The sequence below is a fragment of the Giraffa tippelskirchi genome, chromosome 6 (genome assembly GCF_054371585.1).
Source record: "Giraffa tippelskirchi isolate mGirTip1 chromosome 6, T2T-mGirTip1v1.2.pri, whole genome shotgun sequence".
NCBI lineage: Eukaryota > Metazoa > Chordata > Mammalia > Artiodactyla > Giraffidae > Giraffa > Giraffa tippelskirchi.
In genome coordinates, this window is record NC_137280.1 from 112,725,599 (window position 1) to 112,985,788 (window position 260,190).

General features: G+C 37.7%; 1 protein-coding gene, 2 long non-coding RNA genes, 1 other non-coding gene and 1 pseudogene across 7 annotated transcripts; 2 read left to right on the forward strand and 3 right to left on the reverse strand.

The window, feature by feature from the left end:
* The first annotated feature begins 28,229 nt into the window (after nucleotides 1-28,229).
* Nucleotides 28,230-28,533, forward strand: LOC145509804 (translation machinery-associated protein 7 pseudogene; annotated as a pseudogene).
* A 949-nt stretch (nucleotides 28,534-29,482) lies between these two features.
* Nucleotides 29,483-34,259, reverse strand: LOC145509805 (uncharacterized). Its single transcript, XR_014056479.1, has 5 exons — nucleotides 33,300-34,259; nucleotides 31,879-32,094; nucleotides 30,703-30,768; nucleotides 30,446-30,601; nucleotides 29,483-30,341 (listed from the first exon to the last, which is right to left on the reverse strand). It is a non-coding gene; the product is annotated as an uncharacterized LOC145509805 (long non-coding RNA).
* A 4,487-nt stretch (nucleotides 34,260-38,746) lies between these two features.
* COMMD10 (COMM domain containing 10) lies at nucleotides 38,747-218,899 on the reverse strand. 4 transcript variants are annotated; one of them, XM_081499127.1, is made up of 8 exons: nucleotides 218,629-218,899; nucleotides 217,443-217,517; nucleotides 217,157-217,247; nucleotides 210,148-210,258; nucleotides 208,510-208,665; nucleotides 188,747-188,857; nucleotides 42,304-42,363; nucleotides 38,747-41,577 (listed from the first exon to the last, which is right to left on the reverse strand). In XM_081499127.1, exons 3-8 carry the CDS (start codon nucleotides 217,244-217,246, stop codon nucleotides 41,539-41,541), a joined length of 567 nt encoding a protein of 188 aa, XP_081355253.1. In that variant the 5' UTR covers nucleotide 217,247; nucleotides 217,443-217,517; nucleotides 218,629-218,899; the 3' UTR covers nucleotides 38,747-41,538. The 4 variants fall into 4 exon arrangements, with proteins under 4 accessions (XP_081355253.1, XP_081355252.1, XP_081355254.1 ...); XM_081499126.1 differs by lacking the exon at nucleotides 217,443-217,517 and having other exon boundaries at nucleotides 218,830-218,899; XM_081499128.1 differs by lacking the exon at nucleotides 218,629-218,899 and having other exon boundaries at nucleotides 217,443-217,575.
* Nucleotides 112,286-112,358, forward strand: TRNAE-UUC (transfer RNA glutamic acid (anticodon UUC)). Its single transcript has one exon. It is a non-coding gene; the product is annotated as a tRNA-Glu (tRNA).
* On the reverse strand, nucleotides 179,752-185,889 carry LOC145509806 (uncharacterized). Its single transcript, XR_014056480.1, has 2 exons — nucleotides 184,089-185,889; nucleotides 179,752-181,008 (listed from the first exon to the last, which is right to left on the reverse strand). It is a non-coding gene; the product is annotated as an uncharacterized LOC145509806 (long non-coding RNA).
* Nucleotides 218,900-260,190: the final 41,291 nt, after the last annotated feature.

Genomic DNA, 260,190 nt, shown 5'->3' on the forward strand with positions numbered 1-260,190 from the left:
GGTGCTTAAGTCATGAGGTGGGAACCCTCAGGAATGGCATTATACTTTATACAAGAGGGTCCAGAGAGATCCCTAGCCCCTACCCTCTTGTTGTGAGGATACAACAAGAAGTCCACAGCTTGGAAGAAGCCACTCATTCAGTCACACTGGCACTCCAATCTGCTACCCTCCAGAACTGGGAGAAATACATTCCTACTGTTTATAAGCTACCCATCTGTGGTATTTTCTTACACCTGCCCAAACAGACTAAGACATTCAGATTATGTGCCCATCTCCATGACTGCTGGGTATTATGATTGAAAGTAACATAGATGGAGCATGGGATAAGGTCCCCAAAGGGAAGTGTTATTCCAAGATGAAAGGAAGGGTGATTACAGGAAAAAAAAAAGTGATGTCTGCTATACCTTCCTTGATGACAGTCTGGTATCTCTCTCTAAATATACTTCCCAGGACTGTTGTGGGTCCAAGTGTACCTCAGACAACTTTCATGCACCCACCCTGCCCACATTGACAGATGACACTCTCACCATACTGTCTCAACTCATAAGAAGAATATCTTACATAGGCAGAACATTCTTTGACGTAAGTTGTGGTAATAGGTTTTGTTTTGTTTTTTGGTTTTTTGGGGTTTTTTTTGATCTGTCTCCTAAAGCAAAGAAAATAAAAGCAAAAATAAACAAATGGGACCTAATTAAATGTAAAAGCTTTTGCACAGGAAAGGAAACCATCAACAAAATGAAGAGACAACCTACTGAGCGGGAGAAAATATTTGCAAATGATATGACCAATAAGGGGTTAATATCCAAAATATACAAACACCTCATACAATTCAACAGCAACAAAACAAAACAGCCTGATTTAAAAATGGGCAGAAGACCCAAATAGACATTTCTCCAAAAAGGGAGTGCAGATGGTTAACAAGCACATGAAAAGATGGTCAACATCAATAATCATCAGGGAAATATAAGTCAAAACCACAATGAGATATCATCTCACACCTGTCAGAATGGTATATCATCAAAAAGAACACAAACAAGTATGAGGATGTGGAGTAAAGAGAACCCTTGTGGGTCAGTTGGTAAAGAATCTGCCTACAATGCGGGAGACCTGGGTTCGATCCTTGGGTTGGGAAGATCCCCTGGAGAAGGGAAAGGATATCCACTTCAGTATTCTGGCCTAGAGAATTCCATGGACTATATAGTCCATGGGGTCGCAAAGAGTTGGACACAACTGAGTGACTTTCACTTTTCACTTTCACTTTGTATACTGTTGGTGGGAATGTAGATTGGTGCACCCACTATGGAAAACAGCATGGAGTTTTCTCAAAACACTAACATTATAACTCCCGTATGACCCAGCAATTCCACTCCTAGGTATGTGTTCAAATAAAACAAAACCATTAATTTAAAAAAATACATGCACCCCAATGTTCACTGCAGCATTATTTACAACAGCCAAGATATGGAAGCAACCTAAATGTCTATCAAGAGATGAATGGTCCCAACAAGAACCTATTGTATAGCACAGGGAACTCTGCTCAATATTCTGTAATAACCTATTGGGAAAAGAATATGAAAAAGAACAGATACATGTATATGTATAACTGAATCATTTTGCCATACACCTGAAACTAACAATACATTGTGAATCAAATATACTCCAACATAAAATGAAAAATTTTTAAGTAAAACATTTTTTAAGAGAGCTGAATGTATAAAGAAGATGTGTATACACAATGGAACACTAATCAACCATGGAAAGGAATGAAATTTTGCCACTTGCAACAACATGGATGGACTTGGAGGGCTAAGTGAAATTAATTAGACAAAAAGACAAATACTGTATGATATCACTCATTATGTGAAGTCTTAAAATACAACAAACTAGTGACTATAACAAAAAAGGAGCAGACTCACAGATAGAGAGAACAAATTAGTGGCCACCAGTGGTAAAAGCGAAAGGGGGGAGGGGTAACAGAGGGATAGGGGATTAGGAGATACAAGCTATTCTGTATAAAATAAGCTACAAAGCTCCTTCAAGAGAGGATTTTTGTTTGCTCTTGCTCATCACCAGTCTGGAACCACCTGAATCCAAGTTCAGGGCTTTATGGGTTTTTTGGATTATCCAGATGATGTTAAATCAGGCTGCAAACCTTAGAAGAAAAGAAACAGAGAGAAAGAGAAGGGAGGTGGAGGCAGGGGAAGGAAGGAAGGAAGAAAGGGAGAGAGGGATGGAAGGAGAGAGGAAAGAAAAAAGAGAAAAGAAGAGAAGGAAGGAAACAAAGAAACTGAATAAAGAGAGAATTACTTTTAGTGCACCCTTACTCTGAGGATAAAGCCAATCAAGACACCAGCCTAACAGGTCTACATAAGAATGAGCATCACCAATGCAACGGACATGAACTTGGGTAAACTCCAGGAGATGGTGGGGACAGGGAGGCCTGGCATGCTGCAGTCCATGAGGTCACAGAGTAGGACATGACTGGGTGACTGAACAACAAGAATGAGAGTTAGACCCCCTATCTTGAGCTTCAAAACCTTGGTTCTTACCTCCCTTCCCCTTGTCACATGCAGTCATCAAAAGTACAGCTCAGTTAGCAGTTGTTTCCTAACATATCAGCAAACATTCTCCGAATCAAAGTTGCTTTGAGTGAGTCACTTTATTTATTCCAAGATTTTGGCTTGGTTCAGTTCAGTTCAGTTCAGTCGCTAAGTTGTGTCCAACTCTTTGCAACCCCATGAACTGCAGCACGCCAGGCCTCCCTGTCCATCACCAACTCCTGGAGTCCACCCAAACCCACGTCCATCAAGTTGATGATGCCATCCAACCATCTCATCCTCTGTGGTCCCCTTCTCCTCCTGCCCTCAATCTTTCCCAGCATTAGGGTCTTTTCCAATGAGTCAGCTCTTCGCATGAGGTGGCCAAAGTATTGGAGTTTCAGCTTCAACATCAGTCCTTCCAATGAACACCCAGGACTGATCTCCTTTAGGATGGACTGGTTGGATCTCCTTGCAGTCCAAGGGACTCTCAAGAGTCTTCTCTAACACCACAGTTCAAAAGCATCAATTCTTTAGCGTTCAGCTTTCTGTATAGTCGAGCTCTCACATCCATACACGACCACTGGAAAAACCATAGCCTTGACTAGACGGACCTTTGTTGGCAAAATAATGTCTCTGCTTTTTAATATGCTATCTACGTTGGTCATAACTTTCCTTCCAAGGAGTAAGTGTCTTTTAATTTCATGGCTGCAATCACCATCTGCAGTGATTTTGGAGCCTAGAAAAATAAAGTCAGCCACTGTTTCCACTGTTTCCCCATCTATTTCCCATGAAGCGATGGGACAAGATGCCATGATCTTAGTTTTCTGAATGTTGAGCGTTGAGCCAACTTTTTGGCTTGGTAATTCCTCCTTATTTAGCTAGCTCCTTAGGGCTTTAAAATTGTGATTTTCATATTTTATCTGGAGTTTTTGTTTTCCCAGTAGAAAAGCTGATTTAAATTTCCTAGCTTGCCATTTCAGGAGTTATTACCTTATCTGTTAATAAAAAATACCAGATCAGAAAATAAGGAAAAGAAAATAATCTGAAATACGACTATCAGAGATATCCAGCACTAAAACTGTAGTAAGCATCTTTTTAGAATTCTATGCATATAAACATATTCTACATAAAGATAAACATTCTACATAAATATAAATCCTGTATTAGTAACTACTCTGTAATTTTTGTTCAACATGATAATTTTCTATGTTAATATAGACAGATATTATCTATAATGTTTGCATAATATCTAACATTTATTGTGTACTTAGTATGTACATGGGCTTTCAATAAAATCATTCATTCAATCTTTGTCATACTTTCTGAAATACCTTTTACAGATTATGAAGCTTATTTTGGAGATTTTAGAAACTTTTTATATACTAGGAAACTCAGGGACAGAGATATGAAATGATATAATCAAAATCATACTAGTAGCGAAAGTGGTAGTCGCTCAGTTGTGTCCGACTCTTTGTGACCTCATGGACTGTAGCCTGACAGACTCCTCTGTCCATGGAATTCTCTAGGCAAGAATACTGAGTGGGTAATCATTCCCTTCTCCAGGGGATCTTCCTGACTCAGGGATCAAAACTGGGTGTCCTGCATTGCAGACAGATTCTTTACTGTCTGAGCTACCAAGGAAGCCCAAGTAGCACAGCAGATTTAAACTCAGATAGCCTGATGCCAGAGCCTATGCTAGCTTATAAGAGCTGCCCGGTGCATACATGGTATTCCATTGTATCAGTTCAGTTCAGTTCAGTCCAGTCACTCAGTTGTGTCTGACTCTTTGCGACCCCATGGACTTCAGCATGCTAGGCCTCCCTGTCCATCACCAACTCCTGGAGTTTGCTCAAACTCATCTCCATCGAGTTGGTGATGCCATCCAACCATCTCTTCCTCTGTTGTCCCCTTCTCCTCCTGTCTTCAATCTTTCTCAGCATCAGGGTCTTTTCCAGTGAGTCAGTTCTTTGCATCAGGTGGCCAAAGTATTGGAGCTTCAGCTTCAGCATCAGTCCTTCCAATGAATATTCAGGGTTGATTTCCTTTAGGACTAAATGGTTGGATCTCCTTGCAGTCCAAGGGACTCTCAAGAGTCTTCCCCAACACCACAGTTCACAAGCATCAATTCTTCGGCACTTAGCTTTCTTTACGATCCAACTCTATCATCCATAACTTCCACTGTATGGATGCATTTAATTTATTAAACCAAGCTCCTACTAATGGATAATTAAATATTCACGGGGTGGTTTTTTTTTTTTTTACTATTACATAAAAATAGCTTTTAAAAAATCCTTGCCATACATCTTTTTTTAATTTAAATTTATTTTTAGTTGGAGGATAGTTGCTTCAAAATATTGTGTTGGTTTCTGTCATATATCAACATCAATCAGCCATAGGTTTATATGTTCCCTCCCTCTTTAAACCTCCCTCCCACCTCTCACTCCATCCCACACGTCTAGGTTGTCACGGAGCACTGGGTTGAACTCCCTGTGTGATACAGCAAATCCCCACTGGTTATCTATTTTACATGTGGCAATGTATATGTTTCAGTGCTACTCTCTCAATTTGTTACACCCTCTTCTTCCCCCACTGTGTCCACAAGTCTGTTCTCTATGTCAGCGTCTCCACTGCTGCCCTGTAGATAGGTTCATCAGTACCATCTTTCTAGATTCCATATATATGCATTAATATACAATATTTTTCTCTTTCTGACTTACTTCATTCTGTATAATAGGCTCTAGGTTCATCCGCCTCATCAGAACTGAGTCAAATGCATTCCTTGCCATACATCTTTATGTACTTGTTTATGTCCTCAGAGAAAATTCCTACAAAGAGAATTACCATTTCAAGGATATATACATTTAAAATTTTAAATTTTGGTACATACTGCCAACTGCATTCCATAAAGGTTTACCAATTCACAGTCCCTCCACCAGTTTATAAAAATGGCCTTATGCATTGGCATCCTTTTTAGCACTGAGTTTTGTCAATATTTTCCTTCTTTGATGCTCAGAGCATTATTATTTGCATTTCTTTTCAAATAGCACTATTGAACTCTTACTGGCTAGTGAGCTATCTGGATTCCCTTTTGCTGATTTCTTCTATTCAGCCTTGGCTTTGTCCTGCTTTTTCTCTTCATCAGTTTGTCCCATAGAAAATTAGCCTTTTGGTTAGGTTTCCTTTCAGAACGGAAAGCAATATTTCAGGATGCAGGGTTATTCAGAGTCTCTCCTAAACTGTATTTTCTGATTAGGATGCTCCTACCTGAGTGACTAAGATGCTAATTTCAGAGCTCTTTATGCTCTGGAATCTGCTCACTTCACTTCTTTTCTCTTCTTTCTGGTCAAAGAGCCTGAGTGATTGGCAGTATCTGAGCAGTTTTTTCCCAAGCCCATACACTCTTCCATTTACGGTGTGCAAGGCTTTAGAGATTGCAGATTTAAAGCTGTTACACTATTAAAGGTGACTAGTGTAGTCCATCTGTTGGGTTGCACCCTGCTGGCCTGCAAGGCCTGTGCCTGCCAAGCCTCAAGGCCCAAGAAAGAGCCTGGAGTCAGCAACAGAGACATCAATGGTTTAACAGATGAGGGGAGCTTACATGTCTGAAACAACGCCCTGGAACAACACCCCACACCCCACCGTGTGCAGCAAATGGTAGGCAGGATATGGCAGTAGTCTTGCTACCAGGGGCAGAGGAAAGTTACCAACTATAGGGGGATGTCAGGTTGGCTCATCTGTTACCAGGGAAACCAGCAGAGGAGTATGCACTTCACCACCCCTTTAACAAACCATCAGATAGAGTGGAGATGGTTGTGATCAAAGATTAGAACAGTCACTAGCTAGGGCAAGCGTGTAGACATTTCCTGATTAGGCTCAATGATTTAGAGGGAAGGTCAGCCATGTGAGTAGGTGTAGGTGAAGCAGGGACTGGTCAGCAGGGGATGTACAGAGAGCAAGAGAACAGCCATCTTGGGCGACCTGATCACACACCATCTAAGGGATATGTTACAATCAAAGAACTTCAGCTTAGCAACCAAGACAGAATTTTCAAGGTAGCCCACTCGACTTCCTGCCCTCCTCACACATTTATCATTTCTTGAGCACTACAAAGACAGTATACATTTCAAAACATAAATTCTTAAAATTCCATTTTCTCTCTTCTAATTTCATATCCCCCCTACCTTGTATTTTTCTTCCAAAATTCCTCCCAAAATCTTGCCTCTTCTTTCCCCTAAATCTGCATCTCTAAAGCCTAAAGAATGCCTCTAAAAATGACAGAGGCTGCACTGAAGAGCAAGGAAAAGGAGAGAACTGAGCAGAGGAAACTGAAAAACCAGATTCCCCTTTTAGAGGAAATGGAAATGCTGGGAAATGGGAAAAAAATTATATACAAATAATTTTTGTTCTACCAGTAACACAAGTGCAGTGTTTAAATGTGTATCCAAGCACTTTCTGGTCCTTTCTTTCTGATATGCTGATGGGCAGGAATGACAGCTGTGGGGGTGCGTTCTCAGAACAATGCCATGATCAGGTGAGATTTCCTGCCTTGGGGAAGAGCTCTCACTCTAGTGGTCGCTGTTTCAGGGAACCAATGCTGAGGAAACAAACAGACAAAAATATCAGCGATCTAGGAAAGGGGTCTCCCAAATTCCTGAGCTCACTGTGCTCTCAACCATGCTCTCTGGAACACTAGATCATATTTAGAGAGGGGAAGGGAGGAGGAAGAGAAAGAAACCATAAACAGCTAAATCATTTTCCTTATTGCAGTATCACTCACAAACTTTAATATTAATTACATGTCTCTAGGAGGATGAGACCATGAAATATAGCTTAATGTTTCTTCAATTTATTTGATCACAGAACTCTTCTCTATCTAGAACCCCTACTTTTTTACAACATAATTTGGGAAGAGGGGATATATTTGTATTTTTGTTTTCATTTTTACAGATGTTCTGTAGCCACACATTTTATTTAGTAACAATATAGAGAGTGTACAATAGGACACAAGGTATTTCTATACATTTAAGATATTGTAAAACATTAAATATGTTCAAATTTGAATTTAATGTTTAAACTTAGAAAAATTAACTTTTTCTAAATACCCCTTTAGGTTGATGGAAAAATAATACATGCTCATCATAGAAGATTTGTAGAGCACAGATAATTACCAAGAAGATACTGAAAATCATATCAAGGTGAGACTCCACAGTATTGTTATCATCCAGAGCTAATTCTCGTAGCATACTGCCGATCTTTTCTCTGTATGCGTATGTGTATGAGTATGTGTATATGGATATAAGCATGTGAAAGGATACACATAGCTTTTCAGAAAAATTAGGGTCACCTTGTGTGAAACTGCTTTTCTATTTATAATGTTTTGGCTATGCTATTAAAAATTTTCAAAACTTTATTTTAAATGGTTATTCTTTCAGTTGTATGACTGACCAAATTTATTTAACTATTTCCATATCACTGAACATCTAGGTTATTCCTAATTTTTCACTATTATAAATAACACCATGATGAGCACCTTATATATAAATCTTTCTTTTCATCTCTGCTTATTTTCTCAAGATAGATACCAAAAATTGTAACTGCTCTATTACAGAGGAAGAACCACTTAATGATTTTGATTAATATTATCAAGCTGCTTTTGATAGGGAGTATTCCAACTCAGTATCATCAACAGTATATAAAACAGCCTGTCTCACAGGATATCAGTAAGTGTTTTGATAGCACTGAAATTTAAATTTTAGTTATTTATTTAATAAGAAATACTGTGAATATTACAAAATTTAAAATTTTACAAAGTTAAAATTTTTTTTAAACACAGTGAAATTTCCCTCCCACCCCTATCCTCCAGGCCATCCTCCTCCCCAGAGGCAATTGATACTTCTTGTGAACAGGACTTTGGAAGCAAATATATGTAAATACATTCGCTTCTCTCTCAAAGTCTTGCTTATTTCAATTAACAATATTGCAGGGATCTCACTTCATGTTAGGACATAAAAGATGCTCTCATCTATTTTAACAGTTGCTTTATCTTTCATTGTATAAAATGTACTACACTTTTAAAAAAACAATTGACAGACGTATGTGTTAATACAAAAAAAAAAAAAAACTGTATGATTTCACATGTGTTCCAAAATAACCAGGCCAGGACTTCCCTGGTGGTGAAGTGGATGGGAATTCGTCTGCCAATGCAGGGAGCACATGTTCAATACCTGGTCCAGGAAGAGTCCACATGCCTCAGAGCAACTACGCCCATGCACCACAAGGACTAAGTCTGCATTCTAGAGCCCAAGAGCCACAACTACTGAAGCCCACACACCCAAGAGCCTCACATCAAATCTACTTACGCCCTTGGGCCCAGAGCTCATGCTGTGCATCAAAGGAAGCTACCGCAGTAAGAAGCCCCTGCACCGCAAAGAAAAGAAGCCCCCACTCACCACAACCAGAGAGCCTGCACACAGCAATGAAGACCTGGTACAACCAAAAAATAAATTAAATAAACAATTTTTAAAAACTAGGCCATGTACCTAGAAGTAGCATTCTTGCTTTAAAAACTGTGCAGTCAATAACTTTGCTGCATTTAAATAAAATGCTTTCTGGAGACTGTGCTATTTATATTTGAAACAACTGTAGTAAGGGCTTCCCTGGGGGTCCAGTGGCTAAGACTCCTCAATCCCAATGCAGGAGGCCCAGGTTTGATCCTTGGCCAGGGAACTAGATCCCACATAGGGCAACTAAGAGTTTGCATGCCACAACTAAGACACGGCACAGCCAAATTAAAAGAAAAAAAACATTAGTATGAGAGACCCTGTTTGCCTCCACTCTTACCTGGTAGTGTGTTGGTAAATGATTAACAACAGACTTTCATGGAAGGAAAAAACTCGATTTGTAGCATATGCCAATTTCCATGATATAAACAGTACTTTCGTCATGGCTGATTTTAAGCTGTCAACATGAATTCACTATAGGAGGAGTTGGGAAGAGACATCCATTATAAGCTCTTACATTGTCCTCACCCACACAGCATGTTAGCAAACATTTCAATCTTCATCATCTGATATGGTGAAGATTAATATTGTGTATAATATTGAGTATATTTTTATGTATTTAAGAACATTTCCTTTTCTAGGAGCGATTTGTCTTTTATTTTTCTATTGGGTTTGGGTCCTTTTCTTATTTGTAGAAGCACTTTATAATGGCTATCAGTTTCTTGTATGGTAGGAGTAGCAAATATTTTCCTTGGTCTATGTACAGTTGGATTTACTTATGATGTTTCTGCCATAAAGAAATTTTTACTTTCCTATAGTTATTAATCATTCTTTTCTTTAAACTCCATGAGTTGCATCAACATACTTAAGTTTTCTCTATCCTAAGATTAAAAATATAATAAACTCTTATGATTTCTTCTCATAATTTTATAATTTTATTTTTCACACATAAACCTGAAATCTTTTCTTTCCTCTGTTTCATTTTGGATAGCACATCATCTACATATCCATTAGGTCAAGTTGGCTTATAGTATTGTTCAGATCTATATATTTACTGAATTTATTTGTCTACTAGTTCTATTAACTGAAATCTCCAGCTATATTTGTGGTTTTTTCTTTTTGGTTCTATCAACTTTTGCTTCATCTTTTTTTAAAGGTGAGTGATTAGGTACATATACATGTAAGACTGTTATTTCTTGTATTGAATCCTTGATCTTAATGTAATAGCCTTCTTCATTCCTGGAATGGTACTTGTCCTGAAGCCCACTTTATCTTATGTTAACATAGCCACTCTTTCTTGTCATTCATGTTTATATGGGATATCTTTTCTCTTTTTACTTTTAACCTATCTCTGTCTTTATATTGAAAGTGTGTTTCTTCTAAACTGTCACCAAGTTGGTTCTTATTTATTTTATAATCTGTTTTATTTAATTTCAGTGCTTAGACCGCTTATATTTAATGTAATTATCAATATAGCTGGGTTTATATCTACAATATACCTGTTTGATTTCTATCTGTCACTTTTGTTCTTTTGTTTCTTTGTCTTTTTTTCCCCTGCCTTCTTTTGGATTAATTGAATAATTTTAGTATTTGCTCTAAGGTTTACCATATATATCTTCAATTTACTAGTCCACCTTCACATAATATTGTACAAATCTGTATATGATGAAAGATTTTTACAACATAGTCCTTCCATCTCCCTCTTCCTATCCTTTGTTCTCATACATTTCACTACTGCATATATTATAAGCCTCAAAGCCTACCGTTGCTATTTTTGTTTTACATAATTATATTTACAAGACAGGAAAAATTAGAAAATATATTTCTTTTAAATTTACTCACATTATTTACCATTTCCAGTGTTCTTCATGAGTCTGTGTGTGTGATTTCAAATTTCCATCAGAAACCATTTCACTTCAGTCTGAAAAGCTTTCTTTAACAGTGCTTCTACCAGAGCAGATCTGGTAGCAATGAATTTTCTTAGTTTTCGTTTGTCTGAAATTCTATATTTTACATTTATCTTTTAATGATGTTTTCATTAGGTTTAGAATTCTAGGTTGACAGCTCTCTCTCTCACTTTAAAGAATGTGTTTGAATTTGAATTTGAACGTGTTTTTGAGAAGTCTGCTGTCATATTTTATTTCTCCGTGTGTAATATGTATTTTTACTCAGGATGCTTTTCACCTTCTTTCATTTCTTCTCTAATGGAATTCCTTCTCTAATTATTTATTCCTTCTGTAATTCCTTAATTTATCTCTAATGTCCTTCTTTTCTTCATGTTAAATTCAAGCTTCTGACCTATACCATGCTCCTTCTCTTCAAAGAACTTATTTTAACATTTCTTGCAAGGCAGGTCCACTGGCAGCAAACTCCGTCAATTTTTGTTTGTCTGAGAAATGCTTTATTTCTTCTTTTTGAAGATACTTTCACAGGACACAGAATTCTGGGTTGGTGTTTTATTTCTCTCTACACTTTAAATATTTCACTCCTTTTTCTTCCTGCTCACATGGTTTCTGAGGAAAAGTTGGCTACAGTTCCTATCTTTGCACCTTTATAAGTAAGATGTGTCCCCCCCACCACTTTCTTTCAAGATTTTTTCCTTAGCTTCTAAATTCTGCAGTTTGAAAATGATTTTCCTAGGTATAGTCTTTTCATTTATTTTTTTGAATGTGTGGATTTAGGGGGAGGTTGGTTTTGTTTTGCATTTATCCCGCTTGGTGCTCTGTGAACTTTGGTTCTGAGGCTTGGTGTCTGACGTTAATTTGGGAAAAATTCTCAATCATTATTACTTCAAATATTGCTTCTGCTCCTTTCTTTTTTCTTTTGTAGCCATCCCACAGTTTCTGGATACTGTTCTGCTTTTTCAGTCATTTTTACCTTTGCCTTATGGTTTCACAATTTTCTATTCATACATCCTTAAGTTCAGAGATTTTTTATTTAGCCATGACAGTCTATTAATGAGCCCATGAAAGGCACTGTTCATTCATTCCATTACAGTGTTTTTAAATTTGATCATTTATTTTTTACTCTTACTGAGAATTTCTAGATCTCTGCTTCTAGATCTCAGATTATCCACCTGTTCTTGCATGTGGTCTCCTTTTTCCATGAGAGTCCTTAGGATATTAATCATAAGTTATTTTAAATTTCCAGTCCACTAATTCCAACATCCCTTCCATGTCTGAATCTGGTTCTAATGTTGCTTTGTCTCTTCAAACAGTGTTTTTTGCCTTTTAAATGCCTTGCAATGTTTTGTTGAAAGCCAGACCTGCTGTACTGGGCAAAAAACTTCTAGTAAATAGGCCTTTAATTATAATGGGGTAAAATATGAGGAAAGAGGAAGCATTCTCTAGTTCTGTGAGTAGGACTCAGTCTTCTAGTGAGCCTGTGACTGTGCACTTCACAAGGGCTTCTCAGTTGTTTTTCCCTCCTAAGTGGAACAGGATGGCTAAGAGGGGCCTGGAGTTGGGAATTTTCTTAGCCCTAGGTTGGTTTCGAGGTTATTAAGTCCCAATGAGTTAGGCTCTCTGGTATTGGAGAAGGCTCTTGAGAGTCCCTTGGACTGCAAGGAGATCAAACCAGTCAATCCTAAAGGAAATCAATCCTGAATAGTCATTGCCAAGACTGATGCTGACATTGAAGTTCCAATGCTTTGGCCACCTGATGCGAAGAACTGACTCATTAGAAAAGACCCTGATGCTGGGAAAGATTAAAGGCAGAAGGTGAAGGGGATGACAGAGGACAAGATGTCTGGATGCCATCACTGACTCAATGGACATGAGTTTGAGCAGGCTCCAGCAGATGGTGAAGGACAGGGAGGCCTGGCGTGCTGCACTCCATAGGGTAGCAAAGAGTCAGACATGGCTGAGCAGCTGAACAACAGCAAAGTTAGTCTCTGGTGAAATATTTTGTCTTAAGGGCAGACTTCATTAAGAAGAGAATGTTCTGGCATATCTCAAAATGGTTACTTTTCTACTTCCCCTTCCAGAAGCACGAGGGATCTTTCTCCAATGTTCACCATGAGAACCTGCAGGGCTCCTGGAGGTAAAACTCAACTAGTGTCTGTTTCCTCTGCTTGAGGTTCATTGAGCTTCTTGGATCTGTGGGTTCAACATTTTTGTCAAATTTGAAAAAAATTTGGCCATTTCTTCAAAAAAATTTTTTTTTTCCTGGCAGGTAATTAAGTTACCCTCACATTGATTTGACCCTTTTGAAGTACTTTTTAAAAGTTCTTTTAAAGCGGGCTTAGAAGAGCCCTTGTTTAGAGCTCTTTTAACCCCCTTCTAAGACTTGGCCCTTTTGAGGTCTCTGCTAAATGTCAATTCAACAAGGTCTCTTTACTCTTGCTGGACATTAGTCAACACTCTTCAGTCCTGTGTGAGCTCTGGGAACTGCTTACTCTACAGTTTCCTTGTAATTCTTTTACCTTGGAGGTTGTTCTTGTCTAACTCTGTGGGATGTTTTCCATTTCTATCCTCTTACATTCATGCTTCCTTTTAATTCTTTGAACCAAACATGCACAGACTGCTAATCAACCAAAGACCCAAGAAACCCCTATGTGCACTTCTATAGCAGTTAATCCTTCAGGGACAGAAACAGAAGCAGCTCTATCGATGTTTAATGGGGATAGAAAGAGATACAGAAATGTTATACCATGTTCTTGCCCTCAACTTCACATTTCTGTAAGATACAAGGAACCAAAGGCTATTTTTAATAATATTTATGTCTTGAAGATTTAGACCATATTCCTAAAAACACACTATTCAAGGCCATATCTAAGTTGCTTTATATCCAACCTCAGTTCTCTGGCCCTTACTCTATATAAAGCAAGGATTACATGGTGAAGGGGGTTAGTACTTGAGCACAACAAGTGGACCAGCTTTTTAAAGTTATATAAAGTCTATTGTAGACTCTATGCCTTTGTGAGGAGGGCTTAGCTGGGTCAATTCCCATCACTGAATGACAGTGAAAATACTTAGGGATAACAAAATAACACTGTCCATCTCCTCTCCTTGCCTCCTATCACTCAGAACAGAAATATTCACAAGAAATATATTATTAGAAAGACCTTTGACCATATCTCCAAATGTCTCAGGTTATCCAGACCTTCTTAGATCAAGACCAACAGCTACTCTCCTCTGATCTGTGAACAGCTCTGGTCAGGGTATAGCAGGATTTTGGAAAGAGAATCTGCTGCCAGAGAGACCTCAGCAACAATTCTTAGGGCTATTTTGTCTAATAAATGGCACAGAGCCAAATCCTGATCTCCTTTCTGTTGAAGATAGAGAAACTGAGAAAATAGTATTTTATGAAATGAGATAGTGGAAAGGAAATAGATTACACATAATCACTTTAAATGTTGGTATCAGCAGAGTCAAGGAAAAATTTCCTGGCTAAATCCCATGGTGAAAATCTCCTAATTTTGAGGGGATTAAATCAACTGAATAATTTTGGATAGGCAGATACTGGAAGTATCCATTTTTATAGATAGACTACTCCAGGGAAATAAACTTAATTTTTAAGTTTCTGGCAATGAATGCAAGTAGAATTTGGTATTTTTTAAGCTACACAATTGGGACTGTCTCTTTGATACAATTTACATCTCTAAAACCTCTGCATGCCAGTTGTGTTAACATTTTATTCAGAGACAAATTCATAATTTAACTATTACTAGCCGGAAGCCATTAGATAGTAATCTCCCATTTACCTTATCAAAGAAGGACTGCATGATTGTATCTGGTTGATATAATGATTGCCATAAAAGATTTCCTTTCCCATTTTCAACACAGAGGCAAAACTCTGAGAATGATACTGATGTTTAGCAGTGGCTAGTGGCCTGTGGGGTCAGTTTCAAGCTATGAGAAGCACAAAACCTTCTCATTTCTCTTGCTTACAGCTTTTTGCCTGGTTGGCTGGAAAGAAAGTTGGCAGACAACACCGGCAGGAAGAGAAACAAAGGCTATCTCACTAAGCATATTACTAAAACTCTTCCCTTAGCAACCGCTAGCAAGGTCCTCAAAAATGCAGAACAAGCTGTGATGAGGAGCTGGGAGCTCTTTCAGGGGTGGAGACTTGGGTTTCATTTTTACTCCTGTATCCTCGGCGCCTAGTGTTCTGCTGGGCAGAGCAGAAGCTCAGCACGTGTGATGCTTGATCAATGGCAGAACCCCAGGGGCCCTCTCTCTGAGAAGACATGTGCCCTCCCTCTTTCCTTGCTGAAGTGGTGGCCAAGAAAATGGACCCAGATGGGGCTCACACTTCCTCTTCTCAAAGACACGTTTTCCCTCATACACTCGTCCTTTACCTTCATGGTCAAAAAGTGAAGTCTAACTGGTTTTTACCCGTCCTCATGTCTTGTGGGATATTTCCAGAAGAGGGAACAGCCTGTGATGAGGTAAGAAGACATGAGATTGTATAGAATGCTTGTGAAACTATTGTGTCTCTTTCTCTTTTCTTTCCTGTTTCGCCTGTCAAGAGTGAGTGCAGACGTTAAAGTGAATCATAGTCCTCTGTTCATGGCACATTATTGTACCTGGTCTACTCGGGTTTCTCTCTGGTTTCATTTACACATTTATGACTTTTTCCCATAGACTTGCTTTTAGTTTGTGACATACTAAGGCTCCTACTGTAACAGATAACCCCTGTAACAAAAGGTCACATAATTTTTTTTTTTTAAGAAAATCACTTGTATAAAGATATCTGAGAGGATTATAGGGGCTAAGATTCTAGAGAAATAAGGAAGAGAAATGAATTGACCTTCTATAGCTTATTTTTCTCTGGAGGAATTTTTTGATTTTGGTCAAAGGTCAAGCACCTGATTCAGGCTTTACCTGAGCAGAATGAGAGAAACAAGAAGAATTTTTTGGCAGTCTCACAGGGCTAAGAATCTGAGTGGCCTCAACATACCTCCAGTTTTTTCCAAAGACATTTGCCAAATTCTGAAGTTACACTGACTGTGAACCAAAAAGGCTAAGCAGGGCTTTAGAGTGGTCTCACAGTGATGAAGAAACAAAGAATAGAGCCCAGAAGCATGATTCGACAGATGAATGGATAAAGAAGATATGGTACATATGTATAAATACAACAGAATACTACTCAGCTGTTAAAAGAACAAAATAATGCCATTTGCAGCAACATGACTGCAACCAGAGATTGTCATACTGAGTGAAGTCAGAAAGAGAAAGACAAATACTAAATGATATCACTTGGGACTTCCCTGGCAGTCCAGCAGTTAAGACTTCACCTTCCAATGGCAGGGAGTTAAACCCCACATGCCTCGGGGCCAAAAAACTAAAACATAAAAAACAGAAGCAATCTTGTAACAGATTCAATAAAGACTTTAAAAATGGTCCACATCAAAAAATATCTGAAAAAATAAATAAATAAATGATATTACTTGTCAATTCAGTTCAGTTCAGTCGTTCAGTCGTGTCCAGCTCTTTGCGACATGCCAGGCTTCCCTGTCCATCACTTATACGTGGAATCAAAACATGACACAAATAAACCTATCTATGAAACAGAAACAAAATCACAGACATAGAGAACAGACTGGTGGTTGCCAAGGGAGCAACAGGTGGTGGGAGAGGGTTGGAATGCGAGGCTGGGATTAGCAGATGAAGCTTTTATATATAGAATGGATAAACAAGGTTCTATTGTATAGCAGAAAGAACCATATTCAATATTCTGTAATAAACCATAATGGAAAAGAATATTAAAAAAGAATATATATATATAAATGAATCACTTTGCTGTGCAGCAGAAATTAACACAACATTGTAAATCAACTATACTTCAATTTAAAAAGAAACAAACAAACAAAAATAACAAGCCCATCAATCATTATGCCCCCTCATTGATGGGCCAGGATATAAGATTCAGCAATTTATCTGGCAGGTACCTGACTGCTAACCAGATTCCCATGCATTTAAGTGAGGTGGAAACTCCCTGTATTTTCACGGATATAGCTCTTTCCCACTGGCAGGTGCATCTTTTCAATTTTTCAAGCTGTAAGCAGCCTAGTTGAGGGTTCATACCTTCTCTACAATTTATTCCAATGGACAAGTATTCTCTAGGCATAGCATGATGTGAAAAAAAGTTTGGGAGGCACTGAGGTAAGTAATGTATGACAGTAGTAACACTTAGTAGAAAGTTAACATTTCCTTAGAGGCTATACTGAATTTTTCTCTAGCATGCTCTGATCAAGGGAAATTCTATATTTCTAAAAAACAAACAAACAAACAAAAAACCTGAAGCTGGGAAAAACTGAAGGTAGGAGGACAAGGGGACGACAGAGAACAAGATGGTTGGATGGCATCACCGACTCAATGGACATGAGTTTGAGAAAGTTCCAGGAGATGGTGAAGTGAGATGGTGAAGGGAAGCCTGGAGTGCTGTGGTCCACGGGGTCATAAAGAGTCGGACATGACTGAGCAACTGAACAACGAAAAAACACTTTCTAATTAAACAGTTATAATTATGTAGAAAATACTTTAATAATAGCTAACCTAATTCCTAAGGCGAGTCTGCTGCTGCTGCTAAATCGCATCAGTCGTGTCCGACTCTGTGCGACCCCATAGATGGCAGCCCTCCCCCATCCCTGGGATTCTCCAGGCAAGAACACTGGAGTGGGTTGCCATTTCCTTCTCCAATGCATGAAAGTGAAAAGTGAAAGTGAAGTCGCTCAGTCGTGTCCGACTCTTCACGACCCCATGGACTGCAGCCTACCAGGCTCCTCCGTCCATGGGATTTTCCAGGCAAGAGTACTGGAGTGGGGTGCCATTGCCTTCTCCATAAGGCGAGTCTACCTTGTGCCTATTCGGCCACCACAGCCATAAAGATTTGGTGGGGACAGTCACTGATCCTAAAGCACAGGAACTGTTAACAGGTTCTAGAAAGTTCGTCCCTATAACTGAGAAAGCTTTTAATGATGAAGAATGTCACTTAAGGAGAAAGGAAATCTTAACTGTACTTCTTAAATCCTCTAGTCACACAGCCTTGTGTTTTGGACCCAGAGTGTCCTGCCATTTGACTAAAAGGCCAGAGGGTGGAGACAGTCCTTTTACCTCTGAAGCCCCAGAACAGTGTCTAGAACCATGATGCTTGCAGAATCCTTTACCAAATCATAAACAGCTATTTGGCTTTTTTTTGTCCTGGGACTCACTTCCTGGATCGTTAAGGAGGTGGCTGTTTTCAGTTTCATATTTTCAGTTATCTAACCAGCACTGACACATGAAAGGTGTTAGCTTTTTTTTTTCCTCTTTGAACCTTTTCTAATGTAAAGAGTTAACAGGGGGAAAAATCATAGTGAGATTTACAGTGCTAAAGCACAACAGCCAAATTAACAAGCAATTGCCATATTCCTGTTCAAAATTGGACCTCCTGGGCTTTGCGGGGAGGAGAGTTACACAGGCCCTTCCCATCCTACCCTGTGATTCCCATAATGCAGGGAGAGCCTGGAGACCTCATGAAGGTCAGAGAAAGGAGACACAAAGTGCTACCTTCAGTCTCATTTCTTCCTCCTGGTTCCCCTCACTGTTAGGAGCTGTGAAGATACTATCTGGAGCACTTTGTTCCACAGTGATGCCTTTTCAAGCTTCAGATACTGAGAAGTGGTCACAGAGCACTGGTTTCTTTATATGCTTGTACTTCCCTGATGGCTCAAACAGTAAAGAATCTGCTTGAAACGTAGGAGACACTGAAGACTTGGGTTCCATCCCTGGGTCGGGAAGATTCCCCTGGAGGAGGAAATGGCAACCCACTCTAGTATTCTTGCCTAGAGATTGCATGGACAGAGGAGCCTCACAGGCTACAGGCCATGGGTCATAAAGAGTCGGACACAACTGAAGTGACTGTGCAAACCTTCTCAACTGTATGAACTGGTTGGCCCTGGGTACCTTTTCTGTGGGGAACAGGCCTTAGAATCCTTCTGGCTGTTTTCAAATGAGAGCTAATAGATAATCTTTAAAAACATTACTCTGTACCTAACTCAGCCTTCACTGACAGATTCTCGGAGGCAGTGAAATAAATCTTTACCCTCTGTGAGAAGTCAGCGAGGCACACATTTCCTGAACTAAGAGCTCAGGTGGATTGTGTACTTTACTGTTTCTTGTCTAAAACAGAAATTTTCAGAATGTTTCTCATTCTAAAATCCCTCTGCATTGATATTAGGCTTACTTATTTCAATGTAAATTATTAAAATTTCAGTATTGTCAGCTTCAGGATATAGAGAGGAAAAGTCCTCGAACCAGGTAGCCTAGTAAAACACCTTCTTCAGGCACAAGTTTTATTAAGGGGATTCTGCAATCAAGATACATAATATTACAGTGCGTTATTTTTTAAAATTAATGCAAAAATTTTATGATAAAATATCAAAATTTTAAATAAAGATCAGTAATAGTGCCATTCTGAGCTATACTGAAACCTGAAGCAAATGAAAAACTCAGCATATTTTGTTCCTCATGAACACATGAGGTCTCTTCACAATGTACAAAGACATAAAGTAATGACTGAAACCAGACTCAATATGACACAAATGTTGTAACTATAAGACAGAAAGTTTAAAGCATTTATGCTAGAGATGCAGATTTGATCCCTGGGTTTGGAAGATCCCCTGGAGTAGGAAATGGCAACAAACTCCAGGACTCTTACCTGAGAATTCCACGGACAGAGGAGCCTGGTGGGCTGCAGTCAATGAGGTAGCAGAGTCAGACCCAACTGGGCGCACACACAGGATTAACACTGTTAGATGCCATAATGAAAAAGGTAGCTCTGATACAAGATCAGATAGACAATGTCAGCAGAGAAATGGAAACTATAAGAAAACATACATGGCAATAGAAGAATAAAAAACAGAGTAACAGAGATGCAGAATGCCTCCAACAAACCCATCAGTAGATCTAAAAAAAATCAGTGAATTTGAAGTTAAGTCAACAGGATTTATCCAAAGTGAAACACAAAGACACAAGAGAATGGGAAGGAAAACAAAAACAAAACTAGATATCAAAGAGCTGTGAGACACTACTAAATGGTGCAAAATTAGAATTCCTCAAGAAGACAAGAAGAGGTCAAAAATACTTGAAGAAATAATGTTAGGATTTTTCAAAATTAATGACAGACATCACACCCAGATCCAAGCAATTCAGAGAACATCAAGTAGGATTAAAATAAAAACAGAAACCCAAAAACCTAGGCATATCAGTCAAACTTCTGAAAACCAAAGACCAAAGAGAAAATCTTAAGAGCATCCAGAGGAAAAAAGACACATTGCCAGTAAGGGAACTAAGATAAGAGTAAGAGCCAATGTTTTGTGAGTAACAGGCAAGCAAGAACAATGGAATAAGATCTTAAATGGACTCACCGAGAAAGCCGTCACCTCACTCTATGAGTTAAGCACTATATACTAATCCTATACAATACATAGTGACAAACCTGGGTTTGTCCCAGAAAGGTACATTTGGCTAAACATTCAAAAATCAACCAGTGTAAATCAATGTAATCCATAATATCAGTAGAATAAGAGAGAAAGAAAACATACTTTCCTCCTAATAAATGCAGAAAAAGTATATGTCAAAATTGAACATTCATTCATGAATGGTATATGCCAAAAACTTAAAGTTAACATCATAGTTACTGGTTGAAAGATAAGAAACAAGGCAATGTTGTTTGTTCTCATCATTTCTAGTTAATACTGTCCTGGAGCTCATAGCTAACACAACAAGAAAAAAAACTGTAGAGATCGGAAAGGAAGAAGTAAAACTGTCATTCTCCCCAGACTACATGATCACATGTGCAGAAAATACAAATGAATTCTCAAAAAGTTACTAGAACTAATAAGTGAGTTTATCAAGGTTATAGAATGTGAGACTGAAATAAAAATATCGGTTGTATTCGTACATATTCAGTTCAGTCGCTCAGTTGTGTCTGACTCTTTGCAACCCCATGAATCGCAGCACGCCAGGCCTCCCTGTCCATCACTAACTTCCGGAATTTACCCAAACCCATGTCTATCGAGTCAGTGATGCCATCCAACCATCTCACCCTCTGTCGTCCCCTCCTCCTCCTGCCCCCAATCCTTCCCAGCATTAGGGTCTTTTCCAGTGAGTCAACTCTTCGCATCAGGTGGTGCAAGTATTGGAGTTTCAGCTTCAACATCAGTCCTTCCAATGAACACCCAGGACTGATCTCCTTTAGGATGGACTGGTTGGATCTCCTTGCAGTCCAAGGGACTCTCAAGAGTCTTCTCCAACACCACAGTTCAAAAGCATCAATTCTGCGGCGCTCAGCTTTCTTCACCGTCCAACTCTCACATCCATACATGACCACTGGAAAAACCATAGCCTTGACTGGACGGACCTTTCTTGGCAAAGTAATGTCTCTGCTTTTAAATATGCTATCTAGGTTGGTCATAACCTTCCTTCCAAGGAGTAAGCGTCTTTTAATTTCATGGCTGCAATCACCATCAGCAGATTTTGGAGCCCCCAAAAATAAAATTCTTACATATTAGCAGTGAACAATTAGAAACTGAAATACAAAAACACCATTTAATATAGGAATAAAAAACAAAATCCTAAGGGATAATTTTAATAAAACAAGTATGAAATATGTACCTTGAAAATGGCAAAACGTTGTTGAGAGAAATTTAAGAACTGAATTTACTATTGTTAAAATGTGACTTTCTTCCAAATTGACCTATAGATTAAATGCAATCTCTAAATCCACTGCTTTTTGTTTTCCTTCGAGCAATTAAAAAGTTCATTCCAAAATTTAGAGACAAATATAGGGAACCTAGAATACTCTAAGCAATCTTGAAAAATTATTATGAAGTTTATTTCATGACTACAGTTATCAAGCAGTGTGGATTTGGAGTAAGGATAAACATGTACATGGGACCAAACAGAGAGTCTAGAATAGACCATCATAATTAATGGTCCATGTGGAAAAAAATATTCTTTTAAACAAATGATGCTGGCAAAACTGGATATCTATTTATAGAAGAAATGAGCTTTGGCCCTTACATCACTTATCAATGTTATCTGAAGATGAATTATAGATTTAAACATAAACACTAAAATTATGAAACTTTTAAAAGAAAATATAGGAGAAAATGTTTGTGAATCTGAAGAAGGTAAAGACTTCTTAGGACACAGAAAGCACAAACCATAATAGAAAAACACTGATAAGGGTAGACTTTTTCAAAATTAAGCTCTCTGCTTTTGAAGGCAAGCCATGGACAGGGAGAAAATATCTGCAATAAATACATCTGACAAAAGAATTGTTTCCAGAAAATACAAAGAGCTCTTATTCAGGAGACAACCTAATAAAAAAAAAAAATGAGCAAAATATTTGAAAGGACAATTCTTAAAAGAAGATACATGAATGACCAACAAGCACATGAAAACTTGCTGAGTATCTTTGGTCATTATGGCAAATTAAAGCCACTATATACCTAGGAAAGCTAAAATTAGAAAGACTGAAAACACCAAGTGTTGATGAGGATATGACTTAATGACAGTCCTCATGGAGGTATGGTGGGAATGTAACATGGTACAACTATTTTGGAAAACAACTTGGCAATTTCTTATAAACACACACTTTCCATACTGTTTGTTAGTTCATAGGCATTTCCACGAGAAAAATGAAAACATGTGTGCTCCCAAAGACAGACATAAATATTCACAGCAGCTTTACTCATAATAACCCCAAACTGGAATTAATCCAAATCCCATCATAAGATTAACATTTTATGGCATATCCATACAATGGAATACTCTTCAGCAATAAGAAGGAACAAACTTTGGACACATACATAGATAAATCTAAAAAATATGCTAAAAATAAATAAAATCAATAAAATAAAAGTAAAAAGTAAAAAATATGCTGAATAAAATAAGCCCGACACAAAAGAACATATACTGTATGCTTTCCATTTACATGAAATACTAGGACAGGCAAAACTAATCTGCAATGACAGAAAAGAAATCAGTGGTTGTCTGGGACTGCAGAGATTGACTGCAAAGGGGTCTTTTGGGGATGATAGATATATCTGTATCTATCTGTCTCTTGACTGGAATAGTGGTTACATTGTGTACATATTTGTCAAAATCTATTGAACTGTACAATTAAAATGAGTGGATTTTATTGTACGTAAATCGTTTGAAGGCAGGAGGAGAAGGGAATGACAGAGGATGAGATGGTTGGATGGTATCACCAACTTGATGGACATGAGTTTGAGCAAGCTCCGGGAGTTGGTGATGAACAGGGAAGCCTGGCCTGTTGTGGTCCCTGGGGTCACAAAGAGTCAGACATGACTGAGCAACTGAACTGAATTTAAATCAAATTTCAAAAAATTTGACTAAAACTAAAAAATAAATCCTAGTTACTTTTATATTTAGACAGTAGGATCTTAACATCTAAGATGTGTTGCATGAAACAAGCTAGGCCATTCTAAAGCCCAAGCTCTAGCCAGCTGCTGGATCATAGCCTTTCTTTCAAACACATTAACACCCCAGGTCTAGAAGTCAACTATTCGGAATGTCTCTGTTTACAGAATCCTATCCTAACTGTTAGGAGAGGGTGATGAGGACTTGGCTAACAAAGAAGTCCCCTGAAAAGCTATTGTATTCCTAGAGCTTAGCACAGTGATTGAATAAACAAGACAAAAGTAAAAGAATAAAGGCACACCTCATTTTATTGTGCTTTGCTTTACTGCGCTTCACAGAAACTGTTTTTCTTTTTCCTTTTTTTTTTTTTAAAAAAATGGAAGGTTTGTGGAACTCTGCCTTGAGCAAGTCTGTTGGCACCATTTTCCCAATAGCATTATTTTAAAATTAAGTTACTTACATTTTTTAAAAACATAAGGCAATTGCACACAATATAATACAGAATAGTGTGAACATAACTATTATATGCACTGGGAAACCAAAAAATATGTGTGCTTTGCTTTATTGTGATATTCACTTTTTTGTGCTGATCTTCGAGTTAACCTGCAGTTTCTCTGAGGGATGCTTGTATTCCCAGACTCCTTAGATTTCTAGAGCAGTACTCATGCAAGGACTGAGAGAGTTAGGGGTGGAGAGAGGGAAGAAAAACAGTGACCCTGAAGACAGATCACCAGGCCAGGAAGTGCCTCATACTGGCTCTTAGAGCAAGCACAGGTTATGAAGTGCAAAATACAAGCATTTGCAAATCTGGGCAGTATCCTTCCTCACTGATCTCACTGGGCCAAGTAAAATGAGCCATCCTCACTGTAGCAGATTGTGTGTGTGTGTACACGAGCGTGCGTGAAGTCGTGTCTAACTCTTTGTGACTCCATGGACTGTATCCTTCCAGGCTCCTCTGTCTGTGGAATTTTCCAGGCAAGAATACTGGAGCATAGCAGATTCCCTAGGGAGGGAAATTTTATTTCCTGGGCACCTGTAACTCCCAATAAAATGCAGCTCCAGCCAGAGACAACCTACAAAGTACAACTTGCATTTCACTGTTACTCCTTGCAGAAAATCTGGCCTCTCTCAGGACACTCACAGGTGGGACTGTTTTCTCTGGACCCATGTTGTCTCTTGCTTCCGACCACAGAGGTGTATGCACATCTGAAATCAACTAACCAGCACGGGCTCCTTTTCAACGACAGCCAACAAAGACGGTCTATACATGGCTTAACTCACACAGCTCTTGCTATGTCCACATTCCCCCTTGGTTCATATGTGACCCATCTGCTGATGAAATATTAATGACACACATTGTGTCACATATGCCCATACACTCATTGTATTAATAGGATTCAAGCTAGAAGTCATGCTTGGAGGAAAGCTCTAGAGGAGTATGTAGAACAGGATCTGATGGCGCTCCCCCCACCCCTTAGTAAATACCTTGGCTCCCTGGACGAACATGTGATTAGAAATAGCTAAATGTCCTGCTAAGTAAACCAACATGACAAAGGAAAATTGTAAGGACAATTAGGCAGCAGATGTTGGAAAGGAGTGATAGAGAGGCTTTCTGTGGGGGTGTAAGACCACCTCAGAGAAATCAGTGATGTTTTGAGGAGGGTAGGACATGGAACATTTGGGTTTCCCCCAAATGCTCAGGAGGCTGTGAGTTAACAGGTGGACAATTACCTGGAAAAGAGTCAAACTCTAAATTGAATGTATTTGGTAGTCTGCTAGTTGTGTTCCAACAGGTAAAAGCATTAGCGAGGCAGCTTCTTGGATCCTCCAAATCCAAGAAGTTGGAAGTTAGTTAGACTCTCTTGAACTAACCAGGTAAGGGACAATCATTTGGGGGGTATTTCCCCCCATTCCCTGAGATGGTGGTGAATATCACCACTCCTTCTCATCTCACTTAAAGAAGCAATGTGATGGAATGGCTAAGGACCATGAGACCTGCTTTCTGCTCTGGGCTCTACTGAGCAGGGGCCCCATAACCTTAGGTATGTCACTTACCTTCTCAGAGCCTCACAAGTGGTTAGGCCATTTGGTATTTCCTTAGTTTCTCTAGGTCTTTCCATGTTGTTTTTGTTCATCTTCCAGAATGTTCTTTAGCTTGCCCTCCAGTAGCAGCCATTTACTTGGCCTCCCAGTTGAGGGTCAATGCTGCTTTTTGACCTGCCCTTGGAGCCAATGCCGCTGTTCCCGAGTGACATTTGATCAAGTTCATTGAACAAACGAGTGAATAGTCACATACATAAACAAATTCCTGACTCCTTCCTGCATGTTAGCTCTCTCGGTGGACTGCTATTACTTCCATCAAACAGGGATGTTAAAATTAACTTAAAATGTGCTAGTTAATCGGTCCTTATGCAGGATCTTCTACATGTCAGGCATCAAAATAGGCACGTGCTTATAGTGATCAAAGACAGGTGACAAGATGACAAGATCTGGCCCAAAAGAACCTTAAACTATTTCTTGGACTTTGTCTGTGACTCCACAACAACAGTTGGTGAGTATATCAATCAGGAGAGAGAAACCACACAGTGATTTACATCAGGAAAGTTTAACATAAAGAATTATCAAGCTATAATAAAACAGTAACTCTAAGATATAACAGAAGGCTTCCCTGGTGACTCAGCCAGTAAAGAACCCACCTGCCAATGCAGGAGACCAGGGTTTGATCCCTGGGTAGGGAAGATCCCATGGAGAAGGAAATGGCAACCCACTCCAGTATTTTGGCCTAGGAAATCCCATGGACAGAGGAGCCTGGCAGGCTACAGTCCATGGTGTTGCCAAGAGTCAGACATGACTTCACGACTAAACCACCACCAAGACATCAGAGAACTTTATAGGGTACCATAGGTTTGAGGATTTAGAAAAGGCAGAGGAACCGGAGATCAAATTGCCAACATCTGTTGGATCATAGAAAAAGCTAGGGAATTCCAGAAAAAATATCTACTTCTGCTTCATTGACTACACTAAAGTCTTTGATTGTGTGGATCACAACAAACTGGAAAATTCTTCCAGAGATGGGAATACCAGACCACCTTACCTGCCTCTTGAGAAATCTGTATTCAGGTCAACAGGCAACAGCTAGAACTGGATATGGAACAACAGACTGTTTCCAAGTTGGGAAAGGAGTAGATCAAGGCTGTATATTGTCACCCTGCTTATTTAACTTATATGCAGAGTACATCATGCGAAATGCAAGGCTGGATGAAGCACAATCTGGGATCAAGATTGCAGGGAGAAATATCAATAACCTCAGATATGCAGATGACACCACCCTTATGGCAGAAAGTAAAGAGGAATGAAAGAGCCTCTTGATGAAAGTGGAAAAGCTGGCTTAAAACTCAGCATTCAAAAAACGAAGATCATGGCATTCGGTCCCATCACTTCATGGCAAATAGATGGGGAAACAATGGAAACAGTGACAGACTTTATTTTCTCGGGCTTCAAAATCACTGCAGATGATGACTGCAGCCATGAAATTAAAAGATGCTTGCTCCTTGGAAGAAAAGCTATGGTCAACCTAGACAGCATATTAAAAAGCAGAGACATTACTTTACCGACAAAGGTCTGTCTAGTCAAAGCTATGCTTTTTCCAGTAGTCATGTATGGATATGAGAGTTGAACCATAAAGAAAGCTGAACGCCAAAGAATTGATGCTTCTGAACTGTGGTGTTGGAAAAGACTCTTGAGAGTCCCTTGGACTGCAAAGAGATCAAACCAGTCAATCCTAAAGGAAATCAGTCCTGAACATTCATTGGAAGGACTGATGTTGAAACTGAAGCCCCAATACTTTGGCCACCTGATGCGAAGAACTGACTCATTGGAAAAGACCCTGATGCTGGGAAAGATTGAATGCAGGAGGAGAAGGGGACAGAGGATGAGATGGTTGGATGGTATCACCAACTCAATGGACACGAGTTTGAGCAAGCTCTGGGGGTTGGTGATGGACAGGGAAGCCAGGCATGCTGCAGTCCATGGGGTCGCAAAGAGTTGGATATATGACTGAGTGACTGAACTGAATTGAACTAACAGGCTTGAGGGAGAGTTCAAGGGAGGATGAACTTGGAAGGGGAGGCTTCCATCCACCTCAAGGCTAGGGTTCATAGCTGGTTGGAGATGGCAGCTGATGTCCATTGGATGGAAGAGAAATTTGTTGTAGGCCAGAGCTGGTCTGCAGTCACTGGGACAGCAGGAAGCTGCCCTCTGGGAAGAAAGCTACAGCTAGTGACCACATGTGTACAGCTGTAGAATGAACACCATTGTTTGCAGGAGGCTTGGGACACACAATGTCAGGAGGGCAAACTTAAGGGGCAGGGGGCCTTGGGTGAGTCATTGCCAGGGGACAGGTGAGCGGGCATGTAGAGGAGCTGGAGGTGATGCTGTGGGCCAGAAGCTTAGGGATGCAGTATTTTGTTGGGAGAGCCACAGGAGAGTGTTCACCAGGCTAGGCCAGGGCTGCAGGTGGCTGAAGGACTGTGTGCTCTGCAGCCCTGACTGGGGCAGAGCACAGACCTCCAAAGACCCTCACACCCACACTGGTGACCAGCAGGTCAGCTGGTGGAACCTGCAGAAGCCTTTTCTTCCCACCCAGTCCCTCTAGTGCCCTTCACTGAGAAAGCTGAACACAGTGCTCACAAGAAAGGAGAAGAACTTAGAGGGATTCCAACCATTATTGCAGAGCAGGTACTGAAGGGGACATTTGGTGGTGAGAGGCAAAAACTGGTATCAAAAGAACCCCAGGCATCCGGTGGCAGGGTCTGGGGAAGGGGCGGCAAGCGCCATGTCGGGCTGCGAAGGTGACAAGAAGAAGCCCCTGAAGCAGCCCAAGAAGCAAGCCAAGGAGGTGGACGAGATAAGGCATTCAAGAAGAAGCAGAAGGAGGAGCAGAAGAAACTCGAGGAGCTAAAAGCAAAGGCCGCGGGGAAAGGCCCCCTGGCCACCGGTGGAATTAAGAAATCTGGCAAAAAGTAAGCTGTTCCTTGTGCCTGAGGCAATGATGACCCTTAGTTGCATTCCTGTTTAAACACCTTGATTCCCTGCCATAGTATCTGTTGCCACCTATAGCTAGAAGGAAGTGTTGTCTCGAAACCTATTGTACATTTAATAATAAACTTTTGTTAAAAAAAAACAAAACAAAAACAAAAACAAAAAAACCCAAAAGAACCCCAAACCAGGTGTCAGAATTCTGAGCACAACTTGTGTAATCTTGGACTAGTGACTTAAGTGTCTCAGTTTCAGTTTATTCATCTATAAAATGGAAATACTACTTGCCCAACTGACTAAATAAGAATACTGTGAGGATCAAATAAGATGAGGGGTATGAAGGACTTTGTCAACTGTAAAGCGCTGCACATTTCCAATGGGCATGGCTGTTAACTGTATTCAGTATTTCATGTGTTGTCCCAAGTGGCGATATTCCCCTGGTATTAAGGCCAAAGAGATGAGACCCTGTCTTGTTTCTTTTGAACTGGCACAAAGTAAGAAGTTACCAGAACTACACCCTTTGACTTACTGACTGACAATCACATTAAGTGAGGAGCTGAAGCTGAAGGTAAAGCTGTGTCTGACCAAGCAAGGATCAACTTCAGCTCCTCAGAGTGGCCCCCACTGATATTTCCCCATCTTTCTTCCTATTGCCAGAAAGCTGCTAGAGCAGTTCAGTAGGGAGAGCCTCTTTGCCCCCTCCCTGATCAGCCTCTTCCTGAGGTCCTGGGGCAATGCCTTTATGGTAGTATCAGCTCAAGGAGCTTCCAGAAAGACCTCACTTCCTGGCCTATTAAATAGATGGTGGATAACTAAATACATAAATGAATGAATAAATAGGCAGAGTTGCCCAGCTAAGGTCTTGTCAGAATCCTATTTGAATATGATAACCATAGGGCCACCAAAAGCCATTTTTCATTAAATATAACATCTTTAAATGCACATATGCACACATGCACACAAGCTACTGCACCTTCCTTTCTCCATTACTTCCTTAAAAACATAAATAAATGAAGAAATTAGGCATATATGCATAGCAACTGCTAATTTACTCATTTATTTATTGTACTTTTGCAGCAGAAACCTCACAGCAGCACAGAGCAGAGCTCTGTCTGGACACCATGGGCACTGGTGTCTGAAGTCTGAAGAGTCTCTCTCTGCATAAAGGGTCCACTCTTGGTGGTCTGTGGCCCCCACCCTCGATCCTAAGACTGCTGCAGATTCATGTCAGGAGGAAGCTGGGAACAAGCTGGGAACAGCTGGAGGGGACGAAAATTGAGGACATGCTGACTGGTCTGGGAGACAACTTCCTGCCATCTGCCTCTACTCCCCTACAATGGCAGTCCTGAAGAGGCAGAAAAAGCAAGCAAGTTTAATTACTCTGAACATATCCTGGGACATTTGAGAGTCCCCTACAAAGGAACTGAAATGTTTCCTGCTTTAACGCTAAACGTCACTAATTAGAAATTTTTGTTGTTGTTGTTCTGCCTGTAGGACATTTTGTGGGTGACGTTCAGCCAGTCAGCACTTTCATAGATGTGGGCATGTCAATGGTTAATTGTTTGAGGCAGAAACAACTTGGTGTTGCAAAATCGGTTTGTTCTGCTTTTGACACACACTGGTATGGGTTAAATACTTCAGGGTGAAACTAATATACGGAATAAGTCTTTAATTCAGTCATTCCCCCACCTGAAGCAAATCCCGTCGGTTTCATATGATGTGAATCAACCCCACTAAGAGATAACTAAACACATTAAGAAAAGGTAGCTCTGAAGTGGCTTGGACATCTGTTACTGGAGCACACAGGGTAACTTGATCAGTCAATTAATAGCGTATTGTATCCTCTTCTCAGTTTCCTACTTAGCTGTGTTGCTTTGTCATCGCTTAGTCTGGAAAGAGAGGAGCCCAGTTTTCGACTGTTCTTTTTCCCTCCACAAATTCAGCAAATGGTCAAAAGACAAAAACACATCAGGCTATCAGGTACATTCCATACCTCTTTAGCTTCCTAGGGAGTTGCAGGGAGAGGCTGAGGTTCAAGTCTTTAGAAACACAGAGGAAGTCGTTGAGTGTTGAGGTCAATTTCCATCCTCCAGTGAACTGGTTTTACTGTTCTATTGTGGCCTTTGAAACTGACTTAGCAATGTCTCCCCTGTTTTCAGAGACACGGGTATTTTATTAGGAACATCAAGCTGGTCTTCTTCAGAGGGAGTCAGCTATTGACTTTAAAGTCTTCCCTCACTCAACGCCTACCTGAGAGTTAAGGTATGGACGATACCTTTCATACTTTGGTCCACAGCTCTCTACATATGTTTACCACTGAAAAATAAGACATACGCTAAGAAGAGTTATAAGGGACAGAGGAGAAATTGTCATTGCATTTAATGGCGCGCACACACACACAGAAAGACTGATGGCAAATGAGAAACAAAGAGACACTTCAGTATTACCTTTCAGAGCTTGTTCAGACTGGGTTAGAGTACATGGTTCACTTTTAAGAACCCTCCCCACCTCCCCTTAACACCTCAGGTTCAGCTTAAATTCTGGACAATCACTAGTCCCTGCCCACCATACAGCACAAAACTACAGCAATGATGCTTTGTTGAGGCAGAGAAGGAAAAGCTAGGCCTTCTTTCTCCAGGTGCTGCCAGCAAGTCCAACTCACAGAGTGAAAGCAGGAAGTGCAAGAGAGGACTACCACTGCACAAACATGGGCTTTTTAAAGCACCCTGCCCATCCGTAAACATCAACCAGGATTTTACAGTTGACCAAACAGAATGGCAAATCCTTCACTCTTAAAAGCTGTGGGGGAGCTAGAAAGGGAGACAATAGCAAAGCAGGTAGAGAAACATTTCTTTCCCTAGAAAACATTCACCCTTTACCCACAAACATGTTCTATTTGAAAACCTATACAGAGAAGCTTATGAAATAGCGGTGGCTTCTTTAGCAAAGCCTAAAATACATGTAATTCAGTCTTAGAAAGGTGATGAAATAAGGAATAATCATTTAATTATAGGAGGATTTTTTACTTCTCAAAAAATATGATTCTATGGAAAGAAAACTTAACTTTTTGAGGTTCCACCTTTTCAAGTAGATACTTTTGTAACCCTAGATCCCCCAGCATAGACTACAAAGCTAAATATAAGAAATAATAAAAATAGTTTTGAGACTACAATGATTACAAATTTAACTGAATGTAAAGCCTAAAGAAAAGGGATCCAAAAGTAAAATGCATTTATGGAAATGGCATTAACTCAAGGAAAATAATCCAGGAAACTGAGACAGGAGGAGAGGTTCCCAGAAGCCAGTAGAGAAGAACCATAGAACTATAAAATCAGAACATGTGAGCAATTTCTCACTGCGTGCCTGGAGGAATAACCCTACAGACGGTGGTCACACCCTGCTGACCCACCAGCTCAGGGCACCTACCAATGCATCTGAGTCAGTCCAGAAGAACTTTATAAGACCGCTGACCCAAACATGTGCTCACTCAGTCTTGTCCAACTCTTGCGACCCCATGGACTTTAGCCCGCCAGGCTCTTCTGTCCATGGGATTCTCCAGGCAAGAATACTGCAGTAGGTTGCCATGCCCTCCTCCAGGGGATCTTCCTGACCCAGGGATCGAACCTACATCTCCTGTGCCTCCTGCATTGCAAACATACAAGGGAGGTTAATAGCACATCTGACAGAGGGGGCCACTCCCAGAGGCCCTCAAGCCTGCTGAGTAGGGACTGCCTGTGTTGGGTGATTTTCAAGTCCAGAAAGTGGGTGCACCCAACCAGCTGGTGATGTATCATTATTCTAGTTCTTTCAGGTCACACAAGTACAGGACATACTCTGCAGTAAGGAACATCGACCCTCTGACACAGAGAGTCCTTTCTACCATGAGGTAGAAAAATCATATATTATAAATCATGACTCTATCAAGAAGAAACCGATCCTTCACACTGGAGTTCTACATCTAAACCCCCAGTCTTGGAAACAAAGGGAAAATTTTAACTGAAGTGTTACTGAACAGCTTTCTACATGGTTCTCTGCAACTTGCTTGCCTTCTGCATTATCTATGTGAACTTTTTCAGACTTCTGTTCTAAGTGATCACAAATACACAAGCTGGACAATCTGTGTTGTGTAAGGGGAGATGTCTTTCTATAACTTTGTCACTGAACTGCCTACATCAGTGGGGAAAGCTTCTTTGTAAACAGGGTGTTCATATGTATCTTTTTTTTTTTTTTTCATATGTATCTTTAATCAAGACAACTTTTTCAATAGGAAACTGAAATCTGGGTAATGAGCTCACAAAATCTATACATAATTAACAAACATCTCAATGTCAGAATGTTGCCAATGTCTTTCTGGAGCATGCCATTTGACCCTGTCACATAAATCACCTCTGAATTTCATAGGAACATAATTGTTCTTTTAGACTTTGTAGCAACAGTAGCAGAAGCATGTCTAAGTCAACTTCATGACCACCATAAACCTCCTCCCAGCAGCAGGAGAACCTGCTCCAGCATTCTGGACAGGAGAAATCTGGGCCTCTAGCAGGTTATCAGGCTTTTATTCTCTTCATATATATTTCCTGTGTGGTAAAGGAAAGGATCAGTGATTTTAGGCAACCCTCCCCAGAAGAGAAGTGACTACTCCCTAAGCAGATTATCAATATATTTGGCTAAGGCCATTTGAAACCTACTTGTGTAAATCTGAGGTTTATGATAGTTTTGTTTGCTTTTAAGAATTCAGATGGTACAGTGCAAATAAGAGAGGCAGAGGGACAAAAACTATTAGTGCACCCCATTAGCTCGTTTAGCCAATATGTCTTCAATACCCTCATGTTCACAGGACTACTTACATCAGCACATAATAGAGAGCCTGGAGTGCAAAGCAGAGCACATGGTCTGGGATGCATGAGTCACTACTTTATCTGATCATTTGGAAAATTACTGTGCTCTGCTGCCAGAGCATAATAACATTCCTGAATGAGGAGAAACGCTGAACCTTCCAAAGCTGAAGTGCTACAGCAGCCTGTTTCTGGGGACAGCTTCTTGCTTTTGTTCGTAGGTTGCCTGGTTGAACCTGTAGGAAGAATCTGAACTGTGGACTAGAAAGAGCACAAAGAAAATCTGGTTATTCTAGAAGCAAAGAGACACAGGAAACAACCTTGAGATATCACTGAGCTCCACACTTTCCAGCAAAGCTACATTAATTAAAGATGAGAAAAACTGTATTATTGGCTTTTCCTTAAACAACCAGGAAGGATGTACTGTATTCTTCAAAACTTCAGAAATAAATTCAACTGTTAAATTTACTGTTAAATGCTTTCCGCTTCTTTCCTTTACCTAGATTCCTTTGAAGAAATATTTTTTAAAACCCAAGTCATTTATAGAATGAGATTCTCATACTCATTAAAAGACACTAAAAATGACTGAACTCTAGTTTTACTAAGGGAACATTATTATCTATTCATTATTTTTCCAGCTTTGGAGATTAAAACAATTTCTCTAATCCTGTAACATCCTCTTCCTTACAGATACACAGCCTGGACCTGCTTCAACTTTCTTGTCTTTGCAACACTTCTTTTGAAATGAAAACTAATAACTTTCTATTTCAAATAAAACAAAGAAAGCAAGCAATGAAAACTCTCAGCATTCGGATTTGGATCATAGGTCTTGAGTCAGCTGAGTGAGTGAGTGAAGCTGCTCAGTCGTGTCTGACTCTTTGCGACCCCATGGACTGTAGCCTACCACGCTCCTCTGTCCATGGAATTCTCCAGGCAAGAGTACTGGAGTGGGTTGCCGTTTCCTTCTCCAGAGGATCTTCCCAACCCAGGGATCGAACCTGGGTCCTCCCGTATTGTAGGCAGATGCTTTACTGTCTGAGCCACCAGGGAGTCAGCTAGTACAACCTTATTACACTTCAGATAAAAGCAAAAGACCTTTGATAAGATTCTAGAGTATGTTTGACAGGGGTAGTGGGGAAGGAAGCAATGATAAAATCCTTGAAATTCTCCAAAATTATAAATTCCATTAAGCTTTACTCTAAAGTGCCTCAAATTAATGTGCTCCTAATATTAGCATTAAATGAGGCTGGTGTATTGAGTAGGACCATTTGCATAATGATGACAAAAATCAAAGTTTTAGGGAAGCAAAATTGACTCATTTGAAACTTAAATTCTAATTCCTGATCAGTTTCTGACTAATGAGCCTGAACAAGTCAGAACTGTCCTGGCCCTCTTCTTCAACAGTGGAAGACAGATTATGTAAAATGTTGGGGGAAATTTATAACATATACCTATGGCTTCTAAAACTTTCCAAGTAACCACACTAGGGAGGGGTTCATATACCATCCTGTAGTCCTAAGAGCTTAGCCTCAAGTTGCAGGCTGCGAGCAAGAAGTTTTTTTTGAAATTTCCCATTTTCTCTTTAACTTTTATACGTACTTCCAACTAGACTGATGTTGTTTAGTTACTAAGCTGTGTCCAACTCTTTTGTGACCCCATGGATTATAGTCCGCCAGGCTTCTCTGTCCATGGTATTTCCCAGGCAAGAATACTGGAGTGGGTTGCCATTTCCTTCCCCAGGGGATCTTCCTGACCCAGGGATTGAACCAATGGTCTCCTATGTTTCCTGCATTGGCAGGCAGATTCTTTACCACTGTGTCACCTGGGAAGAGCATTTCCAATTATATGCTGTAAAATATTCATCTCTCTTTAAAAATATACGTGCTCTAAATTACTGGCTAATTTAAATCATGGCACCCCCATTTAAGCTACCAGCTAAGATGCAGTATTAAAAAGACACCAAATACAGCTGTTAAACAAAACGCTTATCTCTCATGTAAGGGTCTGGAGGCAAAAGCTTGTCAAGGGCATATCAGCAGTACTGCCCCATAAGCACATTTGGGGACCAGCCTCCTTCCATCTTGTTGCTCTCTATCCCTTAAGGTATCATCCTTACCTTCTCAGTTAAAACCGTGTGTGTGATAGTCACTCAGTCATGTCCAGCTCTTTGTGATCCTATGGACTGCAACCCGCCAGGCTCTTTGGTCCATGGGATTCTCCAGGCAAGAATACTAGAGTGTGTTGCCATTCCCTTCTCCCATCAAATCTATGTTTTAGTCAGAAAGGGCAAAGAAAAGTGAAGATGAAAAGTCTCACTTTTCATTGGTGAGACCTAGTCATATGGCTGCAGTAGATACGGAGCGTGAAAAAACACAGTGTCTAATTGGATGGCCATGTGGCTGGCAAAAATTAAAATAAAAGTGATGCTACAGAAATATATACCATATCTGTCTTACAAATTTATATACCTACCAACTGCAATATTCCTCTAGGGATGCCTTAAAGATGTGTGGTATATAAGAAATGGGTCTGTAACTGTTTTCATGTAAAGAGCCAGGTAATAAATATTATGGGCTTCCCAGGTGGTTCAGTGGTAAAGAATCCCCCTGCCAAGCAAGAGACGTGGGTTCAATCCCTGGGTTGGAAATATCCTTTGGAGAAGGAAATGGCAACCTACTCCAGTATTCTTGCCTTGGAAATTCCATGGGCAGAAGAGCCTGGTAGGCGTAGTTCATAAGGTCGCAGAAAGAGTCGGACACAACTTAGCAACCAAACAACAAGTAAATATTATAGGCTTCCTGGGTACATGCTCTCTGCTGCAACTACTTAACTCTACTATTGTACTGCAAAAGCAGCCATGGACTGTATGACTACATGTAAACGAAAGAACATGACTAGTTTTAGTCATCTATTACAACATTACAAATTACTACAACATTAGAAGTTTAAATCTACATGCTATTATCTCACAATTACCATGGATCAGGTCCAGAGTCGGGGTCCTTCATGTAGGCTCTCAAAAGGCTGCAATCACGGTCAACTGGAGTATGCTCTCACTTGGAGGCTTGACTGGGAAAGAATCTACTTCCAACCCACTCCGGTTGCTAGCGGATTTATTTCCTTGTGCCTGCAAGACTGAGGGCTTAGGGCCTCAGCTTCCTGGTGGCTGCTGGCTGCTCTCAGCACCTAGAGATCACCTGTAGTTCCTTGCCGTGTGGTTCTGTCCAGAGCCCCTCTTACAATATGGCAGCCAGTTTCTTCAAAGTAAAGAAGGGGAAAGTCTCTAAATGAATTTGGTATCACGACAGAATTTTATGTAATGTAACAGTCACAGGAGTGACATCCCATTACCTTTGTCATATTTTATTGGCTAGAAGTAAGTTAACAGGTGCTGCCCACACTCAAGGGGACAGGATTAGATCTAGGTATAAATATTGAAAGAAAGGGATGACTGAGGGTTTGTCCACTAGAGCTGTGTTCTAATAAAACTTTATAAAAACAAGGGGTGGGCTGGATTAGGCCCACAGGGCATAGTTTACAGACACCTGGTATAATAAATACAGTGTAGAAGCCATTGTTTAAGGTATGAAGAGGTAAGAATTCATTGAATAGAGTTAGAGAGGAAGAATCCTTAGAGCTAGGAGAGCTATATAGAAAGATGGTACTATCCCATAACACACCTATTACCTTGTTAATAAAAAAAAATTAATAATGGGATAGATGAGCATTATGCTCAAATCTAGTTATCATAAGACAGAGTTGTTATTAGAACACTAATTAACTACAAAGGGAAGGAGCTTCACAGTAAGCTTTCTCCAAGTTTACTTTAATTCACACTTTACATGGAATAATTTCAACAGAAAGCCTAGTCATTTTCTTAGTGATTATGAAAAAGACAGCTAGCACTTATATGATTATTGTAAGTCAGGAATTATGCTAAATGTTTAATTTGAAATATCTCATTTAATCTTCATAATAATTCCATGTAATTTAGATTATTATTATTCCCATCACAAAGATTAGGAAACTGAGCTTAAGCAAATTAAGTAACACAAAAGGCAATAAAACTAGTATACAACTCTTAGTCTGTCCTGAGGTTCTAAACACTTAAATTTTACTTGAAATTTAATGGGAAGTCGTTAAAGGTTTAATGCAGGGAGGTAGTGTAAATTAACATGGTTAATGTTTGTAGTGATATGGATGGAGACAGAGTGTCATACAAAGTGAAATGAGTCAGAAAGAGAAAAATATATATCATATATTAATGCATATATATGGAATCTAGAAAAATGGCATAGATGAACCTATTCACGGAGCAGGACTAGAGACACAGACATAGAGAATAGACATGTGGACACAAGGGGGAAGGGGAGAGTGAACTGAACTGAGAGAGTTGCACTGACATATATACTGTATAATACACAATGTATGTGTACAATAGATAGCTAGTGGGAAGCTGCTATATAGCACAGGGAGCTCAGCTTGGTGCTCTGTGATGACCTAGAGGCATGGGATGGGGTCAGAGGAGGGGTAGGAGGGAGGTTCAAGAGGGAGGGGATATATGTATATGTATAACTGGTTCACTTTGTTGTACAGTAGAAACTAACACAACATTGGAAAGCAATTATACTCCAGTAATAATAAGAAGCATATTAGCTCCGTGTGGAGGCTGGACTGAAGTGGGGCTAGAGGAAGCAGGGTAGTCAGGGCAAAGATGATGGTAGCCTGCAGAAGACAGTACCCTGGGGATACATGTGTAAGACATTAGGCGGCAGCAGTGATAGGCTGCCTCTCTACTGAAAACCACTCCACTATTCACTTGTCATGACACTCCAACCACACTGATTTTTGGTTCCTGGAATGTGCTGGGATTTCCAGTCACTGGGATTTTGCATTGGCCATTCTATCTAGAATGCTTTTCACTCTATTCTGCTACGGCCTCATTCTAACTCATCCTACAGGACTCAACCCAAAACTCACTTCCTTTGGGAAACCTTCCTTGAATTATTTTCTTTTAAGAGAATTCAATTATTTTTCATCCCATACTTGTTCACAATTTATTACATTTTGCTTGTTTTTATACTGACTGTCTAACACATTACACTTCAAGAAGCCAGGAAGCGTATTAGTTTGCTCATCATTGTTAGCATACTACCTAGAGTACACACCGTTCCAGGCACCATAGGCAGTCATATAATGTTTGTTGAGGAAGGATATAAATAAATAAATGTCTGACTTCACTTAGCTACTATGCAACTGTTTTTCGCATTTTCTGATTTTAGAAGAAATTTTCCTCTTCTATCTCTCTGGAATTATCAACATAATATATTCCAAGTAATTAGTGATGCTCCAATATCCAACCCACTCTCACTCCACACTCTTCCCAAAACCCACCCCCAGATTAAAAATAATGTTGAAAATGAAACATACAGTAGGAAGAAGGGGCTGATGAAGTTGGCTTGAGGCAGGTGAATTTCATTTATTGTTGGTATGAGTATAAACTGATACGAACCTTTGGGGAAGTAATTTATCAGTATGCAAAAATGGCCTTAAAATAAATATAAATTAAAAAAACAAACATAAAGAGGGATGTGTGTGTTTACATTTACGAGACATCTGAAATGATAAAAACCAAATGTTTCCAATGAGTTAGGTGGATACTCCTGGGGAGAGACCTTTTTTTTACACATTTTTTAAAAAATAGGCAATTTTATATTTACAATAATTCCATTAAAAGTAAAAATAAAAAGTAAATCTTCATACTTTTGGCATAATAATCCCACTTCTAGGAATCTGTATTAATAATAAAATAATGAAAAAACGTGGCCTAGGGTTTATTTATAATGATCTTCACCAGTGAGTTCTTTAGTATTTTTTAAAATTGAAAATCATCTAAATGGCCAACACTGATAGATTGGATAATTAAATAATAATTATCCATTCAAATGAAGGACTACTTAATGATAGAAGGGAAAGATATGTGAATAGGAAAAAAGATAACAACCTTCAATAAAATCTACTAAAATGTCATTAATGGTCATTTCTGAAAAATGAGAGTATATAACTTTAGGTTACTCTTTTATGATTTTTTGGTGTTTGCCAATTTAAAGAATCAGATTTGCTAATCAAAGAATTGCAAATATTATTTGCAATACTTCTTTCTAACAAGTAATTATATTTTTATTCAATCCTCATGACAAGCATTCACATAAAACATGTTTATCTGCTAAGAAAGAAGGTTTCAGTTTCCACTTATCACTCCACTCACCTTATTTCTGTGAAAAAATAACACACAATAATCTTCAGGAATGATGCCTTCTTTTTTACTTGTGTATCATAACAATGGTAGTGGCTTAAGAAGTAAAATTATCTGCAATTAAATATGCTTCAAGAATAATTATGTTCTTAGCAGGAATTAAACCTCCAATTACCCATTCTTCCTTCAATGCCTTTGGTCAGACTTTCCTGAACTAAACTAATGGAGAGAAAACTATTTACCACTATTTTAAGCTACAATAGGAAATTTCATTATGAAGTGTCACATTTCACTTAAGATACCTACACTGGGAATTAAGTCAGCATCATACCAATGAAAACATCTACCTATTCGTATGGTCACTGTCAGGAAGGTCTAACAAATTCAGCTTGAAATGACGGATGTCTATTTGTACATAAGAAGTCTGAAAGAATATTTACCAAAATGTTTATAGCAGTCAGGTACATTCCTCTGGGGACCAGCAGAACAGTGCATAAAAATATAAGACAGGTCCTGCAAGCTATGCTGCTGCTGCTGCTGCTGCTAAGTCGCTTCACTCGTGTCCGACTCTGTGCAACCCCATAGACGGCAGCCCACCAGGCTCCTCCATCCATGGGATTTTCCAGGCAAGAGTACTGGAGTGGGGGCCATTGCCTTCTCCGCCTGCAAGCTATATACGGAAACAAATCCTAATACATTATAAAAGTGTCTTCTAGATATGCTATTGATGGAAGTTTGAGTTTAACAACTTTTCAAATCAATCAACTATGGATACCCACTATAATATTTACATTCTGAAATAATCCAAACACCTAATCCTTCTAAGCAACAACATACAAACACACATATAAATAAATAAGGGCATAAATTCCATATACTGAACATTTATTTGGGAGACATTTAACATCTGTATTACTCAGGTACCTCATATAAGGACTGTGATTTAAATCCAATGGTTCTGTTTAACTATAGGATATTTCTGAAATCAAATTCTTTCATGTGAAGTCATATTTGAACCTCTCTGTTGTTCTTGCTTTCTCTCATTTTCTCCTTCTCTCCCGTTTTCCTTCTTTCCTTCCTCCCTTGCTATCTGCCTGTCTCCCTAGAAAAAATACAGTACAGACTTTTCATTCATAAAAACTTCAAGTGATTATTTTCTGCAGGCAACTATACTCATATGTATATATATCCATAGCATAAAATACTGTGCACTTTAGTTCAACTAATTCTATGGCATAAAAATCCCATTGATTGAAATTAATTAACATATTTACAGAAAGAGAATATAAGTGTTTTAAAAATTTAAGGATATTCATTTAGCACTCACTACAATTATTTTTATTCATGATCTGAATTTGTCTCCCATGCTATGAAATGAATTATTATTAACTTGCAGCACACAAAAACGTAAACTGCTATTAAATCACTAAACTCAGAGAAAAAAATTAAAGCACATAGAGATGCTCGCTAGAGTTGACTTATAAACTAGTACTAGCTTTCTTTAAAATTTCAAAATATACTCATTATATTAAAGGAAAAAAATGCCATAATGCATTTAATTGAATGTGGCTACTGTCTTATGTTTATTAATGTAATTAATGACATTCTGTGTTCTAAGGTACACATTATATTGTATCCATGGATCCTCCTTAATAAACAAAAGTATCATCAAGTATGTAAAAAATAAACAGGTCAGGCAATAAAGCAAAAATAAGCAGTAAAAATCACACGAGAGCCACTTTTGTTTCCTTTAAAATAACAGTGTTCTGAAACAACTGCTTGCTTTGGGCACACAGAACTAGAGAATGTATATTAGAACATCGGTACTCAGAACAATGATCTTCTTCGGCTGTTATTTGTCTAAGAAGCAAGAAGCCATATAATTTACAAGGAGAAAGCGACTGAATCCTTCAGAAAACACAACCTGGCAGTTAATCTTCAAAGCAAAATTAGGAGGTGGCAGAAGTGTGATAGAGAAACCAGTCTTCAAGAACATCATGTAAGGGAATCCAGCTGTGCTTGTATGGTCTCTAGCTGTTTACAGAGACAAAAAAAAGAGAGAGAGTTGGTGAAGGGAGAGAAATTCATATGAAGTATTGTTTAGAAACATGTAAATGAAGGAAAAGAATGCAACTGGTAGCTCTGCATTTTAAATCCACTCACAGAGCAATAAATACACCACTTAGAAAATTTTTCTTTTTATGTGAAGCTATTAGAATTCCAGCTTGCTAAGTTTTCGAATTTGTAAACAAGGATGTCTAAATACTATTGTTTAAAATGCACCTAGCTGTTTTATTTTAAATGATCACTACATAAGATTTGTAAGGGGGGAGGGTGGTAGAGGGAACAGTGCATTTTCCTGGGTTACAAAAATCAGCATTTAAAAAGAAACATGAAATATCCTCAAAGATAAATCTTTACAGGCCTAGTATGTTCCTTTTCCCTTGGGCCCAGAAATTAAAATATTTAACATTATCTAAGGGCCAGTGTGGCTAGATACTACACAGTTTATTACTTAATGCTTTACATTAAAACAATAATCCTATTGCTTTAATTAAAACCATATCCATTTTCTTCCTGATTTGGTCTGTCAGATCCTCTTCATCTCAGCAATGTTTCCTACTATGAAACATAAGGTATTCACAAGGGAAGTTTAAGGAACTCAGCTCCATAATAGGGCATTTAAAAATAAGAATTCATGAAATGGAGGAAACATTGTGAAAAACCCCCATATAGGAAATTATTGAAAAAAATACATACCTTGTTATAGAAATCAAACAATTCCTTGTGACTGAATTCCACAAGAACTTTCTGCAGGCTCTGTAAAGAAAAGAAAGGAAGGGAGAAAGAAAGAAAAAAATTTAGTTTTGTACAGTTTACACTGCATTTCTTTTCTCTCCAGCTAGCCTCAGAATATCCCATATTATTCTCTGAGTGGTTTAAATAAGGAGAAAAAAAAAAACTTACCTGGTCTACTCAACCCCACTGTTCCAAGGACTCAAAAAATACATTTAATAACACTCCACTGTAACAAAAGGTTTCAACTCTACAGGGGTGTCTGTTCTTTAAGTTGATTCCACAAAGGTTAACAAAATACAGGCCAACAAGGGAACTCTTTCATTATCTATTTTTTTCAAGACAGAGATAATACATGAGATTATATTTCATCTTTCTCAGCAGTCCATTTGAAATCTGGTAAATACCATTACACAAAGACACTGGCGGCAGCATATCTGATTGAACTCATCCAGCCATTAATGCCGCACACCAGCACAGCTGCTGCCTCCAAGCACTAACTAACAGTTACGATCTTAACCTGCTGAGATGGTTACCTTTTCAAATGCACAGACTCAGCAAAAGTTAACAATTAACACAACAGCTTCAAAGCTGGGACTTAAACATGCTCATTCCTTTCCCCTCACATGCAATAGAGAACTCTTTAAGGATGCTACAGATACTGAGTGATATCATGTATGTACACAGGACGGGGGAGTAGAGTGCAACATCTAACCTAACCCACCTCAATCTGCTTGGGGTTGATTCTGTAAACTGAGGAAACAAACACGTTTCTGAAAAGTGTTCCAACATGTTTATTTTACTCAAGGTACCTTTGGGAAGTGAAAATTAACGAGGAGAGAACATCAAGAATGTGTTACCTGCTCTGACCACACTGTCGTAACAGGCACCATGAACTGAAGAAATGGAAAACTGTTGCCAACAGACAATGATTCATGTGCTTAACTGCCTACAGTTATTGCCAATATTATATTAATTCTAAGTTTCTAGGCTCACTGTTTTTTGGTTTTACTTGTTTTAATGATTTCCATTTCTATTTAGAAAGCCAACATTTTTCAAACCATGTCTTCTCTAGATAACTTCAGGAGAGTCAATGGGGCTCTGCTCAGAAATGGCACTTCCCTTTAGATGTAGCGCAAGCACACAGGCTCAAATTCCTTTCTTTGGTTTCTCTTACACACTCACATAAGTACTTAAGTTTTAAAATGAATGAAGAAGCATACCAGCTTTAAAGCCGTATCCTTTACAAATGATTTTTTTAAAACTATAATTTTTCAATCATATTAGAAAAATCAGTTGATTAATTGGCACATAACATGAAACCTCCAAAGGCTGAATCAGTATTATCCAGCCATGACATATTTCCTCCGGCAGTTAAAGAGAGATGATAAGCCTAGGTTTACCCTAGGGAAAAGCAAAGCAAGTTCATTTCTTTACCCCCACAGCCAGAAGTTAGGAGAGACTGAAGACTGAATCAGCATGTCAACAACTGATTTGCTGTAACTTAGAGGTAGCAGACAAGCTAGGCTCTTGTTTCCTCTATTTTGCTTTGCCATCTTTCAAGGTAGTATTTTCTAGTTATGCTACACTTAGGAAAGCAAAGGAAGGTAACTTAAAAAAAATACGTCTTAAAATAACAATAGCTAAAACAATTGTGTGTGTGTGTGTGTGTGTGCGCATGAGTGTGTGTATATAGAGAGGGATGTTAATTTTTATACACACACATCCATCTAAGACTCTAGGTACCCTTGGGAGACTGGATCCAGGACTTGCTGTGAATACCAAATTTTGTGGATGAAGTCCCATAACTGCCCCTCCAGATCTGTGGCTCCCAATCTTACATTCAAACAACTGCAGATGATGTAGTGCCACAGCATTTATTGAAAAAAATCCACATGTAAGTGGATTACATGTGGATTTTTTTCATCTGCACAGTTCAAACCTGTGTTCTTCAAAGGTCAACTAAATTGAGCATCTTGCCTTACTGAAATAGCCCCAAGAAGGAAAAGAACTGATACCTTGATTTAAAACTCCCTATATTTGGCATAATATCTGGTAGCTTATAACCGCGATCATTTCCCATTCGACACATAATGACTTAGAGAAGACCATGAGAATATGAAAAAGTGAGGGAATGATTTTGTTTCATGTCTATGTGTAGGGAGCATTATCCTAGATTTTGAGAATCAATGTTTACCAAAGGGGTAGCCAGGGGCAGTGGTTAAAAGTTTTAGGGAAATAAGGAAGGAGATTAAGTGTGTAGGATAAAAAGGAAAGGAGAGTGGAGCTGGCCAGGGTCCAATTTCCAAATATGTCATGTTCTATCTAACATGGAACCCCACAGAGTCCAAGAATATTAAATGCAAATCTGACCTTTCAGGACATTATAGAAGTACTTCACTGAGAAAAAAGTATAGATCACGTTTCATTTCACAGTTTGGTAGCTTTATTTATGACTTCAAGTTTAGAATGAACGATAGCTTCTCTTTTTACTCTTCATTCAGGTCCCACAAATATTATGAGTTCAGTTCAGTTCAGTCACTCAGTTGTGTCCGACTCTTTGCAACCCCATGAACCACAGCACGCCAGGCCTCCCTGTCCATCGCCACCTCCTGGAGTCTACCCAAACCCATGTCCACTGAGTCAGTGATGCCATCCAACCATCTCATCCTCTGTCATCCCCGTCTCCTCCTGCCCTCAATCTTTCCCAGCATCAGGGTCTTTTCAAATGAGTCAGCTCTTCACATAAGGTGGCCAAAGTATTGGAGTTTCAGCTTCAACATCAGTCCTTCCAATGAACACCCAGGACTGATCTCCTTTAGGATGGACTGGTTGGATCTCCTTGCAGTCCAAGGGACTCTCAAGAGTCTTCTCCAACACCACAGTTCAAAAGCATCAATTCTGCGGTGCTCAGCTTTCTTTATTGGAGAAGGAAATGGCAGCCCACTCCAGTATTCTTGCCTGGAGAATCCTGTGGATGGAGGAGCCTGGTGGGCTGCTGTCCATGGGGTCACCAGAGTCGGACACGACTGAGACAACTTAGCATGCATGCATGCAGCTTTCTTTATAGTCCAACTCTCACATCCATACATGACTACTGGAAAAACCATAGCCTTGACTAGATGGACCTTTGTTGGCAAAGTAATGTCTTTGCTTTTTAATATGCTGTCAAGGTTGGTCATAACTTTCCTTCCAAGGAGTAAGCATCTTTTAATTTCATGGCTGCAATCACCATCAGCAGTGATTTTGGAGCCCAGAAAAATAAAGTCAGCCACTGCTTCCACTGTTTCCCCATCTATTTGCCATGAAGTGATGGGACCAGATGCCATGATCTTAGTTTTCTGAATGTTGAGCTCTAAGCCATCTTTTGCACTCTCCTCTTTCACTTTCATCAAGAGGCTCTTTAGTTCTTCTTCACTTTCTGCCTTAAGGGTACTTAATAACTGGTATCATCTGTGAATCTGAGGTTATTGATAGTTCTCCCGGCAATCTTGATTCCAGCTTGAGCTTCCTCCAGCCCAGCGTTTCTCATAATGTACACCTGATCAAAATCTTTCCTGGGATTATACCATTTTTAAGAAGAAAATATACACTTGAGCTTTCCTTGAGAATATAACCAGAAAGTCACAAATTTGCTTATCAAATGAGAATCAACTCTTTAACTTTCAAATCATTATGTTGATGATACACCCAAAACCGATAGTATGTTATGTAAATTATATCTCAATTTTTTAAAAAAAGTCACATGGGTGGTAGCATTTGGCTGGAGAGAAGGAGCAAATCATCAAGAGACCCTTACAGACCAGATTTGATTTAGCCAGTGTGAATGATCCGAAAGCCTGGCCAGTGATGGAACGCAAGGACTGGGGATGAGGGACAAATAATTAGGAACAGCCTTTTTCTTGGGAGGTTTCCTGGCAGTTTCCCTAGCTGAAAGGCTACTCATGGGCAGTCTGGACAGACAACCTTGATCTGATTAAAAAAAAAAAAAAGCGACAAGAAGACTTGAATAGGCACTTGCCAGAAGAGGATATCCAAACAGAGAAAAACATGAAAATATATGTTGAAAGGGATAAAAGCATGAATAACTATCTTGCAAACTTGTCTGGAATTATTTACTAAAGCTGAATATTTATATATGTCCTATGACTCAGAAATTCCATCCTAAATATTAATATTGAACTCAATAGAAATATACACATTTGGGCACCTTGAGATAGATGCAAGAATGGTGATAGCATTATGATTCAAAAGAACCAAAACTGGAAGTAATAAAAACTTGTTTCAACAGAAGAATATATAAGTAAATTGTAGTACAGGAATACAATGGAATGTTATTCAGACAGGACAACAACCAAAGCCAAATACAGTATCATGCATGACTCTAACAAAATAATGTTGAACATTAGGAGTGGGCACAGAAGAACATGTATGACTAATTTCATGCACAAGAATATTTTTAAAAAACAACAGAAACACTTTTAGAGACACTTAGGTGGTAAAACTGTAATGAATCAACAAAAATATTATTGAAGTATCACAACACTGATCACCTCTGGGTGACTCGACAGAGGAGGCAGTAACTGGGAGAAAGCATAGGAGAGGCTTCTCATTTCTTCTGATTATTATTGTTATAAATTAGGCAATAATTATTTCTTGATCTTGGTGTTGGATATAAGGGTGTCTCCTTTTTTTGACAAATTACTGTGCTATTTTTCTGCATGTGTGCTATATTTTACCAATTAAAAAAAAAGATGGCACTGTTATGTGTTAAATTCATGCATTTTTATTCAATAAGTTTTTATTAAAGGCGTAAAAAGCCTGTTCTAAGTACTACATAAATAGCAAGGAGCAATAGAAATCAAAATCCCTCACATTCTAGTTGAAGAAAGCAGACAATAAACAAGAAATATAATAAAAACAATAACAACAACAACATAAAACTATCACCATAATTCACAACATACATATAGAAATGTTCGTTGATGATAAGTGCTAGGAAGAAAAAGCAAGGAGAAGTAATGTGTGTTTGGGGGTAGGTAGGTGGAGATTCAAGGTTAGGTGGTCAAAAAGGAGATTCAAGGTTAGGTGGTCAAAAAGGGTCAAAAAGAATCAGCTAGGAGGTTATATTGCATTCAAGGGATGGTAACATTGAAGATTTAAGAGAAGATTCTATCCCATGGAATAGGAGAAAATATTCATGAATCATTGTCTAATACGAATACGATACCCAGAATATATAAAGAAATCCTATAATTCAACAATAAAAAGATAAACCCCTGTGGGTGGGTCCTAATCCAATATGACTCCTGTCCTTATAAGAAGAGATGAGGATACAGACACAGAAAGGAATGACTCTATGAAGACAATGGAGGAAGATGGCCGTCTATAAGCCAAAGAGTGAGGCCTTAGAAGAAATTAATATTGAGGACACTTTGATCTCAAAATTCTAGCCTCCAGAACTGTGGGGAAATAAACTTCTGTTATTATAAGCCACCCAGTCTATGGTACTGTTAGGGCAGCCCTAGCAAACTAATACAGGCCCCATCATCGCTTCTGGGATGGAAAGAAGAGAAGATCTTTAGTCTAAGAGCAATGGAAAGTCATTGGAGAATTTTAAGATTGATGTAACTGTATTTACATATTAGCAACTCACTTCAGCTTTTATTTGTAAATGGATTAGAGCTGGGCAAACTAGATGTGGAGAATCAGCTAGGAGGTTATATCACATTTGTCTAGGCAAATATAGTAACGACAGTAGTGACAGAGAAAAGTGAAAAAAAATTTAAAATGGGTTAGAGGTATAAGACATAGCATTCAGTGACAGATCTGGGTTGGGGAAAGAGGTGAAGGAATAGCAGGAGTCAGAATGACTCTCAGGTTTCCAGCAAGAGAAACTGATGGATGCAACTGAGATAGGAAACTCTACAGAGGAGGAGATTTGAAGGAAAGGAGACTCAAAAGTGCAGTTTCAGACACAGTTAGTTCGATATGTCTGTGATATTTCCCCAAAAATATGTGAAACAAGCCTGGGAAGACAGAAAAGAAATTAGCTAAGAGATATACACTTGGGAGTTTCTGATATATTGCTATTTAAAACTGAATGAGACTGCCCAAGAGAAGAAAGCAGTATGGACAGGGAGGGCAGCCTGGGATTGACCCCTTCAGAACACCGATATTTAGGGTAGGTAGGTGTTCCATAAATGATGATTATCACCAGGTTCATAAATGTTTTTCACATGGCATGTGAAACTGGAGGTATTTATTACATGTATCCAAATAATTTAGAAAGTTGGCACACAGGCAATAAAACTGGGTGGCCTGCCTTCAATGTTCCAGTAAGACTCATTAAAGTCACTAATATTGTTAACTAAATATATACAGACTACAAGATTTACTCTCTTTCTTCTGCTTTACACATATAAGAATGTAACCAAGAGCCCATTTAGGAAATGCATGACTTATGTTGTCTAAGCTGGTCTCATGCATTAACACCAAACAGACTTTCTGCACCCTATCTGAAAACACTGCAAAGTGAAAATGAAGGTGCAAAGACTGACACTCTGCCCATTTCTGAAAAGAGAAGGAAAATGTATTTGTTCACCTATTTCCTTTATTTTTAATCTGTAATCTTGTCTATGAGTACCTAGATAATGTTGCATATACCCATTAGCAAAATTCCCATGGAAATAAAATCTAGTAAGGTCTTCAGAGAGGTCTAACTTAATGGAAGCTGACAGTAAAAATATCATTTGCTTTCCCATTAGTTAGAAATTAGGAACATATACATATTTTTCAAGACAGAAATGCATTAGTCTCATCACAAATTATCTAACAGAATAACCTCTAAATAATATAGACACAAACTAGATAAGAATTAAACCAAATTTACATTGCTTAGCTTTTAAAATTAAGTAGGATATCAGAATTAGAAACCATACAATTATATTTATATCTAGAAAATCAGGAGTAGAGGATTCCAGTAAAAGAAACATCACTAATCTCTTGTCTTCAGTTCAGTTCAGTCGCTCAGTCGTGTCTGACTCTTTGTGACCCCACGAATCGCAGCACACCAGGCCTCCCTGTCCATCACCAACTTCCGGAATTCACCCAAACCCACGTCCATCGACTCGGTGATGCCATCCAACCATCTCATCCTCTGTCATCCCCTTCTCCTCCTGCCCCCAATCCTTCCCAGCATTAGGGTCTTTTCCAATGAGTCAACCCTTCGCATGAGGTGGTCAAAGTATTGGAGTTTCAGCTTCAACATCAGTCCTTCCAATGAACACCCAGGACTGATCTCCTTTAGGATGGACTGGTTGGAACCCTTGCAGTCCAAGGGACTCTCAAGAGTCTTCTCCAACACCACAGTTCAAAAGCATCAATTCTTCGGCGCTTGGCTTTCTTCACCGTCCAACTCTCACATCCATACATGACCACTGGAAAAACCATAACCTTGACTAGATGGACCTTTGTTGGCAAAGTAATGTCTCTGCTTTTAAATATGCTATCTAGGTTGGCCATAACCTTCCTTCCAAGGAGTAAGCGTCTTTTAATTTCATGGCTGCAATGACCATCAGCAGTGATTTTGGAGCCCAAAAAAATAAAGTCTGACACTGTTTCCACTGTTTCCCCATCTATTTGCCATGAAGTGATGGGACCAGATGCCATGATCTTAGTTTTCTGAACGTTGAGCTTTAAGCCAACTTTTTCACTCTCCTCTTTCACTTTCATCAAGAGGCTCTTTAGTTCTTCTTCACTTGTCTTAGTTAAATCTAAAAATAATTTTCTAGGTACTTATAGAAATTTTCTCCTTTTCAGTTACAGAAATGAAGGACAGATATAAAATTTAAATAATATTTCAAATTCCACTGAGTTTATAAAACAAAAATCATTGGATACCACTTTTTAAATAAATATACCTATAAATTATATTCTCTATAACTATATACAGTTACAGATAAATGTAAAAATATTCCAGTGTCTCTTATTATTTGCTGACTATCTTACACTATTACTGAATAGTCAGTGCAATTCTACTCATATATATGAGCATTAACCATTTCTACCACCCATAATATTCAGTAATTCAATAAACATTTAAACAGTCAGTTCAGTTCAGTCACTCAGTCGTGTCCGACTCTTTGCGACCCCATGAATTGCAGCACGCCAGGCCTCTCTGTCCATCGCCAACTCCCGGAGTCTACCCAAACCCATGTCCATCGAGTTGGTGATGCCATCCAACCATCTCATCCTCTGTCGTCCCCTTCTCCTCCTGCCCTCAATCCTACCCAGCATTAGGGTCTTTTCCAATGAGTCAACCCTTTGCATGAGGTGGCCAAAGTATTGGAGTTTCAGCTTCAACATCAGACCTTCCAATGAATACCCAGGATTGATCTCTTTTAGGATGGATTGATTGGATCTCCTTGCAGTCCAAGGGACTCTCAAGAGTCTTCTCCAACACCACAGTTCAAAAGCATCAATTCTTCGGCGCTCAGCTTTCTTCACCGTCCAACTCTCACATCCATACATGACCACTGGAAAAACCATAGCCTTGACTAGGCGGACTTTTGTTGGCAAAGTAATGTCTCTGCTTTTAAATATGCTATCTAGGTTGGCCATATCCTTCCTTCCAAGGAGTAAGCGTCTTTTAATTTCATGGCTGCAGTCACCATCAGCAGTGATTCTGGAGCCCCAAAAAATAAACTCTGACACTGTTTCCCCATCTATTTCCCATGAAGTGATGGGACCAGATGCCATGATCTTAGTTTCCTGAACGTTGAGCTTTAAGCCAACTTTTTCACTCTCCTCTTTCACTTTCATTAAGAGGCTCTTTAGTTCTTCTTCACTTTCTGCCATAAGGGTGGTGTCATCCTCATAAACAGTACTAATACAGAAATGGATAAGCCATAGGAAAGAGTACACTCTTGACCAAAGAAAGATCCTTTTCTAGGTAGGCAAGTTGTCCTTTACAGCTAAGCTTCCAACTATAAGCATGTACATAGAATAGTGAGAAAGAAGGGATTCTCTATCCATTATCAGATCAATGGAATTAATCCTGGCAACAAAAGGGGTAATAGATGTTATAATCAGCTTGATTCAGAGGATGCCAGCTTGAAAAGGTGCAAGTAAAACATTCTAGGTAAAGGGGAAGAGCAAATTTCCATATTTCTGCAAGGTGGTTGAATTACACAACTGACCAAGGTTCTTATCAATTCTATGACTTAAGGATGCTGACAGACAACCTCTATAAACAAAGTAAACCAGGGAACTGAGGTAGAGGACAAATGTCAGTAAGAAAGAAAAGCTTTAGCAGTAACCTAACCCAACCATCTTATTTAATAGATGAGAAAACTGGTCTCACAAAGTTGAAGTAACTCATGCACTGCAACTAGTCATTGTTCTTTCCACTACATTATTATGGTAACAAGATAAAATAGCACTTTCACCTGCATATCAAGCTAATTTACAGAAAAAGATTTCTCCCCATGAATGTGCACAATTATTTCCCTTCTCTAATTCATTATACACAGAAATACATAAACGCTTTACTGAGGGTAGTAAATAAATAGTTCAATAAACATGGCTGATAAGGTGCCAAGTAAGAGATGTAAAATGTGAGGTTAAGATCTTAAATTTCTCAAAAATTTCCAGAAAAAAAATAAGCAACTCTTTGTCTCTGTAACATCATTTTTTTAAAAAATCTATTGTGAAAATTTCACAAAGTTAACATAATTGCCATGTTTAAAATTCTAATTCCAAACATACAAACAAACAATGTTAGTCAGAAACATACAAACAATGTTAGCCCAATGAATATAATATATCATACAGAGAAACACAGCAAGAAAAATTACTACTTTCACCTGCATATGGAGCTGATTTCTGTTGCTCCATCAAGCCCTCTGATTCCAAAGTCTCTCCATTAAAATACTGCCCAGCCTAGCAGGATCCAAAATCTCACAGGCATTGGCCCCACTGTTTGAGAAGGGCAGTGGGCAAACTGAAAACCCTGAGCTTGTATCAAAGTTTGACAGAAGTTATAAAAGGACAACTGCAACAAACACGTGGAATCCAAGCCACGAACAGCATTTCCCTAGGGTCAAATCAACCAAATTATAACTTATCTTCTTCCAATCTTTGCAACATCAAGTTTGACAAAATGTTTATCTGTTTAGGAATAATGGCAGTATATAAACAGTGAAAGCAAATTTCAAGATCATGAGCATGGCATTCAAGACTTCCACGACCTGATCCATGACTCCACCTTGGGCCTCATCCCCTAACATCCTCCTCATGCACTGCATGCACCAGCAGTAGCTGTAGCATTCTGCACGCTTCAGGTCTTTGTTCATGTTGTTCCCTGTCTTCTCCCAGTAATGCTCCCAAATGCTCTTGGGTATGCGTGGACATACATACCTGGACATATACCAGCAATTTCATTCGGCTAGATTCTTTAATACTCAGTTCAGTCGACATTGCAGCACCCTATGCATATTTCTATCTTTCCCTTTCCCTATTTTATTTTAAAGGGTATCCCAGGTGGCTCAGTAGTAAAGAATCTACCTGCCAAGGCAGGAGACGTGGGTTTGATCTCTAGGTTGTAAAGATCCCCTGGAGAAGGGAGTGGCAACTCATTCCAGTAATCTTGCCTGGGAAGTCCCATGGACAGAGGAGCCTGGAGGGCTACAGTCCGTGGGGTCACAAAAGAGTTGGATACAACTTAGCAACTAAAACAATTTTTTTAACTCTTTTATTTTGTTTTGAAGTACAGTCAATTAACAATGTTGTGACAGTTTCAGGTAGACAGCAAAAGGACTCAGCCCTACATATATACGTATCTGTTATTGTTGTTTAGTCGCTAAGTCATGTCCAACTCTTTTGCAACTCGGTGGGCTGTAACACGCCAGGCTCCTCTGTCCATGGGATTTCCTAAGTGAGAAAATTAGAGTGGGTTGCCATTTCCTTCTCCAGGGGATCTGCCCAACCCAGGGATTGAACCCATGTCTCATGCTTGGCAGGCATCTTCTTTACCACGGAGCCAGCTGGGAAGCCCACACATGTATCTATTCTCCCACAAACTCCCCTCCCATTGTATGGAATTACTTACATTTATATTGGGTTGACCAAAAAGTTTGTTCAGATTTTTCTGTTATCTTACAGGAAAACCTTTAAGAACTTTTTGGCCAATCAAATACCGTTGATGGTACGCTCTTCGAGAGAGGCTTGCCTTTATTTGCATCTAACAGCTTAGTACAGTACTTGATCATAGTACTTAATAACTTAATAGATGTTTATTAAGCTTAATTTTAAGAAGGGGAGGTTGCTAAATTTAAATACGTTCCCTTTCACCCACTGGGAGTGGGAAATAATATCTATGGAGAGTATCAGAATAAATGGATTTTGTCTAACTGACGACAATGTTTTCAAAGTATTCTACAGTGTTTGTCCCCTACGCTGACAGTAGTTTTACAGGTCTTATAACTCTTCCATACTCAGTAAATATGTGGACGGAGTAGTACAATAATTAAATTCTAAGTACTGATTCTCTGCTGCTGCTGCTAAGTCGCTTCAGTCGTGTCCGACTCTGTGAGACCCCAGAGACGGCTGCCCACCAGGCTCCCCCGTCCCTGGGATTCTCCAGGCAAGAGTACTGGAGTGGGTTGCCATTTCCTTCTCCAAGACATGAAAGTGAAAAGTGAAAGTAAAGTCACTCAGTCGTGTCTGACTTCTAGCGACCCCGTGGACTGCAGCCTACCAGGCTCCTCCATCCACGGGATTTTCCAGGCAAGAGGACTGGAGTGGGTTGCCGTTGCCTTCTCCGGCTGATTCTCTAGTTAGCTTGAAAAATGGCCTCTCATACTTGAAGGCCTCTTCCACAAACAAGTGAAAGCTGAAGATATGAGGTATCAGCTAAAAACACAGTAGTTGTGGCTCTTAACATAACAATAAACCATTTTTGACCAGAAACTTTTATTCAATATAAAAATCATGTAAAATATATATGAAATATTGTCACTAAATGTTTAATCAGGGATATATACTGTAGCTTTTAGAACATTTACTCTGTTATCTGTATATGCTCTCTTCATTCTGGCTAAAAGATTACTTTATTCTTGTGTAGACAAAACAGTATGCTTGGCAATCATATCATCACCATATTTTCTCTCCTCTTAAAAATTAACAATGTGCTATGCCTGAGCAGATCACAAACTTGGAACCAATCAAAATGTGGCTCCTATAGTATTCATTAACTATAATTTATCATGTGTATGCTGATATGTCACGATTTTCAGCTTTGGTATTGAAATATTTAGCTATGGTTGCTGAATATAATTGGCAAGATAAGAAGTTTTGAATATGATTACATGAAGCTTCTTAAATATAGTAAGAAATTATGTTAAGAAGAGCACTGATAGCAAAAAATGGAGCTTTTTTCCTGTAATAAATATTATAGGTGATGTTATCTTTTTCTGAAAATTCTACTTTATTCTAAGTACTTATCTGATTACTAAAGCATTATCACTATAGATTTAGGAGTAGTTACATTACTTAATTTCTCAAAACATATGTTAGCATCCTAGCTGAGGGATTCCAGGTAAACTACAGATACCAAATGGAAATCATATTATGTTTTCAATGTGTAGTTTTAAAGACTATGAGCTCAGTATCCAAGTCTGGGTTTCTCCTTTGTTCATAAAGTCACTTTACCATACCGAAAGTAAATTCACAGAAATTTGGATGGTGTGTGTGTACTTTCAGCAGCTACTGCACACTTTGCATCCTAAATTAAGCAACCTAATGTAATTCACAGTGCTAAAAAAAAAAAAGCAATTAAAAACATATGTTGGTTTAATTTTTTTTCCATCTCATACTGTCAGGTCAGTTGTCAGGGTTTTAAAAAAGAACCAATATGTGCACCTAAATAAGCATTAATTTCACAATTTACTTACAATTTACAGTTCTTACCAGCTAATTGGAAGCTATGTGTCTGTTCAACATTTGTGTAAGTTCAACATTTGTTTCATGTTATGAAGGGCATTGGATTCATCATGTAAGGGGCATCTGAAAATCTATTGTTAACCTGCAGCATAATAATAAGAAACCCCCTATTTCACCCTCAACACACGTGGGCCCAAAACCCTAAAGACAGGCAGGCACAGTAACTAATTTGATTATGAGGTTAATTTAAGGCAATAACCATCTAGAAGAAATTGTTAACTTGTAATCATGTTGTTCCATTACAAATTTTTAACTTGTAATGCTGACAGATTAAGACTGAGCTGATTTTTTCCCATCCACATTAGTTCCCTGCTAACCTAATTACCTGATTATAATTTGCAAATTCCTCTTGGAATCATCAAATGAACTAATAATGCATATTCTAAAAAAGAAATGGTTCCAACAAGCTGGTATTTTTCTATAATCCTGAGTATATCTGGAGTTCATAAATAAGATTTTCATTTAACATTTAAAATGTAGTGTTTGGGGGTTATTACTATGAATTCAAAATAAATAGCACTGGGAGATTGTTTAGTCTATACTATGGTACTTGAGTAAAGGGTGGAATGTAAGCTTAATTTTTAATTTAGGAAAAATAATAACATTGGAGAATTTAACTTATAGTCTTTTAACAGCCTTATGGAGATGATCATACATCATTTTGTTTGTGTTCAGTCACCCAGTCATGTCCAACTCTTTGCAACCCCATGGACTGCAGCACTCCAGGTCTCCCTGTCCCTGACCGTCTCCTGGAGTTGCCCATGTCCATTGCATCGGTGATGCCATCCAGCCATCTCATCCTCTGACGCCCTCTTCTCCTTCTGCCCTCAATCTTTCCCAGCATCAGGGACTTTTCCAATAAGTTGGCTGTTTGCTTCACGTGACCAAAATACTGAAGCTTCAGCTTCAGCATCAGTCCTTTCAATGAGTATTCATGGTTGATTTCCTTTAAGATTGACTACTTTGATCTCCTTCTGTCCAAGAGACTCTCATACACCAATCAATGCACCCATTTAAAGTGTGTAATTCATTGGTTTTTAGTATATTCATAGAACTATGCAATTATCACAATTAATTTTAGAGCCTTTTCATCACCCCAAAAGGAAGCCATGGGCCCTTTAGCGATCATCTACCAACCCTCCCTCCTAACCCCTTGTCCCAACAGCAATCTACTCTCTGTGCCTACAGATTGCCTATTCTGGAAACAATATAAATATAAACAGATCCCTAATGCACGCTAATATTTAAGGAATAGGCTAGTAGAAAAAAATAAAAGTAGAGCTTTGCAAAAACAAAACCTGACAAATGTCTTGAGAGGTAGGATTAAAAACTCAAAAAGTGCTATCATGGACCCTAAAGAAAGATAACAAAAGAGTTTTAAGAAGGAGCAATTCAAGTGTCAAAGGCTCCCCAAACCCAACTGAGAAAAGGACTAGGAAGTTTTTATTTTAGACTCAGTGATAAGGAAGATGCTACTGACATTGGCCAAAGTATTTTTGGTGTTTTGGTAAGAAGAAGCCAACACCAGTGGATTAAAGAGGTGCATAGAAAATGAAGAATTCAAATGAATGTAGACCAGGGGTTGGTAAACTATAGTCCACAAGCTAAATGTGGCTTGCTGTCAGTGTTTATAAATAAAGATTTATTGGAACACAGCCACACTCATTTGTTTATGTGTGGTTTATGTACGGTCTGTGGTTGCTTTTGTGTTTAAAAAATATTTACTATTTGGCCCTTTGCAGAAAAGATGATTGCCAATCCCTACTGTACACAAATGCCTCAAATTATTAGCTCTACTTAACAAAAGTGACCTAATAAGCACTCATATTCCAAATTAGGTTCACTACTATTAGTTTAAAAGGACCTGTTGTTTATATGTTAGTACAAGAAAGTAAAATCAGCTGTATTGAATAAAGCATAATTATTCATTTCAAGGATGAAATTTCAGGCCCTCTTCACTACCATTTGATGCACTGCTGTTTTTATAGGAAAAGCTAGAGACAGCTACAGAGGCTGTTAGATCATCTCTTTGGAATAAACAGAATATATCACTTAGCAGCTCCTATTTATATAAATTTTCAAACAACAGTAAGATCTTATATCATGCAAACTTCTTTAAGAGAAGAAAAATGTGATTTTAAAATTGGTAGTTTTAAAAAAGTAAATTGTGCCTCCAGGTTTATCCTTTTTCTAAATTTGATTAGTAAAAAATGTTTTGAATGATTATTTCCAAGCATTTTAATGAATTATATATTCATATAAAGTCTACAAAAATGTGCTTGCATGTCAATTTTAAAACTCTATAGTTTATCTACAAAGAGAAATAAAAAGCCAAAGGTTTGACTCAAACATTAAAACTGGACTGTTCGGCTCTTGCCTGTTAAATGTGATGTTTGCCTGAAATGATTCATAACATAATAAAGCTATACAATCTGGTTAAACATTTTGTATCTGTTGATGATTAGAGAAGCTATATGCCTCTGAAGCCTAGTCATTAATGTTAATGAGCTTGGTGACCTAGGCCAAGTCAATAAAACAAACCTTTAAATAACCTATTAAAAAGTTCTCAATAATAATTGTGAACCTGAAACCGCTTTATATAATTTCTAGCATTTTACAGTTTTAGGAAATAAGCAGGGGTTTCAAAAGACATTTCCTAACCTGGATGAGAAAAAAATGACAGAATGCTAAGAGTATCCATCAAATATCACTTTCTTTTTTATGACAGGTCACATAGAGCTGCTTCAAAAATCACAGATTAATGGAACAGGGAATTAAGACATAGATTATTCCATAGGTAACTGGAATACAACTTAATTTAAGAACAGGTTAAATTTTGTGTAGCTCCAAAGTGATAAGGGCTTTAAGATTATGGGGCTTAAGAAACATCACTATGAACAAAGCTAGTGGAGGTGATAAAATCCAAGTTGAGCTATTTCAAATCCTAAAAGATGATGCTGTGAAAGTGCTGCACTCAATATGCCAGCAAATTTGGAAAACTCAGCAGTGGCCACAGGACTGGAAAAGGTCAGTTTTCATTCCAATCCCAAAGAAAGGCAATGCCAAAGAATGTTCAAACTACTGCACAATCGCACTCATCTTACACACTAGCAAAGTAATGCTCAAAATTCTCCAAGCCAGGCTTCAGCAATACATGAACCGTGTACTTCCACATGTTCAAGCTGGATTTAGAAAAGGTAGAGGAACCAGAGACCAAATTGCTAACATCTGGTTAGATCATCAAAAAAGCAAGAGAGTTCCAGAAAAACATCTACTTCTGCTTTATTGACTACACAAAAGCCTTTGACTGTGTGGATCACAACAAACTGTGGAAAATTCTGAAAGAGATGGGAATACCAGACCACCTTATGTGCCTCCTGAGAAATCTCTATGCAGGTCAAGAAGCAACAGAACTGGACATGGAACAACAAACTGGTTCCAAATTGGGAAAGGAGTACATCAAGGCTGGATACCGTCACCCTGCTTATTTAACTTATATACAGAGTACATCATGAGAAATGCCAGGCTGGATGAAGCACAAGCTGGAATCAAGATTGCCGGGAGAAATATCAATAACCTCAGACAGGCAGATAACACCATCCTTATGGCAGAAAGCGAAGAAGAACTAAAGAGCCTCTTGATGAAAGTGAAGGAGGAGAGTGAAAAAGTTGGTTTAAAACTCAACATTCAAAAAAAAAAGATCATGGCATCCAGTCGTATCACTTCATGGCAAATAGACAGGGAAACAATGAAAACAGAGAAAGACTTTATTTTGGGTGGCTGCAAATGGTGACTGCAGCCATGAAATTAAAAGATGCTTGCTCCTTGGAAGAAAAGCTATGACCAACCTAGACTGCATATTAAAATGTAGAGACATCACTTTGCCAACAAAGGTCCATCTAGTCAAAGCTATGGTTTTTCCAGTGGTCATGTATGGATGTGAGAGTTGTACGGTGAAGAAAGCTGAGCGCCACAGAATTGATGCTTTTGAACTGTGGTGTTGGAAAAGACTCTTGAGAGTCCCTTGGACTGCAAAGAGATCAAACCAGTCAATCCTAAAGAAAATCAGTCCTGAACATTCATTGGAAGGACTGATGTTGAAACTGAAGCCCCAGTACTTTGGCCACCTGATGTGAAGAGCTGACTCGTTGGAAAAGATCCTGATGCTGGGAAAGATTCAGGGCAGGAGGAGAAGAGGACGACTGAGGATGAGAATGATGGATGGCATCACTGACTCGATGGATGCGAGTTTGAGCAAGCTCCGGGAGCTGGTGATGGACAGGGAGGCCTGGTGTGCTGCAGTTCATGGGGTCGCAAAGAGGCAAATATGACTGAGCGACTAAACTGAACTAAACTGAAAGTGATAACAAGTGATTTTCACTTTCAAGTCAGCTCTAACAAATATAAAATCAATAAGGCTGGTGGGATTTACCCAAAGAGCTGTGAACAAAGACAGAGTTGTGTCATGTAGTTGGAAAAAGTTAATGATTTTGTAAAAATACAGATTATTTGTGTGGAGCAATGTTATTTAAAGTGGGGTGAAACAATGGTTTAAGAGTTTCTCCTTTAGACATTTATGAAGACACTGGCTTAAATAAAAGTTTGCAGAAACTTGTAGAAGTAGCCAAGGACAATGCTGCAAATCAGAACTCTTCCAAACAGACAAAGGCTCCTTCGAGATGGGCCAGACTAATTGGAAAGCATATTAATGGTAACAGAGCTAACTGAAGCCCTTCATAAAAGATGATCTTCCACGTGGGAGGCTTAGGAGTAAGAACCACATTACTGATCATGCTCTCAGTTTGGTCTTGGTTTGAAATGGAGAGCACTGACATTTATGTAGGTAGGTTCTGAGATTTGAGATAGGTTCTGAAGTATATGAAGTACATTAGGCAGGATTAGTAATACATCTACACTTGCATTTGGGAATGCTTACCAAAATTATTCTATTAAAGAAAGCAGCAACCCTTCCCCTTTCCTTCCCATTCCACAAGCCACTACTTGGTCTAAGCACCAATTTCTCAAAAATTAGAATGCTGTATTTGCATTGCTTCTTGGCCTTTCGGTTAAGATCAAGTGTAGAATGTTAAATTTGCATAAATTTTTTTCTTCAATCTCATCATTCTCTAGATCATGCTAAGTACAAATGCCATATTCAGTTTTTTAAAGTGCCAGTTTTTTCAAGTTGCTCTTCTAATAAAAATGGTATCTCCCTCATTACCAACACTTAAAAGTTCTACCTTTTTTGACTAGAAGTCAAAGTTCTCCATAAACTTCTCCCAGTATACCTTTTCCTAACTATGAAATATTTAAAATACTAAAAATTTACAGGGACTAACAGAGCTGATATTCATGTAACTGAATACCCAGATATAATTTAGGTTCCCACTTTGCCCATAAAAAGAGTAAATAAAGAATACAATTAAGTTTGCCACCAAGAATCTCATTTCTTTACCTTTAGAAGAAGGATAAAAACTGGCAGAAACAAAAATACAAAGAAGGAACAAAAGACTTAAAAATGTAAAAATATAATTCTTAACTACATCAAGATTAGAATAATGATTTTTTAAATGCCCTCCAGTTATTAACCTTAGATTAGAAAGTTGAAAAAAAAGGGAAAAAATGGAAATTAATATCTTTTACCTTCACTTCAAATTTGTAGTAGAGGTAAAATCAGAGCTAGTATTTGGAGATGGGACTTGGATATACAGAAATGGAATAAAGAAGAGTATTCACTATTTCTCCCATCCCTGTTCCTTATTCCTCTAGGTAAAGAACTAAGACTGGCAAGACATAGATCATTATGGGTGGAAGATCATTATCTTCTTTAATAACCTATATGTATACAAGTGAAGATAGCTTACAATCTAAGGAACCAAAATAATTGTTAAAAAGCATTTCTCAGTACATAGCACATTCATGGAAAGTTGAGAGGGAGGTGCTTATTAGGAAGAGGCTAAAATAGCCAAAAAGAATCAACATACTGTATTTAGAGGTGCTTTTATAAAAAGATAAGAGACAAATCTAAAATTAAAAAGACATCATTTTATTACATAAAAATCATAAAAAGTAACACGAAAATGTCTGAAAAAAGATACTGGACAAAAATTTGGTTCAGAATAATTCATTTTTTTCTAACTTAATCTAAGTAATATGTTTTGATTTACTGCCTGAAATCCAAAGGTCAACATAACCTATAAGTAAAATGTGAAAATCATTAAGGAGAAATCACAGTCTTTATAATGACCTCAGTATAACTTGGTTCACAAAATGGGTTAGGAAATCACAAGTTTGGTGAGTGGCCCAAATTTCTCCAACTGTATCAGCCTTCCAACTGGCAAGCACGTAGGAAATCTTTCTTCTAGAAATACTATGTTCAGAGAACACTATTACACTGCTTTGAAGTACAGGATATTCACGAGTCACCATTCACATGACTAAAAATGAAATTTTGTTGTGAGTACAACTCGCTTTAATGATGTACTTTAAATATTGTCAGGTTATAGAAAGAGATTTAAAGAGCACAATAGGAGTAGTTCTTTAGAAGGTAGATTTATTTCTGTTGCATCAACTCAGACCTGTTTCTTCAGCTTGAGAGTATCTTCTAAGATTAGATGTAAAACAACACTAAAATCTATAAAATATTTTATAACATCATTATAAAAAAAGAGATGTTAAACCTTGTCAAGATTCCATTTTGGATAATCCCTTTCCATTCAAATAGTATCCTACAATTAAAAAAGAAAATGTAACAATTCCATTTTTAAATAATCTAATTTGAAGGTGGTTTAGGCGGTAAAGAATCCACCTGCAATGCGGGAGACGCTGGGTTCGATCCCTGGGTCAGGAAGATCCCCTGGAGAAAGAAATGGCTACCCACCCCAGTATTCTTGCTTGGATAATCCCAATGGACAGAGGAGCCTGGCGGGCTACAGCCCATGGGGTCGCAAAAGTAGGACACAACTGAACAACTAACAGTTCGACTTTTGACTGATATTTTGAATCTATAATACCAGAAAATTGAGTTTTCAAGTTTAAATGAAAATCTATGCGCATTTTATTTAAGGGTCTTGTAAGCACAAAGATTTTTCTTTTCCATATATTCAAATTAACATTGGCCATCTTAAGTTTTCATTTAGTGACAGAGTGAGGGCACTCTGTGAGATTGGAGCATCCTCGGATTTTGGGAGCCGCAGGGAATCCTGCAATCAATCCCCCACTGATACCAAGAGACAACTGCACTATAATGAAGGTCGATTTCAACAGTACTATTAGAACTGCATGAAAAATCCTGACTTTCCAAGAGAGCGATTAAAAGCCAGTAGGTAGAGAATCACATTTTAGACGGGAGTATGTGGAGGATAGGTCCCCTTTCCCACATAACACTGAAAGTGAAATTTCATTCAGTCATGCCCAACTCTCTGAGACTCCATGGACTGCAGCCTGACAGGCTCCTCTGTCTATGGAATTCTCCAGACAAGAATACTGGAGTGGGTAGCCGTTCCCTTCTCCAGGGGATCTTCCCAACCCAGGGATCGAACCCAGGTTTTCCACTTTGCAGGCAGATTCTTTACCATCTAAGCCACCAGGGAAGCCCAAGAATGCTGGAGTGGGTAGCCTATCCCTTCTCCAGGGAATCTTCCTGACCCAGGAATCGAACTGGGGTCTCCTGCATTGCAGGCAGATTCTTTACCAGCTGAGCTACACATGACACTGTTGCTGCTGCTGCTGCTGCTAAGTTGCATCAGTCGTGTCTGACTCTGTGCGACCCCATAGACGGCAGCCCACCAGGCTCCTCCGTCCATGGGATTTTCCAGGCAAGAACACTGGAGTGGGTTGCCAGTGCCTTCTCTGACACATGACACTGCTTCACACTAAAACCACATCTTCCAGTTATTCTTGGATGTAATGTCTTCTGTATACAGACTACCAAATAGTGCAAAAGTGTGTTACTGTTTTCTGAAGTAGATAAAATGTCTTGAATAGAATGAGTCTATTTAGATCTATTTTCAATGGCGACCTAATGCAGAGATTAAAAGATAATGTTAGTATCAGAAATATTTTCACTACGTGTTTTCATGAATATACGAAAACAAAATGAAATGCCAAATACTCTGAACATAGTATCTTAGATTTTCAAGACATGAACTCATGTATGGTAAGCTCTATCTGTCATTTATATAGCACAGACTTGCTTTAAAGAAGTAAATATTCTTTACAATGGCAAGACAAATCATTCAACCAAGCCTTAGAGTAACAGGACTGACTATGTTTTGCATTTAGATGACACATCTTTCAAGTTGCTGAAGACATTTTGCAAAATCTAACAGAAATGTTCTCTTCTCCACCAAGCTAACTAGGCAAAAAACATGCTAAGAAAAGCAAGTGAGAAATTAGCAATATGATGCAAGGCCCAGATCCAAAAGTCATAAAGATCATAATGCTGTCTCCTGTTTGCCAACAGGTGGGTCTCAAGATTGCAAGCTGCTATTTTCAAATTAAACTTTGATTTGCTTTTTACCTGGCACTGCAGCTAGTGCCCTTTTCTCTTCTGATAAGACAGGAGACTGAGAATAGTAGAAAATCAAATCTTTGCATGCTAAGTGCTATGGTGGAGGTAACAGTGATGTGTGGTGCTGTGGAATGAATTGTAACATGACAGAGCTAGATTTTAATGAAGGAATATTCTGACTAGTGAACTTTCAATAAGCAGTAATTTTTTAAACTACTAAAGGGAATGAACTAGAATATTAAACAATATTATGGCTTCAAACATACATTCAAAATTTGACCTCAATTACTGTTGAATAAACCTGCAAAATAAAACCCTTCTTTTCCCCCAGCACCACGTCCTGCATTTTAATCACTAGGATTCATCCAAGGAAAATGTATACCTGAGAAAACAGAGCCAGAAAGCTCTTAAACGGCAGCAAGTGGTTGGGACCTGAAACAGTTAATTTGATTTAGGGACCATGCTATTATTAGTTAAAGGCTCTGAAGGTGGTATTTTACACACCAGGGTACAGGCTCAAACTCTGGACAAAGTCCAGCTCTCTCTACTCTTAATCATCTCAAGGACTGTTTTTAAGTAAGTCAAATACATCCGGTGTTTAAAATATGCTTTCAAAAGTCCTCAAAGAGCAAAATAAGAACTACTCTCTTTCTAAAATGTGTGTGTATATAAATAAAAGCCTGCCTATATATTACTAAACTTCTATAAAAACAAAGAAATTTTTAGTCATGACAGCCAACTATGAAACCTTATTTCAAGTTTTTTTCCTTGTTACATTAACTGTTCCTATTACAGTGACTAAAGAAATAATTTTCAAAGCACTGTTTATTAATTTTATACTCATTTTTAAGAAAGGAAACAATGGTTCCTGATAATACATGGTACATTTTAAATGCAAGGTTGTAAATATTTGACAGAAATATTGACAAATATTGTACAAATGGGCCTAACTTGTACCTCAAATTATTTTGGAAATAACCACTGAAGTCATAAAAAATTATTTTCATTCAGTTGGTACAAAACGTAAAGAATAGAATTCATAGGCATTTTATCTTCAGCTCAGTTAGGGTAAAAGACATGGGAATGCAAAGCCAAGTATTTGACAACCAACATTTAGACAATCACCCATTTTATAATGAGTTGAGTTACATACTCTCAAATAATTAACACTGAGAAATTTGGCCCTAAATTCAGTCTCCACAACTCTAAGAAGATCAAATCTTAACTGCTAATGATGAAATCTAAGCATAAAAATGTCTTGTTATAGTATCGGAAAATAGGAAACTGAAGAATTATGGATATGATTAAAAAAAAAACCTATATAGGTCACTTCTGCATCCTTTTAGGTCTAACTTTGAACCCTTTAATGATTGCTCTCTAAAAATTTAATTTCAAAGACAAGAAAAAGAAATTTTTCCATAACTCCAAGCGGGTTGAAAACTCCATTAATTGATATTTGGACAGTTTGAGGAATACAGAAATACTTAACATAATAGGTAAGAGTGGGAGAAATGAAATCATCAACACCTAGACTCAAACAGAAAAAGATGAGAGGAAACGCTGATTATGAAAGCAATATAACATTTAGAGGTTGAAAGTACCAGCTCTTGAGTCAGACTGCCTGTGTTCCAATGCTGGCTCCATCACTTGTTAGTTGAATGGCTTCACCCAAAGTAATTAATCTCTCAGTTCCTCACTTTCCTTTTCTGTGGCTGGGAATAATAATAGTAACTAATCTCAGGACTGGAGCAATGATTATATGACATGAAAAATGCTTGGCATAGTGAATGACACAAACTAAGTGCTCAACAAATATTACCTAAACTTATTATAAAACTAAGGAAAAAAAGAACATTTCTGAAGTCAAAACACTAAGAATGACTGGCCAGAAATACCAGAGGTTGATGAGACATCAAGAAGATGCAGAACAGGAGCACTGAGTTTGCTGTAAACTATAAATAGGAACAATTTAAGTTAATAAGTGAAGATAAAAGTCAGGCACTAAAAAATCCATGCTGGTTGATAGGAATGAAGAAGCCAGAGATATGTATATAAAATATGTCCATATTTGTTAAAGTTAAAAATAAAAATAAAAATGAGAAAATAAAATGAAATGAGAAAAGGATACAAACAAAGAAAAGAAGAGGCCAGAGTCAAGTATTTTGGTCAATAATCAGAAAGATGCCAAATAAATGCAACAAAATGAAAAAACTTCTAGTCATGATAATGTATTTTTGGAAATACTCAGCTATAGGCTATACTGATCAATTTGATAAAAGAGTTTTACTAAGATATAATAAGAAAACACTGAACATCACTCTAATCTTACTAAAATGATAAATGTTAAATAAAAGCATCACCATCCCCCTACCCAGGAGAAGGCAATGGCACCCCACTCCAGTACTCTTGCCTGGAAAATCCCGTGGATGGAGGAGCCTGGTAGGCTACAGTCCATGGGGTCGCTAAGAGTCAGACACGACTGAGCAACTTCACTTTCACTTTTCACTTTCATGCACTGGAGAAGGAAATGGCAACCCACTCCAATGTTCTTGCCTGGAGAATCCCAGGGACGGGGGAGCCTGGTGGGCTGCTGTCTATGGGGTCGCACAGAGTCAGACACGACTAAAGCGACTTAGCAGTAGTATCCCCCTACCCCAACAAGAATATCCTCCCAAAACTTGTAGAAGAACCACTGATATTTGGTATTACCCTAGAAAGATCAGTAAAACCTTAAAAGGAAATAGCAATTGTCAAGTCAAGATTTTCAAATTCAGTACCTCCATAGGCAAACCTCTTATTTCTGATTGTATCCAGCTTTTCTGTTCAATAAACAGTTTTGAACACTGTAATCAACTTCTTTTTAATCAAAACCAGTCATATTGACAAATTAGGTAGTACTGAGAAATGTAATTCATTATGGCAGTTTTCTTTTCAAGTATGTTTTTAATCAGTTTTGATGCAGGTGCACTTTTACAAGAAAAGCAACAAATTTCTACAAGTTACCGAGGTCTCTAAAGTAGGAACTGGTTTTGCTAAAAAAAAAATGTAAAAGACAAAAATGAAATCATGAAATTCATATGCAAAAGCAATCTTATTGATTTGTTAATAATTTCTAACTTTTAAAAGAGAACGCTACTCCATGTCTTCCTATTTTTGAAGAATTTAATGAAAAAACATATAGTACATATACAATAAATAAAACACAACTACATATCTAAACTATGTTTATTCTCTTCTAACCACTTATTAGCAAACTTTGTTTCGAAAACAATTATGACAAATATGACATTCAAGCCCTAATTTAAAATTACATTCATTTGCTAAAAATGTAATTAGTTAAAATGAGGTTATAAAAATCAATCTTTCCATTTTAACAGGTAGTTAATTTACTTGTACAGATGGTTATTACTTCATATAACTACTGATATAATACCTGATTTTTGTTTTTTACTGAATCTTGTCTAGAACAAAACAGTAAAGTTCTTTTATAATCCCCATTAAAGTTCCTAAGGTTTACTTCTTTTAATATTGCTAAGTTAAAATTTATCAATAAAAATGCTGACAAGCCATGCGACTTTTGAAAATAACATGCCTACTTAATAATATGGGTCAATACTGAATATATCAAAATGATCCATTTGTTACCATAATAAAAATACCACTTATGCAAGTTCCTCTTAAATAGGATGATTAACAATAAACATTGCCCAAGAAATTACTCCAAAGTCAGTAAGCTTTGATTTGTTTTCTGGGGGGAAAAAATGAACTCATGAAGAAGGTTAATGATAAATAAATGGCTTTTATAAACTCATTAAGTACTATAAACATTCAGCACATTTTCCTTCTTTTAAAATGTTGATTCAGTTCAGTTCAGTTCAGTTCAGTCGCTCAGTCGTGTCCAACTCTTTGCGACCCCATGAATTGCAGCATGCCAGGCCTCTCTGTCCATCACCAACTCCCGGAGTCTACCCAAACCCATGTCCATTGAGTCGGTTATGCCATCCAACCATCTCATCCTCTGTCGTCCCCTTCTCCTCCTGTCCCCAGTCCTACCCAGCATTAGGGTCTTTTCCAATGAGTCAACCCTTCGCATGAGGTGGTCAAAGTATTGGAGTTTCAGCTTCAACATCAGACCTTCCAATGAACACCCAGGATTGATCTCTTTTAGGATGGGTTGATTGGATCTCCTTGCAGTCCAAGGGACTCTCAAGAGTCTTCTCCAACACCACAGTTCAAAAGCATCAATTCTGTGGCGCTCAGTTTTCTTCACCGTCCAACTCTCACATCCATACATGACCACTGGAAAAACCATAGCCTTGACTAGACGGACTTTTGTTGGCAAAGTAATGTCTCTGCTTCTAAATATGCCATCTAGGTTGGCCATAACCTTCCTTCCAATGAGTAAGCGTCTTTTAATTTCATGGCTGCAGTCACCATCAGCAGTGATTTTGGAGCCCAAAAAAATAAAGTCTGACACTGTTTCCATGGACTAGTCTCCATTAAATAGTTTTATATTTTCAGTCTGTCTTCATTTTGAAATCTGTACTTTTAACAGAAAATAAGAATACATTTACCTCTTCCCGTTTCCTTCAAATTGCACACACACAAAAAATATTTTTTAAAGGAAGAAACATTGATAATGCAGTAAAATAAGAAAGAATACCACTGTAGGCCAGAAAATCTGAGGAAATTCTATAAACTAAAAATCAGAGGAGATTTGATTAAAAGAAAAAAAAATCAAATCAGCAAAACTGAATCTAAAACAAGCAAAAAAGATTGTAGAGGCCCAGAGAAACATAAAACTTATGGCCGACAAAAGCCTGTGTGTCTTTTCTCAAATGTGATTTCTATCTATGCAGAGTCCCAGAGTAGATGGTAGGATGAGAGAAACAAAGAGAATAAAGGCAAGCAATTTATGGGAAAACACTCCCAAACCCAGAGGACAAAATCCTGCAACAGGAACACTCTGCTCAGCAGTGCTTCCTCCTTTCATCCTGCAGTCACTGGATGAAGGCTTCTGTAATAAGAATCTTATTAGCCCCTAGAGGGATGGAGTCTCATCTGGCTGAAGAGTATAAATACACTCCAGGCATGAAAACTCCTCCATCTATGCTTTCAACCATACATACAAATAACCAAGAATCACTAACCATTTGAAGAAAAATTAGCAACAAAGCCATTGAATTTAAAATGAGGAAATATCATTCAGGCGGAATAGAAGAAACAGAAGAAAACTTTAAATATAGTTGGCATTCTCAGTGAAACGAAAAGACAGTACATCAACAACAAAATAACAGGCTATTTTGAAAAAGAGTTCTACATAATTAAAAATGGGCCTGATAGAGCAATGATAAAACAAAGCCTAAAAAAACAGACTGATAGTTTAAAGGGTTCAGCTAAAGGAAAAATTATTGCATTAGACAAGGACAAGAGATCCTCCATAACCAATGTAAAATGAAGAAAACATATAAAGAAAGAGAAATGGAAGGTAGATTTAGAAGCTCCAGTAGATTTAAAAACTTCAGTAAAATTACCTAGCAGAATGACAAAACAGAAAGAACTGGATGAAAAAGTTCTCAGAGAAATAAAGGAAGAAAAGTTCCTTCTTACCTAAAGATAGATTCAGAGGAAGAGGCATCTGAAGAACACTAATAATTAAAATTAATAACTATACTTAATCACATCCTAAGTGTAATATCAGGATGCTATGGATATAAATTTCAAAATCTTCAGTGAGGGGAATAGGCAGAAGTAAGGAGAAAATGGTTATTTACAAAAGTATAAAAATCATATTGCTATCAGAATTATTTCTAGCAAAATCAGGTACCAGAAGTCAATAAAAAGTGAAAGTGAAAAGTGAAGTCGCTCAGTCATGTCCCACTCTTTGCAACCCCATGGACTATAGCCTACCACATTCCTCCGTCCATGGCATTTTCCAGGCAAGAGTACTAGAGTGGGTTGCTATTTCCTTCTCCAGAGGATCTTCCTGACCCGGAGATTGAACCTGGGTCTTCCGCATTGTAGGCAGACGTTTTACCGTCTGAGCCACAGGGAAGTCAGAAGTCAATAAAGGAGTCTTCAATTCTCAGGCAAAATTATTTATATGTAGAATTCTGTCAAGCCCTATTAGAAATCAAGTGAGAGATTAAATACACATTTTTAGTCATGCAAAGACTCAGACCGCCCTGGTGGCTCAGCCAGTGAAGAGTCTGCCTACAATCCAGGAGATCTTTCGATCCCTGGGTTGGGAGGATCCCCTGGAGAAGGAAATGGCAACCAACTCCAGTATTCTTGCCTGGAAAAATCCCATGGACAGAGGAGCCTGTCCTCATAGGGATAGAGTTCATAGGGTCACAAAGAGTTGGACATGATTGAGCGACTTCAATTTCTTTCTTTCTTTCTTTCAAAGACTCAGACTAGCTCAAAACCTTCAGGTACAATCTAAATGAATTATTGGAATCCCTTGGTGGTTCAGTGGTTGAGAGTCCGCCTGCCAGTGCAGGCTCGATCCCTGCTCTGAGAAGATTCCACATGCTGTGGGGCAACTAAGCTATACACCACAACTGCTGAGCCTATGAGCTGCAACTACTGAAGCCCACGCACCCTAGAGCCGGCGCTCCACAAGAGAAGTCATCACAATGAGACGTCCATATACCACAATGAAGAGAAGCCCCTGCTTTCTACAATTAGAGAAAGCCAGAGCACTGCAAATATTTATTCACTCAGCACAGCCACAAATAAATATTTTTTAATTTAAAAAAAGAATTATTAAATAATCGATTCTAGAAAATGAAACAAAAAATGAGGAACATGTAAAAATACAAGAAACTGTAATGTCCAAAAGCAGTAAAACTAAATTACTAAATTTTGTAAAACTAAATTTAAATCATTATCGATACATAATGTTAAAAAGAAATAATAACCTGAAATTAAAGTACAAAAGTATTTTAGAATGACTGTCAGGAAGGAATACAAGCATATATATTAAAACTCCAGACGTTTTTTAGAAAAGAATAAGAACACAGAGTAAGAGAAAAGCGTTTGGATGTTCTCAAAATATTCCTTTTATTCATTTACACAAAGAGATGCCTGACAATAGAAAAAAGGATCTAATTTCTATGCCTTTAGATTTAATATTGGAGAAGGAAATGGCAACCCACTCCAGTGTTCTTGCCTAGAGACTCCCAGGGACGGGGGAGCCGGGTGGGCTGCCATCTATGGGGTCGCAGAGTCGGACACGACTGAAGCGACTTAGCAGCAGATTTAATATGAATTTGCTTTTCTTCACATATACCCACACTTGTACATCAATAAGCCCTTACTGGTGAGTAAACATCACCATTGTACTGTTCCAAGAGGTTCTAAACCCTCTTTAAAACTAATTAGACAAAAATGGTTATATATGGCTTTGAATATCCTATATGGAATGGAACCAAATAATGAAATCAGGTATATGAATTTCTAACTCTGAAAGTTTCAGTACTAATTCTTGGAAAATTACTTTCCCCAAAGTTCATATGACCACAGAAGCTTTATATTAGAGTTACATTATGTTAAAACAGTCCATATATGAGAATATTCAAACTATCTCTTAAAATGTTCCAATTAGAATTGACCTGAATCTACAACAATAGTTTTCATTTTGTTCAGTAAATAAATTTGATGTCTTATTTTTCTTCCTAAGAAATTTACCTAATTTTGAAAAGAACTGGTATTTACAAAAAAGAACCTGAAGACCTAAACTGGGACCATGATTTCAGGCAGAGGGCCCACTGCTAAGAATGCTCATCAAAGTTCATTTCAAAGATCTAAACAAGCCTTCAATTTACAATGTACTCATCAAGGGCAGGCCAAATGTCAAAAGCTGTTTTGTCTTCCTTGTTTTGTTAAAATGTGCCCTCTTGTGCATTTTCCTTTAGTAAATTTCAGATGAAAATAAATAAATATTTCTACAGTACAAGGCATCTGGAAATGGGTTAATATAGAAATTTAAAATATTAAATAGAAGAAAAAAGGTCTTTCTACTCAGTAGATAATAACAAGCCATATTTTTAAGTATCTACTAAGGGTCTTTACAAGATCTAAAGAACTTGTTTGTATCTTGTTTCTAAAGTCAAAATAAGACAGAGGGGGGAAATGCCTATCCTCCAACTTCTTGAAATATAAAACTAAGGACCATTAATTAAGATTTTTCAGATCTCAACTGTCATGAGAATGCGTGGGAATGATAATTTCTATAGCACCCAAAGTACAGAATGCTACTGCTACTGCTAAGTCGCTTCAGTCGTGTCCGACTCTGTGCGACCCTATAGACGGCAGCCCACCAGGCTCCGCCGTCCCTAGGATTCTCCAGGCAAGAATACTGGAGTGGGTTGCCATTTCCTTCTCCAGTGCATGAAAGGGAAAAGTGAAAGTGAAGTCGCTCAGTCGTGTCCGACCCTTAGCGAACCCATGGACTGCAGCCTACCAGGCTCCTCTGTCCATAGGATTTTCCAGGCAAGAGTACTGGAGTGGGTTGCCATTTCCTTCTCCTAAGTACAGAATACAAAAGTCTATTACAGTTTAAAACCAATATCCAAAATATACTTCAGCATGATCATGTCCATGTTTACTGACCTTTAGGAACAACTATAATATTTTTTTCATACACTTAATAATTCCAAAATGAATAGAAGTTGGAAACTACCATTTGAAGTTTCCACTAGTCTCCAAGGTCAGTCTCATTCAGTGATACAAGATCATTTTGGACTTTTACAACAGTATAATTAACTTTCATTAAATTTTAGATTCTTTCTTCTGATCATATATCCATCCAGAAGCTAGGAACAACATTTAAATCAAGTAAAATATTATAGACTTAACCACCCTTGGGATATTTTTCAAATGCTTTTGGAAATTTTTATGGAAGGTAATTTCAGTCATGCATAGTTGGACTAATTTATTTAGTTGAAAATGAATACGAAAATAAGTCCATATGCATATCCATGAAAATTTAAGGAAATGAGAAAAATTAAGATTGAGTCTAACTGCAATTTTCTGAACACTACAACTCAATTCACATTACTAAATGTTTTAAAGACAAGAAATATGTTCTTCACTTCCACTTAAGGAGATCAACATTTCTCACTGCTTTAATAAAGTATTCCATATGTCTTATAGGTAAAAAAATGATATAACCCAAGAGGCCAAATAAATCTGAATAATATGTGCACATTATTAAATATCAATGTTAGCTTATGCTATCATTAAATTTAAGCTAAGATTATGAAATATAAAGACTAATTGTTCCTAAATCATATCCCACTAATATATTAGCAAAATTAAAACATCTTGGGAGGAAAAAGCAGGTTTTGGTAGCTTTCTAAGACTGAGTTACCAAAAGTGACTTACTCTCAAAAATAAAATCTGCTTCCATTTGTGAAAAATCTGTCACACTGCGGACAAATATTCAACGAACAATCAAAAGGATGATAAGAACACAGAAATTTAAGCACTTGTAATAATATGAGGGCTTCAGAGACAATAGACAAACATAATAATGAAAACAGATTTCATCTGTCTTCTTGTCTCCTTGGCAGCATTAACTTGAGTTCTGTATATATCGGCGTGTTTGGACATAGGCAAGCTTCACTCCAGAGCTACAGTGAGCTTGCAGGAAGCCAGCTGTGAGGTTGCAGTCCCTCAAAGGCTAGAATAATGCAGACTTACTTGTAGAGTGCCAAGATGCACAACAGAAACCTTACTCCTTCCCATATGGTTCATTGCCTTCCTTCTGAGCTGAAGCTCTGGTTTCTGGCCTGGGGATGAGAAGTGCAGCAGGGGAGCCAACTGTTCTGGTTTCATGGACAGACCTTTGATTAATCCTCCTGTTTCAGCTCTACATCTTCTTCCTGCCCTACTTCATACTTGGCAGATTCTCAGTTCAGAGGCTCTTTCAGGCTCAGACAGGCTGGTCAGTTTCCTCTCACCTCCTCTGCCGCCTCCTCACAGCTTGTTTCATCAGTCATCTCACTCCCATCTTTCCTTCTCCCAGTCATTTGTTGAAAACTTAACAAGTACTAGCGATTCTCTGATTTTCTTTGCTTCATCAATCTATTCTTTCTGTGCTTCTACGCTTCTATTTTAGTGACGTCTCAGGAGGGACAGGAAAATCAACATGTGTGCTCAGGCCTCCATTTTACCCTATGAAGGACTACTTTTTAAACTTTTCAAAGAGACTACTTCCATCTGGTGAATATAATTATACACAAAAACCTTACCTGCTCACTTATATAATAGAATAGCTAACTTTTCTGAGATCTACACAAAATTTAAAACTTCACAGCATTTGAATGCAATATAAATTGTCTACAAATGGGAAATCAGTCATTTTTATACCTGAAGGGTAAAAATTTACTATTATGACACTCAGTGCTTAATTAAGAAAGCCTAATCCATGTAGTGAATTTCAAAAAGACAGTTTCTGTTTCAAGTTCAAAGGATTCCTTACAAACTAAAAGATAAAATGTATTTTTTTCAATTATCTCAACAACTGAATAATTATCAATAAGCTGCAAGATAATGAAAACTAGATGTCTGGAAGTAAAAATTATGCTCCCCCCACCAAAAGAAGGCATGAGTAAAAAGGATCAACTACAATTGCTTAGGGAAGTTTGGGGGAATATATATTATCATTATTCATAAAATCAAATTTGAAAAAATACAATAATACAATCCTTAAAAACTGTGGAAACATATTAACTTTAAGACAAACATACCACTGAATAACAAATATGACTGTTAAGTGACTTATGTGAAGCACAATTAATTGAATCAATATGTGGATTTAAACTTTACTGCCATTGTCTCATTGCTGGTTCATAAAATCAGATGTGGAACTGGTCTCAAGCCCAGAAACCGCAAAGAAACAAAAATATAATAAGAAGCACAAGTCATCTAAAGGCAGCTTAAAATCTGCACTGTATTAAACACTTGAAGATTTTAATTAAGTATAGAAAGAGAAAAACTGTTTTCTAAAATCACAAAATAATATAGTTTACTGGATGTAAATCCACAGACTGTCTCAGCCACCCTGGAATATCTTTTAATCTTTTAGAATTCAAATTTCACATAGTGGAGAAGGAGGGCCATGGTGGGGTTGCAGAGAGGGGATAAACTGACCTCAACTATCTTTTCTCATTTCAAAATTCTCTAGTCAACTTCACATTCTCAATTCTTTATTTACTGATATTTTAACATTTTATTACCATTACAATAAAAGTTACTTTTTATTTATATCATGGTAACTTCAAAATCCTACATCAGACAAATATGTTTAGATTTAAAACCCAACATTAAGACAAATGAACACTCGAGTATGAGACTCGGCAGTTCACCACAGCCAGGTCATCTGATCTACCCGGATGTCTGATAGATGAATCCTACGGCACAGTAATCACTGCAATAATGTTTGGGAACCTACCTGTTGTCATAAAATGAAAAGTAAAGAATTTTTCAATAAAAACTAAGGACCTGTAATCATTCATATACTTGACATAGCCCCAACCACACGAGGATGAAGTTCGTGACATTGTACAGGAGACAGGGATCAAGACCATCCCCATGGAAAAGAAATGCAAGAAAGCAAAATGGCTGTCTGAGGAGGCCTTACAAATAGCTGTGAAAAGGAGAGAAGAGAAAAGCAAAGGAGAAAAGGGAAGATATTCCCATTTGAATGCAGAGTTCCAAAGGATAGCAAGGAGAGATAAGAAAGCCTTCCTCAGTGATCAATGCAAAGAAATAGAGGAAAACAACAGAATGGGAATGACTAGAGATCTCTTCAAGAAAATTAGAGATACCAAGGGAACATTTCATGCAAAGATAGGCTTGATAAAGGACAGAAATGGTATGAACCTAACAGAAGCAGAAGACATTAAGAAGAGGTGGCAAGAATACACAGAAGAACTGTACAAAAAAGATCTTCACGACCCAGATAATCACGATGGTGTGATCACTCACCTAGAGACAGACATCCTGGAATGTGAAGTCAAGTGGGCCTTAGGAAGCATCACTACAAACAAAGCTAGTGGAGGTGATGGAATTCCAGTTGAGCTATTTCAAATCCTGAAAGATGATGCTGTGAAAGTGCTGCACTCAATATGCCAGCAAATTTGGACAACTCAGCAGTGGCCACAGGACTGGAAAAGGTCAGTTTTCATTCTAATCTCAAAGAAAGGCAATGCCAAAGAATGCTCAAACTACCGCACAATTGCACTCATCTCACACGCTAGTAAAGTAATGCTCAAAATTCTCCAAGCCAGGCTTCAGCAATACGTGAACCGTGTACTTCCAGATGTTCAAGCTGGATTTAGAAAAGGTAGAGGAACCAGAGATCAAATTGCTAACATCTGGTTAGATCATCAAAAAAGCAAAAGAGTTCCAGAAAAACATCTATTTCTGCTTTATTGACTATGCCAAAGCCTTTGACTGTGTGGATCACAATAAACTGTGGAAAATTCTGAAAGAGATGGGAATACCAGACCACCTGACCTGCCTCTTGAGAAACCCGTATGCAGGTCAGGAAGCAACAGTTAGAACTGGACATGGAACAACAGACTGGTTCCAAATAGGAAAAGGAGTACGTCAAGACTGTATATTGTCACCCTGCTTATTTAACTTATATGCAGAGTACATCATGAGAAACGCTGGGCTGGAAGAAGCACAAGCTGGAATCAAGATTGCCGAGAGAAATATCAGCAACCTCAGACATGCAGATGACACCATCCTTATGGCAGAAAGTGAAGAACTAAAAAGCCTCTTGATGAAAGTGAAAGAGTAGAGTGAAAAAGCTGGTTTAAAGCTCAACATTCAGAAAACTAAGATCATGGCATCTGGTCACATCACTTCATGGGAGATAGGTGGGGAAACAGTGGAAACAGTGTCAGACTTAATTTTTTTGGCTCCAAAATCACTGCAGATGGTAACTGCAGCCATGAAATTAAAAGACGCTTACTCCTTGGAAGGAAAGTTATGATCAACCTAGATAGCATATTAAAAAGCAGAGACGTTATTTTGCCAACAAAGGTCCGTCTAGTCAAGGCGATGGTTTTTCCAGTAGTCATGTATGGATGTGAGGTTTGGACGGTGAAGAAAGCTGAGCGCCGAAGAATTGATGCTTTTGAACTGTGGTGTTGGAGAAAACTCTTGAGGGTCCCTTGGACTGCAAGGAGATCCAACCAGTCCATCCTAAAGGAAATCAGTCCTGGGTGTTCATTGGAAGGACTGATGTTGAAGCTGAAACTCCAATGCTTTGGTCACCTCATGCGAAGAGTTGACTCATTGGAAAAGACCCTGATGCTGGGAAGGATTGGGGGCAGGAGGAGAAGGGGACGACAGAGGATGAGATGGCTGGATGGCATCACCAACTCGATGCACATGAGTTTGGGTAAACTCCGGGAGTTGGTGATGGACAGGGAGGCCTGGAGTGCTGCGATTCATGGGGTCGCAAAGAGTCAGACACGACTGAGTGACTGAACTGAACTGAACTGAGCCACACGAGTCCTGAATATACTAACGTAAACAGAATAACACGGTAAGAATTTTGACTTTAAAGGAAGAAAATAATGAACTAACTAGTCTAATATTCCTTCACTAAAAACAATAAAAATTGGTAAAATAGTATTACTGAAATTTACCGCAACATAAAATTGCAATAATGGATATTGTACTATGTTTTAGTTTTTGTTTTAGTGTTGTTTTAAGAGATTGGTGGGAAAGTAAAAAAAAAAAAAAAAATAAGATGACCTGCATAGCCATGCTACAACAATTCTCAACTTTGACTCTAACAGAACCAACGGGGACCTGTATTACAATTTTCTGTCCTCAGAACCACTCCCAAAGATGCTGTGAATCTTGAGGCCATGGCAGATGTATTAAGACAAAACAAAATTACATCAACAAAAAGAAAGCTGCAGAAAGCTATTCTGATGCCTATCTAGGATCAGGCACACCTGGTCCAACTTATTTTCTCTTAACCCTTCCCAAGTCTTTGTTGTAAAAATCTCCATTCTTTGTCTGTCATCCAGTTTCCCTTCCTAACGTTCATGCTACATTTTTTCTAACTATTCCTCACAGGGTTGCCTTGCAGTTCATCTATATCAGAACTGAAACTTTCAGGGTTGCCCCAAAGCTACATGGAAGTCAATTTATGTACTCTAAATTTTTATTTATGGAGAATTCAAGGTCACAGAGGTATAACTGTTGAATGAATGTTCTGATGTGAGCACAGAACATAGGGGTAAATACTCAGGTTTTGATCCTTTATTCATTGAAGAAAAGCAATACATGACTAAAAGCATGAAATTCTGTTGAAAAGTAGCACAGGTGAATTCAAAGACAGATCCAGTTTTATACCTGGCAAATTTCCATACACCAAAATATATTGGTTTGGAAAAATGTGAAGAAAAAAACCAATTTTTTTTATCAAAAGCAATCTATCAGTGATAAGAAAGTCTTCATCAGTTATTACAGGGGATCTCTTACAGTGGCCTTTCATGAGCAACCTTCTTCGGAGTTAAAAAGATTACATGGTCTAGAAATGGTTAGATGCATTGTAGTTCAGTTCGAAATACATGTTTCCAATCTTTTACATTTTTGAAGATACTTACAATGCTTTTCCAGCAGATTTCATTTTACTTCAGTAATTACTAATTTCTTACCTATTTTGCAATTAGTAAGCTCACTATCATAATAACTACTACTGATCTTATGACACTAACATACACAATTTACCAACTTTCAGACTATGTATGCATATTAACAAAATGTACTATACTCTAGAAGTTGCCTTTAGTACAATAAACTTTAACCATATCAAACTTTTGCCTTTGTTTTCCACTCTTTACATCCAAACTTAAAACTTTTTACTCCGGCTCAAATGCATTAAAATCGCACCTCCTCAGAATTCAATTTTTCTGATAACTGTGTAACCACTTTTAAAAACTAATGGCTAATATGGCAATAACCATCACAATGATGTAAAGCAATTATTCTCCAATTAAAATAAATTTTAAAAAAAACTAATGGCTACATAGTGAAGATTATTAGGAAACCAGATGCTTAAATAATTCCAGGAAACCTATCTCATTCTTGACTGTTTTGAAACCTAATTAATAATAAGGTATTCTTCAAATTGTTTTTCTTGGGAACTTACGTTCACATACAGGTTAAAGAAAAAGTTCATAAGACTTTACTTTTGATACAGAGGAATATTCTAATACTAAAAGGATAATAATTTAAGAACCAGAAATAGCCCCTTATTTTCTTCTTTTTTTGCTGGGGGCGGGGGGAGGGTAAAGATTTCAAATTAACTTGTCAAGATATGTATAGATTAGAAGATCGAATAAACAGGCAAATCTGAGTGTTTAGAGCTGTGTTTCTTTTCTTTTAAAATATGTCAGTTCTTGCAGAAAAAATTATGTGATCTTATTCTAAAACACCATTTAAACAGTCTAATATGGGGACTGCCAATCCCACATATAAGAAGCTTTCTGAGACAGAGAGAGTTGGAAGATATTTACTTGGCTTAGTGACTAAAGCCATCTTAAACCACAAACTTACATACTGAAAAATAGAACAATTTTTAAAAAATTTTTAAGTTATTAAATAAAAAAGAAAGAAATCTGTGTAATTTGTATTCTTTAACTTTTTGTGATTAGTTTCTATCTGAGCAAATCTTATGAAAATAAGAAAACCTTTAGACAAATATTTAATGTAAGGAGATGTTTGTTAAATTTGAGAACTCAAAGCAAGGAAATAAAATAATTAAATCTACATTTTGGAAAAAAAATCAAGTATTTGCTGAGTCTGTCACATGCCTAACTAATTTGAAACTGTGGTATTTCCTAAATTATGGTGTGTGAAAATTGAGGAAATAAATTTTCTCTATAAGGCAGACAGCCTTACAGAAAACATGTTTTCTCAAATTTATACCAATTGAAAATTCCCAAATAAAGTTTTCTGATTGGACTATCAACAGGTTAAGTTTCCTACTCAACAGTTTAAATAATTTACTTGATAATACTATTTGATTCTAAAAAGGCTGACATAAAATGTACTGTGTATAAATCAGAAAATGCATAATACTGGCTGTATCATAATACTGGAGTGTGGAAAAAAGGACACAACTCCTTACATACTTACCTAATTATTTTCTATTTTCTTTTTTTTGTTCTTGTTTTATGTAAAAGTGAGTATATTGTACACATATGATCCATAAATAAATTACATGTATATAGAAGGGGGCATACACCTAAATTTTTACTGATAAGAGTATATAACCAGGGAAGACTGGAGTAATACAATAAAATTTTCCAACAGTAACACTGGAAAATATTCATGACGGAAGACTGTAATTGCTTCTTAAATAGGGCACAGAAAGTAGGAGCCATGAAGGAAAAGATTGAGAAATACATCAAAGAAATAAGATCATATTAAAATTAAAAATTTCTTTTCCTCAAAAAATGCCTTAAGACAGAAAGCAAGCCACAGAGCAGGACACAATAATCTACAATCAACAATGGGTTAGTGTCTAGGATATCTACAAATAAATATGAAAAGCAGGCAACTTGATAGATAATAGACTTGAAAAAGCACTCTATGTAAGTGGGTTTCTAAACAGTCAATATACATATCAACAAGTGCTTAACTCACTAATAATCAGGAAAAGCAAATTGAAAGCTCATTGCAATGTCTCTCTACAAACTCACCAAAATGGCTGAAATTAAAACACAGTGATAATATCAAATTTTGCAGAAGAAATGTATCAACCACAGCTCTCATACACATCTGGTAATAAGCAAATTGGTATAGCAACTTTGGGAAACTTGATTACCTACTAAAATTGAACCCATGATCTAACAATTCACATATAAGTATATGTTCAACAGAAATGCATGTGTATGTGCATCAATCATTGTACAAATTCAAATTTCCATCAATATGAAAAATGGTCACACACACCATGGTATGGTCACACAAACGAATACTATGCAGCCAGGAACAAAAGTGGTGCTATACAAAACATGGAGGAATTACACACATGCAACATTGTGGGGAAAAAATACCCAGAGACAAAACAGTACATTCTGACTGATTCAATTTATACAGAACTAATGCACGATATTAGAATAGATGGGAGAGTGATGAACTTTGGGAAGCAGCAAAGGGGCATTGGTTAGGAATCAGTAAGAGGGCTTCCAGGGATGTAGATAACACTTTCCTTCTTCACTGGTTGGTGGTTACACAGGAGTGTTCATTTTGTGATAACTCACTGAGCTGTATGTACGTATGTTATACTTCTTTAAAACATACGGAGACCAAAAGCTAACTTTAGCAGCTTTACTCTGAAGATGAATTTATTACTTTCTTAAACATGGGCAAGTTTTTCTTCTAACTTTTCACAGAATCCTACTAACAGGAAAGGTAAGAATTGTTTTAGTATAATAGCTAAAATGTCCTCATGCTTTAAAAATCATCATTAGCAAGTATAGTATTTATTTTACTGTCTATATAACTTAAAAAGATTCCAAAGAAATCAATTGGGAAATAACAGTTGAACATGAATACTGGAGTAATTACTTGAATGTAATCCAGAAACTAAAAAATAAAGGAGATAATGAAATGTTTTTAACAGAAAAGTTCAATTGGAGATATGTAGAATTGTTTGAGATATATAGAAAAATAATTTCTTCTGAACTGAAGGACATTCCCTCCAAGGCAGGGAGGTTATCTTAATCAGTGGTATACAACTGTGTCAAGCTAAAAAGCCCCTTCACACTGAACTGAATTGTATATGGGAGCTGGAGAACCACAGATTTCACTGCCACATTGCAAAAGGCAGCAACCCTATTTCTGACATGACACAGCCTGTCAGGACTGTACATTATATTTCAGAAGTCCAGGTTATGTTTGCATATTTGTTTTGCTACCAACAGCAAGTAAGTTTAACCTGCCCTTTGTGATTTATCTGTTGTCATACTGGTTTTAACCAAACTGAGTCAAACCAAAGCAATTGTGATTAGAAATGAAGGGCTCTGAGGTGTCACAAGTGGGGGCCCAGAAGTGGGTATATACTGAACACATACAAGTTGAATATCTCTGTCCTAAAAAAGTTTTCTATATTAAAGTATCAAAATCATGATTTAAAAATGATATTTGTCCTTCTCCTTCTAGTCAGAAAAAAATTCAATCCCTGGTGTTGAGACTTCTCCCTTAAAACAGCCTTAGCATAAATATTCAGAAATAACAATGCTCAGTAAGCTGAAAGAAAAGACAAAACCAACTTTGATGATGTTGAACATTTCCTTAGATATCAAATTACAGAGTACTGTGTGTGCCATATACTGTTAAAATTGCTTTACATATATTAATTCATTTCATCCTCAAGCAACCTATGAGATACAGAATGAGACAGAGAAATTACTTGTGCAAGGTAACAAAAATGACATTTGAACCCAGGCAATCTGATTGTAATTTCTGCTCATAATAGAAGAGACTGGTCAACTCCAGCTAAAATGTATATCCATACAAAATACTGAACACAGGAGTATTTATAATATTCATTGATTCAACAAATACTTAACTGAGCGCTTAACACAGGCCAGGCATTACTTTGCTGCTGCTGCTAAGTCGCGTCAGTTGTGTCCGACTCTGTGCAACCCCATAGACGGCAGCCCACCAGGCTCCGCCATCCCTGGGATTCTCCAGGCAAGAACACTGGAGTGGGTTGCCATTTCCTTCTCCAATGCATGAAACTGAAAAGTGAAAGTGAAGTCACTCAGTCATGTCTGACTCTTCGGGACCCCACGGACTGCAGCCCACCAGGCTCCTCTGACCATGGGATTCTCCAGGCAAAAGTACTGGACAACAGTGTGGGTTGCCATTGCCTTCTCCAAGGCATTACTCTAGGTGTTTCAAATTCAACAGTTTATAAAACTAAAGTTCCCTGCTCCTGTGGAAGTTTTCATTTTGGTGGAAGCTGACAATAAGTAAAATACATAATCTGTCTAATAAAACATATGGCTTGTCTGAAGCTATGGGGCATGAGATATACTGGAAATATGCTGCACTGTTATTCTTAGGGTGTAAAGAGAAGGTTTCACTGATGAGGTGACATCTGAGTAAAGATCTGCAAGAAGTGAAAGGATAAACCATGAGAATATCTGAGAGTGGAACGCTCCAGACAGAAATATCAACAAGTACAATATTCCTGAGGAGAATGTGTGCATGGTATCTTCAAGAAACAACAAGGAGACAGTATGTCTGGAATACAGTAAAGTAAGAGGGAGACGATGAGGTAAGACAGGGAGAGGAAGAGGCTTTATTTACATAAAGGCACTGTTAGATTTTGGCTACTGTTTTCAGATAGGGAGCCATTTAAGGGATTTGCACAGACAACCAAGACTGAACTTTGGGCTTTAAGGGTTCTAGAAGAATCTGTGGTAACGGGAGAAATATTTTGCATTAACATAAGAGGTGAAAAGTAATGAACAAAAAGAGAAGGGTCATAATCAGTGAGGTTAACATTTCTAAAGGGTCAGGGTCTTTACTGGCAGAGAGAAAGGAAGAGAGAAGAGGCTAAAATTTCCACCGGCATTGTGGTTGGGAAGAATCCAATCTGAATAACACCTGCTATGGAAGCCAAAGTAACAGTGGAGGCAGACATGACATAGGAAAAGTGAAAGTCACTCAGTCGTGTCCGATTCTTTGAGACCCCATGGACTGTAGCCTGCCAGGCTCCTCTGTCCATGGAATTCTCCAAGCCAGAATACTGGAGTGGGTAGCTGTTCCCTTCTCCAGGGGAGCTTCCCAAGGGATCGAAACCAAGTCTTCTGCATTGCAGGTGGATTCTTTACCATCTGAGAATAACATCTGTTATGGAAGCCAAAAAGACAGTGGAGGCAGACATGACAAAGGAAGATAGGGAAATTCCCAGCAGCATTAGAGTAACGTAATGGGTTCCCCATGGAGAAATACTCATAGGGAAAGACAGAGAGTGTCACTGAACAGCAATGCCAATCAACAAGGCAGCTTTGCTAGCTAACACTTGCAAGCCAGGCATTTAAAAGACTTGCCTGCTTTAAAAACAGGCAAAAAGTCCTAGATAGCATGGAAAAGAATACGATTTCAATTTTGTAATAATCATTAAAAGAAGGTCACATAAAGAGAAAAAAATACTCCCAGTTCACATATAAATTCGCATGGGAGTAATAATCTAATGCATATTGTTTTGAAGATGGGTAAAATTATTACTTTAATACCATAAAACGGATGAGTAAGGAATGATATAAGCTGCTTATGCAAATATATTTGAAATGAAGTAAAATTCGGTGTTCAAATGGAGAAGCTATTGAAGTGTCCAGTAATGATACATTTAAATAAGGCAATTTGGCTGGAAGTGCATTCATCTGTAAATAATTTACACACAGATCGAGTTATTAACTAGCTAAAAAAAAAAAAAAGTATGAGTTCTGAAAGCATACCCAAAAGGACAATTTCGGCTCTAAGGATAAAGAGTGTAGATTTTAAAAGGGTCTTAGAGTTCTTTTCAAGAAGAAATTCTTTGAAGTATAAATGGCTGGCAGGGCACAGAAGAAGATGACATGGAGCCTCGGGAGTGCTGGGGAAGAGGGGCCACAACACTACTAACTCAGTCACTCAGCAAAGAGTCTGGGTCTCAGCCATCTCTGCAGGTCTGAGACTTTTCATTTTGCTGGAAAACCCTCCCCTGGTCTAACCAACTGTCTACATCCCAACTGTGAACTTCCACCTTAAGGTACTATTTTTGTAAGACGAATGACATGGAGGTCAATCATTTCTATTTCAGATCTGTGATTTTTATACATATTTTGCAGTTTTCTCCATTTGTGAATTGTGCCCAAATCTACTCATCTACTTAAAAAAAAAAATGAACACAGGTACAATGAAGAAGAGAGAGTATGAGTTAATAATAAGAAGCTCATCAGTTAAAAACATTAAATGGAGAACAGGCTGATACTGAATACTTTTAATTCCTTTGAGGAACCTTTTGTTTCTTCAGGATTCAGCATTATAAAAGCTATAATTCCCTTTGACTGCTAATCATAGGATTGCTGCTGCTTTGTTAGATTTTGAGTTTCAATTTGAATCAGTTGCCTTCCTGGATAACTGCTTACCTGTCACTTATATTTCTGGGGTATTTCATTGTATATTCTGGGGTTAGAGTCACTGCTTCTTGACTCACCTCTTATCAACTATTATGTTTTATTGGAGATGCACTTTTAGAGTTCTTGCAAGTCTGCCTCATCTGTTTGCTTTCACATTTCATGGACAGTTTAGCTCAGTATAAACTTCTAGTTTCAAAATCATTCTCCTACAGAACCCTAACAACATTTTCTCCACTATGGTCTAATATTCAGGGTTGCCACTGAGAAGTGTAATCACTGTCTAATTCAGGTTTTTTTTGTTGGTAACTTATTTTCCTCTTCAGGATCTCAGGACTTTCTTCTTTAGTGTCAGTAGACTAAAATGCCAAAATTATGCATTTACAAGGAAGTATTTTATATTCATTCATTCTGTTTGATACTTGCTCAGCCCTTCTATTTAAAGACTAATACCCTTCTTTAGGTCTCATGATTTTGTAATTATTATTTCCTTAACTTCCTCTCTGGATTTGACATACATTATTTGTGCCCATTCATTATCTCTGAACACGCTTCTGTGTTTTGTTCTATTTCACACATTATGTTCTTTAAAAATAAGAACATGTTACAGTTTGTTAGAAAGTGAGAGATGCTACTGAAATGAAAAAGTGGAGCAGAGTAAGTAAGTTCAGGTGCTGGAGGCAGTGGGAGAGTAAAGGTTGTGATTTTTGAACAGGATGATCAAGGTAGTCCTGCCTAAGAAGCTGACATGCAAGCACTGAGAAAAGGCTGCATGGCTGTCTGACGGAAGAACATTCCAGGGAGAGATACAACCAGTACTAAGACTCTAAAGCAGAAAGTTCCTGGAATGTTGGAGGAATGGTAAGATGACTAGCGCAACTGAAGTAAACTGACTGAGGGAGACAGGGTAGTAGAAAACAAGATCAGAGAGAAAACCTCAAGGGGACCACGTCATTTAGGATTTTGTAGACTACTGCAGAGACTTCCCAGTATGAGTAAAACGGGTTTCCCTTGTGGCTCAGCTCGTAAAGAATCCACCTGCAATGTGGGAGACCTGGGTTCGATCCCTGGGTTGGGAAGATCCCCTGGAGAAGGGGCCTGGAGAATTCCATAGACTGTGTAGACCCTGGGGTTGCAAAGAGTCTGACACGGCTGAGCAATTCTCACTTTCACTGCTTGGTAGAACAGTAATGGTTAAATTTGAGCATTTCCCCTTTGATTGGTAGTATTATTAAAAACAGATTTAATGTTCCAGTTATAAAAATTATGATTTATTTTTACTTTATTTTCACCGTAATTTCAGAAATTTTGGCAAAAAACAATACCCCATCATGCTTTTATTCTAAACTATAGATGTTACAAGAAAAAAAATGCATACAATATTTGAAACTTAACTACTCTGAGAAAATATTCCCTGCTTTTTATTACATGGTCAAATTATTACTTAGTAAAGTTCATTTGGTTATATTTATTTAAGAAAAAAAGACACTTTGCATTTCTTGTAAATCAGCAGTGATGCTAAATCCTACATCTCTTGATTTGTACCAATACCATCATCTCCTACTGAAAAGAGAGGGTAACAGGAGAAACCTTGGGAAAGATTAAATGACAGCAAAGCTAAGGGGTCAGAATATAATATCTTAGTTGTTTCAAGGCAATTTTCTTGGTTGTAATCAAAGTAAATTTAATAAAACTAAAAACAATCTGCCCCTAGAATGTTACAATCTCCTGTTTTGAATAAATTCATATTATCTGGAAATCAATATGGCTCATATTGCACACAAACAAGGTCTGAAAATAGTAACACCCCAGAGCTCCAACAGGATGCCATATCCCTGAACTTTTTAGATCAAAATGAAAGGCTATTTCCTGGAAGAAATGATGCATCTGAGCAAGACATTTCTTAAAATATTATTTCCAGAATTACTTGCAACCACTATAATAAAGCATTAAGTCGGCAGTCTGATTGTTAACAGCACTGGTGACATAGAAAAACTGCTCATATTTACTGGACCACATGACAATTGAGAACAGAGCACTTTTATGATTAATAGGTTAAAAGGCAGGAGTTTTCAATGAACTAACTGGAGCAACTTTCAATTCTTCGATGATTGTCCTGACCAGTTTTAACTAGATTAAAGTAATTTGAAAATGTTTTTCTAAAAGTTACATCTGTTAATAGTTAAAACCAGCTTAAATTCCCATTAAGTTTTATTCAACAAATCTCAAGATTCTGCTCTGAGAACCTCATAAGTACCCACTATTCTATAACAGGATTAGCAGTGCATTTCCACATTATGTTGGTTTGGAAAAATTTTTTAATGTGTAGGCTCCCTAGGAGTTCATTTTCAACCAAACAATATCAACCCACTTAAGCCATAAAGACCCATTTCCACTGGCAACAATATGAAAACCAAAATGTATTACATGGGGCAAACTCCCAGGGAATAAGCCAGCAAAGCACAGAAACAGGATTGTGAGGGAGACTCAGGTTTGATAAAATACCACTGAATAATACTTAATCCAGAAATAATTTCTGTCATTTACAAATACAGATCGTTTAACGTCTTCAGTTGTTTAGGCTAACCATTTGGATGATCCTAAACCTCCTTGAAGCCTTTGCATTTAGCTTTCCAAGTATTTGGTTCTGGTTTTGCTTCAAGCTTAAAGTAATTCTAGCATCCTATAGCAACACATTGCAACAACAAGTTGATTTTTAACAATGTCCTCTATATAGAGATCAATGTTTTTAACTGTTGTCTCTTTAAGAGAAGGAAATAGTAAAGTTTGTCTTTAAATGTCAATCACGAACATATTCTCAGTCTGTATGAATCATGGCTTTCAACCAAAAATGTGATACTAACATAACTCTTCATGCAAGGATCACAGTAGATTTTATATACTTGTAGTTAACAATTCTCACAAGATTTGTTGGAATTAATAACACATATTTTTGTAAAACAAACCTCTACTTCTCCCATCCAAACTTATTTCCCTTCAACTTTGTTTCATAAAAATGAGCACAAGGAAGGGCAGACAAACAACAGGAGATCACTATATGAGACAGGGCATGTACTTTCTTACATTGTACAAAGGGAAGACAGAATGGCAAATGAGTGAAGTACAACAATATGAGAAAGGAACTGAACAGAGGTGAATGCAGAAAAATACGGGAAGAAATGGAAGAGGTAAAACGGAGAAAGAAAGATAGATAAGTGGAAAAAGAACACAGGAAGAGAAAGGAGAGGTTAGGAGGGCAAAAAGAAAACAAAATGGAAAGCCTTCAAAAAATATTTGAAGGTTCATTTAAGGTGGACCTTAATAAGCTGATAAAATTCTGATTAAGTTGAAGGAACTTACTGGGAGCCACATTGGATGAAACTGCTTGAATTTTCAAATACTAATTAAAATGTTTGTTTTTAAAAGGTTTCCTTCAATCCTCTCATTTATGTTTATAAAATAATGTTATAGACAGGAATTAAGGACACAGCCAGAAGTGGCTATGATATCCAAGAACTTTTGGGAAAAAAAGAGAAAAAAACTTGTCATATTTTAAAATTATAATAAATACTAACCATACTATGTATGAACTGAGAAAAGTGAAGTTGTAGCTACTATATACTACAATACACAATATCCTAGATATGATTTCAGAGCTTTTAAGACTACTACACTAAGGCTTCCCTGGTAGCTCAGTTGATAAGGAATCCACCTGCAATGTAGGAGACCCAGGTTCTATTCATGGGACAGGAAGATTCGCTGGAGAAGGGAATAGCAATCCACTCCAATATTCTTGCCTGGGAAATTCCATGCACAGAGGAACCTGGCAGGCTATAGTCCACAGAGTCAAAAGAGTTGGACACGACTTAGTGACTAAACCACCATACTACAGTTAGAAGAAAGCCCAAAACCACGTGATCAGGGAAAGCATACTTAACAAAAACACAAATTTAAAATTTCACTCTTTTAAATTGAACTGGAGAATTTCTTATATTCACTGCCAAGAAAACACACCTACAGAAGTGAAAACTTAGATACCTTCATTGCTGAAATACTGACTTTGAAGAAAATTCAGTTCAAAACATAAAATATAAGAATTCCCATTTGCCAGAGAGGGTATGATTCTCCAAATAATCTGATGTTTAAGAACTTAAGAAATACAGTTGGGCCAAAAATAAAGTAGCTGACACTAAAAAACTCTTATTATGAAAAACTGCAACAGAAAAATTCCAGATGAACTAGCATTAACTATTTCAATTATAGTTATTTCATGTAAATTATATTTAGCCAAAATTATAGCACTCTATCTACCATGAATAGGCTGTGGAACCAGCTTGATCTTATTTTATGAGGCTCTAAGAGTTGGCTTGGAAAAGACCCTGATGCTGGGAAAGATTGACGGCAGGAGGAGAAGGGGATGACAGAGGATGAGATGGTTGGATGGCATCACCAACTGGATGGACATGAGTTTGAGCAAGCTCCAAGAGTTGGTGATGGACAGGGAGGCCTGGCATGCTGAAGTCCATGGGGTCGCAAAGAGTTGGACACAACTGAGCAACTGAACTGAACTGAAGAGCTAGCAAAACCATTTTTAAGAGTATGGAGTGATGGGGAGTACTATTCCAAGCCAGCCTCAGAAATAACCTTAAAAAAGAGGAATTAAGGACTTAAAAAAAATTTTTTTAATGCAATTTAAAACTGTAGCTGAAATCATTAAGTGGTAAACTGGGAGGAAGGCAATGTCAGTTAACATTTGAAAAGCTGTTTCTAATGAGGATGATATACCATACACATATTATACCTACATTTCACATTGATATTTAAACTGATTCAAGTAACTTCAAGAACTGTTGGTGGTGTGGAGAAATGAACAACACAGTTTTTCATATTAGTTTTCTTGGAGAAAATATATGGTAGAGATGGGGCTATAAAAGGGGTAGACTTGTATTTTTAACTTGTATACATCACTGGATCTTAAAGATCCATATCCACTGGACATTTAATGATAGGATGTACCCATGTTTACTGTAAGAACTAAATGCAATAACAGATTTTTTACTAGTATTCTAATAAATAACAAATTCATATATTTTATTGATCCTATAAGTGTTTAAGAGTCTACGATGTATTGAGAAATATGTGAAGTTCTAGTGATATGGTAAAAAAAAAAAAGTCAATCTAATGAATCAGACAAATGAATTTATTAAAATATATTAAAATACAATGACATATGATAGATATGCAACAGGTCTGGAGGGACAAAGGAGAACTACCTAAGGAGAGGCACAGAAGAGAGAAAGCTTCCCAGTCAAAGCCAAATCTAAAAAGTATCTTAAGAACATACTAAAGGAAAAAGTAAAATTGTCTGTTTCCAAATGACTAAACTCTAGAGATTGCACAAAAAAACCTGAAGAGAATAAAGAAATTCAATAAGACTTCAAGATAAAAAAAAAAGTCAACATGCAAAAATCAATCACATCGCCATACACTAAAAAGGAACTATCCAAAAAAGAAACCAACAACAACAACAACAAAACATTTATAATACCATCAAAAAGAATAAGATAGTTAGGAATAAATTTAACCAAGGAGGTAAAAGATTTGTATACTGAAAAGCACAAAGCATGATGAAACAAATTAAAGAAGATACAAATATATGGAAAGACTTGGAACATTTAATATTGTTAAAATGTCTGTGCTACCCAAGGCAAGTCACAGATTCAGTGGCATTTCAAAATACCAATGACAGTCTTTACAGAAATAGAACAATCAATCCTATATTTGTATGGAAACACAAAAAACCCTGGATGCCCAAAACTATCTTGAGAAAGAAGAACATGGCTGAAGGCATCACATTTCCTGATTTCAAAATATATGACAAAGTTACAGGAATTGAAATACCAAGGTACTAACATAAAGACACATACACAGACCGATGGAAGAGAACAGTGAGTCCGGAAATAAACCCATGTATATATGGTCAACCAATCTTCAACAAGGGTACTAAGGAGAAAAGGAGAGTCTCTTCAGTAAACTGTGTTAGGAAAACTGGATATCCAAATGCAAAAGAATAAAACTGAATCCTTATCTTACACTGTACGCAAAAATCAACCTGAAAAGAAGTAATGCTTTAATCATGAGACCCAAAAATGTAAAGCTACTAAAAGAAAATTCAGGAAAACACACTTCTTGGCAATAATTTCTTGACAGGACACCCAAAAGACTGGTAACAAAAGCAAAAACGGACAAGTGGGGCTACATCACACTAAAAAGCTTCTGTACGGTAAAGGGAGGAATTAAAAAGTGAAAACAGCAGCTTACAGAATAGGAAAAAATATTTGCAGACCATATATCTGATTGAGGAGTTAATATTCAAAATATAAAAGGAACTCTTCTAACTTACTAGCAAAAACAATCAAACAGAAAACAAAACCCCAAAAGCATAAATTACTAATTAAGAAAAAGGCAAAGGATCTGAATAGACATTTTTCTAAGGAATACTTCCAAACGACATGGATGGACCTAGAGATTGCCATACTGAGTGAACTAAGTCAGATAGGCAAGTATCACACGTTACTTATATGTGGAATCTTAAAAAAAAAAAAAGGTACAAATAAACCCTATTTACAAAACAGAAACAGAGTCAAAGATGTGGAAAATATCTGTGGGGGGGGATAAACTGGGAGACTGAGATTGACATATGCACACTACTATATATAAAATAGATAATTAATAAGAACCTACTATATAATAACACAAAGAACTGCACTCAACACTCTGTAATAACCTAACCTATGTGGGAATAGAATCTAAAAAAGAGTAAATCTATTTATACGTATAACTGACTCACTTTGCTGTAGTGCAGAAACTAATACAACCTTGTAAATCAATTATATTCCAATAAAAAATTTTAAAAAGAATACTACAAATGGCCAATAGGTATATAAAAAGATGTTAAACATCACTAGTCATCAAGGAAATGCAAATCAAAACCATAATGAGACAGTTAACAACACTGTATTACACACTTAAAATTTGTTCAGAGAGTAGATCTCATGTTAACTGTCCTTACCATGATTATCAACAACAACAAAAATCTTCTAGACGATTACCACTGAGAAAGCAATAAAAAAATAACATAAACAGAATGTAATGAGGCTGCTTTGCTACATGGTCTCATTACACAAAGTTAAGCAGATGATTGTGCTTGTTGAAGCCTACTTTCTAAAAACCACGATCCAGAATACCTAGATATTGGAAAAATGAACTGTATTTAGAATATATAGAAGACTTACTGCAAAAATAGAGTGAATGAATTTTTCAGATATTAGAAGCAAAGAGAGAAGGCTATTTTACTTTATGTCACCACACAGAATTTCAGATCATACAGGTATTTCTTTTCACTTGCTGGACAAATAACTGTGCTTGTATTTGTTGCACAAACAAACCCACATGTGATTATATATTGTCATATTTTGTTCTCCATCTGTTTCATATATGAATGACTTGTCTCCCAAATTACATGATAAACTTCTTTATGGCAAATTATACTGTCTCCTCCTTTTGTATCTATTAGCAGCTAACACTGTGTTGGGCTATAGAACTGCTCAATAAATGCTTGCTGAATTGAATGGTACCCTTAATCACTGCCATTTCTTTTCTCTGAAGTACAGTTGAATAGATTTAATGCTGTGGTGCTGTCAGCTTTTATACTTCATCCTGCTTCTGTGACTACCTTGCTAGGAAAAGGCAAATTCAATCTTCACATTTATTCAATCAATGCTGCTCCTGCCAGGATTATCAACAACAATGACAATCAATGCTAAATCAAGTGGTGAGTTTTATTACATATGAATATCCGTCACCTAGAGATTGAACCCAAAATATCTGCATTAGATAGTCATTATTAGTCTGTACCTGATTCAAAAGAAATGATCAATCTTAAATATAAGTTCACTACCTGTATCTCATTCTGTAAGTGGGAATAAAAAAAATAGTAAAAAGGGAAATAATAAAAATATTTTTAAAGTTAATAAATTACAAATGTCCTCTACATACTGGCATTTTTATGACTAAATGTGAAGACAAATTAGTTTCTTATAAAGTGAAATTCTTCTACTCTAAACTGTAACATCTATAAGTACACATTTATTTTATACTATTTTACAGGAAGATAAAACAATGAACCTTAATCCTATCAGAAGTTGGAGGTCAAAATCAAAAGTGTGATTCTCAAGTTAATCTTCAAAATATAAGATACGTCTTAATGCTTATTTACTGCAGCGAAGAATTTTTTCTTTACAAATGCAAAAAGATTAAACTGAATTAAGTAGTTAAAGCTTGCTTATAATCAAGGCTAAATTATAATATATAACATGTAACTAACAAAGAGATAATCACAGTGATCCTAAAATGTCCTATTTTAATAAGCATGAATCAGAAAAGCAAACGGATCAGAATCCAGACATAACTGTAACTCACAATCCTACAATTTATGACAAATCACAATTTATGCAACCATGAAAAGATTCATTTAAAATCATAGTGGGACTATATTATTTCCTCAGGTTTAATTGAAACTTTGAAGGAAAAAAAGAAGTATTGGCCTATTAAAGGTTCTTTTACAAATCTATTTTACTGTACCTTTTATATCTATAATTCTTTCTCTTGAAATAATGGAAAAAATTACTATATATGAACATGAAAAATGAGATATTTCCTTTTTATATCTATAATTCTTTCTCTTGAAATAATGGAAAAAATTACTATATATGAACATGAAAAATGAGATATTTCCTTTCTTCAATTACTTTGCCTAAATAATTTAAAAGTAACATCTAGTTAGTGTTATACAAAATCAACAACAATGAATAAAAATTATTTTAAAACTCTGGCCTAGAATATGAATAATGTTAATATAATATCAAGTGGTGGTTCTGTGGCTTACATTATATCTCATTCCTCTTAACACAGTTTTTAAAGGTGAATTGGAAATGTATTTTTCTATCAAGCAACTACAATGATTTGGCTGAAAAGCTCATATCTATACTAACCTCCCATGGCAAAATTGAGATTTTCTTTCTAATTTAAGGAAACCAGGGATGCGGCCAAATCGAATAGTTAAGAAAAGAGTCACAGTGACAGTAACTATATTCATATTTATCGCTACAATGAAAAAAACACCCTTCTAATCCTAATTCCCATAAAAGATTTTAAGTTCCATTGAAATGTAAGCACATGTGTATTATTCCGATGACATTTGACTCCCTCTCTCGCTATGTTGACATTTATAACATGACCTGGTTGAGCTAAAATTACCATAGTAAAAAAGTAGCTGCATTGTGATAAGTGGTTTTACCTAGACATGCTGTCTGGTTCCCACTGGTATACACACACTGACATCCTTGGATGAGAAAGACTAATTCCTTCTACTTGTCTTTTTCATGACAAAAGGCACTGATAATGACTTTTAAAGTTTCTTGCTTACTAACTGAAAAGCTATGAATGTTCAGCATCACCAATCAAATCAGAAAGCTAAGCCCTGCAGTATCACAAGATTAAAAAATATAAATACTGAAGCCAATACCTTGGGAAATGAAGATAAAAGAAATGAAATCACGTAAGTGGGTGGTCTTAGTATTTCGGGTCACATTCTCTACTCCCCGCAAGTAATAGTGGACCTGCAGTTGCGAAGCTTATGACACAAAACATAAATATGGAATTTCTTTTCATTCCAATCCCAAAGAAAGGCAGTGCCAAAGAATGTTCAAACTACCACACAGTTGCACTCATCTCACGTGCTAGCAAAGTAATGCTCAAAATTCTCCAAGCCAGGCTTCAACAGTACACGAACCCAAAACTTCCACTGTTCAAGCTGCATTTAGAAAAGGCAGAGGAACCAGAGATCAAATTACCAACATCTGATGAATCACTGAAAAAGCAAGAAAGTTCCAGAAAAACATCCACTTCTTCTTTATTGACTACATCAAAGCCTTTGACTGTGTGGATCACAACAAACTGCAGAAAATTCTTCAAAGATGGGAATACCAGACTACCTGACCTGCCTCCTGAGAAATCTGTATGCAGGTCAAGAAGCAAGTTAGAACCGTACATGGAACAACAGACTGGTTCCAGATTGGGAAAAAAATACATCAAGGCTGTATGTTGTCACCCTGCTTATTTAACTCATATGCAGAGTACATCATGTGAAATGCAGGGCTGGATGAAGCACAAGCTGGAATCAAGATTGCCGGGAGAAATCAATAACCTCAACTATGCAGATGACACCATCCTTATGGCAGAAAGCGAAGAAAAACTGAAGCGCTTCTTGGTGAAAGTGAAAGAGAAGAGTGAAAAAGCTGGCTTAAAATTCAACATTCAAAAAACTAAGATCGTGGCATCCAGTCCCATCACTTCACGACAAATAGATGGGGAAACAATGGAAACAGTGACAGACTATTTTCTTCGGCTCCAAAATCACTGCAGATGGTGACTGCAGCCATGAAATTAAAAGACGCTTGCTCCCTGGGAGAAAAGCTACAACCAACCTAGACAGCATATTCAAAAGCAGAGATATTACATTGCCAACAAAGGTCCGTGCAGTCAAAACTATGGTTTTTCCAGTAGTCATGTATGGATGTGCGAGTTGGACCATAAAGAAAGCTGAGCACCACACCCATCTTCACTGCAGCTTTATTCACAATAGCCAAGATACAGAAACAACCTAAACATCCTCAAACAGATGAATGAATAAAGAAAATGTGGTATTTGGAATACTGAAATATTAATCCATTAAAAAAAAAAAGGAAATCCTGCCATTTGCAACAACATAGATGAACCTAGAGGGGATTATGCTAAGTGAAATAAACCAGACAGACAAATACAAATACTACATGTGGAATCTAAAATGGAAAACTTATAGAAGCAGAGCAGAATGGTGGTTTCCAGGGACTGGGGGAAATGGAAACGGGGAGATATAAGTCAAAGGATACAAATTCTCAAATTAAAGAATAAGTTCTAAGGATCTAATGTGCAGCATGGTAACCATAGTCAACAACACTGTATTGCACACTTGAAAGCTGTTGAGAGTAGTCTTAAGTGTTCTCACCATTAGGGGGGAAAAAAAACAGTGAACTATGCGAGGTGATAGATATGTTCATCATCTTGATGTCATTTCACAACGTATATGCCCAGCAAAATCAATACATTGCACACTTTAAATATATACAATTATATTCACAAGAAAGCTGTGGGGAAAAAAATCATTAAAATCAAAAGGAAAAACACTAAAATATTTATTAGAAAACACAGCTTTAAAATATTCCACTTGCAAACTAATCCCGTATGCCAAAACTATCGAGCCTGTGCTCTAGAGCCCACGAGCCACAAGGACTGAAACCTACGTACACCTAGAGTCCTTGCTCAACAAGAGAAGCCACCACGATGAGAAGCCCACACACCACAACTAGAGGGGAGCCCCCATTCGCGGCAAACTAGAAAAACCTTGCATGCAGCAATGAAGACCCACTGCAGCCAAAAATAAACACAATTAAAAAAATAAAATAAAATATTCCACTTGCAAGGACCTACTGTGCAGCACAGGGAAGTATATTCAACATCTTGTTATAACCTATAATGGAACATAATCAGAAAAATAATACATATGTATGTATGTATGTATAACTGAATCACTTTGCTTACACAGGAAACATATAGTTCCTGCCAATCAACTATAGTTCAATAAATAAAATATTCTACTTGTTATTAATAAAAAAAAAAAAAAAAAGAAACCTGAGCACCAAAGAATTGATGCTTTTGAACTGTGGTGTTGGATAAGACTCTTGAAAGTCCCTTGGACTGCAAGGAGACCAAACCAGTCAATCTTAAAGGAAATCAGTCCCGAACATTCATTCGGAGGACTGATGCTGAAGCTGAACCTCCAATACTTTAGCCACTGGATGAGAAGAACTCACTCACTGGAAAAGACCCTGATGCTGGGAAAGATTAAAAGCAGGAGAAGAAGGGGATGACAGAGGATGAGATGGTTGGATGGCATCACCAACTCGATGGACATGAGTCTGAGCAAGCTCCAGGAGTTGGTGATGGACAGGGAAGCCTGGCGTGCTGCAGTCCATGGGGTCGCAAAGAGTCGGACACAACTGAACAACTGAACTGACTGACTATTCTACATTAAATTATCAGGGACTATGAACTGAACAACATTTCTGTGCTGACAGTACCAAATTAAAGACATAAAATAAAGGAGTCTTTCAAAGATACTGTGAAAGACAGAAAAAGGCAAACAGAAGAATATCTATAATGAACTGCTGGAAAATAAAGAGGATGAGTAATCACAATTTGCCAGAAAGTTATTAAAACTACTAGTAGGAATAATAATGTCTTCTCAAAGGAATCGAAGACATGTTGATTGAAAATGCAAAGCTCCATTAAAGAGAAAATTAGGTAAGAGGCTCAGTGCCCTGAAATAAAGAGAAAACATCTTCTGTCTGTGGGCTGAATTCAATAAGTACTCAAGTAGATACTTTTTAAGTATCATTCTAACTTATGCCAAGGATAAGTAAAACTGTAATACAGATACAAATGGATCCTGTTTACCACTGCTGTCAACTAGAAAGGCAAAAAAGAGTGAGATGGAGGCAGATAGAGTATGTGTTAGAGCAGTAAATTTACCTGTACCTTGGCCTAGGGCACAGAAATAATGAGAATCCGTGTGAAATGGATGTGAAATTAGAGAAAAATCTGAAAATAGTGTTTAATGTTTAACTGTCAGAATCAGCAATTTGCCTATATGTAAAGCCCCTAATACCATATTAGGGGTTATAATAAATCCTACAACTACTATTCTCATGAATAGACACAGAATTTAAGTGCTAAAGTTACTTTGGAATTCAAAGGTACCTTGATGTCTATAGCAGGATATTAGAGCTGGCGACATATATTAAGCTGTGTGTACTGACCTGACTTGCACAGGGGCCAGAAACCTAAGGGAAACAGACTTGAGAGCAGGGTGGTAGGGGAGGGTAGAGAAAAGATTAGGCTGAACCTATGGGAATGCCTATGTCTACAGACAATCTTTATGACTATGGATCTATAGCAAAAGTTGTTTTCAGAAAGGACTGTGAGACATGGAGTCCAAGCATAGTTATGATAAACTATGGTAAATGTAATGCCATTTTACATGCTCTAGAATTTATATCTGTGAGAGTATCAAGAGACAGCATCTCTAATAAGAAAGCAGCTATAGAGAGCATAAATTACAGAGGTGGTGGTGAGGGTGTGCCCTCACGCAACTGCAAGAGAAGACAAGAGTAAAGGAACATGTGGAGCCTGTGTGCACCCCTGAGAGAGCCCTGGGGACGATCAGAGTAAACTAGGGGATATTTTACAGGAAGGTGGATGCCTTGCATCACTCACGCAGGACATGAGCCAATATACCTGAGTTATTACCATTAACATGACTGTGCATGGATCTCCAGAATGGTGAGGCATGGAGACACTGAGGTTGGGCATAATGTTATGTCTTGGGCCTCTGAGAATGTTCTAATCTGACAGATGTGGCAAAGTAAAAAGGATGATTTATAAAACAGTAGAAGTCAGGGAAGGGGTACATACCCTAGAAGAAACGTATTATTCCAGAATGCTTAGAAAAGTGAAAGTGAAGTTGCTCGGTCGTGTCCAACTCTTTGCGACCCCATGGACTGTAGCCTACCAGGTTTCTCTGTCCATGGGATTTTCCAGGCAAGAATACTGGAGTGGGTTGCCATTTCCTTCTCCAGGAGATCTTCCCAACCCAGGGATTGAACCTGGGTCTCCCACATTGTAGGCAGATGCTTTACCATCTGAGCCACTAGGGAAGTCTTCTGCTTAGAAGACTGCTTAGAAAAGCAGTCTTAGAAAAGCTTTTCTAAGCAGTCTTCTTCCCTATGACCACTTGATAGCATCCTTTAATGGTAGTGGAGGTGGGGTGGGGTGGGGGCTGGTGAGGAGGGGAATGGTTATCTTAATGATGATGACAGCCATAACAAATGATATTTGCCTAGTGCCAGCAGCTGTGAAAAATATTAATACTTTATTATTCATTAATTCAATGAATTCTCACAATAATGTTATGGTGCTATTGGTGGTGCTATATGTTGGTGGTGCTATTATTAAACTTGCTTAATTAATAATGGAGCTGAGCTTAGAATTTACCTTACATAAAAGGTAAGTAGTGGTGGCAGCAGCTTAGGGGCATTCTGGCAGGACCTCTGGCAACCCAGTCCAGTATTCTTGCCTAAAGAGCCCCATGGACAGAGGAGCATGGTGGGCTACAGTTCATGAGGTTGCAAAGACTCGGACACAACTGTGACTGAACAACAACAGCCTCAGAAGCACTCTGTCCAGCAGCTTCTCTGAGAATGCACAGAGGGGAAACCTGAGCATATCATCAGCCAAAGCTACAAGCAGCAATAGGGCTATGAAATTAAACCGTGAACTGCAAGTACCCTGCATAGAGCTGTGTAGTACTTAAAGTGTTTCTGCTATATGCTGCAATTTTCCAACTTTTCTACTATACCAAGAGTTAGTACTTTACAGAAAAAGGGCAGATGAATTTGCTCAAATTCAAGTGACTCAGAGTGAGGGTAAGAAACGAAGATCACTTACATCTTATCGGGCTTACCTCTTGCTTCTCCTCAAACCTTAGGAACTCAACATTCCACATCTTGAATGAATGAATAAGAGGGTGGATCCCACAACTTCAAGATCCTTCCCACAACCAAATCACACTAATATACCCAACTGTCTGTATCCACTTCAAACCCAACCACTCCTCAGCTTCTAAAAAAGTGAAAGTTAGAAAATTATTTATCATTTGAATTATAAAAACTCTCTTAGTAGTCCATATGAAACAGACTACATGACAGCCTCAAGATAAATAATAAATGATAAGCATACATGACACAAAATGCTACAAATGAGAAGACCAAATACAAAATGGTCAAGCTAATTTATGCATTCAGTTCAGTTCAGTTCAGTCGCTCAGTTGTGTCTGACTCTTTGCGACCCCATGAATCGCAGCACGCCAGGCCTCTCTGTCCATCACCAACTCCCGGAGTCTACCCAAACCCATGTCCATCGAGTCAGTGATGCCATCCAACCATCTCATTCTCTGTCGTCCCCTTCTCCTCCTGCCCTCAATCCTACCCAGCATTAGGGTCTTTTCCAATGAGTCAACTCGTGGCATGAGGTGGCCAAAGTATTGGAGTTTCAGCTTCAACATCAGGCCTTCCAATGAATACCCAGGATTGATCTCCTTTAGGATGGATTGATTGGATCTCCTTGCAGTCCAAGGGACTCTCAAGAGTCTTCTCCAATACCTCAGTTCAAAAGCATCAATTCTGCGGTGCTCAGCTTTCTTCACCGTCCAACTCTCACATCCATACATGACCACTGGAAAAACCATAGCCTTGACTAGACGGACTTTTGTTGGCAAAGTAATGTCTCTGCTTTTAAATATGCTGTCTAGGTTGGCCATAACCTTCCTTCCAAGGAGTAAGCGTCTTTTAATTTCATGGCTACAATCACCATCAGCAGTGATTCTGGAGCCCCCAAAAATAGTCTGACACTGTTTCCACTGTTTCTCAAGCAGTTGGTAAAAGCTGAACACTTATCATAAACCTGACAGCGTGTTTAGGGTCTTTTAATCTCATGAAATTTAAATTTTAGAAAGACAAAAATATAAGAAAATAGGCAAAGTAAGTGCAAGCTGGTAAAAAAAAAAAAAAAAAAAGAGGAAAAGTAACAATGAAGTGGGACAGGCATGGTGCTCAGGGTATGCCTCTCTAAGAAAATAACAACTAAGTTGAGAAAGTGAGAGAAGTAAACTATGTGCAAAGCTAGAAAAAGAGTTCCAGGCAGATGAAAAAGGATGTGAAGTAAATACAGAAGAAAAATATTAGCATTTGAGGAACTACAAGGACATCAATGTGATTGTAGTCAATGAACGAGATCAGGCTAGGGAGCTAGAGAATTGGGCTCAATCATAAGCCACAGAAACGAATCCGGTTATTATACTAAGGACAATACAGAGTTACTGAAAAGTGCTTTATGCAGGGAGTAATGTGATTCAAATAACATTTTAAGAAAGTCAACTTTAAACTGTGCATAAACTGTGTATAAATAGATTAGAAGGGCTTCAGTAGGAGTCAGGAAAGTTAAACAATGATGATACTTTGAAATAGGTGTCAGGAGATACAAAAAGATGAGAGTAGATTCAAGACAAAATTTGAAGAAAGAAGCAATAAAGCTAAGAAATGAATGGAGATACAGAAAAAAGGACTTAAGGAATAAATCCTATGTTTTTGCCTTGAGTAATTTTAAGGTAATATTATACCAAAAGTTCTTCAAGACAAATATCCAAGTCCTAGCACACTCAAAGAGTCATTTAGGAAAAGAAATAAGATTTAGAACAAGTATTTTAAATAACCCACTAATTAAATAAAGAAGGATGAAAAGGAAGAAGGAGGAGGCAAGGAAGGGGACAAAAGGAGGAAGGAAAGGAGGGAGGAAGGGAAAGAAAGAAGGAGGGAGGGAGAGTGGAATTCCTCCATCATTTGGGGCATTTCAATGTCCCCACCGTACCTCACAATCATGTCTAAGCTGATTCCTGTTACTTACTTGCTCATCTCCGTATTTATTTTCCATTTACAGATAATTTGCATAAAGTAAGCATGCTCTAAAATGAAAATTAATGTTGGAATTAATTTCTTCTACAGTTGTTAGAAAAACCACCAATTTACTGATGTTTCATTCTAAGTAAAAGTTTAAAATATGAACTTTCAGGATTTCCCTGGTGGTACAGTGGTTAAGAATCCACCTGCCAATGCAGGGGATAGGAGTTCGATCCCTGGACTGGGAAGATTCCAGAAACTGGGGGGAGAAGGGGTAAACTAAGCTTGTGCCCGCCTGCCACAACTGCTGAGCCCACTCACCTAGAGCCCATGCTCCACAACAAGAGAAGCCACCACAATAAGAAGCCCATGCACCACAACTAGAAAGTAGCTTCTGCTTGCCGCAACTAAAGAAAGCCAGTACGCAGCAAGAGACTCAGCAAAGCCAAAAACAAATAAGTAAAATGAATACATTAAAAACAATATGAATTTCCAGCTTATAAATACTCTGAAACCTGAGAGAGAAAAAAAAAAAGGAGCTATATGTGCTAATCAAATCTAAGTAAGAAAATTTTTTAATTGTGGGTGAGATGGTTTCTTGAAATGGACATGAAAGTTTCTTAAAAGTGACAGTGTTATAAGTTTCTTGAGGAAAGAGTAGAATTAGATGCAGTAGAATAGTTAATGAAGCAAGGCTTAGGAGACTTGGGCTCAAGAATTAGTTCTAATACTGTGTATTAATATTTAACCAAACAAAGTATTATTTAACTTGCTTGTACTTTAGTTTTTCACCAATAAAGTAAGGAGGCTGTAGTAGTAATTATTTGTTTCTCTTACAGCATGAAATCCAACAATTTTATGAAACTACATTAATAGAGGTAACATGTTAGACAAGCTAGAGAGACAAAAGGCCCACTTTCATCAGAAAAGCACATTCCCACATGTGAATGGGGGGATTAATATACATCAAATACTAAGGATAGTAACACACTGTTTACTGATTTAAACTGGGAGTAATTCAGTAAATTGATTGCATATTAGTAGGTACAAGGCTAACCCTTAGAGAAAATATAAAAATGGTTTAGTTTATAATAGAAGAAACTGTCCAACAACACAGCGTGACACAAAATGTTCCTTTAGGAATAAGAACATTTGCACTGTTTTTTAACTTCCCCAATTAATATCACCAAGGCCAATGCCAAGCAACTTTCCAATCAAATGCCTAGAAATCTGACAGAGATGAAGAATGAACAATGACCTTAATTAATTAGACTATTAAACACACACACCTGAACATGCACGCAAACACACACATACAGACACACCTTAAGGAAACTTAAGAGTCTATCAGCTAAAACATAAATTTGCTGTCCCTTAAAAGTATATAAACTGTCAACATGAACCTGGGAGAACTGAGGTGTAAATGAATATTTAAAAACTTCACTCAAACTTCACTGAATGTTTAGCAGCTTTAAAAAAAAAAAGTATCATTAAAATCAATAGAGATGAATATGTTCAACTTCTGGTCACACTAAGTGTCAGAGATAACACTGATAAAATATAACATTAATACAAACAAACAAACTACATTAAGATGCTGGAAAGTATTCAAAAGCATATACAAGGCTGAAGAAAGTTCATTTTAATTTTGAAAAATGAAAGTAGAGTGGGTACGAGTTCATGGCTTACTGGTTCTCAGGCACTGATCAAGCTTCACAGCTACAACTATAGTTGCAGAAAATGGAGGGGGGAAAAGGCAGCCACTCTGGCTAAACATGTTAGAAATTAGGAGTTTAGGGCTGGAAAAGCAACTGAAAAGTTAAAGAGGAAATCCTGACAGAAAGTCAACCTCAGACCGAAATTCAGAACATAAGCTACACAAATTCCTGGCTGGTATCAAAATTACACATGAACATAGGAGGCCCATGAAGCCTGATAAAACAGAAGGAAGTGAAAAAAGTCAGATTTTTATTTGTAATGATACTACTAACTGAGTTAATTCATCAATCATTTGTAGTCTGAGGGTGAGAAAGATGACTCTGGACAGACTTAACTATCAGAGGAGAGAGCCCAAAGTCATCACAGCTACTATCATTTAGGAGGGAATCCTTAGAAGCAAAGAAACAATACAAAGGATGAGCACCATTTTAGCCTAAATCTTTGGGCTAATGGCCAAACTTTGTAGTCACAAGAGAGACTTACAAGGGTTTGGGCCATTTAAAAAAAAAAAAAAAAAAAAAAAACCACTAACAGGAAGCTGTAAAATGCACAGAAGGCAATATTTGCCATTTCAATTCAAGCAAGCCTGCATGCTTAGTTGCTCAGTCGTGTCCAGCTCTTTGTGAGTCCAGGCTCCTCTGTCCATGGGATTCTCTAAGAATACTAGAGTGGGATGCCATTTCCTACTCTATCAAGCAAGCCTACTGGTTCAAAAAACCAAGGTGCTCTAAAGAATATGACAGAAGGCAGAGTTACTTCAACATAGAATCTACAATATCCAGTTTAAGAGCAGGAATTTCCAGACATGCTAATTAATATTCAGCAAAAATGTATACCCTGGTCTCAGATGGTGAATTTAGCAGATAAAGTAATTCAAAGAAGCTATGATCAAAAAATTTAAGGAAAACATGCTATTAGTGAGTGAATACAGAGGAAATCTCAAGGGAAAAAGGGAAACCAAAAAAAAAAAAGAGAGAGAGACTCCAGACCTGAGAAGTATAGTAACTGAAATAAAACATCCCCAATGAGCACCACAACAAAGTGGAGATGGTAGGGGAAGAATCAGTAAAGCTGAAATTGGAGTAATAGAAATCACCCAAACCAAAGGTAAAAGAGAAGAAAGACTGAAGTAAAATGATCAGAACCTCAGAGACCTATGAAATAGTACGAAATGATTCAATACATGTAACTGGAATCTCAGCAGGACAGGTGATAAGAGAAAAAAGAAAAAAATCCAGAGATATAATGGCTGAAAAATTCCCAAATTTGATGGAAAATACAGTAGGCTAAGGTAAACACAAGGAAAATTGATACTAAAAATAACACAGTCAAACTGCTGAAAGTCAAAGATAAAAAACAAATCTTGAAAGGGGCCAGAGAAATTCCATAAAGAGGAAAATGATAAGACTGACAACTGAATTCTCTTCAGAAACTATGGAGCCAAAGATACTGCAACAACAGTCAAAGTACAGAAACCAAGAATTCTATTTCCAGGAAGTCCAATCCTTCAATAATAAAAATAAAATAAGTACATGTTCAGATAAAAACAGAGAATATGTTGTCAACAGGCCTGAATAACAAGAAACACTAAAAGAAATTCTTCAGTCTGAATGACTGAAGGCAACTCAGGTCTACAGAAAATGTGGGTATGAGTAAATATATGGGTAAAAATAAGAGTATGCAAAATTTTTCCTTTCTTCTCTTAAATAAAATATATGATTATTTAAAGCAAAAGTTACATCACTATATGGATTTTATGTTAATAAAAGAGTATTAATATTGGTTCATCAGTTGAATCAAATGTACTCACTAAAGATATTAAAATAGGAGAAACTATGCAGGGAGAGATGGAATAGATGGAAACTCTACTTTCTGTTCAGTTTTTTTTTTGTAAACCTAAAATTGCTCTAAAAATAAAGCTATAAAAATTTAATTACTGACATAACGTAATATAATGGTGATTACATCATAACTCCAATTTTTAAAAATCTGTTTGGTATAACAGCAATCCTAACATTAAGCAAAATCATCTTTAAAACAACAACAATAAAATGTTTGTATTCTCAGACATTTGTAAAAACTCCTAAGAAATTTTCAAAACCAAACACTAGAACCAGTAAATGCATTTAGCAAAGTCACAGGTTACAGGGTCAATATTAAAGTATAAATTGGGAGAATGGGATTGACATATACAGACTACTATAGAGATAATAAATAACTAATAAGAAACTACTGTATAGCACAGGTAACCCTACTCAATACTTTATAATAATCTATTTCAAAATAGAACAAAAAAGAGTAGATATATGTGTATGTATAACTGACTTACTTTGCTGTATGGCAGAAACTAACACAACATTGTAAATCAACTATACTCCAATAAAAATTAATTTAAAAAGTAAATTATAGCTCTTTATACTACCAACAATTCAGAAGTGATATTAAGAAAATAATTCCACTCACAGGAGCTTTAAAAAATTCCTTAGCTATAAATTTAGCCACAAAAGCACAAGATCTACGCACTAGGAACTACCAAACATGATTAAGAGAATTTAAAGAAAATGAAAATACATAGCCACATTCCATATTTATACACTGAAAGACTCAATATTGTTAAAGTGGAAAATTTCCCCACTTCATCTGATAAAATGCAATTTCTAACAAAATCACAATAAGTATTTTTTGTAGAAATTGACCAGCTGGTCCTAATTTATATATGGAAATGCTAAAAATGTCAAGCCGGCAAAATAATTTTGAAAAAGAAGAACAAGGTCAAAGGAACTACACAACCCAATTGAAGAAACTTGCTATAAAGTTACAATAATCAGAATAGTGTGGAATTGGTCTAAAGATGAACACATACATCAATGCAGCAGAAGAGAAAGCCCAGAAACAAACTCTTTCATTTATGACAAATTGATTTTAGACAAAGGTGAAACCTGAAATCTTCTGGAGAAAAGGCTAATGCATGTAAACATCTAACTGTCCCAACACTCCTTGTTGAAAGACTACCTTTTCCTCTATACAACATCTTGAAGAAAATATATATACAAGAAAATCTTTTCAATCTTGAGCTAGGTAAAAGTTTTCTAGATATGACACTAAAAAAAAATCATATAAAAGAAAAATCTGATAAACTGGACCAACAAAGTTAAAAATTTATGCTTTTGAAAAGACATCACAAAGAAAGTGAAAAGACACACCACTGACTGGGAGAAAATATTTGCAAATCTGATAAAGTACTTGTGTCCAGACTATGTAAAGAATGGTAATAATTCGTTAATAAGAAGACAGTGCAAGAAAAATTTAATTCCAATACTCAAAACTAACTTTTTTAAGACCCACATAAGCTGTCTTACTATTTATTCTTTACAGCTTTGGGAATATTTCCACGAGAACAAAGAGGTTTCAGTTGGACTTCACTATCACTAGAGAGTAAGTCATCATAATCTCTTCTTAATTGTGTTCTGTGCCCTCCTTAATACCCCAGGGAACATTAACATTTTCTTTCTCCCTTTCATCATATCTCTCTTTGGAATTATTACACACTTATCAGTGCTGGCTGATGCTCTGAAGCTTGCCCACATCCACCTTCTCGCTAAAGGGCATGCACAGATCAATGGACTCAGTACATCTTCTCACAAACCTGCTACACAGTTTTTTTTTGGAGGGGGGTTGAACTGTCTTCCTGTCTAGTTATTTTTCCTCTGGTAAGAAAACCTCTGAAAAATCAACAAAGGACTCCGAAAATTCACTCTTATTTGCTTCTTGACTTGCTATCCATTTAAACAAAGAATGGTGCCTAGAACTAAAACATAACATCCAAAACAATCAGCTGGACCATCTCAAAGAGTTTACTAAACTGAAAGTATGAAAAAAAAATTAATAATAATTTTATAAAAGCAGAAGATATCTCATTAACTTTCAAAATGCAGCAATATAAGATTCACTATGCACAGCCCAAGGTCAAAGATGCAGATATCCTTACTTTATCAGTTAAATACTAATAATTAGTACTACAAATCTAGGAACTCTTCTTCATAAAACTTTTAAGGAATCTTGGGCACAGAGGCTCTGACCAGGAGTTTGACTGACTAGCAGTGTAAACAAGAGTGACAGCATAACCATGAACATCCTCAACAGTGAGATAAAGCAATTGGTGTTTAATTAGAAGACAGTTCCTTTAAAACAAACCAAAAATTTACAGATTAGCATGGGATAGTAGGCAGGTTAATGGTGTTTCAAAACATTAACAACTAAACATATCACAAATTTTAAAATATAATTGTTCACTTGATGATACAGATTTTTTAATGAAATAATTGTGCATATTTAAAAACCTGGGCTAACAGGTGAATGTTAATATTATTTTTTTAGTGTTGAGATAAATGTTTGGGAGAAGGGGACAACAGAGGATGATATGGTTGGATGGCATCACCAACTCGATGGACATGAGTTTGAGCAAGCTCCAGGAGTTGGTGATGGACAGGGAAGCCCGGCGTGCTGCAGTCCATGGGGTCGTAAAGAGGTGGACACGACTGAGCAACTGAACTGAACTGAAGGCTTGTGTTACATATGGATCCATGGATCCTCAGCAATATTTCTCCTCTTGCCTTTCTCACAGAATCCAAGGCCACAGTGCAGAAACGCAGATCTACACAGACATTTTCGTATCATCCCCTAACGTTCCCAAAGTTTATGACTCTATGATGCCTATAATTTCTATGATTCTCTCCAAGAACAAAATGGAAAAACAGAATCAAAAGGCAAAGATAAGTACAGTCACCTTACAGTCATTCACTCCTGCTGCTGCTGAGTCGCTCAGTCGTGTCCGACTCTGTGCGACCCCATGGACTGCAGCCTGCCAGGCTCCTCGGTCATGGGATTTTCCAGGCAAGAGTACTGGAGTGGGTTGCCATTTCCTTCTCCAATGCATGAAAGTGAAAAGTGAAAGTGAAGTCGCTCAGTCGTGTCCGACTCGTAAGTGGCTTAGAATTCCTTGGCTTCCCATTTGAATGTTTCAAAACCCATGTAAGTTTCCTAAAGAACTTCAACACAGTGGAATATGTTCAAGAAACTCAGTTCCTGGATTTCTTATATGAGACTGTAATACTTGAATCTTGTTTCATAGATAACTATAGATGACTATTAAATGCACTGTTATGTCTTATTTTCTAAACCACCCCTTTCATGAGGCTTCTACTGATTAAGAACCAACAATAGCTCTCACAATTGCCTATATCAGAAGATTCAGCTTTGATGTCTGGCTTTCAAAGTTAGTATAATATGGATTCTAGCCACACATTCAACAAATTTGAGATAACATTAAGACCAAAACTTAACAAAAACAGTATAAAAAAGGAAAAATAGAGACTAATTTCATTCCTTAATTAAAAAAAAAAATCTAAGTAAACTATTATCAAAATATTACCAAATTCACTAGTATATTTAAAAAATCAGAAATATAAATGAGCTTACCCAAGAACAAGATGATGGCTCAACAACAGAAAAATAACCAACGTAATTCACTACTTCATAAAATAAGAAGCAAGTATCACAGGGCACAAAATCCTAAGACTGCTTCAACAGATGCTAAAAATTATTTGGTATTTTTACTAGCTATTTGTTTTAGTTTCCTATGGCTGCTGTAAAACATTACGACAAACTTGATAACTAAAAAATCAGGAATTTATTCACTCACAAAACCTGAAAACAGTGACATGGGGCCAACATCAAGGTGTCGGGGGGCTATGCTCCCTCCAGGAATCTATTTCTTGCCTCTTGCAGCTTCTACTGACTGACAGTATTCCTTGACTTGTGGCCATTATCACTCTGGTCTCTACCTTAGGGACACCATCAGCTTCTCTTATGTCCGTCCGCCTGTGTCAAATCTCCCTCAGCCTTTCTTATAAGGACATTTTTTACTGTGTTTAGGGCCTATCCAGATGATCCAGAATAATCTATCTCCAGACATTTAACTTAAAACTACAAAGATCTTTTTTCCTTATAACATTACAGAGTCCACAGATTAGCAACTGATCTATTTGGAGACCCATTATTTAAAAAAAAAAAGAAAAGAAAAAGCAGTTTTACCCTCTATTAGTTGGTTAGGGCTATCATAACAAGCTACTGCAGATTGGATGGCTTGAACAACAGACATTTACTTTCTCACAGTTCTAGAAGAAGCTCAAGATGTACATGCCAGCATGGTTGGTTTCTACTGAGGCCTCTCTCCTTGCCTTGCAGACAGCTGTCTTCTCACTTTGTCTTTTCTCTGTCACATGCATGATCTTTTCTCTGTGTGCATGCAATCCTGGTGTCTCATCCTCTTCTTATGAGGACACCCCTTATACTGGTTTAGGAACTCACCCTTACAACCTCATTTAATCCTTTAAAGCCCCTCCCTATCTCTAAATACAATCACATTAGAGGCTACGGCTTCAGCATATAAATTTGGGGGGAACAGAACTCAGTTCACAATGCTCTCTAAGTAGGTCCACATCAGGAAGGAGTCAAGGATCTATTCAAGGCTAGCTGAAATTTTCTAACCACAAAAGACTGAATGGAAGTTCTATTTGAGTCTTTATTACTTTACTACCCAAGACTGGGCCTAAAGGGTTCTTACGGTATCTATTCCTTCTTCTCTCCTCGTCTCATCAAGATACTGCTTCCTGGAAATATGGTTCCACTTTTCCTGTTTTCTGAAAATGTTTCCCAAACCTCAATCAGAAAAAGCTAGCCCATATACTGTTCGTGAACTTTCAAATAAAAACACTGTAGGTTTTGTCTACCAAGTTGGGTCAATTTATTTAGAAAACTGTGTGTGCTGTCATTAGCAAGTATCTTCAGAAACTGTGCAAGGCAAAACAATTTTTGTGAAAATTTATAAACAACCCAAATCTACATAGGAATCAAAATCTGTAAGGAGTTCACTGTTAAGCAGTTGATTTTGGGTGGAAGAATCAGGGTGGATGTTTTTTATTTTCTTTTATATTTCAGAATTTAAAAACTGTTTCATAAAAATATACACATCTTTGGGTTTTTTACATGGCTATTTAATGACTATGTTTACTCAAAAGGACCTTCAAAAGGATCTATTAAAATCTATCGTCTGCACCCCCTCTGCATCTTTCTGAAACTTACAGTCCTAATTTAAGTGTTCATCTTTTTTGTACTAAAGATACAGCACAGAAATTATAAGCTATAATAAAAACTTAAATAAAATTATAATTGAGAACTTCTATATTTAATTTATATTCACTTTAGAAAGTTTTATCTGGACATGTGTAAAATTTACCGGTGATTAACTATGAAGTTTGTAATAATTTTGGTGAAAATACAGGTCTTAAATAAAAACACAACCTAATATTTTGGAAACTGTTTCAATGAGAACATGAGATTTGTCTTATGTTTCTACTGAAAGCACAAGAACAAAACTTTCTGGTTCATATAAATATTATATACATGCTACGTGTGTTTTATGTGATCAGCCTTTCCTCACTCTTGTAAAGTATATCATTGAGAAGTAAAAAATCTCCTGAATCAACAGAAAATCTTACTAACAAATACTAGCAAAATTTACACTAAAAATTCAAATTTTCCCCTCAATGTAAAATCTTCTGATTGGTTTGCTATCTATTTCTTTTCCAACAATAAAAACTTTTACATAATGGCTAAAAATATAAATCTAAGGAAAAAGAATTGCCTTAAAAATGCTTCTTCTATATGCAAAAACACTGTACCAAAAATACTGGACACTGTTTTCTTTCATGATTAAACCTCTAATCTAACTGGGAAAAGTTATTAATGTTGTAAGGGCCTGGGTTGTCTTACTTCAAAACAATTGTCCCTGTGACATCAATTCTGTAAATGATAAGGCTTCTCCTTTCCCCCAGGGGCAACTTCAGGAGTGATTTTTCCAGTCTGATCTCTATATTAAACAGGAAAAATACTGTTTTTCTTCTATATACTCAGTCTATCTTCTAATACTCAACCAAAATTTCCTTCACAAAGGAAATCTTCATTTGAAATAAAAAACATACTCTAGATTGACCTAAACAATTAGGCAATATTAAAAATAGTGATTATAAGGAAATGAGAATAAGGAAAAAAGCCATTTATTTTTAAATATAGCACCAGCACTACATCTGCATAGGCTTCCCTGGTGGCTCAGATGGTAAAGAATCCACCTGCAGTGTGGGAGACCCGGGTTCGATCCCTGGGTTGGGAAGATCCCCTGGAGGAGGGCATGCAACCCACTCCAGTATTCTTGCCTGGAGAATCTCCATAGACAGAGGAGCCTGGAAGGCTACAGTCCATGGGGTCACAAAGAGTGGGACACAACTGAGCAACTAAGCTCACACCTGCATAAACAAAATATGACATCTTCACAAACTTTGAAAAACTGCTCCCTTCTATAAAAGTTAGATGGAGCAGGGTATCACTTAATAGTATTTTCTATCATATTCCCTTCAACTAAATGAACTTGACTATAAGGCACTAATACTAGCTATAACATTTAAAATATGCTGAGGTATTATCTATTATATAAACTTTCTTCATAGGCTTAGATCTTTATAAAATGCTCGATATACAACATTTTCATTTCTTTTTCTCATATTCTACAACACACAAATTTGATATCATTCACAGAATTAACTAACCACTATTTTAAAATGATGTTACAGCAAAATGAGAGAGTGCAAAAGTAGAATTATGGTATATCTAGAAAATATACTCTCTCCAAAGAAATCAAATCAAAGTAAAAACTATATTACAGATGGCTTAACTACCCAAATTATTAAGAAAAATAAGGAACCATCTCTAGTGACAAAAAAAGCTATATAGAAAAGACCTCCAGGACTTCCCTGGTGGTCCAGTGGTTAAGACTCTGTGCTTTCATTGCAGGGGGTACAGGTTCAATCCCTGGTCAGGGAACTAAGATTCCACATGCCATGCAGCACAGCCAATAAATATAATTTTTAAAAAAAAAAAAAAAAAGAAAAGACCTCCAGTATTTCAACCAATTTCCAGTCTAGTAGTTGGTGATGAATAAGAAGGAATAGAGGTATAAGAAATCTACTGCACTCACCTTTCACACAGGGTTATGTAATATAGGTCCCATTTCTCCCAAATGATAGAAAAGCTTGCTGACAGGGTGGCACATGTTTCACTGGGAACATTTCCGTGATATATATATGAAGGCTTGGGATCCTAGACCTTGATTTAACCACAGATAAATGGGGAAATGGAAACACTGAAAAGGGAAGGGATCAGAGATTCACAGATATCAATGCAATTCAACTTAACAAATACTGAGCACCGATTTCCGCCTGGTTTTGAAGGTCTCAAAGAACACCCTGAATAAGCTACTCTGCTTCAGTGTCCTCATCAAAATGGCAGTGTTATTTATCTCCGGTGAAGTGATACGTAAAAGTGCCAGTAACAAGTCAACACCCCAAAATGGCTATTAATCCTAGTATTTTCACTAATTAACATAACCATTGTGCTCTCTTTGGTGACAGAATAAAAATTTCTTGTCTTTAAAATTTTAATTCCTTAATCAGCAAAATAACTCCACATTTGCTCATTAATGTAGGTGATAAATTTTATGACCTTGGGTGTTGGAATTTTGAAATAAATTACTCACTGTCTAATTAAAAATATTAATTAACGTTAGATCATAATTACATTTTCTAATCCTCTTGTTCATTTTCAACTCTAGAGTTCCACTTTCTAGGAAGTTTGTTTCCCTTTAGGCAACACAAGGGTCCAAGGAGCAACAGCTAAGTTTTAAAGAATTCTGATTCTATCACCAAGTCCAGTTCAAATAGAACAAAATATTCACATACCCTCATAATAATCAACCATGGTTTAGTCTATATATGATACTATCATTTTCTATATGATAAGATCCTATTTCTACAGAATGTGTTAGGGTTTAGTACTTCCATAAAAGCCAGTATTTTCTTTACAAAAAAAAAAAATAGGTATTTTCTGAATATGAAAATTTTACACAGTCCAAAACTTTTTTTAAATTGTTCTACTCCATGAAAAAAACTACATGTAAAATATGATAAACTCCTTCTTTCCCCCTTTAATAATGAACTCAGGTATATAAATAATAAAACTACGCAAAGCATCATTCACATTTTATCAATCACATTCACTCAGTGACACTGCATTTGCATTAAAATATGAATTCACATAAAAAGAAATACCACCATATTATGAAAAGGCCACAAATTTTCTGGACTGTAAAATTAAAATAAGATTGATAAATAAACACACGTGGTATCCTCATTTCTCCAGAGGTACATGCTGTATATTAAGGAAATGAGATGGCAAACATTTACTATATGTAAGAGACTTCTGAAGAGGTTTCAAAATGAACCCACTGGTACTTAACCCTTCTTGAGTTACAGACTTGATAGTACTCATAAACGATACAGACATCTTCTCAGAAAAAAAATGTATATGCGCATATACACAAAATGTATCAATTTCAGGATTTTCACAGACCTTCAGGAGACAGAACCCATACAGATTAAATATCCTTACACAGACCTTTGATATTCAGTGAGTATTTTCACAGTGACCCAAAGGGTCAAGGCCTGTGGTAATTGGCCATTTTGTAGAGGCCCACATTTGAATCAAACTAAAATAAAGCTGGAAACGGATATGAAACAGCAAATACCCAGCTAGTGAAGGAGCCTGGCATTCACCTCTCAGTTTGACTCGGGCATCTTTACAACTCATTATTAGTAGAATAAATATCAAGGAGTGCTTTGGTGCTAATCATTAATATATTCAGAAGGTCTTTGAACTTCTCACAATAAAAAGAGTACACTGTGCTTTCATATCCTAAGTCTATTTGGCAAGAAATATCACGATGAGTCTCTAAAAGATAACAAGAAATAAAGTATATGATCTCCACAGATAGCTATTTGTTAATATATTTATTAAATTCACATCCTCTAGAAGGAACTTTAGTCATAGTGTATAGAGATAAAAGATACAAACCCAATCTTCTAAGAGAAATCAATATGATACACCAAGTTTATTTCTGAAAACACTGACCACAAAGAACTGTGTGACAGCTGTTTTATTATAGACACGCTAAAACAATTTAAATGTCAGATATATGTAAAAAATGCTTTATTTCTTATAAAGTTCTAACATGGGTTTACTGATAGCCTTCATTGTCCGTACTAACTTACATAACAATTCCACATTAAAACAAATGATTAGAAATCCATTTAATTTTCTTAAAGAAGATTGGGATGAGAAAATGTGATATGCTGTACTGTGCTTAGTCACTCAGTCATGTGCAACTCTTTGCGACGCCATGGACTGTAGCCCACCAGGCTCCTCTGTCCATGGGGATGCCTCCTGTCATTGGAACCTCTTTTTTAATCTTCATCCCTCTTATAAGCCCCATACTGCAAAGAGCCTCAGCCCCAAGCAAAAAGAGCCACCACCACAGGCTTAGATATGTGGGTATATTCATTCTTACTCCTCACAAGATAGAAGGGTGCCTGGGGAGAGCATTATCACTTTTACTCCTAGAACTTTCAGAGGGGAAAAGTACAGTTGATCCTCCATATCATCAGGTTCTGCATCTGTGGGTTCAATCAACTCCAGATCAAAAACATTTGTAAAAAAAAAAAATACAGAGAGTTCCAAAAAACAAAACTTGAATTTGCCATGCACCAGTAACTATTCACATAGCATTTACATTGTATTCATAGCCATTTACATAGCATTTGCATTGCATTAGGTATTAAAAGTAATCTAGAGATGATTTAAAATGTATGGGAGGAGGAGTGTATGTTATATGAAATACCACATCTTTTTATACAATGGACTTGAGCATCCGCAGATTTTGGAATCCACAGTAAGTCTGGTAACAAAAGGACAACTGTATAGTTTCTGGCTTTTCAAATTGAACCTCTAGCTATATTTTTCCATCAAACCACTGCTACAGATGGTTGTTTCACTCCAGGTACTATTTATATTACTCTGAGTTACATTATGAATCTCATCAACTTTGAGAGCTAAATCAGAAACTCAAATCATATTTATCAAATTGTTTTCCAAGAGAAAGAAGTTAGAAGTAAAATATCGATGGCTTCCTGAGTATGCTGTGTCACTGTACTAAGCAGTTTACACAAATTCTCATTTAATCAACAAAATGAAGTAGAAATGATATCTATTTAACAAGACCTAAGAGAACCAAGGCTTAAACGGGTAAGCTATAATAACTTGCCAGGGCTAGAATTCAAATGCAGTTCAATCTGATCCAAGTCTGTGCTCTTGGCCACTACACTTCAGTATATTATATGTATATTTAAAGTTTCAAATATCACTGTATAATATAATCTTATATCATGAATTGTTGCATGCATGTGTGTATATAACATGCAGTTACAAACAGATATGCATTAAACGTTTCCGACCTTCAAAATCAACGTATTTAAAATTTTCCACATATTTGAAAAGCAACTGAAAAATTTCATCTATGTATGTGATTTGAGCCTCACTAGAAATTCTGTTACACAAATTTATATTAATACACTAATGAACAAAAATAGCAAGCTAAATAACCATTACCAAGCTTTCACATAATGTGATTTCCAGGTAATGTTCAGTTCAGTTCAGTTCAGTCGCTCAGCCATGTCCAACTCTTTGCAACCCCATGAATCACAGCACGCCAGACCTCCCTATCCATCACCAACTCCTGGAGTTTACTCAAACTCATGTCCATTGGGTCGGTGATGCCATCCAATCATCTCATCCTCTGTCGTCCCCTTCTCCTCCTGCCCTCCATCTTTCCCAGCATCAGGGTCTTTTCAAATGAGTCAGCTCTTCGCATCAGGTGGCCAAAGTATTGAAGTTTCAGCTTCAACATCAGTCCTTCCAATGAACACCCAGGACTGATCTCCTTTAGGATGGACTGGTTGGATCTCCTGGCAGTCCAAGGGACTCTCAAGAGTCTTCTCCAACACCACAGTTCAAAAGCATCAATTCTTCGGCGCTCAGCTTTCTTTATGGTCCAACTCTCACAGCCATACACGACTACTAGAAAAACCATAGCCTGGACTAGATGGACCTTTGTTGACTAAGTAATGTCTCTGCTTTTTAATATGCTGTCTAGATTGGTCATAACTTTCCTTCCAAGGAGTAAGCGTCTTTTAATTTCATGGCTGCAATCACCATCAGCAGTGATTTTGGAGCCAAAAAAATAAAGTCTGACACTGTTTCCCCTTCTATTTGCCAGGAAGTGATGGGACCGGATGCCATGATCTTAGTTTTCTGAACGTTGAGCTTTAAGCCAACTTTTTCACTCTCCTCTTTTACTTTCATCAAGAGGCTCTTTAGTTCTTCTTCACTCTCTGCCATAAGGGTGGTGTCATCCACATATCTGAGGTTATTGATATTTCTCCCAGCAATCTTGATTCCAGCTTGTGTTTCTTCAAGCCCAGCATTTCTCATGATGTACTCTGCATATAAGTTAAATAAGCAGGGTGACACTGTACAGCCTTGATGTACTCCTTTTCCTATTTGGAACCAGTCTGTTGTTCCATGTCCAGTTCTAACTGTTGCTTCCTTACCTGTATTCAGGTTTCTCAAGAGGCAGGTCAGGTGGTCTGGTATTCCCATCTCTTTCAGAATTTTCCACAGTTTATTGTGATCCACACAGTCAAAGGCTTTGGCATAGTCAATAAAGCAGAAATAGATGTTTTTCTGGAACTCTTTTGCTTTTTCGATGATCCAGCAGATGTTGGCAATTTGATCTCTGGTTCCTCTACCTTTTCTAAAACCAGCTTGAACATCTGGAAGTTCACGGTTCACGTATTGCTGAAGCCTGGCTTGGAGAATTTTGAGCATTACTTTACTAGCATGTGAGATGAATGCAATTGTGTGGTAGTTTGAGCATTCTTTGGCATTGCCTTTCTTTGGGATTGGAATGAAAACTGACCTTTTCCAGTCCTGTGGCCATTGCTGAGTTTTCCTGGTAATGTATGAGGCAGCAAAACTGAAATTCTGCTTAGTTAATGGTAATTTCAAATAACGTGAACTTTTATACTTCACTTTCTTTCCCCAAACCTCCAGTTATACTCTTGTAGAAGAAAGAACTGCAGCATGGTATTTTCTCAGTAGAGATACTTTATAAGCTATGAGAATATTTTAGTCTTTATACTTTCATTGAAGGCTAAAGAAGAGGGTGGCAGAGGATGAGATCGTTAGATAACATCACCAACTTTGAGCAAACTCCAGGAGATAGTGAAGGACAGGGAAGCCTGGTGTGCTGCAGTCCATGGGGTTACAAAGAGTTGGACATGACTTAGCAAATACTTTCATTACATTAAAAATGAATACTACTGTGTTTTAAAATTTTAAACAATTTTTGTTTCTTGGCAATTTTTCTTTTTAATATGCACTGATTCTTGAAATTTATTGATCTTGGCAACATGGAAGTGTCATGTTACCATTCTGATTGTTATATGATGTCAACTTTACAAAGAAACCTACTTAACCAGCTAGAATAGGCCATAACACAGTTTCAATTTGTCACTATTGCAAATATAACAATCATCCTATTGTTACTGAACTCAGGTTCAGCTGCTCACCGCTCAAAAGCCAATAGTAGAGAGGCAAATGTTGGCAGAAAGGAAAGTTACTTTAGTCAGAAAGCCTGCCAACTAAGGAGAAGGTGGACTCATGTCCCCAAAACCAACTCTAAAGATTCTGCTCAGCTATGTGATTTTTAAAGGGAAAAGGGGGAAGTGATCTCAGTTAATCATTGAAGCAGATAGTTAGGTTCTGCATCATTTTCCATTGCGTGCAGGATGGCTGACTCCTAACGATCTTTCTTCAGATGTTATCATGCCCGTGTGGTCTGCCTGCAGGATTGCTAAGGGGGCTGCTGGAGTTAGAGAGCAAGTCATTCTTTAACTACTTAATTCTTCACTCCTACTTCTTTTAGTCAAGGGAAAGAATCAACAGGTTAGGCAAGGTATTGTGTGCATTTAGTAGAATGTAAATCAGGAATCAGGTTAAATGTTACCTAGTGATCTCATTTTTATACTTAAGGCTTAACAGGAACAAAAACAGACAAACAGGAAAGGAGCAAAGAGCTTCTTACACATCCCTACTTGTCAGACATCACTTCATTTCTATGGGATTAGGGGCAAAAGTCCATCTTCCATAATTTCTTCACACTGACATATGATGTCATATAACTAAAGTGGAAGACAGGTCTGTGGTGCCTCTTTGCTCACAATTTTAGTTGCCTTCTTATACATACAGGCAAAACAAGGTATAATTATTTTGATGCTCACAAAAATATAGATTCTTAAGAGCAATAGTGTTAATTCCATTCTCTGAAGACCAGTTCTTCAAATAGTGCTAGCTATAGATTCAGTACTGCTCACAATGGAGCAGCTTATGTTATGGTTACAGTTTGGTCATCATGCAGTTAGCTTTTTTCCCCTGATGGTGGTGATAGCATCTGTAAAACAATTCAGGAATGTGCATCAGACACTGAGTCTGTGACTCTATTGTCCTAACCATTAACTGCTCAAGCCCGCTCTTTTGTGACTCAGGGATGATTGAGAGATTTCTGTTTCTCTACAAACAAGAGGCCAGAGACAAAGGGAAGCCTCTGTACTTTGGGGAGTACTGCAGGGTTCTGCTCAGTTCTACCATACATGTACAATATTTGCTCAGGTTGACATCTGGAGGGACAAACTGCAGGGCCATAGGGTTTGTGCATCTTCAAACTTACTAGGCGTCATACAGCTGCTTTTCAAAGAGGGCTGTACCAATTTACATTGACACCAGCAATGTATACAAGTTCTGATTCCCCTGCAAAAGTATTTGGCAAATATCAGACCTTCACATCTTTGTCAATATGATGGTTGTGCCAATACTATCTCATCCATGTTTGTCACCTGACATTCCATTGGTTCATCAATGATATTTATTATTGATATAAATTTTTTTTTTCTTAGTGCTGACACTGTATTGCAACAGTGTTTACATATTTTATTTATCACTTCCAACTTGCTGTGATTCAAAACATTTAAAAACTCAGTTTGTAACTCTGGAAATAAAATTTCTCTCTCTTAAGGAATGTTCTAGTTTGCCGTAAGTTATGACAATATCTGTTAAAAACAGTTTAACCTCTCCATTATTATATTACCTGGTTTTTGAGGATACTATTAAATAAAAAGAAATTGTTTCATCCTCTGCTCATTTAAAGCACTTTATACATCAGTTATTTTACTTAGCCTAATGTTAGCTGTACCTTCATTAAGTTAACTCTTTTAAGGCTAGGACTGTCATGTTGCACTAATGTCATGCTGTACTATTTTTAAGATATAAAACACCAGAGCACCCTACAAGTCCCTCCTCATTCCCCTTCCAGTGCCATCCTTTCATGGATAAACAGTATCCTGACATCTAAAAACAGATTCGAACTTTATGTAAGTAAAATTATACAATATGTGTTATTTTGCCTCTGGCTTCTTTCAGTCAACATTATATTTATACAATTCATTCACAGTCTAACAATACTATAGTTCATATATTCTCAATGATGTATAGTATTTTCTTGTATGACCATACTACAATTTATTTATCCATTCTACTGTTTACATGGGCAGTTTATACACTTGTGCTCTGATAAATAGCACTGCTATGGACTCTGTCATCCATGGCTTTTGGTGAACATATATCTGCATTTCAGTTGACTATATACCTAGAAGTGGAATTTCTGAGTTACGTAGTATAAGTATGTTCAATTTTAGTAGATAATGACAAATAATTTTTTCAAAGTGGACTACCAAAGCCTAATTTTGAATTCATTCATTCACTCATTCCCTAATTTAAAAAAATATGTTAAGCAGAAATTCGTTAGATGGTTCACACCAAGTTTCTGTATCTCCATAGCACTTGTTCCTTCCTATATTCATTTTCTTAAATACCTAAGGTGTGCCAGGCCCTGTTCTACATTTAGTGACCACTGGATTAATAAGACAGATTCCTCACTCTCATGGTACTTACATTCTAATGGGGAACAAACAATAAATCACAGGTGATAAATAAGTTTTTTAAAAAAGATGTAAGATCAAAAAGTGGAAAGTTCTACTGAAAAAAAATAAAACAGAATAAGGGGAAAGAATGTGGAGATGGGAAACAGGGTCCCAATTTTGATAAAATGTGTCAGGTAGCTCTAAAAAATAGTGAAATCTGCTTTGAAGTAGCTGGTAGTGAGAATAACTACATTTAGCACGTATTCTGAAAGTAAGGTAACAGGATTTGTTGACAGATTTGATATGGGGTGTGAATACAATAATTATGATAGTTATTCATACATGTTTGGATGAATAACTCTAATAACAAGTCTGTAGTATGAATACCTGCCATGGGATACACACTCATTTATTAGGTAGTTTTTAGACAGTTGTTCAAGTACTGAGTATATCCTCTATAGTAATACTTAGAATGTATTTCAAATCTTCCTCTGTTGCCATTCCAATAATCAGTCAACAATAACTCTGTAAATAAATATTCTTCTTAGAGGAAAAGATTTACAAATAACACAAATAAACATAGGTATGTCTGTATGTGTGTGTATTTATATACATACATATGTGTGTATATATGTGTGTGTGTATATATATATTATATATATGAAGATTATATATCTATAATCTTAATAACATCAAAGGCTTAGAAGATTTCTTTGTTTTTTTGGCAGTGCCGCACGGCACGCAGGATCTTAGTTTCCTGACAGGGATCGAACCCATGCTCGCTGCAGTGGAAGTGCGGATTCTCTCTCTCTCTTTTTTTAATGTCGATAGCCATTTTACTTATAATTGCCAAAATCTAGGCTAGGCTTCAAAAATACGTTAACCAAGAACTTCCAGATATACAAGCTGGATTTAGAAAAGGCAGAGGAACCAGAGATCAAATTGCCAACATCCTCTGGATCATAGAAAAAGCAAGGGAATACCAGGAAAACATCTACCTCTCCTTCACTGACTACACTAAAGTGTTTGACTGTGTAGATCACAACAATTTGTGGAAAATTCTTCAAGAGATGGGAATACCAGACCACCTGACCTGCCTCCTGAGAAACCAATATGCAGATTAAGAAGCAACAGTTAGTACCGGATATGGAACAACGGACTGGTTCCAAATCGGGAAAGGAGTGTGTTAAGGCTGCATATTGTCATCCTGCTTATTTAACTTATATGCAAAGTACATCATGTGAAATGCCAAGCTGGATGAAGCACAAGCTGGAATCAAGATTTCAGGGAGAAATATCAATAATCTCAGCTAGTGCAGATGACACTACCCTTATGGCAGAAAGCAAAGAGGAAGTAAAGAGCCTCTTGGTGAAGGTGAAAGAAGAGAGTGAAAAGGCTAGCTTAAAACTCAACATTCAAAAAACTAAGATCATGGCATCTGGTCCCATCACTTCATGGCAAACAGATGGGGAGACAATGGAAACAGTGACAGACTTTATTTTCTTGGACCCCAAAATCACTGCAGATGGTGACTGCAGCCATGAAATTAAAATATGCTTGTTCCCTGGAAGAAAAGCTATGACAAACCAAGAGAGCATATTAAAAAGCAAAGACATCACTTTGCCGACAAAGGTCCATCTAGTCAAAGCTATGGTTTTTCCAGTGGTCATGTGCGGATGTGAGAATTGGACCATAAAGAAGGCTGAGTGCCAAAAAACTAATAATGCTTTTCAACTATGGTGCTGGAGAAGATTCTTGAGAATCCTCTGGACTGAAAGGAGATCAAACCAGTCAATCCTAAGAGAAATCAACTCTGAATATTCATTCGAAGGACTAACGCTGAAGCTGAAGCTCCAATAGTTTGGCCACCTGATGCCAAGAGCCGATTCACTGGAAAAGATCCTGGAAAAGACTGAAGGTGGGAGGAGAAGGGGATGACAGAGGATGACATGGTTGGATGGCATCACCAACTCAATGCACATAGTTTGAGCAAACTCCAGGAGATGGTGAAGGACAGGGAAGCCTGGCATGCTACAGTTCATGGAGTTGCAAAGAGTTGGACATGACTGAGCAACTGCACAACAACAGAAAGGAAAACAAGTGTCCTTCAACAGGTGAATAAACAAACTGGTACATTTATAAAATGGAATACTTTCAGCAACAAAAAAGCAACAAACTACTGATACATGTAATATCTTGAATGAATATCAAGATATATACTGGAAATGTGGATTCTTAACCACTGAACTACAAGGGAAGTCCCTGAGAAGTGATTTTTTTAAATTAATATGTCACTATTTCAATGAATGAGTAGCTAACAATATCTTAAAGAAGACTGACAAATAGATCGATCAATTAAAAAAAAATTTTTTTAAGTACAAAAAAACAAATCCTTTAAGAGGTACCTTGAGGAAGTTAAAATTTTAAATGTTTTAATGAGCATACTATGACTTAAGGTAAAATTTCACTCCCTGTGCTAATTACCAATTGCCTCTGTATTTTTAATGTTAACTTTTTTTCTTATTGTTTTTATTTGAATTCATAACAATGCAACAGGAGACAAGAAATTTGGGTTGAGATTCAATAATACCAACACATAGTAACCTATATTAACCATATGAATGGAGAAATAACACATAAGTCTTTTTAATTCTCCTAGTTTATTTTTTTGCTCTTAAAAATGAGAATTGTAATACTCGCATGCTACATCCTAAGAACTAAAAATCACACAGAGTGCTCTATACTTGGTTTTGTGTTCCCAGGAAATACTAAGAGGAAAATCAGTCTTAACAGACAGATTTGTCACATCAAACTTGCCTCTTTTATGATTGGTAATCAGTTGACAACCTTTTTCTCTTTAACAAAGAAAAAAAAAATGAAAATATTAAGGGCCAAGTATACAAAGTCTTATGGGCTTCGCCAGTGGCTCAGTGGTAAAGAATCTGCCTGCAATGCAGGAGATGCAGATTCGATCCCTGGGTCGTGAAGATCCCCTGGAGGAGGACATAGCAATCCACTCCAGTATTCTTGCCTGGAGAATCCCCACGGACAGAGAAGCCTGGTGGGCTACAGTCCACAGAGTTGCAAAGAGTCGGGCACGACTGAAGCAACTGAGCATACATACACACACACACACAAAACCTTAGTATGTACTTATCCAGAAAGTTTTATACTTGATCTCCAGTTTTTGTACAGGAAGGAAGAAAAATAAATGAAAATTTCCATACAGAATTATAAGGAGACTAATCATTTATTAAATGAGTCAAAATATAGCACATAATATATAAAGTGCAAATAAAAAGGAAAAAAGAAGATATGGCTTAATTATAGGATGGTCAATAAATGTAATTAATTGTAGAGCTTTAAAAGGCTTCAGAGTAAGACTTGGAAGAAAGCAAGGGGCCATGGGCAAGGAGTAAAAAATGAGCATGCTAACATCACAGAAAACAGTTAGAATCAAAAAGCAAAACAAAAGTAAAAAATTTAGAAAATTACTATCCACAATGAAAGAAATTCCCAAAGCTTAATCCAACAAATGAGCTACACTGGAGAAACAGTACACAGTTGAAACTATAAAATACACAGTAGAAACTGTAGACGCTTAAGAATGAAAGAGGTAATTCATTTTACAAAGGGTTCAATTGAACTTGGTACACCCCTGCATCTAAAGGCTAAGACAGTAGAACAGTTCTGATAGTCCTATTCTCAACCACACAGCCTGGTGAAAGAAGGCTATATTCTCCTCTACTGAGAATGGAAATTGTTTTCACTTATTTCAGTTATTAAATGCCTACTGTGCAGATTGCTATGGTTTCTTCCCTTCAAGGTATTTACAACAAGAAACAGATAATAAATAACTGAAAAGATACCCAGGAGTCACACCTCAAATAAGCAAATAAACAATCCAAAGTAGCAACATGTCAAGGAAGAAGTAACTGTACATCACTGCACAGCATGTGACAAGGGTCATGAGTGTCACATGGATAGAAATGTCTGGCCAAGAGATGTTAAATGAGGAAGCTTCCAAGACATGATAGACTTTCAGGAGCTTTCTGAAACAGAAAAGTTGACGAGTGTATATTTCAGAGGACACTCCACTGGGAAAAGGCTCTAAAAGTGAAATAGAAACATTATAACTAACTAAATAAAGCTAGTCAAGTCACTTTTTTAAACAGGGTTAGAGATAGTAAACTATAAGTTTCCTCTCCTAACATCTGTGCTAAATGTTTTACATGCATTACCTCATTTAATCCACACATTTTTCTCATTTAGAGCTGTTATATTCCTTTTAGCAGGAAGGAAATTGAAACAAACGATGAAGAGACTTGTCCAACATCACCAGGAAGTGGTGCAATCAAGAGTAAAACCCAAGCAGTGGGACTCAGGAATCCTGATTTACCTGCCTTCTCTACTAAGGGTCCATAATGGCTGAAATGATTAAGGTCACTTATTGTCAGAGCTTTGTATAATGTCTGGGTCACAGTAGGTCCCTGGTAAATAATGGCCAAAACAAAGAAAGGGAATGATAAAGGTGGGCAATGTGATACAGAAAAACTACTGATTTCCCTCTCTCTCTCTCTGATAATGCAATGTTCCGAAATCAATGAAGAAAATCTGATGAATAAAACACCTATATTATCTTTACACAGTCTCTTGAAAGACTAATGAGAAGGCTCAAGGAAGTCAAGAAAGCTCTAGTCTTACTGATGTCCTTTCCTAATATAGAGGATTATTCATTTCAGTGGGTTGACTTGGATATACAGATATATCTAAACTATTAGTAAAAATAAAATAAAATAGAATTCACATTAATTAAAAATACAGCTATTGGTATTTGTAATGGCTAAAAATGAAATGTTTATTTCAAGATTACAGGAGTAAAAAGATCAAATATTCTAGACTGCATATAATAGACATGGCAATGCAATAATTGCATCTCTCTAATTTGAGTAACTCAACTGAAAGTCAAAAAAAAACTGGAAAAGTACTTTTAGATTCTCAAGTTTGCTAACTTTAATTCTTAACAAATAAAAAAGCATATTAAAATAAGAAAAGGCAGAAGCTAGATTATATCTTTCCAGTTATTTGGACACATTTCTATTTATAATTTAGGGAGAGAAGGGTGATTGCTTCTTCATGCCTGCCAGCCCAACACCACAGGTTGCCCCTGCATCTCAAAGAAAAGTCAAACTAAATACTCTACTGTGGTTGGAATATATCCCTGATTCAAACATCCACTAAAGAGGTTAGTTTCCTTTTGACAGTCTATCTCCCTTAGGGTGAATATAAATTTTTATTTCACCAATTCTATTTTCAGGAAAACTCCCCCCAGATATTCTCCCTCCTTCGAATACAGAGCAAACATCCACTTTCTACATTTTTTCAGTGCTAGAGATCAATGATAAATGTATGCATGGGTTCATTTACCCATATGGGAAATGGAAACTGCTGTTTTAACTCTAAGACTACTCCATGGAACAAATGGATTAGGAAGTTTAAACAGTTCAACTGACCATAAATTCATGATAAATCTGTAGAAAATGCCTTCATGAATTCTGCAAAACATACAACCATAAGGCCACCAGCACTCAATGTGAAATGTCTGGTGACTGATATCCTGAATACTTGACATGCAGATAACTGGGCAACAAGAAAATAACCTCAATAAACAATCTCCAGAAATAAGAACAATAAAATTTTACTCAACTTTATTTCTGAATTGCTTTTTTTCTTTAAGATACTACCATGTAAGTGATATACATAAACAACGGAGGGAAAAGAATCAGTGGAGGGGGAAACCAAAGCATTTTAGAGAAATAAAAAACCCTGAGAATAACAGGAAGCAAATATGTAACTGAGCAGGTCAAGAAAACAAAATAAAAAACAAATTGATGCTAAAAAATGTTTAAACCAAATTAAAAGTCCTCAAGTTTTCCTAATATCTGTGATGTGAAGGCAAAAAAAAAAGTGGTTTAACAGTTTATCTTCACCTTATATTTTTTTTGTTATTTATATTTTCCAAAGTATGAAACAGAATAGTATTTAGAAAGGAACATTAAGTACATACATACAAACAAAACACACACATATGCAAGTGTGTGTATATACATATATGTGCATATACAAATACACACATATCCAAATGTGTATGTATACATATGTGTATTTTCTCAACAAATCATGTTAACTGAATATGTAATTTTTTCCCCAACAGTAGTATGGCTAATTAAGATTTAATGTACTTTTCTGCTTCAACAATTAAAGGAGAGAACTGCAGGGAATTGTTTCATACTGCTAGGAAAACCATACAACGGTCAGAAATGTGAAAATAAATTTCCACGAAAAATTCTGTTTTCTTTCATAAGTTTGAGGAACATTTTCACTTATGAAGAATCCTCCTCCTCCCTTTAATTTAGAATTTAAAACTTATGTTGTAGATTTGAGTGTTTTCAGAGAAAGAAGATTCTGGACACACCAGATGTATGACCATCTAGGAAACTGATATTTAATGGAATAAAAAGAATTGCAGAAGCTAGGCAGCCATTTTATTAACATCTGATTTAGCAGCATCTAACAGAGATGACAAGTTTTATCATTCATCTTTAACCACTAAATTCACAAAACAAACAGAAGGTTTACCATGGGAGGTACAGAGTGATCAGACTATATCCTCTAGTCACTCTTCCAGTAAAACAGCATGTGTTGTCTAAAATTGCTATGGGGATGTAGGAGCTCATAAGAAAAATGAAGTTCTAGTGGAATGTTTTCTTTAATATCCTATACTACGACCTCTATAGTAAATGAAAAGTTTACATACAGACATCCATTATGAGTAAGATCAAATATTAACATTAAGATGGAGTACAATGATGTTCAATTTTGCAATTATGGTGTTGAATCCTTATTAAGCATGTAAGCAGTTTCACCGCATGAGGGTTCTGTCTGCATGTTACAATTGACTTTTAACATATTCTGTTATTCAAATGAATTTAAGAGGGAAAACATTTATGTTCCAACTCTCCTTCTGATTATAATACAGAGAATGATTGCAAGTATTTCTCTAAATAGTCAACATAATCAGGAACAAGATCCAAAAGAAAACTTAAAGCAGAAGGTACAGAAAAGAAGGGATGAGAAAACATCCAAGTGAATATGAGAGAAGAAACAAGTAAGACTCATTCTAAATTTACCTAACATGAACCATTCATATTACTTTTCAAGAAAGTGTAATTTAGTGCAGTAGAAAGGGAATTTGATTGAGAGTGCGAACATTTAAGTTCTAGTCCCATCTCTGTTACATACAGGCAGGGTAACTTTGTTGCTGTTGTTCAGTTGCTCAGTCCTGTCCAACCCTGCTTTGGGACTCCATTGACTGCAGCATACCAGGCTTCCCTGTCCTTCACAATCTCCCTGTTTGTGAAAACAGGAGTTTGCTCAAACTCATGTCCATTGAGTTGGTGATGCCATCCAACCGTCTCATCCTCTGTCATCCCATTCTCCTCCTGCCTTCAATCTTTCCCAGCACCAGGGTCACTGCCAAAGAGTCAGCTCTTCCCATTAGGTAGCCAAAGTATTGGAGCTTCAGCTTCAGTATCAGTCCTAACAATGAATATTCAGGGCTGATTTCCTTTAGGATTCACTGGTTTGATCCCCATGCTGTCCAAGAGACTCTCAAGAGTCTTCTCTAGCACCACCAATTCTTCAGTACTCTACCTTCTTTATGGTCCAACTCTCACATCCACACATGACTACTGGAAAAATCATAGCTCTGACTATATGGACCTTTGTTGGCAAAGCGATGTATCTACTTTTTAATACACTCTCTAGGTCTGTTACAGCTTTTCTTCCAAGGAGCAAGCGTCTTTTAATTTCATGGCTGCAGTCACCATCTGCAGTGAATTTGGAGCCCAAGAAAACACAGTCTGTCACTGTTTCCATTGTTCCCCCCATCTATCTGCCATGAAGTGACTGGATCAGATGCCATGATCTTAGTTTTTTGAATGTTGAGTTTCAAGCCAGTTTTTTCACTCTACTCTTTCATCTTCATCAAGAGGTTCTTTTTTGTTCCTGTTTGCTTTTGCCATAAGGGTGTTATCATCTGCATATCTGAGGTTATTGATATTTCTCCCGGCAATCCTGATTCCAGCTTGTGCTTCATCCAGCCTGGCATTTTGCATGATGTACTCTGCATAGAAGTCAAATAAGCAGGGTGACAGTATACAGCCTTGACTTAACTCCTTTCCCGATTTGGAACCAGTCTGTTGTTTCATGTCTGATTCTAACTGTTACTTCTTGACCTGCATATAGATTTCTCAGGAGGCAGGTAAGGAGGTCTGGTATTTCCATCCCTTTAAGAATTTTCTAGTTTGTTGTGATCCATACAGTCAAAGGCTTTAACATAGTCAATGAAGCAGAAATAGATGTTTTTCTGGAATTCCCTTGCTTTTTCTATGATCCAGTGGATGTTGGCAATTTGATCTCTGATTCCTCTGTCTTTTCTAAATCCAGGTTGTACATCTTGAAGTCTCGGTTCATGTACTGTTGAAGCCTACCTTGAAGGATTTTGAGCATTACCTTGCTAGCATGCGAAGTGCATGCAACTGTGTGGTAGTTTGAACATTCTTTGGCGCTGCCTTTCTTTGGAACTGGAATGAAAACTGACCTTTTACACTCCTGTGGCCACTGCTGAGCTTTCCAAATTTGCTGGCATATTGACTGCAGCACTTTAGCAGCAGCATCTTTTAGGGTTTGAAATAGCTCGGCTGGAATTCTATCACCTCCACTTGCTTTGTTCATAGTGATACGTTCTAAGGCCCATTTGACTTTGCACTCCAGGATGTCTGGCTCTAGGTGAGTGATCACACCATCATGGTTATCCAGGTCATTAAGACCTTTCTTTGTATAGTGCTGTGTATTCTTGCCACCTCTTCTTAATATCTTCTGCTTCTGTTAGGTCCATACCATTTCTGTCCTTTATTGTGCCCATCTTTGCATGAAATGTTCTCTTGGTATCTCTAATTTTCTTGAAGAGATCTCTAGTCTTTCCCATTCTATTGTTTCCCTCTATTTCTTTGCATTGTTCACTTAAGAAGGCTTTCTTATCTCTCCCTGCTATTCTCCGGAACTCTGCATTCAGTTAGGTATATCTTTCCTTTTCTTCTTTGCCTTTCACTTCTCTTCTTTTCCCAGCTATTTGTAAGGCCTCCTCCTAAAGCTATCTGTAAGACAACCATTTTGCCTTTTTGCATTTCTTTTTCCTAAGATGGTTTTGATCATCACCTCCTGTACAAAATGTTACAAATGTCCATCCATAGTTCTTCTGACACTCTGTATATCAGATCCAATCCCTTGAATCTATTTGTCACTTCCACTGTGTAATCATAAGTGATTTGATTTAGGTCATACCTGAATGGCCTAGTGGTTTTCCCTACTTTCTTCAATTTAAGTCGGAATCTTGCAACAAGGAGTTCATGATTTGAGCCACAGTCAGCTCCCGGTCTTGTTTTTGTTGACTGTATAGAGCTTCTCCATCTTTGGTTGCAAAGAATATAATCAATCTGACTTCGGTATTGACCATCTGCTGATGTCCACATGTAGAGTCATCTCTTGTGTTGTTGGAAGAGGGTATTTACTATGACCAGTGCGTTCTCTTGGTAAAACTGTTAGCCTTTACCCTGCTTCATTTTGTACTCCAAGGTCAAATTTGCCTGTTACTCCAGGTATTTCTTGACTTTCTACTTTTGCATTCCAGCCCCCTATGATGAGAAGGATATCTTTTTTTGGTGTTAGTTCTAGAAGGTCTTGTAGGTCTTCACCGAACCATTCAACTTCAGCTTCTTCAGCATTAGTGGTTGGGGCATAGACTTGAATTACTGTCATATTGAATGTGTAACTCTGAGTAAACCAAAAACCTTCCCAGAAATTGCTTTAAAGACTTAAAACCAAACAGCAAGCTGTCATTCTTCTCATTTAATTCTGCAGTGTAGTCAGAGTGTCAGTTCATGACATTAAAATGACTTCCACAGCAGCCAATTGGTGTCAATACAGTATATTTACAATTCTTTATATTCAGTCAAAGGCAAGAGACTGACTTCTAAAGGTAAACATCTACTAAAAGCATACACCTCTAATATACAGCAAGGAAAATACCAAAGTGTACTTGAAAATTACTCTGCTCCTTCTATGTTCCTCTTATCTCTCCAGCTATGACTAGTATTAATGTCTTTCTCTTTAAGACAAGCAATGGACATTTCTGAGGATAACTTGACTTAAGGCTGTGAAATGAAGTTTAAAAACAATTCATCAAAACTGTAAAAGGTAGTGCATATATGTGGTTGCACATATATACATATATACGTATGTATGTCTCAAGCTAAGACTACGCATGTGAGAGAAAAGAGAAGGTTAGAGAAGAGAAGCGAAGAGATGCATCTGAGACAACTCTCTTTACATCTCTGGTAATCAAGCCTTTCACACAGTAACCACAAGGAAAGCATCCATGGCTCTGGCTCTGGGCTGAACTGACTTGGGAATTAGAGCCTACGATAATAGAGCAGGACCTTATGGGGCCTTCCCAAGACAGAACCTCCCCCTTACCCTCTGCTCTAGTTACTCTCTGAAGTACCTAGATAACAGTATCTGATTCACATTTTCTGAGTTGTTTGACAAATGCTAAAACCACCACGAAAAGAAATAAGAACCACTTGATGATCATGACCACAAAGCTCCTCCCACGCCCCCCCCCAGATCTATCAGTGCCTAAGGGCTAATAATGCTAACCCCTGTGATAGCACCCCTTTTACCTCACAAGTATCCAATCAGAGAATGGTGCACAAGATGACCACAGACCCTGGGATGCCCCTCCTTCACTTCACCTTTAAAAATGCTTTGCTAAAACTCCTGGGGAGTTTGGGTGTCTTTAGCCTAGCTGTCCTGAACTCCTTACCTGGAGCCCTGCAATAAAGGCTGCACTTCGCCACAACCTGGGGTCCACAGATTGGCCTTAGTGCGAGCAGACCCAAGTTTGGTTCTAGTACACTACTATTTCAATTCTACTCTACTACTAGTTCAATATATAACACAGGCAAATCATGTAATCTCTCTGTGCTTCAGTATCTGAATGGATCTACTCAAAGGCTAACTGGCTCTTTCCATAGGTGCCTATGGCAATTTACATTTGAATGCACTTTTAGAAAGATAGGAAAAGTAGCAGGTTCTTTCACAGATTTTCTATTTCTATAAAAATAAAATTTATAATTCTTATCGGCAAGAAAGACAAAAAGAAAAACTGTTTACATGAAATAAAATGACACTTTAGAAAGTAAAAAAATGTTGCCTAAGGTGTTAATTTCATATTAAACTACAAAGTATATTACCATCAAGTGGAAGGGGATGAATGGAATGAGCTTTTATGGTCTCTTCTAAAACTGAAGACTATGATTGTGATCTAGACTCTGCAAAATGTGGCAAACAACCCCACATATTAAAAATACCACAAGTGTTTGGATCTCCCTGGTAGCTCAGATGGTAAAGAATCTGCCTGCAATGCAGGAGACCTGGGTTCAATCCATGGGTCAGGAAGATCCCCTGGAGAAGGAAATGGCCACCCACTCCAGTATTCTGGCCTGGAGAATTCCATGGACAGAGGAGCTTGTCGGGCTACGTTCCATGGGGTCGCAGAGTCAGACATGTCTGAGTGACTAACACTTTCACAAGTGTTTACTGCAAGAAATATTAAAAAGGGACAGATATTTATTTGGCAGAAACAATTATCCTTCCTTGATTATCAACTTCTTGTATAAATTACTGACAATCTATAAAAAGAAAACTTTTATTATCAAGATGTTATTTTTGCACATATTGAAAGAACAGGTATAGCAGTGTTTCTAAGCTTTATTTAGAAAATCATATATCACACAAACAATATCCATTATTTCTTAGGTTTTGCTTAGTGTCTCCTTTTCTCTGGTAAATTTGAAAATCTACCCTTTTATATACATAGAAAAGGTATCCTTTATATATAAAGATAAAAATTAATCACCTTTTAGAGTATATTACTATTTTTCTGATCATTATATTAGGTTGTGAGAAGCCATCCACACACAGAGATATAGTATTTCTGTGATTAATAATAGCAGGAAGGATCCTTGAATAGAAGTATGCCATGTACCGTCTATAGCCATAAATAAAACATCTTTCTTACAAGTAAGCCAGTACAATATCAACTCCATAACTCTGACTTCTTCATATCGTGTGATAATCACGTACATTAACCAAAGCAGAGATGGGAATGTTGGCTATTAAGATAGAGTTGGCTATTAAGTTGGCTATTGAGAGTTGGCTATTAAGTTTTTTATACTAGAAAATCATCATTTTAGCTACATGTATCTTAGATTATTCATCTATGAATTTATTCTCATTAATAACAAGGCAGTTGAATTCTCTGCCTGCTTACCATAACCACTTTTTCTCATAGTGAGTCAATCACCCCATCACTGTAAAGGGCCACAAGTTATGACAGGATTTTTAAAGTCAAATGTGAAAACACCTGACTACAAAAACAAAACGAAAAGCCTTGAAATTTCATCTGCGACTTAACTAGGCTCCAGATTAAGCAACACCTCCCCAAACAAGTCATATGGCTATGACACAACTTCTTATCACCATCAACAGTCTCTGCAAATATATTTCATTCTGCTAGGTACACTTTAATTCTAGTATTTTACTAAATAGATTCTGATCCTTACTTATTTGGCCCTCATAAAGGGAAAAACTAAACATAAACAACAACAGAGCAAAGAGAAGCAAATTCCTCTGAAGAATGACTTATGTAACAAAAATGTATTTTCTTCAAGAAAATTTTCCACATAGAACCAATATTATGAACAGCAGTTAGACTTCCAGACTCATTTGTAAAATTTGATGTGAACCTTAATGTAACTGAACTACAGAACCTTTTCAAACTCTTAATCCTAGGTAGTTGGGAACCATTTGAGAACAAGGGTGGCAAAAGACAGTATTTATTACTATTGTTACTACTAGTGGGAATCATAATATCCAGGAAGCTATCACTTAGCAAGTACCCACTATGTGCTAGGTATTGTGTTAAACACTTTACTTGCCTCATTTAATTTTCATAGCTACCCTATGATATATGTGGGAATCATAATATCCAGGAAGCTATCACTTAGCAAGTACCCACTATGTGCTAGGTATTGTGTTAAACACTTTACTTGCCTCATTTAATTTTCATAGCTACCCTATGATATATGTATTATTTTCATCCTCTAGTTTAAAAAAAATGAGGATTTGAAAAATTAAGTGACTTGCCTAAGGGCACATAGTTAGGAAGTTGCAAAGTCATACCCAAGTCCACATGGCTTCCATGCTGTCTACCACTTTGCAACACTGTTAAGTTTCAAAATACTTACTTTCTTTTTCAGAGTCAAAATTTCCAGTCCTTCAAAATAGGTGATACCAGCTACACACTAGAAGAAACCTTTCTGATCTAATTTGCACTGGATATAAATAACCAAATCCTACTAGAAGTAGCATTTTCATCATTTAGAAAGGAGGCAATTTAAGTCAACTGAACTTAAAAGTGGTAGATTAGTGAAACAAGAGTAAGCAGAATAGCTTGCAATGGGAAGCAGATGAACCCTTCTGGAAGAGGACCTCTATACCTGTCTCAGTAATATTACAATTCATTCAGTGCGATACTGACAGAGCCATCAGTCATGGGGCCTTCCATCCCCCAAGCCTGGTGGCCATGAGAACTAAGCAAGGTCAATAGTTATATGGGTCCCCACACCCACATATTTAATTGTCACGGGGAAAAACAATAGTCATTCACACTTATCTGAAACCTGGAACTGTAAGAATGACAGACATTTGGACACACACAGTCCACAGAGTGCACTTGCCAGAAAATAAAGTCATCACAGAGGAAAGCAAAATTGAACAATATGGAGGTAATATGTGGACGAAGCCCTGGTGATATCGCTTGAACCCCTGCATCCCGCCATGATTGAGGTTAGAGATTCACCTCTTGTTTCCTAGTAGCTATTTGAGCCAGTAAATTTTGATTAAGTTAATTTGTGTCAGATCTCTGACACGCAAACCCAAAACAAACTTGACTAACATCCCGTTTCTGAAAGTTTACTCTTGAGGTCATCTTCCTCCTGGAGTGTTTCATTAGTTCTTTTTTGTATCCATTCCAAGCAAGAAGGAAATGAAGAAAATCACTTTCAATTTCAGATCAAGGATGATTAGCAAAGGGAAAATATAAGGATACTGAATAAAGTTTGGACTGTTAAAGGCAATATTAATAAACACATTTTCCTATTTAAAATATTTATGTACAAAAATCTGGAATTAGCCATGACTCTCATCCATAAGTTCATATTTTCAGTCATGATGTTTGATGGAAAACCACAATGTTATAATGTCATAACTTTAGAAAGTTATATAGAAGGCAATAACAGAGCATAAAATGTAGCAAAGTGCTTATTACAAATCAAATTCAGCAAATGTTTGAAATGTGTTTAATTTGACTTTTTAAAATATACATTTTACAGGACTTAAATATTCTTTTTAAGTTTTTGTTTCTCAACTCGTATTTTACAAGGAAGTCATACAGAAAGTAAAAATGCAGCTATCTCAAAGTTTTCTAGAACTTAAGGTTTGAATTTGCATGCTCATTTCTTTCTGGATTAGTTCTTCACCTTCAAGGATTAGTTGCTTGTCCTTATTAATATTTCATGTACAAAAGGTATATGCAACTTATAAATAAAAAGTTAACCTTAAAAATATGGTGGCAAAAATCCATGATGCCAATTCATGATGATTTAGCATTTACATTCCAGAGAAACAAGGACTCTTGGTTGCCAAGGACAGACACCTACCCCCTAAACTAGCATAAGCAAAAAGGTAATGTACTGGCTCAAAGGATTAAAAGTGTAGAAATAGAAATGGCTTCAGGCATAGCTAGATTTAGCCTTCAAGACATATCATCGGGACTCCACAATGTTTGGTTTTGCTTTCCTCCTTGATGACTTTATTCTCCAGCAAGTACTCCCTATAGACTACATATGTCTCAAATGTCTCTCTCTCCCCATCCTCTCAGTTCTATTTTCTGATACATTGGCCTCCTTCTCAAGTTGTATGTGATGTGTGAGGCTGTAGTACTTGAAGCTGCTACAGCCGTCTTCAATGCACACTGATACATACTCATCCAATCAGCCCTCTGTGCGTGTAAGGAGACACAGTGTGCTGACTGCTTAGGTGTAAGTCACACACACCATCTCTGAGTCAGCTGGTAGGTGTGGCCTTACCCTAAGAGCAAGAAAGGGGTGGATTCTTCAAACGAAAATCAAAGGGATGTTTTTCAGAATACCAGGAATACATGCCCAATACAAATTACCTCTTTGCAAAATAAAAATGATGCGAACAAAAATAACAACTGCAAAAACAATGCTTGAAGGTTTTTAGAGTGCTTAAATATATGCACAATTTCTTGAGAAGTGTTCTTAATTAGATGCTCATTGTTTCCTTCTGATACCACTACTGAAATAATTAAAACTTATATTTTCCCCCTTTCAAATTCCCTTTTATTGTGTTAACTGAAACTCAGGGTTTTGACAGCTGTGGCTACCAAAACAAACGGGATGTATTTCTAAATAGTTAAAGATTAAGCCCAATTATTGCCACTAATACTTGTACCAGAGTTCTTGGCTGCAAGAACAGTGCAATTTCTGTTAAGTTAAGCAGAAAAGGACACATAAACAAGCTAAAGAAATAGACTTGGGAAACAAGCTGGAACTAAAGAGCACTAGGAGGCTAGAACTGCCACCAAAATCCACGCTGAAGCAAAGAAAAGTTGGCTTAGGAAGCCTCTGCCGAGAATGTTGGCACCACTCCCACTGCTGGTACCAGTGCTTCATTTGTAACTGTCCCCTGTCTCTTTGTATTGCTTTTTTCAGATGTGAAGTTTCATGCAGTTTTCTAACCAGCTGGGCATAAATCATGTGCCATAACTCTAGCCGTATCAAGAGCTATGAGAGGGATGATCTGTAGCATTTTGGCTTCCACAGTAGAAGTAAGACTTTAGACACTTAGAATAAACCCTAACATATAAAAAGCCCTTGATAAATGTGATTTATTATTCTCATAAAAGCATGGCTTAAATCACTATGTGGCAAATAATGTTTTTAACATGATACTATATGATTTATAGATCATCTTCACTAAAAACAACAAAGGTATTTCCCAAATCACATAATTATTGGTAGAAAACAGGTAAAAACTGGACTTCCATGATGGTCCAGTGGCTAAGACTTCACACTCCAAATGCAGGGGGCCTGGGTTCAATCCCTGGTTGGGGAAGATCCCACATGCCACATGGCACGGCCAAAAAAAAAAAAAAATAGGCAAAAATTGATTATTCTGAATCAACTCTTGGCTCTAATGCCAGTAGAAAGAATTCCTGAAAAATAAATTCAATCTCCTTCCCCTCCAAACATATTCTGCCTCTACAACATAATTTAAGTCAAATAGGCTTAATAAGGGGCTTCCCTGGTAGCTAAGATGGTAATGAGTTCACCTGCAATGCAGGAGACTCGGTTCGATCTCTGGATTGGGCAAATAAGCAGGAGACAATCAAAACTTGACCTTCTGGGGTAGATCATGGCAGGTCGTGGACAAGTTATTAATATTTGTTTCTCCACCATGAGTATAATGGGGGGTCAAGTAGTCAGTCACTTACTGCAAATTAAGTACCAATGTTCATCTAGGTTAGTTTCCATTACAGCTATTGGAAACTGACCAAGTTAACATTCTGTTGTAATCTGACAAAAAGATGTATCTCACTCTTAAAGAAACCCATCTAGAATATGGATCTGTATACTTAGAGGGAAAAGCTGTCACTTGGCTCCTGTATTACCACACTACTTTTTTTAACTACAGGATAAGAGTCCATAATCATCTTCTTAGAATTTTACCCAAGACATGGAGCTATAATTTAAAGAAAATAAAGTATAAGACAAAGGAAATATTTAAGAGGAAAATTTGGCTTACAACATACAGTCGTTTTAAAGTATTTGGTGGCCAGCAATTTAACTTACAGAAAAGCTATGTTTAAAAAAAAAAAGACAGAATTTAATTACTACAATATGTTTTCTCAACTCAGTTAAATAAACTACATTCATTTCTACATTTCTATTGTGAGTTTGAATTAGAATATATGCTAGGAATATAGCTACATGTAAATGTCAATACATGAAGTAATTAAGAGATCATTTAATCTACTCTGCAGTGATAGTTCAAATTCTGTCTCTCTTCTTTGTCATAGTCATATGTACATAGGTTGATAGCAAATTTTTTTTACAGCAATAAAGTAGCTGTGGAAATAATGGTTACTTTTAAACACTAAATATCTTCAGAATTTCACTTGACACTATCTACTAATCCAGAATACATGGAAGCAATCTCTGTACATATGTGCAATATTCAATTGTACTTAACTGCACATACTATTATCATTCTGGGTAGAAATGAGAAGTTTACAAAATGAGTACAACGTCACTGCTATTTACTCCTTTATACATTTATTAATTTATCTTATATACTTTTAGCTATACTTTCAGCTGTCAAATAGTTCTTCATTACAAAAGTTGTGTAACATTTTATTTACTAGAGTATTAGGGGCTGAAAAAGTCTAAAGAAGTCTAAAATACAGGAAGAAAACAGAATTACTATTGTTTCTTTTGGATATATGCATTTTTTAACTGCTTTTAAAGTATATTTTATTTTTAGGAAAAAAATCTTTTAAAAGTAGATTAAAATCTTCTATCTATATGTTAGTTTTTCATTTAGGGGCGTACACTTAAATTGCAGTCAATAAACACGTGATTTAATTTAAAATGCCATAAGTAACAAAATACTCAGCTTCCTAATAAAAAAGTTTGAAATTATTACATATTTCTAGTTTTTTAAAAAGCAAAAAGCAGCAGAGGATGGTAAAGAGTAAGTGTGTATGTTATGCAGCCATTATGCACTACTGAGTACACTGCTTAATAACTCTAGTAGAGGAACTAACTTTTGAATTTCCACATAAAACTTATTATGCTGTCAATAAAAAGAAGTTTCATAAGGTCAGAGACATACTGATCTACAGAGCTATGGAGAAATAAAGTTGTTCACTTATTCAGCCATTTCTTCAACAAATATTTCTAGAGCTCCTTACAAATATCAGGCTCCATGACCAATGAAATACCTACTCTCTAGAAGCTAAGATTAAAAGATATAGGAAGAAAGACATTAAATAAATTACTACAATTGTGACAAGGGCTATAAAGAAAAAGGTATAAAGTAGGAGGACTACGTCAGGTCAGGTCTGATCATGGAAAATCTCTTAAGAAATGACATTTGATAACTGAACAGTATGCTCAACGACTTGGGGAAGTTGAGGAGAGAGTCTTCTAAGTAGAAGAAACAGAACTTGTAAAAACTCAAAGAGGCAAGAAAAAATTTAGGTATGTCTGATGAAGTGAAGGAAGTACATACAACAAGAAAAGAGGAAACAGAATGATATGAATATAACACTGGGGATATGAGACTCTCATAAAGTAAAGATAAAGTTGTTAAACACTATTAAGCAGGAAGGTAAAATAAATTTACAAAGCAGAAACAGCACTGGAATGGTCTAAAGACCATGAAAACAAACATTTTGTTGAAAAAGTTTGTTAGAATATGAGAAAGAGGGTGGTATCTCAAATAGCAGATGGATTCATTACTTCCATTTGATGCCTGGATTCATTTGAACATGCTTAAATGTCGATGGTATGACACCAACAGAGAGAACAATGGAGGAGAGGGAAGTAACTGATAGAGAAGGAACTCAGAGCTCAAGAAATTATTAGGCAATTCTTCATCATTAGTCAGTGTGTTATTTTCTCCAACAACACTTAATGCCTGATGGCAGAGTAAAGTCAGATAGATTTATCCAGAACCAGAGTTTTTGCTGGTGGGTTCAGGGAAGACTAGGACACTGAAAAGAGAGTAAGTGATGGATTTGAGTCTTAGGTAAAGAAGAAAACGAAAACAGTAAAGGTCAATTCAAGCGTTCACTTCTGCTTCATGGGGCTTCTCTAGTGCCTCAGATGGTAAAGAATCCACCTGCAATGTGGGAGACCTGGGTTCGACCCCTGAGTTGGGAAAAGCCCCTGGAGGAGGGCATGGCAACCTACTCCAGTATTCTTCACTGGAGAATCCCCAAGGACAAGAGGAGCCTGGCAGGCTTGACTATGCTAAAGCTTTTCATTGTGTGGATCACAACAAACTATGGAAAATTCTTAAAGAGATGGAAATACCAGACCACCTTACCTGCCTCCTGAGAAACCTGTATGCAGGACAAGAAGCAACAATTAGAACCAGACATGGACAATGGACCAGTTCCAAATTGGGAAAGGAGTATGTCAAGGCTGTATACTGTCACCCTGCTTATTTAACTTACATGTAGAGTACATCATGTGAAATGCCAGGCTGGATGAAGCAAAAGCTGGGCTCAAAATTGTAGGGAGAAATATCAGTATCCTCAGATAAGCAGATGATACCACCCTTATGGCAGAAAGCGAAGAGGAACAAAAAAGAGCCTCTTGAGGAGATGAAAGAGTAGAGTGAAAAAACTGGCTTGAAACTCAACATTCAAAAAACTAAGATCATGGCATCCGGTCCCTTGACTTCATGGCAAATAGATGGGGAAACAATGGAAACAGTGACAGGCTTCATTTTCTTGGGCTCCAAAATCACTGCAGATGGTGACTATAGCCATGAAATTAAAAGACGCCTGCTCCTTGGAAGAAAAGCTATGACCAACCTAGACAGCATATTAAAAAGCAGAGACATCACTTTGCCAACAAAGGTCCGTATAGTCAAAGCTATGGTTTTTCCAGTAGTCATGTACGGATGTGAGAGTTGGACCGTAAAGAAGGCTGAGTGCCGAAGAACTGAGGTTTTTGAACTGTGGCGCTGGAGAAGACTCTTGAGAGTCCCTTGGACTGCAAGGAGATCAAGCCAGTGAATCCTAAAGGAAATCAACCCTGAGTATTCATCTGAAGGACTGATGTTGAAGCTGAAGCTCCAATACTTTGGCCACCAGATGCAAAGAAATGACTCATTGGAAAAGACCCTGATGCTGAGAAAGACTGAGGGCAGGAAGAGAAGGGAACGACAGAGGATGAGATAGCTGGAGGGCATCACCAATTCAATGAGCATCAGTTTGAGCAAACTCTGGGAGATACTGAAGGATTGGGAAGCCTGGTGTGCTGCAGTCCATGGGGTCACAAAGAGCTGGATACGACTAAGCAACTAAACAACAAAAGAATTCTCAATAAGGGCAATTAGGAGAAAGTAATCAGAGGTAAGATGTCTGCTTTAGTTATATCAAAGTTGGAAAATTTCTGATGATGGCCCACAATGTGCCTCTGCATGGGTGGAGATCAGTCCCAGAGCTAAGCAGGTCAAGGAACTTTTCCACCAGGAGCGCCCTCTTTGCATAGGAACCCTCTTCTAGGATGGTTTGTTGGCTGAGAACTAAACCAAGAAGACAGCCTGGGAAACTCCTCCTTCCTCCTTGCCCTACCAAGGCTAAGAAGAAAACAGAGTAGCACCTGAGAGAAAGGGGAGTCAAGGAAAAGTGTGCTTGAGTCTGCTCTTGTTTTTCCAAACTTTTTTGAAAAACACTGATTCTTTTGTTCAAAAAATATCTTCTACAGAAATACAAAAGGTAAAACAGAAAACACAGATGGAAGTGGAACCAGAGGCCCATTAAACTCCCCTTGCCCATCCTCCATCTTTGCCAGGGGCCTTAGAGCACAAATTGACTTTCTGTTCAAAGTGAACAAAAGAGTAAAAATTCTACACCTTCTTAAAACACACTTCCTTGTTGGAGTCATTATGGATCATTAGGTTAAGATAGTATAGAGATCTATGAGCATAAACCTCTAGTAAATCATGAAGAAAAATTTTCACATCTCCCTTTCTATACTTACCAATAGGATCTATTTCTCTTTGCTCTGTACGTGCCAAAAGTTTCATTAGGCATTTTATGTATATACTTGCATTTAATTCTCTCAAGATTCTGGTAAATAAATCATTTCCATTTTGCAAAACAAGAAGTTGAGGTCCAAAGAGGTCAAGTAACTGGCCCACAGTTACACAGCTATTAAGTGAAAGGGTCAGGATTCAAAGCATCTGATCCCAAAGCCCCAGAGTCCATTACATCACACTGCCTCCAAGTTCATAAATGTTACACTGTTCCTCTATTATCATTTATATATAAACTTCCCTGGCTAAAAGCCCATAAAATGTTCTCTCATTAAAAAACATTAAAAGCAGCTCAATCCTTGAGAATTATCATGTAACTTTTAAAAACTAATAATAGCACATAACATAGTCATTCTAACAGATCTCTGCTCAATCTATTTTCTTTTGGTAAATGATGATTCTCTTTGCTGCTAGAGTTAAAGCTGATGCTGCTGCTTTAGTGTTCTTTATGTACTATTCTACATCTACATGATTATGAGGTTCTATCCCAGAGGTTAGGGTAAACCAGCAACATTAACCCAGAAAGGTTGGCTAGAGGTGAAATGACAACCACTAAAATATGCCTACACAAAATTAACAAAATTCATGGAAACAAATTTTGAGAAATAATCACTAAAAAACAAGATCATGAGAAAAAGGAGCCCAAGTTAATTTTAATTATTCAAGAGGAAAGTTGACTTTAATCAAGAGCTTCAGGGGAAAAAAAGTCAGATACATAACTAAGCAAAATAAAGGATGTATGGATACATAACTAGGAAGTAAACACAAAAGAACTAACATGCTAGGTTTTTTTTTTATGTAGAACTATGGACCAGGTAGGAATAGCTGTCATTTTTTAACACGTGACTAGAGTAATAAGTACATCTACTGAACTTTCAAAAATAATTCAAGTAAAATGAGGTCCTGGGATATCTTATTATCCATATAACTATTGCCAATAGTATTTCTTCTCAAAAGCATCATGAATTTAATCTTTTCATATATGGAAGGTAGGAACAACACAGTCAACTATAGATTATTAGCTATAAATAGAAGACTGATCAAAATAATTAAAATTTATACAAATTCTAAAAGGAATTTATATTTGGCTTGAAATAAGACCAGTCTCCTCTGTAACGCATGGAAATACAATCTCAAAAATGTTCTACCCCATTTCTGATCAACACTAATACTATTTAGGTATAGCACCAAAAGTGAAAGTGTTAGTCGCTCGGTTGTGTCTGACTTTGTGACCCTATGGACTGTAACCCAGTAGGCTCCTCTGTCTATGAAATTCTCCAGGCAAGAATTACTAGAGTGGATTGCCAGGCTCTCCTCCAGAGGATCTTCCCAACCCAGGAATCGAACCCAGGTCTCCTGCATTGCAGAAGGATTCTTTACCACCTGAGCCACCAGGAAAGCCTAGGTATAGCCCTACTACTGTACAATACTTGACCACACTCAAGGGAGAGATCTCACATACCACAAATGAACTGCTTTGTAGATTATCAGCTTTCCAGAAAGTCCAAAACTGAATGAATTAAAATTTATATTCATTCATTCACTTATTCATTCAACTATAGACTAAATGTTTACTATGTGTTCTGGCATTGTGGTTAAGTATGATGAATACATACTCTGGTGAACAAAACACCAATGTCTATTTCTTTTCAATGTAAACAGGGTTCTCGCAGAACAGAGCTTTCTTCTGCAAGAAAGTCACAAGCTTAAATTGAACTTGTGAATTTAAAGACTACTTGGAAAGTCTTTACCCTTATTAAATTCAAGGACTCCTATAATTCACTTTCATAAGGATACGGATTATTTAAATCCTTCGATGGTCCCTTGGAGATCTGGGAAATATCACATGAAAAATAAAAACAAGACTGACTTTCATTTTAATGAGTAGTCACTGAAATTCTAGAGCATTGAGCTAGCTAAACCTAGATTTTAAAAACTATTTAAGGCATTTACATTTTATTCTCAAGGAGTCTGCTAAGATTTTTAGGTCATAGAAACTGCTTTTTCCTTTCAATTCTGACACGGTCCCTTTAGTATCCTCTATGAATACTAACATTTCATATTTCAACTATCATGTTAGGTATTCTGTATCTATGGTAATTATTTTCTATACTCTCTGAAGAGCCAATGGCCTCTCTTACCAACAATCTACATGATTACATATTATTTAATTATTTTCACTTACCTTCTGGACAATCTGCCTTTTTTCCATTTGATTAAGAATGTTAATCTTTCACTTGACTTTTAAACTTTTTAATCTTTGTGGGTACCAATATTGCTTTAAACAACCCCCAAATTAGGGAATTTTTTAATCTTCCTAGCAATAATGAAAGCCCTTTCTGTGTAATCTTACTGCATAATCTGACTTTAATGTAGCAATGATTTTAATTACCTTAACTGACTGCCTCTTTGACCAAAGTTTCAAAACACAGCTGAGCTCTCCCTGACCCTACACACACACACTTCTCATTTCCATAAACAAGACCACCGTTCATCCATTTACATAAACCGGAAAGCCAAGGATTGCCCTTAATTTCTCTCCTCTTTCTTTCTTACCTCTTCCCCAAATTTACAAGCGGACTAGTCTACTTTCAGTTCCTAGAATAAAGATTTTCATCTTGCCTTAGGGTCTATAAATATTTAACTGTGTCTACTAAAATAATACCCTGCTCCTATCAGTAAACCTAGTTCCTTCTCTTTTTTGAGGTTTCAACTTCAATGTCATCTCTTCAGAGACCACCATACCTAACAGAGTCTGGTCTCTGATACTCTCAACCTTCTTCCCCTTGTTTGTGCCCTTCATAAACATACTTCAACTGGCAACTACATCACTTGCCTGATTCCCTATTTATCTATATATGGCCCCCAGGAGAATGTAAGCTCCATGACAGCAAGAGCTACGTGAGCTATGTCTGTCTTACTCTTTATCTCCAGTTCTAAATATGCGTAGCCCTTATTAGATATTTAGTAAACATTTACTGAATAAATGAACACAGAATAGAAAGTTTAGATGAAAACATACTGAGATGGTGGCCAGGTTCATAACACAATACCATTGTGGTAAACAAGACCACAGATGCCCAGAAGTCGAAGATCACTTTCTTAACCCAATCTTGGTCTGTAAAAAGGCCATATTTCTAAAGATCTCAATTTATCTAACAAAGAAGTAAAATTGAGAAATAAAATTAATTTGTGATAAAAATAGATGAATAGCAAGAATAATAAGAATGTTTAAACAAACATTTCTCCATTTTCTCCTCAAAATAACAACAAAAAATTCCCTTTTTTATGACAAGAATAAAAAAAATGCAGTCAGCCAATAGGATACTACAATATACATAATCCCCCTAAATGTCCCAAATCAAAAGGATTGACTTTATGAAAACAGTTTTTAAAAACTCACTGTTTTTTAGTCAGGAAAATTTCTTTTTTTACTATGTTTATTTTTCAAACAAACTGTATGATTAGATGCCACAAAAAGATAAAAAGCTCATGATCTCTGAAACACTTATGAAAGAATTACTAATAGAAAATGTCACAAGTTGTAATCTCATTTAGGTAACATTATTAACAATGTGAGGAACCACTAGAGTCTACTATGAAAAAGTAAATCCATATATTCCAGAAAATATAGGATAAAAATGGAACTGGAAAAAAATGTCCATTTCTCCTATTTCACTCACCTCTATTCCAGTGGAATTTGGTGCTAAAAATTCATTCTAAGCAATAGAGCCCTGACAATTACAAATTCAGCTATATTATGGCTATTAAGGGCTTCCCTCATAGCTCAGTCGGTACAGAATCTACCTGCAATGGGGGAGACCAGGGTTCAATTCCTGGGTCGAGAAGATCCCCTGGAGAAGGAAATGGCAACCCACTCCAGTATTCTTGCCTGGAAAATCCTGTGGACAGAGAAGCCTGGCAAGCTACAGCCCGTGGGGGTCACAAGAATCGGACACAACTTAGCGACTAAACCACCACCATTGCTATTAAATTTAAATCATATTCCATACCACTTTTTATAAACCTCAGTATAAGTAGCCTTTCACTCAAAAACATTTATTCGTATAACTGAAAAATGTACACAGATAACCTGTCAGTTTCTAAGTGTACACACCTGGTACAAATGATTATTAACCCTGAATTAGAACAACAACAAAAAAACTTCATTACTGCCTGTCCAAAGATTATAGAAAACTCTCAAACAAAAACCTAAATCATATTTTAGATTAAATGTTAATACATTTACAGTAAGCCTTCATTAGCACTCAGCATTAATCCTTTTAATATCAAGGCAACAAACAAGTAAGAAAAGCTTCCTTGGTCCTTATTCTTTGACTCAAAATATACTTAATTCCACTTCAAAGCTGACTCACCACTATACAAACCTACATAGAAATGTTCGTCAGATTTAACTGTACTATGATTCTATTATACTGTTTTATCCAAAGTTCACATTTTAGCTGAATTATTTGTTATTTTCTTTTTTATTTTTTAGACCCAGTGGCATTCTTTTATTCTTTGAAGATTCTTTATAAGGTAGATTCTACCTTATAAGGTTTATTGACTATACCTGAGTGTCAAGCACTGAACTAAGCTCTTTATTGACTTTATTTAATAATCACAGTAATTCTTACCTAAAAATGTAAGTACTATTACTATTCCATTTTACATAAGAAAAAAATTGAGTCTATAAAAAAAGATTCCTTACTTAATATAAAGGATGGTAAAGGATGAACTTCAACCTAGGTCTATGTGGGAGCAAAGTCGATGGTGCTCTTAACTATTTTCCCTCCACATTTTGTCTCCTTTTTAGTTGCTTTACTTCTCCCTCACCCCTTCAAATATCTTCTGTTTATTTCTATCCCTATTTCTTTAGTAAGCTCATATATCTTAACAATTTCAACAGGATCATACAGACAAGATTCTAAAAATCTATACTTTGGTCCTTTCAATTTACTGCTATATTTCTAATTCCCAAAGGAATATATTCACCTATATAACCTAATATTATCTTCAAATTCACCACAGATGATTTCCAAAGTCCTTTACAACTTAATTTCACACACACAAAAAAAACCCAATTCATCTTAGTTCTCACCCAAGTGATTGTTTCTGTCCATGGAAATACTATTCTTCTATGTTCTTCTTCCCTTCATTCTCTGTATTCAACTAAAATCTATTGCTTTTCCCCCAGGTATGCCTGTGTATTTGAATTTTCTGTTTCATCCCTACTATCACAACCTCATAACTCAACCTACACTGCCTTTCTGCCCCCTTCATGCTCACCATCACAGAAGGATCTTCCCAAAATACAATTTTTATCAAGTCATTCTGTTTGAGAAATCTATATAGGCACTCCAGTGTCTACAGCATAAAAACAATATGGTTTTCAAGGATCTCCTTAATCCAATCCCAGGTTACTAACAATTACTACTGCATGCCTTCCACTCTCATTAGGCTGCTCTCTTTATTCTTTCCAAATCTTCTAAGCTCTCTCCCTTAGGAAACACTCCACCACCTATCCATTCCCTTCAGCATCTCACTTTTTTCCACACGTCTTGAATGTGGCCCACTCCACATAGGCTCACAGGTGTTTCCAAACAGAAAACACTTAGCTACAGTCAGGAAATGTGGGTTCCAACCCTGGTTCTGACATGACCCAGGAGTGTGACTCTGGGCAGATTTTTGAGGTAACTAGTCCAGACTGCTATTTCTTCATCAGTAAAATGAGAAGCTGAATTAAATTATAAAATCTTTTTCAGTTTTAAAATTTTTTAACTCCAACAATATTCACTGTCTTACTATTTTAATGCTTAATCAAATATTAAAGGTGTTATTTATATTTAATCTTCCTTACTAGATTATGAACTTTCCAAGGATAAAAATTATGTATTCTATGTTTTTGCAAACTTAACAAGATATAGCATAGTGTTTGATAAGTGGATCCTTAATAAATACCTGTGACTAATTAACTCTGACTCTGCCTATATCAAGCAAGATAAATATAGCAATACCCTTTTAAGTAATGAAATCTTAAAATAATTTCATAATTTTCAAAATCATGAAATCAGGGTATGAGAAGAAGTTTGTATTTTTCCTTTCCTTTTCTTTTGTTTTCTTCAATTAATTTAAGAAGCAAAAGATAAAACAGGATCTGAGAATTTCTTTTTTAGGAAGCCCACAGTAATGTATTCGCTAATGCTTAACTATAACCAGTATTTCAGAAAATAACTCTGTGGAAAGAGAGGCAAACTGTAGCTCAGCTTTTTTAGGAACTTCTATAGCAAAATAGTGTTCATTATATATTGGTTCCTTTCAATTAGTTTGTTTCTGGGATTATAAAATTACACATATAAACATGGAGCCAAAATTACATTTTAAAACTTGGTTACTTTGTATCCCTTTAACATAGAGTATCTGAAATCTGTATGTCTCTGGTCTAGGTGCATTATAGAATATCATGCAACTGAAGGATTAAGACATACAATATTACATTTTTGAACTCTTAGGAATGGGAGATATTTCTCTGAATACATTCTAGTGACTGTTTTCATCAATTAACTGCACCTGACCCCTCCTGAGAATAAGTCAGGGCATCAAGCTTTGTGTTAAAATCCTATTATCAAACCAGTTCTCCTTAAGGTTACTAGAAAAAGCAGAACCAACTACAAAAAGCCTTATCTAGGCTAGAAAGCACACTTTCCTAGTGGCTCAGGTGGTAAAGAATCTGCCTGTAATGCTGGAGATCCAGGTTTGATCCTTGGGTTGCAAAAATCACCTAGAGAAGGGAATGGGCATCCACTCCAGTATTTTTGCCTAGAGAATTCCATAGACTGGCATGCTACAGTCTATGGGAGTCAGACACTACTGAGACAGACACTACTGTCAGACACTACTGAGACACTTCCCAGCACTTTCAGCAGGCTAGAAAACAAATTTTGCCATAGAGGCTCTATTTCCTGGTACCATAATTTCAAGTGCTTCTTAGGAATTAGTATGGTACAATATTTTCAGAGACAGGAACTCAAAAAAAAGGCACCATTATCCATATTATGTTGTTCAGTCATTCAGTCATATCTCACTATTTGCAACCACATAGACTGCAGCATGCCAGGCTTCCCTGTCCTTCCCCATCTCCCGGAGCTTGCTCAAACTCATGTCCATCGAGTCAGTGATGCCATCCAACTATCTTATCCTCTGTCGTCCCCTTCTCCTCCTGCCCTTAATCTTTCCCAGCATCAGGAACTTTTCCAATGAGTCAGTTCTTCCCATCAGGTAGCCAAAGTATTGCAGCTTCAGCATCAGTCCTTCTAGTGAATATTCAGGGTTGATTTCCTTTAGAATTCACTGGTTTAATCTCCTTGCTGTCCAAGGGATTCTTAAGTGTCTTCTCCAGCACCACAATTTGAAAGCATCAATTCTCCGGCACTCAGCCTTCTTTGTGGTCCAACTCTCATAACCATACATATACTGGAAAAACCACAGCTTTGACTACACAGACTTTGTCGGTAAAGTGACGTCTCTGCTTTTTAATATGCTGTCTAGGTTTGTCATAGCTTTACTTCCAAGGAGCAAACTTTACATGCTAATTTCAAAAATCATAAATTTATATGCCAATCTAGGAAATCATTTAGGCCACAAAGAGTCAGACATGACTGAGTTACTGAAGTGAAATAGGAAATCATAAATATCTACTCATAAGTGAATAAATGTGCATATGCAAACATATAAACATTTTGGGATATCTTCAGGTAGTACAGCACAGAGTTCACTGTATATTATAAAACTTTACTGTATTTATATAACTTCATATATATAACTATGTTATATAACTTTCCTGTATTTTATTTTATTTAATATGTGATACTTTTACAATAATTTTGTAAGTAATTCAAACATTTGATATAACCACCTACTTTAGAAAAATATTTAAATATGTTTTCTTTATTTTCAATATCACTAAGTAATGATAGAATCTTAGATGTGGAAGAGAACCTAGAGTCACAGATCTAAGAAAGCATCACATAATAAGAGCTCGATAAATAAATATTTATCTACTTGATTTTTAGTACTGGAAAGAGCAAAGGAAGATAATCCAAAAAGAGGTGGTTTCTAATTTCAACTCCATCATTTCACTTAAGCAGTTATCTCCTTTTCACCTCATTTTCCTCATTTCTAACTTGCTCTCCCTATCGCATAGTAATATACATTTAAGTATTAGGGAAATGGAAGAACTAGAGAAATTAAGTGGGCTTCCCTCATAGCTCAGTTGGTAAAGAATCCGCCTGCAATGCAAGAGACCTGGGTTCAATTCCTGGGTTGGGAAGATCCCCTGGAGAAGGGAAAGGCTACCCACTCCAGTATTCTGGCCTCGAGAATGGACTGTATAGTCTAGTCCATGGGCTCGCAAAGAGTCAGAAATGACTGAGTGACTTTCACTTTCACAGAAATTAAGGTATTATTTCTTTTACAGGTATAAACAAATGGAACTCAAATACTTCTCAATTATAGTGTGTATTCTTCTGAATTTTAAGTTATGAAAATGAAAGTGAAGTTTGCTCAGTTGTATCCAATTCTCTGCAACCCCATGGACCATACAGTCCATGGAATTCTCCAGGCCAGAATAATGAAGTGGGTAGCCTTTCCCTTCTCCAGGGGATCTTCTGAAGCCAGGGATCAAACCCAGGTCTCCCACATTGCAGGTGGATTCTTTACCAGCTGAGCCACCAATGAGCCACCAGGGAAGCCCATTTTAAGTTATGGCAAGTGAGTATTTAAAGCTAAGTGTACAGAGATACAGTTTATTTATTCATCCAACAAAGTAAAGCTTTTCTCCAAATGGGAACTCAGCTCTGTTTTCTAAGGCATCACCCTAAAACTGTAGGACTGAAGAAAAAGCACTTATATATTTTCTACCTAGATAGATACCATGAAGTAATTAGTCAGTCTGAGCAAATGTGTCAAATTTGAGGGAAGGCCTATGCTTCTGTAGAACCAAAAAGCTAAAAAGGCCTTATAATTCAAGGTAGCACGTTTAGAGAAAGGGAAAAAAAGGCAGCATCAACATTCCTGCAAAATATAACTAGCATCAAAATAGAATTTTTCCTCATATAATATCCCTCCCTCTCCCTCTCTCTACCTCTCTCGCTCTTGCTATCACTGAGGTAGTGTAAATAATACGCTTCCTACTCCTGTAATAATCAACAGCTTTTCTCTACTTTTCTCCCCACTTCTATCCAGCTTGAGATATTAACTTAAATCCGATTTCTCTCTATAAAAGTGCCAGTTAGTAAGCCAATATGGGATATTTCCTTAACATTTTACAGACTTCTCAATGCAATATATAAAGTGGCTGGGCTAAGAGATGCTTTTTTGCAGTCTTGGATTATTCTTCTATAAGCTCTAGACATATCATTACTATTCTGAGCACCAATCACCAGCACCTGAATTTAGATAAAATTCACAAAACAAAGCACAGCATTTTGGTTTATTTGCATGAGGTGGTATAAACAAAATTAAAGGGGACTTTCCCCAGATGAACTGGCCATAGAGAATTACAATTATTTTTGGGAAAATGGGCATGTTTGACCACTTATAGAGTCCTACTCTTGGAATTAGGAGGTCTGGGTTCAAGTCCTTAAGTCTACAAATAATAATAAAATAACACTGCCCGTATTTACAAAAAACCTCATCTTTGCATCTTACTTTACAGACTTTAACATATTTTCCTCTTAAAGAATCATGACCAATAACAACCCTGTGCAGCAATCATTACTGCCATTTTACAGAGAAACAGACTCAAGTTCACAGAGCTACATGTTCTAGAGTCAAACCTGAAGCAGAAATATTTTAATGTGCTGGCTTTTTCAGCCATACAGAGTGTAAGTATGACACAAGGGATGCAGAATAGCTTCCAAAAAGCAAAAAAATGATATGCATAGCAAGTTTGCCACCAAAGTTTGCCACTCTTAGCAGTGGAAGTCCCCAAACCTAATTTGATTAAAAACAAAAAAAAAAGTGTAAGGGCGGGTCATCTCTCTGGGACGGACATATGGTAACCAAGCATTACAGACTAAATGCTTATGCCCCCCAAATTCACATACTGAACCCCTACCCCAGTGTCGCTGTGGTTGGATAGGACTCCTACAGAAGTAATTAAAGTTAAATGGGGCCATAAAGGTGGGGCCATAATCTGAAAGAATGAGCTTCCTTATAAGAAGAGATACCAGAGAGCTACCTTGCTCTCTCTGAGCACGTACACTGAGAAAAGTCCATGCAAGGACCTAGTGAAAAAGCAGATGTTTACAAGTCAGGGAGAGCCCTCTGTTGTGTTGTTCAGTCACTAAGTTGTGTTTGACTCTTTGCGACCCCACAAACTGCAGCACACCAGGCTTCCCTGTCCTTCACCATCTCCCAGAGCTTGCTCAAACTCATGTCCATCAAGTTGATGATGTCATCCAACCATCGCATCCTCTATTGCCACTTTCTCCTTCTGCCTTCAATCTTTCCCAGCATGAGGGACTTTTCCAATGAGTCAGTTCTTCCCATCAGGTGGCCAAAGTATTGGAGCTTCAGCTTCAGCATCAGTCCTTCCAGTGAATATTTAGGATTGATTTCCTTTAGGATTGACTGGTTTGAGCTCCTTGCCAACTCTTACCAGAAACTAAATTTACTGGCACCTTCATCTCAAACTTCCCAGCCTCCACTACTAGAAATAAATATCTGTTGCTTCAGCCACCCAATCTGAGCTATTTGTAATGGCAACCTTAGCAAACTAATATACATGTACGTAAGACCTATAAGAATAGCTAATTAGTAATAAGAGGCACTTCATGGCAAATAGATGGGGAAACAGTGAGAGACTTTATTTTCTTGGGCTCCAAAATCACTGCAGATGGTGACTGCATCCATGAAATTAAAAAATGGTTGCTCCTTGGAAGAAAAGCTATGACCAACCTAGACAGCATATTCAAAAGCAGAGACATTACTTTGCCAACAAAGGTCCGTCTGGTCAAAGCTATGGTTTTTCCAATAATCATGTATAGATGTGAGAGTTATACTATAAAGAAAGCTGAGTGCCAAAGAACTGATACTTTTGAACTGTGGTTTTGGAGAAGACTCTTGAGAGTCCCTTGGACTGCAAGGAGATGCAACCAGGTCATCCTAAAGGAAATCAGTCCTAAATATTCACTGGAAGGACTGATGCTGAAGCTGAAGCTCCAATACTTTGGCCACCTGATACAAAGAACTGACTCATTTGAAAAGACCGTGATGCTGGGAAAGATTGAAGGTGGGAGGAGAAGGGGACAACAGAGGATGAGATGGTTGGATGGCATCACCAACTCGATGGACATGAGTTTGAGTAAACTCCGGGAGTTGGTGATGGACAGGGAGGCCTGCTGTGCTGCAGTCCATGGGGTGGCAAAGAGTCGGACATGACTGAGTGACTCAAATGAACTGAACTGAACTGAACATTTACCATAACTATGATATGGTCAACTATATTCCTAGTGAAAACTGTGCTTAGAGCCAAGAAACAAAACCTGGGGAGCTTGATGACAGGGTATTTCAATGGCCTGAAATATCCTTCCCACCACAGGCAACTCCCTCAACAGTGGAAGTAGATTATTCAGACTTTTCTGAGTTAAATTTCCTCTCCTCATGCACTGACAATTATAGTTCTTGTCTCAGAAATCTCTCTGGGCTTCAGCAGTACAAGGCCACTTCATCAGCTTCAAAGGAGCACATACTTTTTAAACATGTTGATAAACTGAAAAAGTTAGAAGCTACAGACTAAGATAAATATTGACTTTATCAGTGACTTTCCATATTTTAGCCATGATTCATTTTGTGTACACAGAAGATAACTCTCAGAGGGTAAAGTATTTTCTTCATTTCCAAGTTTGCAGAGGGTGCTTCAGTCTAGGCTCCAAGAACTTTAAATAGATTCCAGCGTTCAGACTGCAAGTCTTGTTCATTCTAGTTTACCAAGAGCATGTTATAGCTTATTAAGTGGTTGTACAATAAGTAAAATGTTGTATTTGATCTGTACAACATAACCCCTTCTAAGAATGTATATACTTTTCCCCTACAAAATTGTAAAACTGAGTTTCTTAGTAAGCGGTAAAGCCCAGAAAAGCATTCTTTTTTTCCTTTTTTTATTCTACTTCATATGAGTAAATAAATGAAGCATCCCAAAATTTCCTTGAAATAAAGATATCTGTGGTCATTTGTAAACAATGACAGCTTTTATAATCAAAGTTTAAAAAGCTAGACAGGTACTAATTAACTTACTGTTTTCATTTCATTAGCAGTTATGACATGAAGATTTTATAACATGGGTATGCTCATTAGGACTTTTTCTAAATTAATGAAATTTCATCACAGATCTACCCAAAGCTTTGTACAAACCATTATCTATTACTCACACTTACCTGGAGGTAGAGGAAAACTTAATCAGTAATTTAAAATACAGACTAACCCATGGTTTGTTTCTATTAGTGAGGGAAAATAGAGTAATCTCAATCAGCCCTTGTGTAGCTATAAACCCATAGCTTCAGTAGGAGGAGTCATTTACTCACATATAAGACATAACCAAAAACTTACACATAAATTTCATTCAAATGGAAACTGGGTGGGTTTTTTTCTTTGCACATCATTTAGTTTCTGAATTAAAATAAATACATTATTTAATCTATCTTAGAAAACACAGAAAGTATTCTATACCAAAAAAAAATGGTTTTAAAAGTAAAATAGCACTATTTGGTGAAAGTAATCTCTAGTTCAAGAATGTAACGTCACAAAATAAACCCAACCATAAACTACAAATTATTCACAAAATAATTAAGACCTTCTCCTCACATTGGTTCAAGGGTTTTTTGTTTAGTGTGTGTGTGTTTATTTATTATAAGATGCTTTCAAGAAGAAAAAAAATTTTTTAAATAAAACTTAGGAAGATACTTTAAAAAGATCTAAGCAGACCTCTAGATAAGATGTTCTAACAGATATGTTCTATCTTTTGATATTAAAAGCATTTGTATATATCTTAATTGCTGTATTATTTCAAAATTTCTCACTAAAGAAAATAATTATTTTCCTTTAACTTATTCTTTAAGTAAAAAGATTCCTCTTTTCTTATCTGAACCTCTGAAGAAGTGGTAAAGAGTCCCAACGGTGGCAGAGAGAGTTCTAGGAATTAAGGGAGGAGTTTAAACTGGCCAGAGTAGAACATGACTGAGTGACTAAGCAGGAGAAACAGGTTTGATCTCTGGGTAGGGAAGAGCCCCTGGAGTAGGAAGTGGCAACCCACTCAAGTATTCCTGCCTGGAAACTCCCATGGACAGAGGAGCCTGGCAGGCTACAGTCCATGGAGTCTTAAAGAGTTGGATACAATTTAGCAATTCAGCAAGGACATGAACAGGCCAAATTACTATCAATGCCTGGCCCCCTCACTCCAACAAGATTTGCTCAATTTTTGTCAAACACACACACACACACACACACACACACACACACACACACACACACACACACACACAGAAGGGGTGCAGGGTGGGGAGAGATGAATGACTATTGGAGACAATGTGCTGCATCTAAAATAGATGCTCCAAATTAGATCCTACAAGGTGTCCTCCATGTGATAATTAAACACTGATTAGGATACATACTAGTATCTCTTCCAAAAGACGTATGCTTCTTAAATCTCAGAGAGTTTTGATGAAAGCATACAAATTGTCCTTTCAGATATCAAGGTGCACATTTTTGCTGCTCATTATACTGCTGTGATATCCATACTTTAAAGTCTTTAACCAAAATTAGTTCTAAATTAACCAAGTTCAATTATGGAGAATGATGAATATACATAATCCATCCAGCTGGGCTGGGGCATGGTTACTCTCCACCTCCAACAAATACATTCTTTCTTAAGGCAAAGAAATTTACCAAAAAAGCTACTAGGTTAGATCACAGCCTATATAGATATCTAATTATAGAGACACAAAGCTTACAGTTTATGCTCAATTAACATTGTAAACATACACACTATACGTATGTAAGATACATATATATCCTACATACAAGATACAGTTGACATTGTATATACATATTTATATCTATATGTATGTCACTAAATGAGGGCTGCTTTGCATATGTTTTGGCCAGGTAAATTATTTTACACAGAAATTTCCAGGTGTTTAAAGCAACTTGAAAAGGCTCTCCAAAATATATCAATCAAAAAACACAATTGCTCATAAACCTGAAAAAGGGTATCTAGGTCATCTATTTCAACTGTCTACATCAAGAAACATTTCCTTTGGCTGATTTTACCCAACTGCCATGGCATCAACTGTTGTCACTGTGTGTGTGTGTGTGTGTGTGTGTGTGTGTTAGTTGCTTCATCATGTCCTTTGGCTGATTTTACCCAACTGCCATGGCATCAACTGTTGTCACTGTGTGTGTGTGTGTGTGTGTGTGTGTGTGTGTGTGTGTGTGTGTTAGTTGCTTAGTCATGTCCTTTGGCTGATTTTACCCAACTGCCATGGCATCAACTGTTGTCACTGTGTGTGTGTGTGTGTGTGTGTGTGTGTGTGTGTGTGTGTGTGTGTGTGTGTGTGTGTGTGTGTGTGTTAGTTGCTTAGTCATGTCCTTTGGCTGATTTTACCCAACTGCCATGGCATCAACTGTTGTCACTGTGTGTGTGTGTGTGTGTGTGTGTGTGTGTGTGTGTTAGTTGCTTAGTCATGTCCGACTCTTTGCAACCCCATAGACTGCACCCACCAGGCCTCTCCATACTTGGGATTCTCCAGGCAAGAACACTGGAGTGGGTTGCCATTTCCTTCTCCAAAAGGAACTACAGAAAGAAAGAAAGTGAAGTCGCTCAGTCATGTCTGACTCTTTGCGACCCCATGGACTGCAGCCCACCAGGCTCCTCCATCCATGGAATTTTCCAGGCAAGAATACTGGAGTGGGTTGCCAGTAACTCAGTGCAAACAGGGACTTCAGTGGTTAGATATACTCTGCTTTAGAATTATAAGGTCATTAATGTGACCCTAGAGAAATCATTCTTTTTTTATCAGACTCTGAATTTATAAAATAAGGATTAAAATGTTTCATAGAAGGCAAAGAGAAAATAAAATAGTTAAAATGCACTGGGTCCTCATAAAGTTGTCTTTGTCATAATATGAGCAACAAAAATGAAAGACAATAATATCAGCTATCTTAAGATTTGGTTCTGATTATCACTTTCTAACCATGACTAACTATGCTAGTCACTTAACCATCTTTCAGCTTTCTCTCATCTATTAATCTTAATAAAGTATTAACATGCAAAGTACATATATAGTTAGAAACATCAATAGTATAATGTGTGAAAACTTTAAAACAAAAAAGAACACATATGTGAATTACTATAAGTTACTGTTATAAGTATAATAATGAGATTGGAAATTTTTTTAATACTTTACTAAAATGTGTAATATAAACAGGGCTTCCCAGGTAGCACTAGTGGTAAAGAATACACCTGCCAATGCAGGAGATGTAAGAGCGGTGGGTTTGATCCCTGCGTCAGGCAGATTCCCTGGAGCAGGAAATGCCACCCCACTTCAGTATTCTTGCCTGGAAAACTCCTTGGGCAGAGGAGCCTGGCAGGCTACAGTCCATGGGGTCACAAAGAGTTGGACACGATTGAGAGAGACTGAGTACAGTAATATAAACAATGGATTCTTCACCACGGTATTTTGACCATTGCCTGAGTCACTTTACTACAACAATAAAATTTTAAATCTTTCAACTTTTCTCAAAATTGGATTTATTTTTATTTTATGACTCAAACATTTATTAACTCCCCTATTCAACATTTTAAAATAATTTAAATCAATACATATTTATTAAATTCCAAATATGTACAAGGTACCATGTCATACTCATTTACTAAGAGGCTCATCAAACTGTGGAATGCCAAGGCTTTTTCCTTTCTTCATTTTTTCCTCTTGGATTTACATTCAATTTAAGTGGCAACATTACCTGAGATTCCCTCTACCCCGAACCACTTAAGAAAGAAGAAACTAAATTTATTCAGCTCCTGTTATACACTTGGCACTACATTTACATTTATATTATCTCAGACAATCCTCACAACAACCATAGGAGATAGGTATTCACATCCCATTTTAGAAATAAAAAAAAAAAGATAACAACCATAGCAGAGAAAAAATTTAAACCAGGTTTGCTGAATGCAAAGCCTATGATCTTTCTACTAAGTTAGCACTTTCCAGACTTTCAGATTTCATAAACCAGAACAACACACACACACACACACACACACACACACACACACACACACACACACACACACACACACACACACACACACACACACACACACACACACACCCCCACTGGTGGTCCTAATGTAGCTAGCAACATTTTACCTTCTAAGAATTTATATGTATTTTAAGTCCTACTATCTACCATCAGCATTACTGTATAAAAGAGAAGGATATTAACATTTAACAAAAAGGAAAAGAAAGACAATCTCAAATAAGAAGGAAGCCTTCTGAAGAAAGAACAGTTGACAATCTTACAGATACTTTCACCACAGAACAGGTCCTCTGACTGGCAAGTGAGAACAAATGCACTAAAGCAAGCTGTTTCCCATAGGAGTGAAGTAGAACCTAAAACAGTGCCCTACCTACTTTCCCGAACTTCAGCACAAAGTGAAAAGAATGCATGTTTCCTTGACTAAAGCCACGGGCTTTCTCAAAGGTTCTTATGTTCCAAGACTCTGAGGACAAAGACAATTTCAGAGGCTTAAAAGTAAGTTAAAGAGATCAACATCTGCAGTATTATTATGTATTTTCACAGAGAGCAGTCCTTCTTTAGGTTTTTTCCTTCAAAAAGAATCTTTGTATCTGAAGCAATCGAAAGAGTGGTGAAAGAATACAGATCTATCACCTCACACTTACTAAGACACTCATCCATCTTCAGGTGCTTTCCTGTCTTTCCAGCCTTATGTATCACACTTAATTAAAGAGTGCAAGGACCTTGTCTTTCTCATATTTTGAGGCAGAATCTGACATTAGGATGCTAAGTTACCATTTGAGGGTCAGTATACAATGAATTGACTAGCTCAATGCTAGAAAAAGTGTGAAATATAAATAAGTGAATTTAAACTAAATTTTCATAATGAATTTCCATTTTTAAAAAATTCATAGTTTGTCCTTCAACAGTGGCCAAAAGGAAAAATCAAGATAAATCTGAGACTCATATAACCTAAGCACTATAATCTCTTCCATACTCTATTTCTTTTTTTTTTTTTAATTAGAGGCTAATTACTTTACAATATTGTGGTAGCTTTTGCCATACATTCACATGAATCGGCCATGGGTGTACATGTGTTCCCCATTCTGACCCTCCCTCCCACCTCCCTCCCCATCCCATCCCTCAGGGTCATCCCAGTGCACCAGCCCTGAGCACCCTGTCCCAATCTCTTCCATACTCTATTTCTAATTAATCTACTCACTAGGCAGAGGATAGGATCAAGAGTCTAGGGTGGGAAGCAGACAGACAGAAAGACAACTTGCTATTTGCTGCCCAATGGCACCTGGAACTGACTTATATAATTCATTACCATTTAAAAGCAAAGTTGGACCATAAAGAAAGCTGAGCGCCAAAGAATTGATGCTTTTGAACTGTGGTGTTGGAGAAGACTCTTGAGAGTCCCTTGCACAGCAAGATCAAACCAGCCAATCCTAAAGGAAGTCCTGAGTATTCAGTGGAAGGACTGATGCTGAAGTTGAAGTTCCAATATGTTGGCCACCTGATATGAAGAACTGACTCATTGGAAAAGACCCTGATGCTGGGAAAGGTTGAAGACAGGAGGAGAAGGGGACAACAGAGGATGAGATGGTTGGATGACATCACCAACTGGAAGGACATGAGTTTGAGTAAGCTCCAAGAGTTGGTGATGGCCAAGGAAGCCTGGCATGCTGCAGTCCACGGGGTCGCAAAGAGTTGGACACAACTGGGCTACTGAACTGAACTGAATGTATCAGACATCACATTAGGTACTTTACAGCCTCCAATCCCTGCTCCATCATTATTCCATCCTGAATTGTCCTAAAAGTCTTAAGAAAGGAGCATACTTACTAGACACCTGAAAATTCTAAATGATTACTTGGCAATAAAGTTCAAAGTTTTATGAAATAATTCTTTTAGGCCAACAATATTAGGCAACAAGGATATACTGTTTACACAGGGAATTATACCCATTATCTTGTAACAACCTAAAATGGAGTATAGTCTGCAAAAATATTGAATGACTATGTTATACACCTGAAACTAATACTGTAAATCAACTATACTTCTGTAAAAAAAAAAGACTACACATTTTGTTAACAGAAATACACAATTGTATTCGTCTAAAATATAAGGACTATAATTTGATCAGAATCTTCAAGTTTTATTATTCTAATGCAAATTTTGGTTCTTGATTTTCTTCAAAAAATGAAATTTATAGAAATATTTGCTAAGCTTCAACATGTTTTCTACATGTCATATCCTCATTTCTGACCTTTTTCCCATTTTATATAGAAAATCAATTGCTGAAATAATTTTGTCTCTAAATCAGAGAGGGTTATACATATTAAACACTTTGTTAAATTGGAGTCAGACCTGTGTTCAAATCTCAGCTCAGCTGACTCAGCAGCATATGATCCTACTCAGTTTCTTCATTTATAGCATGGAGATAATAAATGCTATCTATTTCACAGAGTTACTGGGAAGAGTAAATCAGATGAAATATTTTAAGCAAAGGCACACACTAAACATTCAGGAAATAGGCAGCTGCTGTTGCTATGATATAGATTTGTCCCTAACTCAGCAATGATCACAGTCTTACTTTAAACCAGTGGTACTCAAACAGATGTGTCTAACAAAGAACACAAAAAATACTTGTGCAATTTATAAAAATATAATCTATATCCCATACCTCATTCTGAGATTTGTTGTTTGCAGAAGGAGAGAGGAAGTAAGGTATAGGCATACACAATTAGAAAACGACCCTCCAATGACTTGAAAACACTATTTTAAATATTAAATTTATTCAACCTTTCATATGAGTCCATCCACAAGTCCATTTATTAATAATCAAAATGCTGGATTTGTTAACATGTAAAATTTGAATTTTCTATTTACCATTAGACATATTTTGTTCAATAAAATAGCTGTTTATACAACAAGCTCTCTTAGTAGTAACTGCTTAATTAAAATAACTATATTGCTTTTAAATCCATACATAAGATTAACTGAAGGTCTACTGTGTGGCTGGCATTGTTTTAGGCATGTCCCTGCTCTCATGGAGTTTACTTTCTAGGACAGGGGAACAGAAAATAAACGTAGTAATAAATAGTTATTTTAGGAGATGACAGTAATATAAAGAAAAATAGAGTGAGTTAAGGGGGATAAAGAGTGATTGGAGAGATGCTGCAATTATTTGTAAAGTGTTTGGGGAAGGCTTCTCTCTAGAAGATATCTGAGCAGAGACCAAACAGAGGGGAAATAGCAATTCATGTAGTTAACAAAGGAAGAAGCATTCTAGAAGAGGAAGTAGAAAGTGCAAAGGCCATGAAGTGTACCAGGAAAAACAAGGCAACTTCTGTGGATAGAGCAGAGGGAACAGACAGGAAAGGTATCAGATGAAGTTAATTAAACAGGCAGCATGGGGTTATGAGGGCTTTCCCTGTGGCTCAGCAGTAAAGAATCCGTCTACAATGCGGGAGACCTGGGTTCAATCCCTGGGTCAGAAAGATCCCCTGGAGGAAGGCATGGCAACCCACTCCAGTACTCTTGCCTGGAGAATCCCCATGGACAGAAGAGCTCGCCCTCCGTGGGCTACAGTCCATAGGGTTGCAAAGAGTTGGACACAACTGAAGCGAGTTGGCACGCATGGGGTTATATCTGATAGGATCTTACAGGCTATGCTGAGGCCTTTGGGTCTTTGAGTTACAAGGGAAGCCCTTAGAGTATACTAAGCAGAGATATAACATAATCTGAATTATGTTTAAAAATTCTGACTGCCACGTGAAAAATAAGCTACACAGAGCAAAGGTAGAAGCGAGGAAGCTAGAGGCACAAAAGACAGACTCATGTCAAACATAAATGATTAGCCACAGGAGAAAGAAAATTTCCTGGACTTAATTAATGAACATAGTGACCTAGACCCTCTATTCCCAGAGACAAGATTGCAAAAGACGTTAGCACCTGTTACATGTCAAACACAACAAAACTGTTTGCCAAATCAGTCACGCCTCAGGAAAAAAAAAAAATCACTGTTTGCAAGGCAAATGATACTTCACCTACAAAAGGTTTTTCCATAATGTACATTAACCCTTAAAACTTTACATGTGCACCCCCTATTCTCCCAGATATATGAAAGTCAAAACTCCAAAGACATAGGAATACAAACATTCTACTTCCAGGAATGGGAGACTCAGACTAACCCTCCCATTAAGGATTAACTAAGAAAGTTTACCAAAAAATAATTAAAAGCAAAAATTTAAAAACATTTGCTTGAAGGCACTGGAGGGCTAACAACAAAGTAATGATTTACAGTCAAGGATCCAGGAGCAGCCTAGAAAGAAACTCAGCCTTTGGAGGCACCTCTCCCCTCTCTTTTAACATTAAGTAGATGCTGATATGGCCAATGAAAGGGGAAAAAAAGGAAAACCATCTTATTAGAAATTCCAGTAAAGAAATATTAGGACCACAATAAAATACCACTGGACACTCACCAAAATAGCTAAAAGTAACAAAGATACATTACTAAGTTCTGATAACCATGTAGAACACAACTTTTACACATTGTTGGTGTGAGTATAAACTATACAACTACCTTAAAATTAAACATGTATATGCTTTGGAAGATTGCAAAAATGACTCCAATTCTCCACCCTTTACTACAGACATTATTGCTAAAATGTGACTCTACAGTGTCTCCCATCAATAATTAGAATCTATTTCCCTACTCCTTAGATTTGGCCTGTACGTGTGACTTACTTTGGCCAATAGAGTATGTTGAGAATAACAGTGTGCTGGTTCAGCCCCAAGGTTTCAAGAAGCCTTGTGCTGTTTCATGCTCCCTGTGAATCAAGCGAACAAGCCCAGGCTAACCTGCCAAATGGTGGAAGACATGAAGTACGGTCACCTGAGTCAGCACAGTGACTAAAGCCATCGTAAACTAGCCTGCCGCCAGCAAACTGCTGACACATGAGCAAGGCCAGCTTTAAACTACCTTGCCAACACACAGACCCATGAACAGTAATAAGTGGGTACCGTTTTAAACCACTATTTTGGAGTGGTTCCTTCTGCAGCAAGGAGAAGGCAATGGCAACCCACTCCAGTACTCTTGCCTGGAAAATCCCATGGACGGAGGAGCCTGGTAGGCTACAGTCCTTGGGGTCGCTAAGAGTCGGATACAACTGAGTGACTTCATTTTCACTTTTCACTTTCATGCATTGGAGAAGGAAATGGCAACCCACTCCAGGGTTCTTGCCTGCAGAATCCAAGGGACAGGGGAGCCCGGTGGGCTGCCGTCTATGGGGTTGCACAGAGTTGGACACGACTGAAGCTACTTAGCAGCAGCAGCAGCATCTGCAGCAATAGCTAACTGACGGTACCAGAAAGAGGTACAGCCATAATTTTAAACATAAAGTATGTAATATTGTTTCTGAAATCAAACAGTGGCCTAAGGCTTAAAAAATAGTGAGCAAACTCTTAGCAAAAGCCAAAAAAGGGTAAGAAAATTTTCACTGGAGCCTAAAAAAATGGAAACTTATGCTATGTAGTAACAAAATAAATGGCAAAATTGTGTTGCCTATAGTACTCAGAAGATGAAAAAGTTACTTAATAAACATTTAAATTTGTCTCAGATCTCCAGGCAAATGTTAAAAGTCAGCTGGTTGTTCCCAGCTGTGTATGATAAGGTAACAGGGCAAAAAAGAGATGAGCTGAAGAAAAATGTGGTCAATTTACAAGCAAAATTTAGAAGGAACAAAGAGGGCCCAGGACTTGTTGGGTTGAAAAATAACAGCTGCTTCTCACCTCCAGTCTCTCAGCTGGCAAAACATTCTCCAAACGTATAGTCTGGGACCGCAGGCCAAATCAAAATGTAAAAACCCCTTGTAAATGTCTCTAAGAGAATAATGAAGGGGCCTACAAGACCCTCTCAGCTAAATAAAAAGCCTTCTATAGTCTTAAAGGAGTTGTCTCACAGTCTGATACACCCAAAATATGTCTAGAGAAAGAACTGTTGTCTCAAAACAATTTTAAGTGTGACTTTGGCATATATCCTAACACCCAGTAATTCCATTCCCAGGCAGATACCAACAGACACAGATGCTCCTATGCAACAAAAGGCATGTATCAGAATGTTTATAGCAGCAGTACTCATAATAGCTAAAAACCGGCAACAACCCAAATGCCTATCAACAATGTAATGAACATAAAATTTTTTAATTGTAATGAATAAATAAAATGTGATCTATTCATATAATAATATGCTATACAGAAATGAAAATGAACAAACTGTATACATAGCAATAAGAATAAATATCAAAAACATAATTTTGAAGCAAGCAACACAAGAAAATAATGTAATACCTTTTAAATAATGTAAAAAATAAGACAGTCAATAAAAACAAACAATATTATAGAAGGTACACTATGTAAGAGGGAAAAAGAAGAGGAAACTATATAGGAGAGGCCAGGAAAACTTCTGGAAAGCTGGCAATATGTTATATCAGGAACGGAGCTGGATGGTAGTTACACAGATGTCAGCTTTGTGATTAACTGTAAATTTGCGTTTTATGCGCTTTTCTGTACATACATAATTCAGCATGCATAAAAGACGTGCATCAGTGAGGCCACAGGACAGACTTCGACAGCCAAAGAACTAGGAACATGTCCAGGTTCAAAAGCACTTTAGACAGAACTATTCTGTTTAAATGACATGCTCTGCAGAGATTTTATTTAATTCATGTAATCAAAGCAACACTGATTCATTCTGTCAGCCTGTTTAAGACTGAAGGTGCAAAGAGGATTCCCTGTGTTTGCTTAACGATTCAGTAAAATCTAGCAGGCACTATAATATGAGATGAACTGTCACTGTCTCTCATCAGGAGCATCATTCACTTTCAGTAATAGTTCTTTTTAAGATGTGTGTTCAACAGTGATTCAAAAACTCCTGCTAAATATTATTCCTCCATCATTTATCTACTTCTTCTTCAGAAGTTCCTTGTGAAATCTTACTGTGATGAGAAACGTTTGAGTAGAATTGCCTCCTAGGCCCACTAGCTGCTGCTGCTGCTGCTGCTGCTGCTAAGTCGCTTCAGTCGTGTCCGACTCTGTGCGACCCCATAAGACAGCAGCCCACCAGGCTCCACCATCCCTGGGATTCTCCAGGCAAGAATACTGGAGTGGGTTGCCATTTCATTCTCCAATGCATGAAAGTGAAAAGTGAAAGTGAAGTTGCTCAGTCGTGTCTGACTCTTCGCGACCCCATGGACTGCAGCCTACCAGGCTCCTCCGTCCATGGCATTTTCCAGGCAAGAGTACTGGAGTGGGGTGCCATCGCCTTCTCTGAGGCCCACTAGAGCTGAAAGCAAAAGTCCTAGACTTTTTCGGCCAAAGAAAGCCCAGAAGTGAGAGAAGCCACAAGAGATTGAAAGAACCCTCCCCCAAGGTTTCAGTAGGTAGCACAGCTGATGATCAGCTTGACTTTGGTGAGAAGAGGTATGTGTAATACAAAATAATAATAAGCTATACTTAGAAACTTCTCTTAAAGAAAAAGCTACCATTGTAAAAAAAAAAAAAAAAGCTGAAAAATCATACATCGGAACTTGTATTTGTTCAGTTCATATTCTACAGTTTTTGAAATCTGTAACATGAAGTATAAAAGAGAGTTACAGATTGACTCAGTTAAGAGAATACTTTTCTTTAAAAATCTAAACTCATTAAACAAGAAAAAAAATCAGCTTGAGCTCAGTTCAGTTCAATTCAGTTCAGTCACTCAGTCGTGTCCAACTCTTTGCCATCCCACAGATTGCAGCCTGCCAGGCCTCCCTGTCCATCACCAACTCCCAGAGCTTGCTCAAACTCAAGTCCATAGAGTCAGTGATGCCATCCAACCATCTCATTCTCTGTCGCCCCCTTCTCCTCCTGCCTTCAATCTTTCCCAGCATCAGGGTCTTTTCCAATGAGCCACTTCGTATCAGGTGGCCAAAGTATTGGAGCTAAAGCATCAGTCCTTCCAATGAATATTCAGGACTGACTTTCTTTAAGTTTGACTGGTTTGATCTCCCTGCAGTCCAAGGGGCTCTCAAGAGTCTTCTCCAACACCACAGTTCAAAAGTATCGATTCTTCAGCACTCAGCTTTCTTTATGGTTCAACTCTCACATCCATACATGATTACTGGAAAAACCATAGCTTCACTAATTTCAGCTTGAATTACCAGATAATAACTTTAATTAAATTTAATTTTTAATTTTCTAATTAAAGAATGTACCAGTTAGCTGATGTCAGTATTGGATATACTATAAGACTATTATAAATAAACCTTTAGATTTTCCTATAAATCTTTAATTGTGAAATGGGCTACAGGGTTGGTAGCACTATATTTTGAAAGACCATTACAAATCAAATAAAATGCAATTTTAAAATGCAAGCTAAAATGCTGAGCTCTGTGGTAGATTTAATTCTCCAAATATAAACACAGTATCTTTTACCCGACAAGCCCCTTTTTCAATATGACCTCAACGCTTCTCGTGTACAGAAGTGTGGTCAGTACCCCTCCCTGCTGAACCTGGCAGACCTTGTGACTGCTTCAACCAATAGAGCACAATAGAAATTATGATTATGTGACTTCGGCGTCAAGGTCATAAAAATGTCACGCACTTTGGCCTTCAGATGCTTACTCTTGAATTGAGGTGGAGACTGAGTTAAAGCCTTAAGGGCACTGAGTACAGTGTTAGTGGGAACCTCAAAGGCCAAGAAGGCTTCCCTCGTGGCTCAGAGGTAAAAGATCTACCTGCCAACACAGGAGACCCAGGTTCAATGCCTGGGTCAGGAAGATTCCCTGGAGAAGAAAATGGCAACCCACTCCAGTATTCTTGCTTGGAGAATCCCATGGACACAGGAGCCTGGCAGGCTACAGTCCATGGGCTTGCAAGAAGAGTCAGACACGACTGAGTGACTAACAACAACAACAACAAAGGCCCAGCAGGGGTTGTTGGTGAGGGTTTAAAAGTACTAAAATGTGATTGGAAGCTGCAAGAAAGAGGTTCCTTGTTTTGTTTTGGAGAGAAGTTTAGAAATACTGTTGTTCGAAAATGGGAAATGTTCCTAATGAACTCAATGACTAAAAGTGCCACTGGGCTTCTTCTCGTTGCATAAAACACATGAGAGGAAAGAGATGAGCTAAAGAATGAACTTTCAGGGCTTCCCTGGTGGTCTAGTGGTTAAGAATCTGCCTGCCAATGCAGGGGACATGGGTTCAATCCCTGGTCCAGGAAGATCCCACATGCTTAGGACCAAGTAAGCCTGCGTGCTGCAACTGCTGTTAAGCCCACACACCTAGAGCCTGTGCTCCACAACAAGAGAAGCCACCGCAATGAGAAGCCCACACACCACAACTAGAGAGTAGCCCCAGCTCGCCACAACTAGAGCAAGCCCTTGTGCAGCAATGAAGACCCCGCACAGCCAAAAATAAAATAAATCTTAAAAAAAAAAAATAATGAACTATTAGCTCCAAAAGAGCGAGGACTCGTTGGGTTAAACAATAAAGCTATGCCAAGTTACAAGTGCCTCCAGGTGACAAACCTATTCTCAAATAATGAAATGGCTTTCAGGTAAAGATCAAATCCAGAGTAGGGCTGTATGCTATGTAAAGGCTTCTGAAACAGCTAGGACAGAGCCTCGTAGAAATGTTCAGATTGACAAAAGACCTTATAAAGTACATTTGTTTTCTTTTTTGCTATATAACTAATTACCATGAACTGAGCGGCTTAAAACAAGATGCAATTACTAGTTCACAGTTCTACAGGTCAGTAGTTAAGACAGGCTTGGCTGGCCTCTCACTGGGTATAATCAGGTGTCAGGAAAGTAGGGCTTTTACCTGGAGGCTCCAGGAAAGAATGTGCTTCCACACTCATTCAGGTTGATGGTGGAACCTAGCTCTTGTATCTAATAGTCTGTGTTCCCTGTTCCCTTGCTGTCAACCAGAAAACACTCTCTTCTCCTAGGGGCTGCCCTCATTCTTACTCACTAGTGTCTCCATCCTCAAACCAGCAACACACAGAGTCCTTCATACACCTCAGATCTTTCTGATTTCTCTTCAGCTACCACCCAGAGGAAGTTTTCTGCTTTTAAAGTGAACAGCTGATTGGGTCAGGCCCACCCAGAAAAAATCTCCATAGCTAAAAACCAACTGACTTGGGACTTTAAATTTCTGTAAAAGATAATAATTTTTTTTAACAAACATATTAGTACAGTGGAAGGTCTATAACATATTTAAGAAAAATGTATGATAATAAAAGCAAAAGGCCAGGAGTTGAGGGAAATGGGTGTATTATGAAGTTCTTATCAGTGCCTGGAACTTGAGGCCAAAAGAAAAATGTGTCCCTTATTCCCACGTTTTAATGTATATTTTAAGGGTTAGTATTTCTGCAGAACATTATTGAGAAATTGAAATTTACAAGATTTTAAGTTTAAATATTTTATTTATATCAACCACAGAACATTACAATTTTACTCTCCTGGTTCTATGGAAGCAAATTCACCGATAATATTTTTTAAATCTACTTTTTGCTTATGTTATTTTCAATTGAAGGAAAGGCTATGTTAAACAATTTCTCTTGACTAAGAGACAATCATAAGTAATTTTAAATTAATTGCAGTTTACTGAAACTTCTTTCACAGAACACTGCTGTGACTGGTATTATCTCTCAAGGTCACTAACGTAACTGGGTAAAACTGCACAAGCAAATTTCAAACCAGTTTTAGAAGAGCCAAACGTCATGCTGACTTCACATTATAATTACTGATACTGCATGCTGCTAAAACTATTTCAGATGAAATTCTTACGGGACTTAAATAATCTAAATTTTTTAGAAGCAAGTCAGTGGCTGTTTTTTGTAAATAAAAGTAGTCACAGAAAACAACTTTTCTCTGGTTAAAAATACAAAACTAGAAGATACTTTCACTTAATTTTTTTATATCTTCATTATAGATGTAATATTAGGCTACCCATAACCTTCTAATTTCTATTTTATACACACTTTCCCATAATAATTTATAATCTTACCTGGTGATCTGTACATTTTGAACTTTTTTTATTTTAACATTGAACAGGTAAAGTCACAACTCTTATGAAAGTTCTACATTCATCAAACATTCAAACTTATATTCTCCCACTTATAAGCAAAGGGGCAGGCTTTCTATTAAGTATGCAGCTTTATTTTTAGTCAGATTGCTTTACTGTACAGCTTTATTAACCTTTTTCACTTGGTTCAAACTGCTAGTGAAAGGTCACCAGCACCAAAGGACAAAATTCGGTAAGGTCTTCTAATAGACCTAATCTTCCCTTAAACATTTTCTTCCTAAATTTATCCAAAAGATAAAAAGAATATTAAAAAAAAAAAAAGAATAAGAAGGAATTATCTTCTTTATGCTTTCTACTTTCACAACTAGTTCCACTTTTGGCAAAACTTAACAATAAAAAGGCCTTATAAACAGCTTATAAAGACCTTATAAAGAGCTAGGCATTTTGATTCTCCTGCCCTAAACTGGAAAGATCTCTTTAAGAAATGAAGATATCAATGTACTGTACTGTAATAGATGCTTTTACACTTCCTACCATATTTAAGGGGTTCCCAGGAGGTGCAGTGGTAAAGAATCCGCCTGCCAAAGCCGGAGACGAAGGAGAGGCAGATTCGATCCCTGGGTTGGGAAGATCTCCTGGAGGAGAAAATGGTTACCCACTCCAGTATGCTTGCCTGGGAAATCCCATGGACAGAGGAGCCTGGCGGGCCACAATCCATGGGGCCACAAAGGAGCACATGACTGAGCGCACACACACTGTATTTAATTCCAGGAAAACCTTGGGAAGTTGCTATTATTGTCCAAACTTTCAGACCAGAACTTAAGTTTCAATCAGGTAAGTAACCTGCTCAAGATTCTTCAACTAGTCCCCAAAAGGTAAACAGTGTGATCCCAAAGTCTGTGATCTTTTTACTAAATATCAATGCCAACTCCAAAGTCCTCCACCTTATTCTCTATTATCTATCAAATGTAATAGTTAGTTTTTAGCTGGATGGTAGAAATCACTGGGATCCAGAGAAATGTCTTGTCCCAGGACACCCACTGATTTAATAAGGTGTGTGTTTAGTAACAAAGACTAAACCTCCCTACAACAATATTAACAAGGGGACAAAATTAAAATTAAAATCTTCAGTCAGACCTTTTAAAATATAAGAAATTAAATACCAGTTGTTCTGAAATTTTTTGGTCCTTAACTTAGGAGGATAATTGATTTTCTAATTATGATACTAATGAATGTGACATGTTTTAATGATCTAAAATGAAAAATTAATAGGTGATTAATACTATGAATATAAATAAAGGCAAACCCCTACTGTACAAAGCAGTATAAGTAGAGCCTACAAGAACAGAAGCCATGGGAGACAGTCATGCCTGAATCTAAATCCAATTAAAATAACTTGGCTTGCAGCAACAGAACCCAACTCAATACAATTTGAAGGAAAACAGGGAATCATACTAGAATTCTTCAAATTGGCACCAACTAGGTCAATATAGTCACATGCCTCCTAGTCAATTTTCAAGTTAGTACCTATCATCTATACTATCTTATCCCTTCCATTTTTCATTTGGACACACTGAATATTTGTTTACCTATAAGATTTTTTTTTTTTTTACCTATAAGATTTTTATAAGACTGTACTTACTTGACAAATATAGAATATCAGTGAATTTATGTTTAAGAAACTTTTCTCTCTTCTAACAGGCTCTAATCCTATATATCAGTAAAAGATTGGTAACAGGTAGGTGACTTTCTTCAATGTACACAGTAGTACTTTTAAATTCTAAGACAAGAGAACCTGAAGAATCTGAATGCATAAGTCAGTAAACATAAAAGGGACAAAGCACACACAAGTCATCAGTTGATACAACACAGTGACATATTTATGTGAATTTAACCACAATTCACTTATATAACTTCAACTATACACTTTGCAAACAGAGATAGAATACTAATTTAAAAATGCAAGCAATTAGGTCCACCATTCCTTGAATGAGGGTTAAGTCCTAGAGTCAGTGTGAGTGGGAGATGGAAAATGTGAATCTTTGTTTCCTCAATCAATGCATGCTGATGTCTCATGTGTGCTAAGGTGATTCTAAGGCTAAAAGACAAATATGCACTCCAAATCTAAATGACCAACTAAAGAAACAGCAAACAGTTCCAACAAACTTCTGAAGAAAAATAATATGACTGAAACTGACTTACTAAGAAATGTTATGTTGAGATCCCATGTGGTACTTTCCTAAGGAATTTCCTCTCCCTCAAACTAGAGTCTTATTTCTATGAGATCATCATCTTCTACACTGATCTTAGAGACTGTAAAACCCATCTCTCCATAAGAATCTGTACATGTAAAAGAAAAAGAAACAGAAGAAACCATCCATCACTCTTTTTAACATTAATATGCAAAACAGAAAAATAAGTTTTATAGGAGAACCTGGTAGAAATGAGGATTTAGGGGAAACTATGTGGGTTAATAAAGGCACTCTTTGAATGTAAAGACTTGGGCCAACCTGAATTACGAATTGCTTAACATAACTTAAATTAATTATAAACTATCTGAAAGAATTTTTATGTCACCGAGTTTCAATAATTAGCTAAAACTACTTGTAAACCGAACTTCCGCAAAAAGAAAACTGGAGGTGAAAAGCATTCTCACGTAAACAGGTCAAGTTTGTCCTCCATCAACTGACACAACTGATTGGTAAACACAATTTGGTTAGGAAATGTTTATACTTTTATCCAAGTGGCTACCATTAAGCCGCTAAGTATAAGGTTCAAGCTCTAAATTCAACATCTCATCAGCAATTAAATAGGAGAGAATTAGATATTAAAAAAAGATAAAATATTATATATTTCTACTTCTTCACAATTCTGAAATAGTTTCTTAAGGCCTAACTCACATTCTGGCACTGACAAAAAATGATGTTTATACTTCTTTGTTGTTATTGTTCAGTCGCTAGGTCATGTCCAAGTCCTTGTGATCTCAGGCTCCTCTGTCCTTCATTATCTCCCAGAGTTGGCTCAAATTCCTGTCCATTGAGTCAGTGAGACTTACTAACCATCTCATCCTCTGTCGTCCCCTTCTCTTTTTGCCTTCAATCTTTCTCAGCATCAGAGTCTTTTCCAATGAGTTGGCCCTATACCTCAGGTGGCCAAAGCATTGGAGCTTCAGCACAGTCCTTCCAATGAGTTGAAGGTTAATTTCCTTTAGGATTGACTGGTTTGATCTCCTTGCAGTTCAAGGGACTCTCAAGTGTCTTCTCCACCACCACAATTCAAAAATGTCAAATCTTCAGCAATCAGCCTTCTTTATGTGAGAGTCCAACTCTCACATCCATGCACGACTACTGGAAAAAACACAGCTTTGACTATATGGACCTTTGCCAGCAAAGTGATGTCTGTTTTTTATACACTGTCTAGGTTTGTCATAGCTTTCCTACCAAGGAGTATGCATCTTTTAATTTCATGGCTGCAGTCACCATCTGCAGTGATTTTGGAGCCCAAGAAAATAAACTGTCACTGCTTCCACTTTTTCCCCTTCTATTTGCCATGAAGTGACAGGACCAGATGCCATTATCTTAATTTTTTGAAGGCTGAGTTTCCAACCAGGTTTTTCACTCTCCTCTTGTATTCTCATCAAGAGGCTCTTTGTTCCTCTTCACTTTCTGTCACTATAGTGATATTTTCTGCACTTCTGAGATTGCTGTTATTTCTCCCAGCAATCTTGATTCCAGCTTGTTAGTCACCCAGCCCAGCATTTCACATGATGTACTCTGCCCATATGTTAAATAAACAAGGTGACAATACACAGCCTTATCGTACTCCTCTTCCAATGTTGAACCAGTCAGTTGTCCCATGTCCAGTTCTAGTGGCTGCTTCTTGACCCACATACAGGTTTCTCATTGTACTCTACAATGTGGTTAACCAACAAGGCAGATTGAGGTTAGGTGACAGGTTAAGGCCTCCAGGTTCCCCACACACTGACTGACTGTCCCAAGAGCAGAAGAGGTCAATCAGCTAACCTGTTACCTACTCGCACTTCAACTGAGCAGTTATAATCTAGAAAAATCCAGTACAGACTCTATTTTACTACCAGCAATGCCCTGATTCCCAAGTACTATGAGTACTTCACCCAGACAGCCCTGCCAGAAAAAAACAGGAACAACTCTCAATGCAATCCTGTATCAAGGTCATTCTCTCACCCCTCACACTTGGCAAATGGACATAAATCACCTACCCTCAGGAGAGTTTCATGACTATCAAAACAAAATGTTTAAGAACAAGATAAAACCATAATGACTATGAGAATAGGCACTAGTCATGGACCTCACTAAAGACAGATGGCAAAGTAATCACTGTGGAAGCATAGTGGCTACTTTATTAAATTGTACATTATTTTCAGTCCTTCTGAGCAAATTAAAAAACGTGACTTATTGTTTATTAATTTCAAGGGTCCAATGAGACAAAGTATAAAAGCACACGGGATACCTGGCATATACTAAATGGTCAATAAATGTTATCTATTATCATTATCTTCTTAATTGTTTAAATGTGGTACTACCAGACATAGTGCTTACTCTATGCACTGCAGCCATCAAGACACTCAGCTTTGATGAGCTCCATCTACCCAGAACGTCTAGAATTCAGAAAAATATAAAGTGGCAGCACTTACAAAAGAGACAATGAGATATCTTGGCCATTTGCAAATTTCATATAATATCATAAAGAAATTAGTTGTCCTCTCAGCCTCCAAAAAGGTCCTAATCCATAAGAACTGACCCAAGGCAACATATGAGTTTACTTCTTATTAAACAAGATTTCCTTATGAGAAATCTTTATTTTTTTTTAGAAATTACCATTAATTAGATCCCATTTTAAAACATATTTTTAAACTTGTTCTTATTCTATGTAATAGTCCTATAGGTAGTACTTAATTTATAAAGGACATGTGTACCATAAAAGAGAAGTGTAAATACACTTAATAGCAGCAGTCTTATTATTATTAGTCATTAGCATGCCAACCTAAAATACCTAAGGAGGTGACTATAATTAACTTATAAGTGAATACACAATACCCATCTCAAAGCTAAGAAATCTACAAGTTATATCTAAATATAAATGTCAATAAATCTATAAATTACTTACCTGTCTACAGCAAAATATTTGATAAATTTATATCATTCAATCAAACTACTTTAGGTACATGCTTACAGTGTTCATATTTTCTTGTACTTTAGAGTTAAAGAAAGTCAACATACAGTACAATCTGTTGAAAAGTAGAGAAAATACCCAAACAAATAAAATGTGGATAAAAATCTAAACATTATTTACATGAGGCAGAAGAACTTTTCATTTCTTAAAAATAAGACTATCCTATAACAGCTTCCCTGGTGGCTCAGTGGTAAAGAATTCGCCTGAAAATGCAGAAGATGTGGGTTAGATCCCTGGGTTGGGAAGATCCCCTGGAGAAGGAAATGGCAACCCACTCCAGTAGTGACTGGGAAATTTCACGGAAAGAGGAGCCTGGCAGGCTACACTCTATGGGGTTGCAAAAGAGCCAGATACAACTTAGTGACTGAACAACAAATCCTATAATTGGTGACAGATTTTTAGTAGACTATTTCTTCTGTTATTACAGCATTAACAAATAATATCATCCTCCTCTTTTCTTAACTAAAAAGGATGATTATAGTATGCCTACCTCACTGGAGTGCTTTGAGACTGTGTACAGTTTTGAGCCTTGTAGCTAAAAGCTACCAAGTAAATACAAAGTACTATAATTGAGAACAGTGATATAAAAGCAAAGATAATTTAATATAATAGAAAATTACATTTGTAATTGGCACAATGCCATACTACCCCTGTGGACTTGTTCCTTCAGAGCACATACTCTATAAAAGGTTACTGTGGGTGAAAAAAAAAAAAAAATCCCACAAGGAGTTCAAGTAGCCTGTAACATAGTATTAGTAATTAAGGAAGTGGCATTCTTCCTCTATATTCATCTGGGAATCTTTTCTACTAATTAAAAGAAAAGAAACAGTAATTTGTTAAAAAATGATGGCTACAGATAATTCAATCTCAATTCCAACAGCCTGGTTACAAAGGAGAATATCATAACACTGAATAATTTTTTAAGTAAGAGCAAAATACTATATAAGCCATCAAACCAGTACTCAACTGTCTTCTAACGTAATCTTTTCCTTAAAATATTTTCCAGAATAACTTATGTTCCTTACACAATGTTAAACTATAGCACTTCAAATTCAAATTCAATTACACTAAGTTCCTACTATGTGATAGTCATTCTAATAGGCATTTCACAGATACCTCATGTAATTCTATCAATAATCTTAAGAGGCAGGTATTACCAACCACATGTTCAAATTGAGAAAATTACTGCAGAAAAACTCGGATTTTTGTCCACAGTCTAAGAATTTAAACTCAATCATCTCACTTTAAATCTTATGTTCCCCCCCATTCTGTCAGACTAGGGTCTCATCTGGCTATGCCAATAATCAAGTGATAAATCATTTAACCTCACTGGGCTTGTCTTCTCATCAGTAAACTGGGAGGGTTAAAATATTACTAGTCAGCCTCTCTCTCTAAAATGTACTATTTAATCCTTTTAAAATATACAAGTCAGTGGCTTTTCTTCCCCTAAGAAAAAGATTTTTAAGGTACACATATATTGTAGCATGAATCAGGACTTCATTTCTTTTTATGGCTAATAATACTCCATTTATGTATATACTACCTGTTTATCCATTCATCCATTGATGGGCATATTTAAGTTGTTTCCACCTTTTGGGTTGCTATTATGTACTACTATAAACATGTACACAGATGTACTTATTTTGAATCTTTGTTTCCACTTCTTCTGGGTATATATCTAAGAGTGAAACTGCTGAGTCATTTGATAATTCTATGTTTAAATTTCTAAGGAAGTAACAAACTACTTGCCATAGTGGCTGCACCACTTTACATTTCCACCAGTGATATATGAGGGTCCTAATTTCTCCATATCATCACCAACACTTATTTAATTTTTTTAGTTATAGCCATCCTAATGGGTGTCAAGTGATATCTCATTGTTTTGTGTATCCGTAGTGAAACCCCATAGACGGAGGAGCCTGGTAGGCTGCAGCCCATGGGGTCTCGAAGAGTCGGACACGACTGAGCGACTTCACTTTCACTTTTCACTTTCATGCACTGGAGGAGGAAATGGCAACCCACTCCAGTATTCTTGCCTGGAGAATCCCAGGGACGGAGGAGCCTGGTGGGCTGCCGTCTATGGGGTCGCACAGAGTCGGACATGACTGACGCAACTTAGCAGCAGCAGCAGCAGTGACTGATGATGTTGAGTAACTTTTCATGTGCATGTTGGCAATTAGTATACCTATTTTGGAGAAATGTCTATGTAAGTCCTTTACCCATTCTTTGAGTTGTTTATCTTTTTTGTTGGTGAGTTTTAGGAGTTCTTCACATATTCTAGATAGAAATTTCTTATCAGATATATAATTTGCAAATATTTTATCTCATTCTTTAGGTTATCTTTCCTTTTTCTTCATAATGTCCTTTGACACACAAATTTTTAATTCTGATGAAGTCCAATTTATCTATTTTGTCATTCGCGCTTTTGGTATTATATCTAAGAATCCATTGCCAAATCCACCTAAGATCTCTTTTTGCTGGAAAATTCCATCAGCCTTTGCTCATTCTATACATAAAGTTGCATATGAATAATTCTATTTGTTTTATTGCTGAAAGTTATTAAAGGATTATTTTGGGAGCTTTTATTATATTGCCCTTACCAAAGAAGTGGCAGTATTTTAAGTTTGGATAAAATTGCCCTTTAAAGATGGAGAGGTTGGAACTCCTTGAGATAAAATGGAGTAACTCTGAAAGAAACTGCACTTTTGCTTGTTTATTAAAAAAAAAAGAAATAAAGAAAGAAAGAAGGGGAAAGAGGGGAAAAGAAAGGAAAAGAGGGAGCAAATTCTCTTCATTTGAGAACGTCATCAGTTAGTAATCACACATACACAATTTTAAAAGGCACCTTGAACTATATGTTGAAATGTGATTATTAGAAAAAACAGTTTAACCTGCAATAAAAAGTAAATACTCCAGCAGCTACTAAAATCTTCTCTAATACATGGATAGCATTTCTATGATCTACTTCCCTCACTTCAGCCAATATATTAGTATCTGTCAACTGGCTTAAACATGGCTTTAAAGCAAATATATTGCTAAAGAATTACTAAAAAAATAAACCATATTTACCAAAAAATAGGATATTCCACAGCCTTTTAAAAATTCACCTATTGACAAAGATATTTATAATGTAATATTCCATGAGGGGGGAAAAAAACTAGTTTATAATTGATAGATTTGGAAAGCTATATGCCAATTAAGTATGTCATTCAAAATTATTATCTTTAGATAGAATTATAGATGAATTTTATTTTCTTACATTTTCTGATTTTTCTACAATGTAAATTACTCATGTAAATCTAGAAAAATACAAAGGAATAAAAAAGAGATAAAACTAAAATTCCCTAAAATGAGTTTGGATAAAATTGCCCTTTAAAGATAAAATTAATAAGTAAGAATTTCTTTCTACACATTTACTTCTTATTACATTTCATCTTCACCCATTATGTGTAATTTGTCAGCTATATGTTTTGGTTAACTAATCACAACAATAACAACAACAAATACACAGAGTTTCACTGATGTTTTCACAGCACAGTTATAGAGTATAAGTAAATTTAACATAAACTCCAGATAACACCAACAAAAGAATTTTTAAAAGCTTAATATGATGTTTTAAAAACTGTGTATGATATGTTACTTCATTAATCAGACATGGGCATCAAAACTTTCCTGAAACAAGCAAATTATCAAGGTTTGTAAAGATTAGATTATATTAATTCTCTTTGTTTTTGCTAGTAGCAGGAGGTGAGATAAGTGACACAATAAGTGCTCTACCAGCCCTACTCCATCTATGGCCCTGGTTATGATGTGTTCCCGCTGCCTATGGATACCATTCTCCATTAAATGATATGGTGACTGAAACTGGCTGTTTTCTGTGCACTGACTGAACAACTACCTTCAGATCCTCAAAAACACCATTCAGCTCTAGAATTAAAACATAGAACTGATGATGCTGAGTTAATGTTAAAAACTAATAAGAAAATAGCCAAACTAGATTCACAATCATTAGGCATCTTGGAATGGCAACATTTCCAAGTAAGTAGTCAGGTGATACAAAATTTGAGGATTTAATTAAAGCCTTAAAGTACTTCATATACAGATATGAGATTTATTCAAAAGATTAGTAATTTTAGATAAATATTAAGGACAGTTGAAAACTTCAGAAAGTAGTAACATAAAAAGAATTTTATATGTGAACTTATTAGAAAAATCTTCACTGTTCCAAATACCATAAAAACAGCCAATAGTGCCCAATAATTTGTTGTGAGAAATGTATTACACAGTAAAATTGATTCCTCCTCTTCATAAAAGTTTAATTTCCCCTAAATAATTCTCATACAAAGAAAGAAATCTGAAAGAAATACAATTTGAATAACATATTCAAGCTACATAAAACTTAAGCTTTCATATGATACCTAACACCAAACATGCTTAAAATCTCATTTAAACCAGGCCAGGGAAGTGTTTGCCAGTTCCTCTTGTGTCAAAATTATTAGGCCTGAATTCAACATTCAAAAATGCAACTTACTCATAAGAAAACAATCTAGTCATCTTGACTTTGTCTTCTTGAATCTAAATTTACATGCCATGTCAAAATCAGAATATTTAGACCACTTCAGTTTCCAAGTTGATGCAGGGGACAAAGTTCAGAGAAGACCAGACAGCAGGTTTCACTTTTATGTTCTCCATTTTAAAGCATAAGCTATACACCTGGCCAAGTCAAGAGGTCTGAAGATTCAAATAAAAAATTCCTGAGTGATCCTGGAGCTAACGCGTCTGAGGGTCCTCTGTAACAAATGACTCTAACGAGGGTGCGGCAAGGGTTCCAGTTCTATCATCAGTCAGTTTCTCACTCGCCATCATGCCACCCCCAACATACATTATATCCTCACTTTCCAACTGACCTGATTTAGAATCTATGGTCCATCACCAAAATCACTCCCTTGTATGCAAAGTCAATCCTTTGTCCCTTTCTCTCTTCATCTGATATACTTGGCAAAGATGAAACCCTGATTAAACCTAAGTATCTACCTACTTCACATCTGCACGAGAGCAACTAAAAATGGATGAAGGAAAATGCATATCCTTTCAACAGTTCTCATTTCAAATTTCGTGGTCACAAAGCTCAAATGGGCAATGAGCACTGGTCAGTAACAGTGAAATAGTCTAAAATAACTAGGTTGTTCATTTTCCCAATATCCAAAATAACTACTTCATACTTTTTCCTCTGTTCTCAAAACTCCAAGACCTATCCACTCCCCCAACAAATAACTACATTCAGAAAACAGAAGCAATCAGTTACAGTTTTCTCTTCTACCACCAAAACGACCTACTTGGTCCATTCTCTTTGTTTTTTGCTGTTACAACAAATAGTATGTTCCTACTCTCATCACAGTCCAACGGTTTCATTTGTGCTCTGGCCCTCTTAACTTCTCACTTTCTTAAGGAACTCATACCCTTCTCTGTCCAGCAGCATCAATTTTTCCCCCATGGATGTGGCACTGGCATACAAACCTTCTCTAATATCTTCGGCCACTGAATCCACAGTCCTCTACATTGACTATTCCATTTTGCTTTCACTTTCTTATTTTCTTTCCCCAATTTATTCCAGTCATGATTCTTTCCCCTCTCAATTGTTACTGAGATTACAATTGTCAAGGTTATCAGCGAAGTCCATCTAACCAAATCCAACAGTCACATAGATGTCTGCTCTTCTCTTTCCTGACCTCTGAATAGTATTCAATACCACCCTCCATCTTGAAACACCTCCTTCTCCTGCCCCACACAGTGATCACCAGTAACCCCCATGACGCTAAATTCATTTTTTTTTAACTACTATGTAGTGACTGTAAGTTCAGGCTATTGTGGCAGGTGAACCTGAGTTCAAATCTTGCCTACATCACTTTCTAAAATCCAATCTGAAAGTGAAACAGTCAGTTGCTCAGTCATGTCCAACTCTTTGTGACCCTGTGGACTGTAGCCTGCCACGCTCCTCTGTCCGTGGAATTCTTCAGGGAAGGATACTGGAGTGGGTAGCCACTCCCTTCACCAGGGGATCTTCCCAACTCAGGGATCGAACCTGCGTCTCCAATCTAGGGAAAGATATTTAACCACTGAGACTAGGTTCTCCATCTACAAACTAGGAAAAATATTAGTGCCTAATTCCCAGCTGTGAGAGTTAAATTAGTAACTTTAATTCTCTCTTTTACCTATTACAGCATGTAAAATAATTCGCCCTCCAAGAAATGCTCTCTCCCTTCGGTTGCTGGCTGCTCCTTTCCCAATCACTGTGAAAAGCTCCTCCAGCTCTATTTGCCTTTTATATTTGGGAATTCATAAGGTTCTATACTCCCTCCCTAAGCGACTAAGCTCTTCCATCTCATAACTGAAATTATAATCAAAACCTCAATGATTTCCAAGGCTCAATTTCTGGTGTATAACCCGCCCCCTACCTCACCAACTGCCATCCAAAAATCTCTGCCTGAATCTCTCAGCTATCTCATACTCAACAAGCTCAAAAGATAAGGCTCTCTCCTTTTTCATGTGTTCTTCCTCCAGCTCAAACTCCCCTTTCTGCTGGAGTCTCCAACTTCTTGCTGTCAGTTTCCATAGTTTCAGTATTTCCTCTTTGTAACAATCACTAAACTTACATTTACAGGCTTAGAATATGTATTCCCTTTTAGACCATAAGCCCCACGATGGAAAGTAAAATCTGTCTGCATCAAAAAATACCTTGCCTAGTATCCCATGCATGCGTGTGTATGTGTTCAGGTGCTCAGTCGTGTCCAACTCTTTGCGACACTATGGACTGTAGGACACCAGGCTCCTCTGTCCATGGGATTTCTCAAGGCAAGAATACTGGAGCGGGTTGCCATTTCCTCCTCCAGGGATCTTTCCAACCCAGGAATCGAACCCATGTCTCCCGCTTTCTCCTGCATTGGCAGGCAGATTCTTTACCACTAGGCCCATCCCATGCATAATAAATGTGTTTAATAAGTGTTTCTTGAATTGAATTTGAGATATTTTGGAAGTTTGCTTATTTAACTTACTGAACTTACCAGCATTTTATTTGTTTAGATGTCTAATTCATTGTTAACACTTTTATTTCAAAATACTTAAGCCACTCATTTACATTAGTATTATTTCCAATCCATAAAAACATTTTAAAGAAAATTTAAAGATACTCAAACATACTATATTTGAGGAATTCCACAATTATCAATTGCCACTGGATTTCAAAAAATAAAGAGGTTCAGAAGCTAGGAAAGGCAAGTGAGGGTAATACTATTTGTTTCCCTACTTTGGAATTTCACAACATTTTTGAAAAGAATTTCAGTAAAAAGACGAATTCTTTAAATTATGAAATGCATGAATGGGGTATTTTTTTAAAAAAAGGATTTACTCCTACAAGACATTTTTATCTAACTACCACCATACTCTTCGTATTAATACTTTGTTTTCATTCAAAGATATATAGTGTCTAAAACAATATTTTTTCTAGCTTAGAAAGTCTTATTATGGATACATGTGGACCTTCCATGAGGCAGCCTAACATACAGATAAAGGGTTCCGCGTACACACTCTTCACACACACACAAAGGGGTTCATTTTGTGATATCAAGGAGTTGTACACATATGATGTGAACACTTCAATATACTTGAATACTTAAGATCTTTCAGAAAGTCATATTAATCAGGAAACTTAAAAATAAACCAAAAAAAAGAAACCCACTAAATTGAGGAAAGACATTTTTGTATTGCTCTCACTTAGAAAACATGACACCTTAAAGGATATTATCATTGAGAAATTCATCACAATGAAAAAGGATAGAAAACAAAATTAAGAATCAGAAAACTAGAGCCACAAAGTCTTAGAAATATGTAAATAAGTAAATATGATTCCAAAGAACCAGGCTTTTTTTTTCCAAAGTATATGTGCAATTGTCTACCAAATAGGGGCTGTTTTATTTTCTCTAAGCTGGTAGAATATTTTATAAGATTGCTTCCACATGTTCTTAAATAATATAGAACACATATAACAAAAGCTTGTTTAATGTGTATACTATTGGAATAAAGAAATTATAAATGAGAGGGCTCTATAATATAAAAATACCTGGGTTTTCACTGGTCTCTTAAAATTATCCAAAGTATAATAATTAACTAGTTATCAAAGAACTTATTTTTGAGATAGTAATGTTATACCTTTCTCTAGAAGATTTTAAATCCCTCAAAGGCAACCTAAAATGCTCCTAAAATGATTATGAAAAGCCTATTATCTAACTTTAGTCAGATCTTTTTTTTGTTTACACCCTTCACCCAGTAATTATACTCCTGAAGAATAACCATACATTCCAAAGATGCTTTATTCATTCATTCATTCATTTGAATATGGAAAAGATCTGTTACAGAGTTAAGTGAAAAAAGCAGAATATAAAATCAAAGAAGACTTTCAAAAGAAAGTATCTATTGAATAAACACTGAAATAAAAGATGTCTGCATAGTCGTGGTAAATCTGAGTTTTTCTTTCTATATCTCTAAAATTTTCACAATAAAAATTTATAACTTAGGTAATTAAAAAAAGACCCAAAAAAATATTTTAAAAAGATAAGCAATATTCATCAATCATTTCATTTCAAAAGTAAAACCACTGGCCAATCTCAAAATTTTTCTGAACCCTGAATAAAACCATCCCAAATGACACAAATAAAAGTTAATATCTTGACACAGACCTGCTCATTAGACAAAGCTCATTTTATAAATTTCTGATCAGAATTAGTGAGTAAAAAACCCAAGACTTAACAGAGTAACTTTTCAGATCGTAAGTTGGTATACTGTATAAAAGGGAAAAAAATTCTGACTGATGAAAGAGATTATCTTCTCATACCACATCCAGTATTGAATAGTAATAACAAATCTTCAATTCTTTTACCCAAACCAAAAGCAAGCATCACTATTTTTAAAAAAATCAGTCATAACAAAGGTACAAGAAAAAGCAACTGGAAGGTCATACAGCAAAACATAACGAGCCTATGGGTGAAAAGTGAAGTGGGTTCTAGAATTATACATGATTTTAACTGGCTTTTTTCTTACATTTTCCAAAATATCCATTATAAATATATGTATAGCTACTGTAACAGAGAAAAGTGAACTTAAATTATCAAGAGAATATGTTGAAACATATTCACTATACAGATACTAGAATAAAAATGCAGTATTTGTAAAATTTAGACCTGCTCACCAAAGCAGCTCAGAAAAATTTGAAGGTCCTCCAGAATCAGTCACTATGAACACTGTCCTTAAGGAAATCAAAATACTTTAAACTTCTAATACAAAGAGCTCATGATTTGAAACACATATGCTTTTCTCTTACTGAAAAACCTGTCATATATATAGCTAAGGATGTGTTTTTAATGATATACTCTATTTCTTTGTTCACAACACATCAACATCAATGATGTCATACAGCCCTTACAATAAGGTCTGTCAATAACTGCACCCTCTACTGACAGAGATAACATCAAAACATACAACCTTACTTACTACACAAAGGAATATATTAGTGTCTTTCATTGACTTATGTGTAAGATTGTTTAAACTTAATCAAATAAAAAGAAAATGCAAAGGAAATTTAGAATCCACGTAACTACAGTTTTATGAAGAACAATAATAATAAAATAATCATTGCATTTTAGAAAAGCTCTCAACACCCTGAAACATATACACATATTACAGGATAAGTGCTAAATTATTAAATAAGCAAAATGATACAGTATCCTAGCAATAAGTATAGCATAAGACTCAGAAATAAAACTGCCTGACTTCAAATGCCAACTTTGTTTATTGTATGTTAGTCGCTCCATCATGTCCAACTCTTTGCAACCCCATGCACTAGAGCCTGCCAGGCTCCTCTGTCCATAGAATTTCCCAGGCAAGAATACTGAAGTGGGTTGCCATTTCCTTCTCCAGGGGATCTTCCTGACCCAGGGATTGAACCCAGGTCTCCTGCATTGCAGGAGGATACTTTACTGACTGAGCTACTAGGGAACCCTTGTTTACTAGTTAGGAAAAATGTAGGAAAATATATTAATTATACATGTTTCCATTTCTCCATCTATCTATAAAATACAGATAATAATAAGAATTTATACCTGGAAGACATGTTTTAAATATTAAAAGAGGCAAGCCCATATCTACATAGAGTAAGCACTAAAAAAGGCTTTTTCCCCCTTTTCTCAATCTAAATAGAATTTGTCACACATTTTGCAAATAAGAATGAAGACCTCTAATTTTTAAAATTAGTATTAAAAGTCCTAAGTTCACTGGAGATCATAATTAACCTTCTACAACATGAGCATAATCCAACTGAACAGTTAGATAAATGTCTAGCAAGCTTTCTTGTCAAGGTGATTTTATCTCAGCTGTTTCAAAATGAAGAAGAAAAAAAGAATGAAACACAAGGATTCTTTCTTAAAAGATGTACAAAAAGAATTTAGAATTGCTGTATTAACAAAATATGATTGTTCTCAACAGCAAATTTACTGAGGAAAATGAAAGATTAACAGTAAAATTCAAACATTTTAGTGTTTTTAGGATATTCAAAGTGTTGATGCCATTCAAAATTACCAGATCTGTTACGTATAAATTGTTATTCTCTATAAACAAAGAAATTTCAACTGTCTATGACTAGTCTGGAATTAGTGATACTCTAATCTAATACAGCCATTCAACCATCTTTGGGAATATTGTATTCTCTTCTCTCATAAAGAAATTAATACAAGTGACAGAAGGTAACCAAAAAATCAACAGTGTGGAAGGCTTTTTAATAAATTTCATTTTGGCAAATGATCACATACAAATTAGCAAACATTGAAATCATAATGATTTCATTTATTTGTTCTGTATATATCTGATTAACAGGCACTAATTTTGTTGATGGAAACAGAACTCTATTGTTATATACAGATTAGAAATGTAAACACTTAGCATTTCCCACAACTACTGACTTCACAAATTACTTTGAATGTTATTTCAAATAGCATTTTGAGTGCCAGAGATTAGGTAAGCAAAGAGCTCTACTGCCCCCTAATGAGATAAACCAAAAAAAAAAAAAAAGCCAAAAAACTCAGAAAACTTGTTTTGAGCTATGTGTAGAACAGGAAAATAATCTTACTTTGCTAAATGCAGGAGACAAACACCATGAAAATTAACTGAAAATGACTAGAATATCTGTCAACATACTATAAGAAAAGCTAGGATCATCCGTTTTCATGATAAAATTAGTAGCAAAACAGGAAAGCCTTGAGACAGAAATGTTCTAAGAGAAAGGAGGTCAGTACAACAATGTTATCTAAAGTGATAGCAATTAAAACTTCACTGCAGGCTACCCTTTTCATGTGTATGTTGGAAGGGAAGGAGAAGAGAGAGATTCTTAGAAACCACACTTTACACTGAATTACAGTAAGTTTTCAGCTTAGCAGCTTAAAAGTAAATACTATCAAAATAGTCTCTTACAATTTGCACTGACTCTAATTCTCTCAAAATTATTTTAATAATGTGTACTTTCAAAATATCTATACTATAAAGCATACATATGAAAGAATTTTACCTGTTTCCTGTTTTTAAAAAAACGACAATTTCTTAAGCACGACAACTTTGTCTTTCATGATACTCTGCATCATACACTAACCAGTGATAACTTTCAATCTTCCTTTTAATAAAAATTCTCCCTTCCTTTAACCAATCTGGTTTTTAAAACACACTCCATACCCGTGTTCCTTTAACCTAATATTCTAACCTGTCTAGAATTTCCGAATTCTCATTTCAGAAGAGAGCAAATGTTTGGGGGAAGAGGAGCGTGTGTCCTTAATAACCGGAGTTATATAAAAATTAACATCAAGGAATCAGATATAACAAGAGTACAAAGAACAGAATGAGAGGTCATAAAAACATGGAGAAAAAGTAAAGCCTCCCAGCATCAGTTCATGGAGAGCATAGAGGTGTGGTGGTTCACTGTCCCTTTAGAGATGGGGCACACATCACATGGAGAGGGCATGTTTCCATCCAGGTTAATCATAACCGTACATTCCATTACATGTCTATTGTTTACAAGGTATAAGGAATAGGGGCCAAATCCATAAAAATGCCACAGGAGAGACAGGTAATACAGACAAAGAGGTTCACTTAAATCTGCATACAAAAAGGAAATATCTTGTTTATTTGTGTGCTGCAGCTCTCCTCCCGAGTGCCTGTTAACGAAAATGGTTCTCTAGCTGTACAAGTCATGCGTGTATGTGCGTGCTAAGTAGCTTCTGTTGTGTTCGACTCTTTGTGACCCTATGGACTGTAGCCCACCAGGCTGCATGGGATTCTCCAGGCAGGAATAGTGGAGGGGGTTGCCATGCCCTCCTCCAGGGGATCTTCCCAACCCAGGAATCAAACCAGCATCTCTTAGGTCTCCTGCATTGGCACGAGGGTTCTTTACAACTTAGCCTAAGGGTCATCAAATGTCCGTTCAAAATTTTAAAACAGCAACAAACAGAAAAATACAAATGTGCTCAAGCCTATGTCTCAAATGAGTTGGATCTCACATGAATAATATGAAGTAAAAACATGACTCTTTTACTTGAAGCATTACTCATTCATGCCTACTGCCTAAAAATATAACTGACACAGACACATTTTGAAGACATAATAAAGAAGCTGGGAGGACTCAAGCAACCCAAAGTCAAGCATCCCAAAGTCCATCACTGCCAAAGTGATGATGCTTAAAGGATATCCAATAGAGGGGTCAAAAAAAGTACCCTTCCAACCTATAAATTCCACATAGCTACTCAGATTTCACATACAAGAGTCATGAGAAATAAAGCAGTGAAGGTACAATGGAGAACATACACATGTGTGTGTGAATGTATAGGTGTGTGTTTTCCCTCATGGAGCAGTCCCAGTTCATACCAGTGAGCTCCAGATTATTGCCCTAAACCTAAAGGAATGTTTTCCTTAGTTCACAGGGGAAAAAAAAATAAAGGACTTTTCAGGCTATCTTTAACCTCCCTATGCCCACTAAGCACACATATGAAAAACACAATCAAGAAACAAAAGGGAGAAAGATTGAAAGAAAAGAGGAAAGGTTAATTTCCTTAAGAAATAAAGTTGGTAACAGCTTTGGTTTAAAACAAAGAGATATATTTATTCATTAGCCCAAAAAAACTTATGGTGATGATGATGACGAAGATGACAGCGGCCAGCATTTATAGAGTATGATGTACTTCACAAACAATGAGTATTTGATCTTCCTTAGAGCCCTGTGAGGCAGATAATACTATTCCTATTTTACAGATGAAGAAACTGAAACTCATAAGGATTAAGTAACTTGCCCAAGGTTAGACAGCTACTAAATTGCAGAGCATATTTAATATACCAGTCAAACGTAATTGTTATGTTTATGTTATTTTCTGGTGAAAATGTGTGAAATGAAATGTCTCTTTGGAAACTTTGTAATAAATTAACAAATTTTATGTATGTGTATTCATATGTGTATGTTAAGATCCAACTCAAATGCCTCAAAATTCTGTAGACATGTAACTGGAGATAGGCACTTAATGCCAGTTCTTATGAAAGACAGAAACATACAATCCATAATAGTGGGCTGGCCAAAAAGTTCATTTGGGAAAATCCAAACGAAGTTTCTGGACAACCCAATAAACAGTGAAAGTGTTAACAAATAAGTAATAATATACACACCCTTCAATATCCATTATATCAATAAATAATATTTCTTTCATTATTCTCCGATCACATACAGTCATAATAATCTCTTCTTCTTCAGATCTTCCTAATTCATTCTCACCTCTATTTCACTTGTCTTAAAAGGAACATTTTCATTTATTTCAAGAAAAAAGGTCACTCCCTCTTCTCGCTATTAAGGATACTCAATTATAGTAAAAAAATATATGTATGTAAAAAATAGCTCTGGTTGACATGTGGAATATACATTTCTTTAAATGCTATAATAATAAAAAATATTCCATAGCAACTCTTTAACCTCTGATAACATGTTCAAGTTTTCTGAAATTAATACTAAGGAAGAAATCACCATGCAGTATAAAACTAATCAAAATTCTATTTTGTAAGAGCTGAGATTTAAACATACCCACAAACATACTATACATACACAAACACAATTCAGGTCACCTTCATATTCCAGGCATTGCCTGGACAATATTCCCCCTGCCATATGTATGCAGGTTAAAACACAAAACACCCAGAAATATTCACAAAAACCTAAAACATTAAAATTGTAATTTTGTTATGACTACTACCAATTTTTTCCCATTGCAGAATTCAAAAGAATATGTTATTACATGTTCTTGCAAGAACGCCACCTTGTAAGAGAATCTGGTTTCTGAAATAGAAAAAGTGAAGTGTAAATCTGACATCAAAACTTGCACAAATAAAGATCTGTCATTTTGTTAATCCTTATCTAATTTTAATTAAATTATTTTTAAATTTTCAATTCAGGGAGCAAAGACCCCGCCAACAATAAAGTACAAGATGTAGGAAACAAAATACATCATTTCAATGGGATACTCTTTCTCACCTTCGAATCTTCATTGCTCACTCCGAGCTGTAACACAGCTTGAGGAGATTTTAGTTTTGCTTCGGCAGAGTGAGCCATCTGAAGGTTAAGCTGCCATCCGACCGTCTCAAGCTACAAAAGACAAGTGTAGATTGGAATCAGATGGTACAGAAGGAAGAAAACACTCAACTTTAAGTAAATCTCCAGTCAGCAGGAATGAACATGGATAGCCTGGACTTTGTGGAAAGTCAGTTCCTGGGCTCCTTCAACCTGCACACTCTGAACATTTGGGCTCATTAAATTGGCCTCATGCCATGCCTGTCAAATTCAAGCATAAAACTGGTCTTTAAACACACTCTGTTCTAAAAATAAAAGTTCTGAGACTAGGCAATGAGCTACACTAAAGGAGTCAATGGTTTTTAAACAGTAAATTACTATTTTAAAACAGTATATTTTAAAGCCAATGGTTTTTAAATAGTTATAAATTGTAACTAGTAAATAGCATATATATGTAATAACTACTCTAAATGACCTCCCATTATCTTTCAAAACTCTTTGCAATAAGTAGAACAAGGTAAAACTTTTTTTTTTTTTAATTTAATGGGAAACTGAAGTGCCCAGATGGTAAGAGGTTCACACATTTAGACACAGTTAGTGAGACTGGAAGAGAGCCAGACAAAGAATTGATATCTGCTTACCAGTGAGCAGGTGTTATTATGCTTTCCAAAGTATTCTAACCTACTACAGTTCCCAGTTATGACAGAAACTAATTAGAATACTTCCTTTGAATTTATTAATTAACACAACAACAAAATTTAATCAGGAAGGCAAAGACAGCAAAGAGACAAAAGCAGTTTAAGTTTCAAAATATTAAGCAACATAAATGCAGCTTTATTGAACATGACAGATTACTGATTTTTCCAACCTCAAAACTATAAGTAGGAAGTTTTAAATCTAATTTCCAGTAAACCCAAAGTATCAATATTTAGGGAAGTTTTGTGACATGTAATTGTCATATACCTCTGACAACTCGACTCTAGTAATTGATTTACTGAAACTACCTCAGCTACACTGGTAAGAATGGCAGACTCAAAACAATTTTTACTTAACTGGAATACTAATTGCTAACTTGAAAGACTGTTCAACAGCTAGAATCACAGCAATGACTCAAAGCCAAATTGGAAAGAGAGCAATGAAAGTATTATCTATTCGAGAGAGGATGTGATGAGAAAATAAAGATACAGTTCTGTTCTTTCTGGCACTGAACCTTTAAGAGGTTATGGGTAAAAAGAGCGAAGATGTTGAAGAGATACAATCCATAATATCACAAGTAAAAAAATCAGTTTAATGGTACACATGAAGCAAGGATCCATAATGTACTGATTTTTAATACTAATTATAGTAAAACAGTATCTAACACCAGCTCACTACTATTTTCAACAGTCCATGGGGTCCACAAAGACTCAGATACGATGTAGCAGACTGAACAACAATTATTTTCAACAGTTACAGGCAACAGATACTCCAACATAATAGGAAAAAACATGCCACAACCACTCTCATATATCCAAGCATTTTGATACACAGTCTTAAATGAAAAACACCCTCTAGGTATTCATATGGACCTATAAGACACTGTTTTGATCTCATTTAACTAATCCTATACCTGTCCTTTAAGCACTTAAACAACAAAGATAAATATTAAGTAAATAAATTAAAATATGGTCCCACTATGGCCAGGCCTTTGCACAAATGAATGTATACTTAGTCACTGCATAGAGATGGAATGGGGCAATTAAGATCACTGAACTTAAAGCTTATGCTTTAGTTCATACTTAAGTTCATACTCACTGCCTAGATGGCCCTAATGCTTAAGTCACAATCTTTCAAGATCTCAATTTCCTCATAAGAAGTGGAAATAAATCTATCTGAATTATCTGTTTTCCTGAGTTATTGGCAATATCAAATAAGAAAATGCATATTCAAGCTGTTTTGGAAACTCCAAAGCATTATAAATATAAGGCATTTTGATTACCTAATTTTTCCTATAGTATTTTTTAATAGCATCTTTTAAATAGAGTAGGCACTCTATTTGCTGAATTGAATTGAAGCAAATAAAAAATACAAGCAAAGGTAATTTTAAAAGCTTCATAACTAAAAACACTGTTGACTGACTTTCTTAAATTTTAGAGCCTTTTCTGTTGTTCTGTGATTTAAAAACATTCATCCCATGCCCACAGGAAACAGTAACTTAAAAAGTTAAAAAAAAAAAATAGGTAGTTGTTGTGGTTCAGCCACTAAGCCTCTCATATGTAGGCATATGCACATACACACACCCATACATAAAATTTCATATAAAAAGAGCAGTATCCAGAAACCTCAAATGAAGAGGGAATAAAGGAGAACTACAATTATTTTTTTTTTAATTTTACAGTTACACAGAGCAATAAGAAAAACAAACCTAACAAAATCTTTCCAGTGAAACTAGGAGACAATACCAGCACTATTCTTATTATCCCCATTTTACAGATAAAATATGTAAAAGTAAACAACTGGTGAACAGAAGAGTATATGGAGGCTCCTTATGCTTATTACTACTGCCACTTTTCTCTAAGTTGGAAATTATATCAAAATCAAAAGTTACAAAAATTAACTCTATTAAAAATCATCAACGGACACTAGATTTAAGTGGAGAAGGTCTGATTTGAAATGAATAGTCACAAAGCTTCTTGCCCACAATTGCTTTTTAGGTACAAGAGAAAAAAATAATTACGCAGTAGAAAAAAAAGCAAAACATCTTAACCAAGAGATCAAAATTAACATCACCAAGCAGTGGCAAACAGACAAGATGTGCCTCCAGGTACGATATCCTGCAAAGACCACAATACCATTCATATAAATTTTTAGCCAAATTATAACTAAATTTGATCCTGAAGAAACTAACAGAAAATATAAAGATAGACACAAGAGGAATATACACTTGAAAAATATCAATGTCCTAAAAGACAAAGAAAAGTTGAAGAAAGAAGGAATTTCTTAAACTGGTTAGAACATATATTATTTTCTGGGTCTATAATAGACACTGGTGATATAAATATGAATAAAACAAAAGCCTTTTACCAAGCTGAAAATGTTATAGTATACTCTTTAATTATTCCTCTGAGACTCATAACTAAGAAACAAATATGAAAGTCATCAACATTTTAATTACATAGGAAACAAAATCTAGATTAAATTTTTACTTAAGTTAGCTAAACTACATTGCTTCTATTTAAAAGAAAATTCTGTATTGTATATATCGAACATCTGTACACTAAAATACCAGGAATCATTTGAATATAATTAGATATCTCACATCCAAATTTAAATCTGAGGGTCAGTTTGATCAACATTCTACATTTAAATGTCACCAAAATAACATAAAACACGAGGAAAATGAGCCACTAATATTTTTAATGTTTTCTAAACCATGCCAAAACTGTTTAAAAGATAGTTCTTAGGCATCTCACTTACATTACTTATTATCTGACAATGTCACTAAGATGTCAGTTCAAAATAGGTATAAAGACTTCATTCTCCCTGTAACATCCAGGTAACAACTTCAAGCTTAACTTCTCCTAATTGCTTTGTAAATCACAATTCTAAGCACATGTAAAATAAGTCAAAATTACAATAATATTAACTCTCTTAAAATAAAAATGAAAACGTAAAGTTAATCACCATACTTTAACAATTGGCTCCCTATAATAGTAGCCTCTGCTTGGATCATATCACATAGTAAGAGATACTTTTTTATGTGGCAAATTGATATAAATATACAGAAGTGTCACAAGACAATTTTTCACCCAGAGCAATAATACATAAATTCTGTTAAGTTTCACTTTTTAAATACTAATTCAAAAACCCTCCAAATTGATTTCATTACCCACTAAACCTCTAACAGTTCAGGCTATCTACAGTAGGAAAAATACTGCTCAGAAATACTGAATGAGTTTTAGGACTTATGTGTGTGTGTATTCATGAAACAATTACTGTTTACTATAATAAATCATGAAAACACATAAAAACAGAACTGTAACTGCTATATTCTGTTGCTATAATCCACCATTTATTTTATAACTAGCAAATACTATAAGCAGAAATTTCATATATAATATATATATGGCTTATTACAGAAACTATACATTATTATTTACTCTTATGAAATGTAAAAACTGGACGTTGACTAAACATTTAATACAAGAAGAACATGAACCTATTTTTAAAGCTTAGCTAAATACTTATTCCCCAATTTCCTTGACCACTTCTCTTAACCTCAGTGATTTCTTCCTATACTGCCGGAGTCCAGCTCCAGCTGGTCCAGGGGTTCCCTCAGGATGGACGGCGTCGGCCATGAGAATGAGAAGACACAACGAGTCTCAAGTCTCGGTGTTCCCAAGTGTCTCCTGACTTTATTGTTTTTAAGACAGCTTTTATATTTTTAGTGGTACATAGAAACAAATGTAAAGTGTAGAGTCATACCAAATCAGCTTAATGGGTCGGCAGTTTTGAGCCTCATCAAAACCGTTTGCATATCTTTAGTTACAAAAAGCCTCATTTTGTTTACATCATCTTCTGGCCTGGGGGCCTGCTAACATCTTGTGACTCTCCATTGATAAGGGTTGATCAGTCAGAACACTTTTGTATCAGGCACAGAAGGAAAGAATTCATCAATAGAAAGTTTCAAGGTAAAACCTGTTTTTGGTAATCTATCCTACGCCTTGACCTTAACAGAAAAGAATGTGGTTCCATAAAGTCATAGAACAGCAAGCTGAAGGTCAGCTCTAAGTAAGAATCATCAGTTAAATCAACAATTGTCTTATTATTTGTATTAAAGCTAAACTTCTATTTATATAAATCTCTAACTATTATGCTTTCATTATACAGGCTAAGTATGTTAAGAGCAAAAACATAGTGAGTAAATATAAACTAAGTAACAGTTTCATAAAGTAATATTTCCTATATTTCCTAACAAGCCTTTTTTCCTACGAAGGGTTTTGTGCCCATAGGAGCTTTCTGTGTGGAGGCTCTCAATGCTGTTTTATTATTAAGGAGCAGTCATGCACATTAGCTCCAAAGGCACAGGTACATTTATTAAACAAACCAATATGCCAGCAAGAGGAATTTGGATTAGTATACTCTATATCCTAGATAATTTTATTAGGGTGTTACCGTTCAGGGGCCTTGTCAATTGAGGTTTCAGATTGATCTATTTTAGAAGAGAATCAGGAAAAGCCTTTTGTCTAAGTCACAGAAAATAAGAAGAGGTTTATTGTAGCAAACATCAGAAAGACAGACATCATCTTTAAGGTGAGTGCTGAGGCAGCCTTCCGAGAATCCCTGAGGCCTGAGAAGCCGTGCTCCGATCAGTCCTTTTCCTCATGACCTTGCCATGGGTGGGATCTTGTGAGCTGGCTCCCGGCACTATACAATCTACTAATTATAGGAAATACACCACTTAAAAAAAATTCTAGTTGGTTTATTCTGTGTTTCCTAAAATCATACACATAGAATGAAATGAAATACGAACTTTTTCTAAATCTTTCATACAGGGGAGAAGGGCATTTTTCAGTTCAATGTAATCTGCTTAATAAGGTTAGGTTTTAGAAGCATTTCTCATTATAAACCTGTATCACCAAGAAAGCAATACCTGCTGGGAAAATCAATTTATGAATGTATAAGAGGTCATACTTATGATCCCTCAACAATGGCATGTGTATATGAATCTGTATATAATTAAATCTTTAAAATAATAGATTCAGAGTAATTTTACATTTGCCTAAAATAGAGAAGTTTCTAGTATTTCCATTACAATCAATAAGAGATTTATTTTCTTAAGCAATATATGTACCTACAGAGTCTACCAAAGGACACAAGATGACAGCATCAATTTAGAAGTACATTTTATTGGAAACATTCTATTAATATAAACCAGTGAACAATAGGGGCACTGATGTTTATACCTCAAATTTTTACCTTTTTCCTTCAAAAGAAAATGCTGTAGAAGAAATGAAGAAGGGTATTTATAATCCTCTCAAATAGGTCCATTAACCAAATCAGGAAATTTTTAAACAACCTGTCACTAGGAGGCCCTCCAGGTGATGCCAAGTTTTACTCCCCACCTTTAAGCTGGCAATGCCCAATTTACAAAGTCAGATTCAAAAAAAAAAAAAAAAAAAATCTATTTGTTTGGAACTTAGAACAAATTTGCAAATACAATGAAATTGTAAATGGGGATTAAATTACCAAGTAATTTAATAGAAAGAATAGAAGTGCTTCCCTCCTTTTGTCCTAACCAAAGGAATATCTAAAATTCAAAAAATAATGAAGTAAATTCCAATCCCTAATGGCTAAAAATAAATAATACCTTGGCATTAAGAAAAATAAATTTCCAGCATTTTATATATGTGGTTTTCTTAGCTATTATTTACATCAGATATCAGCCTTAACTCAACAAGCATACAGTTTGACAAAAAGCCTATCGCTTTTAGAAGATTCCCATCTTTATGTGAATTCTGTAAGTTGATGAAACCTATGTTTCTTTTCAGTAGAATCATACTTTTATCCTGGTTTTCTATCCATTTTTAAATAATAATGGCAAAATTATATCATTTTGACCTATGCAAATTAAAAAAAAAAATCATTACCTGAGATGGGAAAACTACAGGAACAGTTTCAAGAGGAATGATCCAAAGAGCAGTTTATTTTTTAAATGTTACGTCGAGATGCCTAGTCTACATCCAATGAAATGATCAAATAGGCTAGAGAAAAAAATGTTTTATTAGAAAATAGTTTTTAAACTCAGAAGCCTGAATGTGATTGCCAGGCAAGTACAAAAGAATAAGAGAAGAGGACCGGGGACTGAGTCCTGGTACAATACAAAATTTAGAGGTTGTGGAAATGAGAAGACAGTAATGAATATGACTGACCAGAAGATGCAGCCAGAAAGGAGAAAAATCAGAAGAGCATGAACCTGACCTTTATACCATCATAGATGCTGGGGACATAAAAATCATCAAACCAAAATCCCTGCTCCAAGCCACATGATGAGGACAAACATATGCAAAAACAACTTTGCCGTAACATGTACGTAAAAAATCTGCAAAAAAGCTACTAAAACTAATGGCTGATTTTAAGAAAGTTAGGGCAACAGACTAATATAAAACATCAGTAGTTTTCAACATACTAGAAACAAACAACTAGAAATTAACAAAAATGCAATTCTATCTATAGTAGCAACCAAAATCAGGTAAATACACAGTGTCTTAGTCTGTTCAGGCCACTAACACAAAATACCACAGACAGTATAGCTTAATAATAACAAACATTTATTTCCCACAGTTGTGGAGACTCGAAGTCTAAGATAAGGGTGCCAGCTAGGTTGGCAGACTCTTCCAGACTGCAGACTTCTTGTTGTATCCTCACGAGACAGAAGGAGGCAAGGGAGTTCTCTCTTTATAAGGGCACTAATCTCACTGATTAGGTCCCTTCCGTATTAACTAATTCCCAAAAGCCCCACCTTCTAATACTATCACATTGGGGGTAAGGTTTCAATATATGAAATTTGAAGAGACACATTCAGTCTATAGCGTAAAGATAACTTTAACAAAATTTGTGAAAATTCTGGTCATTGGAAAACTACAAACATTGCTTGAATAAATTTAAAAAGGTATCAATAAATGGAGAGATATACCATGTTCATGAATTTAATGATTCAATATTGCTAAGATGTCAGTTCTTCCGAATGTGATCTACAGATTTAGAACAATCCAATTAAATTCCCAGCAGGAATTTTATTTTTAATAGAAACTGACAAGTTGATTCTAAATTTTAAATGGAAGTGTCAAACCAATTTTTTTCTAAGAGTTGAAGGAATCATATTACCTAACTTGAAGAATATAAAGCTACAGCAATAAAGACAAAGGCAAAGGATAGACTTAAAGACTGACAAAGTGACTTCTAATGAAAGCACCAAGGTAAATGATGCTGGAACGACTAGATGTCCACATGGAAACAAAACAAAAAACAACCTCTACCTAACAAATGGGCTTCCCTGGTGGCTTGGATGGTAAAGAATCTGCCTGCAATGTGGGAGACCCAGGCTCGATCCCTGGATTGGGAAGATCTCCTGGAGAAGGGAATGGCAACCCAATCCAGTATTCTTGCCTAGAGAATTCCATGGACAAAGGAGTCTGGTGGGCTATAGTCCATGAGGTCACAAAAGTCAGACATGACTGAGTGACTAACACCTAACAAACACCACACACAAAAATGATCTCAAAATGGATCACAGGCCTAAATGCAAGTGCTAAAACCATCAAACTTCTAGAAGAAAACATGAAAAGAAAACCTTTGTGATCTTAGGACAGGCAAAGATTTTAGAGAGAGCCATAGAAGAATGAACCATAAAAGAAAAAAACTGTAAACTGGACATCATCAAAACTAAAAATTCTGTTCTTCAAAAGTCTCCATTAAGAAAAAGGCAAGCCACAGACTAATAAAATATTCACAATACATACACCTGACAAAGGACTTGTATTCAAACTATATAAAGAATCCTTACCACAATAAGACAAAAAAATCTCTACAAAAACAGGCAAATATTGGAATATATAATTCACAAAAGAAAACAAATAAACCAATAAACACATAAACACAGTAAACACATTAAAAGATATTCAATCTGCTTATCCCATTAAAATGCTAAAATTTTAAAGAATGGCAATACCAAATGTTGGCCAGGATGTGAAAAAATTGCTGTCTGGAATGTAAAATAGCATAACCTCTTTGGAAAACTCTTCAGCAGTTTCCTCATAGTTAAATACACACTGACCCTACAACTCAGTCAATCCATCCCTAAGAAATTACTCAGGCAAAGTGAAAATATATGCCCATAAAAAGATACGTATGAGAAAATTAACAGATTTATTCAAAATAACCCCAAACTGAAAACAGTACAAATACCATCAACAGGTGAATGGATAACAAATTGTGATATAGTCATATGATAGAATACCACACTGCAATAAAAAATACCAATCCACAATTTAAAAAAAAGAACAAACTATTAACACATTCAACAACAAGAATGAACCTCAAAATCATACTCAGTGGAAAAAGTCAGAGAGAAGTACATGTATATGATCGCATGGATTAAAAATCCAACATAACATCGTCAAGCAAATCAGTGGTTTCCTGGGGCCAGGGTTAGAGGAAGAAAGAACTGCCAAGGAGCATGAAGTAACTTTTGAGAATGATGAAAAAGCTCTGCCTTTTGATTATGACAATGATATCATAGATATACCTCAATCAAAATTCATTGAACAGTACAATTAAAAGGATATAGATTATACTATGTAAATTATAATTTATTACTGCAAGGAGATCAAACCGGTCAATCCTAAAGAAAATCAGTCCTGAATATTCACTGGAAGGACTGACGCTGAAGCTGAAGCTCCAATACTTTGGCAACCTGATGGGAAGAACTGACTCACTGGAAAAGACCCTGATCCTGTGAAAGATTGAAGGTGGGAGGAGAAGGGGACAACAGAGAACAAGATGGCTGGATGGCATCACTGACTCAATGGACATGAGTTTGAGCAAACTCCAGGAGATAGAGAAGGACAGGGAAGCCTGGTGTGTTGCAGTCCATGGGGCCACAAAGAGTCAGACACGACTGAGCAACTGAACAACACACAACATTATTTCTTAATAGATAGATAAAATATATGAAAAGCTGTAACAAAGGACTGTATAGGTACATTCAGAGAACATCTTCAACCTCCTTGCCATCCTTTAGTCATTGGCAAGAAGGGGAGGCAATAAACTTTAAAGAAGTCACACTACTACTTGCCTCCCAGGGAAAGAATTCTATGCTATAACATCTATAAGCATACAAAGACAAGGTCAGGATCTCAGAGATGACTACTGTGCAATTCAGTATGGACATCATAAGAGGTATAAATGCTTCATTACAAATATCACAAGGTAGGGATACTCTCTAACCTATACCCTCAAGTTTAGATGCTACCGACGTCAACATAGCATCACTGCTAGGGTGGTATGAAACTTAAAACTATATTCCTTGACTCACAGACTTGCCCAAAATACCTAATTGGTCATCATATCCAAGTTATAGGTGATGAGGGAAAACATCAATGAATCATCTTTCAGCCTGTTTTCCACCTCTGCATACCATGAATATATGAACACAACAGTACAAGACTGAGGACACTGAAATGTCATTCAACTAATGCTCTCACTATTGGCACACTCTAAAAAAGTACATCAATTCTATTTAGCAAGTGCACATCTTTGAATACTATGACATAAGAGTAATTTTGCTAATAGCCCAGTTCTTTGGCATTAGTAAAATCTTTATTTAATTTGTTAATGGCTCTGGTTTTAGTCAATTATTTATAAAGCATAGAACACATTTCTGTTTCAAATTAGACTGATTAAGGGTCTCTTAGATCTAAAGTTCTTTAAACTGATTGCTGCAGCAACAGCTAATGACATCACCTTTTTTCCCCTGGAGAATTTTCATTCCAAGCTAAAGCAATTTTTATTATATACATCCCCACTTTTAAAGAGGAAAAATGTAAATGACTGAATATAGTTTCCAGTGAAACTCAAGAATCATGAAACAAAGGAACCACAAAAAGTTTCAAATTTACAACCAAAATGAAAACACAAAAGAGCACTAGGAAATACAAAATATAATCCATACCCTTCTCTCTTTACTGTTCTTTCCTCCACCTATAAACACAGATATCCCTCTCTAAAAGAAAACCTTATGCACAGAACTTCAAAATAGCACAATTTGTAAAAGCAGGGACACTGTCCATTTATTCAGTCAACAACCAATTTTTGAGAACCAAGTCCCAAGGGTCATTTAAAGTAGTGAAAATACAGTAGTGAACAAAACAGACAAAAATTCCTGTCCTTTTGGAGTTTATAGTTTAGTAGTAGAGACTGACAATAAAAAAAAATAATAAATAAGTACAATACACAGTGGGTCAGATAGAATAATAAGTATGATAGAAAAAAATGAAGTAAGAAATTACCATAAAGGTAGAAGCACTTTTCACTGTGATGATTATAAGAAGGCTCACTGATAAATGTGATATTTGAACACAGGGCTGAAAAAGATAAGGAACCCAACCACATGAACACCCAAGAGCTTCTGAGGTAAAAAGAACACAATTATCCAAAGTGAGCCAGGTGAAGGTCAACAAGATAGCAGACCAAGAGGGGTTTACTGATCACGTAGGGTCTTAAAGGCAACTGTAAGAACTCTGACTTCTATCATAAGCCAACATGGAAAGACTGGTGGATGTGGAACAGAGGAGGGACAGAATAGGACTTACAATTTAAAAAAAGCACTTCTGGAGTTCCTAATCTGATAATGGTAGGAAATAGTTTATACGACATAAACTTCCCTTGCAAATAAAAAGTACAATCTCTAAACAAGCTAGTTTAAAAACAGACTTGAAGGCACTGGAGAATGACTAAAACGCAAGCAGAAGTTAAAGGGAAGGGATCCACACAACATGACAGATTCACATTTCTTTGTATTTTTATGACTTTTCTCAATCCATGCAGCATGGGGTGGCTGAAACTCAAATAGAAAGCCTTAGATTTGGCTAAAGGGGTCAATCACCCCATTCCTAGACATTTACTCAAGGGAAATGAAAACATCTGTCCACAAAAAGACTTGTACACAAATGTTAAGTGTTAAGTCACTCAGTCATGTCTAACTCTTTGTGACCCCATGGACTGTAGCCCACCGGGCTCCTCTGTCCATGGGATTTTCCAGGCAGGAATACTGGAGTGGGTTGCCATTTGTTAACAGAACTCTTATTCATAATAGCCAGAAGCTGGAAACAATCCAAAAGTCCATCAACAGGAGTGCAGATAAACAAATTGTTTTCATACAAGGAAATGTTACTCAGCAACAAAAGAATTACTGATACAAGTAACAACACAAATGAATCCAAAAAAACATTATGTTGAGAGATACTATACAGACACATTTATTTAAATTCATTTATACTACTAATAAGACTAAGAACAGAAAAAAAATTTTTTTAGTGATGGAAAGTGACTATGAAGGTGGAGGGAATTAAAACTGGACCCATTTCAGGTGATCGAAATTTTCTCCTATTTTGATAAGAATAATGATTAAAAGGGCATATATAATTTCTGAAATTCATCAAACTAAACATATAAAATATCTGTATTTTTTGCAGGTAAATTATATTTCAATAAAAAATAGAAAATGAATATAGGAGCATTTAAACCTCACAAACATTGACATTCAGTCAATTCCAGCACATGGAAAAACTACGGCTTTCTTTTGATTCTCAACATGCCAACAACTGAAGTAACAAAGAGGCAGAAACCTGACTTGTATACAGATATAATTACAACAAAATACCTCTCCCATAAATGCAGATCGGAGAAGGCAATGGCAACCCACTCCAATACTCTTGCCTGGAAAATCCCATGGACAGAGGAGCCTGGCAGGCTACAGTCCATGGGGTCTCGAAGAGTTGGACACGCCTGAGCGACTTCACTTTCACTTTTCACTTTCATGCACTGGAGAAGGAAATGGCAACCCACTCCAGTGTTCTTGCCTGGAGAATCCCAGGGACAGAGGAGCCTGGTGGGCTGCCGTCTATGGGGTCGCACAGAGTCGGAAACGACTGAAGCGACTTAGCAGCAGCAGCAGCACAAATGCAGATGATAATGTTAAGAAGCATTTAAATCTTGAAAAAGGAGACTTCCCTGGTGGTCCAGTGGTTAAAAATCTGCCTTCCGGTTCAGAGGCGCCTATATGTTTAGTGGCTCAGTCGTGCCCAACTCTTTGCAACACAATGGACTATAGCCATTCAGGCTCCTCTGTCCATGGGATTTTTTTCAGGCAAGAATACTGAAGTAAGTTGCCATTTCCTACTCCAGGGGATCTTCCTGACCCAGGGTTCAAACTGGCAGGTGGATTCTGGATGCGGGTTCAATGCCTGGTCTGGGAATTAAGATAACACATGCCACAGAGCAGCTAAGCCAGTGCACCACAGCCACTGAGCCCGTGTGCTGCAACTAACATCCAATGCAGCCAATAAATACATAAATCTTGAAAAAAGCACTCAGACATGCATTCATAGCTATATATTTAGATTTAGCTGTATGAAGTATGCTTTTTCTGTTCTCTGTAAAGCCCTTCATCCATTCTTAGAATTCCAAAAAGAAATGAAACAAGAATACTAAAGAAAATAATAAAACTAAAAGAATGCATAAAATTTTTAAAACGTCAAATCGAAATTTCTAATTTCTTATATTACATTTAAAAAACAGATATTTAACAGTTAATAAAGCAAACAATTAGTTGCTATACTTAACAGTGAAGTAAATCTTACTACAATGGCTTAAGGAGAATTTTTTAAAAGACTATTTAGGAACATTATTATCTTAAGAACATTACCCATCCATTTTAAATGCAGGTTTCTCAAGAACATGAGAGAAGACATGATGAATTTTCACTATATAATGAGATGAGTAAATATTATAAATGAATTTGTCATATAATTGGTAAAGTTAAGAACACTATTAACAGGAGGAGAAAAGCACATTACACACATTTTGAGCATTCAAAACAAATACAACTGTCAAGTATATCTTTAAAAACTCCCTAACAAATATAAAACTGCATTTTAAGAAAAAAGAATCAGTACATGTAGGCTTTAAAGAGCAAGCTACTCACAGTGCTAAAAATATGCCTTATATATAGCTCTCATTATCAAATCTATTACTGAGGAACAGGTGAACTCTAATACAAAAATATTTTTTAAAAAATCATAAAACAACACAATTATTTTCCTTAAGGTCTCAGAAAAAAAAAAGAGGTGTGTGTCAATAATATTCCACATATAGGTTACATTTTGTATAGTAGGAATATACATAAAGAAACTCTCACCAGAATTTTAGGACTAAAATTAAACACAGTATTCAAGTTCTGTCTGAAAGAGTATTTATAATTTAATAAATTTGTTACCACGAAGGCATTGTAACAAAAATCAAACAGAAAACCCTGTTAGAAGGACACTGCTAACATAATCCACACTGGTGAAAGAAGGAAGAATACAAATTCCAATAAGCTGTGGTAACATTCCAGTCTCTGAAGAGGTTAAGATAAAGTGTATTAAAAAAAAAAAAGGAGAGAGATGGGAGAAAATTTAAAAATCCTTTCAATCATATCCTGCAAAAAGCTACCAGATTAATTTTCAATCTGCTTCTCACTTATTAGATTTAAGTAACAGAAGATGAAAAGAGGTGTTTTTAAAAATTGAATTAAAAATAAGCTCTTTTTTATTTTTTAGCGTGTTATTTAATTGAATCTGACTCTCTCTGAATTGATAATTACTTACACAGATGTTCCACTGCAAGCGTGGCACAGTTCATGAGAACCTCTAAATTACTGTAAAACAACAGTCAGTCTCTGTAAATACAACCTTTGCCCATTGTAAACTACTGCCATATACTTTTGTTATAATTTAAATGACATGATTTATTTTCATCTATGGCTATTTTAGTCACCATATCCTAAACAGTCATCAGGGCAAAAAAAAAAAGAAAGATAACATTATAGCTGCAAGAGATGCTATGACATAAAAAGAACAAGGCTTAATTAAGAGAGGGACCAATCTGATTACCATCTCAGTTTCACCATGGACGACATGGGTTAACACAGCTAAGGCACACTTTCAAGTTTTATTTCTTTTTCAAAAATACAAAACACACACCTACTATGTAAACCACTGGGAATAATGCCTGACAGAAAAATTCTGCTGCTAACATCTAGGTGGGAGAAGAGCATGGTGGTTTAGAAATGTTAACTACTTTGTCAAATCCCAACTCTACCACTTATTTAGCAGCATGACCATGGGTCAGTTATTTAATCTAAGTCTCAGTTTAATTTTAAATATAAACTAGAACTATTAATGAGCTTTACAAGCTATTACTATAAACCACTGAGTAGAATATTTGGCCCACAATAAACACAAGAGATGTTTGCTATTATTATACAATCTTAATTAAGCATTGAAGGCATTAAAATAATGCACTGATATTAGCTATCCCCTCATACACTCTGTATTGGCAAAAGGTAATTTTCTACATTCTCAGGGACCGATGTACAATTAATCACACTCTTCCAACTATGTTTTGCATATTTTGTATGACAATTGATCAAACCACTTCTTAAGACAGAAGTTAATGTAATTCAACATAGCATAAGGAAGAAATATTATTCTTTAAAAGAGTATCAAACTATCATCCAGAAGATATTAAACAATGACTTACTATTGGAAGTGAAAAAGAGTCCTAAGATGAGCTCAGGGAGGACAGAAACCTCCCATGGAGAAGAAGGGCAAGAGCTCGCTTGATCTTGATTTTCAGTATAAATAAAGACCCTGAAAGCAGAGCTTCACATCCTTCTGACCTTTGGGGTTTTAAGCAGGAAGTGTCAGAAAAGTTAACACAGGGATAACTGGCTTGTGGTAGCTAAGGATTCACAGCAACGTTGCTTTTTGATTCTTCTTTGTCAGATCTTCCTATCACTGAGAGGCAGGACTCACCAACTGTTGGATTTTTCACTCACTAATACGGAACGTGAGTTGGGCTTATACTGCTATGAGACAGGTAAATTTTATTCTACTAATGATGTGTTGTTGCCATGGTAACCCTGCTCTGTAGGAGAGGAACCACAGGTTCAGACATTTGCCGTATGTGCTTAGCTGAAGAGCCAATAGGGGGAAGCCACCATCTGTAGGATTATGATCACTTCTAGGTCAGAATCCGACCCTGGGTCAATTGATATGGCTGCACCCTGGGAGCCTCAGTCATCCTAAGCAGACCGGTCTCCATACCAAGCATCCCTCGGGGCACAGTGTGCCACACCACACATTGGGACTGGGGTCTGGTGTGGACAGCCCTTCACCCTGGGACTCAGGGCATGGCCAGAAAGATGGCCACCCCCTGGCCCATCATGCACCATGCATTCATTGGCAACTTGGTGCTAAGCCATCTGTAGCTGAGCTGCTTCTAGGTCAGGGTTTCATACCTAGGACAGGAGCTCCCTCATTGTGATCTATTTAAAGTCAGCCCTTGACACAAGGTTTTGTAAAAAATAAAAACAAAAAATAAACAAAAAAAAGTGAAAAAAAACACTTTTAACTATACAAGTATACTGTATTTATATAAACACAAGAAAGAAAAACAGAAGAAAATTATATAAATATAAAACAGGAAAATATTCAAAGGCAAGTGGAGATTTTTTTTTTTTTTAATGAAGATGTTTAAAAAAAAATTTCAGGAACAAAGAATGGAAAACAAAATCTGGATAAACCTTTAAAATAGGATAGGAGAAAGCATAAATTTAAATGATGAAAAATGAAGCAGTGATATGGAGCCGCACATCCCTCTTGAGAGCTCGTACGTGCCGAAGTCAAAAAAAAGGAGAAAAGGAAAGGAATGAAAACAACACAGGGGCATTTTGTAAAACCCCGCAGCTAGTGTCTTACTTATGGTGACATACTGAATGCTTTCTGTCTAAAACTAGAAACAAAGTACAACAAAGTCCAAAGTTACCAATCCTATTCAACATCATGCTACAAGTCCTAGTCAGTGGAGTAAGGGACGAAAAACAAAAGTTGAACAAACAGGAAAGGAAGAAATAAAACTGTCTCTCTTCATGGACAATCCGACTGTAGAGAAAATCACAAGGAAAACAACAAAAAAACTGCTATAACTAAATAGTAAGTTTACCAAGGTCTTGAATACAATAACAATATACAAAAAGCAATTGTGTTTCTACATACTAGCAATAAACAATGGAAACCCAAATTTTTAAATCAGCACCATTTACAACTCCAGAGGGGGGAAAAAAAGGTTAAGAGTGTTCAACTCTAACAAAAAAGGAGATATAGTCAATACTGTTAAGCAGTCATTTCTCTACAAAGTGATCTATAAATTAAACATAAGCTCAATCAAAATTCCAGAGGATTTTTTGCAGACATTTTTTAAAAAAAGGTTTTCATTAAAAGGTAAAGAAACTAGAATGCCCAAAACAATTATTAAAAGGAACAAAGTTAGCAGATTAACAATACTTGATTTTAAGACTTACAACAAAGCTACAGTAATTAAGGCAGCAAGATACCAGCATAAAGACAGACAGATAAATCAATGAAACCAAAAAGAGAGTCCAGAAAGAGACACACAAATACGTCAAATGATTTTTGACAAAGGAGTTAAGGCAATTCAATAACAAAAGGATGTTATCAATAATTGCACTGAAACAAATGAAACATTCATATCAAAAAAATCTAATCATATCTAAAAAATCTAATCTAAATCTAATCTTGGACCTATACCTCATATCCTACATCAAATTAACTCAAAATGGATATTAGACTTGAATGTAAAACACAAAACACTTAGAAGAAACATTTAGAAACATTATAAAACACTTAGAAGAAAAAACACAGAGAAAATTTTTGTGACACTGCATTATGCTACAAATTCTTAGATCTAAAACCAGAAGCAGTATTAATAAAAGGAAAAAATGGTAAATCAAACTTCACCAGATTTTAAAGCTTTTACTTTGCAAAAGATACTATTAGAAACTGAAAAGGAAAGCTATAGACTAGGAGAAAATAATTGCAAATTACATATCTGACAGAGGACTTAAAAATTCACAAAACTCAACAGAAAGAAACCAAACACCCTCTACAAATTGTAACATCCAAGAACAAAACCAAAACCCATACATTCTGATATGCTGGGATTTACACTTACAATTGTCCTTAATATTTATATTACTATGATTCTTTATCTGTCATAATGTGGAAATACAGTTACATAAAAGATCTGAACAGACACTTTACCAAAGAAGCTCTATGGATGACAAGTAAGTACATAAAAAGATCATCATCATAATTTGTTACTAGGAATTAAAAACACAAGATACCATTACAAACCTAATTGAATAGCTTCAGTACAAACTGAAGTACAAACAAATGCTGACAAGGATTTGGAACTACTGGAACTCTGATATAATGTTGGTGAAAATGTAAACCAATACAAAACCTTCACAAATAATTCCAGAAAATAAGAGGAGAAGGGAACTCACTTTGTGAGGTCAGTATTAACCAGATGCCAAAAAAGACATCACAGGAAAACTACAGACCAATATCCCACACGAACATAGATCTTTACCAAAATATTAGTAAAGCAAATACAGCAATATACAACCAGGATTATATACCAAAACCAAGTTAAATTTATCCCAAGAATACAAAGATGGTTGAAAATCTGAAAATCAATTATGTAAAACAACATATTAATAGAAAAAGGGGCAATATATGTATGATCATCTTAATCTCCATTAAGAGTAACTTGGGGTTTCCCAAGTGGCAAAGAGCCTGCCTGCCAATGCAGGAGACTTAAGAGATGTTGGTTTAAAAAAATAAAAAAAGAGAGATGTTGGTTTGATTCCAGGGTCGGGAAGATCCCCTAAAGGAGGAATGGCAACTCCCTCCAGTATTCTTGCCTGAAGAATCCCATGGACAGAGGAGGCTGGTGGGCTATGGTCCATAGGGTTGCAAAAAGTCAGACACGACGGAAGCGACTTAGCACGCACACGCGCAGAGGTTATTAAGGAGCTTTGTGATACTGCTATTATATTTTTCCCAAAGAGTTCATTTTGCTTACTATTTGCTATTTAACAAATGCTGAGCACTTTCTGCATACAAGGCATTCTGCTAGGCCCTAATACCAACACAAAAAAACAAATAAGCATGTGATTCAGTAAAAAATCATAATAAGTCTGGGACTTCCCTGGTGGTCCAGAGGCTAAGACTCTAAGCTCCCAACTAAGGGGGCCCCGGTATGATGCCTGGTCTGGGAACTAGGTCCCACATGCTGCAATTAAGAGTTTGCATGCTGCAACTAAGACCTGGCACAGTCAAATAAATAAACAAATACTTTAAAAAAATTATAATAAGTCTTATACATAAGATACACAGTAACGATAACCCTATATGCGAGACAGAATAAGAGACACAGATGCATAGAACAATTTTATGGACTCTGAGGGAGAAGGTGAGGGTGGGACGTTCTGGGAGAATAGCATTGAAACATGTATATTATCATATGTGAAACAGAACACCATTCCATGTTCGATGCATGAGACAAGGGCTCAGGGCCGGGGCAACGGGATGACCCAGAGGGATGGGATGGGGAGGGAGGTGGGTGGGGGGTCCAGGAAGGGGAACACAGGTAAACCCATGGCTGATTCATGTCAATGTATGGCAAAAACTATTACAATATTGTAAAGTAATTAGCCCCCAACTAAAATAAATAAATTTATAAAAAAAAAAAAAAATTAAAAAAAAAAAAAAAAGATACACAGTTAATAGAATAACCAACTCTGACCAGGGACTCGGAAGGAAAAAAAAGTCTCATTCTTATCCTAAAGTTACAGAGGCATATTTGAAATTGATGATTAAAATTAAATCACATTGTGGTAGCAAATATGTGTGGAAATACTTTTATAGGAATATCATATACATACTTTCTATTGCCTGATTTACCTCTTTACAAAAATTATCACTTTAAAAAAACTTTTAGGTATAATAATTTATGCCATACATTACTGAAAAATATCCTTTGAGTAATATATCCTGTACCTTGTGGGGAGCAAGAATCCTCTGCCTGAATTTTTCGATTGTTTCTTGACCCATAGAAGACCAAGCACTGGCAAAAGCTTCTGCTTTGTCTTGTCTAAGATGAATGTTCTCTAACTGCTGCTGCAAAGCGGCCGGCTTCACGTTGTGATACACAGCCTAGTAAAGAGGAAAAAAGCTACATATATCCCTAATGTTCACACAGAGACCTGGAGGTATAATTAAATACAACATTACTTCAAATTATTTAAATTTTATATTTCTATTGGATAAATTGCTTATTATTTTACAAATAACAATATACTCAACCAAGGGTGGAAAATTCAGAATTAAAGGGCATAAATTATTCACACTAAACTTCATTTTTGCCTGTGGTTTAAGTAATACTAAATCTACTTACCAGAAAAACTTCTTTGCTCTGGTTATGTAAATGGTATCCTAATTAAAATTTAATTTCCTTATTTCACTTAATTATTTCAAGTAAGTACACAGTGGTTTTGTTTCCCAACTAACACAATTTTTCCAAGAAACACTTTCTCAAAACCATCTTCATCTACCAACTTCCTAGGTAAATACATAATAAAAAATTGAAAACTTTTTTCACAGTGATACCTGTTCTATTTTTTACATTGTGATGAAACAATTTTCTCATCAAACCCATGCTGTTCTGTCCTGTCCGGTTATCCTTTTCTTCTACGGAAGGTCCACCAAGGACAAGAACATAGTCATCTTTATGATCTGTAATCTGTATAAGTCTGCATGTAGCAGAGCCTAGCATTTTGCCCTCAACAGTATCTGTTCACTAGAATGCCTCAAAGCTGCAGTACTGTTTAAATTTTTATTTCACGAGTATTCTTCTACTTAACCAAACAACAGGAATTTATTAAGAATCTACTTTTAGATTCTTAATAGATTTAGCCTAGCAATGAGCTACAATGCACAAAAAATGTGATCCTAGCCCCCTACAAATTCAAAACCTAGTGAAGGAGATGTAACTGACATACATGAAATAATGAAAAGACTAACAGTAGGCTCAACCATGATGATCCAAGCATAAAAGGAATCCAAATAAGGGTAGGACTGCAAGTATAAGGGGTCCAGGCTGCAGTGGGAGGAGATGTGATCTGAAGGGAACTTAAACAATGAACTGAATTTAGATGTAAAGAAGGGATGCAGAAGGGCAGCTCAGTAGCAAGAAATACTATAACAAAATGTCCTTTGACAACTATTTCTTTTCTAAATGTTTTATTCATCATCCTAGTCAAATAAATTCTCAAAATCAATTATTAAATTCTTAAATAAAATGTGTGCATCTTTCCAAATTACTATACCAAGTAACAATAAATTTATATCTTTTTCAACTCAAGTCTCAAGTCAGTAAAGTCTTGATTCATAATGTCAAATATTAATACTTTACTCATGCTATTCAACACTAAGACTGTGTTGTAGAATGCAATATCATGAGGAAAAAACACACATTCAAATACTTTTTTTACCACATCAAAATTTTTGATAAAACATATTCACAGCTTTTACTTGTACACTTTAGAAAAATAAGCTAAAATGCTATAGATGTCACAGCAATGCAAACATGTAGTAAATAAAAATCATGGTTAGGCCAATTTGGGGCAATAAAAATACCTGCTCTAAAATGAATGATATTGTTTCAAGAACTAGGTGAAGATCTTGTTTCTCCAGAGAAAATGCAACTTGAAGTTTTTCTTCTTCTTCTTCGCTGAAACTACTTTCAGCCTACAACACAAAAAGCAATCTATTAGCATACATTCGGGTATTCAAAATTCAGATACTCAACAGACGATTCATTTATTCATATGAAAATGAGAACTTGAAAGAAAAAAGTAAATCCATCATTGAAACAAACTGATGTGTCTGTAAATTTCAATATCTTAAAATCACAGAACAGTTCATTATTTGGATCTTGCCAAACAAATTTCATTTTTTAAGAAAATCTTAAGTTCTATGATTTATAGGAGGTGGAAAATAATAACATAAAAAATGGACATTTAGAAAACACACTGCTACAAAGTAAAGCCCTAAAATGTTAAGAATTTACTGTTTTTCAATGGCTAAGTCATGTCCAACTCTGCCACCACATGGACTGCAGCATGCCAGGCTTCTCTGTCTTCATCATCTCCCAGAGTTTGCCCAAACTCACGTCCATTGAGTCAATGATGCCATCCAACCATCTCTCATCCTCTGTCACACCCTTCTCCTCCTGCCTTCAGTCTTTCCCAGCATCAGGGTCTTCCCCAATGAGACAGCTCTTCACATCAAACGGCCAAAGTATTGGGAGTTTCAGCTTCAGCATCAGTTCTTCCAATGAATATTCAGGACTGATTTCCTTTAGGATTGACTGCTTTGATCTCCTTGCTGCCCAAGGGACTCTCAAGAGTCTTCTCCAGCACCACACTTCGAAAGCATCAATTCTTTGGTGCTCAGCCTTCTTTATGGCCCAACTGTCACATCCATATATGACTACTGGAAAAACTATAGCTTTGACTAGATGGGCTTTTGTCAGCAAAGTGATGTCTCTGCTTTTTAATATGCTATCTAGGTTGGTCATAGCTTTTCTTCCAAGGAGCAAGAGTCTTTTAATTTCAAGGCTGCAGTCACCATCTGCAGTGATTCTGGAGCCCAAGAAAATAAAGTCTGTCACTATTCTCATTTTTCCCCATCTATTTGCCGTGAAGTGATGGGACTGGATGCCATGATCTCAGTGTTTTGAATGCTGAGTTTTAAGCCAGCTTTTTCACTCTGCTCTTTCACCTTCATCACTCACTTGTAACACTATAAATCAACTATACTCTAATATAAAATAAAATCTTTTAAAAAATAAATAAAACATTGTGGAGAAGAGCACCTTCTCTGTACCAATACTAACCAATTATAATGGGTCCCAGCAACTTTTCTAAGAGCCCAAGCAAAATCATTTAAGAGAATAGCATTTTAAAATAGAAAATACCTGGGAGTTCCTTTCCCTTGTTAGCTCTTTCTTTCCTCCCCTGAACCCACCCCAAAACCTCTCCCAATATATGACCTTACCCAGCATTAAGCCCCTGTCAGCATTTATAAGAGGCAGGATTAAAGAGAGAAAATCTGTTAACCTTAAGAACCTTTATCTACATCCTCCATTACCTAGTACCAAGATTCCCACCAGATAGAGAGGTGGCAACTAGTTTGAGCCTTAGTATTACTTTGTTAAAAGTCAATGGATTAAGGGATGCAGCAAAAGCAGTTCTTAGATAGAAGTTCACAGTGATACATGCCTTCCATAAGAAACAAGAAAACTTTCAAATAAACAACCTAACCTACCACCTAAAAGAATTTGAAAAGGAAGAACAAAATGTAAAGTCAGCAGAAGGAAGGAGCTAATAAAGATCAGAGAGAAACTAAATAAGAAATTTTTTAAAAAATAGAAAAAAAAAATCAATGAAACCAAGAGTTGGTTCTTTGAAAGGGTAAACAAGATTTACAAACCTCTGGCCAGGCTCACCAAGAAGAACAGAGAGAAGACCCAAATAAACAACATAAGAAATCAAGGAGAAAAATCACAACTGTTACTGCAGAAACACAACCAAGTAAAACAAACAAACAAATAGGACAGGGAAGCCTGGCATGCTGCAGTCTATGGGGTCGCAGAGTTGGACATGACTTAGCAACTGAACAACAAAACACATTTACTGAGTATTTACTATGTGCTACACAGATGGTTCGTGTCCTCAGCTGTACTAGGCTCTAGTTAGAAAGACCTTACAAACAACTATTCCAATAATTTCCACTTTAATGAGTTCTGCAAAAGTATGGGTTACTATAAGAGTACACATAAATCAAGAAGTCTTTTTGATAATTTTAATATTTTCCAAAACTTACACATTACACACATGACTTTCATAAACAATACGTGAAATATAGAAGTGAGTCATCTGAGTACAAGCTCATGGCTAGTCTTTCTTCCATTTCCAAAATAATCTCCTTGATCCAAAGATTGGTTTTTCATGCATGAAAAATGTACACTATTAGAACTCCTTTCAAATAAAAATACTTGATCCTCACATATCAAAAACAACTTTCCCAGTTGCTGTCTCTCCCCAACAGCTACATAGAGAAGTTTCAGAAGTATCATGAGTCCCTGCCTTGACAGCTTAGGATGAGATACAATTTTACAACCGCATTCTTGTAGTGAAGCAGGAATGAGGTGAAGCTTAGAACTCTAAGTTTAGGAGTGCAGCTCAGAACTGCCACATTTTTGATTTGGGGAGGCCAGTCACCAGAACTCCAATCTCTACTACCTATTTTCTAAGAAAAGCATGAAAATAAAAAAGAAAAGCATGAACCCAATTTGGCTAAAATGTCAGTCACTTACATCAAGACCAATGTTTTGATTTTAAAGTTCCAGAGTTTCTGTGACTACCACATACCTTCTTGAAATAATGACCTACAGTACCAGAGTTTTATCAATATAAGGAACAGAATAACAGTATTACTCACATATAATCACTGAACCACATGTTGCATTAAATTCAATGGGTATGTACAATCTAACTTCCAACTGTGTCGAACTGATTCCTTTTAACATACACCAAATGAGGTGTTTTTGGCAAAATAAAGATAGTGACTGGGCACACAGAAAAATAAACTTCAGTGCCCTCAATATGTACAAGAAAGGAAGATTTTTTAAAAAGAGAGCAGAAAAGGGGACATTCTCAAGATCTTCAGGAGCGTTATATTAATAAAGTGGTTTGGAGTGAAGGGGAACAAGGAAACATTTATCTCCCCCCCAACCACTAGTACATGAGACATGCACCCTTATAATAAGGTGGAACTTCAAATATGTGAACAGAACAACCAATGCAGAATACAGCTACAAAACAAAGTTCCAAACACATATTCAACATCTTGATCTAACAACAACCCTGGGCAGATAAATATTAAATGTAAGTCATGATATTTGCTTCCAAACAGCAGCAGGTTAACTTCTTCCTCTATACCAAAAGTAACCCACACATATCTGGGCACTGAAAAAGTTAAAGAGATATATTCATTTTTATCCTCTCAATGGGAGAAAAATTTAAGGCCCAGGTTTATAAAATCAGAGATCAAGGGTCCAAGAAACTTAAATGTTTAATGGAAAGTGGATGTTAATTTTTCTATATATTTATAAAGCATATACCATAAGCACAGAACATAGAACTTCCCTGTAGCTCATACGGTAAAGAATCTGCTTGCAATGCAAGAGACCTGGGTTTGATCCCTGGGTTGAGAAGATCCTCTGGAGAAGGGAATGGGAACCCACTCCAGCATTCTTGCCTGGAGAATCCCATGAAGAGAGGAGCCTGGCGGGCTACAGTTGGTGGGGTTGCAAAGAGTCAGAAACAACTGAGCGACTAAGCACAGCACACATAAATATACATACATGTGTGTGTGTGTGTATATATATATATACAGGTAAAAAGGAAAACCAATATTTAAAAAGAATAAGCACTGTATGGACTGACAAGGAAAGATTTCTGGTAAAAGTGATAAGCGGAAAAGGCAAACAGTAGGGCAATACACACAGTACAATGCCACTTATGAAAACATTTATTTACAAACCAAACAGTTCTATGTGTATATGCATGCACATACGTGGGCACATCTGAATTTATTAATACTTGAAAAAAGACCTGGCAAGATTAAAATCAAATCGACAACAAAGACAGCTTCGAGGGAGGTGTGATGGTTTTCTCACGTCTGCAGATTCTTTAACATGCCTCCATTCAAAATATGGGAGCCTAAGTTCCTCTTCCTTGAATATGAGTCAGACTAACTGACTGACTGTTAAGAAGAAGAATATAGTGAAAATGAAGTTATATGATATTCAAGGCTAGGTCATGAAAAGGACAGCACCGTCCTCTCCTGGACCACTCATCCTAGAAGAAGCCAACCTCCACTCGTGTCAGGAGCAAAGGCCCACGTGACAAGGAACCACAGTTCCCACCAGCTAGCCATATGAGAAGGAAATCCTCCAAGCCCAGTCAACACTTAAGGTAACAACTGCCTCCACTAGAAACTGGTAGCAATTTCATGAGAACCCCAAGTCAGAGCCACCCGGCCAAGCCACTGCTAAATTCTTGACTTGGAGGAGGTGTGAGAGACAATAAAAATGATTATTGTTGTTTAAAGCTGCTAAATTTGGGGGAAATTTGCAATTCAGCAATAGATAACTAACACAGGAAAGAACTAAGGTGGAGAAAGAAGCAAGAGTTAACCAAGGGGGCATTTCAGCTCATCCACACTGTTTAGATGTTTTAAAACAAACACTCATAAACTATTTGTGAAATAGTTTATGTTATTAAAATATAAATGTTATTAAAACACTTAATTTAAGCACTCCATTTTGAACTTCAAAGGCACAAAAAGAGTAAATCAAAAAATCCATTCTTTCAACATTTCTTTTTCTTTTTTTTTGAAGACTTCATTTTTTTAACATGCATGATGAATGAACTAATCTCAGTTCCACATACAGTTAAAATCAGGACACATTCCTCAGAAAGTTATAGAGAATTTTTACTCTAGGAAGTCAGAATATTATCGAAATAATTATAAAAGCAATTGCTTCCCTGGTGGCTCAGCTGGTAAAAAATCCACCTGCAATGAGGGAGACCTGGGTTCAATCCCTGGGTTGGGAAGATCTCCTGGAGAAGGGACAGCTACCCACTCCAGTATTCTGACCTGGAGAATTCCATGGGGGTCGCAAAGAGTCAGACACGACTGAGCAAATTTCACTTTCATTTTCAACTCAGAGCATGGCTTTAGAGAGAACAGAGGCCTTTGGTCCAAAATCCAAGCTCTGACTTTCATACACAGGCATACACACACAACACCGAGGAAGAACATATGGTACTAGTAGTCTGCATATGCCATAATTTAAAGTGTACATATATAATTTTTTAACCTGATAAAACTTAAGTTGTAAGAAGTCCTCCAGCTTATATCAAGTACAAAATAAATGCATTTTCAGAAATAAGCTACCCTTTTTCTTTTTTTGTTCAGAGATGGGGTCAATTCTTCTTTGTAAAGGACTGTGCTGCACATTATTAACACATTTAATGTCCCAGGGCATTAAATGCCAGCAGCACCCTAAACACATTGTAACAACAACAAAAATCCTCATGCATTTCTATATGCTGGGGTTTACACCTGTGATTGTCCTTTATGTTAATATAACAAGACCTCTCTATCATAATGGGGAAATACGGTGGCACCCACAAGTCAATCTATCAAATAATTTTTAAAGTTTTAAAAGCAATCTTTCTGAAATGTATGGCACCCATTCTAGACTTTTGTAAACAAAGTATATTGGATTACACTGTGTGTTAGTTGCTCAGTCGTGTCCAACTCTTTGCGACCCCACAGACTGTAGCCCGCCAGCCTCCTCCGTCCACGGAATTCTCCAGGCAAGAACACCGGAGTAGATTGCCATAACCCTCTCCAGAGGATCTTCCCAACCCAGGGATCGAACCCTGGTCTCCTGCATTGCAGGCAGATTCTTCTTCACCATTTGAGCTACAGGGAAGTCCTATGTTTTTGAAACAGTTTTAAGGAAAAATATACCAAGACATAGAAAAAAAAATTTACAGTTACCAAATGGGGATGTGGAGGGAGATAAATTAGGATTTAGGGATTAACATACACACACTACTATATATAAAATAGATAAACAAGGATCTACTGCATAGCACAAAGAACTATACTCAATGTCTTATAATCTATAATGAAAAATAATATGAAAAAGAATACATATATATCAATAACTTTGCCTTACACTTGAAATGTAACATTGTAGATTAACTGTACTTTAATTTAAAAAAAGAAGGACATATCAATAGTCTTTAATTTTTTTCTTCTCCATTGCCAATAAACTTAGGTATAAGTAGGTATAAGTTTCATTGTGATGTTCCAAATACACCAAACTCCAGAGGCTACAGGTTTTATTTCTCTGAGTGAATACTTATATTTCAAAGATCCATTTGGATTACACTAGTTTCTTGTAATGAATCAAGTATTTCTTCTGTCTGATTTTCATAATTCTTCTAGAACCTGATAAAGAAGTTAACTAAGATTGGTGACCAAGTAGTAAATTACTAATTATCAATATTTTCAAGATAACCACACCCTTGAAATAAAAGTGGAAGAGAAAGATTATATACTGGTTGACAGCAAGACTACAGAATTATTTTTAAGAGGAAGAATGAAATCGTGATATCAGAATTTTCCCAAAGCATGTTCCACAGAGTCTTAATCCCAAAATAAATACCATGATAAAACAATTCCATGGTCAAATCCACAAGGGAAAAAAAAATACGTATGGAAAATTCTGCACACAATAGTTACCCTTAAATATTTACTATTAATGCTACCATAAAATATATTCTGATAAGTTCCATAATATAAAAAAAAATTATTTTGAATGAAAACAGAACTTCCCAAACTTATGACCATAGGATATTCATCAAATTTTCTGGAGACTCAGTGCTCTCCAGTATTGCTGGAGAACAATACCTTGCAAAAAGTTATTCAAGTGGAAACCTGGATTTGCAGTAGAATCATAAGAACAAATTATAAGCAATAATATTGCAAACATACAAACCTTCAGGTGAAGTTTTTGAAGAATTCGGGTGAGCAGTCGTGGAAATCTTCCTATATCTATTTCATTTATCAGGGACACTGCTTTTTTCATGCTAAAGAAATTCATAAAACAAAGTTTTAAAATGTGTTTTCCCCAAGTGGTACTGTCACCTGCTCTAAGTACAGTTGACTGTAAGTTTTCATTTCAACAACTGGTTGCTATAGAGGTAAGTCTGAGTGAAATAAAGAAAAACAGATGATGGCCAGCAAAGAAGACAGGACATTTCCAAAAGATATCCCAAAAGTACCTCTGTTGAAAAGGTCTATTTGGCAAATTTTCTCTTTCTTCTGGGCCAGGCAAACTACTCAGCAAAGCTTGCACTCTGTGGGGAACAGTATCAATTGAGGAGTGGGAGTTTATGTATCCATGTAACTCAAAACAGAACTCTGAAAAGAGTGGGGGGAGGGAAATGGTAGTTACACCAAAAACAGATAAAAAGACAGATATATTGCAGATAATGGAATAAAAAAAATTAACATAAAATATCATTCGGGGTCACTAAATGCACAGTTGTTTTAAAACCCTGCTTAAACTGTAACCAACATTAAATTATGTGATAAGAACAATTCTACTGCACCACGCTGGATATGGTTTACTGATGTGGTGTGTTACCGAGGACACTGGTGGGAGAAAAGGAATTGGCTGTCAGAACGCAACCAAAGAAGGAAAAACTTCAAAATGACAATTCTCTTCAAAAAGATTCTTGTCCCGTCTCCGCACAAGATGGGCTTCTCTGATGGCTCAGATCATAAAAAATCTGCCTGCAATGCAGGAGACACAGGTTCGATCCCTGGGTTGGGAAGATCCCAAGAGAAGGGAATGGCAACCCACTCCAGTATTCTTGCCTGGAGAATTCCATGGACAGAGGAGGCTGGCGGGCTACAGTCCATGGGGTGCAAAGAGTCGGACACGACTGAGCAACTAACACTATGCACAAAGAAGTTATTCTCCAGACTCAGTGATACTTCTGCACTTTTCTGCATCCACACACCACGTGCACTATTATTTATCTTTCATTAAATGGAATCATTTTTGCCTAATTTTATTTTAAAACAAAACTTTGTATTACCACTATAGACCGCAGACCTTACCTACCATGAATAGATAGGAACTAAATATATAAATGAACAAAAGGTAAATAAAGTGAAAACAAAAGCAATGTTACCAAATTCTGGTCAGATGCTGTTACCAGCCAAAAAACTCCTGGCCTGGGGCCTATTCGCTCTTGATTGAAAAGGTGTATTAACACGTGTTAAGTATTAATGACCACTCAGGACCAATGGCAGTCTGTCATAATCAGAAAGTCTGAAAAGTATTGAAAAAGGAAAGGGAACACCTCTTCACGTGATTTCAGAACTACTCCAGGGCGGCTTGGGTACCAGTGATATCAGCCTCGGGGAACAGGGACAGTGACCAGACACTGTCGCCCTGACCTCAGCTGTCGGACCTATTGTAAGCCCACGCAAGTGAACCACGGTGCAGGTGGAGGCGCCCAGGGTCCTGCGTTCCCCCGGGGCCCGCACAGCGACGCTGCCGGCCTGGCGCCCCGACGACAGACAGCAGCAGCAGCCTCGGGCCGGCCCAGCCCGCGCCACCCCGGTGACCGCTGTCCCCCCGCGCCCAGCCGGGGCTACCTGGGGCTCTCCCGCAGGATCAGCGCCGCGGACGCCGCCATCCTTGAAGTTCCGTGGCCCCGCCTCCCGTGTCAGATGCCTGGAGCCCAACCAATAGCGGAGGCGGCGGCGGACGGCAAGCCGGAAGGGCCAAGCCGCGCCGGAGCCGCGCCGCTCCGCTTCTGCAGTCCTGGAGCGGCGAAGCGAAGTTTTCAGTCGTCGTCCTTGGCGCCACTCTCGCAGTTCCGAGTTAAGGCTGTACACATATTAATTTACTTCTCGGCATATATTTGCCTACTTTATATATACACATACCTAGATATGGAGAAGGCGATGGCACCCCACTCCAGTATTCTTGCCTGGAGAATCCCAGGGATGGCGGAGCCTGGTGGGCTGCCGTCTATGGGGTCGCACAGGGTCGGACACGACTGAAGCGACTTAGCAGCAGCAGCAGCATACCTGGATATAGAGTGTGAATATTTTTAGGTATTAATGTAGGTAATGTGTGTGTGTGTAAACATGTATTTAGGAGTGCGTACTCCCGGAGTTGGTGATGGACAGGGAGGCCTGGCGTGCGGCAGTTCATAGGGTCGCAAAGAGTCGGACACGACTGAGCGACTCAACTGAGCTGAACATATACAAATAATTGTTTTTGGTGGAGGAGGAAAAGTTTAAGCACCGCCTGCAGTGTCTGGCCTGCGCTGCAGCTGGGCGAGCGGTGGAACGCTCTCCGAAGGAGCCCAGGGCAGCTCCAGCGTGTGACCGGCGCCTCCAGCCCTTCCTATCCCCTGGAGCTCTGCAGTGCCCTAGCGGAACCTGTGCTCTTAGTACCTTTATTCATTCAGTAGTGTTATCTGAGGGGTTTCCCTGGTGGCTCAGTGGTAAAGAATCTGCCTACAATGCAGGAGACCTGGGTTAGATCCCTGGCTCAGGAAGATCCTCTGGAAGAAGGCATGGCAACCCTCTCCAGTATTCTTGCCTGAAGAATCACCATGGACAGAGGAGCCTGGTGGGCTACAGTCCATGGGGGTCACACAGAGTCGGACACGACAGAAGGACTAAGCAGCAGCAGCAGTATTCTTTGAGCACCTACTGTGTGCCAGGCACTATGCTAGACACTCAGGATTCAGAAGACCAAAATTCCTGACCTCGGCGTTGGTCAGCAGTTAAATGGGCAAGTATTCATTGCACCCTCTTTGGAGGTCAGGCACTGAGCTAGGTACTGTATATAGTAGGGCAGATGAATTCCTGCAGAGACTGATAGCTTACAGTGAACGATGTTGGATTCCTGATTGCTGAAGAAGATTTAACTTTAGGACCAGGAGCCAGCCTTGATCACTCAAGAGCTTTTGTGTAGCAGAGTTTTATTAAAGTATAAAAAGGGACAGAGAAAGCTTCTAACATAGACATCAGAAGGGGAATGGAGAGTGCCCCCTCACTAGTCTAAGCAAGGAAGCTATATACTTTTTCAATTGGTTATTACAGTAAGTCAAAAGAATGTCTCAAGGTTGTAAAGGTCTTACCAGACCCACTCCCACAATATACATTTTAAAATAATAGGGTTAGTCAGAAAGTTCTCAAGAAGGAGAAACATGTCCTCAAGCAGGATACATTGTTGTTATATTAAATAAGACAAAGCAATGTAGAAAAAAACGTTTGTCCTTTTTCCTCCTTGAAAGCCTCGGACCTCTTTCTCCTTCTGGAGAGCCCCAAACCCCAAACCCCTCTCTCCTCCTCGGGGACCCCAGACTTCTTAGTGACCTACCTAGAAATTGACTCTCTTATTCCCCCCCTTTTTTTTAGGAGAATTATGTTGCCAAGGGAAAGGGTCATTGTTTTCGTTCCATAACTACTTCTTGCTGTTGAGGGGCATCATCCCTAAATGGTGAGGCAATATCTTCTCCTAACCCTCATATTCAGGGTCTCTGATCCAGGAACCCTAAGTAATAGTTGGAGGAGGTTGTGGCATTCATAAGAGCCTGGACAACCATTTGTAACTTAAAAGCTTTCAGAGAGTTAGAAACAAATCCAGTTACACAGTTACAGATGCAAGGAGCAAACAGTAAAAACGGAACAATTAGAATTATTACAATTAAGATAGTTTCCCACTATGGGGAACTAGTTAATGTTTCCCAAAGTGAGGTGACTGAGGCTTCAGGAGAATCTATATATAGCCTGAATCATCTTGTTCTTGTGTTTAGTAAAGTGAGTAAAGTTAGTGCTCATATCTGGTATATATGTACAACACTGGGTATGAATAATGTCACAAGTTCCTCCTTGTGCAGCTGTTAGAATATCTAAGGCCAATCTGTTTTGTAACACCATCTTTCTAATTTGTATTTGTTTAGCATTAAGGGCTGAAATAGCTTTTTTAGAATCTTGTAAAGCCTGTTGAGTAAAGTTAGAACATCAACTCGTAGCATAACATCTGTAATTCCCAGAGAAGGAACAACTATTACAGCCAGATAATCATACCAGTGAAATACAGATCTTGCCCAATGAGTTTTAAGGTGTGGCAGATTAGCAGGCTTCTCTGGAAGCTCTGAAAATATGAAGCCACAAGTAAAAGTTAGACCTAGGGTGCATCTCCCTATCCAGCCAAGGGGAAGCCACACCCATAGGTAAGAGCCACATACCCAGTAGGCCCCGTTCGGTGCAAACCAGCATCACTGAGGGATCCAGTCCCAATAAGTTCCTGGCCAGACAAAAGGAGGACCTAAACTTCTTATGTATAGCAAAATTAAACCAAGTTAAAACATAATAAAAATTGAAAGTTATATTATGTCCCTAGTTAAGGTACAATATTGTTATACCATCCATCTTAGGATTGTTAGATGTCATCAGATCAAGAAGAAGCATCACATGTGATTGTTGTTGGTGAAGGTATTCACAGAGTTGAAGAAAGTCTTTTCCTTGAAGTGGAGAAACCCACTATGGGAAGTCTTCAATTGATGAAGACGGGAGCGCTCTGCAGACCCAGCAATTAGACCATTGTGGAATGCAGCATAAGAGTGAGCCCAGGACAGGAAGGCGTTGTCTTGAAGGTCAAACAGCAGACTCAGGACTTTGCGAGTCAGCAGAAGCAGGTCCACATAGATTATCAGACCCATCTGAAAAGTAAAAGATGAAAACATAGAGGACAAAGGCATAAAATGACATTGTTTAATTTTGATCAGGGTGCCACTTTTTAACTCAAGTGTGGTATACCCAGGAATCAATTCCTCGCACCTTTACAGCTGTGGGAAAAGAAAGAATAACCTGGTAAGAGCCTTCCCAGAGGGGCTTGAAAGATTCCCCTCCAGATCCCAATGTCTTTATCAGGACCTCAGTGCTTGGCTCAAACAGCAGCTTGTTTGACTAAGAGGCTGGGTCAGGAGTCACCTCCCAGAGTTTCCATAATATCTGTTGAAAGACTGAAAGCTGAGTCACATAGTTAATTCTAAGGCTTTAGGATCTATGACAATATCTGTGCACAAAAACAGTCTGTCATAGAAACAATCCCTTCTACTTAGGGGCAGTTTGAGCCCTCATTAAAGTTATGGGTTAAACTTTAAGCCAACTGTCCTGAGTATCTTAAGTTAACTTACGCAGATGTCTCTTAATAATGTCATTAGCCTTTTCTACCTTTCCTGAAGATTGGAATCTCTGGGAACAGTGTAAGTGATTCTGTTCCTAGAGCTTTCAACACCCTTTAAGTTACAGTAGCTTTAAAGACAGAGCATTGTTGCTCTGAACTTTAGAGTTTAAGATCCCATTTATGTCATAAAAAGTGACTGCAGTAAGATTTTGCCCATTAGTAAACTTATGAGCTTTAGGCATTAGCAAAACAATAGCAGCAATTACTCTTAAGCAGTGTATCCATAACCTGTTTTTTCAATAACAAACAAGATTGCCCTGAGAAATAGCAATAACCTCAGATACACAGATGACACCCTTATGGCAGAAAGTGAAGAAGAACTAAAGAGCCTCTTGATGAAAGTGAAAGGAGAGGGAAAAAGTTGGCTTAAAACTCAACATTCAGAAAACTAAGATCATGGCATCTGGTCCCATCACTTCATGGCAAATAGATGGTGAAACAATGGAAACAGTGAGACAATTTATTTTCTTGGGCTCCAAAATCACTGCAGATGGTGACTGCAGCCGTGAAATTAAAAGACACTTACTCTTTGGGAGAAAAGCTATGACCAACCTAGACAGCATATTCAAAAGCAGAGATATTACTTTGCCAACAAAGGTCCATCTAGTCAAAGCTATGTTTTTTCCAGTAGTCATGTATGGATTGAGAGTTGGACTATAAAGAAAGCTGAGCACCGAAGAATTGATGCTTTTGAACTGTGGTGTTGGAGAAGACTCTTGAGAATCCCTTGGACTGCAAGGAGATCAAATCAGTCCATCCTAAATGAAATCAGTCCTGAATATTCTCTGGAAGGACTGATGCTGAAGCTGAAACTCCAATACTTTGGCCTCCTGATGCAAAGAATGACTCACTGGAAAAGACCCTGATGCTGGGAAAGATTGAAGGCAAGAGGAGAAGGGGATGACAGAGGATAAGATGGTTGGATGGCATCACCAACTGGATGGACAGGAGTTTGAGTAAGCTCCTGGGGTTGGTGAAGGACGGGGAAGCCTGGCGTGCTGTAGTCCATGGGATCACAGTCAGACATGACTGAGCGACTGAAATGAACTGAGGGAGGAGGGCTATTTCATGTTCCCTCTTTCCCCTTGTCTCACATTCAAGCCATTTATCTCCAAAAGCAGTAGCTTCCCCCAAAACTCAAGCTCTTGAGTCAGGAGTCAGCGTCTGTCCCAAGACATACATCTCCAAGTAAGCTCATAAAGTAAAGTTAGTCCTGTAAATGCTTCTATGTACATTTTGGATCCTCTAGATAGTTTTGACCACAATTGGTACTGTTTGAATTTCTACCAAGACTGAGGCAACCCCTCCTGGAAGGGTGCCCTGATTCTCAGCCTGTTCGGTTGGGAGCCCCAGATCCAGGGGCAAAGTAAGAGAACAGGAGGGAGCTGAAGGTTTCACACCCAAATCTATACTCTTAGGACATAAGCCTGGCATGTCTCGCAGAGAGATAAAGAGAAACATATATGTCACTTCTACCCATTTCTCTTGTTTTCTACAGAACCAATCTAATTGTAAAACAGTATTATAATTGAAACCCTTCAACAGGTCAACATTCCCCATCTTCCAAAGGATACTGTAGCCATTCAGTATCACAGAAGAAGATCAGACGTGTGTTTTTAAACTCTGGGGATCAAACTTGTCCCAGTTGTTAAACATAAATTTTAAAGAAGTGGTTCTGGAACTGCTAGCTCCAATCTGTAAGAGAGAAAAAAGTGGCATCCACAGCCATGGCTTCTTTCCACCAGAGGCATCCCTCCCTGGTCTAGATGGGGGTGTAGACAGACTTTCCACCAAAGATTTCCTTCCCTTGTCAGACTTAGTCCATCGCTTGCCAACACAGGCGCCTTACTCATCCCTCCCAGTTCTACCAATGAGGTGGGGTGGAGATGCGCCAAGGGGAGACTTGATGGCATCCCAGATTGATTTAGTTCCTTACCACCAAGACCTTTGTTTGATTTGCCCTTTTCTTCTGATGTGACCCAGAGTAGAGCAGAGTAGCTTTCCCAGAATATTTTCCAAGGGACTACTAGAGGAAGCTTCCATCTTACATGTGCCCATGCACATTCCTGTGTACAGTCCTGACCACAGTAGAAGCAGTGAGTCATAAAGAAATGAACAACAACCCAGATATCTCCTCTGAGTGTTGCCACACCAGTATATGTGGTAGCAAAAGGGTCGGCCAGCGAGGAAAAAGTGACTTTTGTCCTCAAGCTATTAGGGCCAATCCTTCCAGTTCATTTCCACAGATTCCACAGAAAGAATATCTAAGGAGTTCAGACAAAAGCCACCAGAGAGCCTCCTCTGGCCCACTAAGAGCTAATGCTATCAAAGGAAAAAATCCATTGCACTTCCAATCTGACCAGATTCTGCAATTCCCGATCTGTGTCCCCCAAAACCTCATGGTCACCATCAGTGCCTTTATCCACATAGATCGGAGGCACAGCCGTGACAAAGATTCACTTTCAGGTCACTGGCCCTTGAGGCAGGCAGCCAAGAGAGTGACCTCTGGCCTAAGAGGTGTTCCTGGAGCTAGAGCTCCGCCTCGCTCCCAGAAGTGCTCTTGTAACTTTTGGCTCCTAGCAAGGCTAGGAGCTTCCATACATGGAGTCTAAGTAAAAGTACATAGTAACAGCATGGATCACAAGTCTCCTGAAAGTCTATGATCTGACAAATTAGGTTAGTAGTTCTAATTTCCCACGCAATTATGAAATGGTCAAAAAGACCGGGAAAAGGTGACCAAGAAAGGAAAGTTCGGTCCACACACATCGTCCATTTCTGGCCGCTCCCCTCGCAGGGACGTTGGGTGTCTCTTGGCATTGGCAGGTCAGCATAAACCCCTGACAAGGCTCCCATTTTTGGGACTGCCTTCAGTCACTCGAGCTTTCTCTGTCGCTTTCATACTTCAATAAAACTCTGCTACACAAAAGCTCTTGAGTGATCAAGCCTGGTCCCTGGTCCCAAAGCTAAATCTTCTTCGGAGATCATGAATCTGACACTGTTCACCATAAGCTATCGAGACTTCAATAAATATTAATGCATATATGTGAAATCTAGAAAAATGGTACAGATGAACCTATCTTCTAAGCAGAAATGGAGACACAGCTGTAGAGAACAAATGTATGGACACCAAGAGAGGAAAGGGCGTGGGGGGTTGGGATGAATTAGAGGATTGAGGTAGACATATATACACTACTATGTAAAAAAGTGGGTAACAAGTGAGAACCTGCTGTATAGCACAGGGAACACTACTCAATGTTCTGCGGTGGCAAAGAGGTGATCCATGTCTATATATAGCTGATTCACTTTGCTGTACAGCAGAAAGTAACATTGCAAAGCAACTAAACTTCAATAAAAATAATTTTTTAATAAGATGAAAAGAACTCACAGGAGAGTAGAAAGACAGCACGACTTCAGGAATACCTTAATCTCCCTTAGAGGAAAACTATGAGGATTCAGAGGTGGGAAGAGTGATAAGACATCCCCGAGGTATGATCAGGAAAGTTGCCTGGGGCAGGTGGCGTGAAGAAGCCTTAAATGTTAGGTTGTGGCATGTATATTCAATCTGATGAGAAATGGGGAGCCATTAAGTGTTTTCAAGCAAAGAAAATTTTGTGATGAGAGCTGCGTTTATTTGCTTGTTGAAAATCACTGTCAGCAGAATGGTTGTTGGACAGGGAAGAGGTAAGCAGGAAAGCCAGACAGGGAACTATCGCAACAACCTATGGAAAGCAGTAAAATTCACGGTAGTAAAATGGCATTGGAGAATGAAAAGACAGTGGATGAATTAGAGTTACATTTCAGCTGCAGAATCTTCAGGAGCTGAGAAAAGATTGAATTTAATTTTCGTACCTAATTATGTTTTACTTAAATTATTTAAATTAGTTGGCATTCCTAGAGCAGCCCTGAAACATCCTAACTGAAAGGAGAAGCCAGATTGCAAATTAAAAGTGAATAATCCCCACATGGATAATTGAGTCAATTATACAGCGTGTTGAACACATACAAATACATTTGGTTCCACAACACGCCACACACTTCCCAATTCATGCAGTATCTGAAAAAAAAAAGGGGGCATGTGAATCTACATAAATTATAGGTCTCAGATACAAACACAGATTACCTTACCCGACACCATTTTAATAGAGTTCCAGTTCCCTCAACTTTTGAATTGTTTCCCTTATGTCTTGATTCATTGCCTGAAATAGAGCTGCTAACAACTAAAACTATTTTGAATCTCTAGGAGGAGGAGGTGAAGTTTATCACCTCCTCAGTTTCCATCAAAACTATAGCTGGGATTTTCAGCCAAGGAATATCAGGGTGGTTTTGAGAGTCAATTCCTAGGCAGGCTGATAAGTCCGGGGTCTCCGAGGAGGAGATAGGGGTCTGGAATTCTCAAGGAGGAGGAAAGGACAAACATCTTTTTTTCTCTACATTCCTTAGTCTTAGTCACATAAAACATTTCTTTCTTTAAGTCCAGAACTGATGCTTACACAACAAACAACTCAGTTTAAACTCTGTACTAAGGATTATATAACAACAATGTATCCTGCTTGAGAACATGTTTCTCCTTCCTAAAAACCTTCTGGCTAATCCTGTAATCTTAAAATGTAAATTATGGGAGTGGGTCTAGTAAGATCTTTACAACCTTGAGACATTCTTTGGATTTATTGTAATAACCAATTAAAAAAGTATGTAACTCCTTTGCTTAGGCTAGGGAGGGGGGCACTCTCTGTCCACAATCTGATGTCCATGTCAGAAGCTTTCTCCATTTTCACACTTTAATAAAACTCTGCTACACAGAAGCTCTTGAGTGATCAAGCCTGGTCCCTGGTCCTGAAGCTAAATCTTCAGAGATCACGAATCCAACATCGTCTGAGCACAGAATTCATGTAAAACCTGGAACAAAGCAGTTTACAGCACCCAGTTTCCCTTTCTTGATCTGCAAAATGGAGGTGAGAATAACGTTTGCTCCCCTGGGCTGTGGTGAGAATTAAACAGCCTGATTTGTATGTGCAAGAATCACTCTACTTTCCCTCATAAAACAAAGCACAGACTTCTAAGGCTTTTAGCAAAATAGTGTCCAGTGGATGCAGAAAGGCCTCTCATTTTTTTTCTTCATATTCACTGATTGCAGTGATCACTTCTTATCACTACTTTTTCCTATAAAGGCTTGATGCAGTGAATAATTCCACCCCCTAAATGAGACTATCAGCCAAAATATTTCTGCAATCTCTGGAGTGTGTGTGTTAGTCACTTAGTCATGTCTGACTCTTTGTGACCCCACGGGCTATAACCCACCAGGCTCCTCTGTCCATGGAATTCTCCAGGCAAGAATACTGGAGTGGATTGCCATTCCCTTCTCCAGGGGATCTTCCCAACCCAGGGACTGAATCCAGGTCTCCCACATTGCAGACAGATTCTTTACCATCTGAGCCACCAGAGAAGCCCCAATCTCTGGAGTATAGGCACACATATCCAAAACTACATGGACGAGTCCTTGTAGTTGTCCTCCTGTTGCCACATGCTAGAGAACAGGATATGTACCTCTTGAAGCATAATTCCATAACCACACTTTATTCCTAACCCCCAAGCTTGTCAACCCATCTTTAGAATGGATCCAGAGCCTAGATTGTTGTAGAATCTGGAGTCACAAAACACACCTCGGAGGATACTCAAGGCAGTGGCGTACAGTTTATTATGCCAGAGGGTCCAAGGGGAATCAGTTCCCAACAAGGACCCTGATGTTTCTGAGAGGCCCAGTTTTATACCCCCTGTTTCATGACTGGTTACATGTTAGCAACCTCTTTGTTGTATATGACTGAGTTTTACAACAAATAGGTGCTAGGAGAACAAATAATTAAGGTTAAAGGGGGAAACAATGATTATACATCAAGGAGGGGATGTCTCCTTGGTTAATCTAACAGGGGCAGCCTGAGCTCAACTACAATCTCTGTTTGTCATCTGTAGGGAGGGATGTCTCCAGGAGACCTGGTTTTCATAAGCAACTGTTTCCTCACTCTTGGGCAAAGTTCATGCCCATTTCATATCTCGTCTTTAAGATGGATGACAGGCTTCAAGATAGAGTCCCTCTTGCTTCTCCCACACTGGCCCCAACATTCCCCCCATTTGATGCTCATCTTATCTTTAATGGTGGGCATCAGTCATGGTTATGTATTGTACACGGGGACTATGTAACTGCAGCAGGGCTGTCAGTCTGGAGGTTACACATTGACTTATACACTGGAGAATACAAGGCCCCAAAATTAATATAATGATTAACAAAATAATTACAAAAAGATTTTTCCACCAATCATCTTTGATCCAAGAAAATACCAACGTCCAAAAAGGAGGATTATCATTAGACATAGATTTTACCCAGTTTTTCATGTCATCTAGAGTGGCAATACATCACCAGATAAATCAGGAATATATACACAACATTCAACTTTAATTATAGCACAAGTCCCTCTTTGGGCAGCTGTAAGTATGTCTAAAGCCATCCGATTTTGAATCACTGCCTTTCTCATTTGTATTTGTTCTTCATTTAAAGCTTGGATTGCCTTTGCCTTGGATTGCCTTTGTGTGTTTCATGAAGTTAGTTAGAGCTTCTACTTTAATCATAATATCTGTTGTTCCTATAGATGGTATAAACAAAGCAGCTATGTAATCATACCACTGAAACACAGACCTTGCCCACCGTGCATGTAAATAAGGCAAATTTACTGGGGCTTGTTGTAAGGATGGCTTAATACGTCCATAAGCAAAGACAAATCCAAAAGTACAGCAGCCGACCCAACCAACTGGAAGCCAAGGCCATAAATTCAATCCACATAGCCATTGGGTGCCTTTAGGGGCCACCCATCAGATCCCAGGATTGTTCTTCCAGTCTGAGCCAGGCCAGCAAGCTGGTAAATATGGGCAATAGGTGACCTCTAATATTTGCTCACATTGCTCTGAAGACAAGTATCCCACATATTTTAATTATTTTGGATCTATGGGACAGTCGCCAAATCCAATATTCTGTTCCCTTTGCTCCCAACAGATAGGGGCAGGGACAATAATCTGGCCTTTTTCTGGAGTCATCTAAAAATATTCATCCCATATCTGGTAAAATTGTTCAAAGTACCTGATGGATTGGCCCTTTTTACTGGCCATAGCGTTTTTATCTTTTTTTTTTAAGTAAAAAGTATAAGCTTTTGTTACTTCTGTAAAGCTTCCATTTACTTCAGATGTCACTCCATGGCCTTGATCAATCAGATTAGAGTCCAGTTTATACCAAGAAAGAAGTGACAGGTTGTGAGTTACCAAAGAAAGAAATGTTTCTCATTGTTGTCTCAAAAAGGAACAGAGAGGGCAAAAGTCCCCTCTGCGGAGGGGAGACACCCACCAAGGAAGTCCATCCATCACTGAGAAAGGCACAGCCGCACAAACCCAACAGTTAGAAGTGTTATGGAAGTTCACATACGACAGGACAGGAACACATTATCCTGAGTTTGCAGTCCGGGTAGGGCCATCATGCAAATCAGAAACAGCAGAATCATCTGTAGTGGTTCCATCCTGGATCTGTAGTCGTTGACAGAAGATGAGTCGGGTCTTCGGTGGTTCCTCTGGATTAGTATGGGTGGTCCAGTGTCTTTTTCCTCCGCTACAGTCTTGAGCTGAGTGTGATAAATCCAGGGAGTGATACCTGCAACTTTAACTGCAGTGGGAGTGGTTAGTACAAAAGTTTATGGCCCTTTCCAGGGGTGAGATAATGTCTGCTGTTTCCAATCCTTTACTCATACTAAATCTCCTGGTGAGTATGGGTGTATAGTAGTACCTAAAGAAAGGGAATTCTTTCTTGAACATAAGGGGTGAAATCATGGATTACCTTCCCCAACTGTTCCAGTTGCCGCCACACCTCCACCCTTCCTCTTTGTAATAAATTTCCCTTTACTTCCCAAATAAGTGGGGGAGGCCTCCCAAACATTATCTCATAGGGAGAATACCCGTGTGACCAGGGGGTCATTCTGACCCTCATTAACACAATGGCAGCATGTCCATCCAGGGGGCGCCAGATTCTTGCACCTGTTTTGCCAAAGTCGCCTTGATGGTCCAGTTCATTCTCTCAACCATTCCAAAGCTTTGTGGACTATATGCTGTATGTAGTTTCCATTTAATATTTAGTGCTTTGCAGACCAGTTGGAGTAATGCAGCCACAAATGCGGGCCCATTATCTGATCCTATACTCAGAGAGAACCCAAACCTACGAATAATGTCTCTCAGCAAGAATCGGGCCAGTTCCTTTGCTTTGTCAAGTCTTGGTGGGGTAAGCTTCGACGCATCCCGTAAAAGTACATATCATCACCAGCAAATATTTGTATCCTCGGCATGGCTTTACCTCAGTGAAGTCCACTTCTAGATGTCCAAATGAAACGGTCCTCTTTAATTGTATTCCAGTTGGAGCTGTCTCCTTTGGGGCTGGGTTATTCTTGGCCAAGGTTACGCATCAGTGGCATCTGCACACAAGGCTATTAGATGTAGCATGACAAAATAGAGGGCTAAAATCTCACAAGTCTTTGTTTTCCCTAAATGGGTGGATTGATGGAAATCTATAACCAGTTGAAACGCCAACCTAGAGGGGATGAAGAGTCTCCCATCTGAGAATTCCCACCATCCGCCTCCCGCAGTGTTCCTTGCTGAGTTTGTGCCCAGGTGGTTTCTTCCTTGGCATAGACTGGGACTGCTTGGGCAGTTAGCAGGCTAGACACCACAGGTGTTACCCTAAGTTTGGTTGCTATATTGTCTTGGGCGGCTGTTTGCTGTGCCGGTTGGTCAGCCAGATGGTTTCCTTTCGCCTAAGGTGTGTTTACCCTCTGGTGGCCCCACTAGAGGGTGCATTACTGCCACTGCAGCAGGTTCCCATACTGCTTCCAAGAGCAGCAGAAGTTCCTCTTTATTTTTTTTATTTCTTTGCCAGTTGTAGTTAATAGGCCCCTTTCTTTATATATGGCCCCCTGTACATGTAAGGTAAAGCCTCTGCCTACAACGTGGGAGACCCGGGTTCGATCCCTGGGTCGGGAAGATCCCCTGGAGAAAGATATGGTGACCCACTCCAGTACTCTTGCCTGGAAAATCCCATGGAGAGAGGAGCCTGGTAGGCTGAAGTCCATAGGGTTGCAAAGAGTCAGACACAACTGAGCAACTTCACTTTCACTTTTCACTTTCACATATAAGGTAGCAAAGGCATACCTTAAATCACACTTTACTCCTAACCCCCAAACTTGTCAACCCATCTTTAGAATGGATCCAGAGCCTAGATCTGCTGCCCCGATCTACTATGTCTACTAAACCTGCCCAGAGCCCCAGAGCTTCTTCCATGCTCTTGATTGTATTGCAAACTTCTGCCAAATTCACCTTTGTTTTTATATTATTCTAATATAAATAAAATATATTTATAGAACAAAGTATATTTTGCTTTATATTCTATATATTTGTTTTATAAAATATAAAATTATATTTTTATTATAACTCAGCATGTAACAGCCTGAGTTACATGCTAGTGTTTCTTTGGGGGCTGTAATTGTAGGGAAGCAGGAACAAGTGTCCTTTCCATCATAGGGGCTTCCCTCATAGCTCAGTTGGTAAAGAATCCGCCTGCAATGCAGGAGACCCCGGTTTGATTCCTGGGTCGGGAAGATCCGCTGGAGAAGGGATAGGCTACTCACTTCAGTATTCTCGGGCTTCCCTTGTGGCTCAGCTGGTAAAGAATCCACCTGCAATGAGGGAGACCTGGGTTTGATCCCTAGGTTGGGAAGATCCCCTGGAGAAGGGAACAGGTACCCACTCTAGTACTCTGGCCTGGAGAGTTCCATGGACTGTGTAGTCCATCGAGTCGCAAAGAGTCACACACAACTGAGCCACTTTCACTTTCAGGAACAAGGGTAGAGGAAGGAAGGAGGGAAGCAAATACAAGGTGGCATGTTTTCCGGCTTATTACAGCTTGAAAACCTAGTTTATTTCTGAGAGAAACTATTTCAAGGTACTGTATCTTGCAACAGCCAAGAGATAGCAGTGGAGAGGAAATTTTTGTCTGCAAACTCTTTCCAATCTGCCATCTTATTTTGATCCAAATTTGTCCAATGGCTCACGCCACCCTTAAACTCCTGAGGTATGTCACCTGTAGCCTCTAGACAGTCACTGGAAAATCCAGAGCTTCCACGAGTTGGGTAGGAACTGTCCTAGAGCCCACGGCCCAATCCCTGCCCACACCCACCTTGGAGGTCTCCCCAGTCCCTGCCCTACCAAGGCTGGAAGCAAGTGGCAGGGGCTTTAAGATCACAGGAATGATTCAGCATTCCCATGGGTCACATTATTGAGAAAGTCAGCAACACCCTGAAGCCTGGGATACAGTGGGCTGGTGTATCTGTGGAGGTATATAGCTGGAAGACAGTTTTACTCCCCAAGTGGACTCTCAACACAAGAACTGGCTTGGGCCCTGAGTGCTTCAGCTCTTAATTGATGCAGCTTTTTCAATTCACGTATGCCTCGCTGTTTTACCAAAATATCAGAACACAGGTTGGAGTGAGGTTGGTTACACCACTGTCCTGTGTTCTGAGAACTAGGTATGACCTTTGTCCCATTTGGAGCCCTCCCCCCTTTTTTTGGCCGTGCTGCACAGCACGTGGGATGTTAGTTCCATAACCAGGGATCAAACCCTCACCCCCTGCACTGGAAGTGCAAAGTCTTAACCACTGAACAGCCAGGGAAGTCCCTTGAGCCCCTCCTTTTTGATGATTTCCTTCTCAACAGTCCCATAGCAGTGTCCTGCAATGTAACCTCAGTCTGCCCACTAGGCATGACCTATATCTTCATCACTCAATGCAGTAGAGCCAAAATATGGGCCTTTTCGCCCCAGAAGTCTTCTCCAACACTTATGTAAACCGTGAGTACATCAAGGAATCCAGCCCCAAACCATTCCAGCCAAAAATATGAACAATTATCTTCGGAGGAAGGGTAACACCTACTCAACCATTAGAACAGCATCTGAGCCCAAGGAGTCCAGCCTAGCTGAAATGACCTTTTACGCAAGCTCTTGATGTATATTATCAAGTTGAGGGGTACAGGCATTTTGTTACAACCTCAGATTATTCTGGCAATGGGTTAGCTAAGGATCTGGCCCAGGTCCTTAGCAATGTGAAAGCCTGTAATCCTACAACTCGCCTTGAGTTTCTCAGGTAAGTATCAAAGGTTGTTTAGCGTCACATCAGGGCAGAGGACGAGAACTGCCTGCCACCCATGCCCCATCCCTAGACGACGAGCAAATACAAAAGCCACATTCAGCTGCTTGGAACAGTCACTTGCAGCAGCCATTGGCCCAGTTTTCCTCCTTCCTGCCACCTCCCCATTTCCACACCAGCCTCAGTCACACTTTCTAGCCCTATTTTTAGCTCTGTTTTCAGCACTTGCCTCATAAGTGTAAGTGAATCAGTTGGGGTGTAAGGGACAAACAGCCTTCTAGATGGTAAACATGTAATGTTTCCACATTTTCTCCCCAGATTCTCAGGGGAATGAAGTTTTAAAGTTACATATCCTAACTTATGAGTTGGTTATGTGACTGTTGCTGTTTAATGTAAGATACGTTAGGAATCAAGAAAGCATAAACTAGTAAACTATTCCCTGAGTATTTGCATACCAGGCTGTGGGGTGGAAGGAAGCAAGAAGCTTACGGGGAAAAAAAGAAAAGAAGGAATAGTATTGGACTTCCCTGGTGGAACAGTGGATAGCACTCCACCTACCAATGCAGGGGACAGGGTTTGATTCCTGGTCTGTGAAGATTTCACTTGCTGCAGAGCAACTAAGCCCATATACCACAACTACTGAGGCCACATGCCACAGCTACTGAGCCAGCGCACCTACAGACCATGCTCCGCAACAAGAGAAACCAGCACAATGAGAAGGCTGTGCACTGCAATGAAGAGTAGCCCCCACTTATTGCAACTAGAGGAAGCCCACACACAGCAACAAGGACCCAGTGCAGCCATAAACAAATGAATTAATTTAATTAAATTTTTTAAAAAAGAAGGAATAGGTATCAAGGGTACAGGCCACATTTGTTCACACAAACAGTACTTAAATTCACCCACCCTTAACTGGAGACTGGGGAAGGGAATGGGAGGAAAACTTTTTCTAAAAATAACAAAAATATACTTTGTGATATACGAACAGTTCCCCTTTCTAATATATTCTCAAGCTTAAATTTGAAAATCATCTGAAATTATCACCCCTCCATTTTCATTTGCACCTAATTTCCTCCTCTCAACCTCTCAGAGACCTGTGACATTCACAGGATCGATATTTACACATAGGATGTGTGAAACATTGAGTGGCTTCTTCAGTAATTTCCACCAGTGAGCACAGTTTGAAAAGAATTAGATGGTGCTTCCCATATAGACACGTCCACAGAGGCACAACTGCAGACTCCCCTTTACGCAGTGACTAGTAAAGGAAATAAAAACAGTAAACACCACAAATAGGCAATAGAAAAAAAAATTCACCCATCAACAGCAAGCACACAGGTAAACACCAGGCAGCATTTAATAACACACTTGAAAGAAGTGTCTGCCAAGACAAGAAAGACCATCTGTGATGCCTAACATGCATCCTAGAGGTGATCCCCGATGCCTAACATGCATCCTAGAGGTGATCCCAAACTGCTGAAACAGTGCTAGGGAAAGAAGACATCTACAAGCCAGGAGAACCCTCCTAATAACCCCCAACTTGGGGAGGAAGAGAAGGTTGGGGGGCTGTGTAAATTGTCAGCCAAGGGGAATCATGGGACATCCTTAGAGAATTTACATCTGTGAAGACAGATGCAGGATGCTATGGAGGATGGAGGAACATCGAGGAACTAGTCTTCTGGTGCCCCTGGGGGAGGGGAAAAGTAGAACAATAGGCAGAAAAAACAGAAGTATATAGCATACAAGAAACAGATGAAAAGTTCAGTCTAGAATAAGACATAACCGAATAGAAGAAAATGCCATCTGCCATGTGATTTCTCAAGATAGAACTTAATATGAAAATAAATTCAGTGAAACAAGAGCTAAAAGACAAGCTTGATGAAACAACACAATTAGATGTAAAATACATTGCAAAAGCAAAGAAAGAAATTGAGAACTAAAAATGCATCATTTCCTAATACGTAAATAAGAAACTGGAAGAAACAGAGTAGGCACAATTGCAAATTGAATTATTGACAGAAAGGAAGGGCTATTCATACGAAATGCAAAGGAGAAAGACAAACACAAAGTAGATGCTGAGAGCAAAGAAAAGTCAACCTGAGAATAACTGTGTCCCTAAAGCAAGACTGAGGACAATAGGAGAAGGGGGCGACAGAGGAGAAGATGGTAGGATAGCATCACCCACTCAATGGACATGAATTTGAGCAAGCTCTGGGAGATGGTGGGGGACAGGAAAGCCTGGTGTGCTTCAGTTCATGGGGTTGCAAAGAGTTGGACACAACTTAGCAACTGAAAAACAGCAACTAACAAAAACAGACACAAAGATACATTCAATCACTGTAATAAAGAGTCTGACAAGTCTGACTCCATTTTTTATATGACTGCTGAGAGCTTTCAAGCCCTCTTCCCTTCTGATCCACATCTGGGCGAACTGATGAAGATGGCCCATCGCTCCCTCCTTTGGCTCTGGCAGGACGTTCAAACCGCACAAGACCCCAGCTGTGTGGGAGAACTGTCCTCCTGCCTCCTCATCCCAGACACCATAAAACTCCAAGCCAGCCACCTTCCCTGCTCCCTCCAGACATTGCTGGACCTGCTGGGAGCCTGTCCTGCTCACCCCAGAAAGCCACATGATGTGAGTAATAAACCTTTTCATATCTTCTTAGAGTGTGTATATGATACCATCAGTCTCAACAGCAAATGAAAACTGGGTTGGGGAATCTATCTCTCATCTGTGAAATAGTCACAACAAATATACACTAGAAGACAATTTCCCTATCATGTGGGGGACACTGACTCTTTACTTTGATAAAAGAGTAAACTTGTTATCAGGAAGAGCCTGCTATAGAATGATGATACTGGGGGAAAAAAAATTCTAGTGAAATTATCACACTCCAAGGATAAAGGAGACATTCTTTGGTAATCTAGGTGAAAAAAGTAAACCACAAGAGAAAAGAAATCAACAAGTCTCAGACTGCTCCACAGCAATGTCTATCAAGTTTTGAGAAAGGCATATTATGTTCAGCCATGATGCTATTCAATTATTAAAGCAAAAGTCAGATATTCTCAAATATGATTGTATTTGTAATTCTCAGAGTTCTTTTGAGAAAGCAGATAGTTAAAAACAAGCCAACCTAAAGATTAACAAAATAAAGAACACAGGAATGAATATACGACAACATGTAGTGAACATTAAACCCATTTAGAAATAAGAGTTAAAATGGGAATTATGTTTACAAAATTAAATCTAAACATTTTAATGTTTGAAAATGTAAAATTAATATATAGCTAAGAGAACTAATTTATATAATGCACATGATAAGTGAAATAAAATTTTAGGAGTACAGATTTCTTAATCTTTCATGGCATAGTATCAATCAATTCTATCTTAAGTGAACTAAATCATTTAAAAAATAAATTAACTATAACTTCTTAATCTTTTTTTAATCTTTGCAAGGGTAACAACCTAAAGAGCTGTCATCTGAATATGGCTAATGGACTATGAAAATATTTTGCTCCCTCATTTTCTTTGACCTACTCAGTGATGACATAGGCAATGTAATCAGAGAGATTTTTATTTTGAAAATAATACTAGCAATTTAATATCCATTGCTTGCTTCACAAGTCATATTGCCACTGCTTCTAAAGCCACTTGAGTTTGTGACATCTGCCTGAGAGGAATATTTTAGGAATACACATAGCTTTGTTAAAGAAACAACTTTTTTAAAAGAGCAATTTCTTCCATTTCTTTTTCTTCCTTATCCACTTTGATAAAGCTATTTCTATATAGCCATATATAGCTTTCAAAGACTGCATATAGATTGAGATCTAGAAAAATATCCATCTAGAGTTTACTGGAATTTGGTTTGGCTAATGTTTACAGTATTAGTTCTGGTTGGTAAGATTTTCTATCATTTTTTACCTTCTACTTTGTACTCTGTATTGCTTGAATTTCTAATTAATATAAAAACAAGTAAGTCATTATTCAAAATATAATGAAAACAAAGTAAACTTATTATGCATTCAGATTATTTTTTAATATACTACTAAAAGAGGTCACATATAAATAAAAGTTCTTTGAGTGACCCAAGTATTAACACCATTCTCATGGTAATTTGTAAGTAGTATTAATTTATTAATTATTATCAAATTTTACTTAAGTTTTTTTGTGTTCAAGGAAAGGTCCGAAATAAATGATGAATTACTACTTGAATTGAAAAGAATGCAATTGTACATTTCTCCAGTGTAACTACCTGCTATTTACATAAGATTTTTAAAGCTTTCTCTATACTGTTTGCTTAGATTAGTAAATTGACCAGATGGCATAGCTACTATCCCCCAGAACAGTCAGCATAGTGTTACTGAAGACAAAGCAGAGCTTCTAACAAGCCAAATAGCCAGAGAGGACCCAACCTGCCTGGTTAGAGTCACATGTAACAGCAAGGGGTTTGTCTGACTCTTCACCCAGTTTCCTCATTGTTCCAACCACACACCTGTCCATTCTCGGTTCTATATCTAGAATTAAGTAGCTTCTCATTTGCAATCTGAATACAGTATGGATTTTAGTTAATAGTAATGCATCAATATTGGTTCATTAACTGTAATAAATATGCTATATTAGCCTAAGATGTTAACAACTGGGGAAACTGGGTGTGGGGTACATGGGAACTCTTTGTAATGTCCTTGCAATTTTTCTGTTTTCTAAAACTCTTTTAGAAGAAATTTATTTTTTAAAAAACCTATTAACTATTTGCAACTTTTTGAATTATAAAGGAAATACTGCTGTCAAAACGACACATATAAAACTTAGAAACATCGTCATCTCCTTGTGCTTTCTCAGAGCAGTGTCACTAGAGCACAGGGATTGTTGGGGGTGATGTGCTGTGTAGCCCATTTCCTTCCCCAGGAAGGTGGGCTGTATCCCCTCAGCTGCTGGGAAGGTTGCTATTGCTCTAAGCTGTCAGCCTTCTCCAGAGATCTCCTCTCCTAAAGAGCCCCATCCAGCTCAAGGTCACATCCACTTCTCAGGGCAGCCTGTCTCCAATTTCTATAAGGTAAATGCTCCTACCACGGCCCATTTCAAACCAAAGTCTTGTCAATGAATGCATACCTGTAATGTCTCCTCTCTGGAGCTAGTAGGCGCCAGCTCCGGGATACCTCTGTGTCTCCCTGAGGTCAAACGGGGACAAGGTCAGAGCATCATTTCTGCTCCAGAGCTTCCTGGGGCCCGCTGAGTGCTTGGTCTGCCTGTATCACGATCCTCCCTCTCCCTCCAGCTAGTCCTGCTTTCTTCCCACCGCTTTCCAGGTGCTGAACTCAAGAGCCCTTCTTAACCAAATTCCTACATGCCAACTGAAGCTCAGATTCTACTTCCCAGGGAACCCAAGTTGCAGCAGAGATTCTTATTGGACAAACTTTCAAGATTATTATTCAGTGGTTGCATCAGGCACTTGAAGACAATACTTATGGTGATGATGATGGTAGAGGTGATTATGGTGATGGGAAGACAAAGGAAAGGAAAAGTTTTTGTCTGATAGAGTCTTGAATTTTATTTGAATAAGGGTTTGGGACATTTGTCAAGTAGGACTGAAAAAATTAAAATGACAGCCAAGCATTTTAATGAAAAGAATTTATGTTACTATCTAGGAAATCCAGAGGACCTTTCCTAACCATGCCAACTTTACTTTCATATTTCCCTTAATACATAATCCATGATGTCTATCACCTTCATCCAATGTGCATTTATGCAGCATCTTCTTTGTGCTAAGCTCTGTGCTAAGGCTCTGGTGTCCGAAAAGCACAGTCCCAACTTCTCTATGCAGATTACATCATGTGAAATGATGGGTTAGATGAAGCACAAGCTGGAATCAAGATTGCTGGGAGAAATATCAATAACCTCAGATACACAGATGATACCACCCTCATGGCAGAAAGCAAAGAAGAACTAAAGAGCTTCTTGATGAAAGTGAAAGAGGAGAGTGAAAAAGCTGGCTTAAAACTCAACGTTCAAAAAATGAAGATCATGGCATCTGGTCCCATCACTTCATGGCAAATAGATGGGGAAATAATGGAAACAGTGACAGACTTTATTTTCCTGGGCTCCAAAATCACTGCAGATGGTGACTGCAGCTATACAATTAAAAGATACTTGTTTCTTGGAAGAAAAGCTATGACCAACCTAGACAGCATATTCAAAAGCAGAGACATTACTTTGCCAATAAAGGTCTGTCTAGCCAAAGCTATGTTTTTTCCAGTAGTCATGTATGGATGCAAGAGTTGGACTATAAAGAAAGTTGAGCACCGAAGAATTGATGCTTTTGAACTATGGTGTTGGAAAAGACTCTTGAGAATCCCTTGGACTGCAAGGAGATCAAACCTAAAAGTCCATCCTAAAGAAAATCAGTCCTGAATATTCACTGGAAGAACTGATGCTGAAACTGAAACTCCAATACTTTGGCCACCTGATGCAAAGAATGACTCACTGGAAAAGACCCTGATGCTGGAAAAGATTGAAGGTAGGAGGAGAAGGGGACGACAGAGGATGAGATGGTTGGATGGCATCACTGACTCAATGGACAAGAGTTTGAGCAAGCTCCGGGAGTTAGTGATGGACAGGGAAGCCTGGCGTGCTGCAGTCCATAGGGTCACAAAGAGTTGGACACAACTGAGCAACTGAACTGAACTGAACTGACTTCCCTAGTGGTCCAGTGGTTGAGACTCTTTGTTTCCAATGCAGGGGGCACAGGTATGATCCCTGGCTGGGGAAATGAGGTCCCACATACCAGAAAGAAAATAAATAAATAAAAAACAAAAAAAACACAGTCCTCCTGATAAGGAAGTTACAAACTGATGTAATGAATGTGAGGTCTAAAAAAAGAAAATACAAAGATAGAAGTACCATGATTGATGTGAGCATGGGGCAGGGTAGACGTTCTGAATATACAATGATAGCCACCATTATCAAGCTACACTTACTGCATGCCCAGCATTGTTTTGAATGCTTTGTGAGCATTGTTTCATTAAATCCCACAACAACCCTGTTGGCAGGTCCACTCTCAGATAAGGAAACTCACAATGAGAGTCTAAGTGGTTTTCCCACTGTGATTCAGTAAGCTGTGGGTCGAGCCAGGATTTGGATCCCACGTGCTAATTGAAGACCTAGGACTCCTAACCTTGGTCCTGCTGAGAGACGGAGAATGACTGAATCTAACAAGGAGTGTGCAAGTGGGCTAAAGTCAGAAACTCTGTGATGAAAGAATAACAAAAAGACCACAAAAGAGACTGGGAAATAACAGTCGAGAGGAAGGAGGGGAAAGAAACAAGGGTAGAGGTGGTTCAAAAAGCAGAACAGAGCCAGGAGAGTCAAATATCAAAAGAAACGATTTAAAGGTCCATGGACTCGAACCACAGTGCCATCCTTGGGGATTTTGGTTGACTAGCGGGAAGGCAGAGCTGATTTCAGATAGCAATGAGTTGAGAAATGAGTAAATAAGTGACTGGGAAATGGACACCGTGAATGTTGAATATTATTTCTAGAAGCTCAGTTTTGAGGGAAAGGGGAGGGATCAATAGACAGACTCAAAGAGAGACTTTTCTATAACAGGTTTTGCTTTGGTTTTTCTAAGAAGGGAGAGACGAACATGGATAATGTGATGACACTGAGTTAACCTGCCTCGCTTCTCTTTCACCTTTTTTTGCAACAGCCCAATTTTATCTGAGCTAATCCTCTTCTCCCACTCTATGCTGTTTGATGGGACTGCTATACTGGGTGGGTTCTGACCCCAGGGACTGACTGACATCAGTGCTTAGAGTTGATTCACCCCCACGATGATGAGGAGTCCAGGTCCTGGTTGAAAAAAACAAAGATAAAAAAACCTACATGTGACTTTTCAGGCCTGACCATGGGTAATTACAAGAGCTCTCCCTGGGTGCCTCACGGGGAGGGCCGCCCTCCCTGCCCTCCTGGCCTGGGTACACATTCAGTTCAGTTTAGTCGCTCAGTCGTGTCCAACTCTTTGTGATTCCACGGACTGCAGCACACCAGGCCTCCCTGTCCATCACCAAATCCCGGAGCTTACTGAAACTCATGTCCATCAAGTCAGTGATGCCATCCAACCATCTCATCCTCTGTGGTTCCCTTCTTCTCCTTCCTACAATCTTTCCCAGCAACAGGGTCTTTTCCAATGAGTCAGTTCTTCACATCAGCTGGCCAAAGTACTGGAGTTTCAGCTTCAGCATCAGTTCTTCCAGTGAATATTCAGGGCTGATTTTCTTTAGGATGGACTGGTTGGATCTCCTTGCAGTCCAAGGGACTCTCAAGAGTCTTCTCCAACACCAAAGTTCAAAGGCACCAATTCTTCAGCGCTCAGCTTTCTTTATAGTCCAACTCTCACATCCATACATGACTTCTGGAAAAAACATAGCTTTAACTAGACGGACATTTGTTGGCAAAGTGATGTCTCTGCTTTTGAATATGCTGTCTAGGTTGGTCATAGCTTTTCTTCCAAGAAACAAGCATCTTTTAATTTCATGGCTGCAGTCACCATCTGCAGTGATTTTGGAGTCTAAGAAAATAAAGTCTGTCACTGTTTCCATTATTTCCCCATCTATTTGCCATGAAGTGATGGGACCGGATGCCATGATCTTAGTTTTCTGAATGTTGAGTTTTAAGCCAGCTTTTTCACTCTCCTCTTTCACTTTCATCAAGAGACTGTTTAGTTCTTCTTCACCTCCTGCCGTAAGAATGGTGTCATCTGCATATCTGAGGTTACTGATATTTCTCTCCGCAATCTTGATTCCAGCTTGTGCTTCAACCAGCCCAGCGTTTCTCATGATGTACTCTGCATATTAGTTAAATAAGCAGGGTGACAATATGCAGCCTTGACATACTCCTTTCCCAATTTGGAACCAGTCTGTTGTTCCATGTCCAGTTCTAACTGTTGTTTCTTGACCTGCATACAGATTTCTCAGGAGGCAAGTCAGGTGGTCTGGCATTTCCAACTCTTTAAGACTTTTCCATAGTTTGTTGTGATCCACACAATCAAAGGCTTTGGCATAGTCAATAAAGCAGAAATAGATGTTTTTCTGGAACTCTCTTGATTTTTCGATGATGCAAAAGATGTTGGCAATTTGATCTCTGGTTCCTCTGCCTTTTCTAAATACATCTTGAACAACTGGAAGTTCATGTTTCACGTACTGTTGAAGCCTGGCTTGGAGAATTGGATATTGGAGTCAGGGCCTCTCAGACGCTGTGCTTTGCATATTTGCATTCCTAGCCCCAGGGCCTTCAATCCTTAGTCTCTTGATCTGAGGCCTTGAGCAAACCTCTGCCAAACTCTCATTACTGGGAGGAGGAGGGAATCCTGAAGATAGATTCCCCCACTCTGCCTCAATACCCAGTATTTGTCCACTCCTAATTCTTACCCACTATCCCCTATGCAACCCAGGGTCCATAAAGCTGTAGGAGCTTCTTGTTCAGGATTTGTGGACGGTAAGATGCTCCCCAAGACTGCCCAGATCCACCTAACCCTCCACTGTGAGGAAAAGAGAACGGAGTGGCAGGGGGCTGGGGCTTTGTTTGGTTTTAGCCTCTTGCGTATGACCATACAAGGGAATATGCCCTTTGTATATTCCCTTGTAGCTCAGTTGGTGAAGAATCTGCCTGCAATGCAGGAGACCTGGGTTCGATTCCTGGGTCAGGAAGATCCCTTGGAGAAGGCAATGGCAACCTACTCCAGTATTCTTGCCTGGAGAATCCCTTGGACAGAGGAGCCTGGTAGGCTACAGTCCATGGGGTCGCAAGAGTCAGACACAACTTAGTGACTAAACCACCACCACCACCACCATTTTACCACTGCAGTAAGTGATAATGACTTAACTCTTTCTTTTTTGGCTCCTTAATCGGCTGCTCTGACTCCTGACAACTCAGCTCTCTCTCCCAGCTCAGTGAGCTCCTAACAATTTGTCCTGAGGACACTGTCCTCTATGCACTGCTCCCCAGCTCCACAGAGCAACTTCTCTTTCTGTGGTAGGCTCTTGTTCATTACCTCACATGTAGTGGGCCCTTTTTTTGGCTTAAATTAGCCAGAACTGTTTGCAGTTGAAGACCATAGCTGACATAAGCATGTCTAAATGCTGATCATGAAAAGCCAGCAAAGACTAAGAGTGCAGAGATATAGAAAAGAAAGAGAAATCATAAAGATTAATACAGAGGGACTCCAGATGAATCAGGGGAAACAGGATCCAGAGGTCATTCCAACTGACTGGACTTTGGCAGGAGAGAACATAGAGAAATGGGGGCAAGAAGAAAATAGAGATTTTTATGAAGATTTGAGGCAGGGGAGATAATCAGGATGTCAAATATATCTGTGTTGGGAGACCTCTGTCCTTTCTAAGAAAGACGAAACATTGCTCAGACAATGAAGAGGTGGTGAGTTTAGATGGCGAAAGCTTAAATGGTTGCCATGTGAATGACTGAGGAACTCGTTGGGCCAAAGGAGACATTGGCGTGGGAACAGGCAACAGCATCAGTCTGCATAAGTGGTACCTTCACCACAGACAGCCTGAGAAAGAGACATAGACGGAGTCACACATTTTATTTGAAATATTTTCTAAACTTGATGTTTTTGCTAAATGTAGCCTTTGTTTTCAGGCTGCCCAGGTGGCACTAGTGGTAAAGAACACACCTGCCAATGCAAGAGATGTAAGAGATGTGGGTTCAATCCCTGGGTCAGGAAGATCCCCTGAAGGAAGGGCATGGCAACCCACTCCAGTATTCTTGCTGGATTCTGGAGAGTCCCATGGACAGAGGAGCCTGGCGGGCTAGAGTCCAAGGGGTCGCAAAGAGTTGAACACGACTGAAGCGACTTAGCACAGCACAGCCCATTTTCAGTTATAACTTTGAAGCAAAAGAAAACACCAGAATAAAAATGTGTTTACCAAACTGAAAGACTGTCATAAATTTGGAAACATTAAATTGAGAAATTGCAATAAACTTTGCTGGGAGGGGGAACCCCAAATCTGTTTCAATAGTGGTGTCATAGTTTTGTTCTCGGCATAAAACTTTAAGTACATATGACTGGCCACCAGAGGGAGTCAAAACCATGCATACAACTTTTCTACAAAGCTTTTTAGGAAAGTGAATTATTAAAAACTGCAAAATGCAAATGAACCTCATCTTCCAAGAATATATGCAAAAGTTGTAGAAATCATACAAATTAATGCTACTCTGATGCCAAATACATTAGAAAAAATTTCAAACTAGAAGAGAATTCTGAATCTCAAGTAGATCAAAAAAGAGGCTTTCCTCCCTCCCTCCCTCCCTGTCTCTTTTTCTCTCCTCTCTCTGGGGCTGGGCTGTAGTAACTCCACAAAGCTAGGTCATTTGTATTCCATTTCAGTGAAAACATTCTATGAGTTGTATCAACACTCTTTCAGCCACAGCTACAGAGAGCATACTGGGTAGAGGTATGTTGACAAGAAACAGGTCTGACTCAGACCTCTTAATTCAGGCTTCAGGTATAACTTGGGAAAGAGAGGGGAAACATTTCTAGTGGAAGTCTGTTTTTTAAAAAATTGCTGCCATTAAATAGACATCTTTCCATTTTCTGCATAATATGTGCGTTAATTAGGATAGTTTGTTTATAAGCAAGAAAATACAACTTTGGCTAACTTAGAGGGGAAAGGAGTTTATTGAAAGGATATTGGTTCCTACTACCCTTTGAACAGTTTATAACTAAAATCTGGGAAATATTTTATACTGAAAATGATAATTAGAGTTTATTTTGAACTAACTTATGTTCACAAATTTGAAAATGTGGATTAAACAGTTAAATCTTAGAAAAATAAAACTCTCCAAAATTGGCATTAAGATAGAATAAAATAGAATATAACTGTTTTTATAAATGCATATATTATTAAATACCTTCTTATAAAAACCAACCAACCAGCCAACCTCAGATCCAACGGCTTCACTGGTAAGTTCCAGCAAATATTTAAGGAAACCACTGTCATCTGAAACAAAGCCTTCCAGAGAAGAAAAAATGGATAGGAATCCACAGTTCCTTTTGTGAGATGAACATTACCTCCATATCGAAGACCACAAGGGACTTCCACTTCCAGAGAGATGAGTAAAAGGACGTTTTTCTGTTTCTCTCAGTAAGTACAGGTTAAAAGGCTGGACATGATAAAGAAAACAAAGGATGACTCTGAAAAATTGAGAGAGGTAGGCAGACTGAATAGGGACCTTGGATCCGAGAAATGACACAGTTTAAGTAGCCTGGGTTTTCTTTCTACTTCATATATCCCAGGTTTAAGAATTTTTTTCTTATTCATTGTATCCTTAGCGCCTAGTAAAGCAACTGGCAGATAGGTACTTGATGAACTAACACTAAGTAGCGTGGTCTACTTAGTAATGGTCACTAAGTAGACCATGGTCACTAAGTAGCATATCTATTAAGCATTCAGGGCTATTGAACTCACTGTCAAAGGAAAAACAATTAAAATCAGTCCCTGATCTCTTTGAATCTACTATAACTGATTTAAGCATTGGCCAATTTTAAAAGAACCATTGAGAGTGAGGAAGGAAATGCTGCCAAAACTACAAACTACGAACACAAACTAAACTACTTGTTAGACATGAATAATGATGATAAAACAGTCATATTCCTTCCACAGAGTGAAAAAAAATTATTACGGAAAAAGCAAAATTTTAGGAAATCTGTGACTATGAAAAAGAATTTCCCATATCTAAGATTAAGACATAGATTATGAAAAAGAAAGTATGAAAACTGGTTTGGGTACATAATATATTCGGAGTACTGTTCAAACTAACCTGGAAACTGTAGTAGGCCATTAGAGACACCGCAGAGAATGAAGGAAAAAGAAACAGTAGAAGGGGGAAAAGCAAGATGTAGAGATGTTTTTAATTATTTTATACAAAGTGAAAAGTGAAAGTGAAGTCGCTCAGTCGCGTCCAACTCTTTTCGACCCCTTGGACTGTAGCCCGCCAGGCTCCTCTGTCCATGGAATTCTCCAGGCAAGAATGCTGGAGTAGATTGCCATTTCCTCCTCCAGGGGATCTTTCTGACCCAGGGATCAAACCCAGGTCTCCCGCATCACAGGCAGACTCTTTACGATCTGAGCCACAAGGGAATCCTATTTTATACAAGATATATGCTAATGGAAAGCACTCAATGCTGAGAGAGAACATATCAAACGTCCATAAATACTAGACAATCAAGAAAGTCACACATCAAGGGCACCTGCTATAATAGAAGAGCCGCTCTACTGTGCTCCCAGGGGAGCGGTGGCCGTGTAGCCCACATGAAAGGCACCCCTGGACAAAGCAGCCAATTGCTTGTGTGGCCAAACACTGCAGTACTGCTCACAAAAGTGTTTACATTTCCAATGCATAATAGAACTACAATCCATGATAGCCACAAAATGTCCAAGTTGGCATTGTTCACTTTCCAGGACAAGCAAATAAATACATAAAGGAGAGCTTACATGATTTTTCTATGAGTTCACATCCCCAGGTTCATACCTGTAAGAGATCCAGGATACTGGATTTTGGGGCTGGGGGTGGGTGTGGATAGATTGTCTCAGATGCTGTATGGATTCTCTTACAAATTAGACACAGATAAACTATTCTGCAAATCAGTGAGATATGACATTCTATTTGCATTGGAATAAATCCTTGTGTAAAGGAGTACTGAGTGACTTTAAATCCTTCGGTTAATATTTTAATCAACCTGTGAAATCGCTTTCCTTAGAATTTCTATGCATATTCATGAAGACACACAGTCAACACTGAAAGATCGCCAAGCAGAAAGAGAAAAAATCCTATTACACTGACATGACAATTTCCTTAATGTAATCAGATGGTACAGCTCTACTCCTTGTTAATCTGAATTCAGTTCAAATAACTAAAGAGCTTTGTTCACTCTGGGATAGAACTAGACAGTTACAAAATAAGTTTCTGACAAGTCACATCAATTTATTTTTGCAACAATCATTTAGTGCAAGAGGCTTTTAAAAAATGCATTGAGTTAGCATTAGATCAAGATGAAATAAACTGATTCACAGAAAAAAAAGTACTTCACCAAAGGTTTTACTAGGCTTCCTTAACAGCAGTATGAGAGGTCTGCTTAATAAATATGTGCATTTATTTATTTTTTGCTTTACTTGGAAATCTTACCAATGTAATTTGCCAACACATGTTTTAAACCAGATTCTCTCATCTAATGTTTAAGACAGTAGAACAAGAGGAGACAAAAAGGAAGGGCGGTTTAATGTTCATTTGCCTGATTATTTTTTAGTATCAAGATGAGTTTTCACTGGACAAGGTACAGATGGAATGGTGAGGTTACTATGAACCAGTTCAGTGTCTGTTCCCCCCATTTCAAAAGTTTATCACTGAAGAGTAGTTTACCATGTTCACGCTGACTCTAAGTGTTCTAAATTTGAAGTGACCAAATACATGTATGTTAATAAAAATATTTTTTAAATTAAAAAAATATGTATGATAAGGCAGTTTTCTCAAACTTACCTGATCATGAGACCTACTTGGGGGTGCTAGTTTTAAAGTATGGATTCCCAGGCCTCCTCCCTAGAGATTCTGATTCCCAAAGTACGGGGTGGGGCTCAGGAATGCACATTATTAGAAGCACCTGGATGAGCTTTAAAATCAGGTCAATTAGGGACCTATGTGGTGTCATGACAACAACTGACCTAGTCTTAGGGTTCAAAACCCTAAGTTTGCCAGGGCTTCTGTTAGTCCTTAACTGAGTCATTTTAATCTGAGTCTAAATTTCCTCAGTTGTTAAAAAAAAAAAAAAGAAGACTGTTTTCAGTCTTTAGACTCTGAGGACAGGACCAGCTGAGTTCTACTCACAGCTCCCTCCCCATGCCTGGCACAGAACAGCCTCTTGGTTATTACCTGTTGACAAATCCCTAGTTAGACAACCCGTAAGTTTCCTTTTCGACTGTAAAATTACATGATTCTAAAATAAATAAGTAAGGAAACAATTTACTTGGTCAGTCATTTACAAAATAACAATTATTCTCAAAACAAAACATAATATAAACCAAAAAAAAAAAAAAATGCCCCCATTTCTTTGGACTGGTCTCAGGGCTGTATGTTCCTGATGGACATTTCAAAGGACCTGACTAGGGTAATTTGATTTCTTCCTCCCAGGGCTGTGATGGTTAAAGGTAGTGAATTGGGAGCATAGAGTACAAAGTTGAGTCTAGAAAACCCAGTAAATTCTGTGAAAAACAGAGTCAGTTCTCCTGCTACATCCATAGGAATACTGGCATCACAGCATGACTTGCAGGATTTTTGTTACTTTAGTCCCAAAACATACTGTTAAGTAACAAGTCCAGAATTATCATGAACCTTCCCTGACATGTGGATTGTACAGCAATAAGTACTTTTGAAACTGATTACACAGGAAAAATAAACTCTGAAAACTATATATTTCCAGTCCCCACACAACCGCATCAACCTCACCTGGTGAATGCAAATTCTTGAGCTCTGCCCCAGACCTAACAAATGAGAAACTCTGGGGGTGGGGCAGAAAAATCTAACATGTTACTAGTCTCCCAGGTGATTCTGATGTACACTGAAGGATGAGAACCACTAAGTTAAACAGGACTCATAAAAACAAATTCACAGTAAGCTGAGTCCAAGTTTCTATAAAGCTCCTACAATGAATCAGAATTGAAAAAAAAAAAAGTCACATCATGAATCCACTCAGTCGGGTATCAATACACTCAGTTAGTCAACACACAACAACATGCTTCCACAGAATAATTTAAGTTTCCTCCTTTTGGGAAAAAAAAAATTCTGAAATACTGATCCTGAAATGAAAAAACGATGTAAACCAATGACCTTTAGGATATTCAAGTCCTAATGTTTCCATGTTACAAGTAAAATACAAATTTTTAATAAAAATGTTGCCAAGTATTACCAAATTTCATTTTAATATTATTAAGATAATAATGATAATAAATGAGACTATGGGTATACAGTGCCAAGTCTAATCCAAATAGCAATTCTGATTTAGAACTGGTGATATGTGAGATTCTAAGGGTAACTAGCTATTATAAATGTCTAAATCTATGTTCTTTTATGTTAAGACAAGTTCCCAGCTACAGAATTCTGAAAATCCTCAAACTCCATCTCCTAAGGTACCAGCAAAGAGGAAAGGGATTTTTACTCTGAGAGCAGGGTAGTGATGGAGGTGCTGGTACTGAGATCCATCCACAGGCACGCTCTTGGGTTACCAGGGGGAGGAATTTCAGACATCACAACAGGATGGTTAGGGAAGAATGGCGCATTCCGCATGGTTCTATGTCTTCGGAGAACACAAGTCTTAAGTATGTTTTTTAAAACTTTTTCTCCCAGCCCTAAAATTCACCTAGGAGAAAGAGGCTGACTTAAATGCAAAAGAGAAAAAACCAATCAACCCCAAGGGCAGCTCCTAGTTGGGGACATTGAAAGGCAACATGCTGATGACCTCCCCAGACTCGGTGATGATGGCATTGCTGGAGCGGCACTCAGGCCACACTTGTTGGAGTTACACTTGGGGCAGGGGTAGAAGCAGCCCAGGCAGTCGCACAGGTCTGCGTTGTTGCAGATAAGCCTGCCGCTTTTGTCATACTTCTCCACGACTCCGCAAAGAAAAAGAACGATGTTAACAGCGGGCTTCCCTTTGTAGCTAAGTTGGTAAAGAATCTGTCTGCAATGCAGGAGACTCAGGTTTGATTTCTGGGTCAGGAAGATCCCCTGGAGAAGGAAATGGCAACCCACTGCAGTATTCTTGCCTGGAGAATTCCATGGACAGAGGAACCTGGCATGGACAGAGGAACTTGCCACGGGGTGGCAAGAGTCAGACACGACTTAGCAACTAAACCACCAACCACCACCACCAACAGGATGGTGCAATTTCCCTCCACATTCAGAATAGATTTTTGTGTAGCAATCTTCCTAAATAAGCTCCCTTTACTCTAAAGAAGCAGCACCCTAAAAATGACCCAGCAATACTTCAGAACATTATAAGGCAATGTGTCCTGGGAAATTCAGTCAACATGTACCCTTACCAGGACAGTCAGGCTTGTCATGGAGAGTAAGGCTCCATTCTTCCAGCATGCTGGGTAATGTAATATCCAACCTAAGCCAGTTTTGAGGAACAGTTGATTGAAAGCTATTAAAAACTTCCTTCTACAAAAATTTTACTTAAAAATATAACACCAGTCAGAATGGCTGCTATCCAAAAGTCTACAAGCAATAAATGCTGGAGAGGGTGTAGAGAAAAGGCAACCCTCTTACACTGTTGGTGGGAATGCAAACTAATACAGCCACTATGGAGAACAGTGTGGAGATTCCTTAAAAAACTGGGAATAGAACTGCCATATGACCCAGCAATCCCACTGCTGGGCATACACACCGAGGAAACCAGAATTGAAAGAGACGTGTGTACCCCAATGTTCATCGCAGCACCGTTTACAATAGCCAGGACATGGAAGCAACCTAGATGTCCATCAGCAGATGAATGGATAAGGAAGCTGTGGTACATATACACAATGGAATATTACTCAGCCATTAAAAAAAATACATTTGAATCGGTTCTACTGAGATGGATGAAACTGGAGCCCATTATACAGAGTGAAGTAAGCCAGAAAGAAAAACACCAATACAGTATACTAATGCATATATATGGAATTTGAAAGATGGTAACGATAACCCTATATGCGAGACAGAATAAGAGACACAGATGCATAGAACAATTTTATGGACTCTGAGGGAGAAGGTGAGGGTGGGACGTTCTGGGAGAATAGCATTGAAACATGTATATTATCATATGTGAAACAGAACACCATTCCATGTTCGATGCATGAGACAGGGGCTCAGGGCCGGGGCAATGAGATGACCCAGAGGGATGGGATGGGGAGGGAGGTGGGTGGGGGGTCCAGGAAGGGGAACACATGTAAACCCATGGCTGATTCATGTCAATGTATGGCAAAAACTATTACAATATTGTAAAGTAAAAAAAAAAATATATATATATAACCATTCTTTTTTTTTTAATAAATTAATTTATTTTAGTTGGGGGCTAATTACTTTACAATATTGTAGTGGTTTTTGCCATACATTGACATGAATCAGCCATGGGTTTACATGTGTTCCCCATCCTGAACCCCCCTCCCACTTCCCTCCCCATCCCATCCCTCTGGGTCATCCCATTGCCCCAGCCCTGAGCATTTGTCTCATGCATTGAACCTGGAATGGTGTTCTGTTTCACATATGATAATATACATGTTTCAATGCTATTCTCCCAGAACGTCCCACTCTCACCTTCTCCCTCAGAGTCCATAAAACTGTTCTATGCATCTGTGTCTCTTATTCTGTCTCGCATATAGGGTTATCATTACCATCTTTCAAATTCCATATATATGCATTAGTATACTGTATTGGTGTTTTTCTTTCTGGCTTACTTCACTCTGTATAATGGGCTCCAGTTTCATCCATCTCAATAGAACTGATTCAAATGTATTCTTTTTAATGGCTGAGTAATATTCCATTGTGTATATGTACCACAGCTTCCTTATCCATTCGTCTGCTGATGGACATCTAGGTTGCTTCCGTGTCCTGGCTATTGTAAACAGTGCTGCGATGAACATTGGGGTACACACGTCTCTTTCAATTCTGGTTTCCTCGGTGTGTATGCCCAGCAGTGGGATTGCTGGGTCATATGGCAGTTCTATTCCCAGTTTTTTAAGGAATCTCCACACTGTTCTCCATAGTGGCTGTATTAGTTTACATTCCCACCAACAGTGTAAGAGGGTTGCCTTTTCTCTACACCCTCTCCAGCATTTATTGCTTGTAGACTTTTGGATAGCAGCCATTCTGACTGGTGTGAAATGGTACCTCATTGTGGTTTTGATTTGCATTTCTCTAATAATGAGTGATGTTGAGCATCTTTTCATGTGTTTGTTAGCTGTCAGGAACAAGGCAAGGATGCCCACTTTCACCACTACTATTCAACATAGTTTTGGAAGTTTGGGCCACAGCAATCAGAACGGAAAAAGAAATAAAAGGAATACAGATAGGAAAAGAAGAAGTAAAACTCTCACTGTTTGCAGATGACATGATCCTCTACATAGAAAACCCTAAAGATTCTACCAGAAAGAAACATAACCATTCACCATTGCAACAAAAAGAATAAAAAATATAACCATTCTTAATGGAATTTTTCCTAATACATTACATTCCCTTTTTTTTTTCTGAAGAAAAAGCACTGGTGGTTTAGTCGCTAAGTCTTGTCTGACTCTTTGAGATCTCATGGACTATAGCCCGCAAGGCTCCTCTGTCCATGGGATTCTCCAGGCAAGATTACTGGAGTGGGTTGCCGTTTCCTTCTCCATACACCTAAAACTGGGCTTCCCTGGTGGCTCAGTGGTAAAGAATCTGCTTGCCATAACTACTGAAGCTAGACAAGGCTGTGAAATTATGACCTTCTGCACCCTTGGTCCCTAAGCAGGCATAACACCTCCTTCCCTTTCTGTTAGCTAATGCTGTTCCATGAGGCCCAAGAAGGGTACTTTCAGAGCTGTTTGATCTCAAGGCCATTTTACCCAGCTTCTGGGGTGGATCTCTTGTGGCAACAGATGTTCCCCTCCACTGCCTTTTCTGTGCTTTTTTCTGACTCCAGTTGTGGTTCTCAGTCAAGCCTATTTTTTTAATTCTGTCACAGCCCCTTCATTTCCCCAAGGGTGGCAGCATTGTTGGGAAGCTGGTCTTTGAGGTCTGACTACTGGTTCTTATTTGGGGGCAGAGAACAGTTGAGGGTCTCTCTGTGTGGCTCATCAGGGAAACTGGTTGCCTTTTTACGCATGTTTACAACATACACTTAGCAAGAAACTAATTTTCTAAATACTTTTGACTTAGAACTTTCTTTTGCACCTCCTTGGGCATTTCATACTGTAATAAACTTGGAGCCTCAGAAATTGAAATTAACCAGAATCTCTCTTATACCCACCCAGGATGCCCCCAAATCGTCCTGCGTTTCTACTTCACAGAAGACGGGCAGAGGGTGGGACCAGACTCTGCCCACCTGCCTCCCTCTGGACATCTGCCCTCTCTGGGCAGTCCAAGCACTCAGACAGGTCCAACCCTAGACTTTCCAGCATTTTCACAACCCATCAGCAGACTGAAACTTGGTCCCTGGGATGGCAGCAAGTGGGGCATTCGCATTTCTAGCGTCTCTATCCTGGGAACTCTATATGGAAACCTGCCCGCTATAACATCATGGATGAGGCATGCCACCTAGCAGAGCCCAGGAATTGTCCATTTTCATTGCCCATTCTGCAGCAGAGGAAACCAACACTCTTGAAGGGACTTTGGAAAAGATACCTCAGCCAGGAAGTGGCAGAGTTGAAATTCAAGCCCAGGGCTGAATGCCCAGCTGATAGTTGGGAGGCTGGCTGACCTTGACCTCAGCGTCTTCACTTTGAGGTCCTTGGTGCAAGACAGTTGAAGGCACTGTCCCAAGGAAGAAACAATAAGAAATAACACTGCCCTCTAGTGGTGAGTGGGGAAAGAGTTCACTGAAGAAATGAAGGATGCTTGGTCAACTGGCAGGCTGTCCTTTGAAACCACCTTCTGCCACCTGATATCATAGATAATGCAACTAAGGTGAAGAGAACAGAAGGAACCCAGGAATTGTCACACAGCTAGTCCTGGGCAGTTGGTTAGATAAAAATGTGTTCTTGTGTCTCACTTTGTGTCAGGTGCTATGCATGGTACTCTGTATATACTGGGGAGAAAGATACAGTCCCTGGCTGTTATAGGCTGAATTGTGTCCATCCAAAATTCATCTGATGAAGTCCCAAACCCCAGTGCCTCAGAACTAACAGTATTTATAGGTAAGGTCTGTAAAGGGGTGATTAGGTTTAAATAAGGCTGGTGTCCTTTTAAGAGCCCCCAGGGTTACAGAAGCACAGGGTAAAGGCCGTGTGAGGTCACAGTGAAAATGAGGCAGTCTGCAAGCCAAGGAGAGAACCCTCAAAAGAAATCAAACCTGCCAGCATCTTGAGCTTGCACTTCTAGTCTCCAGAACTGTGAGAAAAGCAATTTCTGTTGTTGAAGCCACCTAGTCTGTGACACTTTATTAGGGCAGCCTTACCAAACTAATGGGCTTCCCTGGTAGCTCAGCTGGTAAAGAAGCCACCTGCAATGCAGGAGACCTCTATTCAATTCCTGGGTCAGGAAGATCCCCTGGAGAAGGAATAGGTTACCCACTCCAGTATTCTTGGGTTTCCCTGGTGGCTCAGACAGTAAAGAATCTGCCTGCAATGCGAAAGACCTTCGTTCAATCCCTGGGTTGGGAAGATCCCCTGGAGGAGGGCATGGCAACCCACTCCAGTATTCTTGCCTGAAGAATCCCGTGAACAGAAAAGCCTGGTGGGCTACAGTCCATAGGGTTAGAAAGAGTCGAACACGACTGAGCAACTAAGCACACAGCACAGCACCAAGATGAGGAGAGAAACAATGAATGAAGGATTATAAATAATTAAGAGTCAAACATCATGAAGCAATAGCAACAGGGAGACTGACTCTGAAACACCAGGGGAGGGTGCCCAGAGGAATATGAGCTACAGAGGTAGTGAGTGGAAAAGGGTGCTACACATGGGGCACCAAAGCAAGGGCAAAGACCTCTGAAAGCAGGAGAAAGCTTGTGTCTGTGAAACCCAGAGAGGGTAGAATTGGGGGGTGGGGAACAATTAGCAGAGTCCTTGAGGTTGGCAAAGTCCCCACCAGCTCAAGGTTTATAGACCAAGGTATGGATTTGGTCTTTTCCCTGAGAGCAATGGGGGTGAGGGGCCATCTGGAAGTGAATATAGTGTAAGCAACTCTAGTCAGCCTGAGTGGAAAGGGAAGGTAGAGTTAGAAAGGTTAGTTGCAGTGGGCCCTGGCGTGACTTTTTTAGGCCAGGTTTTATTAGACTCAGTTGGGGTTTATCTTGATGGCAGTTTGAACACATTTAAATGCATTTGGGAAGAAACAGCAAAGAAGGATGAAAGATGCAGGCGAGTAAGGGGTTGAGACCCGGGAAGGGGCACCTGGCATTTGATCCATTACCTAGAGCCTGCAGGCTTTTCAGGGACCCACACACACACAAAATCTTTGAGCGCTAAAAGTTAAAGGATTGGCTCAAAAAAACTTTTTTTAAACTGCAGAATCAAAATGTGTTTAATTAAATGTATGTACAAAGGAGTATTATGTCAACTTTCTTTTGATAATATTTAACTTTCATAAAGATGGCATTGTATTTAAAAACAATTTGGGAGTTAGATTTTTCTTATCTTGAAAAATACTCCCAAAGACCATCTTTGTTTAGTTGCTAAGTAGTGTCCGACTCTTTTGTGACCCCATAGATTGTAGCCCACCAGTCTCCTTTGTCCATGGGGATTCTCCAGGCAAGAATACTGGAGTGGGTTGCCATTCCCTTCTCCAGGGGATCTTCCCTACCCAGGGATCGAATCCACGTCTCCTGCATTGGCAGGCAGATTCTTTACCACCTGAGCCACCGAGGGAAGCCTGATGAGCATCTTAGTGCTCCAAACACACACACACACACACACAGTCAATCACAAATTAGACAAGTTATCTGTAGCTAAGCAATTTTTTAAAGAAAAACTTTCTTAAATTACTTTAAAGTTTTACAGCAAACGTGTGTGTGTGTGTGTGTGTGTTACATGGGAAGTAAACACATTTGAATATATTTGGTACAGTCTGCAGTGGAATGTTCTAAAGGACAGACAACGGTCAGGGGAGACCTAAAAAACAGCCTGCAGTGGGCCAGAGCACGTGACATGTGAGGGGCTGGCCTGAGAGAGGGGGACGTTTTCACGGGGGTTGTTGGAGAAGATTGGCAAGCCCCCCTCTGCTGGCTCTTTTGTTCTCTGTGAGGTAGGAGATGAGCCAAGGAGGGGAGGGGAGGGGAAGGGCAAAGAGAGAGGAACATCAAGGTTGGAAATTGCCATTTCAGAGAGTGGAGGAGGGAGACTGAAAAGCATGGAGCACCCAGGTGAGGCTGGTCACCAAGAGTAAGTGGTTATGTCAGTCTGCTTAGTTGTGTTTCTTCAGGAGCACAGCCAGTCTGGAAGCTGGAACAGAAAGTACTTTGCTGGATTCATCGGGGCTTGGGGTTCAGTAGTGATAGCTTACAGTGAACAGTGTCAGATTCGTGATCTCCGAAGAAGATTTAGCTTCGGGACCAGGGACCAGGCTTGATCACTCAAGAGCTTTTGTATAGCACAGTTTTATTAAAGTATGAAAGGGACAGAGAAAACTTCTGACACAGACATCAGAAGGGGGACGGAGAATGCCCCCGTTGCTAGTGTTAGCAAGGGAGTTACACACTTTTTAATTAATTATTCCAATAAATCAAAAGAATGTCTCAAGGTTGTAAAATTTTACCGGACCCATTCCCAGAATATACATTCTAAGATATCAGGGTTAGTCAGAAGGTTTTCAGGAAGGAGAAACTGTCCTCAAGCAGGATACATTGTTGTTGTATAATCCCTAGTACAGAGTTTTAACTGAGTTGTTTGTTGTGTAATCATCAGTTCCAGGCTTAGTTGTTTGTTGTGTAATCATCAGTCCCAGGCTTAAAGAAAAAAAATTTTTATGTGACTAAGAAATGTAGAGAAAAAGGGAAAAAAAAGTTTGTCCTTTCCTCTCCTTAAGATTTCCAGACCCCTATCTCCTCCTCGAGAACCCCAGGCCCCTCTCTCCTTGGGGACCCCCAGACTTCTTATCACTCTGCTTAGGAATTGACTCTCTCAATAGGATGGGCAGGGTGAAGGGCCAAAAGTGGTGAAGAAGTTAACATCATTTGAGTGCCTACATCATGTACAAGAATAGACACTCTTACATACACCGCCTCATCCAGAAGCATCATTATATTGGTTACAATACATTTGGCTGCAATCAAGAGAAAAACTCAACTAACAATGGCCAAAAGGCATTTGTTGCTTACACACCAAGGAGTCTAGGAAATTAGACCTAGAATTGGTTTGGAAGCTCCATGATATCCTCAGAGACTTGGGTTTTCCTTCCCATTCATGCCTTCCCTCAGCAAGGGTTTCATTTGCAGGTTTGGAGCTGATGTTTGCACTGTGGTTGCCCCAGCTCACAAAGCATACCTTCCTCACATGACAGCACTCTCTGTGGAAAGGGAAAAGGATACTTCCTAGAAGGCTGGCAGTCTTCCACCTTCATCCTCTGGGCCAGAACCGAGCCAGGTGCTCACCCCTAACTAACACTGATCAACAGGAATTGGAAGGCTCCAGTTTTAAATCATGACTTAGTTTTAAATCATGACTCCTCCTGAGGCTGGTCACATACCAAGAATAGAGTTGGGGTTCTGTTAGCAAGAAAAACAGAGGAACGGCTGTTGGGTAGGCCACCAACAGTGTCTGCCACAATCACTATCCTCATTTTGCAGTTGAAGAAACAGGTTCAGGGAGGTTCTGTGGCATGATGAAGGCCATAGGGGGTCTAGAAATTGAGGTCTTTTTTTTTCTGCTTTGTTTTCTACTTTTTGGCCACACCATGCACCATGTTGGATCTTAGTTCCCCAAGCAAGGATCAAACCCACACCTTCTGCAGTGAAAGAGAAGAGTCTTAACCTCTGGACCACCAGGGAAGCCCCATGGGTCCAGAAACTGAGCCCAGATCTTTCTGATACCACTATGCTTTGCTCTGTTCAAGTCTTGCTGACTCCAAGACCAATTTTCTTTGCACAAACAATGGTTCCCAAACAGGATTTGAGGACATTAGGGGTCAGTATAGCCAGTAATGAGGTCGTAGTTAGGTAGAAAAGGGAACCTTCTGGGTATTTATTTCCAGTGTAAAAAATTAATAAACAGAAATCTCAAATAAATAGTCAGGAGACCAAACACAGGAGACTCTCACACTCTGTTGATGATGATAGCAGAGCCCAATGGGAAGAAGAAAGATTCCTCTTCCTTCCTGACAAAGACTCATCCAATTAAAAGCCATGGACTCTTGGTTTATTGTAGCCGTCCCAGCTTCCCCTTCCCTTGCAATGCAAGGACTTGTACATGGCTTCCCACAGTAACAGGCCCCAAACTGCAATTCTCTGCTGATCCTGAATAAGCCCACCTTTGCTGGAGAAATATCTGGCAGTCTATTTGCTTTAAGTCAACATTTTGGTGGCCCATGGAAGGGCCAGAGATGACCCCTGCTGACTCTGAGACTGGTGAGCAAAAAGATGCAGTACCCACAACTAGCCCACTGTCACTTACTGTCTTTCTCACCAACCCTGGACTTGAAAGATATTTCTTTCTCCTGGATCAAGCTGACAACCTCTTTGCCTTTGACACTCTTCAGGCTTTGGGGTGGGGGTCTACTTAAAGCTTTCATCTTTGTGGTTAAGGTCTTGTTTCTGTATGTGAGTCCTTGCTTGGCCCTTTGGTCTGATTTTTCAGATCAGAATGTTTCAACTGAAGCTAGCTGAGAGGCTGTGGGCCCTTTCCTTTGGGAACAGAAGCTGCTTCACTGAAACTGCCAGTTCCACTGTCAGCATATTCTTTAGGAACAGGGGCACTTCTCTGGAAACTCAGAATGTCTCTGGCCTGGCTTCTCCGGGACCAAGGTGTTTCCTTAGAATTGGATGATATCATCTTGAAAGTTGTTTGAACTGAATTGTTCAAACTGTTTGGAAATTGTCCTTTACAGAAAAACCTGTGAGTTTTTCTCAGCTATCAGTTACCTGAATATTTTGAGGGTATCCTCACTATAGGGACTCTGGATGATTTTATATTTAAAAACTGAATCATTCTTGGGATTGCCCTGGTGGTTCAGTGGCTAAGACTCTGCACTCCCAATGCAGGGAGCCTAGGTTTGATCCCTGGTCAGGAAACTCATTTCCACATGCCACAACTAAGAGTTTGTATGCCACCACTGAAGATCATGCATGCATGCTGTAACTAAGACCTGGTACAGCCAAATAAATAATAAATTAATTAATTACAATATTTTTAAAAAGTAATAAAAATAAATAAAACTGGATAATGCTTCATCCACATTTCAACAAATGGACCAACCTGACCAAAGGCAATTTAGAGTATCAGTGACCATTTAGAGGAACTTTTGAAATCCTCAGTCTCAATTTCCTTAAAACCAAATTGGACTACAATAGCTCAAAAAATTTCTAGAACTGAGTAGGAGGCCTACTTCGACCAGTATTTTGAGGGTTCCCAATGTTATCAGGAGTCTGTAATTACCTCTCTCCAAAATAAGATTTTAAGATTAACTGAGGCAAACAAAGAAAAACAGAATGTTTTCCAAAGCCTTGGATTCTTCTTCCTTGGTTTGTCTCCCATTCTGCCTCTGGCACCATGCTATCTCTCTCCATTGGTTCCATTCCAGTGCCAACTTCCTCCTTCCCTTGTACACCACTCATATCTCCTCTTTACTCTCAAGTCCCCCGT

Bases quoted from the DNA above. Each gene is read 5' to 3' on its own strand.
- COMMD10 (XM_081499126.1), bottom strand. From the start codon at position 218,870: ATGGCGGCGTCCGCGGCGCTGATCCTGCGGGAGAGCCCCAG. The intron at 208,666-210,147 runs GTATTTTTATTG...CCTCTTTACTAG, and splicing joins TATCATTCATTTTAGAGCAG to GCTGTGTATCACAACGTGAA. The intron at 188,858-208,509 runs GTACAGGATATA...TGTCTTTTGTAG, and splicing joins GGATTCTTGCTCCCCACAAG to CTTGAGACGGTCGGATGGCA.